Source organism: Protopterus annectens, chromosome 3.part1 (genome assembly GCF_019279795.1).
Source record: "Protopterus annectens isolate FY-2018-M chromosome 3.part1, PAN1.0, whole genome shotgun sequence".
In the NCBI taxonomy this organism is placed as follows: Eukaryota; Metazoa; Chordata; order Ceratodontiformes; family Protopteridae; genus Protopterus; species Protopterus annectens.
This window is the reverse complement of record NC_056732.1, coordinates 1,727,942,855-1,728,231,212: the sequence shown is the minus strand read 5'-3', so window position 1 is coordinate 1,728,231,212 and position 288,358 is coordinate 1,727,942,855. Positions and strand designations below refer to the sequence as shown.

Sequence of the window (288,358 nt, the reverse complement as noted above, 5' to 3'; positions counted from 1 at the left end):
TGGTGAGATAAAAAAGTGATGGCCTTAGACAGCCATATGTGAAATAGTTTGTTTTCATGCAAATTGTCCCTCCTTATTACCCTCACAAGCAATGAACATCTGAGCAGGAGTTCCGAAAGCCTGTTGTTTCACAATGGTACCTGAGTTGTCTGTAGCTATCCACAGTAAGAAGTATCCTTTCTCCTTTGCTTTTAGGATTCTAGAAAGAAAATCAGTACATGGATGATTAGCTTAAACTCGTATACCACTTTACTAATAAAAGAAGGCTTAGTTCTCAGAGACCCTGTCACTGTGAAAAAAAGAGGGTTGACCCATTCTAGATGCTTGTATCTCTGATAGCCTTCTTGCAGGGGTCAGAGCAATCAGCAACATGACTTCCATGTTATGAACCTAAGACAGCTAGCTTCTGCAACACAAAGTTATGATCCCAAGGAGGAACAACCAGTTTTCTGGACTCTTTCTTAATTGACACCCCTTTCAAAAGCATATTGCCATGAGAATACAGTGAACAAGAGAGATCCATAGACAGACTTGCTGAATTGACTGGCAAATTAACCTTGATGGAGAAGTAAGACCAGCTGTAGGATACCAACTCACTCAAATACTGTACAAGTAGAGATTGTTTTGCTAGCATGAAGTAGAAAACATTTTCATTTGCCTATGTGTGGTTTCTGTTTAGCAGGCTCTGTTGCTTTTATTATTACCTGATGCACATCCTTAGAAAACAGGTGCCTAAAAGGTATTGGGATCCTATCATTCAGTCAGATTCCTATAGTTGGTTGTGCTTTGGGATGTATCAATCAGCCCTGTACTTGTATGACTAAATCCATTCTGTGTGGAAGCTTGTGGTAATTCCCCCTGCCCAATTCCAAAAGAAGGGGGACCCACTGTTGCCTGCCCCAGAAGAGCATCACCACAAGGAGCTGTGGGGAATTCTTCCTCAATGTTTACAAGGACATTTCATACCATAGGTTCATAGATGTATACCAAGGTAATAGTCATTGTAGCCATGCAACCCAAATATATCTCATACATTTTATTTGTATACGGGGGGTGATTTACTGTCTGCCTCTGTCCTTCACAGACATAGATGCCAGCCCATGGTTGACCTTCTGATTAGGCATCCATTGGTCCAAGAGTCACTTAAATGGGGATAGGGAGAAACTCTGCTTCAAATGTATGGGGAGCATGTTCCAGAGAATGGCAATTCTCTGTTAAACATATCTGTCTCTCCAATGTGTCCTACTTATCAGTGGAAAGGGTGAAAAAGCATACAGGAACATTCCTGTACCAAGAAAAATAAAGGCATTTGGCTTGCAGGCCTTCTTGCATGGAGTTGCAAAACAGAATTTTCCAGTTAATTGCTTAGAGGAGTCAAAAGGTCAACCTGAAAAAAGTCCCACAGATAGAGCTAATCTTGGAAGAACCCCTGATCTGTTTTCCATTCATTAAGGTCTGCATTTGTTCTGCTAGCTTGTCTACCACACAGCCTGCTCTGATACAAAGCAGGATGCCTCTAGAGTAAGATTGTGCTGTAAAGATATATCCCATACTAACTTTGCTGGTCTACAAATGGGCTAACATCAGCTCACCACCTTATTTATGTAACCCATCAATGTGGTTTTGTCAGTAACTAACTGAACAGTGCCTGGGGGCAACAGAGGAATCAGAGTGGAGAGCATTCACAAAGCTAGAGTCTTCTTTTCTGCCTTTTTTCTGTCTTTTCTGTGCCAGAGACCTAACACTTTAACTGTCCTAGACACAGATGAGGTCTGAGGTGTCTGCTATGAAGCACAAGGAGAAATTTGGGTGACCTGAACTCAGGGATATTTGATGACTCCACCAAGTGATTTCTCTTTTCACAAATCCCAGAAAAGAAATTTGAAAAGACAATGGATGCTGATGCTGGGACCCAGTCTTCGGATAACATTCTATCATTGTCATGTCAAGTTTTGCAAGAAGTTTTATGAGAGTTATGGATGCCATGAGAACCAGAATCCTGAGGTATGTCCCAAGTCTGATTGAAAAAAACAATTTTGTCCTTTGGAAGAAAACCCCTTTGAGCAGAATGGGTCATGCAGGCACCCAAGAAATGCAGTCCTGTGTGATGGACTAAAAAAGGAATTTTTAAATGTTCTCTACAGGGTCTCAGCCTGTCTAGGATATCTTGTCCCAGATAAGAAATTCATGACATTTTAAAGACTCGACAAAGTGAAGCAAATCATCTGCATTTGGAGTAATGATACTCTGCAGGTGTAAAACTCTGAAAGGAGATATACATTTTCTGAACACTGTTAGAGCAATGCATAACCCCAATGGTAAAGCAGAGACTTAATATGAACCAGATGCACAGCCGTTGCCTGTCACTTGGGGTCACCATGAATATCTATTCACACACCCTTCACCTTCTGTTGCTGAACAGTTAATTGAAGTTACACTGAGGAGCCGTGATGTCTGCATAATGAATTCATCTCCTCACCATGATACCTGTTAGCTCAGCTTGTCCCTTCCTATACTGAAAGCCAGAGTCATTGTTATTCATCAGACTTCACAAGTTAGGCATTTGTAGATGCTAACATACCTGAGAGGTGTGTTATCAGTATAACTGATCTGTCTTTAACTTTAGAGAAACTTTTATAATCTTTGCATTTATACAGTGCTGCTGCCATTGTTTGGTTGTACGATTGCAGGCTTGGCTGTATTTGATGTTTCTGCTCAGCTGTTTCAAGTCGAGACTGTGCCTTTTGCAACCCTTTCTTCTGATGCAGGTACATATGGGTTTATGTTTGTGTATAATACTAAGTGTAGTCATCACATTTCCTTTGTTCCTGTGCTCACTGGCCTTCGCATTATATATAAAATGGTGTGAGTGATTTAGGTTGGTGTGTGTGTGTGTGTGTGTGTGTGTGTGTGTATACAAAGTTACATACAAATTTTGTAAGCGTGGCTATTGTAAGTTTAAACTAATTGCTGCTTGTACAGTTAGACTGAGATGCAAGTCATAAAAAACATTTCAATAGCAGTGTAAAACCAAAAAGAACACTCAGTGAGGATGACAACAGATTCTTTTCCATATTTTTATTTTTTTATTAATGGTATATACAGCCACAAAATGATACACTGACGAGTGAAAAGCCAACATGTACACATGCTTTACTTATTAGCAAGTATTGTTTCTTAAAAAAAGTTCATATGAAGCAATAGAAATAATACATCGTAGGCACTAGTGTATTCATTCAGACAGACAGACACTTTTTATGTGCAACTTACTTAGGTTTAGACTCATTGGTCCTTGACTTCAGGAAGAAAGGAGTGATCAGTTATAAAAATAAATAAATAAAAAATCACTTTTATGCTACTAGATTTAGTACAGGGGAGTGCTGCACATTTCCAGATTGAGACAATTGCTTTGCACTTCTCTAGCTATGCCCAATATTGCTGTCCAATTAATGGCTCACTACATAAAAAATGTTAGCCGTCATTTAATGGCTTGTGTTGCCATGGTATGCATGAGAAAAAATTCTCATGACAAAATCCTCATATGTCACTTACTGGGATTAGTGAGTAAGAGATAAATACAGTTTGTCAGTCCAAATAATGTTTGCAGAAAGTCAGTAAGAAATGCTCTATTTAAACTTTTTGTGACCAACGGATGTGTCATCATTGTGGAATGGTGGAGGACAGCAAGCGTTTGCCCTGAAACAGATGCCAGTCACCTCAAACCTATAGATATGGAAAATGACAAAATTTGAGCAAGATAAAGTGTGGGTAACATGGTTTGTAACCAGGGAACTGCACCACTTCCATCTGCATCACCTCATTCTCCAGAAAGGCCATTGTGGGGTCTTTACCACTAAAAAAAATATTAACTGGTATTGGTGACTGGCAATTTGGGATGTTCTATAACTTACTCAGAATTACAGAGAAAAGCAGATCCACTTATGGGTGTACCAATTGCCCCTAATTTATTATTTATTTAGATTTGTTTACCGGGAAATTCCGACTGGACGCAGGTCCTTTTTCAGCGGATGCCCAGAGAGATAAGCTCCACATCATGTACATGATAAATACAGATACAAAGTTGCAGCAATAGTAAACAACATTACAGGTTGTTGGCTTTAATACAATAACAAGATATTGATTATTAACACTATATACAGTAAATGTTGCAAGTTAAGATAGTTTCTTGTTTATAATATTAAAGTTGTCAGACAAGATATGTAAAGACAACTAGCTATTTCTGACTGTGGTTAGTAGTGGCGGTAGTATACTTGGGTTAACAGTCTACATGGGGAGGGGTAAGGGTGGGAGTTTTAGCCTGGATTAGAACAAGGACAAAGCCAGTGCAAATTTAAGTGGAATTTGAGCGCAGTCTAGAAAAGGCTGCTGGAAGGTAGAGTAGTTATAGAGGGTGGAAGATTGTTCCAAAGTTTAGATATGATACAAGAAAATATGGCTTCTCTTGCTGAGTTTTTGGGTTTGATAACAGAGAGTTGATTTTTGTTGCTTGATTTTAGCGGCCTAGTGATGTGATAGGGTTGGAGAAAGGTTTGAAGGGAAGGGATGTTAAAGGGATGGTTAATAAGTTTATGAGTGAGGGTGAGTTGATTAAAGTGAAGGAGTTGTGGGAGTTCTAGCCAGTTTAGTTCATTAAGGGAGATACAATGATGGCTGCGGTAGGAGGTTCCAGTGGCAAATTTAACAATTTTGCTGTAACAAGCATCCAGCTTGTGTAGGTCTGTCTGTTTAAGGTTGGTAAGTATGGTGGATCCATAGAGTAGGGTGGAGTTTAGCTGGGAATTGGCTATGCAGATTTTAGCCGCCTTGGTTAGGAATTGGTGGCTTTGATATAATGCACCAAGTTTCATGTGGACTTTTTTTATTGTGAGAGATATATGGGTGTCAAATCTAAGTTTGTTGTCTACTTCCTCACCGACTAATTTTGTGTGTTCTGATGGAGAGATAATGGTATTGTCTTTGGAAAGAATGTTGAAGTGGGGGGTGTTTTGGCTTTTGGAACAGGAAAAGTTTTGTCTTACTTGGGTTGAGTAGGAGCTGAGCATTGGATATTCAGCTTTCTATAGAAGAGAATGATTCCTGTCTGATTTGTTGTAGTTCTGGTAGAGTGGGGGCAGAGCAGATGAGAGTAGTGTCATCTGCGTACTGTATAAGAGATGCTTGTGTGGTGGCAGTATGTAGGTTGTTAGTGAAAAGTGAGAATAGCAGAGGGCCAAGGATAGACCCTTGGGGAACTCCGAGAGTAAATGGGAGGCGAGGTGATATGTTATCGTCCCAGATTACTGATTGCTGGCGTCCATGTAGATAGCTGTGGAACCAGTTGCAGGCTGATTGTGAGAAGGAGAGGTTGGGGAGAGTAGAGAGTAGTAGCTCATGAGATACCACGTCAAAGGCCTTTGGGAGATCTAGAAATACAGCAGTAGAGAAGAGGCCATTGTTTTTATGATGAAGTATAGTGTTGCTGAAGGAGAGCAGAGCAGAGGTAGTGCTGGGATATGGCCTGAAACCATGTTGGGTTTTGGAGAGGAGATTATTAGCTTGGAGGTAGTTGGAGACCTGGGTGTTGATACATTTTTCAAGTATCTTGGATCGAGGGGAGAGGATAGCATTGGGGCATAATTGGAGAGGTCAGTGGAGGGGTGCCTTTGTGGAGGGGAATGATGTGGGATATTTTCCATATTGAGGGAACATAGCCTTCTGTTATGGATTGGTTGATTAGAATTGAAATTGGGTAGGCTAATGTATCAGCTGCAATTTTCAAGTATTCAGAGGGGAGGTTGTCAGCTGCGAGTTTTGTGGGCTTAAGTTTTGACAATAGTCTTTTTATGCTGGAGGTAGGTACTGAGTTGAAGAAGAAAAGAGGAGTGGGGGTTTAGGGTTAGGAGTTGGGGCGATGTTGTAGGGAAGTGTTGTTTGTTTAGAGATGTTATAGTTTCAGTGAAGTGTTTGTGAAGGATTCAGCAATACTGCTGGAGGAGGGAGGAATGGACGGCTGGGGGAGTATCAACCTTCCCTGGGTGGAGGATAGTGTCAATAGTAGACCAGAATTGCTTAGGGTTGTGGTTGGTAGAGTTTAGAGTGGATTTATAGTAGAGGGATTTGTCTAATTGTATATGCTTTTTGGCTTTATTGAGCAGTTTAAGGAATGATTGCCTATCTGAGTTATTTTTTATTAGTCACCAGTGCTCCCAGGCCTTATCTCTGGATTTCATTAGGGTTCTGGTTGTCATTTGTAACCATGGGGCATGCCTGGATCTGACTTTGACATTTCTTACAGGAGCATGGGTGTTTAGGATGGAGAGGAAGGTACTGTTGAAGAGGTAAACAGCCTCATCTAGGTTGAGGTATTTTAGTGGTGACCAGTTAAGTTTTTGCAGGGAGGAGATGAAGGAGTTGGGGTTGAAGTTGGACTTGTTCCGTATTTGCCTGTGGATAATGGACCTCAGACTGCTTGTGTGATGCTGAATTAGGATAGTGGGGTAGTGGTCACTAAGACTGTCAGGTAAGCAGCCTGCTAGGTAAGAGTGAGGGGCTTTGTTGACTAGGATCCAGTCAAGTAAGGCATGACTGTTAGTGTTTTTGCTGATTCGGGTAGGGGATTGAATGAGTTGAGTGAACCCATGGAGATTAAGGTGAATGGTTGGGAGACTATTATTACAGGATAGCCAGTTGATGTTAAAGTCACTGAGAATGATGATTTCCTGGGGAAGAGGTAGAGTAGCCCAGCTCAGGAGATTTTCTAGGGGTATAATATTTTGCCCTGGTGGGAAATAGCATCCTATGATATTGATTGTTTTGTTTGGATTTAGTTTGAGGTTGGCATAAAGGATTTTTTCATTGTTGTGGTGAAGGGCAGATGAGTTCAGGAGTTGAATATTAAGGTGGTATTTAAATATCAATGCTACACCACCTCCTTTTTTGGACAATCTGTCTATGCGAAGGATGTTGCATTTAGGTGGAAGTATTTCCTCACTTTTGATGTGAAGTTTAAGCCAGGTTTCAGTTAGGAAGAGAATATCTGGGGAATATATGCTTATGCTGGCGTGTAGTTCTTGGATTTTATTGCATATGCTTTTGATGTTTAGGAACATTATAAGTAGGTCTGTTGTTTTCTTGTTGGCTAGGAGTTGAATTGTGGGGGGGTTGCTTGGACTAGGGTTTGTGGTTGAGTTGGATTTGGAAGGACCAGGGCTGGATGGATGTCTCCAGCGAGGGCTAGTTTATAGAGGGTGTTTAGCATATGTTTTATATACATAGTAAATTGCTTATGGTATCTTAGGGATATTTTATTTTTGAGTGTGTTAGGTGTTTGGTAATGGAGTGTGTGTATTGGGAGGATGGTTTTGGTTGCAGGGGTTGTGTAGTTATAGTGTAAATGTTTTAGGGAGGGTGTTGAGAGTACAGTGGAAGTTGTTGGGGCATGTGACTGTGGAGCCTTGGTAGGATGTAATGTGAGCTAGAACTATGCAGGTTAGGACTGTTATTATATTAGGTAGTAGCATGATTGTGTTGGATGTAGGAGGAATGGGTGAGTAGTGGTTTAGCTTAATTGCTGGAAATTAGGGGTGGGGTTAAGGCTAAGAATAAATGTAGAGGTACTGGGGCAGGTGAGAATAGGGGGAAGGGAGGGGAGTGTAGTGAACAGAGTGGGCTAGAACACCCCCAGGCTAAAGATTGCAGGGTAAGTGTCTAAATAGCCAAACTGTTAGGAGTTATTAGAATCTAGTAGGGAAAAACAACCTATAGACCTGATTTCACTGTGTCCTTTCTAGGTAGATACCTAGTGTGAAGCAAACAAAAAGTGGCAGTTTAAGTACCTTTTTGCCTCTATTTTACAAGTGGGCAATTCCAGTGTATCTACTGGGTTACCTTTTTTTGCCTAGAGCTTTACTGATAACTAAAAAGAAAAAGTTAACTGGGGAATGTATTTACAGCAGATGGGGGTGGGGTGCAGCTTCTGTCCCTAGCTGTGGGTAGAGCCAGTTATTTCTGCTTTAGACCAGGTACTTTCTACAGTAGCAGGCTAAGAGGGAAATGTAGCTAGATACTACAGTAACTTATTTTCTTTTTAAAGTCCTTGTGGCTGGTTTCTTCACTGCAGATGCTGTCAATGGCCAAGGATTCAGCAAGTGGGGGATTGAGAGAGATCCCGTTCGCAGGGACAGTGGTCACTAAATGAAAAGATGGAGACAGAAACAATTATTATGTTAAGGTCTCTGAAAGGGGAATGAGAGAGAAGTGCTGTAAAAAGTAACTGAAATAATAAATTATCACCCAGGCAGGAAGGGTATTGGGTTTGAGTAGCAGTACGTTACACTATTTCCTGAGGTACAAAGTGTTTAATAAAAAGGCTCAGGCAACTGTTATGCATTCACATATGAAGTCCTTGACATAAAAAAAACACCTTACATAATGTGAGACAGAACACTGTACTTGAGTCATTGGGTCCTTGTACTTAGGCAGCACTAATTCTAATCATGATTCAGTGGACTTTGAACCACCGCAGTTCTGCCCAAGGCAGCTTTCTTGGGATCTTGTCAACTGCATTCCCAAAGTGTAGGAATGAGGATTAGGACTCTTTCCTTATCTCTTACTTCTTAGCAACTGTCTCACTGCAAAAATTGGGTCATTTATGCTGCATCCTGACCTGAATACGAACTGCTCATCACCCTTATTACGTTGTGCTGCCCTGCATATCTATTTGAGTCACACTCTCCATAACTGTCATGTAAGGTGACAGCAGTATGATGCCCCTGTATGGATCACAGTTGTGGATGTCACATTTGATTTTCTTAACTGGCACAAGTATGATTCCTCGACACTCACCTGGGGTATGCCTTTCTCTCCACACTGCTACAAATAGCTGCAGGAGTCAGTTCTACCCTACCTGCACCAGCATCTATAAAATATCCACTGTGACCTCTACTGAGCCTGCTGCTTTCCCTGACTTTATTTCCCTTATTGAAATTCTTACTTCTTCCAGGGTGGTAACCTGTTTGTCTGTACCGTAGCCTGTTTCTGGGGAAGTACAGCATCTGTGGGGTTAATGTGATTGTTAAGCTGCTCCCTCCATCTCCCTTTGATGTCCTGTGGAATGGTGAGCTTGTTGCTTTTGTCAGCCCTTATGAAGTGTCTGTCAGTTTTCGTTATCTGGATGTATTGGCCTTGCAATGTGATGTAGTGTCTTTGTGACAACTACAGTCTCTTTGCACTCTTTCTACACTCTGTACTTCTTTCGTGGAGATCCTGGACTGCTGCATCACACCATACATTTTACTTATGCACCTTATACATGGACAGGCCACAACTCTGGTCAGTAATCCTAACACATGCTGTTTTAAGGTACTGCCTTTCTTTCTGTAGACCTACTTCCACCTCTTAGGGAGGTGGAGGCATGACTGAATACTTGAACTTGTCATAATTTATCTCCAGTCAACTTCCCAGTCTTCACCCTGGTCTCTGACCTTAGCATCCTGTTTGCCCACTGCTTGCGGCTGATTGTGGAAACCACTAGTTTATGCTGTGGGCCACCTGTTTCGCTGAGGAAGACTATGCAATCTGTGTTCACTACCCAGTACCCTTTCCTCACCAGGGAAATTTCACCTGAGTTGGACACAGACCACTTGTTTACATGAATTTGTGACTGTCCCTTACTGAAGCATGTGCTGGCTACTATCAAGCCATTTGCAAGACAGAAGTCTAGAACGGCCACTCTGTTATTCCTGTTGCCCAACCCATGTGGAACCAGGCAGTCCTGATTTCCTTTTCTGTCTGTCATGATATGTGCTTTCAAGTCGCCCATTATGTAAACCGATTCATGATGTCCTGCTTTATCTAGTAGGTCCTGCAAACTGATGTCTGGCTGCACTCTTTGGCTCACTATCTCACCTCAGCAGTGGGGCATAGGATGAGATTATGAGTACTGCACTAGCATTACACTGGAGTGTGATTGACATGAGTCTGTCACTTAGTCAAACAGTATCCCTCACTGCCTTCTGAACCCTTTCTCGTACCACAATTCACAGAGCATTTCTAGCCTGTTCTCCTACAAAGAAGTAGACTGTGGATCCCAAGACAAATGCCTTGGCTGCACTGCACATCTATCTTGTCCCTTGGAAACAGTGGATGTCCACCCTCCATTGCATCATGTTAATCATTACCAAACTGCATCCTGTTAGTGAACCTACAATGTGTAGCAATTAACAGGTCATTGTTCACAGTTTCATTGGTTATGCATTCAGCTGTAGCTCAACACAGCTGCCAAAGATAACCCAGAATGGGTAACTACAGACCGGCTGCCCATTAGCTTATTGACATATGGCTGCTGAGTTTTATGGGAGGCACCCAGCCAATAGGGGGCACATATACACTTTATGGAGTGCATTCAAACCTTGCCCTATTCTTTGGTTTTGGTAGTCGACGAAAGCTAACAGGATTAAGCAGTAAAATTGATATTTAACACCTATCGTTGCACCAAAAAAGGAAGTATGGTGATATCTTAAAATGAAGAAATATCTTGCAAATATATACTGAGGGTAGAAGACACTCTAAATGTGCAGTGAGAACTATGCACATGATCAAGGGTAATGTCTTTTCCTCCCAACTGTTCTTGCCCAGCTGTCATCAGTGATTAGAAACACTGATGCCAGGTTGTTACACATGATTTGATGGACCTACAGTGATACTGCAGAAGAAAGAAGTTTCCAGTGGTGCTTCATATGATTTTAGTAATGCATTACAGGTGATCAGTATGCACAAATACACAGCAGTGGCGTCACTTCATCAAACATGTTCTGAATAAGGGGTGCATGTCTATGCATTCATTGTTGAGAAGAAGAATTTCTCAAAGTGTGCATACCTGACATTTGACATTGTGCCATAAACTGTACCTGGAAGGCACAGTGATACTGCAATGTGGTCTGATGCAGGGACAAGGGGAGTTCTGATGACTGCACTTTAGTATATTGCTCACTTGTATAAAAGTGCCACAGTATGGTGTGAACAATAGTCAGTGTCACCCATAATGCCTGCCAGCCATTTGTTGACATGCCTTACTTTAAGTGATTTTCATAAACAGTCTAGTATTCCTGTAAGGAAACCAGTAAGTCAGATGGTATAGTGGAATAGTAATTTCAAAAATATGGCTCTCCATTTTGATTGTAGCTACCTCCTGGTGAGCTGTCTATGCTTAAATGTAACTGGTGACAGTAGAACTAGGTAATTATTGATGTGTATATATTCTTTGGTTTAAAACCTGTTTCCTAAATTACTCTTCTCATACCTCATCTGATGCTGTTGAGATTCCTGTGAATATGCTAATGGCTGTGACTTAGGCTTCCCATGCATATGCATCACATCTTCCTCATGTTCTCTTGATTAACAGTCCATTGAAGTTAATCACCGAGGAGCTGTGATGTCTGCATAATGAATTCATCTCCTGATCATGATACCTGTTAGCTCAACTTCTCCCTTCCTGTACTGAAAGCCAGACTCATAGTTATTCATCAGGCCTCACAAGTTATGCACTTGTAGATGGCAAGATAACTGAAAGGTGTGTTATCTACATAATTGCTGTGGATACTACCTTTACAGAATGTCTTATTATCTTTGTTTGTATGCCTTATTGTTCCCATGGGCTGTCTGTTCATTTGATGGCTTGCAAATACTTTGATGTTTTACCTCAGCTATTTAAAACCTAAAGTTTGCACTTTGCACCCTTTTTTAATGAAGCCAAAGCCATACCCAGCCCTGTTATACATATTATTTGGTGTTTGTGTATAATCCTACAAACTGTTGACAGCTGTTGATGTTCCTGGGATAAAGGGCCTCTCATGCTTTATCCCTGCTGTAAGAACTAAATTCATATGATAATTGAATTGCAACAGTCACGATTACAGAAAAAAATGACTGTTGTGTAAACTATACTGTTGGAGGTGGTCTGGTTTATATAGCTTCTTGGAGAAAAGTGTTTATTTCTGTATATTGATGAATAGAAAAGCATGTTGTGGTAACCTGCAAAAGAAAACAATTTTGAGAGAGAGCAAGAACAATGTGCACACTAACAGTGAGAGTAGGCACTGCATAGCATGAAGTAAAGGATATACTAAGTTGCTTCAAAAAAAAAAAAAAATCATACCAGCAATGAATATGTGCACACAACAGCAGTAGTAACTAAAATAGGACACATCACTGGCATGCCTAATGGATAAAAATGCAATGAGTACTGCAATTATGTGTAAGGCAAATATGAATAGGTTCATAGGTAGGTATTAGGCTATCGGCCCTCGGGCCTATACAAGCCCAGCCAAAAAGGTACCTTGGCTTTTGCCACCCAAGAAAATTATTTTCCTGTGCCACTGTCGAGCAGAGCCACAGAGGTGATCCCCAGGGTGAATTTCCTATTTCCCATCCAATCATCAAGATTTTTCTTGAAGAGTGCTAATGAGGAGCTTTGTTTGATATAGATAGCTAGTCTGTTCCAGAGTATGGGAAGTCTCTGGGACAGGAATCTATACCTCCAGCATGTTCTGTTTATTGTGGTGACAAGATTTAGGTCCCTAGAGCATGTAGCTTGGAGGGATTGGGATTTCTTTAAGTGGAGCATGTTCAACAGCTCTGGGTTTGACATAGCTTTGTATGTTAGGCAGAGATCACCTCTGAGTAGGTGATATGCGACGGAGTAAAGCTGGAGGTTTTTGAGACAGTCTGCATAGGGCATCTGTTTGAGGCCAGTAATCCTCTTTGTGAGGTATTTCTGTGGCCTTCACAGTTGTTGTAGATGTCTTGTGAGGTACATACCAAAAGGGGTGTTGCACTCTATAATGGGTCTAATGAGTGATGAGTAGAGGGGAACAATGACCTCTTTTTTTCTAGATGAGAAACTATTTGTGATGAGGTGTGCCACATAGAAGGATTTCCTGACTACTGTGGCGATGTGATTATGAAAGGAGAGACTACTGTCCACCTGTGTCCCAAGGTCTCTTATCACACTTTCAGTGTTAAGCATACTACCACCTATGTTGTAGTTCATGGGTACAGGAATTTTACCAAAGGAGATGACAGTGCACTTTTTGGCATTGAGCTTGAGGCCATGGCTTTGACACCAGGCATCTGTCTCAGTGAGGCCCTTTTGTAGGATGTCCACATCATTAGGAGTTTCGATTATGGCTCCTAGTTTGCAGTCATCTGCGAATTTCATTAGCCTGTCCTTCAGAGAAGTAGATACCAAACAGGGGAGGACCCAGGACAGAACCCTGTGGTACTCCACATGTCACTGGTCTGAAGTCCGATTTGGAGTCTGCTACTTTCACAGTGTGGGTTCTGTCAGTGAGCCAGTTGGCAACCCATCTTGTGACATAGGGATTTATACCTAGTTTAGTGAGTTTATGTATAATTCCAGAGTGGGAGATGGTGTCAAAAGCCTTGGCAAGATCTACATAGGCTGTGTGAACCACCTTACACTTGTCTACAGCTTTGGTGACTGCTTCAAAGAAGTCTATCAGGTTTAGGAGACATGATCTGCCTTTTACAAACCCAAACTGGGTGGGGTCCAGAGTTTGGAGATTACCAATGTCTTTGTTTATAAGTTCCATGATGATACATTCCATGGCCTTGCAGACCAGGCTTGTCAGGCTAATGGGGAGGTAGTTCCCAGGGTCTGTGGTGGCTCCCCCCTTGTGGAGTGAGATAACCGTTGCTGTGCACCATTCAGCAGGCACAAAGCCTGAGGTGAGACTATGATTGAACATGGTACTTAGGTGGGGTGCCAGTTCGTTCTGTAGTTCATGTAGAACACAGCCTGGGATGTTGTCTGGTCCCATGGATGCTGTGTTCTTGGGTTTGGAGAGTGTGGTTTTTACCTGTGCAGCCGTGATTACAGGAACTTTGCATTCTTCCGGTATAGAGATGGGCTCTTTAGGGGGTGAGAGGGGGTAAAGTTAGCACTGAACCTATCTGCCAGGATGTTGGCAATATCAGTTGGGTCTGCATATTTAGTGCCATTGTGCTGTAACTCAGAGCAGATCTGAGTGCTGCCATTGAGATTCTTGACATAGCTATAAAATGCTTTGTGGTTGTCTTTAGAATCAGTGGCGATTTTGTTTTTGTAACTAGCTTTGGAGGATTTTATTAGGGTTCACAGCTTCTTACTGAGGCTGACCAGGGAGCCCCTCCACTCATGAGATTTTACTCTCATTTGCAACAGTTTCTGTAAGATTATGCTCAAGAAGATATTAAGGTTGAATGTAACTTTGCTACAAATATGGAACATAAATACGGAATAAGATAAAGCTTGCTTAAATGCAGAAACAGAGTTTAGTAATATGTGATTAGCATCCATACTAAATGACTGTGGCTTAAAAAAATAAGGAACTTGCTTATGAGTATATTACACACACATCAAGAAAGCTGACTTCTTACAGACATGACAAGAATGTAATTTGCTTTCTTTAAAGAACTGACAACAGGACATGTTTTTCTAAGAAAGTTGAAAAATATGCTTTTCTAATCCATAAGGCATTTCCTTGAAGACAGTTTACTTATCAGCATTTGCACAAGAACAGATGTGTCAGCATTTGCGTCATCAAAGCAGTATCTTTCCAAAACCAAGAGGGTGTGTGTTTAACTAAAATATATATATAAAGTTTGTATTAAATCTAGATATGTTAGGGGTATGGTAGAGATACATTTGTCCTGAGGTAAATGTTATATCTCTCACATCATCTGTACTATATGAGAAATAAAGTAGAGCATTTTCTGAAGCTGTAACAGAAGTACGTGTGGTTTATTATAAAAAGTTATTCATTACTGCTCTTAAAGACAGGTGCTGCAAAGTATATTCTCTCCTCAGTGTATATTCTGCAAGTTTCTGTATGCAACAGACTGTGAATGCAACTATAACCAGACTTTGATTTCAGCAGAATCCAGCCAGCAAGACTGAGTGTCTTAAGAAGACTTCAAATCCATCACAGTAAGCATCAGAGTAACAGCACAGTGCTGTAGCACAATAAAATTAAATTTTTCAATGGCAAGCCTACCTGCATTTGAACCTAAATTCTGCATTCAAACACAGAGGGGAGGGTAAGCCCTGCAGAGGGTTACTTCAGTCAAATTGCAGTAACTAACAGTTGTACGTATGTGTAATTTCTAAACAGAAGTATTCCAGTTTATGCAGCTTGCAGCAGTAAAGTTTTTTCAGATGTCTAAATCCAGTGAGACTAGTTCAGGAAATCCGCAGTGCCATAAATTCTCCAAGAAAAGGTGGACATCTACTTACACAACAGTCTGCTGCCTGTTGTGCTTCACCAGCTTCTCAAGTGACTTTGAAAATTTTTCAACCATCAGCAATAACAGCCTGATCACCTGTTTTCTTGCTAACTGGTAAAACCTTTGTTTTACATCACATTTTTAGTATGGATACTATTTGACAGTTTGGATATTAGACAGTTTGCATATTATTAGACAGTTTGGATATTAGACAGTTTGAATATTAGACAGTTTGGATGTTATTAGACAGTATGGATATTGTCAGACATAATTCAAGCAAATGTAAACCAAGCTTTAGTAAATTGCAATGTTGGTATACACAGCACATTAGTACATGTAAAACATTAGGGCAGGTTGATAGTAAGGCATTATACAAATGTATTACAATATTTGACTGGTATCTCAAAGAAAACCATGTGGGGTATGACAAATGTTTATTGTGTGATTCAGATGTTAAACAGTTATGTTCTGTCACCACATGTGAGTCAAATCAGTTACTGACAAGAACTCTAGTACATTTTGTTACAAAAGAATGTAATAAACTTCTACGAGACAGACACAATGAGTTCACTAAGTTTAGACAAGTTATACAAACATTTTTCCAAAAGTGCATAGGAGTTTCAGATTCAGCAGAACAGGTTCATGAGACATATCAGGCAGACCATGAGGAGACTCTTGAACAACAGCAGTTACAAGATGAAGAAAATAAATTAGCTAAACTTGACAGAGACTGACTTCCTACATACATTGGGAAAGAGCAGGAAACTACAGCTGATCTGCACAAAAGAGATATATTTTATAATATGTTTGTGTTTTGAAAATGGTTAAGCATACATGGTAGGATGGTAAAATACAAATCATTCTCAAATGTTTAAAACTTCCATTCAATTAAAGCAATGTATTTATCAATACTACAGTAAAGTAGAGTGTATGACTGCCATTCTCATAGCATAATCAAAAGGTAAACAAAACAGTTCTAGTATATAAAAATTAAATAAAAATAGTTAATAAGAGTAAAGATTTACAGTGACAACACTGACATGCTTGTATAAAGATTTAAAGTGACAAGACTGACATGCATGTATTTTCTTTTTATACAATGCACAAGAATAACAGGCAGACAACAGCAAATATAAATAATATAAATATAAATATGTCTTAATTAAGCTAATATCTATTTATTTTTTACATTTTTTATAATTGTATAGTAACACCACACCAAACAGTTAAAGTTCTAAATTTTAAAAAGAAATAAAACCGCAGATGGAATTAGTCAAACAGTCTTTGTAAAATGAATGACAAAGAGCAGGTTAATAAATAAAAAATACTGCACAAATCAAGGATTAAAAAATATAACAAGCTAATTTATAAAATAATTTTGGTTGTATAGTTATAGAAATCGCAAAATATATTTAAGTGTTTTATAACTGCATTTGCTGGGCTGAATAAAGGAAAACTGTGCTAAAGGTTCCACTCGATGACTCAGACCTTCCTGGAGCTGGATGAATGATTTGCAGAAATGTTGAAAAGATAGATAAGAAACAAAGGCACCAGACAAGTGGCTTAATTTTTCTAAAAAAACTTATTGTTATTAAAAACATAATTGTTAAAATATTTCACGCATACAACTGTATTAATTATAATAAAACATCCAATTCTGCATGCTATGTCACTAGTAAAATAAAAGAGCCTTGGTTACATTAAGTGTGTGTGAATGGACATGATATACAGTTCAAATCAATTATACAGGAAGGTTAAATATACTAGTAGAAGTAGACCCAACAAAGGCAACAGAAAACAGCCAAAAATGATCAACTCAGACAAAGGTCTATAGTTTAAAAACCTAATAAAGCAAATGTATAACCAAAGTGTTGGGCTGATAAAGTAAACAATAGTGCAATACTACAGGAGGAGGGGTGCTTTATCAGTTTTACACTGACTGTGTGAGCAGTATTGCAAAAGGGTATAAAATAAAGCTACAGGACGAAATATCTATTAGTGCATTTAAAATGGCCAGTAAACAAATTAAACCTGACAGGATAAGATATTTTACAAATTTACTAATAGCTATCATTCTAGTTATTATTGTACTGTTTAGTATTAAATTGTATTTACAAACCATATTAAACTGTAAGCTATACAAGAAGAAGCAAAAGATGTATAAAATTGAACAGAATGGTCACTAATTTTAATATGTTTTTGTGCAAGACAATATTTAGTATGCAAAAGCATAGTTGCCTCTAGTGGCAATTCCACAAATACTTATAGTATTTTAATTTTCCAAGATTTTGCTTGATGTTAATGTTACTAAATGTGTAATATTGGACTAAACATACTTTACAGTCCTAGTATGTACAAATACAAAAGAATTCAGTACAGATGAAATTAATGTCTAGTAACAAATATGTGTGAAAAACCATGTTTAAAAAAAAATTGGGTCCAGGATAGCTGCTAGATTGAAATGCATGAATAGCAAACAGTCTTGTGTAAATACATACTGTACAGGATACATTATGTAAGTTCAAAATAATTTGTCAGAAGTTGTAATATTATCATGATTTTGGTTGGAATCTTTACTAGTTTTAAGTTAAAGGAAAATTATATTTAAAAATATTGTATTGTATGAATACGGATCTGAGTCTTGCCATTGAGATTCTTGACGTAGCTATACAATGCTTTATGGTTGTCTTTAGAATCAGTGGTGGTGCTGAATATGAATCTAGGTGTTGCCATTGAGATTCTTGACATAGCTATGCAGCCTTGGTTTGTCTTTAGAATCCAGTGGCGATTTGTTTTCGTAACTTGCTTTGGAGGATTTTATCGGGATACGCAGCTTCTTACTATGAGGCTGACCAGGGGCTCCTCCACTCATGGTTTCTCTTTTTGCAACAGTTTCCTCCTTCTGTTGTACGGTTTATTTTATGGCAGGGGACCACCAGATTGGCTTCCTTTTTTGGAGATAGTGTCTTGGTTCATAGGGTTCATAGGCGGTACTGGAGCCATTGGCCCTAAGGCTATGCAAGCCTAACCATAAAATTCTAAATTTTTCCCAGTATTTACTTCTCTGGGCCCCTGTCTAGCAGGGTGACTGACATGATCCCCGGGGTGAATTTCCTATCTCATCCAATCATCAAGGTTCCTTTTGAAGTGGGCCAGTAGGGTGCTCTGCTTGACATGTATGGGCAGTCTGTTTCCCAGAGTATGGGGAGTCTCTGGGCCCTATCCCAGCAGTATTTCTATCTCTTTTGGGGACATTCATTGGAGACAGTCCAGTACCCCTCATCTTCTGTAGCACTAAATTAAGTGACTAAAAGGATTTAATGCTTCTGCAGCATCATAGTGATGAGGAAAAGCATGAACCTTCAGAGGATAAAATGATTGGCGGGGGCATATAGTTTCAAAGACAAAGACAGTTTGCTTTATTTTACTAATTCAGACAGCACATGATTTTTATGACAAAGCCATCTACAATTTTAGGCCATAAAAGTCTTTTCTCTCTGGAGATTTTTTTCACAAAACAGATTCTGCAATCTTTTCTACAGACGTTGTAGCAAGTTACTTCCATTGTATTTGAAGTGAACTGTGAGATCTATAAAAATTGTCTTTAAGTTGTCATGTTATTCATGAATCTGAGACAATTCTTAAAGGAATGTCTTTGCACAAGTGACAACAGCATGCTATTTTGCTATGTTTGCATTTGCTACATGCCTTACAAAGTGAAGGAAGCTAATAGTAAGTTGATACTCAGCAGTCCTCTTTAAATCTTAAATAGGCAGACATTATATATAGAGCATGAATGTATAGCACAAATACAGTAGTTTTATAATCTGCCAATGATGAATATGTCAGAGCACAACAAAAAGTTGGTCTCATCCATGTATCTGTCTTGTGCTTATCATATTATGTGGACCATTCTTTTCTGTTTTTCTCAAGATCTTTCAAAAAAAAAAAGAATCTCAATTATATCAGTAAACCACAATGCCATAATACCATAACAAAAAATAAAAATGAAACTTACACACACACACACACACACACACACACACACACACACACACACACACACACACACACACACACACACACACGCAGCCTTCACCTACCAGCCCAAACTCCAATGACACACACAGCCTTCATCACCTACCAGCCCAAACTCCAGCGACACACAGCCTTCACCTACCAACCCCAACTCCAGTGACACACACACACACACACACACACACACACACACACACTGCCTTCACCTACCAGCCCAAACTCCAGCAACACACACAGCCTTCTATTCTGCACCCGTCCTTCACTCTGTACTCTCTTCTTCTTCTTTCTTCTTCCTTCTTCTTTCTTCTGCTCTTCTTCCGCTGTCCAAATGACAATAAATCCACCAAAAAAAATGTCGATTCCGAAACAGAAATGAAAAAAAATACGATTCCTCCTAAGCCAAACTGAACTGACTGATTCTCGCTCTCTTCCCAGCACATAAAGCCCGGGAAGAGAGCGACAACCAATCAGCAGCATTTAGGCTTTAGCCCAGCAGACACGTCATGACTGACGTGCCTGCGGACGTCGCAGTCCGAGCCCCTTCCAAGTCTATGCGGTTTGGAACCGCTGCCGCATAGACTTCTGGGCATCAACCACGGGTAAGGTGCGCAATGCGCATAAAAGCATACTTCGGTCTGGACTCGAAATTTAAACTAAAAAAAAAGATTTCTTTTTTTTTTTACATTAAATTAAAAAATAAAAACAAGACCAAAACAACTGAGGGGGCTGCAGACCGGCAGTCCGATGCCACGAGCCGCCCCTGAGTAACAAATATGTGTGAAAAAAACATGTTTAAAAAAAAAATTGGGTCCAGGATAGCTGCTAGATTGAAATGCATGAATAGCAAACAGTCTGTGTAAATACATATTGTACAGGATACATTGTATTAAGTTCAAAAGTAATTTGTCAAGTTGTAATATTATCACTGATTTTAAGTTGGAATCTTACTGGTTACCCCAGTTAAAGGAAAATTATATTAAAATATTGTATTGTATGAATACGGATCTGAGTGTTGCCATTGAGATTCTTGACATAGCTATACAATGCTTTGTGGTTGTCTTTAGAATCAGTGGCGAATTGTATGAATAGCAGATCTGAGTGTTGCCATTGAGATTCTTGACATAGCTATACAATGCTTTGTGGTTGTCTTTAGAATCAGTGGCGATTTTGTTTTCGTAACTTGCTTTGGAGGATTTTATCAAGGATCGCAGCTTCTTACTGAGGCTGACCAGGGAGCTCCTCCACTCGTGGGATTTTACTCTCTTTTGCAACAGTTTCTTCCTTCTGTTGTACAGTTTGTTTATGGCAGGGGACCACCAGATTGGCTTCCTTTTTTTGGAGGATAGCGTCTTGATTCATAGGTTCATAGGCTGGTACTAGGCTATCGGCCCTAAGGCCTATGCAAGCCTAGCCATAAAAATTCCCTGGAAATTTTTTCCCACAGTATTTACTTCTCTGGGCCCCTGTCTAGCAGGGCGACTGACATGATCCCCGGGGTGAATTTCCTATCTCCCATCCAATCATCAAGGTTCCTTTTGAAGAGGGCCAATGAGGTGCTCTGCTTGACATGTATGGGCAGTCTGTTCCAGAGTATGGGGAGTCACTGGGTCAGGAACCTATCCCTGCAGCATTTTTTGTTCATTGTAATGATAAGGCTTAGATCCCTGGAGCGTGTGGCTCTGAGGGATTGGGATTTCTTTAAGTGGAGCATGTCCAACAACTCAGGGTTTGACATGCCCTTGTATGTTAAACAGAGATCGTCTCTGACTAGACGATATGCCACAGAGTATAGCTGGAGTTTTTTTTAGATGGTTAGCATATGGCATCTGCTTTAGGCCTGTAATTCTTTTAGTAAGGCATTTCTGTGGCCTTTCCAGCTGTTGCACGTCTTGTGAGGTACATACCAAATGGGGCATTATAATCTATAATGGGTCTAATGAGGGATGAGCAGAGTGGGACAATGACCTCCATTTTTCTGGATGAAAAGCCCTTAGTGATGAGGTGTGCCACATAGAATGATTTCCTGACTGTTGTGGCGATGTGGTTATCGAAAGTGAGACCACTGTCCACTTGTGTCCCTAAGTCTCTCATCACACTTTCGATGTTTAGTGTCCTGCCACCTATGTGGTAGTTCATGGGTACATGTTTTTTTCCAGAGGGGATAACTATACATTTCTTGGCATTAAGCTTGAGCCTAAGTATCTGTTTCTGTAAGGCCCTTTTGTAGAATATCCACATCATTTGGGGATTCAATAATGGCTCCCAGTTTGCAGTCATCTGCAATCTTTGTTAGCCAGAGTCCCTTAGTGTTGGCCTGTACTTCAGAGAAGTAGATGCCAAACAAGAGTGGTCCCAGGACTGAACCCTGAGGTACTCCACTTGTCACTTGTCTGGAGCTGGATTTGGAGTTGGCTACTTTTACAGTCTGGGTTCTGTCAGTAAGCCAGTTGGCAACCCATCGAGTGACGTAGAGATTTATTCCCAGCTTAGTAAGTTTATCTATGATTCCAGAGTGGGGGATGGTGTTGAAGGCCTTGACGAGGTCCAGATAGGCTGTGTGGACCGCCTTACCCTCATCCACAGCTCTGGAGACCGATTTGAAGAAGTCAATCAGATTCAGGAGACAAGATCGGTCCTTCACAAAACCAAACTGGGTGGGATATAGTGTTTGAAGGTTGCCAATGTCTTTGTTTATAAGTTCCATGATAATGCGTTCCATGCCCTTGCAGATCAGGCTTGTCAGACTGATGGGATGGTAGTTCCCGGGATCCAAGGTGGATCCTCCCTTGTGGAGCGGAATAACTGTAGCTGTGCACCACTCAGTGGGCATGAAGCCTGAGGTGAGGCTATGATTAAACATGACACTCAGGTGGGGTGCCAGTTCATTTTGTAGTTCATGTAGTACACAGCCTGGGATGTCATCAGGTCCCATGGATGCTGTATTCTTAGCTTTGGAGAGTGCTATTTCTACCTGTGTGGCTGTGATTATCAGAATTTGGTAATCTTTTGGTATTGAGATGGGCCCTTTAGGGGGTGAGAGAGGGGGTGAAGTTGGCAGTAAATCGATCTGCCAGGATATCGGCAATATCCTTGGGATCAGTATATTTAATGCCATTCTGTTGTAGCTCAGAGCAGATCTGAGCATTGCCATTTAGATTTTTGATATAACTATAGAATGCCTTGTGGTTGTCTGTGGAATCTTTGGCAATTTTATTTTCGTAACTAGCTTTTGAGGATTTTATGACGGATCTCAGCTTCTTACTGAGGCTGGTGAGGGACTTTTTTGCATCCTGGGATTTTCCTCTTTTCTGCAACAGTTTCTTCCTTCTGTTGTATAGTTTGTTTATAGCAGGGGACCACCAGATTGGCTTCCTTTTTTTGGAGAAGAGCATCTTGGTTCTATTTGGGAAGGCACGATTCATGCACGAGTGGATGTGCTTGTACAGTGCCTTAGTGTAGGATTCTGCAGTCGAACTTCCAGATCCCATCTGCATGGGTGTTGTGAAGTTTGTCACTTCTGACTTCAGTAGCATGAAGTTGGCTTTGGAGAAGTTTTTTAAGGAGGTTTCCTTACTGGGGGTGGTCAAGGGTTATTTGCATATGGTCAGACCTGACCAATGAGGGGGTGACCACTGGTGTGGAGCATCTATCTCCCATGTTAGTAATGACCAGGTCTAGGATATTGGAGCCCCTGGTGGGGCAATGGATTAGTTGATCCAGGGCGTTGGAATTTATGAATTCCAAGAACCGTTGGGAAAAGGAGTTGGTACCCGAGTAGTTTTCCCAATTAATGGCAGGGTAGTTGAAATCACCCAGTATTAGGGTATTTGGTTGTATCTTAATATTTTCCAGTATATTTAGGAAGGTGTAGTGAGAATCATGGCGTATGGTGGGGGATCTGTAGCAAGCTACAATTTGGATTGCAGTCTTACCTAGTGTTTGTTGCACCTGGAGAATTTCAGATGCATTGTGTTGGGCAACTAGCCTGGAGGTGTGAATATCCTTGGTGAATATGGACACTCCTCCACCTTTAGTGTTTCGGTCTTGGTTTTGTGGCTGAAAAGTGTGGTAAGAATTGTAGCCTGGTATTGCAGGGGTGCTCTCTGGAGCCTTGAACCAGGTCTCAGTCACTGCACAGATATCGATGTTCTCCATTTTCAGGAGTGCCTCGAGAGAGTGCATTTTGAGATTTAGACTTCTAGCATTGAGTAGCATTACCTTCAGATTTTGCATGCTTGTATCTGTTATGGTGGTGGTTTTATCCTTTGAACCTTGCCTAAAAAGGCACTATAGGGGTGGCAAGAGCTTTAGCCAGTAACCTGAATCCCAGGGGTGACAGGTGCAGACCCTCTCTGGCAAAGCATCGTGGTTTGTCGATCATGTCTTCCCAAGCAGACAAATACTGGATCCCCTTTGAATGATTCTGTTTGGGATAGCACGATCCATGCACTCATGTAAGTGCTTATAAAGTGCAATTGTGTAGGATTCAGTAGTCGTAACTGTATTGTCCATCTGCATGGGTGTCATGAAGTTCACCACTTCTGTCTTAAGAAGCATGAAGTTGGCTTTGGAGAATTTAAATGACTTGTAACAGTAAAGGAATTGTTCTGCAGAAGTCTGGGAGTGTTCTGGGTGAAAGCACTTAACATGTTTACTGGTTGTCAATAAATTTACCTGCTGTGACTGGGACTGGAGCCCTCACTTTTATTTTATTTCCAGAGATGTAACATGGTACTGTAGGACCTGTGAGCAGTGCGAAAAGATAGACAAGGCAGGAGACAAGGTGAAAGCTCCTTTGATGCCTTTGCCTTTGATAGAGAAGCCATTACAGAGGATAGCTATGGATATTGTGGGGCCTCTGAGTACCCTAAGTTCCAGAGGGAAGAATTATATCCTAGTGGAAGTAGAGTATGCTACCAGATACCCTGAGGCAGAAAAGGTAGCAAATGCTTTGTTAGAGATTTTCAGCAGGGTAGGTTTCCCAAAAGAAATACTGACTGACAGAGGTGTCAATTTCATGTAAGACCTGCTGGCAGACCAGTTTAAGATGGAGTGGGACAAATATTTGCCCCATCTGTTTGCTTACACAGAGATGCCCCAGGAATCTACAGTTTTCACCCTTTGAGTTGCTATATGGGCATAGGGTGAGGGGACCTGCAGATTTGATTCATGGCAAGTGGGAGGGTGAGTGTGAATCTCTCGAGTCTGTTGTGGCATATGTGCTAAACATCAGGACAAGGTTCAGGGAACTCATGGGCATGGCCCAAAAGAACCTGGCAGAAGCCCAACAGCAGAAAAAGGTCTGGTATGACAAGAATGCTCGAGCTACAGAGTATGCTGTGGGGCAGCAGGTTTTGGTTCTTATTCTTGTCAGACACAACAAGTTGCAGGCAGCTTGGGAGTGATCCTTCAAGGTGGTAAGGAAGGTCAGTGATGTTAACTACATGGTAGAACTGCTAGGCAAAAGGCAGGGGCATATAAGTTGTATCATGTTAATATGATGAAACCTTACCATGATAGGGAGGCCCTTGTGCATTTATGTGTATTTACAGTGGATGGCAGGAGGAATCTGAGGGGGACCTGGTGACTGATCTCCTCAGCGAGGCTCAGACTGTGAATGGGGTAGCAATGTCCTAGCAGCTATCCCCCTACCCAGGTTCAAGAAATATGAGCAGTGTTACAGGAGTTTGGGAGCATGTGAAGTGTTACAGGAGTTTGGGAGCATGTGCAATATCACCCAATCTTACTTTTGTATATAGTGTACTTTTCTTTTCATGTGTTAATTATCTAGTAGTCAGTGTTGTCCAATGTAATAAATAATGTACAAGCATGTGCGACAGCTACTTAGATATTTAGTTTTGTACTATTGTTATTGTTTATTCTTTAATACCTATCACATCTGTCTTTTTGTGTTTATTTTTCTCCTGTAAAAGACCTGACACTCGAAATTTCATGTAGGTAGCACTTGTGTTTCTTAAATGACAATAATGTTTCTTTGAAATGTTTGAAATCTTCTGAAATCATGTTCACTGGGAAAGCATGGTGTACCACCTGGTGCAGCACCACGTGGATACAAGACCCCAAAGGCCTATTAAACAGGCCCCTTATAGGGTGCCTGAGAGAGTCAAACAGACACTGAGGGTGGAGATGCAGGAAGTGTTGGAATTGGGGGTAATCCAGGAGTCCAGTAGTTCCTGGGCCTCCCCAGTGGTGCTGCTACCAAAGAAAGATGGCAGCACCAGGTTCTGTGTGGACTACTGGAAACTAAATAGTCACACAGAGTCAGATGCTTACCCCTTGCCTAGGGCAGATGAAGCCCTAGAGCAGCTGGGTGGGGCAAAGTATCTTACCACTACTGATCTTAACAGGGGTTACCATCAGGTGCCCTTGACTCCCAATGCTAGAGAGATGTTAGGCTTTGTAATTCCTTTCAGCTTGTATGAGTTCACAAAGGTGCCCTTTGGGATGAAAAACACCCCAGTGACTTTCCAGAGGCTGGTAGATTGTATCCTAGCAGGAGTAGGAACTTTTGCCCTTGCTTATCTGGATGATACAGCCATTCCTGTCAACAGCACCTTCAGCATGTCAGAGAGTTGCTGAGTGGACTACAAATGGCAGAGTTGACCATTAAGCCCAGTAAAAGTTAGGTGGGTATTTCAGAGGTATCCTGCATGGAACAGAGAGTGGGGAGTGGTAAGATCAGACCAGAACCTGCCAAAGTGGAAGCCATTCAGGCATGGTCTGCTGCTGCTGTTACCAAAAAGCAGGTGAGGGACAGCAGGGTACTACAGAAAGTCTGTCTCCAATTATAGTAACATCCCCTCAAAGACCTGACAAGGAAAAACAGTCCAGATAAGGTAGTGTGGACCCCAACATGTGAGCAGGCATTCCAGAATCTTAAAGGAGCTTTGGGTGGACCCCCTGTCCAGATTACAGCAAAGAATTTCTTGTGCAGGTGGATGTTTCAAACCATGGAGGGGGGTCTGTACTCAGCCACATCTTCTCAGAGGGAGACAAGCACCTAGTGGTATATCTCACCATAGGCTCCAACCCAGGGAGGAATACTATGCAGCTGAACAAACGGAATGTCTATCCATAGTGTGGGCACTGCAGACATTTCATCCTTATGTGTATGGAAGGAAATTCACAGTAGTTACAGACCACAATCCCTTAACATGGCTACATCGAGCAAGCCAGCAAAATGCCAAGTTAATAAGGTAGAGCCTAGGGTTGCAGGCTTATGATATGACAGTGCAGCACTGCAGTGGGATTAGCAATGCCAACATAGATGGGCTCTCAAGACAGGGAATGGGGTAAGGTATTTCCAGATAGGCTCATCCCTTTCAAGCAACATTTCTCAAGGGTCACTTGAAAAACTAGCTTGAGTCTTCAAGGGGGGAAGAAGTGTCATTAAAGGAGATACTGCCAGCACAGCTATCTAGAATTTTGTAAATATGTCATTTGCGAATATTAACATGATTTATATAATAAGCTTGTGTTACAACTGTATCAGAACTGTATGTCGTGTATATCAAACTGGGTTTGTACAAAAGTGGTGAAATTATATTTTATAAAGTGTTTATGCTTAAAATGTAACCACAGCATGCCCTAGTGGAATAGAACAGAAATGTACATGCACTATTGCAGCTGTTTACATGTATATAATTTAACAGTGGAAACTGGAATACAGGAAATTAACTTCAGAAAAATAGCTGAAATTACATTACTTTATGACAGCAAGGAAACAGAGTATCTATGCTGAGATGTTTTCTGTTTTGTCTTTAAATCTGGAGGAATGTAAATTATTTTATAGTTTCCACCATCTGCTAAAAGATCTGAGGCCTACGTATTTTCATAGGTAGATGCTAAATGCTACCAGCTGCCATCAAAGGTTGTTTTGAGCCTGGGAACTATGAGTCAGTTTATAAGCAATGATGTCGTTCTGCAAGTTAACCGAGCAGTAATTTTAGAGATATTAATTTGGGAAGTCTCTCAGATAGAGACAGCACTCTGTATTCTGTCTTGGACCTGACAAGATCCACTCACCAAACATCTGCCTTGCCCTGAATAAGTAAGTCTAGGGAACAGTATGATTCTCTTAAATATACAGTAGTCAGGAATATAGCAACACTTAGTTTAGATATTTTTATTTGTTTATTTAAGACTGTCCTGCAAGGTTGTTTTAAATATTTCCTGTGGTTCTGAACTCTGATGGCACTGTATGTATGTATATATATATATATATATATATATATATATATATATATATATATATATAGTATTGTTTTGTTCTTTTATTTATTTATTATTAAATATATTTACATCTTTCATTGTGGCTGATCTGTTGAAATATATTTATGTTCTGAGACTTCTTGCATATTTATTTGGTGACACTGTGGGCCACTCCTAATAGCCTTGCTCTTGGTCATACTACCATTTGTATTAATAGTAACATTACACAGTAAGATTGGACACCCTTTGTTAAGGGCTTCAAAGTAGCTGAAAAGGAGCTGGCTGGTGGCAGTGATAACTACCGTATAGTCTGGCAAAGGTGACATAGCTAGTACACCTGTGCCAGCCTTTCCCAGGTGTGTGTGTGCATAAATCTAACCTCAAAGACTGTGTGTGTCAGCTACTTTGGCAGGGACACAAAACACTAGTTGGACAGAAAGGGTACTGAAGGTCTTGACTTGACCACTCAGCTGAGATCTCAACTCTATACCAACTGAGATCTATAGTCTATACTCTGCACTAGGAAAGAGGGAGAAACCAACCCCAAACTGACTGTGGTCTCTGTGTTCTCTTAAGATAAATTGCATTTGATGCATAGAGTTGCATCTGGAAATACTGTGTGTATAACTTGTCATCCTTCCAATGTTCATCCCTCAATGTTGCCAGTGGTGGGACATCAGATTTGTTAATGGCAGTAGTGGTGTTGAGGCTGCTTGAATGCTGTTCCAGTGGTGGGGCATCCCAGAATGAATACTATGGTATGTGTCTATTTAAAAGAGGTCACTGGCCTAACAGGACTAAATCATTAAGCAAAGTATAAGCTGCTAAATAAAACCTGGTGTCCTGTTAGACCTTGCTTCTTGTCGCATGAAGCAAAGTAATTGGGTGTCTTTTTTTTTTTTTAATTTCTCAAAATGCTTTGGATTTCTAATAGATTGACAGGAATGGACCGCCATTCCTGATTCAGGGTAAGATTAAAGTGCATGAAATTAGCATTGCCTCAGTTTTTGATGTTTGCCAAGTATTCTCTTCTCAACACCAGCAGTGTACCCAGAATTGCCTCCTTTTTCACTTCATGTGGACTTGCATGCATTGTAATACACTTGAAAATTCTTTTTAATTAGCCCTGTTGTTCCTTCTACTATTGCAACTATCTGGGTGTCTTTATCCCCTATTCTATTGTCTGGATATATATCCTGATATCTTTTCAGGATACAGGAAAGTATAATCCCTAAGTGTAGCTATTTCTCTTATTACTATATCTGTTTTTATTGCTGATACTTCCTATATTGCTGGTATTGGGTGATTTCCTGTCATTATTTCTTTTTATAGGTTCATAGGTTAGTACTAGGCTAACTGCCCTTGTGAGCCATTTTAAGCCTAGCCAGTTATCCCCTGTGAGATTCAAGCCCTGTACCTTGTGTTTGTAAGGCAAACACCTTAACCATTAGGCCAAGTAACTCTTTGTTTCACATTTCCAGTGTTTCTCAATTTCTTGTATGTTGTAGTTTTTGCACAATCCCCAATAAAATAGTTTTATCTTGTACCTTTCAGTATACACACCCTCCACCATGCATATATCACAATCATCAAAATATGCAACTGTTTCTAATTCTGCATTAAAGAACCTTCATTGTCTGTATCTCCCCCTTTTTTTCTATGTACTTTGTAAACAACATACACATAAGCCTGCTATCTTGAGCTGCTATTATTAACCTGTCACCTCTCCTTAAGTATTCATGCCTCAGATTTTGATCAACATGCGTTTATTACAGGAGTTTTTTTTTAAATTTGCCAGTATAATTGAGGGGTTTCCCCTTTTCTTTTAGTCCACTTTTTTATTTTCTGATACCATCTGATTTTTGTTCACTTTTGGTTTTATTTACATTCCTGATTTCTGAAATGCTTCTGCTAATCCGAGAAAATGCGTCATTTTACATTTGTCTTCTTTATGGTTTAGAACTTTCACTATGTTCTGATCTGATAACATACATATGCAGTCCCATGATTGCAAACCTTGAGGAGGCTAATTCCTCCTTCTGACAGAGGGGTATATAATTTTGACGTGCACTTATATATTTATTTGAATGTAGTTCAAAACTTTTTTTCTCTGTAAAATCTTTGTCAAGTGATTCATTTACATATATATATATATATATATATATATATATATGTAACAGGGATTTTGTTCACTGTTGGCTTGCTCTTGCTCCATCATGTGACACTTCCTTGCAAAACTCTTGACATATGAACTATATTTCTTCAAATGTTTAGGGCAGGAAAGGACCCCACTGCTAAGTCAGGAGATAATTAAAGTTCATGATATTAATATTTCTTTAATCTTTCTTGTTTGAAAACAGTGTTCCCTTTTAGTAGCAGTAATGTTCCAAGAGTTGCAGTCACATGGTGTTACTTTTATTGTCAAGACATTTTAACATGGTTGAAAATTATTTTCATTTGTCTTGCTTGTCTAAGTATCACTGCAACCAAATGAGGCCATATGAGTATCTTTATTCCGCACTGTTCTAGTTTTTGCTTGTACATCCTGGAATTTCATATTTCTCACTACACATGACAATACAAGCACTAAGAGAAGCAATTTCAGTAATTAATGCTACTTTTGTCCTATTTTCTTTGAGTACAATATCAGATTTTCTTGCTCCTGCTGTCTTGACCATCATGAGATGATGCCATGTGAGCAATATTTCTTCATTTTCAGTAATTCTTTGTGGTTCTATTTACCAGTTCTTCTCAGTTACCTGTAGATTGCAGCTTTTCTTCAATTCTAACATGAATGATTTCAATATGTTATTATCTCTTTCAGTATCAATCCTCAGTTCTAAGTACATAACTAGCAAACAGATGGGCAACTCTTTATTTTGTACTACAGAACCCCTATGTGTCTGTATTTCCTGCATTTCAATACCTTTTGTAAACCAGCATGCAAGTAATTCAACTTGGGCTGCAAATACTAATCTTTCACGTTTTGGTTTTAATTCAATTCTCATTAGCTATTCATACATCAAATCATGATGAAGCTATGGTTGTTTAAACAGTTCTCTATACCACCAGCCATTTCTATAGATTTTGTAAACTGTTGTGTATGTGATTGAATATCTTAATCTGCTGATACTATTATTTCATCTTTTAGTTTAAATTCACCTCACCTGAGATATTTGTGCATCAACTCTTAACATGTTTGTTTCATTAGATGTCCTTCTATTTAATGTTACAGTATTCTTTACATATGGGGTTGTATTCTCCCATATGTCCATATAATCTTGACGTACAGACATCTGGCCTGTATACAAAAGCTTAAAGCCACTGCCTGTACGTGGGATGTCACAATCTTCAGAACATTTTCACCACCATTCGGAAAGATTGATTTGTACGTTCAGTCTGCCATTGGATATTGTTGGTTCGCCAGCTTCAGATAATACCCCATAGGGTATTTAATTTGTTACTTATAGCCTGTTGTTAATGTCATCCAGGAAAGGCAAGTGTAGGTGTGGAAGGCAAATTTTACATAAGGATAGACACAAGCTTTGCTTGTTCTTTTTAGGGCCTACTCACAACCATCACTCTTGTTCTCTGTCAGGTCTTTGTACCTAAGACATTGCTTAATCAGTTGCTGGCTTTAAATCTCAATTTAGAAAACCAAAGACTCAAATGCCTGGCTAGGGATGTGATGGAGGGTTCCGCATGTTTCTCAGAGCCATCTGTGAAGAGGAAGGTCAGCAAAGCCAGGCCCAAATCCTCTTCGACTGCACCTTCACCACGTGATGTATCCTTGAGGTTGATGAAAACTCTGCAGTGCGTGCGGAGGTAGGGCCCACTTCTTTGACAAGTACTGCAATGGAAGCCATCAGGAGTGGGGATCCAAGCATGTCAGAGGCTATGCAGATGTCCAGTTCAAACAACTTGGGATAACCATGGCTATTTATTTTGGAGGACTCTGGAACCATTCCTGCCCCTCTGCCTAAGGAAGTGTCGGGCATACGACCTTTGTCCACTCATCCTCCTAAACAAGAGAATCATGTTAAGAAGAAGACGACTAGGCATTCCACCATTCCTTCCACGCCGCTGTTGAACTGGGATGTCTTTTTGCAGGGTCTCATTAAGGCTATGATGGCCTTGAGACCTTCAGCTTGAGCTTCTCCTATTTCAGGGCCTGCTTTTTCCTTATCTCCATTGTTGCCATGTTGGTATCAGGAGTCTTCTTCTGTGCAGGCAGTCACATATCCAGCTCAGAATTGAATTTAGCGGGGTCATCTTCAGATGAAGACACTTTAACATACTCTACCCAGATTCCTTCCTGTCTGGAATATGCTTCTCCAGAGATATTATTATCTTCTGCAGTTGGAGCCCCCTGCTCCTTCAACAGTCCCTCTAGTTCTCCCAGCTTTCTTAGATGCCTTTTCATTTGCTTCTAAAACCCCAGGTTCACAAGCTCCTGCTCCTAGACCTAATCATTTCTATAAGGTCCCTGAGGATTGTAAGTTTTTCTTTAAATGCCCCTCAACTGATTCAACTGTGGTCTCTTTTACTTCTGATAAATCCTCTCATGTTTCTCCTTCTACAAAGTTGTTTCCTTCTGACAAAGAATGTAAGATTTTAGAAAGACTAGGGATGAAGGTCTAAATCTCTTCCACTTTGGCTATCAGAGTTATCAATTACCAGACCCATATGTCTAGGTACGCTGTAGCCTTGCTTTCTCAGGCTTCCCAAGTTATCGCCCAATTACCTGAATCAGAAGCTAAATCACTGGCTCTTTCTCTCTCTTGTCTGCTTCCTCCTGGGTAGCTAGACATTCAATCAAATGTAGTTATGATGCAGTTGAACCTTCTTCCAGGGCTGCAGCTTCTGCCTCAGTTCTCAGGAGAAATTATTAGCTATGTCTCCAGGCTCTCCCTGATTATATTAAAGCCAAATTACTTGATTGTTTGGCAAAGCGGCTGCAGAACTCTAAGTCTCTAAATGAAAAAGGTAAGGAGCTGCAGAATTTGAAGCATTTACTTGTCTTCCCCAGTCCCTAAATTCCATAGGAATTTCCCCTGCCAAGACTCCCTTTGTCAGGAAACATGCCTCATCTTCTACTCCTTCTGCTACTAGGCCATGAAAGTCCTCCAGGAGATCCCCTCATTCTAATGTGGTTGCTTCTGTTCCTTCTCCTCAGCAGCCCTTTCAGTTCAGGCAAAGCACCCTGTTAACACTCAGTTTCCTCTTTCCCTTTCAGCTTGAAAGGCAGCCACCCAGGATTCCTGAGTAATTTCAGTTGTCCAAAAGTGATACTTTATGACTAGGAACACTCATCCCCCCTTTCAGGGGATACTTCAGCCTCCCTCCAGTCAACTGCATCCGTTTCCTCTGTTACTTGGTCAACTTTCCAACTAAGGCACTATTCAGCCTGTTCCTCCAGACCAACAAGTAAGGGGGCTTTACTCCAGGATGTTTCTTCTCACAAGAAAAGATGGTCCTTGGAGGCATATTCTAGCTCTTTCACTACTAAACACATTCCTGGTGGTGCCTTCCTTCAGGATGCTATCCCTGCAATCTCTTCTTCCCTTGGTTCTTCTGCAAGATTAATCTTTTCAGGGTCATGTTTCCAACGTCTCTCAGCCGCCTTTATTTTGTAATGTTTACAAAGTTTCTAGTGTAACAACCTTGCCACACTGTTAGGCCTTCCATTATAGAAACTTTCAGCCAGGAGTGCATTTCTCCCTATAAAAAGATATGTAACTGTTTCTAGTTCTATACTGCAAAACCTACATTTATCTGTATCTCCCATCTTTTGTATGGATTATGTGAAACATCTGGTATATAATCCAGTATCCTTGGCTACCAATATTAACCTTTCAATTCTTGGTTTGAATTCACTTCATAAGCCATTTGCATGAAGACTCTTGGTCAACATGTGGCTGTTCCAGCACATCTCTATACTTCTGAAAATTATGAACTTTCCATTTGGCTTTTCCTTTTTCCAGATCCAGTTCATTGTATTTTTTTCATTTGTGGCTTTGTACTTTCTATTGCCACCTGATTTTTAACCTTGTTTGGTTGGATTTATATGCCTGCTTCTTTTCCTAAAGACTTCTGCTACCCAAAGCAAGGAAGTCATCTTGGACTTATTTTGTTAATGTTTTAGAAATTTCAATGTATTTGGATCTGACGATGTCAGTAAATACATATGCAGTCACTGACCTATATGTGTAGCCGGTTTCAAAAAGGTCAATGTGTCATTCAGACTGAGCAAACACTGGTTCTTGTATATTTTTTTGATGTGCGTTTAGCATTTTGTGAAATCAGTTTGGCTTCAAATTTTGATGCCTGCCATTGTGGATCATTTGACTTAACACACTGCTTTTGGATCTAAAGCTCTTTTCACATACAGTACAGTTATAAGGATTCAGTTCACTCTGGGAAATATGATGTTGCATCATAGCACTTTTCTGTCTAAAGCTCTTTTCACATATGGTAAATTTAAAGAGCTTCTGCCTAGTGTGTATATACTATGTGCTACCATTGAACTATTCTGTGCAATACCTTTGCTACATGTACCACACTTATAAGGCTTCTGCCTTTTTAATTTCTCCAACTCTTTTGGGTTTCTAATACCATGATGGGAATGGAACACATTCCTAAGTCAAAGTACAATTAAAGTTCATGAAATTAGTATTGTTCCACTGTTTGATGTCAGACAAAAGTGCTCTTCACAGCACCTGCAATGTACCCAGTAATGACTCCTTATTCAATTCATACAGAGTTACATATATTAATAGCATATATAAATATGATTGTGGACTCTTTTTTATAAGACCCATTGCTCCTACTACTGCTGGAACTATCTGGGTATCTTTCTTACACACTGTTCTCGTTTTTGCTTGCAAACCCTGATATTTTATGACTTTGTGTCTCTCTGTACACAGGACACTGTAGTCACTGGGTGTGGCAATTTCAATGATCAATGCTACTTTTTTCCATCTTTTTTTGGACTACCATATCTGGTTTTCTAGCATCTATTTTTAAACTGTTGGTAATGAAAGATCCCATTTGATGTAGACTTCATAATTTTTTATGATGCTTTGCGGCTCGTTTCCAATGTTTCTAGCCACTTCAATACCATAATGTTTGCACAATGCCCAAAGCAGCAATCTCGCCACATTATTACTGCCTTTCAGTAGGCTCCCTATTATGTGAGCAAACGATTAGTGTGTTGAACACACTTTAATCGAATGTGTGTGGGCAGAATTCTGAAAGCAGGGAACAGTGATTTTTTTTCCCAGGGGAAAAAAATCACTGGGCCATTTTCAACACTTTGCCATTTCCTCCACTGCAGTGCAATCTTGGAGTTGGTATGTTTAAATAGGGGGTGTGGGTGATACAGCCCCCCATATGGGGGTGTGTGGGGTTTTACGGATCAGTGATTTTCCCTGGGAAAAAAAATCACTGATCCGTGTGTTCGGCATTTTAGCTTTTCAATGTGTTTGGGTCGATTATACAGTGTTCGCAATTTCAAGCATTCGCTGGCATAATGTAGATCCTTTCAGCATACAGTCCTTCTGCCATTAGTATGTAGCAACCAGCAACAAGGTATGCAACTGTTTCCATTTCCATTTTGCCTGTTTCCCCCCACATGTTCAATGTACTTTGTAAACCAACGTGTATGTAGCCCACTATCTTGTGCCACCAATATTAACCTTTCATCTCTTGCTTTGAATTCACCTCTACTTAACCATTCCTGCATTCATTCCTGATCAACATGAGGTTCTTCCAGAAGTTTTCTATACTTGCAACTATATTTATGCATTTTCCATATTTATTGCCTTCTCATCTAGTCCTTCACCTTATATTCTTTCTTTTTTTTTTTTTTTTTGGCACATTCAGTCATTGCCTGGTTTTTATCTCCTTCTCCTTTGATTTCCATTCCTGATCGACACTGATATGCTTCTGCTAAATTAAGCATGGAAGTTATCTTAGATTTATTCTCCTCATGTTTTAAAACTTTCACTACAGTTGGGGCTTGTGATGTCAGCAGATATGTGTGCAGTCCCTAGATTGCAGACCTATACATGTAATCAATTTCAAGGAGGCCCATTCCTGAATGGAGAATATATAATCTTTGTATGCACTGATTTTTGTAAATCATTTGGTGAGAATGAAGCATCCTTCTTATTTTCTTGTGTAATCTATGCAACCCATTTTGAGGCCAGTCAATCACACCAAAACTGAAATTTAGGACATGAATAGCAAATTTATAGCTTGAATTTTGTTCCTAGATGTCAATACTGTTTTTAGTATTAATCTAAGTCTTCTAAAATATTCCTTACTACATTTTAGTTGCATTTGTTCATGTTTTGCTGTTGATCCATCATCAATTCCCAAATATTTATGCACTCCCCCTCGCTCAAGTTCATTTATATCATTCTGATGTTTTCTTGGTGCTGCAATTTTCCAGCTTTTAAGGTTGCTTTTGTACATTTATCAAGACCAAATGACATTCTTATATCGTATGAAAAAATTTTGACAACTTGCAGTTGTGCTTTCAATTCCTCATCTGATGAGCTATACAGTTTTAAATCATCAACAAAAAGAAGATGAGAAGTCTTTATGCGTTGTTATTTTCTAGGAGCCAAATTATAGCCATGACCTAAGCTGTTAAGTAGACATCTTAATGGATTAAGGGCAAGACAGAACAGCTGCAGTCACCCTGGAATATCCCACTTTGAAATTTTATCCGAGGAAATGTAATTTGTCTTTTTTCATGGCTTAATTGTGAAGTGGTCTGCCACTGTTTCATGGTCAATGTAATGTAGTCAATCAGTGTAGGGTTTACATTTTTAAGCACTCTTATCCATGAATTTGGGATGATATCAAATAATTTTTTGTAGTCAATCCATACCATACTTAGATTCTTCTCCTTTTTACAGTTTTCCACTTTTACTTTATTAAACAACAAATGATCCTTTGTTCCATATAACTTTCTTTTATTGTCATTTTTTTCTATTGCCATAAGTGAGTTTTCTTCTAAATGACTATAAACTCTGTCGGTATCAATTCCAGTGTACACTTTATACGTTGTCAGAAGGCAAGCTATTGGTCTATAATTTTTACACTTGCGTAGGAGAATTGTTTTTCCTGTTGTAAGCCAGGTTGGTGTCTGTTCAGGCTGTGCATATAAATAGTTCTTTACTCATGGCTAAATCTTCATGCACTTTTAACCAGATGCATCTGGGCCTGGGGTTTTCCAATTAGAGGCTTTTTTATCTTTGTTTCAATCTCACTGGCCAATCCAATTTCATATCCTGTACATTTAAACTTCTTATTCTTTCTTTTACTTCTTCTATCCATTTAGTACCTATGTTATTTAGCACATGATCTTAACTCATGATCGGATGTAATGAGTTAATAAAAAGCATCTCTTTTTTTTCTTTTTTGTGGTCTTTCAATTCCTTTTACCTTGTTTCTCAATAAAATTTTCTTGGGTCATCCATAAACTGCTTATTTTGTACTTTTCCTTGAGATGTATATATATATATATATATATATATATATATATATATATATACACATATACATACATACACATATACATATCTTTTAAGTTTTTTCTGCCTGTGCTGAGATATTTAGTTTATTTGCGATAGTGCATGATGGATCCTGATCTCTTCTAACACTGTGTATTACTTTTATCACATCTATCATTCTAAGTATTTTTGTTGATCTGTTCCCTCTTCTATACTCTTCTAACAGTGACACTTCTTGTCTTAATTGCTTTATAGTTTTCTCTAATAGAGACGTCCATAATGGTATTCAATTTCCCCCTTTCTTTCCTTCACTACCCTATTTTCCTGTGGTAGAACTTTATCCATTACTAATTTAGCTGCACAGTACTATATCCTGCTTACTTCACTTAACATGGACCTTTATGGATAGTCCTGTTAGATACATATTTAGAGATTTATAAATGCATGTACTCCTGTTTGATAGTTATATGCATATACACTTCTGTTACTATAACATATGTAAGAATAATATAGTCAGATGCATACATTTCTGTTTGCTAGCATGCATATATAAATGGTTAAATTGTTCTTAGCTAAAATTCCAATAAATAAATGGCAATTCATCTGTAAATGTAACATGAGGTTCTAGTACAGCTTGCGAAAAATGCTGACAAGGATAAGCTCAATGTTCAGTGTCTGGTAGGTACACGCTTCAAGGGAAACAGATAAGGACCCAGGTGCAAGAATCAACAGACTGCCTAGACTGTTACATAATTCACCTTGAAACAGAACACAAAGGAGCTTATTAACAGACTGCATGACATCACGTGCGGGCAGTATCAAAAGACCTGAACATTCTCAAACAGAAAAGACTCCCTAAAAGTTTAATAAACAGGCTGTATGACATCAGAAAATACCAAAGTAATGACTTTGAGAGTTCCCAAAAGACTGCTTTCATTAGACTGTATATATGTGAGATCTGATTTCCTGTAAGATCTGCTTAGATCTGTTTACTGGAGAACATCTTTCATGTTGTATGAGAAGCAAACTTGAAGACATTAAAGTTGTAAACTGTACAGTACTGGACATGCTGTCTGTTATTTAGGTACGTTATTAGTGCTTTGCACGAAAAATAATATACTGCTGAAAAGGTTATGTGCACTAACCAGACTTTGTTTTTACAAGGCACTAACACAGAAGCTGCAGTTGGTAGTATAGGTAAGTAAAACAAGATTGTGATTCATCATCATTCATTTTAAGTAACTTTTCAGTGATGAGCCTTGCCTGTATCTGAACACAGGGGGAGTGGTGCCTGGGCCTTGTACAAGGTCACTTCAGTAAAAGTGCAGTAACTAACATTTATGTACGTGTTTGAGTCCATAATAGGAGCACTTCAATTTCCACAATTTACAACAGTACAGTTCCTCCGATGTCTGAATCCATAGTAGGACTGCAATGTAGGAAGTAAGCAGTGCCATAAATTCTCCAGGTTGATGACACTTCAGATTTGAATCTGCAATTGCTAGATTCATTTCACCAGCTTTTCAAGTAACTGCAGAAGTTTTCCAACCATCTACTATAATCAAAATAGGCCAGCTGCAGTTATCTGTGGACTTTGGTAAGAAAATGTTCATAGTTACATAACAGCATGAATGCCGTAAATCAGGCTAGTACAAAAAGTCATAAACACTGTATTACTATTAATGTATCAATTGTAGACAGACTACAGAAGTTGTATAAACAGTACATTAGCAAATTTAAAACTTTAATAGGGCAAGTTGACAGTTCTGTAAATAGATTGTGAAGTTATGTAAATGGATTACATTTGACTGGTATCTTAAACAGAAACATGACTGGTATGACAGTAATTGTTTATTGTGCAAGTCATATGAAACTGCTTTCTGTATGCAATGTCATAAAAGTACAGCTTAGACCATTGTTAATGGTAAAAAACAGATAAGGGTCATACACATTATCATACATTATGTCCTGCCACTATATGTAAAATGTTAATTTCAGAGTTACATCAGCAGTCAAATCAGTTAGTAACAACATCTTCTGTACATCTTGTGAGACAAGAGTGGCATAAAACCACTGCACAGTACAACACAGACAAAAACATAGATGAGGTTCATGGTGAACTGACAGAAAAAGTTTAATAAAGTTCTAAGAGACAGAGTGAGTTCAGAAAGTTTAGACAAGATAGGCAGACACTTTTCAGAAGTGCATAAGAGCTTTAGAGTCAGCAGAACAGAATATTGAGAAATATCAGACAGCCCGTGCAGAATCACAAGACAAAAAGAATCTGGTTAGTAGAGTTAAAGCAACAGCAGTTAGCTACACTAATAAAAAATAATTTATGACATTCTACCTATGTTTAGAAAATGGTTAACCTACACAGTAGAGCATTACTCAGATGTTTCTAAATTCTTATTCCCAAATGTTTTAAAACTTTCATTCAATTAAAGTAAGACTCTTATCAGTTAAAGAGTAATGTAAAACATATGACACTGTTTTCATAGCATACATGAAGGGGCAGCCTCACAGCTAAGCTGTTAAATAATTTCAAAATCACTATTTCATATAACAGAACAGTTCTAAAGCATAGAAATCAAATGTGAGTAGTTAAAAGCAGTAAAGACAAAGTCACAAGACTGACATGCATGCATTTTCTTTTCATCTAAAGTGCATCTGCTTAAAATGCACAAAAGCAAATGCAAATATATCTGTTTTAAGCATGTGTTAGTTAAGCCAATATCTATTTTGTTTCTTACAATATTCAGTAATCGTATAATAGCATCAAAAATAAAGACTCCAGCAAAAACAATATTGAAAAGCAATGTTACTTATATAAGGTTGTACTGAGTACATACTACTACAAACAAAACCCAAGTTTAAAATTTATACATACTCATGCAAATTACAAATACTTATTATAGTTCTGTTTTACAACTGCATTCTAATGTCACGTTGCAAATCTATTTCAAATGACTAAAGGTAAGGAAAGTGCTAAAGGGGTTAAGAGATGTACTATGGTTTACAGAGTCTGAAATGTACAGAAAGGGAAAAAAGTAGGACATTTTGTTTTATGTGAGCTCAGATCTTTCCAGGCTAGGATGGGTAGTTATAAAGAATGTTAAAGAGATAAAATATTACTGGTACTGAAATTTATAAAGTCAAGAGATAAGCCTGGTTGCCAGGCCAGGCTGTCTTACAGTTTTCTAAAACATTATTGTTACTAAAACATAATTGTTAAGTATTCATGTGCAGCACTAAGCAAAAAGCATGAGAGTCTGCAGAGATCCTGTTTGATAATTGTTGTAATAAGACAACACAATTGTGCATACACATCACTAATAATCTGTTTGCAGGTAAATGCTAGCATTAAAAAACCTCAGTTACTCCAAGTACAGCCAGTAAATGGGCTACAGTATGTAGTTAAAATAAATTATGCAGGTCTCTTGACAACAAAAGGGGAGGGTACAAATACCTACTAATAGTAGTAGATGTCTTTTCAGTTTTCACGGCATAAAGCAAATAAACAATACTAAACAGCTGCATACTACAGGGGAAAGGACACTTTACAAGAAAAAAAAATACATTGGTCTGTGTTAATGATTCAGTAATTATTAAAAGACAACCATGCCTTTTTATTGTCATTACATGATTAGGGTACCATCAACATGCACGGTAGTGAGACAAAAATACCAGAAATACATTTTAATGTTTCAGTAATATTTAATTAGCAGGCTTGAGTTTAATACTAAGTTTGTAAAACTAGACCGAGTATATATTGCAGCCCATGTATGTACAACTACAAAAACATTACGTACAAGCAAGTGTATGTTGTACAGTAAATGTCCTAATATATAAACAGTGTATAAACAATGTTTCTGTGTAAATAAACAATTTTGCATTCAAGTTTTAAAATGTTCACAGAAATTGCTCCCCAATTCATTTGTATGTATAGTAACAAGTCAAAGCTTGACATTTATGACATATGTGTCATTTCAAAAAACAAGACTGCAGTGCCTTTGCAATAAAATTCACAAGCATTGTCAATGTAAAGTCACTGTACAGATTCATATTCAGCAATTGCAAATTACAGCTCATGATTGGTAAAATATTTTTACAAAATGGTCTTCAAAAGAAATACTTCATCCGGTTCTAATAGTAATGGCTGTTATCATTGTGTTGACAATATAAAACTGAGTTTTAACGTGTTGCATCAAAAGAAAACTAAAGGTTTTGTTTCCTAATGTGTTTCATGTAAATCATAATACCAAAGAGTAAATATTAACGTAGACAGTTTTGTATTTTTAAAACAAAACAGAGGGAACTGTTAGATATACATTTAGAGATTTATAAATGCATGTACTTCTGTTTGCTAGCTAGTTGCATTTACACTTCTGTTGCTATAACATATGTAGGAATAATATAGTCAGATGCATACATTTCTGTTTGCTAGCATACATATATTAAAGGGTTAAACTGTTCTCCTCTAAAATTCAAATAAATAAATAGCATTCATCTGTAAATAAACATGAGGGCTTGAGAAAAATGCTGATAAGGATAAGCTGAATGCTTGGTGTCTGTACAAGCTTCAATGGAAATGGATAAGGACCCAAGGTGGAAGAATCAACAGACTTCCTAGACTGTTACATAACTCATGTTGAAACAGAACACAAAGGAGCTTAATAACAGACTGCATGACATCAAGTGCAGGGAGTATCAAAAGACTGAACAGTCTCAAACAGAAAAGACTCCCTAAAAGTTTAATAAACGGACTGCATTACATCAGAAAATACCAAAGTAATGACTTTGAGAGTTCCCAAAAGACTGCTTTCATAAGAATGTATATAGATCTGATCTGATTTCTTGTGAGATCTGCTTATATCCGAGTACTGGAGAACATCTTTCATGTTGTATGAGAAGCAAACTTGAAAACATAAAAGCTGTAAACTGTACAGTATTGTAAATGTCATCTGTTATGTAAACAAGTTATATTATTAGTACCTTGCATGATATACTGCTAAAAAGTTTAATTAGACTTTTATTTTACAAGGTATGCAGCACTTGGCTCAGACAAACTGCACATCTGTAATTAACTTTTCAATAGCAAGCATTCATTTTAAATAACTTAATTCCTAATTACTGTGTTCATTTGTTTTATCAAACTTCTGACTTTCTGGGTTTCATTGACCTTCTGCAGTCTATTTCTTTCATTCATCTTAATAAGTTTATCTATTTCTATTAAATGAAGCAACTCTTCACTTAGCTAATTTTCTTCTAAATTGAAGGCATATTTTCTGTTTTCCATTTCTTGCAGGCATTCTACTAAAAGTTCTATAGCATCTTCCTGTTGCATATTCTCTTCAATTTCACCCTATGCCATCTGCTGCTCTGTCATATGGGAACTCACTGACCTATCACTCCTCAACATTGACTGCATTAAAGTTTCCACAATTTCCTGATCCTTCCTTGCTGTCCAGCTTCAAGTGAAGGTTTATACTGGTTTCCAGTGGAAGACTCCAAAATATCTTCATATGGCACCTAATCAATTGCTTCCTGTTCCCCTGGTTTCCCCTTAATTTGGATTCCCAATGCTCTAGCCTGTCGTGGTGCTTTCTAATAAGAGTTTGCACACTAAATCCTTCACTTTGCAGGTACTCCATAACTCAGTTTCTATTTCTTTACTTCTCCATTACTGATCTCCGTTTCTACTTTTCCTCTGTCTTGTTATTTTTTATATTGCAATGTTTTCCATGTCTGGATTCCTTTGGTGCTGATGTTTTTGCACTGATTAGTTTTGCTTTCTCCTTTGCATAAATATTACACCATATTGAATTTCTTTTTATTTTTTTTTTATTTCCCATGTCCATATTTCTTCTTCATATGCCTCCTGATCTTCCTGCTTCTCCTTACTTTGGGGACCTGTTCCACCAAGCTATCATGTAACCTGTGTTAGACCTTCTACAACAAATCCTTCACATTGCAAGAACTCCATAACTGACCACTGTGGATATACTGATGTGATAGTATGGTACTCTTGTATACAAAATCCTTGCCAGAGGACGCACATTTATAAGGTGTTTTTTTTTTCTCAAATCTTTTGGGTTTCCACTACCAGGATGGGAATAGACCCCATTCCTATGGCAAAGTATGATTAAAGTTCATGAACTTAGTATTGTTTTAGTCATTGATGTTATCCAGAAGTGCTATTTGCAGCACCCGCAATGTGCCCAGCAATGACTCCTTCTGCAATTTGTATGGAGTTATATGTATCTGTAACATATCTAAGTATGATTGTAAATTCTTTTTTCATAAGACTCATTGCTCCTACTACTACTGGAACTGTCTGGGTATCTTTCTTCCACATTGCCCTCATTTCTGCTGGCAAATCCTGGCATTTTATGAATTTGTGTCTATGCATAAGACACTGTAGTCACTAGTTGTAATGATTTCAATAATCAATGCTAGTTTTGTCTTCTTTTCATGGACTACTATATCCGGATTTCTTGAAACTATCTTATGAACTGTTGATAATGGATTATCCCACGTGATACAAATTTCATCATTTTCTATGATGCTTTGTGGCTCATGTTTCCAATGCTTTTCAGCTAATTCAGTATTATAATGTTTGCACAATCCCCAATGCAACAGTCTTGCCACATTATTATCACAACCAGCAACAAGATGTGCAACCATTTCCAATGCTGGTTTACAAATCCCACCTTTCTTTGTTTCTCCCACATGTTCAACGGACTTTGTAAACCAATGTATACGCAGTCCACTATCATGGCAGACAATATCAACCTTTTGTCTTTTGGTTTAAATTTACCTCTCTTCAACCATTCTTGCATTTGATCCTGATCAGCATGAGGTTGTTCCAAGTATTTTCTATACATGCAATTATATTTTTGTTTTTTCACATTTCTTGCCTTGGCATCTGATCCTCCATCTTAAATTCTTATGTTTTTTTTTTGACACATGCAGTTGCTGCCTGATTTTTATCTACTTATGGTTTGATTTCCATTCCTGCTTGATGCCAATATGCTTCTGCTAAACTAAGCAGGGGAGTCATCTTAGATTTATTCTCCTCATATTTCAAAACTTTCACTACATTTTGGTCTTGTGAGGTCAGCAGATGTGTGCAGTTCCATGACTGCAAATCTATACATGTAATCAATTTCAAGGAGCCCCATACTGCCTTCGGAATGGGAATATATAATTTTGGTACGCACTGATTTTTGTAAATCATTTGGTGAGCATCAAGCATCTTTCTTGCTTTCCTGTCTAACCTATCCAACATGTTTTGGGGCCAGTCACTCACTCCAAAACTGTAAGCTAGGACAGGAAGATCAGATTGGTTTATAGCTTGAATTTTGTTCCTAGATGTCAACACTATTTTCAGGATTAATTTAAGTCTTCTAAAGTACTCCTTGCTAAGTTTTATTTGCATTTGTTCATGTTTTATTGTTGATACTTCATCAATTCCCAAGTATTTATACACTCCCTCTTGCTCAAGTTCTTTTATATCACATTCTTGTCCCAAACTGATGTTTTCCTGGTGCTGTAGCTTTCTGCTTTAAAGGTTGCTTTTGCACATTTGTCAAGGCCAAATGACATTCTAATATTATCTGAAAAAGTTTGACAACCTGCAGCTGTGCTTTCAGTTCCTCATCTGATGGGGTATACAGTTTTAAATCATCGAAAAGAGAAGATGAGAAGTTATTAGACTTTGTTGCTTTCTATGAGCCAAATTCTAGCCATGGCCTAAGCTGTTAAGTAAACAGCTTAATGGATTAATGGCAACGCTGAATAGCAACGGTGACAGAGTCACCCTAGAATATCCCCCTTAGAAATTGTATCCCTGGGATAATAATCTATCCTTTATCATGGCTTAATTGCAAAGTGGTCTGCTATTGCTTCATGGTCACTGTAATGTAATCACTCAGTGTAGGATGTATCTTATACATTTTTAAGCACTCTTTTATCCATGAATGTGGGATACTATTAAATGCTTTTGTTTTGTCAATCCATGCCATACTTAAATTCTTCCCCTTTTTACAGTTCTCCACTATAACTTTATTTAACAATAAATGATCCTTTGTTCCATACAAATTTCTTTTATTGCCCTTTTGTTCTACTGCCATAAATAAGTTTTCTTCTAAATGACTATAAACTCTGTCAGCGTCAATTCCCATGTATAGTTTATACGCCATTGGAAGGCAAGTTATTGGTCTATAATTTTTAGGGTAGCTTACAGGTTCACTCTTAAGTAAGAGCATTCTTTTGCCTGTTGTTAACCAGTATGGTGTCTGTTTGGGGTGCACATATAAACAGTTCTTACTCACGGCTAAATTCTCCTGCAAAGATGTTAATACCTTTAACCAAAAGTTAGGTACTGCATCCAGGCCTGGGGTTTTCCAGTTAGAAGCTTTTCTTAACTTGGTTTCAATCTCTCTGGCTGTTACTTCATCCCATTTCAAATCCTGTACCTTTAAACTCCTTATTCTTTCTTTTACTTCTTTTATCCATTTAGCATCTGCATCCAGGCCTGGGGGTTTCCAGTTAGAAGCTTTTCTTAACTTGGTTTCAATCTCTCTGGCTGTTACTTCATCCCATTTCAAATCCTGTGCCTTTAAACTCCTTATTCTTTCTTTTACTTCTTTTATCCATTTAGCATCTTTGTTATATTCCACAGGATCTTCATAGATACTGCTCCAAAATGTATCTACTTCCTCTTTTTTTGGCGGTCTTTCAATTCCTTTTACCTTGTTTCCCAGTTCTCTATAAAACTTTTTTGGGTTATCAATAAATTGCTTATTTTGTACTTTTTCCCTTATATTTATCTGTATATCTTCTAAGTTTTTCCACCCATGCTGAAATTTTTAGTTTGTTATTCGCGATAGTACATGATAGATCCTGACCTGTTCTAATACTGTGGATTGTTTTAATTGCATCCATCTTTCTTAGTATTTTTGTTGATCTATTCCCTCTTCTATAATCTTCTAACAATGACACTTCTTGTCTTAATTGCTTTCTCTGTTCGATACTTTCATGATGGTGTTCGATTTCTCCCCTTCCTTTCCCTCATTGCCCTGTGTTCTTGTGGTGGAACTTTATCAAGAATGATGCCACAATATGAAGACAAGATGATCAATTTCAACAATTGGCTTAAGTATTGGTGTCACTCAAAGGGGATCCAATTCCTGTCAGCCTGGGATGATATGCTCGACAAGCCATGATGCTTCGCTAGGGACAGCTTGCACCTGTCACCCCTGGGCTTTCGAATATTGGCAAAGGCTCTTGCTACCCCCATAGTGTGTTTTTTAGGCAAGGCTCAAAAGACAAACCCACCTCCATAGGTATCACAAGGGATAAGAAACTACGAGTAATGCTACTCAATGCCAGAAGTCTAAACCTCAAGATGCATGCACCCGAAACTCTACTTAGCATGGAGAACATCGATATCTGTGCAGTAACAGAAACCTGGTTCAGGGCTCCCGAGAGCACCCCAGCACTACCAGGTTATACCTCATACCATGCTTTTCGGCCCCAAAACTTGGACCGAACCACAAAAGGAGGGGGAGTATCAATATTCATCAAAGATACCCACACCTCCAGGTTGGTGGCACAGCTCAAAGCATCAGAGACTATCCATGTGCAACTAACAGTGGGTAAACTGCCTTCCAGTTTACAGCCTGCTACAGACCACCCTCCCAAACCCAGGAACTCCAATTGGCCTTCCTGAGAACACTGGAAAATATGAAGGTCTCTTCAAACACCATTATATTGGGCGACTTCAACTACCCAAACATAGACTGGGAGCATTACTCTAGCTCCAACACCCTAGCCCAAAGGTTCCTAGAATTCATACACTCAAATGCTATGGAACAACTTGTTACCACTCCTGCAAGAGGGGAAAACATACTGTACCTGATCATCACCAACATGGGTACTCTATGCTCCAGACCAGAAGTGTATCCCTCACTGGTAATATCAGACCATAAACTAATCTCACTGGATATTCACATCCCAACCCCACCTCCTGCCCAGAAAACCACAGTGAAAAACTTCTCTAAAGCAAATTTCACACTCCTCAAAACTGAGGTGGAATCCTTCAAAGCCCCCGGGCCTGTGGAAAATACGGCCCAGACCGCAGAATCCTTTATAAATGCATTCTATGAACACCTTCAGGAATGCATGGGTCATGCAATCCCAAATAAAACCAAGACCCAATCCTACAAAGGCAGACGTCCTGTCTGGTGGACCCCAGCCATAAACTAACTATACAATAGAATGAGGAAGCTACTACATGATAGAGCAAAATCCCAAAAAGGGAAGGCATCTCTGATCAGTATTAGCAAAAAACTACGGGCACTCATAAAATCGTCTAAGGCCAGCTTCAAGAGAAAAACTGTACAGGACACTAAGGATAATCACAGGGCTTTCTTTAGTTATGTTAGGAACCTGGGTGGGAATTCCCAGATATGCTCAGAATTAGTCCAAAATGACAAAAAATACACCAAACCCACAGACATTGCCAACATCCTAGCTGACAGGTTCAGTGCAAACTTCTCCTCCCCACCAAAAGGGCAAATATCTATCCCAGCAGAGTGCTGCCCCCCTGACATCTCAGATGCTCAGGTAAGAGCCGCCCTCTCCAAAGCAAAAAACACAGCATCAATGGGACCAGACGGTGTCCCGGGCTGCGTCCTACATGAACTCCAAGAAGAGCTAAACCCAAACATAAAACTACTGTTCAATCTCAGCCTTACTACAGGATATGTACCCAAAGAGTGGCGTACAGCAACAGTGGTCCCTCTCCACAAAGGTGGTGCCTCAACAGACCCTGGAAACTATCACCCAATAAGCCTGACTTGCTTGGTCTGCAAAGCTATGGAAAGAATCATGGGACCTCATAAATAAAGATATTGGGGACCTACAGACACTGGCTCCTACCCAGTTCGGCTTTGTTAAGGGCAGATCCTGCCTCTTAAACCTGGTTGACTTCTTTCCACACAGCCTACCTGGACCTCGCAAAAGCCTTCGATACAATACCCCACTCGGGCATTATAGATAGGCTCACCAGCTTAAATATAAACGTCTATGTCACTAGATGGGTTGCAAACTGGCTCAAGGACAGAACCCACATGGTTAGAATTGCTGGAGCCATGTCAGACTCCAAACCAGTTAAAGATGGCGTCCCACAAGGCTCAGTCCTGGGACCTCTCATTTGGTATATATTTCTCGGAGGTACAGGCCAACACAGAAGGACTGTGGCTGACCAAGTTCGCAGATGACTGCAAACTGAGCGCCATAATAGACTCTTCAGCCGACACAAGCATCCTCCAATAGGGCCTCATAGAAACAGACAAATGGTGCCAGATCCATGGCCTCAAGCTAAACGCCAAAAAGTGTATAGTCATTCCCTTTGGCAAAAACAAAGTGCCCACAAATTACCACATAGGTGGTAATCCATTAAGTACAGAAGAAGTAATTAGGGACCTGGGGACCCAAGTTGATAGCAATCTCTCATTTGACAATCACGTGGCCAAAGTGGTTAGAAAATCATTTTATATAGCCCACCTAATCATGAAGGGATTCACATCTAGATCAGGGGAGGTCATCGTGCCTCTTTACTCATCACTCATCAGGCCCATAATTGAGTACAATGCCCCTTTTGGGATGTACCTTAACAGACACCTGCAGCAACTGGAAAGACCCCAAAAGTACCTCACCAAGAGGATCAAAGGGCTCAAACAGATACCATATGCTGCCCAGTTAAAGAAACTCCAGCTCTACTCAGTGGCATACCGCCTGCTCAGAGGCGATTTGTGCCTGACGTATAAAGCCATGTCCAACCTGGAATTAAGGGACATGCTGCACCTCAAAAAATCCAAATCCCATCGAGCTACGTGCTGGAGAGACTTGAACCTCAGCACTGAAATAAATAGGACATGCTGGAGGGACATATTCATAACCCAGAGGCTCCCTTCACTCTGGAATAAAATCCCAGTCCAGGTTAGGCAGAGTCCCTCATTGACTCTCTTCAAGAGGAATCTTGATGAGTGGATGGGAGATCATAGGTTTACCCCTGGTATCACTTCTGTGTCACTGTTAGACAGAGGCACAGTATACTAACCTCGAAAAAGGGCATAGCAAAATTAATTTAAAATGGGTGGCGAAAGCCAAACACACTCTGGCTAGGCTTATAAATGCCCTAGGGCAGATACCCTAGTATGATCCTATGAACCTATGAATCAGTTATTAATTTGGCAGCACAGTAATATATTCTGTTTAATTCTATTAGATCACATGGATCTCTATGGACAGTCCTAATTACTGCATTAATTTGTTTTATCAAACTTCTTACTTGTTGGGTTTCATTGACCTCCTGCAGTCTATTTCTCTCATTGATCTTAATAAATCTGTCCATATCAATTAAATCAAGCAACTCTTCTCTTAGCTCATTTTCTTTTAAACTAAGGGCACGTCCCTTGTTTTCCCGTTTACTGTGGGCATTCTTATAGAAAGATCTATAACACCTTCCTGTAGCACCTTCTGTTGAATTTCATCCTATGCCATCGGTTTCTCTGTCATACAGGAATTCACTGGCCTATCACTCCTCAACATTAACTTCAGAGTTTCCACAGTTTCCTGTTCCTTTCCTTGCTGTCTAGCTTCAAGTGAATGTTTATACTGGTTTCCTGTGGAAGGCTCCAAAATATCCTGATATGGCACCTGACCAATTGCTTCCTGTTCTACTTGTCCCCCCTTAATTTGGATATCCATTACTTTATCCTGTTGTGGTGCTTTCTGTATTGGATTTTCTACACTGAATCCTTCTCTTTGCAGGTGCTCCATAACTTCAATTTCTATTTCTATGACTTCTCCATTACTAATCTATTTTCTACTTTTCCTCTTAATCTTCTTATTTTTTTGTATTGTAAAATTTTCCATATCTGGATTCCTCTGCCAGTATTTCTCTTCAAATATCTTTGGTGCTGTTCTTTTTGTTTCGTTTAATTTTGCCTTTTCCTTTGCATAAATATTACACCATATTAAATCTCTTTTCCTTTCCCATGTCCATATTTCTTCTTCAGGTGTCTCCTGATCTTCATGCTTTTCCTTATTCTGGGGACTCACTCCATCACAGTACGATGTTGCCTGTGTTAGACCTTCTACATTAAATCCTTCACTTCGCAGACACTCCTTAACTTCAGCTTCTATTTCTTTAAATTCTGCTTTACTCATCCTCTTTTCCACATTACTTCTTTGTGCTAATATTTTTTGTTTTGTGAAATTTTCCATATCTGGATGCCTTTGCCTGTATTTCTCTTTGAATATCTTTGGGGCTGCCTTGTCTATACTAATTAACTTGGCTTTCTCCTTTGCATAAACATTGCACCATATCAAATCTCTCTTTCTTTCCCATGTCCATATTTCTTTTTTATATTTTTCAAATATCTCTCGGTTTTGTTGTGTATACTTTCGCATCTCCTCAGATGCTGCTTTTTCCAAACAGATCAAAATTTCTTTATTTACATACTGTTTTTAAAAAATCTGTTGTATTAATGAACACAACTTTTTATTTGAAGCTTCTGAAAGTTTTTTCTGCGGAAGTATTTTTCTTTCCTCTAATTTCTCTTAATCATTTTGTATATCTTGTGTCTGGAAATTCTGGGCTTTTTGCATAATGGTAACAATACATAATTTATTTTTTATCCTTAATAGTCCACTCTATCGTCTTTATGGCTCCCTTTGGCCAGTCAATTTTTGTGATTTTTGTGGACTGCTCTTTCCTTCTACAACAGGAGGGCCATCCTCCCCTAGGCCTGGCCTGACCCCATTGTAGGAATGTTTCCGTATTTTGAGGATTCTACACTGTCATTTTTTCCAGTCCTGGAACCAGTCCGCCTACCAGGATTGGGCACTTTTTTATCCTGGGTCATGTGCACCCAGCTATCTTTTTTTGTTTTTGACTTACTTCTGTCCATGCTATATAAACACAGTCTATATATCAGTGTCACCTTGGTGATAGTTTGTGAAAAACAGGATCGACCTCGCAAAGGTACTCATCAAGACTTGAGGATGAATTCAATTTCAGCACTACTTCTCTCCTCTCGTCTGCTGACTTTTTCATCTCTCCATTAGGACCCCAGTCAGTCCAGTGTGTGTATACTGATGTTGTACCATGGTACCCTTCCGTATAAACCCCTTTCCACATGTAGCACACACATAAGGTTTCACACGAGTGTGTGTATACTGATGTTGTACTACGATACTCTTCTGTGTAAACCCCTTTCCACATATAGCACACTTATAAGGTTTTAGACCAGTGTGTGTATACTGATGTTCTACCATGGTACCCTTCCGTATAAACCCCTTTCCACATGTAGCACACTTATAAGGTTTCACACGAGTGTGTGTATACTGATGTTGTTCCATGGTACTCTTCTGTGTAAACCCCTTTCCACATGTAGCACACTTATAAGGTTTCAGACCAGTGTGCGTATACTGATGTTGTTCCATGGTACCCTTCTGTGTAAACCCCTTTCCACATGTGGCACATTTATAAGGTTTCAAACCATTGTGGATATGCTCATGTCTTACCATGTGACTCTTCTGTGTAAACCCCTTTCCACATGTAGCACACTTATAACATTTCTGCCCAGTGTGTATATATTGATGTCTTACCATGTAATCCCTCTGTGTAAACCCCTTTCCACATGTAGCACACTTATAAGGTTTCAGACCAGTGTGTGTATACTGATGCTTTACCATGGCACTCTTGTGTAGAAACCCCTTTCCACACGTAGCACACTTATAAGGTTTCACATCAGTGTGTGTATACTGATGTTCTACCATGGTATCCTTCCGTTTAAACCCCTTTCCACATGTAGCACACTTATAAGGTTTCACATCAGTGTGTGTATACTGATGTTGTACCACGGTAACCTTCTGTTTAAACCCCTTTCCACATGTAGCACACTTATAAGGTTTCAGACTAGTGTGTGTATACTGATGCTTTACCATGGCACTCTTGTGTAGAAACCCCTTTCCACATGTAGCACACTTATAAGGTTTCACACCAGTGTGTGCGTACTGATGTTTTACCATGGTAGCCTTCCGTTTAAACCCCTTTCCACATGTAGCACACTTATAAGGTTTCACACCAGTGTGCATATACTGATGTTTTTCTACTCTTGACTTCTGTGTAAAACGTTTTTCATGGCTGGCACATTTTAGGAGTTTCTGTCTGGTGTGAGTAATGTTACTTGTTGCTAATTTTACTTTACCTGTGAAACCCCTGTCATGTATGGCATATTTATATTGTTTCTTTCTATTGTATACTTGCTTATGTATTGCTGACATATTCATTCTTCCTTTGCCAATGTGAATTAACTGATCAGTCAGGCCGCTAAAGTGAAGCATTAAATTATCACTGTGATTAAGCCTGCATGGCTCTTTTCCTTCTTGAGGTTCCAGATGCATCTCCAGTTCAGTTTTCTTGCCAAATTCATCTTTGCTTTCCATACATTTATGATGTTTGCTTTCACTTGGCACCAGGCTGCGTCTTGTAATCACTAAGTTCTCCAGCAAAGCTTTATCACGCTCAGAATTAAGCAATGTGTCCTGTGATGACTGCAGACTCCAGACCTCATTACAATCTGTGCTCCTGCTGACTTAAAATAAAATTGAATCAGAATTTAATGATCCACAAACACTGAAAGTACAAAATGTATATTAATGTATCCTTACACAAACCTTTTCTAAATTTCCAAATGCAGAAAACAGTGAACCTCTGAGTAAAATTACTGTAACAATCACCAAAACCTTGTCTCCTCTCACTATACCTTATTGTTCCTTTTAATTACATAACATTGACAACTGCTCTGCTGTTTGTTTTCTTTTTTTATAAGATCTTTAAGCTATAATCATGACTCAAAAAACTTTACAGCATTGTGTTAAACAATTTTACATGAGCAGCAGCTAAGCAGAGTGTGTGTGCAATTCAGAAATATAAACTTTGTGAGGAACATTATTAAGATGAGCATATCAATGTATGCTAATAAGGCAAAGCAATATAGGAGAGCAATTCAGTCCTGCACCCACTGCATATTTGAACCTAGTTGAATGTTTGTGTTCATGTTTAAGGACTTGCTAAAAATGTTTGTGATACCTTACTCTTGCAGTACAAAGATCAATGCAGTTTCCTAAAACATGTAAAAATATTTTCCAACTTATTTAACACTACGGTGAACAATACAATAACACTTCAAAGCAGTTATACATGTCAGGTTTGGCTGTGGCAGGTACTGAACTTCCTGCTGTATGAAATGTTTCCATAGGGTGATGGTTCTCTCTGCTTACCCTAATGTTGCATTGTGCAGATTCACTTGTCTGGGCTCAAGGAATATGTTACTTAGATCTGAACTCATTACTATTTCTGAATAACTCAGATTTCACAGTAAGAAATCCTGCTAAACACTGCACTCATTTGTAATTAATACCATCCACATACCTGCACTCATTTGTAATTAGTACCATGCACATGCCTGCACTCATTTGTAATCAGTACCATGCACATACCTGCACTCATTTGTAATTAGTACCATGCACATGCCTGCACTCATTTGTAATTAGTACCATGCACATGCCTGCACTCATTTGTAATCAGTACCATGCACATACCTGCACTCATTTGTAATCAGTACCATGCACTTACCTGCACTCATTTGTAATTAATACCATGCACATACCTGCACTCATTTGTAATTAATACCATGCACATACCTGCACTCATTTGTAATTAGTACCATGCACATACCTGCACTCATTTGTAATTAGTACCATGCACATACCTGCACTCATTTGTAATTAGTACCATGCACATACCTGCACTCATTTGTAATTAGTACCATGCACATACCTGCACTCATTTGTAATCAGTACCATGCACATACCTGCACTCATTTGTAATTAATACCATGCACATACCTGCACTCATTTGTAATTAATACCATGCACATACCTGCACTCATTTGTAATTAATACCATGCACATACCTGCACTCATTTGTAATTAATACCATGCACATATCTGCACTCATTTGTTATTAATACCATGCACATACCTGCACTCATTTGTAATTAATACCATGCACATACCTGCACTCATTTGTAATTAATACCATGCACATACCTGGGTCCCTGCAAGTAGTACTGTGAATGAGCTGTCAATGCCATGCATTCAGGTGGGACAAGGCAGGTCTATAATTACACATTTAGCTATTTGTAGATGGAGTAGCTTTAGTGCCTGATTTGTTACGCATACATAGGGGTATAGGGCTGCTATGTTTCGCACCTTAAAGTGGCATTTCAACCATAATAATTTGTGAGCCATAATAATCCCCAGTTTTGTCATCTACAGCATCACGCAGTGAAGTGCCCTCTATACCAGTTGTTACACAACAGATGGCAAAAGGGAGACTTAATTTCACCACTAATTCTCTGCCATTTTGTCCATGACATTTGTCAACGTGGGACATTATGGTTACAGAAGGATGCTTCTTTTAGAGTACTGAGGTGGTGTGAGACACAGACAAAAAATATTTCTAAATCTCAGCTATCAGGATTATAGCCAGAGACTCCTGCAAGACTGCTGTAAAGGGTTTCAGTATAAGATGGAAACTGTAACAGTTTAGCCCAGGCTGTCACATATGCAACTGGCATCCCTCATGTGGAGAAACAGTATCATCACCATTATGATGACATGATGTGCCAAAATCCTGACCTCCTTGTCTGCTGCAGCTTAACTTCATCTTCCTATGTACTGTAAGTAGAACTAATGTTAGTTGCACTATTAAACTAGCACTGAAAGCCATCCTCAAACATTACACAGTGCTCTTTTAAGTACTTATTTTAATATCTACTGCTCCTGGAGATGTAGAAAAGAACAGGCAGCTGCACAGGAGAAGACAAGAGTACCTAAGAAAGTGCTGGGGTAACTATACTTGTTCCAGATGGTCTTGCCTTGAATATTAACAGTGGCAGGGATTTATTCCAAAATATGTATCATTCATACTCCAATGCCACTTCTATTATAACTGACATATCTCAAAGGTACCAGTGTGACTAATATTGTTAGCATGCCTACTCATGCATCCTGTCATAGATTTGGACAAGTGGGTCAGGATGTTAAAGTTGTGCTTCCACACTGAGAAAATGCCTATGCAGCTGTGTTACCATGAAATGTTTCAGGTTTATTTTTCTATCTCATTATAATAATTACAACATTAGATGGTTAAAATATGTATGATCAACATGACTGATTGCGGGAAAACTTTATCTGTTTTTACTTCTTGGACTACAGACATCTGTTAGTTACGTCAGTCCTCTAGCTACCAAAATTCAAGTGAAAATGGCTACTGGTTCAGGTTCAGCTCTCAGTTTAACAAGGCTTTTAGTGAATGTAACTAAGAAAAACTAACTTCACCCCCCATCCCCCCATCACTAAACCAGGACATCCCGCCACCTGCCCCCTCCCCTCATCACCAGGGAGCAGGTTATTAATGCCCTCTCAAAGGAAAAAAAAATACAGACTCCATGGGACCTGACAAAATCCCTGGCTGAGTCCTACATGAACTCAGTCAAGAGCTTTCAGCACTGCTAGGCATCTTATTCAACCAAAGCCTGTACACCAGCTTCATCCCAGCAGAATGGAGCAAAGCCACTGTCATCCCTCTACACAAAGGTGGAGCATTCCCCGACCCAGACAATTATAGGCCCATCAGCCTAACTAGCCTGATCTACAAGGGCATGGAACACATTACTATGGACCTTGTTAACAAGGACATTGGCAACCTCCAAATACTTGATCCCACACAGTTTGGTTTTGTCAAAGGGAGATCATGCCTGTTAGACTTGGTCGCCTTCTTCAAAACAGTCACCAAAGCTATGGATGAGGGGAAGACCGTGCACACCACCTATCTTGACATACTATTCCCCACTCGGGCATAATAGATAAACCTTCCCAGCTAGGCATCAACCCATATGTTACCAGATGGGTAGATAAATGACTCACTGATAGAACCCACTCAGTCAAAATAGGGGAAGCTACCTCTAGTAGTAGACTTGTAACAAGCAGCGGACCCCAGGATTGGTCTTGAGGCCTCTGCTGTTTCAGGTATACTTTTTCTGAGGTGAAAGGCAAAACCAGTGGTCTGTGGTTGACTAAGTTTGCAGAGGACTGCAATCTGCGCACTCAAATTCCCCTAGTGATGTGAACATCCTCCAAGAGGGTGTTACCTAAACAAATGACTGGTGCCAGAAGCATGGCCTCAAACTGAATGCTAAGAAATGCATCATTATCCCCTTTGGGGAAAATGGTGTCCCCACTAATTACAACATTAATAACAATGTACTAAGCATGCAATCAGTCGTGAGGGACTTAGACACCCAGGTTGACAGAAACCTGACTTTTGACACTCCACATTGCCTCCATTGTACAGAAGGCTTTTCACATTGCTCACATCATAAGTAAGGGTATTTCATTCATAGGTTCATAGGTTCATACTAGGCTATCTGCCCAAGGGCATTTATAAGCCTAGCCCATAGTTATTTGGCTTTCGCCACCCCTTTAGTTTGAATAAAACTATGCCTATTATTTTGCTGTGCCTCTGTCAAGCAGTGACACTGAAGTAATCCCTGGGGTATATCTGCGATCTCCCATCCATTGGTCAAGATTTCTCTTGAACAAGGCCAGCGAGGTGCTCTGCCTCACATGTACCGGGATTTTGTTGTTCCACAGCATAGGGAGTCTCTGGGTGATGAATCTGTCCCTCCAGCACGTTCTATTAATAACCGTGTCAAGGTTTAAGTCTCCCGCCCTTGTGGTTCTGAGGGATCTAGATTTTTTGAGGTGAAGCATATTCATCAAATCTGGGTTTGACATGGCCTTATATGTCAGGCACAGGTCACCTCTGAGCAAGCGGTATGAGACTGAATAGAGCTGGAGTTCTTTCAGTCGGGCAGCATAAGACATATTTTTGAGACCCTTTATCCTTTTGGTGAGGAACTTTTGGGGCCTTTCCAGCTGCTGCAGGTGTCGGGTCAGATACATTCCGAATGGGGCATTGTACTCAATCATAGGTCTAATGAGTGATGAGTACAGGGGCGATGACCTCCTTGATCTAGATGTGAATCCCTTCATGATCAGGTGGGCAATGTAGAAGGTTTTCCTAACTACTTTAGCAACATGAGTGTCAAACGACAGGCTACTGTCAACCTGGGTCCCCAGATCCCTGATGACTTCTTCTGTGCTCAGTGGATTGCCACCTATATGGTAGCTAGGGGTAACCTTGTTTTTCCCGAAGGGTATGACTATGCATTTCTTGGCATTTAACTTTAGGCCATGGCTCTGGCACCAGTTATCCGTTTCTGTGAGGCCCTTCTGAAGGATATCTGTGTCAGATGTGTTTTCGACTATGGCGCCTAGTTTGCAGTCATCTGCAAACTTTGTCAGCCATAACCCTCCTGCGTTTGCTTGTACTTCAGAAAAGTAGATGCCGAACAAGAGTGGACCCAGGACTGAGCCCTGTGGGACACCACTTGTGACAGGCTTTGAGTCTGACATGGCTCCAGCAACTCTGACCCTGTGTGTTCTGTCACTTAGCCAGTTTGCAACTCATCTTGTGATGTATGGGTTTACATTCAAGCTGATGAGTTTTTCGATGATACCTGAGTGGGGTATTGTGTCGAAGGCCTTTGCCAGGTCAAGGTAGGCTGTATGGACTGCCTTTCCCTCATCAATGGCCTTGGTGACTGTCTCGAAAAAGTCAACCAAGTTTAAAAGGCATGATCTGCCTTTGACAAAGCCAAACTGGGTTGGATCCAAAGTCTGCAAGTTCCCTATGTCTTTATTTATGAGTTCCATTATGATCCTCTCCATGGCTTTGCAGATAAGGCTTGTCAAGCTAATGGGACGGTAATTTCCAGGGTCGGTGGAGGCACCGCCCTTGTGAAGTGGAACCACAGTCGCGTCGCCACTCCTTGGGTACGATCCTGAGGTGAGGCTAAGATTAAACAGCTGTCCTAACTGCGGGTTTAATTCCTCATTGAGTTAAGTGGAGCACATAGCCGGGACACCATCTGGTCCCATGGATGCTGTGTTTTTGCCTTGGAGAGAGCAGTTCTCACCTGGGCGTTGGAGATGTTTGGGGGCTACAATCCTCTGGTATAGATATCTCTCCTTTTGGGGAGGGGGAGTAGTTTGCACTGAACCTGTCAGCCAGTATGTTGGCAATGTGTGTAGGTTCAGTAATCTTCACATCATTTTGAACTAATTCTGAGCATATCTGGGAGTTTCCTCCTAGGTTTCTAACATAGCTAAAAAAGGCCTTATGATTGTCTTTTGAGTCCTTGGCGATTTGTCTCTCAAAATTTGCCTTGGATGATTTTATGAGAGCTCTTAGTTTTTTACTTATAATGATCAAAGGTGTCTTACCTTTCAAGGTCATAAAATCCCTGTACTCCTCCCTTATCAGACCTCCCTTATCAGACCTATTATCAAGTACAATGCACCTTTCGGCATGTACCTTGCCAAGCACATGCAGCAGTTGGAGAGACCACAGAGGTTCCTGACCAGGAAAATCCAGGGTTACAAGCACCTATCCTATACAGATAGTCTAAAAGCCCTGTCCCTCAACTCAGTCTCATACAGACTGCTCAGAGGTGACCTGTGTCTGGAACACAAGGCCGTCTAAGACTCTGCCTTGATGGAGTTGCTGCATATCCATAAGTCAAAATCCATTTGCACAACCCATGTGCAAGGCCTCAACCTGGTCTGTGACATTAACAGAACTTATTGGCAGGATAGATTTGTGTCCCAATGACTCCTCCATCTGTGGAATAGACTCCCTTTCCACGTGAACCAGAGTACCTCATGAGCCCTCTTTAACAAGAACCTGGACAACTGGATGGGAAACAGAAAATATACCCCTGGGATCCCACTTGTGTCCCTGCTGGACAGGGAAAACAGGTGCTAACTTTGTGGGAATATGGGTGCAATTCTTGGCTAGGCTTATAAGGACCTTCAGGCCAAGAGCCTAGTATTGTCTTATGACCCTATTTATTTTTGGTCCATACAGTGAAAGGAATCTAGCCAGTAATGCAAGTATGCTCATGCCTCAGGTTATGAGCAAGCACCATGAGGAAAAATAATTAGCAGCTTATTATAAAATGGACATGCCCAATGAAAGAAACTACTGCATATTAGCTGCACAAATATTTATTTATTTGTTTTCCAGGGTAGAGCACTGATCTCTGTGGACCTTTGACAAACTCAGTATGGGAACAGTCTTAAGTGCCTTGCTTAGAACCACACAGTAATGTAATGAAGGCTGTGGGAATCAAACCTTATACCATAGAACCACAGCAAACAGGTCATTAACAGCCTTAGAACCACACAGTAATGTAATGAAGGCTGAGGGAATCAAACCTTGTACCACAGAACCACAGCAAACAGGTCATTAACAGCCTTAGAACCACACAGTAATGTAATGAAGGCTGTGGGAATCAAACCTTGTACCACTGCACCACAGCTAACAGGTCATTAACAGCCTTAGAACCACACAGTAATGTAATGAAGGCTGAGGGAATCAAACCTTGTACCACAGAACCACAGCAAACAGGTCATTAACAGCCTTAGAACCACACAGTAATGTAATGAAGGCTGAGGGAATCAAACCTTGTACCACTGGACCACAGCAAACAGGTCATTAACAGCCTTAGAACCACACAGTAATGTAATGAAGGCTGAGGGAATCAAACCTTGTACCACAGAACCACAGCAAACAGGTCATTAACAGCCTTAGAACCACACAGTAATGTAATGAAGGCTGAAGGAATCAAACCTTGTACCACTGCACCACAGGAAACAGGTCATTAACAGCCTTAGAACCACACAGTAATGTAATGAAGGTTGTAAAACAGTGGGTCAGGATGTTAAAGTTGTGCTTCCACACTGAGAAAATGCCTATGCAGCTGTGTTACCATGAAATGTTTCAGGTTTATTTTTCTATTTCATTATAATAATTACAACATTAGATGGTTAAAATATGTATGATCAACATGACTGATTGCGGGAAAACTTTATCTGTTTTTACTTCTTGGACTACAGACATCTGTTAGTTACGTCAGTCCTCTAGCTACCAAAATTCAAGTGAAAATGGCTACTGGTTCAGGTTCAGCTCTCAGTTACATTCACTAAAAGCCTTGTTAAACTAAGAAAAACTAACTTCACCCCCCATCCCCCCATCACTAAACCAGGACATCCCGCCACCTGCCCCCTCCCCTCATCACCAGGGAGCAGGTCATTAATGCCCTCTCAAAGGAAAAAAAAATACAGACTCCATGGGACCTGACAAAATCCCTGGCTGAGTCCTACATGAACTCAGTCAAGAGCTTTCAGCACTGCTAGGCATCTTATTCAACCAAAGCCTGTACACCAGCTTCATCCCAGCAGAATGGAGCACAGCCACTGTCATCCCTCTACACAAAGGTGGAGCATTCCCCGACCCAGACAATTGTAGGCCCATCAGCCTAACTAGCCTGATCTACAAGGGCATGGAACACATTACCATGGACCTTGTTAACAAGGACATTGGCAACCTCCAAATACTTGATCCCACACAGTTTGGTTTTGTCAAAGGGAGATCATGCCTGTTAGACTTGGTCGCCTTCTTCAAAACAGTCACCAAAGCTATGGATGAGGGGAAGACCGTGCATACCACCTATCTTGACCTACTATTCCCCACTCAGGCATAATAGATAAACCTTCCCAGCTAGGCATCAACCCATATGTTACCAGATGGGTAGCTAAATGACTCACTGATAGAACCCACTCAGTCAAAATAGGGGAAGTTACCTCTAGTAGTAGACTTGTAACAAGCAGCGGACCCCAGGATTGGTCTTGAGGCCTCTGCTGTTTCAGATATACTTTTTCTGAGGTGAAAGGCAAAACCAGTGGTCTGTGGTTGACTAAGTTTGCAGAGGACTGCAATCTGCGCACTCATAAATTCCCTTAGTGATGTGAACATCCTCCAAGAGGGTGTTACTTAAACAAATGACTGGTGCCAGAAGCATGGCCTCAAACTGAATGCTAAGAAATGCATCATTATCCCCTTTGGGGAAAATGGTGTCCCCACTAATTACAACATTAATAACAATGTACTAAGCATGCAATCAGTCGTGAGGGACTTGGACACCCAGGTTGACAGAAACCTGACTTTTGACTCTCCACATTGCCTCCATTGTACAGAAGGCTTTCCACATTGCTCACATCATAAGTAAGGGTATTTCATTCAGAAACAAGGAGGTCATAAAATCCCTGTACTCCTCCCTTATCAGACCTATTATCAAGTACAATGCACCTTTCGGCATGTACCTTGCCAAGCACATGCAGCAGTTGGAGAGACCACAGAGGTTCCTGACCAGGAAAATCCAGGGTTACAAGCACCTATCCTATACAGATAGTCTAAAAGCCCTGTCCCTCCACTCAGTCTCATACAGACTGCTCAGAGGTGACCTGTGTCTGGAACACAAGGCCGTCTAAGACTCAGCCTTGATGGAGTTGCTGCATATCCATAAGTCAAAATCCATTCGCACAACCCACGTGCAAGGCCTCAACCTGGTCTGTGACATTAACAGAACTTATTGGCAGGATAGATTTGTGTCCCAATGACTCCTCCATCTGTGGAATAGACTCCCTCTCCACGTGAACCAGAGTACCTCATGAGCCCTCTTTAACAAGAACCTGGACAACTGGATGGGAAACAGAAAATATACCCCTGGGATCCCACTTGTGTCCCCGCTGGACAGGGAAAACAGGTGCTAACTTTGTGGGAATATGGGCGTAATTCTTGGCTAGGCTTATAAGGACCTTCAGGCCAATAGCCTAGTATTGTCTTACGAACCTATTTATTTTTGGTCCATACAGTGAAAGGAATCTAGCCAGTGATGCATGTATGTTCATGCCTTAGGTTATGAGCAAGCACCGTGAGGAAAAATAATTAGCAGCTTATTATAAAATGGGACATGCCCAGTGAACTCACTATGTAATAGCTGCACAAACATTTACTTATTTTATTTATTTGTTTTCCAGGGTAGAGCACTGATCTCTGTGGACCTTTTACAAACTCAGTGTAGGAACAGTCTTAAGTGCCTTGCTTAGAACCACACAGTAATGTAATGAAGGCTGTGGGAATCAAACCTTGTACCACTGCACCACAGCAAACAGGTCATTAACAGCCTTAGAACCACACAGTAATGTAATGAAGGCTGAGGGAATCAAACCTTGTACCACTGCACCACAGCAAACAGGTCATTACCAGCCTTAGAACCACACAGTAATGTAATGAAGGCTGAGGGAATCAAACCTTGTACCACAGAACCACAGCAAACAGGTCATTAACAGCTCCTTAATCCTCTAAGCCAACTACCAGATATCAAAAGATCTGAATGGCTATAGCGCCAAAAATACAGTCTTGTACACCAACATGTTAGTTAGTTAATTAATTAAATCAGTGTTTTAACCTACTACGTGACCTAGCCCTATTTAAAACCTTTTCAGCCATGACTCAGATCTCATGGACAAATTTGTTCAGCCAGTCAATGCAGACAAGCTGAAAACATGCAAATTCCATATTGACACAGATCAAAACTCAGAAATGAACCCCAGACCCCAGAACTGTAAGGCAAAGTTGTGTCTGAATCATTCACACAAAAATGACCAGTGGTGGCTTATTAAGGCTATTACAACAAACAAGCCATTTAGAACCATTTGGAATTGCAAAGACTGTAGCACAGAACTGTTGTTAAGGATTGTAAATGCACAAATTACTACTTAACATCTCTTGCTACTTTCTTCCCAAAACTGCAATAACGTGCCAAAGACTGTGCATCTTTCAAGTTACTTGAATCACTGATAAGACAAAATAAGTTTGGGTATAACATGTGATCTGATAAAAAGCAAGATGTTAGAGAAACATTCCTGACCTTATCAAAAGCTATGGCCATTTGAGTGCCTCAAGAATGTAACTGAGAGCTGAACCTGAGTGATTGTCCAGTGGTGGTCATTTGAAAAGAACAGGACTGTTTTTTCTTTGTTTGGTAGTTTTATTTATTTAACATTTGTTTATCGGGAAAGTCTGACTTGGAACACAGCCAATTTACAGTGGAGGTATGGGGAAAAATGCACCAGATGCATGTCTTTGTATTGTGGGAGGAAACCGACATGAACGCAGGGAGGACATGCAGACTCCACACAGAAGGCACTCCGGCCAAGAATCGGATCACAAAACATCTTGCTGTGAGGTAACAATGCTATCGCTGCACCACTGAACCATCCACATATAGAAGATAGAGATAAAGTGGAGATCAGAAAAAAGAACCTGCAATAAGCAAGCAATAATTTATTTATTTATTTTACATTTGTTGACTGGGCTAGTCCAGCTGGATATATGTCCATTTTCAGCAGAGGCCCGGGGAGAAAAGCTCCTCGAAAACACAGTACAATTTATATTAAATGACAGTTTTTACAGATGCAGATTTGTTTGTGTCTTTCGGCTTTTCCCAGTTAGGGGTCGCCACAGCGGAACTCCAGTCCGCTAATGATTGGTAGTTGATTTTTACGTGCCGAGTTACCAGCCCTGACGCACAACCTTCAATGAAGGTATGCCCATTCACGCATGTTTCCATGCAGAAGACGGTCTAGCTGAGAATCGAACCAGACAGCATCTTACTGTGAGGTGACAACGCTACCTCAGCACCACATTCTTTACATTTCATTACATTTCTACTTCCAGAATCATAGTACATATCGTATATGGATAGTTATAAGAAGATATTAATCATGACATTCAATTAAAATATAAAAGCACATTTTCTTTATGGTTAACAGAAAAACAACTAGTATACCCCAACAACACCCTGGTGATCATGTCAGTTGCCCTGCTAGACAGGGGTCCAGAGAAGTAAATATTGTGCGAAGAAATATCCAGGGAATTGTTATGGCTAGGTTTACATAGGCCCTGGGCCGAGAGCCTAGTACCAACCTATGAACCTATATACAGGCATAGTGATAGGTATCCTGAGATAAATGGGGTAATTAGTCAGGGTTCGCACAAGGACATAACCAATGCAATTTAAGGTATAGTTTCAGTTTGGCTTTAAATAGTGCTATTGAGGAAAGGGAGGTCAGATCACTGGGGAGTAAGTTCCAGGTTTAGCCCATTGTATAGGTTCATAGGTTCATAGATTAGTACTAAGCTACTGCCTCCTTTGAGCCATTTTTTAAGCTAACCAATTATCCCTTGTGAGACTCAAACCTGCACCTGTGTTTGTAGGCAAAAACACCTTTAAATTAAGCCACCCTCCCAACCTTGGAGAACAAAGCGTCACCAGCCATATTGTTGGTTTTACCCATTTGTACAAGTATTTTATTAGATGAGCCTAGGGTCTTAAGGTTATTGTAGAGGGTGATAAGGTTGGTAAGAACTGGCGTATTAGTAGGATGATATAGGATCTTGTGGGCAACTGTTAATTGGTTAACTAGAAGTAAATCTGGCAACTCTAGCCATCCTAGTTGTTCAAGATTAAGACAATGATGGGTTCTGAAAGTGGATCCTGTTGCATATCTGGCAATATTACTGTAGGAGATAGCAAGCTTGTTCAGGTTGTTTTTAGACAGGTTAGTATATATATATATATATATATATATATATATATATATATATATATATATATATATAGAGGAGGCATAGAGGACAGTAGAGATTAAGTGGGTACGGCCAATAGTAGCCTTAGCTAATGGGGTCAGAAAGGGTTTGATTCTATAACGGTAGCCTAGTTTTTTGTTGACTGTTTTTATAGTACTGTTAATGTGAGTATCAAAGTTAAGGTTGTTATCACTTAGTACCCCTAGCAGTTTTGCAGTTGAATCAGGAGATATGATAGTACCGTTGTTTTATGTAACAGTAAAGTTAAGTGGGGAGGCCCTATTGGTGGGAGTGGATAGCTGGAGTTTTGTTTTTTTGGTGTTCAAGATGAGGCAACGGTGTAGAAGCCATTTCTCGACTGTATTAAACACATTTTGGGTGAGGGACTGATGGCGAAGTGGCTGAGCATATTAGCGTGGAATCATCTGCGTATTGTATACAGGTAGCTTGAGGTATTACAGAGTGTAGGTCACTGATAAAAACAGAAAATAGGAGAGGTCCTAATATAGAGCCTTGGGGGATACTGAGGGGAATGGGGAGGTGGGTAGTTAAGTTGTTCTCTCACAGTACAGCCTGCTGTCTATTGTTTAAGTAGGATTGGAACCATTGTATAGCCAGCGCATCTAGTGACAGGTTTTTGAGTATGTTTATGAGAAATTGGTGGTTAACCATACTGAAGGCTTTAAAGAGATCAATAAAGAGGGCTGAGGATAGAGTATTATTATTACAATTTTTGTTATTACAGTCAGAGAAGGATAAGAGGGCAGAGGTAGTGCTATGAAATGGCCTAAAGCCATGTTGGCAGTTAGCTAATAAGTTGTCTATGAATGCATTTCTCCATGATTTTTGCCAGAGGAGATAATATAGCAATAGGTCTATAGTTTGATAATTCATTGGAGTTATCAACTTTATGCAGGGGGATAATATGTGAGATTTTCCAGATAGATGGGATAGTTCCCTCAGTGAAAGTTCTGTTAATCAGGATGGAGATGGGATAGGCTATGGCTTTTGCAGCTTTTTGCAAATATTATGCAGGTAGTAGGTCAGCTGAGGGAGTGGTTGTTTTAAGTTTCTGAATAAGGGTACAGACAATGGATGTAGGTACAGGTTGAAGCCGAAATGGGGGAGGTAAGCTAGAAGTAGAGGTAGTCAGAGATGAGATGTCAGGAGTTAGTTGATTAGCAAGAGATTGAATGGTCTCAGTGAAGAAAGTGTTAAAGGTATTGGCAATTTGCTTGGGACTATCATGGTCAGAGCGTAATGGGGTGGGTGTGACAGAATGACCTGGGTGTAAAAGTGTATTAATCCCTGCCCAGAACTTTTGTGGTTTGTTTTGATGGGTTTGTTGGAGTTGAATGTAAAAGTTTCTTTTATCTGACAGAATGGCTTTTTTTGTATTATTTCTTAGCAGTCTAAATTTTAAATGATCTTCAGGGCTTTTAGCAGTACGCCACTTGGCCCAGACTTTATTTCTAAGGAGCATTTTTTGTTTGGGTGCTTTGGAGGGCCATGGGGCAGGTTTAGTCCTAGTTCTAATGGTTCGTATTGGCGCATGGTAGTCTAAAATACCTAAGAATTTAGTATTAAAGTATTTTGCTGCTTCCTCCAGAGGTAGGTGTTTGACGGCTGACCAATCACATGCCTTAAGTTCATTTTCGAAGATGTCTGGGTTAAAATTTTTGTTGGTCCTTATTGTCCTATAGGTGACTGGGCTTGAATGTCACACATACCTGATTATGAAGGTGAGTGAATGGTCGCTTATATCTTCAGGGAGGGTCCCTACTTTGTAAATTTGGTGATGGCTATTTATGAGAATCCAGTCTAAGGTGCTTTCATTGTTATTGAGTTTGTTGGTCTTTGTGGGGGAGGTAATGGTTTGAGTAAAACCATATAGATTAATATGAGTAGTAGGCTGTTCAGTAATACAGCTCTTCCAGTTGATATTAAAGTCACAGAGTACTATCGTTTCTTGGGGATAGTTGGTGGAAAGCCAACTAAGGATATCTTCTAGGGTATTAGAGTTATTCCCTGGGGGAAGATAAACACCAATAATATAAATGGATTTACATTTATTGAGTTGAATCTTGGAGATAAGGATTTCAGCATTACTAGTTAGAGAGGGTTTAGAGTCTACAGAGGTCACCTGCAACCCAGATTTGTATAGGATAGCTACTCCACCACCCTTCTTAGCTTTATGGTCTTGTCTCAAGATATTGTATCCTGGCGGAATAACTTCAATGTCTTGTGTTGCTGGCTTGAGCCATGTTTCAGTGAGACATAGGATGTCAAATGAATGTACATCCATGAGAGCATGTAGGTGGGCAACCTTATTATTTATGCTCCCGATGTTAAGATGGACTATCAAGAGTGAGTTGGGGGGGGTCTGCTGAGGAATTGAGTATTAGAGGTGGTTGGGGTATGGGGTTCTGTGGTCTTGATAGAATTTGGGCCGGGATTAGGATGTATATCACCATCTATTAAGGAGTGGAATTGAATTCTACGTGTAAGTTTTAGAAGTTTACATATCAGGTTCTAGAATTTCCTAGCTCTTGGGCTATAGTATCTGATTGGAGTCAGTCTATGATATTTTTCTGGCAGGCAGGTAGTTGTGCAGGGTGTGTTTGAATGGCTTTGAGAGACTGATAATGTTGGTGTGGAGGTTTGCTTTGTGGGCTAATGAAATCCTAGGCAGTTAAGATGTTCATAGAATGTAAGAAGCTAAGGTATAGATAAAATAGGTATACGTGAAAATAGAAGTAGGATCTTCAGGTGTGGGAGGTTGTTATGAATGGCATTGTGGCAGAGTTATATGTAGGGTATGATATAGGGGAAAGTTAGGTGGCTTACACTGTTAAAGACTTGAAAAGTAGGTACTGGCACTTTAAGGACTTGGGACCTGTGATTGGTTGTAAGGATGGGGGTGTGGTTAGGGTGTATAAATGTAGGAGCACTGGGGGCAGGTGGTAATTGGGGGCAGGGTAGGGGAGCGGAGTGAGCATGCAGAGCAAACAGAGCGGGATGAGCAGGTGAAGGAAGAGGACCCCAAGAACAAATCACTGGAGAGATGACTGCTGAGGTAAGGTAAGGTGATGGTAGGTGAAGAGGTAAATGAGTTACAGTGAAAATAGAAGGACTGAGTAGGACTAGGATAACAACAAGTAACAGAAAAATTAATAGCCTGATAAATATGTTTCAAGACAGTAGAATAGACGTTCAAGGCAAGTAATACTAGGAGAAGGGTGCCATCTAGTGGGCAAAGGATATATTGCAACAGTATCTTCACGTGGGAGCTGACAGGTCTTGGAATAATGGAGGGAAAACAGGAGTTAGCTACAGAGGCTACAAGAGGGGAATATATGGAGGTTGAGGAGAAGAGAAAATTATGGCTGCTGGCCTACAGGTGTGTGTTATTGTGTAATTAATGCCCATGCAGCAGTGTCAGGAATCTACACCCCTGGAAGGGCATTATTTACACAATAATAAACACCCTGGAGGGCATTATTGCACTTAGAGAATGGGCTGTCTGTAAATATTGTTGTCTTTTATTTATTTTTATTGGTATTTTTTTATATATTTTTCATGCAAAAAAGTTCCTCCTCCTAATATTTCAAACTTACCGCAGTACATATTAATGGTGTTGGAGGAATCATTTTACATCCAAAATATAGCACTTTAAAAAAATTCAAGGTAATTACTTTATTTTATGGTCCCTTACTCCTATACCTTTTGGTTTCTTGCCAGTCATTTGCGACTGAAGTTACTAAATAATGACATACATTTCAGTTTCAGACTTTTTATTTCCTTCAGAAAAATTAATACTAACACAAATCCTTTCATTTAAGAAAATCTGTAATTTTATAAGAGCAATGATTAAAATCTGTTCTGATTTTTGAGCCTGTGTTCCCCCTTTATTTTAGGTTTTATCTAGATTTCTTAAGCTGAAAGGTTCAAAGGTATGTAGACCTCTTTACTGGTGCTGCTGCTGCCGCCAGTGGTCGCTCTGACTCATTCACACTCACTCTCACATACACACACACAAACACACACACACACACACACACACACACACACACACACACACACACACACACACACACACACACACACACACACGTATGTAGACACAAACACGCACACAAACACAGGCACACAGTCTTTTCTGCTTTTATACTCACATTCACTCACACATGCAGACAGAATAATAAACACACACGCACTTTTTTCTGTTTCATTTTTTTCCCACTGGCTACACAGCAAAAGACACAAACACACACTTTTTTATTTTAATTTTTTATTTTTTTATTTTACACTTGCTAAACAACAAAAGAGATACTTAGCTACTGTAAAATAATGGTGGTCATTAGTTTTTTTTTTCAGTCCAAGCTCCACGGCAGCTTGATATGCTGCCATGAGGAGACAGACTTGTTTTTTTCAGAGGGCATTATTTGTATATTAACATCCTGCTTAAGAACACTCATTCTCCAATCAGGTGCCGATGTACTGGTCACCCATTCTCTAACACTTTATAATGCAGGCTATAAAAGTTTGATGGTACTATAACAGAACAGGTTTGAAAGACTAAGAAAGAATGTTATAGCAGAAGGTGTATGTAGTGTCAAATGAAAAATATATCAAGAAAATGCCAGTCATTATGAAATAAGTAATTTCTGAAACGTCTGCATAAACTGAAGCACTGCTGATGTTTCCCTGCTGGGTAAGGAAAGTCAAACTATATTTTCTTGTCTGTGAGTGATAAAGCTGCATTCTGTTTTACCTGCTACATGTAGTTTTCTGTTTTAAGAAATCTGCTTGACCTGGTGTTTTTGTTCTATGTGAGACATAGATACTTAAATTAGCTAGACTGCACATTGGATAAATTGTTTGAATGTTGCTTAAATACACAGTGAATTTCTGGCCTTTGTCTTTTGCTGAAAATATTTCATACCTGCATAAACTAAAGCACTGCTGGTTATTTCTTGCTAGTTTCCTCACCCACACTCCCCTTTGTTGATCTGCTTTTTAAATCTGGTGATTTTAAGCTGCCCACTCCTATTGTAAACTGAGTTTAATAAGCACCTTCCTTTCTCACTGCTACTGATTTATTTACCTTTCCTTGTGCTTATATTGACAAAGTAAATGTTGTCTCTCATTGTCAGTTCTACTGATTTACTTGCTCTGAATGTATTATCTAGCTAGCTGTTGGATAAAGTAGTGTATTTTATACACCCTAGCAAGCACTTATTTTTAGAGCAGCTGCGGTGGTGCAGTGGTGCAGTGGTTAGCATTGCCACCTCACAGCAAGAGGTTCTCCGGTTCGATCCTCAGCTGGGGTGCCTTCTGTGCGGAGTCTGCATGTCCTCCCTGTGGTTGCGTGGGTTTCCTCCAGGTGCTCTGGTTTCTTCCCACATCCCAAAGACATACTGTAGGTGGACTGGATACTCTAAATTGGCCCTAGGCGTGAGTGCATGTGTGTGTGCCTTCTGTGGAAGGTTGGGTGCCGGGCTGGCAACTTGACACCGTAAAACTCCACTGCCAATCATGAGCGGACAGGTGATCCGCTGTGGTGACCCCTAAAAGTGGAAAGAAGAATAAGCAAGCACTTATTTTTGCATCAAGCAATTAGTGGATCTTCCATCTAGTGCACTGTGAAATACCCTTGCCTGTTCAGGTTGGGGAAACACTTGAGACTTCTGCATGTAGTGTTACTGGCTGAAGGGCTTACTAATCAACTTATTTTGTTTTAGTGCCTTTATAAATTCTATACAACTGAGTACCTCTTAACTCATTTACACAAAGCAATGACTTTTATTGATAATCACACTTTTATAATCTGTTTAAAGTACACTGCTGTATTCGTATCTTTAAGTTGTGTGTAGTAGCATTTTGTTTATTTTAAGTTTGTTTGTAGTAGCATTACATTCCAGACACTCCTTTACTGTCCTTTTACATTAGGACTGGGATTATTCATCTAGTGACGGTAGGTGTTAACCTGGACTTTCTGAGCTGGGATGCAAACAAAAGGGCTCTAAGTATCTTTTTGCACTTCTCTCATATCCCATGACTGTATTTTAGCAGTTTAAAAAAAACTGTATTGTCTGCTGCTGCTTTAAATGGTTAACTGCACCAACTGCACTGTATTACATTGTATCCGTTAGTTGTTGGGTTGTTTTGTACATATGTTTTGTGGTCTTGTTACAATTGGGCTCCAAACCAGCTATTCTACATTATGAAGGTGTCAGCACAGTGCAGTCCTGTCAAACTAAGCCATTCCCTTCCCTGATAAAATATACAGTAAGAGCCTGCTATCATGGACAGGAAGTTTCCCATCATCTCTCTGGCAATCCTGACAGACATAACATCTTGAGACAATGTAGTAATTGTCTCATGTATACTGAAAACTACTTACCCTTGATACAAACAGATGCTTTATGTGACAGATGTAGTTACACTATCCAACTGGAGATACAACTCTCATAGAAGGATAAATTGAATGTCAAACACATTGTCAGTGCACACACACTTCCCACACTAAAAAAGGACAGGACACATATACCCACATAAGCGGATGTACTCAGTGGGAACTTACCAAAAGATCAAAGGCCTATAAAACGGAAACCACTTACACATATAACACTGCAAAAAACAACAACACTTAACACACAGACACACCAGTATCTCAGCTAATATGCCCATAATGTGCAACACCAAAAAACATATGTAGTGATCATAGGTGACTCCATTGTGAGATACATGGATATTTCCCTCACCAGGTTGGATAAGGAGTGGGTTACAGTTAGCTGGCTGTCAGTTGCCAGGATCTATCAAGTCACTAAACCCACAGATCTATGACTCCATCATAGTCTACGTGGGGGTTATTGACTTGAGACGTACCTCACTGGACTATATGAGGAGAGACAGGACTGAGCTCTCAAATTATGTGGAATGGGTGGGTATAAGCCTAACTTTAAGCAGCATTCAACCTTGTCCAAGGATGATGCTACAGTACAAACAATGACTGACTAACAATTAGCTTAGCTTCTGGTGTCAGTCCAAGGGGATCTACTTTGTCAGCCTAGGAAGACATGGTCGTGGTCTGCCCCAGTCTGTTCTAGGCTTTCAGATACTGGTAAAGGCATTAGCCACCCCTATTGTGCTTTTTTAGGTAGTATCAAAATAACCAACCTCCCAACATAACAAAATCCTCTGTAGATAAACTCAAGGTACTGCTGCTTAATGCTAGGAGTCTAAACAGGAAACTGCACTCCCTGGAAGTACTCCTCACTTTGAAAGATGCTGACATCTGTGCAGTCACCAAGACATGGTTCAAATGAATGGAAAGTGCCCCAGCCGTGCACGGCTACAATGCCTTCCATACACTCAGACCACAAACTGAACATACAAGAAACAAAGGATGAGGTTTATCCATCTTCATTAAGGATAGGTATACTGCCAGACTGCAGGAAAAGTATGACTCTTTTGAGCTACTCCATGTCTAATTAAGTACAGGCAAAGCCCCCTACCAATTACAGCTAGCTATAGGTCCCCAGCATCTAAAATTCTTTTAATATTCTGGCTATTCTGAAAAGACAAACTGTGGTTAGTACCTACTATATCATGATCAAAAATTACACCTTAAATTTTCCAATTACTCTCAGACAGCCATGAAACAGGAAAAACATACTGCATACCTGGTCTAACTGGAGTTACTTTCCCTACAACCCAACACCTTACTCATGGGTGATCTTAATTATCCTACAATTGACTGGGAAATATACATGACCACAAACATGCTTGCTCAGATGTTCTTGGACTTTGTCAATGCAAATGCTCTGGAACAGTTAGTCCGCACACTCACAGGAGGCTCAAATGTCCTTGGACATAGTACTCACGAACATGGGAGAGTACTGCCTTCCTCTGTGTGAGGTCTTCCTTGGTAAGATCAAATCATAAATCAGTCTTGTTCAATGTAATTATAAGACCAGAGACCCCTGTCAAACTCAAAAAGGCTTAAAAATTTTTCTAATTCAAAATTACCTCCTACTAAGTGACGGTACTATAATTTCAAAGCTACCTCAAATGCAGATAACATGGACTCATATGCAGAGGTGTACACCAATGCCTTGTATAATCACTTAAGCAGTTTATAGAATCAGCTTCTTCGAGAAAGTCATCGAGGCCCTGGATGAGGGAAAGACAGTGCATGCTACCTATCTTGACCTAGTCAAGGAATTTCACACAATCTACCACTCAGGAACTCTCCCAATTGGGAATCAATCCCTGTATTACCAAATGGTTATCTAACTAGCTCACTGACAATACACATACTGTCAAAGGGAGTGACTTCACCACCAGCAATAGACCATTCACCAGTGGCATACCACAGGGTTCTGTACTGGGACCCTTACTGCCTGGAATTTACTTCTCAGGAAGTCCAGGCAAACTGGATGGTCTGTGGCTGACTACATTCACTAATGCTTGCAAAGTGGTAGTGATCACGGAGAGTCCCCCCACCAATGTTTATATATTGTAGACATGGTTAACTCACACAAATGATTTGTGCCCAAAGCCATGGATTAAAGCTAAATGCAAAAAATGCATTATTATTCCCTTTGAGAAAGCTGACATCCCTACTAATTACATTACAGACAGCAGCACCATAAGGGTAGACACAGTGGTATGCGATCTGGGTACTCAGGTTGACGGCAATCAGAAATTTGACCAGCATGTATCTATAGTGGTAAGGACATCCTTCTATGTGGCACATCTTATAAGTAAAGGCATTACATCTAGATCAAAGAATGTTATAATTCTATTATACCTGGCCCTCAACAGACCAGTAATCGAGTGCACTGCTCCCTTTTCCATGTACCTCACCAGACACCTGCAACAATTGGACAGACCACAGAGGTTTTTCACCAAGAAATTGCAAAATACAAAAAAAGTCTTAAGAAGAAAGACTGAAAGCCCTGTCACTGCATTTTGTCTCCTGTATGTTGCTAAGGGGTGACCTATACTTGCACTACAGGGCAGTCTCTGACCCAGCCCTGATGGAAATGTTACAGATTACTAAATCAAACTGCACAAGAGTCACTTGCTCCATGGATCTTAATCTAGCTTCTGACATAAACAGGTCCTGCTGGAGAGATAGATACATTTCCCAGAGACTACCACTTCTCTGGAAAAAGCATCCAATACAAGTGAAACAGACAAATAAAAAGCACCAAAAAACCACAAACAGTAAAAAGCAGGCACAAACAGAGCTGGAGAATAAACTGCAGATATCCAAAAGTAAAAGCCACAGTAGATTATCCACAAGAAGTATTTATTGAAAGAATGGATACACAAAGCTTTCATCCGTGCACAGTCAGGAACTTACAGCCTAAAGGATACGGTATCTGGCTTTAGATTGAAAGATTTTAGGCTTGATTCCTGCTGTGGTCATCCTAAAGCAAAGCAGCAGTTTTGAGGGTTGGAGGTTTTTTATTAACTGTCCAACAAATGCTGTCAATGGTGGACTATATGGCACACCTCTTGCTTTATAAGAGTTGAAAATATCACCCAATTGATGAAAAAAAATTGTCCAGTTCATTTACAACAATGATTTCACAGTATGCAAAGTACTGACATGGGGTAAGTTGTGTTCCTTACATAACATTTTGAAACTCTTTATGGACTTTCCTGGGGAAGGTGCTGTTTGCACCAAGCTCCAAACCCCCTTTCACTTCCAAATCCTCTTTGTTCCTTACCAACAGGAGTAAACAATCTCTGGATGATGCTGTATCATGTCTGTTGGTCCTATACCCCAAGACATAACCACCATTAGTAATTCTTCCTCATATAACTGCAACAATCATGCTGGAGGCAAGCATTAAAACTTCCCTTTCATCATATACTCTCTCTCAACATTCTCCTTATATAACTCCTAGCTGATCTTGAGCAAATGATGGAGCTGAAATACTAGGGATTAACTAGCACTATGTAGAATAACTACCCCACCCAGAAACACCTAGGGAGTCAGTCAACTGAGTTAGAAATTCATCTTTCAGATTCCCATAGTGCAAGTGGGAAATTGTGTCCACATATAAAATGTATGGAAGTATCATTGTCTGAACAGCACTGTCTTTACCAGTGATCGATCGTTGAACTTATTCATTGTGGAAACTAATCCATACACACATTGGATACCACTGCAATTACATAACTGTCAATTGTAACATGAAGGGAAGGTCTGCACAAGGCAATTACTTATGCCTTGTTCTCCCACTTGTACATAATTACAGACTTACAGAGATTGCATCAGAGTTCTGCAAACTCCCCAAAAGTTCTAAAAACACCGGTAACATTCACTCAGGACTGAAAATACGTTGAGCAGTACACAATCTGTAAATAAAAATGAATAATGGGAGCCATCCCTCTTAGAGGGAGCCTCCAGCACTCCTCTCATCTGGGAGGTTAATTCTTCCATAGCCAGGAGGAAGAGACCCCTTCTGATGGTACCTCTCTCTCTGACAGACCCCCATTTTCTAACACTTTAAAGGGCAGAGTAGCATATAACAACATCATCATTTGACAAAAGCCACACCACAATTAGAGAGGACAGTGTTCTTAACCCTATTTCTTTTTCAAAACAAGTTTATTGTTTTAACATATAAGAGAAATATCATAACAATTTTATACAAATAATTAAAAATAGGTATTATTATAATATTCAACAAAACAACTAAAGTATTTACAAAGACATCCATTACAATCAGATCAATTAATTAAACTAAAATACCGTGTTAATCTTAACCCTATTTCTGATACATCAGTATACACAACACAGTATTTAGTTAAGGCAACGGCAACTTAGGCTCTGAACATAGGACAGCTTTTAGATGATTAGAGGCCTCATTTGGTGAGACAGTCTGCTTTATGTGCTTTATATGGATAAGTGCTCTACCTTTGTAAGGTTTGTAAAAGGTCCAACATATATAGCAAATTTGGGTACATATTTTGTATAGAAAGATACAGGTTATAAGAATGCGTTCTCTTGCCAGTTGGTACCTGGTATAGACCATTGTTTACAGCTTCTGTTGTGTCTGTTAGGGGTTTAATTTCTCTTCTTCCAATTATATACCCTGGGTGTCTGGCTTCTGTCACAAAAACCTTAATTATGGCAGCAGTAACTGTAGGTCCTGCCTGACTTAAATAATTAAGTGTTGTGTGCATTTGGGACAAATATCAGTCTTTTTTTATTTGAATAATCTACAATGGTCATACAGGTATGCAGTTGTCTACCTTGTTTGATGCATCAGAATGTCATCCTTGAACCTTTAAACAGTGTCAGGAGCTACCTGAATAACACATGGTAAGACAATATAATGAAACAGACCTCTAGGGATAAAGAATGTCTTCTTCTTTGACTTCAGGGATGAAGGGATCCTGACAGTATCCATGCATTAAATCTAGGATGGTCAAAAACCTTGACTTGCCCAGTCTGTCTATGAAATCATCCACTATGACTGTTGGATAAGAATCAGCTTTGGATGTGGCACTCGTATATCAGAAATCACTTCAAGATGTCATGCAGATATTCAGCATAGGGGCTAACACAGTCTGTCCCATTCAAAGTGGAGCTCCTCAATAGCTCCTACTTCTGGCTTTGTTTTCAGTTCTTTAAAGTGCATCGTTGGAATTGGGGTATCCTATACAATTTCAGGGTTTCCTTCTCGCATGGCCGTTTCAATGCTCGTACTTCTAGCTTTGTTTTCAGCTCTTTAAAGTGCATCTTTGGAATTGGGGTATCCTATACAATCCTATACAATTTCAGGGTTTAGTTCTCCCATGACAGTTTCAATGTGGCACTGCATTACATTTTTTCCTACCAAGTATCTCGGGAAAGAAAACTATTTCCAAAGTTGTTTTCTTCTTTCATCCAGGCCTTAGACAATGTTCTACCTAGTTAAGCAGCAGGGATAAACAGCAATAGTATGGCATCAGGGAATTCTATGCCAGGTCACAGACCGACTATAGAAGCTTCAACTTCCCACCACAGTTAATTTATGAGATACATCTGCTTTGATTTTTCTTTCTTTCTAGTTTGTCTTGGTTTTGTATTTAGTTTCATTTTTTTATGATCTCAAAGGATTCTTGCTATTTTTTTTTAGGAATTTATTTTTAGCAAACAGAGCAAAAGCTAACACTGTCTCTCTTGTTTAATACTTCACTTCTGGCATGTTTATTGTATACCCTCTTGCATTGCTTGTACCTGTTGCATATTTTACTCGAATAATGGCATAACAATTTTAATCTCCTTTGCAAGTTTACTCACCTTCCTAAGTTGCTTTTCTACGTCCATCGGGTCTTGATCATGTATACCAGAAAGTATCTCAGACAGGGTAGAACATATCAAAGCTTGGAAAATTTTTCTTAAGTTAAAAAGAGATAGGGAAGTACCTGATTCCAGTTATTACTTTCTTGTTCTATGAGTTTCTTAAAGGTTTAATTAAACTGCTACACTACCTCATCAGTTTGAAGGTAGTACACTGAAGTTTTTAAGTTCCTTTACTTTAAAACTACTGGCAAACCTGAAGCATTACCCTAGACATAAATGGAGCTCCGTGATCTATGAGGATTTCTTTCAGAATAACTATCCTAGAGAAAAGTAACACTAATTCACCATTGCATAAGTTATTACTGGGTAGGTGATCTGGGTTGATCATGTGAAACCTAACCATGCAGGATCACTTGTTTTCCATATTGGTTTGAGGGGTCATCCTAAGTAGAAGCGTAGCTGGCTCCAACAGTGCCCTAGGCTGGTACATCAAATTAGCACCCATCCTCTCAGGTCTTCAATTGAAGAGCAAAAAAAATAAATAAATTGTAAAATTGTAGCCATTGGCTTATGACAGTTAGATCCATGCCACCCAGCACTTTCACTGAAGTGCAGAAAAAAATACTGCTACTGTTCTGTCTACTGGTGACACACCAAGCAGGTGGCCAGAGGCACAACACACCTTTCTTCGTTAAACATTCAGGTGGTCCCATTTCTGTACTCTGTCTCCGATCCTCTTTCCACACATTTCCCACAAGTAAAAAAAAAAAAAGGTCTTCTTGTAAACTTTAGCAAGCTACTTTCTACAAATGTAGCAAACAGTTGCTACAGTTTATACCCTGCCTGGACAGACTGAAATGGTGCTCATACTTTAGTTTAAAAAAAAAAAACTTCTGATAAAGGAGGAGGAGAAGAGAGGGATGATAACCTATGAAGATATCACTCTAGAAGATAATATCTTAGTAATCAGTTGGGCTACATAGATACAGGAGGAGAAGAGAGGGATGATAACCTTTTAATATATCACTCTAGAGGATAATATCTTGGTAATCAGTTGGGCTACGTAGATAAAGGAGGAGGAGAAGAGAGGGATGATGACCTATGAAGATATCACTCTAGAGGATAATATCTTGGTAATCAGTTGGGCTACGTAGATACAGGAGGAAGAGAAGAGAGGGATGATAACCTATGAAGATATCACTCTAGAGGATAATATCTTTGTAATCAGTTGGGCTACGTAGATACAGGAGGAGGTGAAGAGAGGGATGATAACCTATGACGATATCACTCTAGTGATAATATCTTGGTAATCAGTTGGGTACGTAGATAAAGGAGGAGGAGAAGAGAGGGATGATAACCTATGAAGATATCACTCTAGAGGATAATATAGTGGTAATCAGGTGGACTACGTAGATACAGGAGGAGGAGAAGAGAGGGATGATGACCTGTGAAGATATCACTCTAGAGGATAATATCTTGGTAATCAAGTGGGCTACGTAGATACAGGAGGAGGAGAAGAGAGAGATGATGACCTATGAAGATATCACTCTAGAGGATAATATCTTGGTAATCAGTTGGGCTACATAGATACAGGAGGAGGAGAAGAGAGGGATGATAACCTATGAAGATATCACTCTAGAGGATAATATCTTGGTAATCAGTTGGGCTACATAGATAAAATAGGAGGAGAAGAGAGGGATGATAACCTATGAAGATATCACTCTAGAGGATATCTTGGTAATCAGTTGAGCTACGTAGATAAAGGAGGAGGAGAAGAGAGGGATGATAACCTATGAAGATATCACTCTAGGGATAATATCTTGGTAATCAGTTGGGCTACATAGAAGGATTTTCTAACGACCACAGAGAATGTAGATTGAAGGAAAGTCAACTGTAAATGGAAGTGCCCAAGTCTTCAGAAGAGGATCAATTCTGAGGGGTGTGCATGCTGTGTAGAAGATACCGAGGTATCAGTTTCACAAATGTCTCAACACTGCACTTATTTCCATTTAGCACAAGTGTGTGAATTTGCACCAAGTGCTTGTGCATATCAGTCCCTATTTAAGGATGTGGGAGTCCTCAGGTGTGTTAATGATAGCTTTAAGTTTACAGTCATCAGCAAATGCTTTTTGCACAACTTTGCCGTTGTCCAAAACTTATGTGATATTTTTTCAGACAAGTTTACTAGGTTAAGTGAACTTGATCGACATTTACAAACCTCAAATGCATTTGCATTAAGGGATTTTAAGCTGACAATGTCACTGTTTATAAGGCCAAAAAAGTGATATTCCACTGTCTTGCTAACTAGCTTGTATTGGCTTATAGTTGTTGGGATCAGTGATGGAGTGAAATTTATGAAAAACAATGACCACAACAGTTCTCTGTGCCCCTAACATGAAGCCACTTGACCAGATTTAGGAGTAATTTTAACACAGTATTTCATAATGGCTAGGAAACACTCTGGCATAATGCCTGACCCCACAGAGCTAGAATTATTTTATGTCTGAGTTAAAATTTGTTCATAGGTGATCACAGGGTTTTTTTTGGGAGGAAGGCTGTTTGAATGACTGGTGGAGAAGTATGTAGAAAATTTATCTGCTAATAAATTACCATTTCCTTAACTTGTCACTATTTGGTACAGATGCAAGTACTTAGACAGATTTGAAGCCACACTCTCACAAACCAACCCATCCTGTGAGCATCACTCACCTACACCACACTCTGCACATACCCATACTACATTATCACACAATGAGGCACTAGAAAAATCATTGCCCAAGTTGCAACGTAGAAGGCCCAGTGTAAAATAAGTACTGTAATACTGATTAGTGACAAAACAACTGAAGCTTCCCAGGAAACCGCACATCTTAGACCAATTACACCAAAGCAATCTTCAGACAAATGTAGAAATGTATTACTGAGAGGTGATTGCACAGTTAGGCAGATAAACTCTGCACTCATAAGGCAAAACTAAATGTGTGACAGTGTACTGCCTCTCAGAAATCAAGACTGTTGAAATTAAAGGGGTCTTTAGGACCCTTAAACCAAACAAATATGAGTACAACATGATCATGGCCCATATTGAAGTAAACTACTATGGTACAGAACCCTGACGGACATGGACAGAGATGAAGAATAATTAAATAATTACACACACACACATATATATATATATATATATATATATATATATATATATATATATATATATATATATATATATATATATATATATATATAAAGAGGTTATGTGCTCACCATAACGTTCCATCTGACTAGTTAGATTTCATTTGTTAGCAACCTGTGGGTTTTGGATCCAATACGGATCTGAGCCAGCAGCTTCCCAAGCTAAGATCCGAGCTCCAAGCTCCTCTCCCTTACCCATACTACACTGCAACCTCCTTCCAATCCTCAGATAGAGTTTGCCACCCACAGCATGACACATATCAACCCAAGAGACATAACATGACCAGAATACATAAAGTAGGCTCACCAGACCCAGGGCACTGAGCCCAAAAACAGATATAAACCACCAAGGTCAGGGGGAAGGAGGGAGGGAAGGTTGCTGACAAATGAAGTCTAACTACTCAGATTTAACTTTATGGTGAATACATAACTTCTTTATCTGAAGTAGTTAACTTCATTTGATCATCAACCTGTGGGAAAGAGTCCCTAGCTGCCAAAGACCTTGGGAGGCCCTTATGGAAGAATATTCCGGAGCAGAGCAGAACCAAAAGAAGACCTTCCTCTAGATTGCATGTCCAGCTTATAATAAGTAATAAAAGTGTGAGAGGAAACCCAAGTAGCTGCTGAATAAATGTCATCCAGGGATCTCTGGACCAAAATGCAGCAGAAGTAGCCATAGAATGAGTAGAGTGAGCATGAACCCTGTCTGGTTCTGGTAACAATGTTCCTTGTATGCCTGTAAAATACAAAGTGAGATCCATCTAGCAAGAGTCACCTTTGAAACTGGTTTCCCCAAAAAGAATTTAGCAAAGGAAACAAAAAGCTGATCAGACTTATGGAAGGGTTTAGACCTATGCAAGTAAAAGCATAACTGTCTGTGCACGTCCAGCAAATGTTTATATTCCCCTTTATTCTGAAAGTTAGGGAAGAATACTGGGAGATTAATACCGATTAATGTTTGACTCCAAAGCGACTTTAAAAAGGAAAGAAGGGTTAGTCTTGAGAGACACCCTATCCTTATGAAAGACTAAGTACGGGGGTTTTGTACATAGGGCTAGAAGCTCCGACACTCTTCTGGCCGAAGTGATAGCCACCAGGAAAGCAGTCTTCCATGACAAGAATTTCAAATCAACTGATGCTGCGGGTTCGAATGGAGGTGCCACTAAAGCTTGAAGAACCAAAGTCAAATCCCACGGAGGAGAAGGATGCTTAACAGGAGGTCTCAGTAAAAAAGTACCTTTGATAAAGTTCTTACAAATTCTGGCAGCAGTTAGAAAACCTGAATTTTCTCCTACATGGAAATGGGATATAGCCGTCAGCTGGACTTTCACTGTGGAAGAGCTGGCCCCCTGCTGGAAAATTTGAGACAAAAAAAATCTAATACCGCTGGAATAGGAGCAGTAAAGGGATCCAAATTTCTCTGAGAAGCCCAAATGGAAAAACGCTTCCATTTACTAAGGTACACCTTCCTGGTAGAGGACTTGTGTGCCACCACCAGAATGGACTTAATGGAGGAAGAGAGACCGGGAGCCCTGGCAATTAATGGTACTGGAGCAACCAAGCAGTAAGCTTGAGGCTGTCCAGATTTGGGGGAGGAATTCCCGAGGGATGACAAATGAGATCCGGAATGGGATCTAATATCCAGGGCAGAGCTACTAGATGAGATCGTAGGCAAGGAAACCAAATCTGATGAGGCCAGAACGGGGCTATGAGGATAATCTTGCTCCCCAGCTGCCAAGCTTTCTGTAAGAATTTTGTCATGAGAGGAATCAGGGGGTACACATAAAGAAGACCAGGTGGCCAAGCATGGACAAGAGCATCTCTGGGGGTCCCCCCCCACAGGGGAATCCAACCGAAAAATTTGCTGCACTTCACATTGGACGGTAATGTGAAGAGATCGCAGCAAGGCTGAGCCCACTTGAGGAAAATCTGTTCCGCTACATAAGGGTTTACAGACCACTCGTAAGGCAAAAGGATAGTCCTGCTCAGTTTGTCCGCCAAAATGTTGGACCGACCTGGGATGTGCGTTGCTATCAGAAAATGGTTGGTGGAGATCGCCCATTCCCACACTCTCATGGCCTCTCAACAAAGTGGGTAGGTGCTGGCTCCCCCCTGTTTGTTGATATACCAGACCATTGACATATTGTTTGAGTGAATCACAATGGTTCCCAGAGAAAGTGAAGCATGAAGGGCCTGCAACACTAAAAGGACTGCTCTCATCTCCAGAACACTGATATGCAGAATGGTCTCGTTTGAAGTCCACGTGCCTTGGACAGTCCTGCCCGAGCAATGCCCTGCCCCCCGCCCTAGATGGGAAGCGTCCGTGGTCACCGTGGCTTGGGGCAGAGGCGTAACAAAGGGGCGTCCTTCTCACAGATCCTAGGATTAAAGCCACCACATGAGAGAAGCTTTGCAGACCTTGCTTACAGGAATCGGAAAGTCTAGGGGCTGGTATAACAGAGACCACTGAATTTGCAATGTCCACTGTAACACTCTCATATGCAAATGTGCACAAGGAACCAGATTTATAAATGCTGCCATGAACCCTAAGGCTCTCAGGACTAACTCTGCTGGGGGTGAAGAAGTCTGAAGAAGTGCCAAGACATGAAGGGTCAGGTTCCTAAGTCTGTCTGGGGTCAAAAATATCCTGGCCTGAAGAGAATCTATTCTTGCCCCTATGAAGTCCAGAATCTGAAAAGGCTGAAGAGACGACTTTGTAAGGTTTATTGTAATACCCAGTACGTTTGATAACTGAAGGAAGGAATTTCTGGCTTGCATAAGTTGATGCCTGGTGGGGGCGGTGAGGAGCCAATTGTCCAGGTACGGGAAGACCTGAATGCCCTGAAGCCTCAGGTGGGCTGTTGCAACTGCCATGACCTTGGTAAACACCCTGGGAGGCTATGGTGAGACCGAAGGGTAGGACCCTGAACTGGTAGTGACCGACTTCTAGCCAAAAATGGAGAAACCTCCTGGATCGCCTGTCCATCAGGATATGGTAGCATGCATCCTTGAGGTCTACTGAGCACATCCAGTCTTCCTCCTGCAAAAACGGCAGGATGGATTGTAATATGACCACCCAGAACCTCTCCTTGGCAATGGACAGGTTTATCATGGAGAGGTCGAGAATCTGCCTCAAGTCCCTCGTCTTTTTTGGTACCAAAAAGAACCTGGAATAGATGCCTAATCTGGACTGGTCTGGGGGAACCATCTGGATTGCACTTTTGCCTAGCAGCTTTTCTATTTCCAAAGCTGCCGCCTCTCTGAATGGGTGGGACATCCAGGAGGCGCCTTGTTGTTACGGGACTGTTTATGAAGGGAATGGAATAACCTCTGGATATTATTCGAAGCACCCAGCGGTCTGATGTTATGGACTCTCATTGAGTTAGATGCTTCGAAACACGCTCTGCAACTGCCTCTAGAGTGGAGCAGTCGGGCAACCCCTCAGGGCTGCTGCGCAGGTTGATCCAAAAAAGGTTCCTGTGACCCGAAGTTCTTTGGTCCCCCTCTGCCTCTGGGCCAGCGTCCACCTTGACCCCTCTGCCTCTAGGGGAAAAGGAGTCCGGAGCATTCCAGAAATGCTGAGACTTCCGGAACCACAATGTCTTCTGCCCTCACTGGTTCCTGGAAAAGGATCTTTGAGGGTTAGAGAAGCAGATCCCAACAGCTGACAGCGTCTTCCCGTCCTTGTCACTCTGGACTAGCATGTCTCGGATGGTCTTCCCGAACAGGGTTGAACCATCAAAAGAGGCATTCCTGAAGGACACTTTGAAAGGTTCAGAAAAATCACAAAACTGGAGCCAGGTATGACGCCTCATGGCAATACCAGCCACGGCCGCCCTAGCAGCTCCCTTGGTGTCTTGAGAGAGTAAAACGCATGGACGTATTAGTAACTGACTTAACAGTGGCCATATGAGCCAAGAATGAACATTTATCCTCGGCTGAAATGGACTCCGGGGGAGACTCTGCATACTCTTTCACAAGGTCACGCTGAAGTCTAATTACGTGGGCCATCTAGTTCTGCGCCCTTATGGCAAAGGTAGCTGAAGCATAGGTCTGCTTTCCAAGATGATCCACTGCCCTATACTCCTTGTCCAGAGGATGGACCAAGACAATTTTCTGGGCCAGTTCCTTTTTGGTGGCCGCTACCACCACCATGGCATTAAACTGGGGAACCCTTACTCCATGCAGGCTTGTCAGTAGGATGGTTCAATGCTTGATCTGACTGTTTTGGTATTGGCTCTGCAGTGTCTGGTTCCTTCCAAGCTCTGGTGGTAATGAGGTCCACCAGAGGATCAGCCGGGGGGGACACCCAAGAAGTAGATGGGCCTGGTCAAATGCCTCCAGAAATACCGACTCGTCCGAGGAAGGCTTTTGGGTGGACCAGCCTCCCCTCTGGCAGAGAATTTCCATTACATCTCCGAAGGAGACGTCTCCGGGGGGCAATCTGGGGGAGCCTTCCCATTCCTCCAAGTCGGTATCCTCAGTGAGGGACTCGGGGGAGTCCATGTGCCTCCTCTTGCACTGGCATTTGCGAGGGACCTCCTTGGGGGGACTCTCCGGGGAGTACTCACAAACAGTTTTGTATTCCTCAAGGGGAACCATCTGGGGCATATCAGACACAGGCTGTCCGTGGGAGGACTAGATGACAGAAGACATACTCAACTGTGAGGAAGCAGGGGTGGAATCCAAGGAAAGAGTGAGGGGTCTCGATCCTCCTGAGAGTACCCTCTCCACAACACCGAAGGCAGAAGGGGAACTGGCTTCCCTGAAACTGGTGGAACAAGTAGCAGTGCCCCTCAGATCCGATGAGGGGATTGGAGCAGAGCCCAAACAGCCAGACCCAGAGGGATGGTATGCCCCAACCACAACAGAGCCGATGACACACTCATCGCCTCAGATCCGATGCCCAGATCTCGGCTCTGAGAGCTCAGATCTGACAGACTTGAGGGCATGGCCGGTGTCGAGGTTGGAGGAACCATCAGCACTGACCCCCTGACTTTGGGGCTCCTCAGATCCAGGGACTCCGAAACCCGGGGATGGATCGGAAGAAGGAGCTATCAGGGCGAACATTGGAGCCCAACTCCCCAAATTGGCAGGAGAGGAAGCCAGCAACACTTCCATCTGCAACTGAGTCTGCAAGAACCTTCTCATCACCAGTCCATGTCAGCTTCAGAGAGGCTTCTCGTGGATCTGGAGGACACCACTGACACCGGCCGGGAGGGCCGATGCAAGGACGACCTCGAAGCAGGCCGAGTCTCCTCCTCCGGCTCCAGGGAGAATCTTGGAGAACGGAGCAGAGGGGAAGACGGCCTAGGAACTTTTTCAGGCATGGAGACCACTTTAGCAGGTGGGGCCGATGGATCCGAGTCCGCTGGTCTCTTGTGACCCCTCTCCTCATCTCTCTCTCTCGCTCTTTCCCTGTCTTTCTCTTTGTGCTTCTCCTTCCTGGCCTCTCTATCGCCCTGTTTTGAAGTGGGAGTAGGAGTCCTAGACAGGGGAGGAGGACCAGAAGCTTGTACAGCCACAGCCGAGAGTTGAAAGCTGCACAGATCTTGCAGCCCGAAGTAAGGTGGGGAACCCCTAAAACACACCACGCACAGTGTGAGACCATCGGCCGGTGACAGCTTATGGCCACACCCACACTCTGTGCATTTAGAAAAGGTCCTAAGAGAATCTGACATAGCCGCCTACAACTAGTCAAGGCTAACTAGCCAAACGCACATGCACACACACACACACACACACACACACACACACACACACACACACACACACACACACACACACAGCGCACAGCTAATGTAAGACACACAGCACACAGCTAATGTAAGTTAAAAAAAATCCCACTCTACCTGCCTGGAGCTCAGAGATTACGTCTTGGCAAAGCCACGGCAAATGAGCTCTGAGGATTGGAAGGAGGTTGGAGTGTAGTATGGGTAAGGGGGAGGAGCTTGGAGCTCGGATCTTTAGCTTGGGAAGCTGCCGGCTCGGATCCACATCGGATCCGAAACCCACAGGTTGATGATCAAATGAAGTTATCTACTTCAGCTATATGGGTTACCTTTAGAATGTCGACAGCCCACTATATCGAATTCCACTTCTCCGACATGGCAGAACATTGACAAATGAAGAGCTGACGTTTCCCACACGGTAAGTTACCGTTTTGCCATCCGCCCAAACTTTGCCCCGTACCCCCGCGGTAGTGCGTTCTTGGAGTTGGAATATTAAGTTGAGGGTGTGGGGGGGCAAAGTCCCCCATGTAGGGGGGTGTGGGGGTGTAGCCCCTCACATTTATGTAGTCAGTTTAATGGCATTTTTTGAATTATGGATGGCCAAAAAGTAACTTACCATGTGGGAAACTACGGCTCTTCATTTGTTGATGTTCTGCCATGTCAGAGAAGTGGAACTCGATGTAGTGGGCTGTCGACATTTTAAAGGTAACCCATATTATATATATATATATATATATATATATATATATATATATATATATATATATATATATATATATATATATATATATATATATATATATATCAAAAGAGAGAGATACATAGATATATATCTATAAAGATATTTGCATATATCTATATAGATATATATTATGTATCTATAGATAAAGATGTATATCTATATCTATATCGGTCTGTGTTAAAAACACACTTTCTCGACAACCAGAAGATCAACTCCATTTAAGTGAAAGTGCACTAAATCAAAAGTGGACTTTTGCAAAAGCCAGTTCTCCGAAGCACATTATATGGGGATAAGGAAATATATATTTTTCCCACTGTAGTGCAATCTTGGAGTTAGTATATTTAAGTAGGGGGGGTGGGGGCACAGCCGCTTCTGCAAAATACTGTTTAAAATAGTTTTTTTTTGTTTTTTTTTCTAGTTCAGAGAACCGGCTTTAGCGAAAGTGCACTTTCGATGTAGTGCACTTTCGCTTTAATGTGTCTCGATGGTTCTTATTTGGGGTCTATATCAGAACACTGAAGTATTAAAATTTTGAATGTTCTGATATCGAACACTATTCAGAGAACACTAAGAATAGCGAAGCTGCAGAACAGCGAATTCTTTCCTCAGGAAAGAATTTGGTTGGCCGTTTCTGTGGCTTCGCTATTCTTAGCATTGTGGTGGAAAGTTATGGGTTGGGTTCAGGTAAGTGTGCAATTGTTTGTAGGTTAGGATTAGGGGCGGGTTAAGTGAGTTAGGTGTGTGTGCGATAGTGACAGACTTTAGGGTTAGGGGTGGTTTAAGTGAGTTAGGGTTAGGGCACAGGTTAGGTGAATGTGCGATAGTGACGGACCTTAGTGTTAGGGTTTGGATTAAGGTAAGTGGGTAGATAGTCGTGTATGTTTAGTTTAGTGTAGCGTTAGATGTAGGAATTTAAGTGTATGTGTGTGGTTGCTGTTTGTTTGATGTGCTTGTGTTGTGTGCATGTGTTTCAGAGCAGCAAATTTTTTCCATGGGAAAAAATTCGCTGTTCTGAATGTTCGATATTTTCATGTTTAGATGTTTTGCGGCTGATGAAATAGCGTTCGCTATTTAAATCTTTCGATAATGTGATATAAACGTCTTATTTGAGATAGCAAAATTTTGATCAAAACATAGACCCATATATATATATATATATATATATATATATATATATATATATATATATATATATATATATGGATTCACTTTATAACCTTGAAATGCTGAAATATCGAATTTCAGTATCTCGAGACTATAAAACTGAATCCACAAAACACCGACAAACAAAAACCGCGAAACCACATAACCGAAAATACCACACACACTACACTAAACATACAACACAACACCCACACACACTACACTAAACATACAACACAACACCCACATCACAACATAAACAAAAAAACACACATACACAACTCACACACACAACCCAACACCCCCCCTACTTATATATACTAACTCCGAGATCGCACAAACACAACACAAAAGCTCACTCACACACGCACATTCTCCAATCCCTCACACACACTCTAACTCCCACTCAAAACCCTTACAAAAACACTCACTTACCTGACATAACACCTACATCCACACGGCACACAACCAAAACACAAATCCGGACATTACGTAGCGCAACTTCATAACCGCGAATTCGACATATGTGAAATTCGCAATTATGAACGTTCGCTATTTCAAACATTTGACTTTATAGCGTCGAGATACTGAAATTCGACATTTCAGTATTTCGATGTTATAAAGTGAACCTATATATATATATATATATATATATATATATATATATATATATATATATATATATATATAAATAAAGAGAGAGAGAGAGAGAGAGAGAAAGACATGAAAGAGCTCTTCATGCATGTCAAAAATGCAAGACAGACCCTCGTACTCAGTGGAATCCTTCCATCACCAAAAATGATGCCAAGGTATAATGAAAACATGACTGGCTTTAAACAAGTGAATAAAGACAGTATGTGTCAGCATGGCATGAGATCCCTGATAACCATACCTGCTTTGCCAAGGACATTTTGCACCTTTCCTTCCAAAGCTTCAGCATACAGGCAAAAGATTTTGCAGCCCCCATTGTGCCATTTTTAGACAAGGTAAAGCTGATGGTCCTCCCAGCCAAACGTCCAAAACAAATCAATCACTGGAGCATAACAGGATTTACTTAATGTTAAAAGTGGAAATAACAAACTACTGGACCTTGTGGCCCCCCTTGATTTAAAGCACAGCCATGTCTGTTTTACAGAAACCTAGTTTAAATGCTCAGAACATTCCATAACCTGGGTTTTATGAGTACCACTCCTTCAGATCTCCTGGAAACTATGATCATATAACCATATTTGTTACAGACCAAATTACAATGAGACACATACCTATAGCTCCTCAACTGGAGCTTATAGAGAATCAAATCACACTAAAGATCAGCTATCACTTCACAGCATCTACAGAACTCCTTTCATGTCTCAGAAAATATCATACAACATTTATAAATATTAATTAATTGCTGATTGCATTCATTTACTGGGAAAGTTTGACAGGGTACAAAGACTATTGGAAAAGTGATAGAAGTTTGTAACTGAAAAGATCAGGGGCCTAAAAGATCTGAAATACAAAGAAAGAATGTCGGATTTATACTACACTTTATTACATACGGAATCCACAGGGGATACCCATGACTTGCTTACAGGGTTATAAGGTATTGGTTATCCAAGAAATCATAAATTCACCCCCTGGTGTGACTGGCTTGGCCTTTTTTGAAAGCAGACGTAAGGACTAAATATAACTACTGGCAAGGTGGAAATGGTCTCACAGCTCACTTGCCTTGCAACAAAGATCCTATGATCTCATTTAGTAAGAGACATCTGTAAGGGGGCGTTGTACTTGATAAATGGCCTGACGAATGCTGAGTACAAGGAAGTGATGACCTCTTTTGACCATGATGATATTCTTTTAGTAATTACTTGTGATAAATAAATATTTCTTGACAACTATTTTCATGCAATAGTGGAAAGAGAGGGAATTATCAACCCAACTTCCTAGGTCTCCGACTACACTTTTTCTTTGAAGTGGAGCACTATCTATACAGACTGATGAGGAGAGGGGTTATCTACCCAACATTATGATACTACACCTTCTAGTTCTGTTTACTAAAAATGGGCTCAAAACAGTTTACTATGAAGAGTTCAGTACCTCTCTACGTCCGGCAGTACTGTTCACCTTTAGCTTTCAGCACCATACAATACTGTATAGTGTTCATTTACTGACCCCCAACCCTTCAGGGTGTCTCAGATGTTCTTTTTTAACAAGCTGTCATTCTCCTGCTGCTCACCCCTCCCCCACCTTTCAGCACTGATTCAACAGTATGATTATCAAATTCCTTCCCACCCTGATTTAAAAGGCTTCAGAAGAAAGTTTATAAAACTGCAAGCAGGATCCTTATGTGACAGTTGGACTTATTCACAAATGGTCTTGTTTTTTGGGACCACTGTAATGAATCAAGTTGGGATGCTTTCAGGTTCTTGGAAGACTGATGTGCCCATCTCTAATAGACACACATCATATTATTCCTTATTCACACTATTAGTTTAGATGCAACTATGGGAGGGAAAAACTCAAAACATTATCCTGTACTTACTGCTGATACTGGTATCAGGAAGCTGCATTTCCTGCACTGCTATGCCTCCTTCACTGGCAGCAGATAGGACAGTGTCATCATTCTTAATGTACACCCAAAGATGCTCCACTGGGATTTGATACCCTGCAAATAAGATCAACAGAAATTGCACAGTTAGAAAACATGCCTTCTGGAAGCCTGCATTATGTTTACAGTTACTTTTTTATAGAGAGTTGATGGACAAAGTTAAACATTGCATCATTTCATGAAGAACCATGTAAAAAGACTGGTTCCATCTGTAGCTACTTTTCATATTCTTACATGTTATTATCTGTGCTTACCTTACTGATATGAACATAACCACAATATTCCATTTAAGCAAATATTTCTACATTTTATGTAATTTCTTCACCAACTTCCTTCCCATTACTGACATTCAGAGATATTTGGTGCTGACAGCATACATTATTTATGCATCTTATCTCATGATATGGGAAAATGAAATAAATATAATAGCTAGTTCATCGTCAACTCTCACAGTAAATTGTAATTTGAGACCAAAGTCTCCATCAAACATTATAATTTAGGCCATGGATTTAATTACTTGTTTCAGAAAAAGAAATTCACCATATTGAGAAGTAAAGGCTCTGTTCCAACTTCTTATGATAAACATTCTTGCAATGGCTAGACCAGTTCGTATTATGTAGTATTAGTCTGTTTTCAAGTTGAGACACTCAGGAACACTAAATAAAATCAAATTATTGGTAGCAGAAAATTTCTCACTACAAAGCTTAAAAGAAAAAAATTGCAGGAATTCTTCCAGTAATACACAGTCATAGGTAATGTATTTCCAATCAGCTTTGGTTTAAATTTTATATCTCCAACATACTAATTATCGGTACTCATCTCTGCAATCTTATCATGAGTACAAAAAGCCCCTATGTAGACATGTCTAGGTAAAAACCCACCATATAAGACCTTTAGAAGTCCACGAGGTACGTTATTTCCTCCCTCTCTCCTTTTTTTCATGTTTTACTGTTAAACTACTTCCCTGGCTCAGCAGTTACCCACTTGAGCAGACCGTTTTCTGCTTGAAAAATGGTGAAAATACACAGTCCTGATAAACAGAAATAGACAGGTACACAAACTGTAACACAAACTAGAATCAAATGCATTTGGATGAAACGGAAACAAGAATCTGAATGTTAACACAAACCCATTAATGAGTATTACCAGAAAATTCCACTTAACAATTGAAACCAGTGTAGAAGCATATAGGGAAGAACCTGTAGTGCCAGACATGGGGCCTTATTAGAATATTCCAGTCATTAGAGTAAAAAAGGGTGCCCATGTGGGCAGAGGGATAAACAGAGATGGCAATGAAGACGGGGATGAAAACAGAGATGGAGACTGAGGTAGCAACAGAGATAGAGAGACACACACACACACACACACACACACACACACACACACACACACACACACACACACACACACAAACACACAAACACACAAACACACACAGACTTCAAGTGGCAATCTCAGTAAAGAATAAAGCAAACCTGAACACAGACCTGGGTTTCCCCTCTGTAATCTTAACAGAAGGCTACTGTGAAACAGACCATTGCTGAAGTAAACATAAAGGAAGTGCCAGAACTTAAAGGAGAAGAAAGACACTGACATGAACTGCCTTTTGAAAAAGTGGGAACAGAAGAGGGAAATGACAGAAAATATCTCTTTTTATTTGTGGGTGAAGCGGCTGTACCCATTATGTGAGGACAGTATGCTGATGAAAGTGTTCCTAACTCTGAAGATTTGCAGATAAATAATAAACAATTAATATTTTAAGAACCACAGTGCAAGGATAATACATGAAGCTGAACTGGAGCAAATATAAACAGAAGAGAAGGAGCCCAGATGAGCTGGATAGCCTCATCTCATAGCCATATTCTGAGTTGAAGAATGAATTCCTAAACAATGTAAATAAAGATGAAGTACTACACTGACTTTAGAACACTTGTGAAGAAATGAGTACACACATACATTTTGGAAGGACATTTAATAATGAACAAAAAATCTAGAAGTTTAGCTATTACACTGGTCTAATGAAACACACCAAGGTCTATGCTGCTTGTTTGGAAAGTCAAAATACGGCACCTCATCCCAGGTTTAAACATCCACTGAATCCTAAACCCACTACTGAAGTTCCATTTGAAGCAGTTGGTATGAATCTTGTAGGTCCATCATTAGTAATGTCTAGTAATCACTACAAACACAGTAGCAACTGCTGACTATATCACTAACATTCCTGAACCATTATACTTTGAAAAAGACGATGCTAAATCAAAGCCAAGAATTATTGTACTTTTCTCTAGGGTAGGATTACTAAAGAAATATAGACTAGAAAATATTGTGTCTTCCCAGTACAATGCATCAGCATTACCAGTGTTTTAAATTAAAACAGTTAAGAACTTCAGTGTAAAACTCTTAAACAAATCGTCCGGTGGAGCAATTTAATAAGACTCTGAAATCTATGCTAAAGGAGGCCACATAACAATATGGGAATTCTTATGGTTGAAAGAGAGGTGCCCCGAGGTTCGATAGGATTTAATACACTTTTGTTAATACATGGCAGACAATCCTGTAGTTTGTTGGGCACAGCAAAAGAGACTTGAGGGAAACAGCAGAAAATCCCAATCAAAGTGTGATAACAAATCTTACAAACTTGCAAGATAGACTACAAATGTGCCAGCAATTTGGGAACACATGTAAAGGGCACAACAAATGAAGGAATACAATAAACATTCTAGAGAGTTAAAAAGAAAGGACAAAGTAATAGTATTAGCTCCTGTTGCTGAAAATAAGTTTATAGTGAAGTGATAAGGGCCCTTTGAGGCGATGAACTGAATGAATTGAGCTACAAAATAAGAGAAACTAGTAAAAGACAATCAGAGCAGGTATAAAACATAAATGTGTTAAATCCAAGGAAAGAAGATGAATCTTCTGTACTTAGGCTGGTAGGTGACATAGAAAACAATAGGAGAGTATCAGAGATACTGATCCATACTATGCAAATAGATATAACATTCTGTAAGGCCCAGAAGTAAGAGCCAAAAAAATTTTTACTGAGAAATTAATGTCATTTCTGAGCTACAAAACGTAAAACTCCCATGCAGAAAAGGTGCACTGTAGCAACAGATTAAACTTTTGAACACCTTAGGTATCTTATGTGTTGATTCAGTCCTACTCGGCTCGGACTTTAATAAACCCTTTATTATGTGTACTGATGCATTTGAAGAAGGCTATCTCAGGAAAAGGGACAGCAGCTGTGCTACCTCAGGAATAGGGATAGTAGCTGTGCTACCTCAGGAACATGGTTAGCAGCTGTACTATCTCAGGAACAGGGTTAGCAGCTGTGCTATCTCAGGAACAGGGATAGCAGCTGTGCTACCTCAGGAACAGGGATAGCAGCTGTGCTACCTCAGGAACATGGATAGCAGCTGTGCTACCGCAGGAACATGGATAGCAGCTGTGCTACTCAGGAACAGGGTTAGCAGCTGTGCTACCTCAGGAAAGTACAGTTGTGTACACTTACCATAAATGTAGATGTTCGAGTGTATTCTCTGTTGCAGTCATTACAATTGGGTAATCCTGCTGGCAGGTTGCCCTCAGTCAGCCTGAATTCCAAAGTCCTGGGTCGGCCGCTGTCACCCCCTCCCTGACATCAGGTCGTCAGGGGTATAAAAGATGCGGCTGATGCCATTTTCTTTAGTTTTTCTTGCCCTAGATGTCAGATGCCCCCTAAAAGGGTAGTCCAAATTATATATATATATATATATATATATATATATATATATATATATATATATATATATATAAATACATGCACCAATATAAACTTTACCTTCATCTACAAGCAAATACACCACATAGGTTGTATAAATCAGAGAAGGAAAGATAGGTTCCATCAGAAGATAGGGGGATGGTGGGTGGGTAACCTGGACTGCAACAGTGAATACACTCTAACATCTACATTTATGGTAAGTGTACACAACTGTACTATGTTCTTCGTGTTTCACTGTTGCAGTCATTACATTTGGGTAGAGTCCTAAAGCTATGGATGGGAGGCTGGAGCTAAACAGCATTAGGAGCGGCTATGATGCCCTGCAGAAAGTACAGCTGTGTACCTACCATAAATGTAGATGTTGGAGTGTATTCACTGTTGCAGTCATTACACTTGGGTTATCCTGCTGGCAGGCTACCTGCAGTCAGCCTGAATTCCAAAGTCCTGGTCCGGCATCGGTTGCTGTCGCCTCTTCCCTGACGTCAGTGCGCCAGGAGTATAAAAGATGCAGCCGACGCCATTTTCTTCAGTTTTTCTTGCCCCAGATGTCAGGTGCCCCCAAAAGGGTAGGCTAAAAAACATTGCTTATAAAAGCATGCACTAAAATAAACAATACCTTCATCTACAAGCAAATACACCACACAGGTTGTATAGGATAGAGAAGTACAGATAAGTCCCAGCAAAGAAAGGGCGATGGTGGGTGGGTAACCTGGACTGCAAAAGTGAATACACTCGAACATCTACATTTATGGTAGGTACACAATTGGACTATGTTCATCGTGTTTCACTGTTGCAGTCATTACACTTGGGTTGAATCCCAAAGCTGAGGTTGGGTGGCTGAGTCTAAATAGAATTAGGAGTGGCTATAAGGCCCTGCAGAACTGCAGTGGCAAAGCCTGCTCTGGATTTAGAGTAAAGAGATAAGTGGTAGTGCTTAGTAAAAGTGTGCACTGAAGTCCAAGTTGCAGCCTCCAAAATATCCTTGGTTGGTACTCCTCTGAGGAAGGCTGCTGAGGTGGCTGCTGCCCTGGTAGAATGTGGTCTAATGCCCTTAGGCACTGACTTGCCATTTTGTGAATAGCAGAAACGAATGCAGTGTCCTATCCATTTTGAAATAGTCTGCTTTGAGATAGCCTTTTCTTGTGATCCTGCAGCATATGCCACTAAAAGTTGCTCAGTCTTTCTGAAAGCTTTAGTTTTGTCCAAGTAGAAGCGTAGCTGTCTGTGCATGTCCAAAGAATGCAGAAGTCTCTCCCCTTTATTCTGTGGGTTTGGGAAAAAAGTAGGCAAATGAATGGTTTGGTTAAGAGCCACACTGGACACTACCTTAGGCATAAATGTTGGGTTTGTCCTTAGAGAAACCCTGTCCAGATGGAAGATAATAAAAGGTTCCACAGCCATTAATGCCTGTAACTCTGAGACTCTTCTTGCTGAAGTTATTGCTAGGAGCAGAGCTGTTTTCCATCATAAGAATTTTATCTCAGCTGTATTGGCTGGCTCGAAAGGAGACTGTGTGAGTTTTTCCAAGACAAAATTGAGGTCCCATGCAGGTATTGGTGCTCTCCTTGGAGGTCTTATATTTTTGGCCCCCCTGAGGAACGGCCTAAGCAATGGATGTGAAAAAATAGGTGGGTCTGTATTGTAATGAGCTGAAATGGCAGAGACATGGATCTTAATTGATGAGAAGGACAGGCCTTTGTCCAGCATCTCCGTTAGATATTGTAAAATCTGAGGTATATTTGGAACAAGCGTGTCAATTCCTTGTGCCTCGTTCCAGGCACGGAATCTCTACCATTTTTCTGCATAAGATTTTCTGGTGCTGGGCCTCCTGGCCTCCAAAATAACATCCATAACCGCTTTAGAGAGAGGTGTATTCTGAATGGTTACACTATCCATCATGCAGCTAGATTTAGGGTTCTGAGTTGGCTGTGCAGGATCTGATTGTTTTGTTGGGTCAGTAAATGAGAAAGAATTTGAGGCAATGTCCAGGCTGGCCATGGGACAACCTCCTTAGGATTGGGTACCAGTGTTGGCGTGGCCAATCTGGGGCAATTAGTATCATTTGTGGCTTCTCTTGTCTGACCTTTAGGAGTACCTTGGGGAGGAGAGGCAGTGGAGGAAAGGCATATACTGTAAGGTTGTTCCAGCCGAATGACAAGGCATCCACTTTCCATGCTTGTTTGTGATAAATCCTTGTGCAGAATCTCTGAAGTTGGCAGTTGTGAGGGGAGGCAAAGAGATCTATGTCTGGGCATCCCCATTTCCTTGTTATCGTGCTGAAGATTTGTGGATCTAGTTTCCACTCATGAGGATCCATGAGGTTTCTGCTTAGTTCGTCTGCCAGAGCATTTGTTTTTCCTGGCAGGAATTGTGCTTGCAGGTGTACTTGGTAGGTCAATGCTGTGTTCCACAAAATCATGGCTTGTCTGCAGAGGGGGTAAGAATGTGTGCCCCCCTGCTTGTTTATGTACTACATAACTGTGGTGTTGTCCGTCTTTATCAGCAGCTGTCCTGGATGAAGAAGGTCCTTGAAGGCTGTCAGGGCATTTTGTACAACTAGCATCTCTTTTTGATTGATGTGAAGATGCCTTTGACTTGGGGGCCATGTGCCCTGAATACATTTTCCTGCCATGTGGGCCCCCCAGGCATAATCTGACGCATCTGTTGTTAGTTTTTGCCTGGCTGTGGGTAAAGTGAATAGCTTGTCCCTTGTTGTGGTGACAGGCCTGTGCCCACCATCGAAACTCCAGTTGCAGGCAGGGAATGAGTGAAATTAATGATTCCAGGCTGTGGCAATGTTGAGTCCAAACACTTTTTAGATACCATTGTAGTTTCCTCATATGCAGTCTTGCATATGGAATTAGCAGAATGCAGGAGGCCATGTAGCCCAGAGCCTGCAGAATTTTTCTTGCAGCTAACTGGGTCTTTGTTGCCATGCTTTTGAAGTAAGAAGTCAATTGCCTTTGTTTGTCTGGCATGAGATAAGCCATCTGGGCAGTTGTATTTAAGCTTGCAGCCAGGAATATTATCTCTTGAGAGGGTACTAGATGTTCTTCATATCACATTGCTGCAGTCCTTACATATGGGTAGTCCGCTGTCCTCGGTCGGCCCGAATACAAAAGTATTAGGCTGACGTCGGTCAAGGCGCTTAAAACTGACATCAGGACGTCAGGGTACAAAAGCGCATGACCGACGTCATTTCCTCAGTCTTTTTTGCCGCATGGTCCGATGCAGAAGCAGCGTTGCAAGTGCCGTTCGGCGTTCTGAAATTTTTCGAATTCGGAGTTTCAGACCGAATCCAAGTTGGCTAAGTACCCGTTGGGAATATTTTGTTTTTCTTGCCTCAGTGTTTTACCGGATGTCAGAAAAAGTGAATAACTGTATTTCTTGTGGGAAACAGATACCGCATAGGGATTATCATTCTTTGTGTATTCCTTGTTTGGGGCCTGAGCACGATGTTGTTGGGTGTCGCTTTTGTGCTAGGTTCAATAAACGCACTATTAAGCGAAGGTTGGATTGTGCTAGGCTGGTCTTTGGGAACCGGTGCAATTATAATATGCCGTCGGATTCTCCGGCGCCCGCTTCTGAAAAGCCCAAAGACAAAGCAGTTAAACCCAGGCAAGATGAGTCGTCCGTTCCGGACGCCGGTTCTTTAGAGGCTTCTGTGGAACCGGTGGTTCCGACGGAGACTTCTCTGGAGTCTCAGGGGGAGACTTTGATTTTGCAGGAGGTGGTCTCTCAGGAGGCAGGTCAGGCTGAAGGGGCTTCTCAAGTTACTGTAATCCCCTCCCTTCCTAGGGTGGTTAGGCCTTCTCCTTCTGTTTCCAAGGCTTCTCCCAGAGGCAGGCCAGTTTAGCTTCTGTTGGTGTCACTCCTAGTTCAGCAGGGTCTGTGCCTAAGAAGCACATGCTTAAAATGGCAGAAGATTTGATTACTCTGATTAGAGGTTCTTTGCCCCTCCTGATAAGAGGCCTAGGGTGGAGCCAGAGTTGGGAAGTTTTGAGCAGGCTTGGATGTTTCAGAGTCTTCAGCTGAAGACTTGCAGGAGTACTCTCCTTATTCTGATTCTGATGCAGATGATTCCACTCCTTCTACTTCTCCTCCAGAGGATTTTTCTTTTTCAGAGACACTTCATTCTATGAAGGAACATTTTAAGTGGGAAGGTCAGGACTTCTCTGATTCTAGGAAAAGGCTTAGGGAGTTTTTGCTGTTACCCCAGCATAGGCCCTTGGCTATACCCCCTGTTCTGGATGTTGTGGAAGATGTGTTTGCAGAGGCTTCACTTAATCCTGATTCTCTGCCTCCTGCTCCTGTTAAACCGGATAGGTATTACAGGGTGCCTGAGGCTCATAAATATCTTTATAAGAGTCCTAGGGTGGACCCAGAAACTATTAGTCAGGGACCTAAGGGTGTCAAGGCCTCTGTTGTAAAAATCCGGTTCCTCTAGATAAAGAAGCCAGAGCTTTGGATAGATGGGGAAAGAAGGTCTATACATCTTCTACCTTAGCTATGAGGGCTTTGAATTGCCAGTTTCATATGTTGAAATATCAAAACTTTCTTCTTTTTCAATTGAAGTCTAAGGTGGATGCTCTGGCGGAAGGCATTGAGTGTAAAGAATTACAAGATTTGGTGCATGTCTCTGAACAGGTGGGTAAGCATTCATTACAGTGTGGTTTTGATGCTGTGCAGGCCTCGTCTAGGGTGGCTGCCACTGGCTCAGTTCTTCGCAGGCACGCCTGGCTGAAGGATCAGAATTTATCTGACCATGTTAAGACAAGGATTTTGGATGCTCCTTTGCAGTCTGATGTGTTGTTTGGTTCACCTGTGGAGTCAGTCTTGAAGAAAATGGAAGACAAGGCTAAGTCTATGCAGGCTGTTAAAGATTTTTGCAAGTTCAGCCTCCAAGTTTAGTAGGAAGTGGCCTGCTAAGGGGTGGACGTATCCTTCTTATGATTCTCAGTCTAGGGGTAGATCTAGGCGTGGTAGGGGCAGAGCTCAGAGTTCTTTCAGGCCTAAAACAGGGAGTTCACCTGCACAATCTTGGTGAGGGCAGGGGCCAGTCCTTTCGTAAACAGGCCCAATGACCTACTTTTCAGCTGCCAGATCCTTCTTGCCTGGCAGCACCTTTGGGAGGAAGGTTAGCACTCTTCAAGGAAAATTGGATGTTGATTACCCAAGACAAATGGGTATTGGATATCATACACCAGGGTTACAAGTTTTATTTCCATACCTTGCCTCCTTTCAAAGGCATGCCGGACGTTCCTCCTCAGCAAAGACTAGAGGCTCGCAAACAAATTTCTCTACTACTTCAAATAGGGGCCATACAACCGGTCCCTCTGTCAGAAGTGGGCCTAGGATTTTATTCTCGCCTGTTTCTAGTACCAAAGAAAGGAAACACGTGGAGACCAATTTTGGATTTATCTATCCTCAACACATATCTGGACATTCCCAAGTTCAAAATGTTGGCGTTACAACAGCTTTTACCTCTGCTGGGCAAAGATCACTGGATGGTGACTCTGGATCTCAAGGAGGCTTACCTTCATGTTCCTATCAGGCCCAGTTGCAGGAAGTATCTGCGTTTTCGGGCTGGGACTTCACATTATCAGTTCTCTGCATTGCCCTTTGGCTTATCTACTGCGCCCAGAGTGTTCACGAAGGTTCTGGCTCCAGTGGTAGCTTTCTTCAGGCTAAGAGGAATACAGATCTATCCTTATTTGGACGATTGCCTGATTCTGGCCCAAGAAAAGGATGAACTTCTTCATCATTTACAGTATGTGATGGCAGTGTTAAGATGCCTGGGGTATTCTGTGAACGAAATAAAGTCCAGTCTAGTACCCTCTCAGGGCATGTGCTTTCTGGGTGTGAGACTGAATACAGCCTCCCAGATGGCCTTTTTGACCCCGGACAAACAAAAGAATCTTTCTCTTTACTTCCACCAGTTGTCTCGTCAGTCCAGGCTGACTGCAAGGACAGTCCTTCAAGCCTTGGGGTTCATGGCATCTTGTATTCTGGTACTTCCCAATGCCAAACTGCATATGAGGAAGCTACAATGGTATCTCAAGAATGTATGGACACAGCACTGCCAAGATTTGGGCACTGTCATTCAGATAATACCTTGCATTCAAAAGGAATTTTTGTGGTGGGCTCAGGAATGTCACCTAAACAAGGGACTCTCTGTGACCCGGCCAGAGGCAGTCAGATTTTAACAACAGATGCCTCAGACAAAGCTTGGGGAGCTCATCTAAATGGAAAATGGGTACAAGACACGTGGCCTGCCAGACTTCAACATCTACATATCAACTTGAAGGAGATGTTAGCAGTCCAATTTGCATTGATAGCTTTCAAGGATTTACTTCTTCCAGGGCAGGTGTTGATTCAAACAGACAACACAACTGTCATGTGGTACATCAACAAGCAAGGGGGAACGCATTCTTATCCTCTATGCAGACAAGCAATGATTTTGTGGGAGACTGCTCTCAGTTTACAGCTAAATCTTCAGGCAAGGTTTCTGCCAGGAGCACAGAACTCCTTAGCAGATGTGTTGAGCAGACAAATTATGGATCCCCACGAGTGGAAATTGGATCCTCATGTATTTCAGAGATTGACAGTGTTATGGGGAACTCCAGACATAGATCTGTTCGCTTCTCCACTAAATTACCAGCTGCCAAAGTTTTGCACAAAAGGTTTCATCCCACAGCTTGGAAAGTGGATGCTCTCTCATTCAATTGGAGCAATCTTCACGTGTATGCCTTTCCACCTCTGCCTCTCCTCCCAAAGGTACTGCTGAAGGTCAGACAGGACAAGCCAAGCATGATTTTAATAGCTCCAGATTGGCCTCGACAGCACTGGTACCCATTACTGAGAAGTCTGGTACAGGAGCCTCCATGGCCTTTGCCTTCGATTCCTCACCTGCTGTCTCAGGAGAACAGTCATTTACTCAATGTCAAACTTCATTCTCTACATCTGACAGCCTGGCATATTCTGTTTTAAACCCTGGAGGGTCTCAGCTTCCACAACAAGTTTTGAATGTTATTTTGGAGGCCAGAAGGCCTAGTACAAGGAAAGTTTATGCAGATAAATGGAGGAGATTTTTATTTTGGAGTACAGCAAAGGACTTTGATGTTTCTAAACCTAATTTAAGTGTTGCGCTTCAATACCTTACGGAGTTATTGGACAAAGGTTTGTCCTTCTCCTCTATAAAGGTTCATGCTGCAGCAATTTCTGCTCACTATGACTGTGACCCACCATTATTTTCTCAGCCTTTGTTTAAGCAATTCCTTAGAGGGGCAAAGAATATAAGACCCCCACGTAGAGCTCCTACTCCTGCTTGAGATCTCAATTTTGTGTTGGAGAAACTCACTCTACAACCTTTTGAGCCTGCAGCATCGGCAGAGTTGAAATATTTATCATGGAAGACTGCTTTTTTGTTGGCCATTACCTCTGCGAGAAGGATTTCTGAATTACAGGCCCTTATGGCAGTTGAGCCTTTCTTAATTTTCCACAAGGATAGGGTGTCTTTATTACTAACCCTTCTTTTATGCCTAAAGTGGTTTCTAGTGTGGCTTTAAACCAAGCTATTCATTTGCCTACTTTTTATGCAAACCCCAAAATAAAGGGGAAAGGATTTTGCACACTTTGGATATACACAGACAGTTGCGATATTATTTGAGCAGAACTAAAGGGTTCAGGCAGTCTCAGCAGTTGTTTGTTTCTTTTGCTTTGGGTTCTCAGGGCAAACCTGTTTCAAAACAAACTATTTCTAAGTGGATTAGTTTTGTATTGCTTTCTGTTATTCCCATCATGGTAAGGAGATTCCAGCTGGGATTAGGCCTCATTCCACTAGGGCTACTGCCACTTCTACAGCTTTTTAAGGGGTGGCTACTAAAGATATTTTGGAAGCAGCTACTTGGAGTTCAGTGCATACTTTCTCTAAGCATTACCACCTTCCACTTTACTCTAAATCTAGGGCTGGATTTGCCACTGCAATTTTACAGGGCATGTTGGCAGCTCCTAATGCTTTATAGTTTTGCCATCCTCCCTTACCTCTGCTTTGGGATTCTACCCATATGTAAGGACTGCAGCAATGTGAGATGAAGAACATAGTACAGTTTTGTACCTACCATAAATGTAGATGTTCAAGATCCACATTGCTGCAGTCAATTACCCTCCTCCTTCCCTCTGTTGTTGAAGGTGGTGGTGTGGTTTGTGTTGTACATATTGTAAATATGGTTAGTGCACGGGTGGTTGGTTAGGTTTTGCTGGTTTTTGGCTTTGGCCTTTCTTGTTAGGGCCTTCTGACATCTGGGGCAAGAAAAGACTGAGGAAATGGCGTCGGTCATGCGCTTTTGTACCCTGACGTCCTGATGTCAGTTTTAAGTGCCTTGACCGACGTCAGCCTAATACTTTGGTATTCGGGCCGACCGAGGACAGTGGACTACCCATATGTAAGGACTGCAGCAATGTGGATCTTCGAACATCTACATTTATGGTAGGTACAAAACTGTACTTTTTGATTTCTTTTCTTTTACTGTGTACCCTAGGCAAATTAGTAATCTTTTTACAAACGCCAGATGCTTTAGTAGAATGTCTTTGGTCTCTGCTTGAATAAGGCAGTCGTCCAAGTAGGGATATATTTGAATTCCTCTTTGTCTGCAAAATGCAATTACTGGTACCAGGCATTTTGTGAAGACCCTGGGTGCAGTAGATAAGCCAAAGGGTAGTGCAGAGAATTGGTAGTGCATTGAGCCAGCTATGAATCTGAGGTATCTTCTGCAAGATTGTCTGATTGGGACATGCAGGTATGCCTGTTTGAGGTCCAAAGTTACAAGCCAAGCCTTCTTGCCCAGCATGGGCAGAAGCTGTTGCAGAGTCAACATTTTGAATTTCGGAACGTCCAGAAAACTATTTAGAATAGACAGGTCCAAAATTGGTCTCCATGCTTTGTCCTTTCTTGGTACTAAGAAAGGTCTTGAGTAAAATCCTTGTCCCTGCTCTTGTTGTGGCACTGGCTGAATGGCCCTCATGTCCATAAGAGATGTTACTTGTTTTTGTGCCTCTGCCCATTGACTGTGTGGCAGGTCTGGCATACCTTTTGCCTTTGGAAGGGTGTGAAAGTGGAACCTGTAGCCCTGAGAGACTATATTCAGGACCCATTTGTCCTGGGTGATCGTGTGCCAATTTTGTGACAAAAGTGCTAGCTTTCCCCCTAATGGTGCTGCCAAGAGAAAAATGCTTGGCATGGGCAGAGGGAAGTCATTGGGACTGTTTCCTATATGGCTGTGATTTGTCTTCTCCACATTTGGAGGTAGAAGCACCCCATTGTTTGGGCCTGTATGAGCCCTGGGGCTGTTGTCTGCCTTTAGGGCGTCTGTATCTGCCTCTTTGTGGCCTGTCTGACATAGGAAAGGACCAATTCTTAGAAGGCCAGTTCCTGCTAAATCTGGGTGGCTGTACCTGTAAGAAATCCGTCTGCATAGATTTAGCTTTATCCTCTATTTTCTTCAACACCTCTTCTGCCTTAACACCAAACAAGGTATCATGCTGCAATGAAGCATCTAATAATTTTGCTTTAACATGATCAGGCAGAGTCTGTTCCTTTAACCAAACATGCCTTCTAATAACAGAACCTGTTACAGCGGCCCTGCAAGAGGCCTCCAGTGAAACATAACCACATTGCAAAGTATGTTTTCCCACTTGTTCAGCTTCATGCAATAAATCCTGCAATTCCTTGTTCTCAGAACATTCAGAATTTGTCAACATTTTCTGTTTTAACAGAGACATTAAGTATTGCTGATATTTAAGCATATGAAACTGACAATTTAGTTTCTGGGTCAGCAGCAGGGTTTTTATATAGAAATTTATGAGAATCTGGAACCCTGCAGTATGTGTCTGGCTTAACAGGTGCAGGAGTTAAAGAGTCGGGAGACAGGCCAGACTCTGAAAATACATCATCTACAATGTCTAGAACAGGTGGAATAGCAAGAGGCCTGTGCTGAGGTAGTAGAAGAAAGTCTCTAAGCCTTTTCTTAGAATCTGAATAATCTTAGCTCTCCCAGTGGAAATGCTCCCTCATGGTATGCAGGGTTTCCCCAAATGAGTAATCCTCAGGAGGAGAAGCTGAAGGAATAGATTCTTCAGAAAGTAGAGTTTTGTACCTACCATAAATGTAGATGTCCGATAGGTATGCATCTGCAGTCATAACATATGGGTTGTCCTGCCTCAGGCAGCCCTTCGGTCGGCCGGATTCCAAAGTCTGGGTCTGGCCTCGGCTGATGTCGCACTTTCCCTGGCGTCAGAGCTTCTGGGGTATAAAGGCATCAGCCGACGCCATTTTCCTCAGTGTTTCTTGCCCCAGATGCCAGGTGCCCTCTAGGAAGGCTAAATTTGGATAATGTTGTAAAGTTCCAAACAGTAGCAAATTATATACATATATAGATATATATATATATATATATATATATATATATATATACATACAAACAAACAAATACACCATAACAGATTCCCCCAGTTAGCTGAAAGAGGGGTAAGCACCCTAGGAAAACCACAGAGGGGAAGGAGGGTGGGTAATCCTGACTGCAGATGCATACCTATCGGACATCTACATTTATGGTAGGTACAAAACTGTACTATGTCCTTCAAGGATGCATCTGCAGTCATAACATATGGGTAGAATACCATAGCCAAACTGGGGGAGGAGGTACTAAGTTCATCTGCCAGAGTATTTTTCCTTCATGGCAGGAATTGTGCCTGCAGATGTACTTGGTAAAATAATGCTGTGTACCACAAAGTCATGGCTAGTCTGCAAAGGGGATAAGAATGTGTGACCCCCTGCTTGTTTATATACCACATGACCGTGGTGTTGTCTGTCTTTATCAGTAGTTGTCCCGGATGAAGTAGGTCCTTGAAGGCTGTCAGGACATTTTGAACAGCTAGCATCTCCTTTTTGATTGATATGTAGATGCATTTGGGTTGAGGACCATGTGCCCTGAATGCATCTTCCTGCCATGTGGGCCCCCCAGGCATAATCTGATGCATCCGTTGTTAGTGTCTCCCTGGCTGGGGGTAGTGAGAATGGCTGTCCCTTGTTTTGGTGACAAGCCTTTGCCCACCATCGAAACTCCTGTTGTAGGCAGGGAATAAGAGCAATCATTGTCTCCAGCCTGTGACAATGTTGAGTCCAAACACTTTTTAGGTACCATTGAAGTTTCCTCATATGCAGTCTTGCATAAGGAATTAGTAGGATGCAGGATGCCATGATGCTCAAAGCCTGCAGAATTTTTCTTGCAGGTAACTGGGCCTTTGTTGCCAACATTTTGAAATAGGTAGTCAGTTGCCTTTGTTTGTCTGGCGTGAGCTAAGCCATCTGGGCAGTTGTATTTAAGCTTGCACCCAGGAATATTATCTATTGAGAGGGTACTAGTTTTGATTTCTTTTCGTTGGCTGTGTACCCTAGGCATGTTAGAAGTCTTTTCACAAACGCCAGATGCTGTAGAAGAATGTCCTTGTTCTCTGCTTGAATTAGACAGTCATCCAAGTAAGGATATATTTGTATTCCTCTTTGTTTGCAAAATGCAATTACTGGTGCCAGGCACTTTGTAAAAACCTTGGGCGCAGTAGATAAGCCAAAGGGCAGTGCAGAGAACTGGTAATGCATTGAGCCAGCCTTGAATCTGAGGTATCTTCTGCATAATTGTCTGATTGGGACATGCAGGTATGCCTCTTTTAGGTCTAGAGTCACCAGCCAAGCGTTCTTGCCCAGCATGGGCAGAAGCTGCTGCAAAGTCATCATCTTGAATTTTGGAATATCCAGGAATGTGTTCAGAATAGAGAGGTCCAGTATTGGTCTCCAGGTCTTATCCTTTCTGGGTACCAAGAACAGTCTTGAGTAAAATCCTTGTCCCTGCTCTTGCTCTGGTACTTGTTGAATGGTCCCCATGTCCATGAGGGATGAGACTTGTTTTTGTGCCTCTGCCCATTGATTTCTTGGCAGATCTGGCCAGCCGTCTGCCTTTGGCAGGGTATGGAAATGGAACTTGTACCCTTGTGACACGATATTTAGAACCCACTTGTCCTGGGTTATAATGTGCCAGTTTTGAGAAAAAAGTGCTAATTTTCCCCCTAAGGGTGCTGCCAGGAGATAAGTGCTTGGTGCAGGCAGGGGGAAGTCATTGGGACTGTTTCCTGTATGGTTGTGATTTATCTTCTCCAGCTTTGGAGGTAGAAGCACCCCCATTGCTTTGGCCTGTAGGGACCTTGCACCTGGGATCTGACCCTTTGAGGTCTTTCTAACACAGGAAAGGACCAATTCTTTGTAGGCCAGTGTCTACTAAACCTAGATGGCTGTACTTGTAAAAGATTTTTGACAGTTTGCATAGATTTAGCTTTGTCTTTCATTTTCTTTAACACCTCCTCTGCCTTAACACCAAACAAAGTATCATGCTGTAAAGGTGCATCTAATAATTTAACTTTGACATGATCAGACAGATTTTGTTCCTTTAACCAAGCATGCCTCCTAATTACAAAACCCGTAATTGCGGCCCTGCAGAAGGCCTCTAAAGAATCAAAACCACATTGCAAAGTATGCTTTCAACTTGTTCAGCTGCATGCAATAAATCCTTCATTTCCTTGTTTTCTGCACATTCAGAATTTAATAACATTTTCTGTTTAAGCAATGCCATGACACGTTGCTGATATTTGAGCATATGAAACTGACAGTTTAAGGCCATTATAGCCAAGGTTGCAGATGTGTAAACCTTTTTTCCCCATCTATCCAGTTCCCTAGAACCTCTGTCAGAGGGGGTAGGGTTTTTTTGCAGCGGAAGCCTCAACTCCTTTGGGACCCTGTGAAATAGTTTCTAGGTCTGCAACAGGGTTTTTAAAAAGGAATTTATGAGAGTCAGGGACCCTGTAATATCTGTCAGGCTTAACAGGAGCTGGAGGTAAGGAGTCAGGGGTAAGGCTAGACTCCGAAAACACATCATCTACAATATCTAACACAGGTGGGATGGCTAGTGGCCTGTGTTGAGGAAGTAAAAGGAAATCCCTGAGCCTCTTTTTAGATTCTGAAAAATCTTGGCTCTCCCAGTGGAAATGCTCCCTCATGGTATGCAAGGTTTCCCCAAAAGAATAGTCCTCTGGAGGAGAAGCTGAAGGTATAGATTCTTCAGCATCAGAATCCTCATAAGGGGGGGGAGAGAATATTCCTGATCAGAAGAGGAATCAGAAGAAATAGAAACCTGATCTGAAGATTCATAGTCGGTCTCTTGCCTACGCCTCTTATCAGGAGGGGGATGAGAACCCCTGATCAAGGTAATTAAGTCTTTGGCCATTTTGAGCATCTGTTTTTTGGGCATAGAGGCCTGTCCACGTGGCTCTTGAGTTTGTTTCTTTGCTTTAGAAGGTGCTTTAGTCTTTGCATTTGAAGCTAAGGTTGGCTTAATGTAAAGATGTTTAGGTCTGAATACACCCTCAGAAGCCAGTGTCTGCTCAGCGGCTCCAGACCCATCTGAAGGAATAGTATCAGAGGCTCCAATACCTTGAGTTTCCAACAGCATGACCGACTCCACGTGGGAGTCGGTAGCAGGCTGCGACTCTAACGTAGTGGGCATCAGGGGCTGAGAAAACGCCTCACTGAGAACCAGCGATTGGCTTAGGAGAAGCTTCATCGGTTTTGGGCCTCGGTTTTCTATCTCTCTCCTTTTCTTTGTGTTTTTTTGTGAACTCCGGTAGTCGGATGGCTATCCGACGACATTTCTGGATAATTAAACCGGCATCCAAAATAATTTAAAGCAAAATCATACTGACGCTTAATAGTGCGTTGGTTAAATCTAGCACAAAACTGACAACCAGCAACGTTGTGATCAGGGCCTAGTCAAGGAATACAGTAAGAATGAAAGTCCTTATGAGGTATTTGCTTTCCAGAAGAAATACAATTATTAACTTTTTCTGACATCGGTCTGGAGCAAGAAAAAAGTTTCCCCAATGGGGTACTTAGCTTTATTGAAGACTTCGGATCTGAAACTCGAACACGAAAATCTCAGTAGTCGGCTGACCGGCACTTGCGAACTGCTTCTGTTTCGGGCACCGCACGGCAAGAAAGACTAAAGAAAATGGTGTCAGCCGCATCTTTTATACCCCTGACGACCTGACATCAGGGAGGGGGTGACAGCGGCTGATGCGGGACCCAGGACTTTGGAATTCAGGCCGACTGAGGGCAACCTGCCAGCAGGATTACCCAAATGTAATGACTGCAACAGTGAAACATGACTGCAACAGTGAAACATGAAGAACATCAGGGTTAGCAGCTGTGCTACCTCAGGAACAGGGGTAGAAGCTGTGCTACCTCAGGAACAGGGGTAGCAGCTGCGCTACCTCAGGAACAGGGGTAGCAGCTGCGCTACCTCAGGAACAGGGGTAGCAGCTGTGCTACCTCAGGAAAGTACAGTTTTGTACCTACCATAAATGTAGATGTCCGATAGGTATGCATCTGCAGTCATAACATATGGGTTGTCCTGCCTCAGGCAGCCCTTCGGTCGGTCAGATTCCAAAGTCTGGGTCTGGCCTCGGCTGATGTCGCACTTTCCCCGACGTCAGAGCGTCTGGGGTATAAAAGCATCAGCCGACGCCATTTTCCTCAGTTTTTCTTGCCCCAGATGCCAGGTGCCCTCTAGGAAGGCTAAATTTGGATAAATGCTGAAAAGTTCCAAGCATTTGCAAATTATATACATAAATAAACAAACAAATACACCATAATAGATTCCCCCAGCTAGCTAAAAGAGGGGTAAGCACCCTAGGAATACCACAGAGGTGAAGGAGGGAGGGTAATCCTGACTGCAGATGCATACCTATCGGACATCTACATTTATGGTAGGTACAAAACTGTACTATGTCCTTCAAGGATGCATCTGCAGTCATAACATATGGGTAGAATACCATAGTCAATCTGGGGGAGGAGGTACTAAGAAAAGCATGGTGTAGTTAAGATCCCCTGCAGGACTGCAGTTGCAAACCCTGCTCTGGATCTAGAGTATAAGGGAAGATTGTAATGCTTGGCAAATGTATGCACGGAGCTCCAAGTAGCAGCTTCTAAAATGTCCTTGGTAGCCACCCCCCGTAGGAAGGCTGTAGTGGTGGCCGTGGCCCTTGTGGAGTGAGGCCTGATATTTTCAGGAACTGTCTTTCCATGAAATGAGTAGCAAAAGCGAATGCAATTTCCTATCCATTTTGAAATTGTCTGTTTGGAAATTGCTCTTCCTTGCACCCCAGTTGCATATGCTACAAAAAGTTGGTCAGTTTTTCTGCTAGTTTTTGTTCTGTCCAAGTAGTAGCGTAGTTGTCTGTGTATATCCAGGGTGTGCAAAAGTTTTCCCCCTTTATTCTGTGGATTTGGGAAGAACGTAGGCAAGTGAATAGCTTGGTTCAAGGATACCCTAGATACCACCTTTGGCATAAAAGTAGGATTGGTTCTGAGTGACACTCTGTCCTGGTGGAAAATAAGAAAAGGCTGCACTGCCATTAATGCTTGTAACTCAGATACTCTTCGTGCTGAAGTGATTGCCAGAAGGAATGCAGTTTTCCAAGATAGAAACTGTAGATCCGCTGATGCTGCTGGTTCAAAAGGAGGTAGTGTCAGTTTTTCCAGCACAAAGTTGAGATCCCAGGCAGGTAGAGGGGGTCTTATTGGAGGTTTAACATTTTTGATCCCTCTCAGGAATTGTCTGAGGAGAGGGTGTGAGAAGATAGGTGGATCCACATTGTATTCTGCTGAAATTGCTGAAGCATGAATCTTAATGGAAGAATAGGACAGGCCATTGTGGAACAATTCTGCTAAATATTCTAGGATATGTGCTAGGTTTGCCACTGTGACATCTGTGCCCTTTGATGTGCTCCAAATGTGAAATCTCTTCCATTTAGCTGAGTATGTCTTCCTTGTGGAAGGCCTGCGAGCCTCTAGGATAATGTCCTTCACCCTCTGAGATAAAACAGTTTGATTGGGTTTTAAGGAATTTTCCAGGCAGTTAGCTGCAATGTTCTTACGTTTGGATGCAGGGTTTTGAAATTGTTCTGCGTTAGAAGAAGAGGCCATAGGGGGAGAGGCCATGATTTTGCCTGAGACATGCTTCTCAATAGTGGATACCAGTGTTGTCTTGGCCAATCCGGAGCTATTAGTATCACTTTTGGCTGTTCCTCCCTGATCTTCAGTAGAACCTTGTACATCAATGGGAGAGGTGGGAAGGCATATACTGTTAGGGCTTTCCAGCTGAAAGAGAGAGAGTCCATCCTCCAAGCTTGTGGGTGGTATGTCCTTGAGCAGAATGTCTTCAGTTGATGGTTGAGTGGGGAGGCGAACAGATCTATCTCCGGCATTCCCCATGTCTTTGTTATGAGTTTGAAGATGTCTGGGTGCAGCATCCATTAGTGAGCATCCATGGTAGTTCTGCTTAAGCTGTCCGCCAGTGCATTTTCTTTCCCTGGCTCGAATTGGGCCTGTAGTTGGATATTGAGATTCAGGCATAGATCCCACAGATTCATAGCCATCCGGCATAGAGGGTAAGAATGTGTGCCTCCCTGTTTGTTTATGTATCACATGACCGTGGTGTTGTCTGTCCTTATTAACAGACGACCTTGTTGGAGGAAGGGTTTGAATGCCTCGATTGCATGCCTCACTGCCAGCATTTCCTTTTGGTTTATGTGCATGCTTAGCTGCCCTTGGGGCCATAGGCCTTGGATCCATTTGTCCTCCATGTGTGCCCCCCATCCTCGGTCTGAGGCGTCCGTGGTGATGGTCTGTCTTGTTTTTGGTTTGTTGAAAGGCAACCCTCTGTTGGACTGGCAGGCCTGAGCCCACCACAGGAATTCCTTTTGAAGGCATGGAATGATTGGTATCATGGTTTCTAAACTGTGACTGTGTTGAGACCATACACTCCTTAGGTACCATTGCAATTTCCTCATATGCAGTCTGGCATGTGGGATTAGAATTATGCAGGATGCCATGTAACCCAGGGCCTGCAGGATTTTCCTTGCAGTAAACTGAGTTTGTCTTGTCAGAATCATGAAGTAATCTGGAAGTTGTTTTTGCTTTTCTTCTGTGAGAAAGGCCATTTGGGTGTTTGTGTCCAGATCTGCACCCAAAAAGGTTATCCTTTGGGATGGTACTAGTCTTGACTTTTGGATGTTGACTGTGCATCCCAAGGTCTGCAACAGGTGTATGGCATAGGTCAAGTCCTTTAACAATTTTTTCTTGTTGTCTGCTTGTATTAGGCAGTCGTCCAGGTATGGATAAATTTGAATTCCCTGTAGTCTGCAATGTGCAATTACTGATGCCAGGCATTTAGTGAATACTCTGGGCGCAGTAGATAAGCCAAAGGGCAATGCTAAGAATTGATAATGCTCTGATCCTGCAAGAAATCTGAGGTGTCTTCTGCAACTTGGTCTGATAGGGACGTGCAGGTATGCCTCCTTGAGATCTAGAGTCACCAGCCAGGACTCCTTGCCCAACATGGGAAGAAGTTGCTGTAGGGTCAGCATTTTGAATTTTGGCACAATGAGATAGGTGTTCAGTCTTGGACAGGTCGAGAATAGGCCTCCATTGATTTTCTTTTCTTGGTACAAGGAATAGCCTGGAGTAAAATCCTTGGCCTTGTTCTGAACATGGTACCTTTTCTATAGCTTTCATCTGAAGTAGATTGCTGATTTGTCTTAAAGCCTCTGCCTTCTGATTTGGTGGAAGGTTTGGCATTCCGCTTCTTTTTGGCAAAGTGTGGAAGTAAAACCTGTATCCTTTGTCTATTATTTGCAATGTCCATGCATCCTTTGTAATATAATGCCAGTTTTTTGAAAATAAAGCCAGCTTTCCGCCCAAGGGTGCTTCCAGTTGGTCCCTGGTAGACGGAATCAGAGTCAAGTCATTGAGTCTGTCCTGTAGTAGTGGTTGTCGTTGTAGCTGTTGCACTACTCCTCTGGTTGGCAGGCTGCCACTGACGGCCTCTATAGGAGCCCTTCGATTGACCTCTGCCTCTAGGGCGCCTGTTCCTGCCTCTCTGGGCTCTGTCCGAGTCTGGAAAGGACCAATTCTTTGTAGGCCAGTTTCTGCTGAATCTCGGTGGTTGAACTTGCAGGAAATCTTTAACTGTTTGCACAGATTTTGCTTTTTCTTCAACCTTCTTTAGAATCTCCTGTGCAGGGGAGCCAAATAAATTTTGTTTCTCTATTGGAGCATCGAGGAGTTTAGCTTTGACATGGTCTGGCAGAGATTGTTCCTTCAGCCAGGCATGCCTACGAATAACTGCCCCAGTCATAGCTGATCTAAATGAAGCCTCCAGTGCATCATAGCCACATTTTAAGAAATGATTACTAACCTGTTGTGAGTTATGTACCAAATCCTGAAGGAATTTACAGTCTAGGGGTTCAGGAGAAGAAAGTTTCTTATTCAGTTAATCTAACAAATACTCTTGGTACTGTATCATATGGAATTGACAATTTAATGCCCTCACAGAAAGAGTTGCAGATGTATACACCTTCTTTCCCCATCTCTCTAAAGCTCTAGACTCTCTTTCAGAAGGTAGGGGATTTTTGGCAGTAGTGGCTGCAACCCCCTTAGGGCCCTGAGAAATAGTTTCTGGGTCTGCAGAACGGGCTTTATACAGATGGAAATGAGAATCCGGGACCCTGTAATATCTGTCAGGTTTGGCAGGGGCCGGAGGAAGAGTATCAGGGGCCGTACTGACATCATTGTAGACATCATCAATTACATTCAGAACAGGAGGTATAGCTAAGGGCCTATGCTGAGGCAAATGCAAGAAGGTCCTTAATCTTTTTCTAAAATCAGAGAAATCCTGACCTTGCCATTGAAAGTGCTCTCTCATGGAGTGTAAAGTCTCCCCAAAGGAAAACTCTTCAGGAGGGGAGGCTGAAGGGATAGATTCCTCTGCATCTGAATCCTTATAAGGCGAGTAAGCCCCTTCCTGGTGGTCTGACAACTCAGATCCATCCGTGGAATCATCTGAGGAATGTGGTTCAGAGGGGTCAGTCCTGGGCCTTTTGTCTGGAGGAGGTTGAGAGGCCCTGTCTGGGTGAGGTTGTGAACCCCTAATTAAGGAAATAAGGTCCTCAGCAAGGCTGAGGATCTGTGAACTAGAGGAAGGCCTCTGGGGTGTAGATTTGGCAGGCAAAGCTTTTGAAAGTTTGGCAGCTTTAGCCCTAGGAAAAGGCCTTAATGGACATAGAAGCTGGGGGCCTAGCTGCCCCACGTGCAGGTGTAGAAATGTCCAACGGTATGGTGTCGGACAATTCCTGAACACTAGCTTCGGTAGGTAGTTCTGAAGCAGACTCAGCCGGGGCCTCTCGGGTCTCGGTGGTCGGAAGTATGGTTTCGGAAGAAGGAATCGTCGAGGACACGGTTTCGGCCGAAACCGAGACACTCGCGTTAGGCCTAGCCGTGGTTTCAGCCGAAACCGCGGGCCGCGAGTGTCGGTCCTTTTCCTTGTGTTTGTTGACCATATGCGAAGTCGGAGTCTCCGATGGCATTTTATAAGCAAAAGCGGCTCCAAAAAATTCCTCTGCAAACTCCGACCGACATCTAAGAGTTCGTCGGTTGAAGGAGGCACAGGCTAAACATGCCGATACGTCGTGGTCTGGGCCTAAGCAAGGAAGGCAGTAAGAATGGAAATCCTTATGAGGTATTTGTTTCCCACAAGTTAAACAATTATTTACTTTGTCTGACATCGGCTGAGGCAAGAAAGAGTCCCCAACGGGGTACTTAGTTTTTTTCGAAGTCTTCGGTAGCTGAAATCTCTGGATCTGACCGACCGGCACTTGCGAACAGCTTCTGCTTCGGCACCGCTGCAAGAAAGACTGAGGAAAATGGCGTCGGCTGATGCTTTTATACCCCAGACGCTCTGACATCGGGGAAAGTGCGACATCAGCCGAGGCCAGACCCAGACTTTGGAATCCGGCCGACCGAAGGGCTGCCTGAGGCAGGACAACCCATATGTTATGACTGCAGATGCATTCTTGAAGGAAATCAGGGGTAGCAGCTGTGCTACCTCAGGAACAGGGATAGCAGCTGTGCTACCTCAGGAACAGGGATAGCAGCTGTGCTACCTCAGGAACAAGGATAGCAGCTGTGCTACCTCAGAAACAAGGATAGCAGCTGTGCTATCTCAGGAGCAGGGTTAGCAGCTGTGCTATCTCAGGAGCAGGGTTAGCAGCTGTGCTATCTCAGGAGCAGGGTTAGCAGCTGTGCTACCTCAGGAACAGGGGTAGCAACTGTGCTACCTCAGGAACAGGGTTAGCAGCTGTGCTACCTCAGGAACAGGGTTAGCAGCTGTGCTACCTCAGGAACAGGGGTAGCAACTGTGCTACCTCAGGAATAGGGATAGCAGCTGTGCTATCTCAGGAATAGGGTTAGCAGCTGTGCTACCTCAGGAATAGGAATAGCAGCTGTACTGTTTCAGGAAGTAGGTGGTGAGAAACATCCTGGTCTGCTACTTAAGCAGAAAGTTGATCTTTATAATGTTATTTACTTGACTGCAGCTTCACTTTAGTTACTGATCATAAATCCCTACATGATTGGACAACTATCACAATTTTAACACAAAATAATGCAGATGGATTTTGTCAGAGCAGCCCTTTCATTTCTGCAGTCAGATATATAGGTCTAGCAACAGCCACACAAATGTACATGGGTTATCCTGGTTCTAGCATCCACTCTATGCTGTTTAGAGCCATGAGTATTAATAGTAAAATGAAATTTGTCCAGGATTCATAAAACATTGCTTAAGAAGGTACACAATTGCAAAGTACCAAAATGTGGATCAATGTGTCTCAATACTGATCAACTGTGTTGGAAAAGTGACACTGCATGACATGACCATACCACAGTGTAGCTCAATACCGACTGTGTAACAGTCACACTGCATGACATGACCATACCACAGTGTAGCTCAATACTGACTGTGTAACAGTCACACTGCATGACATGACCATACCACAGTGTAGCTCAATACTGACTGTGTAACAGTCACATTGCATGACATGACCATACCACAGTGTAGCTCAATACTGACTGTGTAACAGTCACAATGCATGATATGACCATACCACAGTGTAGCTCAATACCGACTGTGTGACAGTCACACTGCATGACATGACCATACCACAGTGTAGCTCAATACTGACTGTGTAACAGTCACGCTGCATGACATGACCATACCACAGTGTAGCTCAATACTGACTGTGTAACAGTCACGCTGCATGACAGGGACATACCACAATGGGGGTCAATACTGACTGTGTTGCAATAGTGACACTGCATGACAGGGACATACCACAATGTGGCTCAATGCTGTGTAAGTGACAATGCATGACAGGGACGTACCATAATGTGGCTTAATACTGACTGTGTAACAGTGACACTATCATTGGGATGTACCACATTGAGGCTCAATACTGATTAACTATGCTGTCACAGTGACAGTGCATAACAAGGACTGAATAAACAATTAATTCACAAAAACAGAACAAATCATGCACTGACCATCACAGTAGCATTGTTGGTCACTACATTGTATAGACAGAGTACTGTGCATGAAGCATGCTCATATTACTGGGTACTTTCACACACAATGACATACGATTGAGGCCAGATAAGGGCTACACAGCAAAGGCTCCACTATGTTTTTGACATGAATGGAAGGAAATGGTGTACAGGAGAAGCAGAAATGGCAATAAATAGCAAGCAGAGGAACACACAGAAAGGGTAAGGACAATTGGTATGTATGGTGGAGAAAGGGTATACTTTTTTGTGGGACATGTACTTTTTTATATTTTCCAGGAAGGTATAGGGAAAATGTAGCATGGGGAATATGTAAATAGGAAAAAAAGGTTTAAGGCTGGCAGCAGTAGCAGACAAACTAATAGAAAAGACAAGACTGACAGGACACATGCTGACAAAGAGAAAAGACCACAAGAAGAAACAGATAAAATGAACTGGTGATGGGGAGGAGTGGACTACAAACTGAGGGAGAAAATGAAACAAAAATAGAGGTCACCATGATAGGGATATGGACAGGGTGATGACCGAATATCACACTGCACTGTGATCCACTTAACATATGAAGTCCATCACCCCCAAGACCACTCTCACAGCTGGGCTCAGCCAATGCTGGCCCACTGTTTAGGGCCAAGCAGTTGTGTGACTCTGCCCATTGCATGAGAATGTGCTTCAAGCTGGACATCTGTGACAGATACCAAGCCTTCCACCTCCTACCAGTTGGCATAGTAGAACCCCCCCCCTCCCAAGTGACATTCAACAATCAGAAGCCTGCACCTCACACCAGGGACAGTGGGTTATCACACTTTCTTCCAGATTGCCCCTGCTGGATGACCTATACTGCCATGCACAGCAAGATCTGGAGTCCACTGGGGACCAAACAAGTGAAGCAGAGCAGGCGCACAGTGTGGTGGACACTGCTGCATCACATCCATTGCTGCAGCTAATACTGCCTAAAATATGAATGTAAATGGAGATAAAATAAACAAGGACAAATAAAAAGAAGATGACAATAAAAAGAAAAAAACAAAAGCAAAAATAATTACCTGTAATGTGTGATCTGCTCAACACTGAGGATACCATGCCATGTACCCCAATTCCAGAAGAATACACATAGGGCACCTAAACCCAGTGGTTATACTGTACCCTAACATAGGACACCAAAGCATGTCACCCAACACCTGTTATTTGCAAGCCCAAAGTATGGCAGGTATAATTGCCACAGGCAGGGGTGGATGAAATGACAAAGTGTATGAGTTCAGGCATGACAGACGCAAGAGATGGATAGGACATTGCAGTGTCACAGATGTCATTGTTACTGGAGCTTTTCTCCCCGAGCCTCCACTGAAAACGAGCTTTTTTAGGCCCAGTGGACTTCTCCGGTCAAACTGAAATAAACAAACAAACAAAATGATGTAAACGAAACTGGTCCAAATCAGACAATGACACCCCAGATGGTTGTGGCATACCCACTGACAGCCCAATCTACATCAACATAGCACTGATGGGAAACCATGGTGCTTGGAGGAACACTAACAGAGCCATAGCTGGCTTACCTAGTACCCATTGCCAGTCCCTAATGTACTGCCCCCACCCCCTTGCTCTTCAGGGAAGAACAAAATAAATAAATGAAAGATATAAAAAAGGACTTGTGTATTGTAGAAAGACAACTGGTGCATCAACCTCTACAGCAGCTTATCCATGTACCCCCAGCTCTTCAAATGAAGGGCAGCAAATCCATGCCCCCACCTTCAGCATTACTTGAAGAGCAAAAAGAAACAAAAAAGGACTTCAGGGCACCAACCAGTGATCAACAAATAAAACAAACCCTCTGAAAAAACAGCAAAGAGAGAGACAATTCCACCAATACCACTTTATTCACCAGTAACAAATGGATTGAGTGCTTTCATAAGCTTATAACACAACTTCATCGAAAGGACTTCAGCTTGCTGCTGAAAGACAGTTGTTGCAGTGGCTTCCTGCATCAGTGATTCAATGCCTGTTCAGCTTTTCTAGTGAACAAAAAAAAAAAAACTTTGGCTTAACATAGAAAGACAATTGGTGGACAGGCTTCTACAGCAGGCAACCCTTGTCCCCTCAGCTTTTCAACTGAAGAGCAAGCAAAAGAAAAAAATAAAAACACTGAACTGCCTTTTTGTACTGGCATATTGGTACATAGAAAGGCAATGTCTTCTGCAGGAAAGGAAAGTTGTGTAAAATCTTACAATAACCGTAGATGTCCTTCTCTTCCATGTTCCAGTATTCTACATGCGGGTTTACCCTTCTTCCTTCCACTTCGTCCGGCCAGGATTCCAAAGATTTTCAGTCCCTCTAGGTGCGTCGGATGTGTGACATGGCTGCAGGAATGTGGGCCATAAAAATGACGTCTGCACACACCAGCCCTCAGAACAGAGAAAGCCCCGGTCAGAGCCAGTCCTGGTAGGGCAAAGGGCCTCCAGTGTCACCCAGGACAGCAAGTGCAACCTGACAAGAGGGGAAAGGGGAAGGAAGGACTACTGCAACACGGAAGAGAAGGACATCTATGGTTATGGTAAGATTTTACACAACTTTCCTATGTCCTTCTATTCCAATGTTGCAGTATTTTACATGGGGGTAAGTACCAAAGCTCACCGAGAGTTGAGTGGTGATCTGAAAAACATTTCCAGGAATCCATTAAGGATAGCCCTGGCAAAACCCTCCCTGGCCCTAAAGATGTGATCCAGCTTGTAATGCTTGGTGAAAGTGTGCACTGAGGACTAAGTAGCTACCTCAAGGATCGAGTTGGTGTCTAGTCCCTTAAAGAAGGCTCCAGAAGAGGCAATAGATCTGGTGGAGTGGGCTTTAATATTGCCCTGTAAGGTTTTCCCATGGTACGAGTAACAGAAGGAAATGGCCCTGGAAATCCAGGCTGAAATGGTCTGTTTGGTCACTGCCTACACCAGGGCTCTGGGGTGGAAGGAGACCACCAGTTGGTCAGATTTCCTAATTGTCTTGGTTTTATGTAGATAAAACCTAAGCTGTCTGTGTACATCTAGGGAGTGAAGTACTCTCTCACTATCCCCCTGCAGATTGGGGAAAAAGGTGGGCAGGTGTATGGCCTGGATCAGAGATAGGTCATTCACTACCTTGGGCGTAAAGGATGGGTTAGTTCTACGAGTAATCCTGTCGAGATGAAGACCAGAAAAGGTGATGTAGCCATTAGAGCTTGCAGCTCTGAGACCCTCCTGGCTGAGGTCAGAGCCACCAATAAAACAGTTTTCTATGTGCAAAATTTAGGGAGTCTGTATTTGCTGGCTCAAAGGGGGCTAGTGTGAGTTTTTCTAGTACATAGTTGAGATCCCACGGAGGAGGGGACGGTTTTCTGGGAGGTCTCAGATGAAGAATCCCTTTGAGGAAGAGTTTTACAGGAAGTCTGCATGCTAGGGGTGGATCCAGAGGGAGGCAGGCAGAAATTGCAAACAATTGTGCTTTTAAAGAGGAGTAGGCCAGTCCTGTCTGCAATAGTTCACACAGGTAAGACAGGATAAGAGGGATGTTGCTTTTCAGCTGATCCAACTGTCTTTTGTGACACCAAATAGAAAACCTTTTCCACTTTGAGAGATAAGATTTTCTTGTGTTTCCTGGCCTCTTGCAGGACACTGAGCATGTCCTCGTTGAACAGGTGTCTAAAGGGGATCAGAACCCTATCAAACACAGGGTGAGGTGTAGGGACTGCCCCTGTGGGTGTATCTATGATTCCTTGTGCTGTGTGAGCAGGTCCACTGAGGGGGGTAACTTGTGGTGATTGCCCTTGGACAAATGAAGGAGAAGGGGGAACTAGTGCTGTCTTGGCCAGTAGGGAGTCACCAGCATGATTTTTGGTGAGTCTTGCTGAATTTTCAACAGCACCTTTTGAATCAAGGGGAAGGGGGGGGGAGGCGTACAGAAATTTTCCCTTCCAGGACATTGAGAAGGCATCTGTTGCCACTGTCTTGGGATTGGGTGTCCTGGTGCAGAAACCAGGAAGTTGCCTGTTTATGGAGGAGTGTACCCCATCTGTGGACCAGATCCAGGAAAACATCTCTGTGAAGCATCCATTCGTGGTCGAGTGAGATGGTCCTGCTTAGGTAATCTGCCTGGTAGTTGTGCAGGGAGGGTATGTAGGCTGCCTGTAGGGTAATTCCCTGTGAGGTGGCCAGTTCCCACACCTGCAGAGCTAGTCTCCATAGGAGGTAAGATTTGGTCCCTCCCTGTTTGTTGAGATACCACAGGACTATGGTGTTTGCAATGAATATCTTGAGAGGGCCTTGCTTTAGGTAGGGCTGGAAGGCTTGGAGAGCAAGGAGGATTGCCCTCATCTCTCTGACATTTATGTGCTGTAGTTTTTGTGTGTCTGGCCACAAACCCTGCACTTGTCTTTGTCCTAGTGTTGCTCCCCATCCCAGATCTGAAGCATCTGTATGCTATGGTCTGGGTGGGTGTGGGTGTTTGGAGAGGGAGGCCTGGGTTCTTCGCCACCTGAGCCATCTACCAATGAATTTCCTGTTTCAAGCAGGGAAAAAGGGGGACCCTGAATTCCAGGGGGTGGGAGTGCTGAGTCCATACTAACCGAAGATACCACTGCAGTTTCCTCATGTGCAGTATTGCTAAGGGCAGCATGGGTATGGTGGCTGCCACGTAACCCAGAAGTCTCAGAACTGCCTTGCTGTCAGTTCTGATGATTGAGAAAAGGTAGTCTGTCAAGGACACCACCTTGTCTGGTGGCAGGAAGGCCTTCATCAGGTCTGTCCAGATTCTGCAACCAAGGAAAACAATGTCCTGTGAGAGCTCCAGGTGAGATTTTGTGAAATTTATTTGAAATCCTAGAGACTCCAAGAGGGACAGAAGAGCCGGAGTGTGAATAAGGAGGGCCTTCTGGTTGTCTGCCTGAATTAGCAGGTCCTCTAGGTAAGGGAAAATTTGGATATCTTTTGTCCTGCAGTAAGCAATGACTGGAGCCAGACATTTTGTGAATACCCTGGGTGCAGTGGATAGCCCAAATGGCAAGGCACAGAATTGAAAATGGGATGAGCCTGCCAAACACCTCAGGTATTTCCTGAAAGTGGGCTTTATTGGTATGTGATGACAGGCGTCCTTTATGTCCAGGGTTGCCATGAAACCTTGAGGTAGGAGGAGGGGGAAAGAGGGTGGGGAGAGTGAGCATCCTGATTGTAGGAACTTTTAGGAAAGGGTTAAGGTGCAAGAGATCTAGTATAGGCCTCCATGGCCCATCCTTTCTGGGGACCAGAAAGATTCTGGAGTAGAATCCTCTTCCTTTTGTTTCTGTAGGCACTGGTTCTACAGTGCCTTGCATCAGCAAAGTTTGCAGTACCGGTCATAGGAGGGGTAGCTGACTGGTGGGTGGCTGTGGAGTGCCTAACCTTGCTGGGTGGGGGGGTGATCCAGGTTATAAAGTAACCGTTCTGGATGATGGACAGAACCCATTTGTCTGAGGTAATGTGGGACCATACAGGGAGACAGTGAGAGACTGGCAGACAGGGGTAGGGATGTGGGAGGGGTGGGAAAGGAGGTTGGCCGGTAGTCAGACACTACTCTGCCCTATCTAGAAAGGAAGGCCTCTGGCTAGAAGATAGGTAAGCTCTAGCCAGAGGGGACTGCTTTCTAGGGGGTTTCCTGGACCTGGAGGGAGCCATAGACCAAGAAGGTTTTCTGATGAATGGAGTCTTGGCAGGGTAGTTCCTATGGAACTTGGGGATGGGAGAGACTAGAAGGTGTTTGAGGTCCTGCAATTCTTTGCCTTTTTGTTGCAGAAACTTGAAGAGGTCAGCCGCTTTTCCGCCAAACATGGCAGAGTGATCTAAAGGGGTATCAATAAGCTTAGCCCTGAAGTAGTCAGGGAGGGGCTGAAGGCGTAACCAAGAGTATCTCCTTAAAGTAGAAGCTGATGCAGCTGACCTAGCGGAGGCTTCAGCTGCATCATAACTGCATCTTATGGAGTGTCTATTCTCCTGAGAGATGAGTACTAGCAGGGAGGACAGAGAAGTCTGGAATGTCAGCTAATTCCTTAATGGCTTTGTCCAGCAGGGCTAAGGAGTAATTGGTCATGTGAGTCTGGTAGTTAGTGGCCCTGAATGACAGGGTGGCAGAAGTGTATATTTTCTTCCCCAGTCATTCCACTGTCTTGCAGTCCTTGTCAGCTGGAAGAATGGTCATAGTTGGGAGCAGTTTGGAAGCCCTATCACTAGAAATGGAGATAGTGGCTGGGTCAGCCGGAGGTCACTTAAGTAGAAATTCCTCTGTTTCAGGGAACTTGGGCTGGAGGTTGGGAGTCAGGGTTGATGGATGCAGAGGAAGAGGCATCCAGGAAGGCCGGCAGAATAGGAGGGATAACAGAAGGACTTGGGGAGTCCATTTCTATGAGGTCATAAAACCTCTTCTGCACTTCAGTCATGTCTGAGGATTCCCACTTAAAGTGGTCTTTCATTTTGCTGATAGTTTCCCCAAAAGTTAAATCCTCCACTGTGGAGTTAGGCTCAATGGAGCCTTCCTCTGGTGATCCATATCTACGTGGGGGAGGAGACCTGTGAAGAGTAGGAGAGGGAATCTTCTGAGGAGTCAGAGTTCCTCTTCCACTTCTTCTACCCTCCTTTTAGTAAGGGAAGCTTGAGGTCTAGGGTTTAGGAGGGAGGAGCAATACTAGGGCTTCCTGTAATAGTAGGATAATAGACTTTGGCTGGAGGCCTGCCAACTGGGCATGCTTTCAGTTGGATGAGAGAGATGTTTTGTCTTTTCTTTAGAGGCCTAGCTGGCATCCGATTAGGAGAAGGCATCAAATCAGATGAAGGGATGGTGTTGGCGTAATCCAACGGGCCCACAGAGTGTGTTGGTTGCCCCCTGGAGTCTAAGGCAGAAGCTGGTAAAAGGTCAACGGATGCGCCGTCTGCTCGGGATTGTGCAGCCTCCTCATAAGTACTCACTTTATCCTGACTGGCGGAAGCTAAGTCCTCAGCCAGGCCGATGTCAGCCACAGGCTGAGGTACAGGCAGTAGAAGTGCAGCAGAAGAACTAGGCCACAAGGTCTTGGTCCTCCTCTTAGGTGGTTCTGACAGGGTGTCAGACGCTGCTTCCATCCTCAACACAATTTGTTTTAACTGCTGGTTCTCAAGGTAAAGGTTCAGAGCTTGCAAATGGTGATGGAAGGTCTTGGGTATGAATGCCTGACAAGTAGGGCAGTTCTCGTGGTCGTGTTCCTTACCCAAACAAAAAAGGCACTGGTCATGGGTGATTTTGTGGGGAATCTGCCAGCCACACTTACACTTGCCCTATCCAGATGACATGAACAGACCATATATATATATATATATATATATATATATATATATATATATATATATATATATATATATATATATATATATATATATATATATATATATAAAGGATTGAAAGGAGGAGATCCAGAAGATTTATCTGAATGAATTTTCTCTCGGTAGCAGGAGAACCTGGTGTACGACTGGTGGCTGAAAAGTTCTGAGGGCTGGTGCATGCAAATGTCACTTTATGGCCCACATTTCTGCAGCCACTTCAGATGTCCGACACACCTAGAGGGACTGAAAACCTTTGGAATCCTGGCATTACGAAGTGGAAGGAAGAAGGCTAAACCCACATGTAGAATACTGCAACATTAGAATAGAATGACATCTCTTAGTCACACCCTCTAACATTTTACACCAGGGGCAATTGCTCCTTTGCCCCACCCTTGCTATGCTACTGGACAGTAGAACACCTCAAGTTGCAGTTACATTCAAGGTATGTGATAATCCATAACAAATCTGTAAATAATGATGAAACTAACTAACAGCAGGTTACCAAGAAATATGCAGCTTTAACACAAACACTGTATAAAGCTTTTACTGGGTAATTTCTGCTGAACATAATTCTTTGAACCTGGAGAAGTTACTTAACAAATTGCTCTCTCCCTATTCATCCAGTTTCCTGAAAACTCCTTTAGTAGGGGGTCCTTTTGCAGAGGTGCATTTAAGAGCTCAGTGTTCACAATGTTGTCCTCAATCCTTCATCTCTAAAGTAAGGAACCCTATATCTGCACTTGTGCATGATGCATCACCTGCGCCACAGCCACACTCCTGGGAGTACTAGAGAACCTGAGAAGAGAGGTCACAAAGCTCAAACATCTCCTGCTTCAGATTCTTATCCTACATCCCCCTCTGCCTTGGTCCTCTTCTTCTTCAACAGGAACTTGTGGTAGAAGAGCCTATGGATCAGTCAGTTCAAGGCTGTGAATGACAGGGTAACAGAAGTATACAAGTTATTCCCCAAGTCTTTCAAGAATTCTACTGTACACATCACTGAAAGTAGGGCTCCTGTATGGAGTTAAAGCTGCTGCCTTGCTAGAATCCAGAGACACCACAGCTGGATCAGCCAAAGGATTTTTATATAGAAATTCATGGAACTTCTTGAACCTAAAAACGCAGTCATGTTTCCCCTGCAGCTGGAAGGAAAAAGTTTGGATCCATGATTGCATTTGTAAAACATCCTCTGGGACATATAGCACTCAAGAGACATTTCCTGATGAATGTTGGGCCTATGTAAACTCTGTGTCCAAGCTGGACGTCAAAATACTACTTTATCTTTGAATGAAAAACTTCAAGGGTATCTCCAAAGGAGACGTCTTCTGGTGGAGAAGCAGAGAAAAGGTTATCCTCAGTGTCTTAGTCATAAGCTTCAATAGAATGTATATGGCCCACATAAAACAGTTCATCTGCCTCTGAGGCATGGGAGTCGGAATCTTCAGGCAGAGGTTCCGCCCTTCCTTTTTAGGAGCCACAGACACATTTGATACTTCTAAATCTGTCCTTTTTGTGTTTTACAAAGACATAAAAGCCTCAGCTAGCTCAAAATGCAAATCAGTGGATACCTGGGAAGTGGAGGGGGCTGAGACACTGCACAACCTAGGTCAAAGCAAGCTGGCATGCATCAGTTTGGTCTTTGGTATCTTGCACCTCATGGTTTCAGGTACAGATGCTTAGATGCCTCAGGCCACAGAGAGGAGAACTAAGACCTCACTGTGGACTTTAGAAACCTCTGTTTGTCAACTAAAATCATGGTGATTCCAGCTTACACATCAGCAATGAAGATTAAGGACTCTGAAACCAAAGGGTCTTCATTCTCAGCAGGCATGGCCGAGATGTTAGCTGGCTAAGACATACAAGATACCAAAGGTGTGGTATCCTGTATAGCAGTTGCACTAGAGGCTTGGCAGAGACCACCTTTGAGGTACATGCCTGCAAAAGTACCAGGAGTCACAGAACCTAGGCATCTCCTGGTGCCTCTCCCCATGTCTCTTACTGAAGTGCTTCTTTTTTGGAAGAAGGTTCCTGGAGGCCTTGGCTGATGACATGCCTGCAAGTACCCAGACAAACTTTTTTTCTGCATACCCCTGGAGAGACTGATACCCATTTTTGGAGGCAGAATATAGTCAGGAACTCATGTTATGTTGTGGACTGAGGCAAAATAAACACCAGCTATGGAAGTCTTTGGAGGAAATCTGCTTCACATAAACACACACACACATACACACACACAGACACACACACACACAAAATACAATTGTTCAATTTTACAAAAACTAATGAATCAGAACATGTCAGAATCAGAAATTACCTGGAAGCAGACTTGGCTGAAAAGATTCATACATAACCAACATCCTTGGGTCTTGGGGGACAGACTCAGCTGAACCCCTAGGGGAAGGAAAAGCACTGGAAGTCATACCAGCAAGTCAGGCTACCAGCAGGCAGGACATCCCAGAGAGAAATGCAACAGTGAATCAGCTCCATATATGATATCAGATGCCTGGATGGTCATGCTTGTTTCCTCTGATGTATCAGGCTATTTTTCTCAATCTCACTAAGTGCCGATAATCAGAAAAGAAAAAAAATCTCCATGAACTCATTAACTTCATATAAATGGGAACATTACAGGTGCTGTAAAAAGAACTTTTGGCTAATATCAAAGATTGAAACAATACTAATTTCATGAACTTTAATTATACCCTGCATTAGGGATGACATCCATTGCTATCACAGTTAAAGTAAGTAAGAATGCCTGCCCAAGTATACGTAATCATGAGTAACTCATACTTAGTCTAGAACTCTTTCATCGGCTCCTTAATTTCTTTGTCCCATTTGTAGATAAGGTCAGAGTGGTACATCTTTAGGTTGCTGTAACTATGGTGGTAGTGCTCACCATAGCAGGTAATGCCCATGGCATCACCCACTACCCTGGCAAGGCAGTGCCAGGCATCTACCTTGTGCTGGAGGTACTTAGAGCAATTCCTCAGCAGGTGCTCAAGGTGGTACCAATACAGCAGGTAGAAAAACATTATTTCTCTTCTGCACCACATGGGAGTCTTTCAAAACAGCCCCTTCAGAAGCTGTGGTCATTTCACAGGTTGTTATAAACATTATTTCTCTTCTGCACCACATGGGAGTCCTTCAAAACAGCCCCTTCAGAAGCTGTGGCCATTTCACAGGTTGTTATAAACATTATTTCTCTTCTGCACCACATGGGAGTCCTTCAAAACAGCCCCTTCAGAAGCTGTGGCCATTTCACAGGTTGTTATAAACATTATTCCTCTCCTGCACCACATGGGAGTCCTTCAAAACAGCCCCTTCAGAATCTGTGGCCATTTCACAGGTTGTTATAAACATTATTCCTCTCCTGCACCACATGGGAGTCCTTCAAAACAGCCCCTTCAGAAGCTGTGGCCATTTCACAGGTTGTTATAAACATTATTCCTCTCCTGCACCACATGGGAGTCTTTCAAAACAGCCCCTTCAGAAGCTGTGGCCATTTCACAGGTTGTTATCAGGAGGAATATGGTATCAGATTCATGCTGATGCACACTGTATGTGATGCACACTGTAGGGACCACGTGATGCACAATGAGCACAGGTCCTGCTGGAGACCTGATTAACTATCAGCTTACACCCATTCAGCTCTCTCCTACCACCTGTGCTCTTCCCTTTCCTACTTCCTTTTTCTCTGCCCACATTTCTCCTCCACTTTCTCTAATTTCCAGAGTTAATAGTTTGTGGCCTGTACAATCCACCTCCGACCCTTCTCTCTTACTTTGTCCTTTTCTTTTTCCCTTTTGTCAGTAAGCCATCACCATACTAAATTTAACTTATGCTGTTAATTGCTGTATTCACTCAAACGTAAACCTATGTTCTTGTACATAGGTAGGTACTAGGCTATCTGCCCATGGGCATTTATAAGCCTAGCCAGACTGTGTCAGCTCTAGCCGCGATTAATTAACTGAAGCAGAGCCAATGAAGTGATCCCAGGGGTGTATTTTCTGTTACCTATCCACTCGTCAAGGTTTCTCTTGAGTGTTAGTGAGGGGCTCTGCCTAATGTAGTTTGGAATTTTGTTCCAAAGCATGGGGAGTCTCTGTGACAGGAATCTATCCTTCCAGCATGTTCTATTTATTGTTGTGGTGAGGTTTAGCTCACTAGACCGAGTGGCTCGCAGTGACTTGGATTTCTTTAGGTGGAGCATGTCCATCAATTCTGAGTTGGACATGGCTTTGTAAGTCAGGCAGAGATCACCTTTGAGTAAGTGATATGCCACTGAGTACAGCTGGAGGTTTTCTAGTCGGGCTGCATAGGGCATATGTTTGAGGCCAGTAATCCTCTTGGTGGGGTACTTTTGTGGTCTTTCCAGCTGTTGGAAGTGTCTTGTGAGGTACATCCCAAATGGGGCATTGTACTCTATGATGGGTCTGATGAGTGACGAGTACAGGGGCACTATAACATCTTTATTTCTAGATGCGAACCCTTTAGTAATTAGATGGGCTACATAGAAGGATTTCCTAACTACTTTGGCAATATGATTGTCAAAGGAGAGATTACTATCTACCTTGGTCCCCAGATCTCTTATTACCTCTTCTGTATTAAGGGGGCTGCCACCTATGTGGTAATTCACTGGTGTTTTGTTTTTCCCAAATGGAATGACTATGCATTTTTTGGCATTTAGCTTGAGACCATGACTTTGACACCAGGTGTCCATCTCAGTAAGGCCCTTTTGGAGGATGTCCGTGTCAGCTGGAGAGTCATTTATGGCTCCCAGTTTGCAGTCATCGGCAAACTTGGTTAGCCATAGTCCTCCTGTGTTTGCCTGTACTTCTGAGAAATACATGCCGAACAGTAGGGGTCTCAGGACAGAGCCTAGTGGGACACCACTTGTGACTGGTTTAGAGTCGGACCTGGAGCCCGTTATTCTTACTGTGTGAGTTCTGTCTGTAAGCCAGTTGGCAACCCATCTCATGACATAGAAGTTTATGTTAAGGCTGGTGAGTTTTTCTATAATTCCCGAGTGGGGAATGGTGTCAAAAACCTTGGCGAGGTCAAGGTAGGCTGTGTGAACTACCTTCCCCTCATCTATGGCCTTGGTGACTGTCTCGAAGTAGTCAACCAGGTTTACTAGGCATGATTTGCCCTAAACAAAGCCGAACTGGGTCGGGTCAAGTGTTTGGAGGTTCCCAATGTCTTTGTTAATGAGTTCCACTATGATGCACTCCACAGCCTTGCAGACCAGGCTAGTCAGGCTTATGGGGCGATAGTTTCCAGGGACAGTTGTGGCCCCTCCTTTGTAGAGTGAAATAACCGTTGCTGTGCGTCATTCTATGGGTATGTAGCCTGTGGAGAGGCTGAGATTGAACAGTGTGTTTAGGTGGGGGGGTTAGTTCGTTCTGTAGTTCGTGCAAGATGCAGCCTGGGACACCATCTGTCCCCACTGATGCTGTGCTTTTGGCTTTTGAAAGGGCTGTTTTCACCTGTGTGTCTGTGATTTCCGGGACACTACACTTTTCCGGTATTGTTGTGGGCCCTTTTGGGGTGAGGGGTGGGTGAAGTTTGCACTGAATCTATCTGCCAGGATGTTGGCAATATCAGTGGGTTCAGTATATTTTGTGCTATTTTGCACTAGCTCAGAGCATATCTGAGAGTTGCCACTTACATTCCTGACATAGCTAAAGAAGGATTTGTGCTTATCTTTCGAATCATTGGCTATTTTTCTTTCAAAGTTAGCCTTGGAGGATTTTATGAGGGACCTTAGTTTATTACTGATACTGATCTGGGATATCTTTCCTTCTTGGGATTTGCTTTTTTTCTGAACTAGTTTCCTCCTTCTATTGTATAGCCTGTTTATGGCAGGGGTCCACCAAACTGGTTTCCTTCTCTTAGGGGAGTGAGTCTTGGTTTTGCTAGGGATAGCACGATCCATGCATCCTTGTAGATGCTCATAGAGTGCATTTGTTAAGGTTCCTGCATCTTGGACACTATTATACTTTTGCGTGGGGGCTGTGAAACTTACCACCTCAGTCTTAAGTAAGGTGACGTTTTCTACAGAAAAGTTTTTCACTGTGGTTTCTTTGGTTGGAAGTGGTGGTGTGGTGTGGACATCCAGAGTGATTAGTTTATGGTCTGATCTAACCAGTGGCGGGTTGACCTCCAGTGTGAACATCTGTCACCCATGTTGGTGATGACCAGGTCCGATATGTTTTCACCTCTGGTAGGGGAGTTTACCAACTGATCCAGGGCATTTGAGTTGATAAATTCCAGGAAGCGCTGGACCTGGGAGTTTGTACTTGAGTAATTTTCCCAGTTAACGGTAGGGTAATTGAAATTGCCCAATATCAGGGTGTTCGGTAGGACCTTCATGTTTTCCAGTGTCTCCAGAAAGGCGGAGTGGTGGTCCTGGATGATGGAGAGTGATCTGTAGCAGGCCACAATTTCCATTGCAGATTTGCCTGATGTTAGTTGCACATGGATGATCTCGGAGGTATCATGCTGCGCCACTAACCTGGAGGTGTAAGTAACCTTGATGAATATGGATACACTCCCTCCTTTTGTGTTTCGGTCCATGTTCTGTGGCCGAAATGTGTGGTATGAGTTGTAGCCCGGTAGTGCTGGGATGCTCTGTGGAGCCTTGAGCCAGGTTTCAGTTACTGCACAGATATCGACTTTCTCCATACTGAGGAGTGCTTTGAGCATGTGCATTTTGAGATTTAAACTCCTGATGTTGAGTAGCATAACCCTCATTTTTTTACTTGTGCTGTTTATGTAGGTGGGTTTGACTTTTGAGCCTTACCTAAAAAAGGCACTATGGGGGCAGCAAGAGCCTTGGCCAGTATTCAAAAGCCTAGGGATGACAGGTGCAAGCCATCTCTTGCAAAGCAACGAGGCTTGTCGAGCATGTCGTCCCAGGCTGACAGACACTGGATCCCCTTTGAATGACACCAGAAGCTTAGCCAATTGTTGAAATTGATCATTTTTTCTTTATACTGCGGTATCATTCTTGGTGAGGGCAGGATGCTACTCAGGGTCAGGTTAATACCCACCTGGGCTACATGATCGGAGAGCTCTTCCAGGTCTCTTTTCATGTAGTCCAGGGAGGTACATCTCAGGTCATTCACACCAGCATGAACAATGACAAAGTCATATTTGTACTTGTTCTAGAGTGACCCGAGTGCTTGTGTTATGTGGCGGATTCTGGCTCCCGAAAGGCAGCTAACAGTAACCTTCTCCTTGTCCAGCCTAGTGAGTGGGACGTCAGTGTGCATGACTATAGAGTCACCTATTACTACTGTGTTAGGTATGTTATTTCGCCTTAAGGGCTGTGATTGTGTGGCACACTGATTTTGTGTTTAATGTGTTGTCTGGTTTGTGACGGGAGGTGCAGGTTTTTTGGTTGTCTGCTTTGGAGGTCTGTGATGCTTTTGCAGGTTTTTATTTAGAGCCTCCGAGTATGATTTCATGTATTTATGTGTATTTTGCCAGTGCTGGTTAAGTATGTCTATGTGAGGCTGGAGGTGTGGTGCAAGTGTTAACCTTCTCCTCATGACTGCCTGTTCCAGTCTTGGGTGGAGAGAGCTTAGCCTCCAATTTAGCTATATAACAGCATCTCTCGCATATGTTAATATTTTGTGGTAGGAGGAGAGGGTTGTCTGTGTACATGAGGCAGTTGTAACATTGCCTCAGGATACCCAGGTTTATTAGCTGGACTGGAGAGTATACCTGAAATTGCCCTTTGGTCATGCCTGAATAGTGCTGTGAGCTGCTTAGTCGCTTGGTTGGTGAGGGGTGAATAATGAGCCTTGCCCTGCTGGGCAATCAAGTGTCGGGGTATATTATTGTTTGCTATTAGGTCTGAGCAAGTGCTGGACTGTAGGATGCTTTTTAAGTGCTTAGGTTGAGAGTTAAGACTAGTTTCAAGGGAAAAAAATGAAGAGGAGACTTGGTGGAGCCGGGATAAATTTAGCCCTAGCTAACCGGCACTGCCCAGACGTGCAAATGCGGTTTTTACAGCAGGGAAATGAAAGAGATAGAAATTAGCCCAAAATGGCCTATAAACTACTAACTTCTGGGCTGGAACCACTCCTCCAGGGACAGATGGCTGCTCAAAGCTCCCTCTCTCACAGGTGAACAGAGAAACCTCCCTCTATCCAAGTAAGGTATGGGCAACTCAGAAAATTGTAACACAGCCCTGAATTCAGGACTAGCCTGAAAACTGGACTATACTAGCTTAGAAATGTGGGAAACAAGGAAAAAAAATTTTGAAAAGATAAGACAGAAACAGTAAAAAAATACACTTAAAACAGCTTTAAATGACTATAAACAGTAAAAAATACACTTGGCTTTAGATGACTTCAAGCAATCAGAAAAGGCTTTTAAACAAATTACCCAATTAACCAGTAAAAAAATCTCAAAACAGAGCCCTGTTCTTGTAGTCTTCAATCAGACAAGTTCTAACTGCACACTCCTGCCACTGGGGTGCAGGGGAACCTTCTCCAAAAAAGAAGGCCTGGATTAGTGCTCAAGTTATACAAACAAAGCTAGATTCAGCAGGTCTGGATCTAGGCAATGCTACAGCAAACAAGGAGCACCAATTTCAGTAAGAAACAGTTCAAATATGCAGGCACTATAAGCCTTTAACCAGAAATGCCAGCCTTAAATGCTATACTGTCTATTGTACCTCTACAATTTCATCTAAATTGGTACTGTTAAAATGTCATTTTAGTTGCATTTTTGCTAAATTTCTGTAACACTCATATTGTCTTATGTAGTGTTAAGGTATTGTATCTGGGGAGCTTTTCTTCCTGGGCCTCCACTGAAAACGGGCCTGCTTTGGCCCAATCACACTTTCCTGGTAAACAAATGGAAATAAATAAAAACATACGTACATGCATACATACATACATAAATAAATAAATAAATGGTGGACAGCATGGCAGCACAACAGAGCCTGACGTCATTCTACAACAACAAACTTGTCTGTAGGGGGAGATCAGGCACATTAAGCATACAAGCTGTCAGGCTTGTACATAATACACTGGTATCCAGTAGTTCACCACCACACCACCAGTCATGGCATGATGGTGGCAGAGCACACCTAAGGGTCAATAGACAGATGTCAAGAAGTCTGCTGTACTGTGGAAGTCATAGACGTTGCTACACATGCTCAGACCACTTTACAGTCTAATATGTGTACAGAGGCAGGTGCGAGTCTCACTGGGAAGTCTACGACTGGTACTCACTGCCCTAAATGAGTAATTCAGAGACACTTACCCTAAAGTGCCTCATTAGCAAAACTGCAATGATACAAGCTGAAACAGTACTGGAAACACAAGCACAAACTTTGAAACACAAAAGTCTTCTCAACTGGCCAGATATCCACTTTCCTGTAGAACACAACAATACTAAAAACTGAATAAGATTAAGTGCTTTTCATTTAGTACCTTGGCTAAACTTCTTCAGATACACATCACCTAACATTACCTGCTTATAAAACACTCATTAAATTTAATTAGACATGTAATTGAAAGCAATTAACTTTAAAAATCACTATAGATGTCATTTTACAAAAAATAAAATACCTAGTTTAAACCTCATCTAAACGTGCATCATTTCTACTGTCTATAGGTAAATAATGTATGCTAAAAGTATAAAACTATATACAAGAATTAAAAAAAAAATATATATATATATATATATATATATATATATATATATATATATATATAAACACATGTGTATATATGCTTTTTTACAAATACAAGTATATAACAAAAAAAATATATATACATTATATATATACCCCCCCCACCCCAAACAAAAAAGACCACAGTGAAGAACTAGACTGGTGTGGTATCCTTCAAGGCCCCTGAGCCAGTGGAAACCACAACCACAAATGCCTTCTATGAACACCTCCAGGACTGCATGGATCAGGCAATCCCAAATAAAACCAAGACTCTTTCCACCAGTCTGGTGGACCCCAGCCATTAACAAACTTTACAATAAGAGGAGAAAGCTATTACATGATAGAACAAAATCCATAAAAGGAAGTCACCCTGATCATTATTAGTAAAAATACGAGCACTCATAAAATCAACTAAGGCCAATTTTGAGAGAAAATTGCCATGGATTCAAAGGACAATCATAAGGCCTTTTTCAGCTATGTTAGGAACCTGGGTGGAAACTCCCAGATATGCTCAGAATTAGTCCACAATGATACACAAATCACTGAACCCACAGACATTGCCAACATACTGGCAGACAGGTTCAGTGCTATCCCAGCAGAGTGTAGCCTCCCAGACATCTCAAATGCGCAGGTGGTGCTGCTCTCTCTAAAACACAGCATCAATGGGACCAATGAGGAATTAAACCCGCACATAAGGCAGCTGTTTAATCTCAGCCTTACCACAGGATACATGCCCAAGGAGTGGCGTGACGCAACTGTGGTCCCACTAACAAGTCTAGTCTGCAAAGCTATGGAGGGGGTCATAATAGAGCTCATAAACAAAGATATAGGGGACTTGCAGACATTGGATCCGACCCAGTTTGGCTTCGCCAAGGGCAGATCATGCCTTTTGAACTTGGTTGACTTCTTAACAGTCACCAAGGCCATTGATGAGGAAAGGCAGTCCATACAGCCTACCTTGACCCACAATACCCCACTGGGTATTGTGTAAAAACTTTACCAGCTTAAATGTAAACCCATATGTCACAAGATGGGTTGCAAACTGGCTTAAGGACAGAACCCACAGGGTTAGAGTTGCTGGCGCTATGTCAGACTCAAGCGGTCACAAAGTGGTGTCCCACATTGTTCAGCATCTACTTCTCAAGTACAGGCCAACATAAGTTTGCAGGCGACTGCAAACTGGGCGCCATAGTGGAAAGTGCATCGGACATGGATATCCTTCAGAAGGCACTCACACAAACAGATAGCTGGTGCCAGAGCCATGGCCTGAAGTTAAACGCCAAAAATGTATAGTCATAAAAACAAGGTAACCCCAAGCTACCCATAGGTGGCAATCCACTAAGCACAGAAGAGGTTATCAGGGACCTGGGGACCCAGGTTGACCGTGGCTAAAGTGGTTAGAAAGACCTTCTACATTGCCCACCTGATCATGAAGGGATTCACATCCAGATATAGTGAGGTCATTGTTCTGTACTCTTCACTTATCAGACCAATGATCAAGTTCCTCACCAAATCTGTCATATTATGCCAGATTGAAGAAACTCCAGCTCTATTCAGTTGCATACTGTCTGCTCAGAGGTTATCACTCAGAGACTCCCTATGCTGTTGGCTCTGTTCAAGAGAAATCTTGACCTGTGGATGGGAGATCATAGGTTTATCCCAGGAATCATATCTGTGTCACTGCTGGACAGAGGCACAACAAACTACAAACCTATGAACCTATGAACCTATATATATATATATACACACACACACAAGTGTCACTCTACAAACAATAAGTAACATCTTAGCACCAGGCTATGTATTACGTGGGTCTATATTAGAACATCGAAGTTTTGAAACTTCGAATGTTCTAATATCGACCCCTATTCAGCGAACACTGAAAATAGCGAAGCTGCAGAACACAGAATTTCTTCCTAGGGAAAGAATTCGGTTGGCCGTTTCTGTGGCTTCGCTATTTTCAGCACTGTGGTGGAAAAGTTATGGGTCAGGTTCAGGTAAGTGTGTGATTGTGTGGATGTGAGGGTTAGAGTGTGGGTTAAGTGAGTTAGGGTTAAGGCGCGGGTCAGGTGAGTGTGCGATAGTGATAGACTTTAGGGTTAGGATGGGGTAGGCGAGTTAGGGTTAGGGCGGCGGAGGTGTGAGTGAGTGCGGCGATAGACGGACCTTAGGGTTAGGGTAAGTGGATAGATAGTATTGTATGTACAGTTTAGTGTAGGGTTAGATGCAGGATTTTAAGTGTATGTGTGCAGATTGCTGTTTTTTTGGTGTGCTTGTGTTGTGTGTATGTGTTTCAAAACAGCAAATTTCTTTACTGGGAAAAAATTTGCTGTTTTGCATGTTCGATATTTTAAGTGTTCGCTGAATAGGGGTCGATATTAGAACATTCGAAGTTTTAAAACTTCGGTGTTCTAATATAGACCCTATTACATAACTCGATTAACTAAAACATTTACTAAGTGTTTACAAAGTGTAGACCAGGACCATAAACCGCTACATTTATAGTGGTCATCTCCCCAGGCTTTTCGATTTTAGGACACACGCTAATGAACAAACTTCATTCAAACCTGGTAAACATCCAGCGTTCACTAGCAACTGCCACATTAGCTCAAGTTTCTCCAACAGAAGCGAAGTAGGACCACCTTGACTGTCCATGGGAATATAATCAATAGCCCTAAATTTAAATTTGTGTGATGGATATTCAGTACAATGACGGGCTAAGGCACTTTCCCCTTTGTTCTTACTAATATTGTATGCATGTTCATACACACGTTCTCTCAGCTTGCGGTCTTGTCTTGCCTATATAAAAGGCTGGGCAGGTTTGGCATTGGGCTAAATATATCACAGATTTTGAATTACAATTTAGCCTATATTTGGTGTTAAATTTAAGGGCTCCAATTTTGAACATTTGCCCCGTGTCCATGAACTTACACTGATTACAGGATTTGCATTTGCACATTCCTGTACTTCTGCTGGTACTAATCTTCTCACCTTCAATTAATTTTTTTTTAATTCCTTCCTTTTCTGTAAATAATCACAGGTGAGGTTCCTAGTTTCTGTAACACCATTTTGTCTGTTTGCAATAAAGCCCAGTTTTTCCGCAGTATTTGCCTTACCTCAATCGCATCTGTTGTGTAAATTGTTGTAAAACTTAAAGAAAATTGAGGTTTAGTATTGTTCACTTCTGTGCATCCTGTCACATTAAGGGGAGTTACCATAGACATTGGGGATGCCGTTACACTGTCATAGACAGGTCCAACATCGTGATGAAGAATGGGGGTAAACACCCCTAGTTCACATTTTAATTGAACTTCAGTAATTACTTCCATTAAAAACGTTTCCGGGTATCCCCTATGGACAAACATACTTTGTAATATTGTGCACTCTTCAATAAATCTACTGTCCTCACTCGTCACCCTAGCAGCTCACACCAATTGACCCTTGAGGACAGATTTCTTTTGGTGCCAAGGGTGCGAGCTCGAGAAGTGCAAAAAGGTGTTGCAATAATGTATACACAGGATGTGCACCATGTCCAGGTAGTTCACTTTCTCCTCGTTGAATGAACTTGTGAATTTCAAAAACCTGGTGGTGGTTTTGAAATAGTTCACCATATCACAGGCATTCTGGCTGTCCCCTTTTAATATTATACAAATATCATCCAGGAACCGTGTGTAGAAGAAAATGTACTTATTAATAGCTTTGTTGGCCAAGACAAATTGGTGTTCCCATTGTGCCATTACTAAGCTGGAAAAACTGCCGCCACATGGTGACCCAATGGCAACACCAGTTTGTTGTAGGTAATGTCGCTTGTTGAACAAAATGAAGTTATTTTCTAAGATTATTTCCAAATGTACCTCTACTAGTCTAATCTCTTCCGCAGACGCTTGCTTATTCAATGACCCATTCAATCCCTGTTCTAAGGGGTATGGATGTATACAAATCACATACATCCACTGTCAAAAGGTTGTGCTCATCCTTATATCCGTGTGTATGAACATGTATACAATATTAGTAACAGACGACAAAAACTATACTCCACGGGGTAAATGCCTCCTTGATAAAATTCAGCAAGAAAATCAAATCAAAACTCAGGATTACAACGAGGCAACCAGGCCTTTGTCTGAATCAAACAGCATATATTCTTCAAACAGAAGGATTGATCCAGGTAACAAGTCCAGTCTGTGTAAAATTCACAACTCTCAGTTCATTTATTTGAGTAACATAAAAAAGTACAGTTGTGTACCTACCATAAATGTAGATGTCCGAGTGTATTCACTGTTGCAGTCATTACAATTGGGTTATCCTGCTGGCAGGCTACCCGTAGTCGGCCCGAGTTCCAAAGTCTAGGTCTGGCGTCGGTTGCTGTCACCTCTTCCCTGATGTCAGTGCGCCAGGGGTATAAAGGATGCAGCCAACGCCATTTTCTTCCGTTTTTCTTGTCCCAGATGTCAGGTGCCCCTAAAAAGGTAGGCTAAATTATGCCAATAAGCATGCATACACAAAAAACAACTTTTCCTTCATCTACAAGCAAATACACCACATAGGTTGTATAGAATAGAGAAGTACAGAAAAGTCCCAGCAAGGAAAAGGGGGATGGTGGGAGGATAACCTGGGCTGCAACAGTGAATACACTCGAACATCTACATTTATGGTAGGTACACAACTGTACTATGTTCATCATGTTTCACTGTTGCAGTCATTACAATTGGGTTGAATCCCAAAGCTAAGGTTGGGAGGCTGGCTAAACAGGATTAGGAGAGGCTATCAGGCCCTGCAGAACTGCAGTGGCAAAGCCTGCCCTGGATTCAGAGTAGAGAGGTAAGTGATAGTGCTTTGTAAAAGTATGCACTGAACTCCGCAAGTTGCAGCCTCTGAGATGTCTTTGGTTGGTACTCCTCTGAGAAAGGCTGCTGAAGTGGCTGCTGCTCTGGTTGAATGTGTCCTAATGCCCTTAGGCACTGATTTGCCATACTGTGAATAGCAGAAACGAATGCAGTGGCCTATCCACTTTGAAATAGTCTGTTTTTGAGATAGGTTTTCCTTGTGATCCTGCAGCATATGCCACTAGAAGTTGTTCAGTCTTTCTGAAAGCTTTGATTCTGTCCAAGTAGAAGCGCAGCTGCCTGTGAATGTCCAAAGAATGCAGAATTCTCTCACCCTTATTCTGTGGGTTTGGGTAAAAGGTAGGCAAATGAATTGTTTGGTTAAGGGCCACACTGGACACTACCTTTGGCATAAATGTAGGGTTTGTCCTTAGAGAAACCCTGTCAGGATGGAAAATGATAAAAGGTTCCACAGCCATGAGTGCCTGTAACTCTGAGACTCATCTAGCGGAGGTTATTGCTAGGAGCAGAGCTGTTTTCCAGGACAAGAATTTTATATCAGCTGCAGAGGCTGGCTCAAACAGCAGTGTGAGCTTTTCCAAGACATAGTTGAGGTCCCAAGCAGGTACTGGTGCTCTCCTTGGAGGTCTTATGTTTTTGGCCCCTCTGAGGTATTGCCTTAGCAATGGATGAGAAAAAATAGGTGGTTCTGTATTGTAATGACCTGAAATGGCAGAGGCATGAATTTTAATTGATGAAAAGGAAAGGCCTTTATCCAGCATCTCAGTTAAATATTGCAAAATCTGAGGAATATTTGGAACAGTCGTGTCAATACCTAGTGCCTGGTTCCAAGCACAGAATCTCTTCCATTTTTCTGCATAAGATTTTCTGGTGCTAGGCCTCCTGGCCTCCAAAATAACATCCATCACTGCTTTAGAGAGAGGTGTGTCTTGAATGGCTACATTATCTGCCATGCTGCCAGGTTTAAGGTCCTGAGTTGGCTGTAGAGTATCTGACTGTCTTGTTGGGTCAATAAGTGAGGAATTTGAGGTAATGTCCAAGCTGGGCATTGAGACATGCTCTTTAGGATTGGGTACCAGTGCTGGCGGGGCCAGTCTAGGGCAATCAGTATCATTTTTGGCTTCTCTTGTCTGACCTTGAGGAGTACCTTGGGGAGGAGAGGCAGAGGAGGAAAAGCATACACTGTTAGGTCTTTCCAGCTGAAAGATAGAGCATCCACTTTCCATGCTTACTTGTGATAAGTCCTTGTGCAGAATCTCTGTAGTTGGCAGTTGTGAGGGGAGGCAAATAGGTCTATGTCCGGGCATCCCCAGTTCCTTGTTATCATGCTGAAGACTTGCAGATCCAATTTCCACTCGTGGGGATCCATAAGGTTTCTGCTTAGTTCGTCTGCCAGAGTATTTATCCTTCCTGGCAGGAATTGTGCTTGCAGATGTACTTGGTAAGTCAGTGCTGTGTCCCACAGGTTCATGGCTAGTCTGCAGAGGGGGTAGGAATGTGTGGCCCCCTGCTTGTTTATGTACCACATGACTGTAGTATTGTCCATCTTTATTGGTAGTTGTTCTGGATGAAGTTGATCCTTGAAGGCCGTCAGGGCATTCTGAACAGCTAGCATCTCTTTTTGATTGATATATAGATGCATTTGACTTGCAGGCCATGTGCCCTGAATACATCTTCCTGCCATATGGGTCCCCCAGGCATAATCTGATGCATCTGTTGTCAATGTCTGCCTGGCTATGGGTAAGGTGAATGGCTGTCCCGTGTTGAGGTGACAGGCTTTTGCCTATCATCGAAACTCCTGTTGCAGGCATGGAATGAGGGTAATTATTGTTTCCAGGCTGTGGCAATGTTGAGTCCAAACACTTTTCAGATACCACTGAAGTTTCCTCATATGCAGTCTTGCATATGGAATTAGCAGTATGCAGGATGCCATGAAGCCCAAAGCCTGCAGAATTTTTCTTGCAGATAACTGGGTCTTTGTTGCCAACATTTTGAAGTAAGTAGTCAGCTGCCTGTGTTTGTCTGGCGTGAGTTAAGCCATCTGGGCAATTGTATTTAAGCTTGCACCCAGGAATATTATCACTTGAGAGGGTACAAGCTTCGATTTCCTTTCATTTACTATGTACCCTAGACCTGTTAGTAATCTTTTTACAAATGCCAGATGCTGTAGTAGGATGTCCTTGTTCTCTGCTTGAATAAGGCAGTCGTCCAAGTAAGGATATATTTGTATTCCTCTTTGTCTGCAAAATGCAATTACTGGTGCCAGGCATTTTGTGAAGACCCTGGGTGCAGTAGATAAGGCAAAGGGCAGTGCAGAGAATTGGTAGTGCATTGAGCCAGCTATAAATCTGAAGTATCTTCTGCATGATTGTCTGATTGGGACATGCAGGTATGCCTCTTTTAGGTCTAAAGTCACAAGCCAAGCCTTCTTGCCCAGCATGGGCAGAAGCTGCTGCAGAGTTAACATTTTGAATTTTGGAATATCCAGGAATGTGTTTAGGATAGACAGGTCCAGTATTGGTCTCCAGGCTTTGTCCTTTCTAGGTACCAAGAATAGCCTTGAGTAAAATCCTTGTCCCTGCTCTTGCTGTGGTACTTGCTGAATGCCTCTCATGTCCATGAGAGATGAAACTTGTTTTTGTGCCTCTGCCCATTGATTGCATGGCAGGTCTGGCATACCGTTTGGCCTTGGCAGGGTGTGAAAGTGGAACCTGTAGCCTTGAGATACGATATTTAAGACCCATTTGTCCTGGGTGATCATGTGCCAATTTTGATAAAAAATGTTAGTTTTCTCCCCAAAGGAGCTGCCAGAAGATAAGTGCTTGGTGCTGGCAGGGGAAAGTCATTGAGACTGTTTCTTGTATGGCTGTGATTTTTCCTCTCCACTTTTGGAGGTAGAAGCATCCCATTGTTTAGGCCTGTATGAGCCTTGGGGCTGTGATCTGCCTCTGGGGCATCTGCATCTGCCTCTTTGTGGCCTGTCTGACACTGGAAAGGACCATTTCTTTGTAGGCCAGTTCCTGCTAAATCTTGGAGGCTGTACCTGTAAGAAATCCTTTACTGTTTGCATAGATTTGGCTTTGTCCTCCATTTTCTTCAACACCTCTTCTGCTTTAACACCAAACAAGGTATCATGCTGTAATGGAGCATCTAATAGCTTTTCTTTAGCATGATCGGGCAGATTCTGTTCTTTTAACCAAGCATGCCTCCTAATGACAGAACCTGTAACTGTGGCCCTGCAGGAGGCCTCTAGAGAATCAAAACCACATTGCAAAGTATGCATTCCCACGTGTTCAGCTGCATGCAATAAATCCTGCATTTCTTTGTTTTCTGCACATTCTGAATTTGTCAACATTTTCTGTTTCAGCTGTGACATAAGATATTGCTGATATTTAAGCATATGAAACTGACAATTTAAAGCTCTTACAACCAAGGTAGCAGAAGTATAAATCTTTTCCCCCCATTTGTCCAGGCCCTTGAATCCCTATCAGAGGGGATAGGGTTTTTTGCAGTGGAAGCCTTGACCCCCTTGGGACCCTGAGAAATATAGTTTCTGGGTCAGCAGCAGGGTTTTTGTAAAGAAATTAATGAGAATCAGGAACCCTGTAGTATCTGTCTGGCTTAACAGGAGCTGGTGGTAAAGAGTCAGGAGACAGACCGGACTCTGAGAATACATCATCTACATTGTCAGGAGGAATAGCCAGGGGCCTGTGCTGGGGTAATAAAAGGAAGTCCCTGAGCCTTTTCTTGGATTCTGAGAAATCCTGGCTCTCCCAATGGAAATGCTCCCTCATAGTATGCAGGGTCTCACCAAAAGAATAATCCTCAGGAGGGGAGGCTGAAGGGATAGTTTCTTCAGCATCAGAATCCTCATAGGGAGGAAGGGAATATTCCTGTTCAGAAGAGGAATCAGAAGAAATGGAAACCTGATCTGAAGACTCATATTCTATATCTTGCCTACGGCCTCTTATCAGGAGGGGGATGGGAACCCCTGATCAAAGTAATTCGGTCTTCGGCCATTTTAAGCATCTGTTTTTTTAGTCATGAAGACCTGTCCAGGAGAATGCTGTACTTGTTTCTTTGTCTTTAGAGCTGTTTTAGTCTTTGTCTTTGAAGCCGAAGATGGCTTTACGTATAACTGTGTAGGCCTGAAAACACCCTCAGAAGCAGATGCCTGCTCAGCGGCTCTGGACCCATCTGAGGGAATAGTTTCCGAGTGTCCAATACCTTGAGTTTCCAGATGCCTAGTCGGCTTGACGTGGGAACTGGAAGCGGCCTGTGGCTCTGAGGTAGCGGGCGTCAGGGGCTGCGACAGCACCTCACTGAGAATCAGCGAACCGGCGACAGGCCTAACGGAAGCCTTGTCGTCGGTTTTGGACCTCGGATGCCTTTTTCTTTGCGCTTTTTATAAACTCCGGTATTCGGCTGATCTGACGGCATTATATAATTGAATCTTCTGCCAAAATAATGAAATGCAAAATCATACCGACGCTTAATAGTGCGTCGGTTGAATCTAGCACAAAACCGACAACTAGCAACGTCGTGGTCAGGGCATAGGCAAGGAATACAGTAAGAATGAAAATCCTCATGAGGTATTTGCTTCCCTACAAGAAATACAATTATTAACTTTTTCTGACATCGGTCTGGAGCAAGACAAAAGTTTCCCCAATGGGGTACTTAGCTTTAATGAAGACTTTGGATCTGAAATTCGAATTAGAAAATCTCAGGAGTCGGCTGACCGGCACTTGCGAACTGCTTTTGCTTCGGGCACCACGCAGCAAGAAAGACTGAAGAAAATGGCGTTGGCTGCATCTTTTATACCCCTGGCACACTGACGTCAGGGAAGAGGCGACAGCAACCAACGCCGGACCTAGACTTTGGAACTCGGGCCGACTGCGGTTAGCCTGCCAGCAGGATAACCCAATTTTAATGACTGCAACAGTGAAACAAGATGAACATCGGTAAGTGCTTTCGCTAGATAGCTTCTTCAGGAATTCCCTTTTTCCAAATAATTATGTAAGAAGGACTTCCCCCAATGTCTTTATTAATTCTGTATTTTCATTAAAAAGAACCCAGTTTTAATATAAATATCCAAAATTGTGTTATCTAAAGTGAAAGTGGTAATAAAGGATCTCTCTTTTTTTCCGGGTCTTATCAACACAATAAAAAGCAAGTGACTGTTACTTATAATTGGTCATTATTTACCATGTGATTTGAGGTACAAGGGGTTTTAAATGAAATTAATGATTTTTTTTTGTTCTGATGAAACTCTGTTGGGAGGGACAAAAGCGCTTAATTAATAAAATATTTGTTTATTCAGTTCCTATCGGAGTGCTGGACTGTCTTTGCATTGCAGTGTTTTTGTACTTTGTGATGCTACTATACTGTGCCCTGCCCTCACTGCTGTGTATTATAAGGGTAGGTAACATCTGACACACAGCATAACCAGTTAATGTGCTGTGTGTGATGTTACTATACTATACTATGCTCTGTCCTCACTGCTATGCTACATGGGTAGGTAAGGCCTGACACTCAGCCTGACACTCAGCATGACCAGTTAACACACCCTATGTGATGTTACTATACTATACTAAGCACTGTCCTCACTGCTGTGTTACATGAGCAGGTAACGTCTGACGCACAGATGACCAGTTAATATGCTGTGTGAGATGTTACTATACTATACTAAGCAATGTCCTCACTGCTGTGTTACATGGGTAGGTTACACCTCATGCACAGCATGTCCGATTAATGCACACTACAGCATAACATGTGGATATACTACTGCATTTCTTACATCTAATCTTGTCCATAGTTTTCGACCACATGCTGCTTTTTCTGTTTGTTTTTTTACCAGTGCCCCAGTATATGGCATCTGCACTCGTGGCCTTACCCAGCAGATGGCTCCACCAGCAGCTCCACAAAATGCCCCTCTTCTGCCAAAGACACTGGTCTAGTCCTCCACTGGCAAGACCCTGCTCTAGCTGTTTGTATACTACCATGTTGTGCAGAATTTCACTGAGAGTAAATATCCTGCTGCCCATCTCCAGAGCATACTGCAGTGCAGCCCCAGAGGAATATAAACAGTTGAAATGGGCCTTCAATAAACCAAATAAATGCTGAAAAATTATTCTAAGTCAGCAACAGTGCAAGACCGTACTGCATCTCAGTCATGCTCTGTGGGTTCCATATCAGTGTCAGAGCAGTGGCTCCAGGGCAAATTCGGCATAGCCAGAAGATGCCCTAGTGAGAAGTCACCCTGCACAAATCAATGTTATAAGTGACATTTACCAGATGTGGGAATCATGGGAAATGCCTACACAATAAACAGACACACTGTTTCTAATACCCTGAGTGTTGCGCACCACCTGGCAGTGACTGAGTAGAACCCCTTTAGGTTGACATACCAGTGACCATGTGGAGAAGGCAGGGCCTTGATGGGAATGTAGGTGCAATCAATGGCCTCTAATATCTTAGGGAAATTGTTAATTTTACAGAACACCCACATAGTGCTGTTTGTCTCCTCTGGCATCAGTAGGTATCACATATGCTTTACCACATGTTGCAGCATAGCATAACACCACAGAACTGGCACAGTATTTATGATGTGGGTGCCTGTAATATGCCCACTCTGTCCCCTGATGGCTGCTGGAAGGTTTGGGTAGCAATAATAGTCAATGCTACAGCCCCATTGATGACATCTGCTGAGAGTGAGAACCACCCTCAGCATATACTGTTTGGCTAACACAGAAGTTACTACCTTAGCCCAGCTGTGACATAAGATATTGTCTCTGTTCACAAAGAAATGGACAGTGTACAAACTCACTGGCAGCCATAGGTCATCACACAACTTTTATGTATTTCTGAATCACTCTGCCATGTTGTTTACTCTCATCTGTATGCACAACTGGGTTCATGACCACGACGTTGCCCATTTCTACATCATTCTATGGTCATTTCGATAAGATTCTGTCCATACAATTTCACTGGATTGTATGATGGCTCTTACGGTCTCTGAATCGGCCCAAGCTTGCATGTCACTTCTCACACTGCATTTTCATCTAATGCATTATGATATTTGTTTCTGAATATTTGCCTTATTTAATGGCTAGGTTTGTCAGCCCTGTTTTCTGTGCAGTTATGAAAAATAAACCATAAGGAAAAAAAACAAATATTTAAATAAGAAAAACTAGATTTGATAAATGTAACATTTTAATTTACAGAATGGAAAATAACAAATTCTACAATTTAATTTTTTTCTTCACAATAACAGCACTATTTGTACAGATAAGTGTACCCAACAAACATGGATGGCATGTCTGAGTTCCCTTACCTACAGAAATCATGTTCTCGTAGTTCTGTACCATCACATTCCTGTGTAGCTCTTTCTGCTGTTTACTTAACATCTCCCACTCCTCTTCTGAAAACTCAACAGCAACATCTTCAAAGCTTTGTGGAACCTGAAAGCATAAAATATTTACTTGTTCTGCATTTGACTGTATGGAGAAGAGAGTTTAAAATGTTTCAAAAATAATACAGCTACATTCCAAACTGCCAAAGGAGCATTAATTGCTAATCTGAGAGAATTGATAAATCACATTTCTTTTATTTAAAATGAAGGCTTTCTAAAAACTCATTTATTTTAGGAGTGGATAACAGCCATAATGACAGCTTCTGTTAATTTACTCCCAGTAAAAACAGCACTTACTTCAGAGTAGCTAGACCTGCGGTGGTGGTGCTGTGGTAGCATTGTCGCCTCACAGTAAGACGTCCTGTTCGATTCTCAGCTAGAGCGTCTTCTGTGTGGAGACATGCGTGAATGGGAGTACCTTCGTTGAAGGTTGTGCATCAGGGCTGGTAACTCTGCATGTAAAAATCTACTGTCAATCATTAGCGGACCGGAGTTCCGCTGTGGCGACCCCTAACCGGGAAAAGCCGAAAGACGCAACAACAACAACAACTTCAGAGCAGCTAGAATAACAAACAGTGCAAGACATGAATTCATTAATATGTAAATGAAAATCAAATGATATGGTTTTCTAACCTAGGGCATGTGACCTGCTGCATTCAGGCTGACTCTGCAGGCCAGAAACATGAAGACAAGCAGATCACACATCAACATTTTCATGGGTTCCTATCAGTTCATCAAAACTTTTGCAGTTCGAACACCATATGTTCGAACTATGAAGTTTGAAAATGGATTATTGCGAAGCCGCGGAACACCGAATTCTTTCCCAGGGATAGAATTTGGTGGGCCATTTCTGTGGCTTCACTATTCCCTCCACTGTGGTGAGAAGGTTACGGACCGGGTTAAGGTAAGTGTGCGAATGGACCGGGTTAAGGTGAGTGTGTGATAGTTACGGACCTTAGGGTTAGGGTTTGGGTTAAGGTAAGTGGATTGATAGTAGTGTATGTACGGTTTAGTGTAGGATTAGAAGTAGGGTTTTGTGAGGTGTATATATGTGGATTATTTGCTTGTATTGTGTGTGTGTGTTTTCTTCGAACAGCAGTTTCTTTCCCCGGAAATAAAATCGCTGTTCGAGGCCTTCGATGGTTTTGCACTTCGAGGTTAGAAGTTCGAACATATGGTGTTCAAACTTCTGCCGTTTCGTCGAAGTGATAGAGACCCCATTTTCATTGCAGCTATTAAATTATATGAAATCAATTCTGACAACCATTTTTGTGTGTGTGTGTGGGGGGGTCTTTTTCTCTTATTCCGATTCTTTTTAAAACACCTTTATTAAATCATTATTTAAGATGTCAGGTAATTCTGGCAAAGATGGAAAGTGCCCTAATACAGCTTCCATGCCTATTGTAAAATTGCTCTAATACAATGCCCTGTAGGAAGTCACCCCGTGACTTGTGACTCAACCTTGTGACTGGTTGATCCAGCTGTGGGTTGAGAGAGCTTAGCCACCAGTTTGGCTGTGTAGCTGCATCTCTCACATATGTTGGTGTTGGTTGGGAGGAGGAGGGGGTGTCTGTGTACATGAGGCAATTGTAACATTGCCTCAGGATGCCCAGATTCACCAGCTGGACCGGACAGCACACTTGAAGCTGTCCCTTGAACATGCCTGAATAGATGGTTGGGACTGTATTGCTGATTGGATGAGTAAAGAGCCTTATACTTCCTGAGTATAGCTGAAGTGCAAGCTGTAAGCTAGTGCTAGTTTTAGTAAGTGCTGATCTTAAATTGCCTGTTCGGTATATATTTCTCCGAAGTACAGGCAAAGGCAGAGGGACTGTGGCTAACCAAGTTCGCAGATGACTGTAAATTGGGTGCAATAACTGACTCTCCAGCTGACACAGACATCCTGCAAAAGGGTCTCACAGAGACAAACACCTGGTGTCAAAGTCATGGCCTCAAGCTAAATGCCAAAAAATGCATAGTAATCCCATTTGGGAAAAACAAAGTACCTACAAACTACCACATAGATGGGAATCCACTAAGTACAGAAGAAGTAATTAGGGACCTGGGTACCCAAGTAGATAGCATGCTCTCCTTTGATAACCACATAGCCAAAACGGTCAGGAAATCCTTCTATGTAGCACACCTTATCAAAAAGGGTTTCTCATCCAGATCCAAGGAGGTGATTGTGCTCCTTTACTCCTCACTCATTAGGCCCGTAATAGAGTACAATGCCCCATTTGGGATGTACCTCACTAGACACCTGCAACAACTAGAAAGACCACAGAAGTACCTCACTAAGAGGATTAAGGGCCTTAAACAATTACCCTATGAAGCATGACTAAAAAAGTTCCAGCTCTTCTCAGTCACTTACCGTCTGCTCAGAGGTGACCTATGCCTGACCTATAGGGCCATGTCAAACCCTGAACTAATGGACATGCTTCACCTCAAAAAAACGAGATCCCTCAGAACCACTCGTTCTAGCAACTTGAACCTATGTACAACAATAAACAGGACATGCTGGAGGGATAGATTCCTGTCCCAGCAACTCCCCTCACTCTGGAATAGAATCCCAATCCATACAAGACAGAACTCCACTATGACCCTCTTCAAGAGAAATCTTGATGAGTGGATGGGTAATCGTAAGTTCTACCCTGGGATCACTTCAGGAGCCCTGTTGACAGAGGCCCAGGTTACTAATCTAATGGGGAGGCGAAAGCCATCACTCTGTGGCTAGGCTTATAAATGCCCATGGGCAGATAGGTTCATAGGTAAGTACTAGGCTATGTACATACAAATGGTACATGTGGCATGTGCTAGATGTAGGACTCATGTGAAATGCCTACACAATGAACAGAAACAAGTTTCTAATACCCTGAGTTTTGTACACCACCTGGCAGTTGATAGAGTAGAAACCCTCCTGTGTAATTTACCAGTGCCCATGTGGGCCAGGTGAGCCTTGATGGGAATGTGGATGCAGTCAATGGCCCCTAGTTCCTCTGAGAAATAGGCTACTTCACAGAACACCCACATAGCACTTTTAGTCTCTTACCATAAGTGGGCATTACACATCCTTTACCAGATGCTGCAACATAGCACCAAAGAAATGATGTAGTATTTCCGTTGTGCATGCCTGTGATATGCCATTTTTCCCCTGATGGCTACTGGATGGTCCTGTAGCAATGGCAGTCAATGTTATATATACCTTAAGAGTCCCAAATATTTATATTCCTACCTGTCGACCGTCCAGATTTCTGCAGAATATATGTCCAGATTTTTGCCTCATATTTTTGGTCTATTCCTCATAAAAGTTGTGGTTTTCTGACAAATCAATGGGATGATCTGAGGACTGAAGTCACTATATAATGACATACATTTGAAATAAAGACTTCAAATCCTATGGAAAATGTATGTTAAGACAAACCCTGTTACTCTAGAAATGTTCTAAGTGTTCACGAGCAAAACTTAAAATCCGCCCCGATTTTGGGGCCTTCGTCCCTGTGATGATGTGAGGTAGTGCCAGCTGTGCCAAGGAGAGTAGAGTAGTGCAGGTATCACTGATTTGTAAAGTTGGTTTTGTTAAAAATGCATCAACAGAGAGTCCTGCTGGACAGAAAAGGAATATACATTTATATCACGCTGTATTGTTGTAACTGCTGAAATGTATATAGTTTAACACAGAATTCTGGAAGAGAAGACGTTAATCTCAGTCCAGCTAACTTTGAAAAATTAATGAAATTAGCAGGACGGCACAGTGGTGCAGCGGTAGCCTTGTTTCAACACAGCAAGAGGTTCACTGGTTTGATTCTTCGCAGGGGTGCCTTCTGTGCTCTTCCCTGTGTTTGCGTGGGTTTTCTCTGGGTGCTCCGGTTTCCTCCCATGTTACAAAAACATGCATCTGGAGCATTTCTCCATGGGCTTCTGCTGAAAACTGGCTTAGTTTCAAGTCAGACTTTCCCATCAAACAAATGTTAAAAAATAAAAAAAATAAAAAAAATTACTTGGTATAAGCCAAAAAGATTGTATCTTACAGTTCTGATTAACAAAACAGTGTAAGAAACTTCTCTGTGTGGAAGATTTTCAGTCCATATATCTCTAGTTAATCACTGCATATTAATCAGAGCAGACAAAAGTAGTAGAAATAGCGAACTTAAACTCATCTTAAGTAAAAATAAATAAATAAATAAAAATAAAAAATATATAACTGTACAGAACTACTAAGTATTTGAAAGTAATCCATGCAAGGCAGGCACAGTCTGTTTTCAGTCGAAAATCCTTTATTAAGTACACAGACAAGCGATCCAAGTAGAAAAAAAAAAAAAAAAAAAAAAAAAAATTGATATATATATGTATATCTAAAAGACATGCATCTGGAGCATTTCTCCCCGGGCCTCCGCTGAAAACAGGCTCTGTGGAACCTAGTCAGACTTTCCCGGTCAACAAATGTTAAATAAATAAATAAAATATATATATACACTTTTTATCAGGCAAGGGAGTGGTTTATTGTGTTGTAAAGCAAAAGTGTTATTGGTACACATGTTAAATTTACATCCCTTCCCCCATCAGTATGACATTCGAGCTGGTCTTGCCCTACTTAGTAGCGGTCATAATAATATAACCATTATGTACTTTAAATAAAATATAATAGCATAATTTTATTTAAAGTACATAAGGGTTATATTAGTATGACAGCTACTAAGTAGGGCAGGACCAGCCTCGAATGTCACACTGATGAGGGAAGGGATGCGAATTTAACATGCATACCAATAACACTTTGTTTTATAGCACAATAAACCACTCCCTTGCCTGATAAAATATATATATATTTTTTTTACTTTGATCACTTGTCTGTGTACTTAATAAAGGATTTTCGACTGGAAACAGACTGCCTAACTTGCTTGGCTTACTTACAAATACTTAGTAATTCTGTACAATTACATATTTTTTTTTTTTTTTACTTAAGACGAGTTTAAGTTTGCTTCTTCTACTACTTTTGTCTGATCTGATTAATATACAGTGATTAACTAGAGATATATGGACTGAAAATCCTCCACATAGAGAAGTTTCTTACACTTTTGTTGTTGAACCCACTACACGTGTTTAGTGGGTTGTTCTGAGACTTCAGAAAAACCACAGAGATTACTTTTTTTTTTTTACAGACAAAGACAAAATGTCTGGGAATGCCAGGCCTAGGAACCCTACTGTACTGTCCTTAGGGGTGAACTAATTGCTACCTTGGAAGGTTTGTAATTGTTTTATAGTTTCCAGGTGCTGCAACAGACCTTAGCAAAGCTCTGTGTGTATTATGACACATATGTACTAGATTCTGGTTCATTTTACAGTGAAGGGGATAGTGTGGGAACCAGAGTCCGGTGATCAGATGTGATATCATCCTGCAGCCAGCACTGAAATTCTATTTTAATACTAGTGAGAGATCTCGCTCAGAAACTGAGCAGTGCGTTTGTGAAACCTGATGAAGCACCACTCACCCACATCAACTTGCCTTACTCTAGTAAGTGAACTAAGGAACCATAATTCTTTTGATTAGTCAGGAAAATATAGTGGGATTAGTAACATATTGTTTTTCTGTAGCTGTATGATTCTTTCCAATGGTGTTATTTTAATATTTCCTGTGACTGAAACTCTGGTGTCTACTGTACATAGACACTTAGAATCTTCATGTTCTTTTATTGTTATTAAATGTATTTAAACTTTTCAGTGTGGCTGGTCCTTTTAGAAAATATTTAAGCTTTGAGACTATTTGCATATATTTACTGGCACTTTGGCTCAATGCTCCTGAAATTCTGTCTGTTTGGCTAACACTGTCATTTGTATAAATAGTAACTGGGTACTCTGGTGAGTAGCCGGCAGGGGTTCTGGTGGCAATGAAACAACCTTACAATTTGGGCAGAAGGGAGCACAGCAGGTGAATCTGTGCCAGCCTTTCCAAGTTTTGTGTGTGTGTGTGTGTGTGTGTGTGTGTGTGTGTGTGTGTGTGTGTGTGTGTGTGTGTATGTGTGAGAGTGAAACAAATTTCAAAGAGTGTGTATGTCAGCTACGTTGGGCAGGGATAGAGCACTGGTCTCAAAGAAAGGGTACTGGAGGACTTGGCTTGGAACCTCAGCTAAAGACTCAAATCTATAGCTGTGGCCAGTGTAGAGTCTTATTTGGGGCCTGGTGAGAGGGGGGGACCCATCCCCAGGACAGAAGTGTGTTCCCTGTTTGCTCTTTAGGGAAATTGTGATTGATGCAGAGAGGTCTGCATCTAAAAATTCTGTGTTTATTTATTTTGCTCCAAGTAAAAGTCCCTCATTGGTGACTGTGGTGAGGATCGAGGCTCCTTGATTACTGGCCCAGAGCAGGGATGTCACAGTCTCCCTGTTGTGTCAGGCTTTGTCCTGATTTCTTGCAATAAAAGGCTGAGAGGCATGAAATGCAGACATCTCATTTTGGGGAAATTATTCAGGTTCTTCATATCATCAGGACAAGGGCATACCCCACCTCAAAAACTCACAAGTGAAGGGTGGTATGACTAGCCTAAGAATGAGATGGCAGCTTGAAAAAGAGAGCTCCCAACCAGTCCAGTGGAATAACAAGTATTTAGCTAGAATTAAAATATTTTGTTAGAGTCCCAATGAAATCAGGTGGAGGAAAATACAACTTAGAGCAACTGGGTCTGCTCGAAAAATTTGTTCTATCCAATGATCATTTGTTCATTCTTTTTTAAAAGACTGACCTGCTTGATTTTAGTAGTTGAGGTTTAACCATGACAGAAGCATGGAAAACAGGAAAAAGTTAAAGAACTTGAACAAAAGATGCCTATTTTAGAAATAACAGTTAAAATGTTATAACAGATTCTGGAAGTAGTTTGGGAAACAGTGGAAAGATGTGAATGAATAAAACAGCATATAGAAAAAACAGATGATTTGGAGAATAGATTGAGCTGAATTAATGTTCACATTAAGGGGCTAAGGCAATCTGTAATAGACAGCAAGTTGTAAATGGTTGTGGAAAAAATCTTGAAGGTGATAATGCATGTACCTTCTTTTTTATATCCTGAATTTGAAAGACCAGATCATGTTGGAAGGAGGCAAAACACATCATGTGATTCTATCACTTGAGCATAGCAGGTATTAATGACTATCCACTCCACTAGAACACAGGCATGGATTATAGTGAACAGTAGAAAGCATAGAGGAGTACAGTAGGGGACATTAATTTAACATAACAGATTAATGACCCCAACTATTTACTTTGCACCAGCAAATGCTTAGATTTAAATGAGAGTTTCATAACTATGGTCACTGATTCACCTTAGTATTTCCAACAAATTGTCAAAGCAGATGGAGAAAAGTTTTTTTTCAATAAATCTAATGAAGTAGAGACATTTTTTTAAGAAAACTGAGACAACAGGTTATGCAAAAAGTTGGAGAGGACTTATCCAAACGGGAGACAAAATGGAAATGCTTCAGTAGGAAGAGATGCATGAAAACCCCTCAGAAAGGTCTTGTAGCAAAACAGACACATACAGGAGAAATAACCGAAAACCGATAATGGAGGAGCAAGGATGAAATAATGGAGACTGGAACAAGGAATAAAAGAGGCAGAGGAAAAAAGGATATTAAAGATCCTGAAGATATAAAGGGAGGCAGAATGTTACTGTAGACCCATCTGCAAAAGGAGGATTTATATCAATGAGAAAGACATGCAGGCTCCAGCAAAGAGGAACAGTTCAGGACAGCAACTACAAATAGACAAAATATTTAAGTTATGGGATAAATAAGGTCACAGAATATGCAGGAATAAGAATATGGAGGATAGAGATACTACTCCAGAGAAAGCCAGTAAGTTAAGAGTAAAAAACATTGCCGGAAATTTTCATCTGAAACCATTGGATGACTACTGCTGGTCAGAAAAAGGATTGGAGAGATTGGATCAAAGCATACAGAATGTATGAACATTTAATGGACAGTTAGGTTTTGTTCTACTGATGGGATGAAGTGGTGAATTCTATGTGATCCACCTAATATCCAGTACATATTTTTCTCTATTTTGGGAGCTCTGGTGGGTAACCACCTTATGTTTATTCTGTTTTCATTATATGTGTACTTCTTCTTTTATAGCAAAAAAATGATTTAAAGATTAATGCAAAAGGTTCATTATTTTAATGAAACGTCTGTATGGGGGTAACAGTCTGGTAAGTATATTTGGAGTGCTGTTTTGACAATATACAATGATAGGGACTGAACTGTTGTACACATTATGGTCAGGAACAGCTTCTTTCTCTTTTCTTAAGTATATTGATGAATATACTTATTGGTATAGCCACCAGCTAGCCACCAGGTTCATCAGTCTGAACATTCGTGTGATTACACCCAAGTGACATTCTAGCCAAGAAGATGATCTTGGAAGATACTTGTGGTTGACCGGGCTTGGTTCAACAAAGAAATGAGCTAATGGATTTTCAATTAAAGTATACAGTAATGTCTTGTAGAGGGTAGTAACCTTCCTATAAGTAGGGAAAATAATACTGCAAAAGATTCCAAGAGGAAAAACTAAATTGAAAATTAAAGAAGCTTTTATGTTTAGAAATAAAACAATATCCCAACATTTTTGCGAATCATAACCCTAAATGACAGAAGAAAAGAGTGATTATGATTTTAGTAACCACTTGCATATCTGTACAGAGCAGATATGAAGTAGTGATCTGAGTAGATGGCTTTTCTGGAAAGGGGAGATTAGGGAAGAGGTGTCTCAGTGTTCATAAAGGACAAGTACATTGCTGGACTGGTCCAACATATGACTCACTTGAGCTGCTCCATGCCCAACTAACCATAGGTGCAAGCCCCTGTCATATCCTTGCTAGCCATTGATTCCCTAGCATGAGTCAGGAAAACCACAGCTCCTACCTAAACCTACTGGAATCTCTTAACATTCAGCCTAACACCATACTTAAGGAATGACTTCAACTACCTCTCCATAAACTGAGACTTATACGACCCATAATTCACTTGCTCAGAGGTTTTTGGACTTCATCAATGCAAACACTCTGGAGCAAGTAGCTAGTTCCCCAGCTACAGATACAAATATCCTAGACCTAGTACTCATGAACATGGGGGTATGCTGCTCCCTCCCAAATATCAACTCCTCCCTGGTAAGATCCGACAACAAAATGATCTCATTTAGTGCTAAAACTAACCTATAGCCCCCATCATACTCCAAACCTGTTAAGAACTTTGCCAATTACCTCAAACTAAGAAATAGCTTATTAAACTTCCATGCCCCTTTGAATCTGGATGACAGTAAGGCTTATTCTGAGCTGTACACCAAGATACTGTACAACCGCATTCATAGCTGCATAGAGGAGGCAGTATTTGTGAAAGTCATGTGGCTACTGGCAACAATAAACCACCCTGGTGAACCCCTAGCATGAATATGCTATTCAACCAAAGTAAATATCCTCTCCAAATTCAGGAAGGAACAGACAAAACAGTGCAAAAAGACACTCACCAGTCTAAACAAACAAATTAGACAACTGGTTAAATCTGCCAAAGCAAACTATGAGGTAAAGATAGCATCCCAGTTGAAAGTTAATCAAAATAATGTTTTAAATGATGTACGTAATCTCAGGGGAAATGTTCAGCAATGTACCAAGTTAATCATGAACAACAATACTTAGACCCAGCCTGAAACTACAGCAAACCTGCTGGCTGACAAGTTCAGTTCAAGCCGCCCATTATCTCCTACCACGCCCAATGAAATACCCACAACCATCCCTCTACCAGTCATTACAAGAGAACAGGTCCTTATTGTACTCACTAAAACAAAAAAACACAGCCTCCGTGGGTCCTGACAATATTCCATGCTTCTGAAATAGCTTAAAACAGACTCTATAAAGGCCACTAGAAACCCTTTTTAACCACAGCCTCCAGACGGACTTTATCCCAGAGGAATGAAGGACTACATTGGTCATCCCTCTGCACAAGGGGGGTTCCTATTAACTGACCCAGGGAACTACAGCCTCTTTAACTTGATAGGTCTTATCTGCAAGGCCATGAGGAGAACTATCATGGACCTGATCAATAAAGACACAGGAACTCTCCAAACAGTGGACCAGACCCAATTTGGCTTTGTCACAGAGAGGTCTTGCCTGCTCAGTCTGGTGGACTTCTTCAAGAAAGTTACTGGGGCCATGGATGAGGGTAAAACGGTACACAGCACTTATCCAAATCTGGTTGAAGCTTTCAAAACAATCCCCCTCTTAAGGATCATAGATAAACCTATTAAATTAGACATAACCCCCTACAGTATCAGATGGATAGCCAACTGGCACATTGACAGGACATATGTTGTCTGGATACATGAATCTACTCCTAACAAGAAGGCTGTCAGTAGCGGTGTCCCACAGGGCTCAGTGCTGGGACCCATCCCGTTTGGTATGTACTTCTCTGAAGTGAAGGCCAATGTTGAGGACCTCTGTCTCACCAAGTTCGCCGTGACTATAAGCTGGTAGCAGTCACCGAATCCCCAAACAATGCTGACATCCTGCAAACAGGCCTAAAAATGAGAAACAACTGGTGACAAAACAAAGATCTGAGGCTAACTGATAAAAAATGTGTAATCATACCCTTCAGTAAATCAGTTACCCTTCAAATTATAATATAATAATGACCCCTAAAAGTAGACCCAGTGTTGAGGAACCTAGGAACACAGACAGTGACCTAAACTTTGACAACCAGGTAGCTACAGTAGTGGGGAAATCTTTCTGTGTCATTCAATTTGTAAGTAAATGCATTGCATCAAGATCAAAGAAAGTCATAGCGCCATGTACTAGGCCCTCATCAGGCCCATAATTGAGTACAATGCTGTCATCTGCATATACCTAAGCAGGCACTTACAACTGGGGCAGCCCCAGAGGTTTCTCACTAAAAAAACGCAAAGACTAAGACACATGTCTTATGCAGACAGACTAATGGCCCTATCCTTTTACTTTATATTATTGTTTTGGAGGCAACTTATGTCTGACCTACAAGGCATTCTCTGATCCGTCCCGGATGTAAATGCTACACAGTTGCAATAAAAATTATACAAGTGTTATTTGTTCTGTGGACCTGAACCTTATTTTTGAGAGTAGGAGAACTTGCTGGAGAGACAGATTTCTATCCCAAAGGCTACCTCGTCTATGAAATACACTTCCCTTCTTTGTAAAACAAAGCCTGACTCTCATTCCCATCAAAATGAATTTGTAAAATTGGATGGGTGACCGTAAATTCATTCACAAGGTACTCCCCATGTCACTTACGGACAGGGACATTCTGTAAAATGACTCAGGGATCCAAAACCTAAAGACCCAGTAAACTGATAATTCCTCTGATATGGCATGGTGCAGTAAGATAACATTGTCAGATACAGCGGTGGTGGTGCTGCGGTAGCATTGTCGCCTCACAGTAAGTTGTTGTCCTGTTCGATTCTCAGCTAGAGAGTTTTCTGTGTGGAGGCATGAGTGAGTGGGCGTACCTTCATTGAAGGTTGTGCGTCAGGGCTGGTAACTCGGCACGTAAAAATCCACTGCCAATCATTAGCGGACCGGAGTTCCGCTGTGGCGACTCCTAACCGGAAAAGCTGAAAGACACAACAACAACCCTGGGTATTAGACATGGTGCAGTAAGATATAACATTGTCATACTCTGGGTTATCAGACATGGTGCAGTAAGATATAATATTGTCATACCCTGGATATTAGACATGGTGTAGTAAGATATAATAGTGTCATAACCTGTATATTAGAAATGGTGCAGTAAGATAATATTGTCATACCCTGGGTATTAGACATGCTGCAGTAAGATATAACATCATCATACCCTGGGTATTAGACGTGGTGCAGTAAGACATAACATCGGCATACCCTAGGAATTAGACATGGTACAGTAAGACATAACATTGTCATACCCCGGGTATTAGACATGGTGCAGTAAGATATAACATTGTCATACCCTGGGTATTAGACATGGTGTAGTAAAATAATATTGTCATACCCTGGGTATTAGACATGGTGCAGTAAGATAATATTGTCATACCCTGGGTATTATACATGGTGCAGTAAGATATAACATTGTCATACCCTAGGTATTAGACATGGTGCAGTAAGATACAACATTGTTATACCCTGGTTATTAGACATGGTGCAGTAAGATAATATTGTCATATCCTGGGTATTAGACATGGTGCAGCAAAATATAGCATTGTCATACTCTGGGTATTAGACGTGGTGCAGTAAGATAATATTGTCATATCCTGGGTATTAGACATGGTGCAGTAAGATATAATATTGTCATACCCTGGGTATTAGCCATGGTGCAGTAAGATATAACATGGTCATACCCTGGGTATTAGACGTGGTGCAGTAAGATAATACTGTCATATCCTGGGTATTATTGGTTAGGATTGTAAAGGCTGCTGTGCTATTAGCCTAGTAATCACCTATGATCCTATGGAAAGATAAGGGTGATAGAAAATATTTATGCTCCAAATGTTTTTATTTATTTATTATTTTTATTTATTTTACATTTATTATTTATTTATTTACATTTGTTGACCGGGAATAAAATAAAATTCAATTTTACATTTATTTACCGAGGTAGAATCTGACTGAGCAAGATTGCCCATTTTCAGCAGAGACCCAGGGACAAAAGCTCCAGTTACAAAATGTTACAATAATAAACTGCAGAAATACATCAGAAACGCTAATATTAAGATACAAAATTTCATATGAGAATTTAAATGAGAATAAAGTAAAAATAAAGTACATATTTACATCATACCTAATAGAACTTAAAGTAATACTCAATGTAAGACTAACTACTATTCTTACATTAATAGCTTCAACAGAGACAAATCAATAGTGATATGGAAAACATAGTTGAGAGCAGAAATGGTGAAAAACAGTAGTGAGCAGGCCTAGCTTAACAACGCATGTACATTCAGAGAATTAGAAGTTAATGAATTCAATAAATTGCATAACTGAGCTTTGAGGTACAATAGCAGGGAAAAAGCCAAGTCAGTTGTGAAGAAAAATTGTAATGCAAGAGAAATAGCAATGTGGCTGAAGAGAGAGGAGTTACCCGGATTGACTACAGGGGCAAAGCCAGTTGCTTTTTAGATATTTCTTTAATTCTGTTTTAAAGGAAGAGTAGCAGGGGGTGCTTTGTATGTTAGGTGGGAGAGTACTCCAGGACTTAGCTATATTGTTAAGAGTAGAGGGAGTCACCATGGTAGTTACGTGATTGAGTTATTGTGAGAAGTGGCCTGTTGGAGGATCTTAGGGGCCTGCAGTGTACCTGTGGATGGGGAAGGGTTGAGATTGCGGAACAGGTATGTGGGCCATGAATAACTTGTGGGTGATGGTGAGCTGGTTTAAGGTTAGAAGGCCTGAAAGTTCTAGCCAGTTTAGTTGTCGGAGAGCGAAGCAGTGATGGCCTTTATGGGACTGATTTGTGGCGAACTTGGCAATTTTGTGGTAGGAGGATGCAAGATTGGGGAGGTCTGCCTTGCATAAGTTGATGAATATGTGTGAACAGTAGAGGAGTGTGGACAGAAGTTGTGATTTTATAATAATGCATATTATATTCTCTATAGTGCTATATTTATTTATTTTTATTAATTTACTACATACAGAGGATTATTTTGTATTAAATGCAGATGTGGTTGCAATGCTTGGGAATTTTAATTTAGTCCTGGACTAAACTTTAGATAAACATTTGGGAAAAAAGGACATAACAAAGCAGCAAAAGTAGTAAAAGCCTGGTTGTGTGCGGAACACTACATGGCCAGGATACTGACATGTTTTCTAGGGACATTTCTAGACAATCAGCAGGACTGATTTGGTCCTGATGTCAGAGTGGTTGGTACCTATGATTTATAATTGAGAGCTCTTAGGAGGTCACCCTTTCTGATCATGCCCCACGGCTGGGTATATATTATAAACACTAGAGGGACAGTAGGAAGGGGTCAAATGAGGGGATGGATGCATTATAAATGGAATACACAGCAGGGAAGGCAGCAAGTAGCTAACTGGGTAAATGATGTCACTAGGAGGAATCCAATTAATACAAAACCCCCGCTAGGAAATGGTGGGAAGCATGTAAGGCAGCTCCTATGGGAGAACTAATGGGAGAGGGGAGAGGGAAGGAATAAGAACAAACTGTTTAAAGGATAAAGGACATCAGTTACAATGAGTACAATGAGAGTTGAGTAGAAATACTGATTAAAAACAGGGACTTAGGAAAGGAGAGGAATTTTTAAATTTAGAATTTTTTTTTTTGCTATATATTTTCCAGGCTGAAGCACAGTTAATGAAGAAGGGAGATTACTGATGGCTGAAGAAGGGAAGGCAACCCGTTGGTTAATAGGTGGCAGTACACTAAACACAGAAAGTGTGATGAGAGACTTAAGGACACATATGGACAGTGGTCTCACTTTCGATAACCACATCGCCACAACAGTGAGGAAATCCTTCTATTCAGCACACTTCATCACTAACAGCTTTTCATCCAGGAAAAAGGAGGTCATTGTCCCACTGTACTCATCCCTCATTAGACCCATTATAGAGTACAATGCCCGGTTTAGTATGTACCTTACGAGACATCTGCAACAGCTGGAAAGGCCACAGAAATACCTCACTAAACGAATCACAGGCCTAAAGCAGATGCCCTATGCTGACAGTCTAAAAAAAACTCCAGCTATACCCTGTGGCATATCGTCTACTCAGAGGTGATGTCTTCTTAACATACAAGGACATGTCAAACCCTGAGCTGTTGGACATGCTCCACTTAAAGAAATCCCAATCCCTCAGATCCACACATTCCAGGGATCTAAACCTTGTCATCACAATGAACAAAACATGCTGGAGGGATAGGTTCCAGACCCAGAGACTCCCCATACTCTGGAATAGACTGCCCATTCATGTGAAGCAGAGCGCCTCCTTGGCCCTCTTCAAAAGGAACCTTGACGACTGGATGGGAGCTAGGAAATTCACCTTGGGGATCACGTCAGTCACCCTGCTAGACAGGGGTCCAGGGAAGTAAATATTGTGGGAAGAAATATCTTGGGAATTCTTATGGTTAGGCTTGTATAGGCCCTAGGACCAATAGCCTAGTACCAAGCTATGAACCTATATTGGGCAAATAACTACTGGGGCTTTATAAATGCTAGCCATGCATCCCACATATTTCCTGCAAGTTTTTGTGCCTTAAAGGCTATTTTGGAGAGTATATGTAAGCTAGGGTATGATTTACAGGCTGCCTCTGTGCATTACAAATATAGGTGCTAGACCAGGGGTGAATTCCTAATTTCCCATCCACTGCTCTAGGTTGTTTGAATAGGGTTAGGGAAGAACTCTGCTTCACATGGAGAGGAAGCCTGTTCCAGAGAAGGGGAATGTTCCTCCAACACGTCTTATTTACATTGCAAGCAAGGTTCCGGTCCTTAGATCAAGTACTTCTGATACTATTGGTTCGAGGATATGCAAATACTCATCGTCTGTAGGAAACAGAGTACAGAGATACTGCTTTGAGGAGATATGCATATGCCATGTTTTTAACACCTTGTACTCTTTTTGTGGGGAATCTCTGTGGATGTTCTAGCTACTGTATGTGTCTGAGCATGTCAATGTCAGGGTTTAACAAGGGAGAAACACAGAGGAATGATGACCTTTTTGGACCTAAATGTCATGCCCTTGCTTATAAGTTGAGGAATAACTTCATAACTACCTTGGACTCATACTGGTCGAAAACCAGGTCACTATCTACATATGTCCCCAAGTTCCTGACCACTGTGCTTACTCTTAGGGGTGTGTTATCAATAAGGTAGTTTCCTGGGATGACTGACTTCCCAAAGGACAATATTATGCATTTCTCAGCACTGAGTTTTAAGCCATTGCTTTGGCACCAGTCATTTGTCTGTGAATATTCTTTACCTATAGCCAACACCTGTAGGATGTTAGTATCCTGGGGATTCTATAACTGCTCCTAGTCTGCTATAGTCAGAACCTGTAGGATGTTACTATCCTGAGGATTCTATGACTGTTCCTAGTTTGCTGCAGTCAGAACCTGTAGGATGTTAGTATCCTGGGGATTCTATGACTCTCGTAGTTTGCTACAGTCAGAACCTGTCGGATGTTAGTATCCTGGAGATTCTATGACTCTCATAGTTTGCTACAGTCAGAACCTGTAGGATGTTAGTATCCTGGGGATTCTATTACTCCTAGTCTGCTATAGTCGGAACCTGTACGATATTAGTATCCTGGGGATTCTATGACTGTTCCTAGTTTGCTACAGTCAGAACCTGTAGGATGTTAGTATCCTGGGGATTCTATGACTGTTCCTAGTTTGCTACAGTCAGAACCTGTAGGATGTTAGTAACCTGGGGAATTCGATGACTGCCCCTAGTTTGACATAGTCAGAACCTGTAGGATGTTAGTATCCTGGGGATTCTATGACTGCTCCGAGTTTGCTACAGTCAGAACCTGTAGGATGTTAGTATCCTGGGGATTCTATGACTGCTCCTAGTTTGCTATAGTCAGAACCTGTAGGATGTTAGTATCCTGGGGATTCTATGACTGCTACAGTCAAAACCTGTAGGATGTTAGTATCCTGGGGATTCTATGACTGTTCCTAGTTTGCTACAGTCAGAACCTGTAGGATGTTAGTATCCTCGGGATTCTATGACTGCTCCTAGTTTCCTATAGTCAGAACCTGTAGGATGTTAGTATCCTGGGGATTCTATGACTCTCCTTTTTGCAATAGTCAGAACCTGTAGGATGTTAGTATCCTGGGGATTCTATGCCTGTTCCTAGTTTGCTGCAGTCAGAACCTGTAGGATGTTAGTATCCTGGGGATTCTATAACTGTTCCTAGTTTGCTATAGTCAGAACCTGTAGGATGTTAGTACCCTGAGGATTCTATGACTCTCCTAGTCTGCTATAGTCAGAACCTGTAGGATGTTAGTATCCTGAGGATTCTATGACTCTCCTAGCTTGCAATCATCTGTAAACTTGATCATCTGGAGGCTTTTAACACTGGCTTTAACTTCTGAGACGTAAATTCCAAAAAGGAATGGACCCAATATACAGCCCTGAGAGACTCTGCTAGTGACTGGCATCTTTGTGAATAAAGTCTCCTCTATCCCAACATTCTGGGTCCTGTCTGAGAACCAGCTGGCTACCCAGAATGTGACACAAGTATTAACACCTAATTCCATAAGTTTGCTTACACTGCTTTTCGTGCAGTGGCAGTTAGAGGTACACTGTATAATCACCAAAAGTTATATTTTCCCTATAAAAACTACTTCTGAATTTTCCACAGCCCTGCACTACTTACCGTACAATTAGACTGCACACTGAGCAGCACTGCCACATTTAGTTTGGACTATTTAGGTCTAATTTACATTGTTACTGCACCCAGGACAATTGCTGCTCTAAAAACATCTGGTTTGGATGCTGGACAGCATCGCTGGATTGGTTTGCCATAGATTACACCAAGTGAGCATCCATCCCTCTTCTGGTTACAAACATACTCCACTCCTATCCCTTGCAAAGTATGCATTAGGACCTGCACTTTTCTACTATCTCTGCATCTAGCTTGGTGGACAGGGTCTATATTATATCATAGACTGCTTAACTTGTCGAATGCCTAAACGTCAACAGCTAAGGGTAGAAAACTGACAATGTGGAATGGCCAGTTAAGCGAAATCTTCCATCGGGAAAGAATTCGCTTGACCATGCTAAAATAACACAAACTTCCAAGCTGTAACAAAGTGGGGGGCTTTGCCCCCAACACCCCCGTAACTAAATATACCAACTCCAAGATCACTCTACATTGGGGAAAGGGCAAACTCCTGATAATGGCCAAGTGAATTCTTTCCCAGTGAAAGAATTTGCTTAACTGGCCATTGGACATTGTCAGTTTTCAACCCTTAGCTGTCGACGTTTAGGCATTCCACATACTAAGTGGTCGATGAAATAATATATACCCTGGTGGACATGGGCATCATGAGGCAATGTAGCAACTGTCTTTTGTACACTGGCAACCACTTAATTCTGAAACAGACAAACACAGTATGTAACAGATGTACTTACACAATGACAGAGGATGTTACACTCTCACATACAGACACAAAAAACAACAGAATGTCAGCAGTGCACACACACGCCACTCACAGCACCTACAAAAGATCAGACACATAGACCGAGATATGTGGAGATGCTCAGATATAACTTACCCAAATCTCAAAGGCACAGTCCTCTGAAACTCCACATGCACACAAACAAGCCAATTAATTAATGTACTTATTTAATTAAGCCGCGGTGGTGCAGCGGTAGCATTGTCGCCTCACAGCAAGAGGTTCTCCCATTCGATTCTCAGCTGAAGCGCCTTCGGTGTGGAGTCTGCATGTCCTCCCCGCAGTCGAGTAGTGTTCGAAAGACACATGTGAATGGGCGTGCCTTTGTTGAAGGTTGGGCGTCGAGCTGGCACCTCGGCACTGTAAAAATCTACTGCCAATCATTAGCAGATCTGAGTTCCATTGTGGCGACCTCTAACTGGGAAAAGCCAAAAGAAAAACAAAACTTATTTATTTTTACATTTGTTTACTGGGAAGGTACGATTGGACCAGTGGCCCATTTTCACTGGAGGCCTGGGGAGAAAAGCTCCACAATAATAAAAACATTACAAGAAATTTAACAAGAAATATTACAAGAAATAATAACAAAGCAAATATTTGTTGGCAGAGATAGTGAGGCATTAGACAGAGGGGGTAAGAGTAAAATATATACATTAAGCATACTCGTAGTGAGTTGAGGGTAAATAAAAGTAGCATAAGAAAAAGTAAAATATATAAAGAAAGAATAATATGAATGTGCTGAGGGAAGATAGAGGTGACAGTACCCACTAAGAATAGTTAGGTAAGTTGAGTTAGGTTTAGTTTGCTTGCTAGGTAATTGAGTTGGGTTGCTCAGCCTGGGTCAGAACATGTACAAATCCATGAACTAGTTAAGTGGGTTTTGAGAAGCTTTGGGTGCCAGTGGTTGGGAGGGTGGCTTAATGGTTAAGGTGTTTGCCTTACAAGCACAAGGTCAGGGTTTGAGTCTCATAAGGGATAATTGGCTAAGCTTAAAATGGCTCGCAAGGGCAGTTAGCTTAGTACTGATCTATGAACCTATAAAGGTTAATTTGTTGGTTGTTGTACTAATGTTAAGGGGAAAATTGTTCAAGGTTTCAAGGGAGTATCCAGCACTGTTTTTGCTTCTGGTTATCTTGATTAGATGTTTGTTACTGGATCTTAGCATAGATTTGTTTGTGTAATGGTTTACAAGGTCTTGTAGGGCTGGTGTTTTTCAGGTTGGTAAATTATTTGCTGGGCCTTTGTAAGTTGGTTAAGAGTGGGCAAATTTGGTAGTTCAAACCAAGAGATTTGTTTAAAGCCCTGGCAGTGATGTGATCTATAGGCAAGACTGGTTGCGAATTTTGCTATTTTGTTTTAACAGCTATTTATTTTAGTTGAGTCTGATTTGTTAAGGTTAGTGAAAAGTGGGGAAGCATAGAGATGTGTAAAGATTAGGTGGGTTCTAGCAATAATACTCTTAGCATTACACCTGTATAGAGTTCTAAGTTTTTATGTACTTTCTTTATAGTTTTGGAAATGTGTTGATCGAATTTCATGTTTTGATCAATGATAACACCTAGAAGTTTGGCTTGGGTGACTGGAGTAATGTAGGTATTGTTACTTGAAGTAATTGTGAATGTGGTGGTTGGAGCAGTGGCTTTAGTGGGGTTATTACCATCACAACACACAAAACCACAATTCATTGCGTGTCATCTAGCAAGCCCATAAGATCAAACATCCCAAAACCTAACATTTTGGACATAGGAGACTCCATTGTGAGACACACTGAAGTCCTTCTTACCAAGATGGATAAAGAGAAGGTCCCAGTTAGTTTCCTGTCAGGGGCCAGGATCCACCATATCATGCAAGCACTCAGTTCACTAAACCCAAACACCAATATGACTCAAGTCATAGTCCACGTGGGTGTAAATGACCTGATACATGCTTCCCTGAATTGTACGAAAAGAGACAGAATCTTCTGAGACTGAATATAGGGCATAAGAAAAGTACAGTTTTGTACCTACCATAAATGTAGATGTCCGATAGATATGCAACTGCAGTCATAACATATGGGTTGTCCTGCCTCAGGCAGCCCTCGGTCGGCCGGATTCCAAAGTCTGGGTCCGACGTCGGCTTATGTCGCATTTCTCTCCGACGTCAGAGCGGCTGGAGTACATAAGCATCAGCCGACGCCATCTTCTTCAGTGTTTCTTGCCCCAGATGCCAGGTGCCCTCCAAGGAAGGCTGTAATCAAACTGGAAGAAAAAACAGATTTCCAAACAAATAAATAAGCAATAAACAGATACACCATAACAGATATCCCCAGCTAAGGGTAAAAGGGATAGGAGTGGACCCAAGGCATAGAGGGGAAGGAGGGAGGAAAACGACTGCAGTTGCATATCTATCGGACATCTACATTTATGGTAGGTACAAAACTGTACTATGTCCTTCAAGAATGCAACTGCAGTCATAACATATGGGTTGAATACCATAGCTTAGCTGGGGAGGTGGAATGCTCTAAGAAAAGGATGGTGTAGCTATCAATCCCTGCAGGACTGCAGAAGCAAAGCCTGCTCTGGATCTGGAATATAGAGGAAGGTTGTAGTGTTTGGAAAATGTATGCACGGAGCTCCATGTAGCAGCTTCTAGAATGTCTTTTGTAGGCACCCCTCTTAAGAATGCTGTAGAGGTGGCTGTAGCTCTGGTGGAGTGTGGTCTGACATTGGCTGGCACACTCTTTCCATGGAAGGAATAACAGAATCTGATGCAATGTCCAATCCATTTAGAAATTGTCTGTTTTGAAATTGCTTTTCCTTGCACTCCAGTGGCGTAAGCTACAAAAAGCTGATCAGACTTCCTACTGGTCTTGGTTCTGTCCAGGTAGTAGCGAAGCTGTCTGTGAATGTCCAAGGTATGCAACAGTCTTTCCCCTTTGTTCTCAGGGTTGGGAAAGAAGGTAGGCAGGTGAATTGCTTGATTTAAAGAGACCCTAGATACCACTTTTGGGAGAAAGGTAGGGTTGGTTCGTAAAGAGACCCTGTCTTTGTGAAAAGTTATGAACGGTGGTATTGCCATTAGGGCCTGTAACTCCGAAACCCTTCTTGCTGAGGTAATGGCCAACAGGAATGCTGTCTTCCAGGAGAGAAATTGTAAATCCACAGAAGCTGCTGGCTCAAAGGGAGGTAAAGTCAATTTTTCTAGGACAAAGTTGAGGTCCCAAGCTGGTACTGGTGCCTTTCTTGGGGGCTTTATATTCTTGATTTCTCTAAGAAATTGCCTTAACAAAGGATGTGAAAACACAGGTGGATCAGTGTTGTATCTAGCCGAGATAGCTGAAGCATGTATTTTTATAGAGGAGTACGAGAGCCCATTATGTAGCATATCTGCCAAATATTCCAGGATGAGTGGGATGCTCAAAAGTGATGCATCATGGCCCTTGGTGGTATTCCAAATGCTGAATCTCTTCCATTTGGCTGAGTAAACCTTTCTGGTGGATGGTCGGCGGGCTTCTGTCAGTATCCGCTGAACTTCTTTTGAAAGAGGTAGGTTGAGGTTATTCATGGGATCTCCCAGGCTGTTAGCTGTAGCGTCTGTATGTTGGGATGAACTGTCCTGAAGTTGTGTTGAGTCAAAAGTTGGGGCCATTGAGGGAGGGCCCATGTTTTGTTGTGACATATGCTCCGTAGTAGTGGGTACCAGTGCTGTCTTGGCCAGTCTGGAGCTATTAGGATCCCCTTGGGCTGCTCTGCTTTGATCTTTAGTAACACTGTGGTCATCAGTGGCAGAGGTGGAAATGCATAGATTTTTAGGGAGCTCCAGTTGAATGAGAGAGCATCTATTTTCCATGCTTTTGGATGATATGTCCTTGAACAAAACTTCTGTATTTGATGATTGAGGGGGGAGGCAAATAGGTCTATGTCCGGCCTGCCCGATGTCGAAGTGAGTCGTATAAAGATTTCTGGATGTAACCTCCATTCGTGGGGGTCTAGGAAATTCCTGCTTAGACTGTCCGCCAGAACATTGTCTTTGCCTGGAACAAACTGGGATTGCAACTAGGCTCAGTGATTTTTCCTAAAGATTCATTGTCAGTCTGCAAAGGGGGTAAGAATGAGTGCCCCCCTGCTTGTTTATGTACCACATCACAGTGGTGTTGTCTGTCCGTATTAGTAGGTGTCCTGGTTGTAGTTGTTGTCCGAAGGCCTCGATGGCATGCATTACTGCCAGCATTTCGTTTTGGTTGATGTGCAGATGTGTTTCCTTTGGAGAACATTGTCCTTGAATACATCTGCCCTCCATGTGCGCCCCCCATCCAAGGTCTGAGGCGTCTGTGGTCATGGTCTGTGTTATCTGAGGTTTTTTGAATGACATACCTGTGTTTGACTGGCTTACTGAGGCCCACCATAGAAATTCCTTTTGAAGACATGGAATGAGTGGTATGGTTGCTTCTAGGTTGTTGCTGTGTTGAGACCATAAGCTTTTTAGGTACCATTGAAGCTTTCTCATGTGTAGTCTTGCTAGTGGTACCAGGAGAATGCAGGATGCCATGTAACCCAGGGCCTGTAGGAATCTCCTTGCAGTCATCTCGGTGAGCTTTGTTAAAGTTTTGAAGTAAAGAGTTAGCTTCTTTTGCTTGTCTTCTGTCAGGTAAGCCATTTGAGAGGCTGTGTCTAGTTTGGCTCCTAAGAAGGTAATTTGCTGGGATGGCTGAAGTCTTGACTTTTGAAAGTTGACTGTGTATCCCAGAGCCTGTAGCAAATGTATGACATAATTCAAGTTTTTTGTCAAAGTTAGTTTGTCGTCCGCTTGTATGAGGCAATCGTCCAGGTACGGGTAGATTTGAATCCCCTGGAGCCTGCAATGAGCAATTACTGAAGCCAGGCACTTCATGAATACTCTGGGCGCAGTAGATAAGCCAAATGGCAATGCTGAGAATTGATAATGCTCTGGCCCTGCAAGAAATCTGAGGTATCTTCTGCAGCTGTGTCTGATAGGGACATGCAGGTATGCCTCCTTGAGGTCCAGAGTAATCAGCCAAGACCCCTTGCCCAGCATGGGAAGGAGTTGCTGTAGAGTCAGCATTTTGAACTTTGGTACTATGAGAAAAGTGTTTAAAGCGGACAAATCCAGTATTGGTCTCCATTGAGTTTCTTTTCTTGGAACAAGGAACAGTCTTGAGTAAAATCCCTGACCTTCCTCTTGTTGTGGAACTTTTTCTATTGCTTTGATCTGAGCCAGCAGAGAAATTTGCTTGATAGCCTCTGCCCTCTGGTTTTGTGGCAGGTTTGGCATACCCAGTTTTCTTGGCAAGGTATGAAAATGGAACCTGTAACCGTGGTCTATAATGTCCAAAATCCATTTGTCCTTTGTTAGTTTGTGCCAATTTCTTGTAAACAGAGATAATTTTCCGCCCAAAGGAGCTTCTGCTTGCTCCTTGGTCAGCGGACCTAGAGGAAAGTCATTGAGAATGTCCCTGTGGGGCGGGAGAAACCCCTGTGTCACTTCTTTGGTTTCCTGGTTGCCATTGTCGTCCCCTGTAGGATCCTCTGTATTGACCTCTTCCTCGGGCACGCCTGCTTTTGCCCCTTTGAAATCTTTCAGGATTAGGAAAGGACCAGTTTTTAGAAGGCCAGTTCCTGCTGAATCTAGGTGGCTGAACCTGGAGGAAATCTTTGACTGTCTGAACTGACTTGGCTTTTTCCTCAATGGACTTTAACACATCTTTAGCATTAGCACCAAAAAGCTTGTTCTTTTCCAAGGGTGCATCAAGAAGTTTTGCCTTAACATGATCTGGTAAAGGTTGATCTTTTAACCATGCATGTCTACGAATGACCGCCCCTGTCATAGCTGCCCTACATGAAGCTTCCAATGCGTCATATCCACACTGTAGAAAGTGATTGCTAACTTGCTGAGAATTGTGTACAGCCTCCTGCAAAGACTTCCTATCTAAAGGTTCAGGGGAGGCCAATCTTTTCTGTAAATCATCTAACAGGAAATCCTGATATTGAAACATGTGAAAGAGACAATAGAGAGCTCTCATAGATAAAGTAGTGGAGGTGTAGACCTTCTTCCCCATCTCTCTAAGGACCTTGCTTCCCTGTCGGAGGGCAAAGGGTTTTTGGAGGTGGTAGCTGAAACCCCTTTAGGCCCCTGGGAAATTGTCTCTAAATAAACAGCATGGGCCCTAAAGAAATGAGAATGGGTTTCTGGGACCCTATAGTATCTGTCAGGCTTGACAGGAGCAGGAGGAAGAGTATCAGGGGTAACACTGGAGTCAGAGTATAAATCATCCAAAACATCAAGCACAGGAGGTATAGCTAAGGGTCTGTGTTGGGGCTTTTTAAGGAAGATTTGAAGGCGCTTTCTGGAATCTGAATATTCTTGGCCTTGCCACTTAAAATGCTCCCTCATGGAATGCAGAACTTCCCCAAAAGACATATCCTCAGGAGGAGAAGCCGAGGGGATAGAGTCCTCTGCATCTGAATCCTCATAGGTCTGGAAGGGCTCTTCCTGGCTTTCGGAGTGAACAGAGTCCTCAGAATCTTCATCAGTGGGGAGAGGATCAGGGGGCTCAACCCTAGGCCTCTTATCAGGAGGAGTCTGGGATCCTCTCTCAGGGTGGGCCTGGGAACCTCTGATCAGGGAAATTAAATCTGCGGCCATAGCCATGATTTGAGCTTCAGGAGTAGGCTGAGGTAAGGTCTTAGCAGAAAGATGCTTAGTCTTGCTGGCTGCTTTGGCCCGTGTGTAGGCCTTGATAGACATGGACATGGGAGGCCTAGCCGCTCCACATGCAGGAGTGACCTTATCCACAGCAATGGTCTCGGGCATTTCCTCGGTTTCAGTATCTGGAGGAAAGTCAATAACTGGCGTCGGAGTGGCCTCTGGTATCGGAGGTATCGGTAATGCGGTGTCTTCGGTTTGGAGCGGTGGAATAACCGCCTCAGAGGGAACCGGAGCACTCGCGGTTAATTTTGGCGTGGTGTCAGTGGAAGACGCGGGCCGAGGATGTCAGTCCCGGTCTTTTCGTTTCTTAGGAGTCTGCGTTGTCGGATGTTCTGACGGCATCGTATAATCAAATTTATCGCCGAAAAAGTCTTCAGCGAACTCCGCCTGGCACCTGAGAGTGCGCTTGTTAAAGCGAGCACAGGCGGCACAGGCCGAGACGTCGTGGTCTGGGCCAAGGCAAGGGAGGCAGTAAGAGTGAAAATCCTTATGAGGTATTTGTTTACCACAAGACAAACAATTATTTACTTTTTCAGTAATTTATGACATCGGCTGAGGCAAGAAAAGGTCCCCAACGGGGTATTTAGCTTTTTTGATGACTTCGGATCGAAGAATACAGGAGCTGACCGACCGGCACTTGCGAACTGCTTCTGCTTCGGGCACCGCGTGGCAAGAAAGACTGAAGAAGATGGCGTCGGCTGAGGCTTATGTACTCCAGCCGCTCTGACGTCGGAGAGAAATGCGACATCAGCCGACGTCGGACCCAGACTTTGGAATCCGGCCGACCGAGGGCTGCCTGAGGCAGGACAACCCATATGTTATGACTGCAGTTGCATTCTTGAAGGACATCATGGCCTATGCAGACTGCCTCAAGGCCCTATCCCTGCATTCTGTCTCCTACATCTGTTGAGGGGAGGTCTATGCCTGGCATACAAGGCATTGTCAGACCACATTCTGGTGGAACCTCTGATATCCACAAAACAAACAGCAAAATAATTACCCATTCCAAACACTAAAACCTTGCCTGTGATATAATTAGGACCTGGTGGACAGACAGATATGTGTCCCAGAGAATACCCCTTCTCTGGAATAGACTCCCCATCTGTGTGATGCAGAGTTCCTCCCTAACCTAATTAATGTGCAACTTGGACAAATGGATGGGGAAAATTGAAAATTAAATTTATCTCAGGTTTGGCACCTATGACTTTAATGGACACAGGCAGCCTGTTAATGGTTCCTCTCCCAGACCCCTGGCTAGAAATGTTTCTCATCTCAAGCTCCTGCTTACACTTATCTGGAGTACCAGAACTTGTCAGATTTGGGATGCATGGCTTGTTATGTAAAGGTCCTTGTGGTCATTAGCCTAGTGCACCTCTGAACCTATGAGCTCTCAGAGTGTGTGTCACAGGCAAGTATGAACTCAGCACTGATCATCATTTTCTAGTCTCCAAGGATAATACCACAACACCAACAGAAAGTGGCTTAGCTACTGGTGTCATTCTAAAGGGGTACAATACTTGTTACCCTGGGAGAACACGGTTGACAGACCATGCTGTTTTGTTATGGATGGTCTTCAACTGTCACCACTAGGATTTCAGTTATTAGCAGAAACATTTTCCACCTCTATAGTGCCTTTTTAAGCATTGCCAGACAGGCAAACCTTCCAGCATAGCAAAATCTACTCTGGACTAGCTAAAGGTGTTACTGCACAATGGTAGGAATCTCAAAAAGGAACTGTATGCCTGGAAGCTCTCCTCACCGTGGTGAATGCTGACATCTGTGCAGTTACTAAAACATGGTTCAAAGCCACAGAAAGCACTCTGGCAGTACATGGCCCTAATGACTTTCATATGTTCTAATCACCCACTGAACATTAAGGAACAAAAGCAGGAGGTGTATCTATCTACATACAGGATAAGCTTCAGACGTTCCAATCACCCACTGAGCATGAAGGAACAAAAGGAGGAGGTGTATCTATCTACATACAGGATAAGCAAGCTTCAGACGTTCCAATCACCACTGAACATGAAGGAACAAAAGGAGGAGGTGTATCTACCTACATACAGGATAAGCTTCAGATGTTCCAATCACCCACTGAACATGAAGGTACAAAAGGAGGAGGTGTATCTACCTACATACAGGATAAGCTTCAGACGTTCCAATCACCCACTGAACATGAAGGAACAAAAGGAGGAGGTGTATCTACATACAGGATAAGCTTCAAACGTTCCAATCACCCACTGAACATGAAGTAACAAAAGGAGAAGGTGTATCTACCTACATACAGGATAAGCTTCAGACGTTCCAATCACCCACTGAACATGAAGGAACAAAAGGAGGAGGTGTATCTACCTACATACAGGATAAGCTTCAGACATTCCAATCCCCCACTGAACATGAAGGTACAAAAGGAGGAGGTGTATCTACCTACATACAGGATAAGCTTCAGATGTTCCAATCACCCACTGAACATGAAGGAACAAAAGGAGGAGGTGTATCTACCTACATACAGGATAAGCTTCAGACGTTCCAATCACCCACTGAACATGAAGTAACAAAAGGAGAAGGTGTATCTACCTACATACAGGATAAGCTTCAGACGTTCCAATCACCCACTGAACATGAAGGAACAAAAGGAGGAGGTGTATCTACCTACATACAGGATAAGCTTCAGACATTCCAATCCCCCACTGAACATGAAGGTACAAAAGGAGGAGGTGTATCTACCTACATACAGGATAAGCTTCAGATGTTCCAATCACCACTGAACATGAAGGAACAAAAGGAGGAGGTGTATCTACCTACATACAGGATAAGCTTCAGACGTTCCAATCACCCACTGAACATGAAGTAACAAAAGGAGAAGGTGTATCTACCTACATACAGGATAAGCTTCAGACGTTCCAATCACCCACTGAACATGAAGGAACAAAAGGAGGAGGTGTATCTACCTACATACAGGATAAGCTTCAGACATTCCAATCCCCCACTGAACATGAAGGTACAAAAGGAGGAGGTGTATCTACCTACATACAGGATAAGCTTCAGACATTCCAATCACCCACTGAACATAAAGGCACAAAAGGAGGAGGTGTATCTACCTACATACAGGATAAGCTTCAGATGTTCCAATCACCCACTGAACATGAAGGTACAAAAGGAGGAGGTGTATCTATCTACATACAGGATAAGCTTCAGACGTTCCAATCACCCACTGAACATGAAGGAACAAAAGGAGGAGGTGTATCTACCTACATACAGGATAAGCTTCAGACGTTCCAATCACCACTGAACATGAAGGAACAAAAGGAGGAGGTGTATCTACCTACATACAGGATAAGCTTCAGATGTTCCAATCACCCACTGAACATGAAGGTACAAAAGGAGGAGGTGTATCTACCTACATACAGGATAAGCTTCAGACGTTCCAATCACCCACTGAACATGAAGGAACAAAAGGAGGAGGTGTATCTACCTACATACAGGATAAGCTTCAGACGTTCCAATCACCCACTGAACATGAAGTAACAAAAGGAGAAGGTGTATCTACCTACATACAGGATAAGCTTCAGACGTTCCAATCACCCACTGAACATGAAGGAACAAAAGGAGGAGGTGTATCTACCTACATACAGGATAAGCTTCAGACATTCCAATCCCCCACTGAACATGAAGGTACAAAAGGAGGATGTGTATCTACCTACATACAGGATAAGCTTCAGACATTCCAATCACCCACTGAACATGAAGGTACAAAAGGAGGAGGTGTATCTACATACAGGATAAGCTTCAGACGTTCCAATCACCCACTGAACATGAAGGAACAAAAGGAGGAGGTGTATCTATCTACATACAGGATAAGCTTCAGACATTCCAATCACCCACGAAACATGAAGGTACAAAAGGAGGAGGTGTATCTACATACAGGATAAGCTTCAGAAGTTCCAATCACCACTGAACATGAAGGTACAAAAGGAGGAGGTGTATCTACCTACATACAGGATAAGCTTCAGACATTCCAATCACCACTGAACATGAAGGAACAAAAGGAGGAGGTGTATCTATCTACATACAGGATAAGCTTCAGACGTTCCAATCCCCACTGAACATGAAGTAACAAAAGGAGAAGGTGTATCTACCTACATACAGGATAAGCTTCAGACGTTCCAATCACCCACTGAACATGAAGGTACAAAAGGAGGAGGTGTATCTATCTACATACAGGATAAGCTTCAGACATTCCAATCACCCACTGAACATGAAGGTACAAAAGGAGGAGGTGTATCTATCTATATACAGGATAAGCTTCAGACATTCCAATCACCCACTGAACATGAAGGAACAAAAGGAGGAGGTGTATCTACCTACATACAGGATAAGCTTCAGACATTCCAATCACCCACTGAACATAAAGGCACAAAAGGAGGAGGTGTATCTACCTACATACAGGATAAGCTTCAGATGTTCCAATCACCCACTGAACATGAAGGTACAAAAGGAGGAGGTGTATCTATCTATATACAGGATAAGCTTCAGACATTCCAATCCCCACTGAACATGAAGGTACAAAAGGAGAAGGTGTATCTACCTACATACAGGATAAGCTTCAGACGTTCCAATCACCCACTGAACATGAAGGAACAAAAGGAGGAGGTGTATCTACCTACATACAGGATAAGCTTCAGACATTCCAATCACCCACTGAACATGAAGGTACAAAAGGAGGAGGTGTATCTACCTACATACAGGATAAGCTTCAGACGTTCCAATCACCACTGAACATGAAGGTACAAAAGGAGGAGGTGTATCTACCTACATACAGGATAAGCTTCAGACGTTCCAATCACCCACTGAACATGAAGGGACAAAAGGAGGATGTGTATCTACCTACATACAGGATAAGCTTCAGACGTTCCAATCACCCCTGAACATGAAGGTACAAAAGGAGGAGGTGTATCTATCCACATACAGGATAAGCTTCAGATGTTCCAATCACCCACTGAACATGAAGGTACAAAAGGAGGAGGTGTATCTATCTACATACAGGATAAGCTTCAGACGTTCCAATCACCCACTGAACATGAAGGAACAAAAGGAGGAGGTGTATCTACCTACATACAGGATAAGCTTCAGACGTTCCAATCACCACTGAACATGAAGGAACAAAAGGAGGAGGTGTATCTACCTACATACAGGATAAGCTTCAGATGTTCCAATCACCCACTGAACATGAAGGTACAAAAGGAGGAGGTGTATCTACCTACATACAGGATAAGCTTCAGACGTTCCAATCACCCACTGAACATGAAGGAACAAAAGGAGGAGGTGTATCTACCTACATACAGGATAAGCTTCAGACGTTCCAATCACCCACTGAACATGAAGTAACAAAAGGAGAAGGTGTATCTACCTACATACAGGATAAGCTTCAGACGTTCCAATCACCCACTGAACATGAAGGAACAAAAGGAGGAGGTGTATCTACCTACATACAGGATAAGCTTCAGACATTCCAATCCCCCACTGAACATGAAGGTACAAAAGGAGGATGTGTATCTACCTACATACAGGATAAGCTTCAGACATTCCAATCACCCACTGAACATGAAGGTACAAAAGGAGGAGGTGTATCTACATACAGGATAAGCTTCAGACGTTCCAATCACCCACTGAACATGAAGGAACAAAAGGAGGAGGTGTATCTATCTACATACAGGATAAGCTTCAGACATTCCAATCACCCACGAAACATGAAGGTACAAAAGGAGGAGGTGTATCTACATACAGGATAAGCTTCAGAAGTTCCAATCACCACTGAACATGAAGGTACAAAAGGAGGAGGTGTATCTACCTACATACAGGATAAGCTTCAGACATTCCAATCACCACTGAACATGAAGGAACAAAAGGAGGAGGTGTATCTATCTACATACAGGATAAGCTTCAGACGTTCCAATCCCCCACTGAACATGAAGTAACAAAAGGAGAAGGTGTATCTACCTACATACAGGATAAGCTTCAGACGTTCCAATCACCCACTGAACATGAAGGTACAAAAGGAGGAGGTGTATCTATCTACATACAGGATAAGCTTCAGACATTCCAATCACCCACTGAACATGAAGGTACAAAAGGAGGAGGTGTATCTATCTATATACAGGATAAGCTTCAGACATTCCAATCACCCACTGAACATGAAGGAACAAAAGGAGGAGGTGTATCTACCTACATACAGGATAAGCTTCAGACATTCCAATCACCCACTGAACATAAAGGCACAAAAGGAGGAGGTGTATCTACCTACATACAGGATAAGCTTCAGATGTTCCAATCACCCACTGAACATGAAGGTACAAAAGGAGGAGGTGTATCTATCTATATACAGGATAAGCTTCAGACATTCCAATCCCCCACTGAACATGAAGGTACAAAAGGAGAAGGTGTATCTACCTACATACAGGATAAGCTTCAGACGTTCCAATCACCCACTGAACATGAAGGAACAAAAGGAGGAGGTGTATCTACCTACATACAGGATAAGCTTCAGACATTCCAATCACCCACTGAACATGAAGGTACAAAAGGAGGAGGTGTATCTACCTACATACAGGATAAGCTTCAGACGTTCCAATCACCACTGAACATGAAGGTACAAAAGGAGGAGGTGTATCTACCTACATACAGGATAAGCTTCAGACGTTCCAATCACCCACTGAACATGAAGGGACAAAAGGAGGATGTGTATCTACCTACATACAGGATAAGCTTCAGACGTTCCAATCACCCCTGAACATGAAGGTACAAAAGGAGGAGGTGTATCTATCCACATACAGGATAAGGTTCAGACGTTCCAATCACCCACTGAACATGAAGGTACAAAAGGAGGAGGTGTATCTACCTACATACAGGATAAGCTTCAGACGTTCCAATCACCCACTGAACATGAAGGTACAAAAGGAGGAGGTGTATCTACCTACATACAGGATAAGCTTCAGACGTTCCAATCACCCACTGAACATGAAGGTACAAAAGGAGGAGGTGTATCTACCTACATACAGGATAAGCTTCAGACGTTCCAATCACCCATGGAACATGAAGGTACAAAAGGAGGAGGTGTATCTACCTACATACAGGATAAGCTTCAGACGTTCCAATCACCCACTGAACATGAAGGAACAAAAGGAGGAGGTGTATCTACCTACATACAGGATAAGCTTCAGATGTTCCAATCACACACTGAACATGAAGGTACAAAAGGAGGAGGTGTATCTACCTACATACAGGATAAGCTTCAGATGTTCCAATCACCCACTGAACATGAAGGTACAAAAGGAGGAGGTGTATCTACCTACATACAGGATAAGCTTCAGACGTTCCAATCACCCACTGAACATGAAGGTACAAAAGGAGGAGGTGTATCTACCTACATACAGGATAAGCTTCAGATGTTCCAATCACCCACTGAACATGAAGTAACAAAAGGAGAAGGTGTATCTACCTACATACAGGATAAGCTTCAGACGTTCCAATCACCCACTGAACATGAAGGAACAAAAGGAGGATGTGTATCTATCTACATACAGGATAAGCTTCAGACGTTCCAATCACCACTGAACATGAAGGTACAAAAGGAGGAGGTGTATCTACCTACATACAGGATAAGCTTCAGACGTTCCAATCACCCACTGAACATGAAGGTACAAAAGGAGGAGGTGTATCTATCTACATACAGGATAAGTTTCAGACGTTCCAATCACCACTGAACATGAAGGAACAAAAGGAGGAGGTGTATCTACCTACATACAGTATAAGCTTCAGATGTTCCAATCACCCACTGAACATGAAGGAACAAAAGGAGGAGGTGTATCTACCTACATACAGGATAAGCTTCAGACATTCCAATCACCCCTGAACATGAAGGAACAAAAGGAGGAGGTGTATCTACATACAGGATAAGCTTCAGACGTTCCAATCACCCCTGAACATGATGGAACAAAAGGAGGAGGTGTATCTACCTACATACAGGATAAGCTTCAGACATTCCAATCACCACTGAACATGAAGGTACAAAAGGAGGAGGTGTATCTATCTACATACAGGATAAGCTTCAGACGTTCCAATCACCCCTGAACATGAAGGAACAAAAGGAGGAGGTGTATCTACATACAGGATAAGCTTCAGATGTTTCAATCACCCACTGAACATGAAGGTACAAAAGGAGGAGGTGTATCTACCTACATACAGGATAAGCTTCAGACGTTCCAATCACAACTGAACATGAAGGTACAAAAGGAGGAGGTGTATCTATCTACATACAGGATAAGCTTCAGACGTTCCAATCACCCACTGAACATGAAGGAACAAAAAGAGGAGGTGTATCTATCTACATACAGGATAAGCTTCAGATGTTCCAATCACCCACTGAACATGAAAGAACAAAAGGAGGAGATGTATGTATCTACACAAAGGATAAACAGAGTTCAAGAGTGATCAAAAAATATGACATGCCTGAGCTACTCCACGTCCAGCAAGCCATGGAAAAAATCCAATATGATATTCTTGCTAGCTACAGTTGACATAAGGGCTAAGGTTTTTACCTCCCATACACTAAATACAAGGTTCACTCCTGATCTCAAACCAATGCCTGTTTGGAGTTTGCATGTTCACGTAGTACAAGGTTCACTCCTGATCTCAGACCAATGCCTTTTTGGAGTTTGCATGTTCTCCCTGTGACTCTCTGGGGATCCTCCCACCTCTGAATAGCACACCGAGTGTTCCCACCTCACCAATGAATGCAGCTGTGGGCAGCAGCACAGACTCTACATGGTGCCCTATAGGAAGAAGAGTTATATAGACCAACCATTTTGGGCATCTACAGTGGCGTGCAGTATCCTCAAGATAGGAGAACATGAATCACAGAATGCCTGCCATGGCAGGGTTAGCCACTCAATGGTGTAAAATATGCCTCTAGGTTTCAGGATGACTTTTTTCACCAAACGGGCGTGGGTATTTGCCAGTGGTAAGTGGGTTCAGGACAAGGCCTACTCTGACCTACACCAGGTACCCATGCTAGTACTGGGACAGGTGTACATGCCCCTATAGGCCAGTCTGTGCCTGCCATAAACTCCAGCAGCCTGGGTCAATAAGCTACTGGCCAGCCAGCGTCCAGTTCCCCAGCCTGGCTTACCTGGGTTAGCTCTGTTGAGTGAAAGCTAAATGTAAAACCAATCAACCTGCCAAACACGAAATGAGAATTGCTACACTCAGTGTAGGTTCTCTGACAGAATGCAGCTTGGAAGTGGATGGCATGATGGTACAGAGGATGCTGGACATCCTATGCATCCAAGAGACAAGATGAGAGAGCAGTGAAGCAAAGCCACTTGGGTTGGGATCCAAAGTCTACTACTCAGGAGGAATACAGGCTAGAAATGGTGTGGGAATTGTGGTGAGAAAGAGTCTTTAAAAGGCAGTGAGGTATGTCATCAGAATTAGTGACAGGCTCATGGCAATCAGACTCCAGTCTAATGATCGGGCAATATTCATAATCTCAGCCCATGCCTCACACCAGGATTGTGACAATGAAGAAAAACGTACTTTCAGACAGAAGTTGCCAGACCTACTAAATAAAGCAGGACAAGTGAATTGGTGTTGATAATGGGTGCTTTGAATGTACATATTGGGACGGAGAGAACAGGATATGAGGACTTCCCAGGTCCACATGGGTGGGGCAAAAGGTAGAAAGAAGGAGAGGCCATGACAAGATGAGAGAGCAGTGAAGCAAAGCCACTTGGGTTGGGATCCAAAGTCTACTACTCAGGAGGAGTAAAGGCTAGAAATGTTGAGGGAATTGTGGTGAGAAAGAGTCTTTAAAAGGCAGTGAGGTATGTCATCAGAATTAGTGACAGGCTCATGGCAATCAGACTCCAGTCTAATGATAGGGCAATATTCATAATCTCAGCCCATGCCTCACACCAGGATTGCGACAATGAAGAAAAACGTACTTTCACACAGAAGTTGCCAGAACTACTAAATAAAAGCAGGACAAGTGAATTGGTGTTGATAATGGGTGCTTTGAATGTACATATTGGGGCGGAGAGAACAGGATATGAGGACTTCCCAGGTCCACATGGGTGGGGCAAGAGGTAGAAAGAAGGAGAGGCCATTCAAGACTTTTCTAGGACAAATGGCTTGAGAATAAAAAACAGATGGTTCAGAAAAAGAGACAGTTACAAGGTCACCAACATGCAACTCAGGTAGACTTCAACCTAGTAAGTAAAGGGGTAGACTCGATGATTAATAAGTCATCCAAAGAAACAGTTAACCCACAACATAAAACAATGGTTTCCACAATCATCTTCAAGCAGTGGTCAGATAAGGCTCTAAGATCAACAGAGACCAGACTGAAGATCTGGAAGTTGACTGGAGAGAAAGCACAAGTCTTCAAGAAATTACTCAGGGCTCTAGCACCCCTAGAAGAGGAGGAAATAGGTGGAGTTGAAGGATGGCGGTGCTTTAAAATAGCATCTGTGAAAACTACATAGCAGATATGTGGTTGAACCAGGTATGGAAATAAGGTACATAAGGAAAGCTGATGGTGGACTGAAGTCCAGGAAGTCATCAAAAGAAGGGAGTGCAGAAAAAAGTGGGAGATAGAAATTGGTTGGCTAACAAAGATTCTAAGAAAGAAGTTGCAACAACAAAGAACAGGACATCAGAGGCACTCCACCAGCTTCTGGAAAGTGACTCAGTAGGTGGCAAAGAAACCATATCAGGTTGCAAGGCAAAGAAAGATAAAGAAGGCAGTCGGACACCCTTCATAAGGAATGCTAGCAACAACCTGCTCATCAGTCTACAGGACATCAAAGGCAGATGGAAGGAGCACTTCCAGCAGCTTCTGAATGAAGAAAACTCCACAGAAGCTGTATTGCCCCCAGACATACCCTAAGATGAAAGAAGAAGAGAAGCCCACCCTTGAAAAGTAAGAACAGCACTAAGGAAAATGAAGGCAGTGAAAGCAACAGGCTCAGATGAGGTCACAGCAAATATGATAAAGATGCTGGGTGAGATAGAGGAAAAATGGTTCCTGACGGTACTCATAGCAGTGTTCAGAGAAAGGTGTCTCCCAGATTACCAGAGAATAAGCATACTCATGCCAGTGCACAAGAACAAAGGGGACATCCACTACTGTGGGCAGTACAAGAGATATGAAACTCCTGTCACATCGCATGAAGTTCTGGAAAGGGTGACTGATAAATGGATACGCAGAGTAGTAAAAAGCAATATGGGAGATGAGCAGTTCAGATTCAGATCAGGGTGTTGAGGAAACAGCCCAACTGGGCATTCCTAGACTGTGAGAAAGCATAAGGCAAAGTCTCATGAAGGCTGATTTGGGCAGTACTGTGGTGGTTTGAAGTCTCAGAAATATCAGTAGAATTAGTGCAGGCCATGTACAAGGACCCGATTACTGAAGTATGAACAGTGTTTGGTCTTACAAAAGGGCTCCCAGTGGGAGTAGGTGTGCACCAGGGTTCATCTTTGAGCCCACTGCTGTTCATGTTGGTGAAGGGCTATATTAGCAAACAGGTCAGATGGGACAGATCAACAAAACTGCTGTAAGCAGATGATGTAGGATTAAAGGCAGACTCTGTGCAAGAACTTCAGAAAAATGTAGGGGAGTGGAAAGCAAAACTAAAGGCACAAGGGATGAAACTAAGTACAGATTAGGCAGTGGTAATGGCAAAAAAACTTGGAAAAAATCAGAAAAAGCTAAGAACTGAGAAATGAGATGAAAGGGAAGATAATGGAATGTGTTAACAGCTTCAAATATCTGGGAGGTGGTTGAGGAGAAGAAAAGTTTGAATGAACAGGTTAAAGCTAGAATAAGAGGGGCTGCAGCTAACTGGCATAGAGTGGCAGGTGTATTGAATGGCAGAACAACATCAAATAAGCTGAAAAGTAAGGTGTACAAGACACTGCTGTGCCCAGTACTACTGTATGGTACAGAAACCTGGGCAGTAAAAGTAGCCCATATGAAGAAGCTAGAGGTGATGGAAATGAAGTGCCTGAGAAGGGTGGTAGGGTGCACACTGTGGGACAGATGAAGAAATGAGAACATAAAAGTAGAAGCCAAAGTAACTCCAATTGCAGAAGTGATTATGGTACTTTGGACACATGCAGAAAAGAAGACGACAATCTGGTGAAGAAGATTTGGGGGACAGAAAGTTAAAAGGTAAGAGGAAAAGAGAATGCACAGGAAAGAGGTGGATGGATTGTGTGAGAGAAGATCTGCAATAACTGTTGAAGGAGGCAAGTGTGGCACTGAATTGAGACAGATGGCAACAGATACCCCGTGTGGAAAATGGGGGGAAAGGGGGATGATGATGATGATTCTTGCTAGCTACAGGTCCCCCATCATGAACCAGGAAGCCCATACATCACACCTTAAGTTACTTGAATCACTCACCATCCAGCCCCCAGCTCAATATCATTCTCATGGATGATTTTAACTACCTTTCCATGAGCTGGGAGGTATGCATGAACACCAACATGTGGGCCCAAAGATTTCTTGACTTTGTAAACTCAAATGCACTGGAGCAGCTAGTCTGAACTCCCACTAGGGCAACAAATATCTTATATATGGTACTCACAAAAATGGGAGGGCACTGCAGCCACCCCCCCCCCTGTGTGATGTCCTCACTGGTTAGATCAGATCACTAAGTGTTCCCCCCTTTGAAATAAAGTAAAACTAGACCCTGCCCACCTAACCCAAAAACTTCAAGAGCTTTTCTAAGGCAAACTACCTCCTATTAAGTGACTACATAGTTAGTTTTCAAACTCCCCCAAACCCAGAAAACAAAGAAGCCTATGTGGAGGTGTACACAAAAGCTTTGTGTTACCATATATGCAACTGCATAGAAAAAGCAGTACCAGACCAACAGAAGCACAGGTCAGTCTACAAAAACAAGCCACCATGGTATTAATAGGTGGCTTGTTGGCTGTTGGTGAAGCACCCACCAAGAAGAGAAAACGCTGAGAGAAGAAGGGAGCCACTTTTGAGATTTTAAGTATTTTTTTCTCTGTTTATTTGCTAAGTTTTTCTGCATAGCTGCCTAGCTTGAGCATTTTCTGGCTTGTTAAACTTGATTTCTGTATTAGTAGCTGTATTTAGAGCACAACCAAAAGCTGTTTGCTGAATTTCCTGTTTGCACTTAATTTTAAATCGTTTTTTTCTCAAAACTTGCATATTTTCTGTCCTTGACCTAGCACTCTTGTGTGGGGTCATTTACTGCACTGTTATAACTTGATATTACTTGTGAACCTCTGCTATCTCTGAAAAAACAAAAACAAAAAAAAATCTTGCTTTTTTCCCACTTTTCTGAGAGTTAAAAAAGTTCAGTTACAGGCTTGCTGTTCCTGAACGGTTTGAAAGTTTCTGTGAGGCCATTTTTGCTTGGGCTAAAGGAAGGTCTCTCTGTTGATCAGTGGCAGTGAATAACATTGAGCAGCTTCCCTGCCCCCCATAGAGGTGGTTACTGACTTGAAACTGTAGTTTTATTGGCCACTAGGGGTCATTTCCAAAACTCCTTCATCTTCCTCTCTTAAAACCTAGTTGCCTCGTTTTTTTGGCGTCTTTTCAGGCTTGTTGGCTATTGGTGAAGCACCCACCAAGAGGAGAAAATGCTGAGAGAAGAAGGGAGCCACTTTTGAGATTTTAAGTATTTTTTCTCTGTTTATTTGCTACGTTTTTCTGCATAGCTGCCTAGCTTGAGCATTTTCTGGCTTGTTAAACTTGATTTCTGTATTAGTAGCTGTATTTAGAGCACAACCAAAAGCTGTTTGCTGAATTTCCTGTTTGCACTTAATTTTAAATCGTTTTTTTCTCAAAACTTGCATATTTTCTGTCCTTGACCTAGCACTCTTGTGTGGGGTCATTTACTGCACTGTTATAACTTGATATTACTTGTGAACCTCTGCTATCTCTGAAAAACAAAACAAAAAAAAATCTTGCTTTTTTCCCACTTTTCTGAGAGTTAAAAAAGTTCAGTTACAGGCTTGCTGTTCCTGAACTGTTTGAAAGTTTCTGTGAGGCCACTTTTGCTTGGGCTAAAGGAAAGTCTCTCTGTTGATCAGTGGCAGTGAATAACATTGAGCAGCTTCCCTGCCCCCCGCAGAGGTGGTTACTGACTTGAAACTGTAGTTTTATTGTCCATTTTGGGTCTATTCCTGCTTCTTTCCAGCCCCTGCTATCAAGCACGCTTCAACGTGCTTTAGCGCGGAGTTGCCACTAGAGCAGCATCGGGCAGCGCTGGTTTAACAAGGTTAAACTCTTTCTGGCTCCATAAAGTGTGTTCTTCAATTTTTCCCTTAGAACTGCTCTGTTAAGAACCTAAACAGTTTACACCTTCACTAAAAAGTGCAGCACTTGTTCCAAATAGCTTTTTCTTCTCAAAAAGCTCAGCACTTGTCTTAAAAGCATATCCCGTGTCTTATGAGCATTCTCTTTGCAGGTCAAGCACTCCTATATTATACAAATCCCTCACTAGCAAAACCCCCCAGGAGTGCCCACTTCCCTGCTAAGCCCTCTACTTTTCTGTCTCATACCAACTCATAATTCTTTCTAGCATGTCGAAGGGTCAGATGCTGGCGTCCTCTCCTGCCCAGTTGGTGAATCTGGGAATTCTGAGGCAATATTACAATTGCCTCATGTACACGGACAACCCTCTCCTCCTCCCACATAACACTAACACTTGCGAGAGATGCAGCTATTTAGTCAAACTGGAGGCTGAGCTCTCTCAACTCAGGACTGGCAAGACCAGGCAGGAGGAGAAGGCAACTACACACACCACAATACCAGTCTCGCATAACTCAACCACACCACTGAATCAAACACATAAACACACTAAGATATACTCGGAGGCTCTGAGTAAAAATTTACCTAAACAGCAGAGGCCTCCAAAGCAGACACCCAAGCAACTGCAAACTCAAGACACCACACAAACACATAAACAACAAAATCAGTGTGCAAAGCAGTCACTGCCCTTAAGGCCAAATACAACACCAAATATACTTGTCATAGGTGACTCCATAGTCAGACACACTGACGTCCCACTCACCAGGCTGAACAAGGAGAAGGTCACGGTAAGCTGCCTATCGGGCGCTAGAATCCGCCACATAACACAAGCACTCAGGTCACTCCACGGCAGGTACAAGTATGACACAGTCATTGTCCATGCTGGTGTGAACGACCTGAGACGTACCTCCCTGGACTACATGAAAAGAGACATAGAGGAGCTCTCTGATTATGTAGCCCAGGCAGGTATGACCCTGACCCTGAGCAGTATCCTTCCTTCACCAACAATGATGCCACAATATAGTGACAAGATGATCAGCTTTAACAATTGGCTTAATTTCTGGTGTCATTAAAAGGGGATCCAGTGCCTGTCTGCCTGGGATGACATGCTCGACAAGCCTCGCTGCTTCGCAAGGGACGGCTTGCACCTGTCACCCCTGGGATTCCGGATATTGGCTAAGGCTCTTGCCACCCCCATAGTGCCTTTTTTAGGCAAGGCTCGAATTCTAAACCTACCACCCTAGAAAACAAAAACGGGAAGAAACTAAGGGTAATGCTGCTCAATGCCAGAAGTCTAAATCTCAAAATGCACGCACTCGAGGCCCTTCTCAGTATGGAGAACATCGATGTCTGTGCTATGACTGAAACCTGGTTCAAGGCTCCTGAGAGCACCCCGGCACTATCAGGTTTTATCTCATATCATGTGTTCCGGCCCCAAAACCCGGGCCACACCACAAAAGGAGGGGGTGTATCCATATTCATCAAGGATGCCCACACCTCCAGGTTGGTGGCTACGCACGAAGCATTGGAAATCATCCAGGTGCACTTAACCATAGGCAAAACTGCTCTACAATTTGTAGCATGCTACAGGCCACCCTCTCAAACTCAGGAAACCCACACAGCCTTCCTGAAGACACTGGAGGGTATAAATGTATCACCAAACACCATCATATTGGGTGACTTCAACTACTCGAATATAGACTGGGAACATTACTCAAGCCCCAACTTTCTGGCCTAAAGGTTCCTGGACTTCATAAATTCAAATGCCATGGAACAACTAGTCACCGCCCCCACAAGAGGAGAAAATATACTAGATCTCATCATCACGAACATGGGGACAAAATGCTCCACACCGGAAGTATATCCCTCATTGGTGAGATCAGATCATAAACTAATCTCACTAGAAATCCACATCCCGCCCCCACCCCAAACAAAAAAGACCACAGTGAAGAACTTCTCCAAAGCAAACTTCACACTACTCAAGACAGGTGTGGTATCCTTCAAGGCCCCCGAGCCAATGGAAACCACAACCCAAGCTGCGGAAGCCCTTACAAATGCCTTCTATGAACACCTTCAGGACTGCATGGATCAGGCAATCCCAAATAAAACCAAGACTCTTTCCACCAAAGGCAAACGTCCAGTCTGGCGAACCCCAGCCATAAACAAACTTTACAATAAGAGGAGAAAGCTATTACATGATAGAGCAAAACCCAAAAAGGGAAGGCATCTTTGATCAGCACTAGCAAGAAACTACGATCCCTCATAAAATCATCCAAGGCCAACTTTGAGAGAAAAATTGCCATAGATTCAAAAGACAATCATAAGGCCTTCTTCAGCTATGTCAGAAACCTGGGTGGAAACTCCCAGATATGCTCAGAATTAGTCCAAAATTATACAAAAATCACTGAACCCACAGACATTGCCAACATACTGGCAGACAGGTTCAGCGCAAACTTCACCCCCTCTCCCCCCAAAAGGAGAGATAACTATCCCAACTGAGTGTAGCCTCCCAGACATCTCAAATGTGCAGGTGAAAGCTGCTCTCTCTAAAGCTAAAAACACAGCATCAATGGGACCGGATGGGGTCCCCGGCTGTGTGCTACACGAACTCAATGAAGAACTAAACCCGCATATAAGGCAGCTGTTTAATCTTAGCCTCACCACAGGATATGTGCCCAAGGAGTGGCGTACGACAACTGTGGTCCCACTCCACAAAGGCGGTGCCTCTACGGACCCTGGTAATTACCGCCCCATAAGCTTAACAAGCCTGGTCTGCAAAGCTATGGAGAGGATCATAATGGAACTCATAAACAAGGGCATAGGGGACTTGCAGACCTTGGACCCAACCCAGTTTGGCTTTGTCAAGGGCAGATCTTGCCTTTTGAACTTGGTCGACTTCTTCGAAACAGTCACCAAGGCCATTGATGAGGGAAAGGCAGTCCATACAGCCTACCTTGACCTTGCAAAGCTTTCAACACAATACCCCACTCGGGTATTATAGAGAAACTTACCAGCTTAAATGTAAACCCATATGTCACAAGATGGGTTGCAAACTGGCTAAAGGACAGAACCCACAGGGTTAGAGTTGCTGGAGCCATGTCAGACTCCAAGCCGGTTACAAGTGGTGTCCCACAGGGCTCAGTCCTTGGCCCCCTATTGTTCGGCATCTACTTCTCAGAAGTACAGGCAAACATAGGAGGACTATGGCTGACAAAGTTTGTGGATGACTGCAAACTGGGTGCCATAGTGGATAGTACATCGGACACAGACATCCTTCAGAGGGGTCTCACGGAAACTGACAGCTGGTGCCAGAGCCATGGCCTGAAGTTAAACGCAAAAAAGTGTATAGTCATACCCTTCGGGAAAAACAAGGTAACCCCAAGCTACCATATAGGTGGCAACCCACAAGCACAGAAGAGGTTATCAGGGACCTGGGGACCCAGGTTGACAGTGGCCTCTCGTTTGACACTCACGTTGCTAAAGTAGTTCGAAAGACCTTCTACATTACCCACCTGATCATGAAGGGATTCACATCCAGATCAAGTGGGGTCATTGTTTCCCTGTACTCTTCACTTATCAGACCAATGATCGAGTACAATGCCCCATTCGGGATGCATCTCACCCGACACCTGCAGCAATTGGAGAGACCCCAAAAGTTCCTCACCAAAAGGATAAAGGGACTCCAAAACCTGTCATATGCTGCCAGACTGAAGAAACTCCAACTCTATTCAGTTGCATACCGTCTGCTCAGTGGTGACCTGTGCCTGACATACAAGGCCATGACCAACCCGGAATTAATGGACATGCTCCACCTCAAAAAATCCAAATCCACCAAAACCACTAGAGCAAGAGACTTAAACCTTAGCATGGATATAAATAGGACGTGCTGGAGGGATAGATTTATCACCCAGAGACTCCCCATGCTGTGGAATAAAATCCCGGTCCATGTGAGGCAGAGCACCTCGCTGGCCCTGTTCAAGAGAAATCTTGACCGGTGGATGGGAGATCGTAGGTTTACCCCGGGAATCATCTCTGTGTCACTGCTGGACAGAGGCACAACAAACAAATGGGCACAGTATTTCTAACATAAGGGGCGGAGTAAGCCACATAACTTTGGGCTAGGCTTATAAATGCCTTAGGGCAGATAGCCTAGTATAAACCTATGAACCTATGAACAAAAAAGGAAAGAAAATTTTGCCAAAGTAAGAGAGAATGTGCACAACCGCAAAAAACATCCCTCATTAGTCTAAAGAAGCAAATCAGGGAACTAGTCAACGTTTTGATAGCAGATTTTGAGGAAGAAATACCCACGCTAAGGATAACCATAAGGCGTTTTCAGTTATCTTCATGATCTTGATAGCAACACCCAATAATGTGTGGAATTAGTTGTAGATGGCATCACCTGTACTCATCAAGAAATAGCAAATATTCTTGCTAATAAATTCAGCGCAAATTTTACCTTCTCATCACCCATGCCCCCCACCCCACCCCAAAAACAAAATACCCTCCACTATTCCTCCACCAATTATCACTAAAGAACAGGTCTTCACTGCACTCTCTCAACCTAAAACACACTTTGTAGGGTCCCAACAATATACCAGGATGCGTCTTGAACACCTTTATCAGGACCAATTAGGCTCATTATGATCTCTGTTTAACCACAATGTCTAGACCAGCTTTCTCCTGATACAGTGGAGGACATCCCACTGCATAAAAAGGGGACCATTAACTTACTCAGGAAATAACAGACCCATAAGTTTGACAAGTCTTAAAAGCAAGGTCATCAAAAGAATAATCATGGACCTGATAAATAATGATTTAGGAAACCTCCAAACACTGGACCCAGCCCAATTCAGCTTTGTTAAGGGCAGGTCATACCTACTAAATCTCATTGACTTCTTTGAGAAAGTTACTTGGGCCATGGACGAGGGTAAAACTGAGCATACTGTCGACCTTGACCTTACCTAGGTATATGACACAATTCCTTATTCGGGTATTATAAATAAACTCACAAAACTGAGCATTAAATCCCCTACATCACCAGATGGATATCCAGTTGACTCACGGACAGGACATATGTTGTTAAAGAGGGTGAATCCAGATCCAGCAAGAAACCAGTTACTAGTGGTGTACCACAGGGCTCAGTGCTGGGACCACGCCTGTTCAGAATATACTTCTCTGAAGTCAACGCTAATGTGGAAGGCCTCTGGATGACAACATTTACTGATGACTGCAACCTGGGGGTAATCTTTGAATCCTCCAACAATGTATATATCCTTCTGGAGGGTCTAAATCAGACAAATGATTAGTGCCAGAGCCATGGCCTAAAACTAAATGTGAAAAAATGCATAATCATACCATTTGGGAAGTCAAATACCCTTTCAAATTACAAAATTAATAGCACATCCCTAAGAGCAGACACAGAGGTGAGAGATCTAGGTACACAAATAGATAGTACCCTTAAATTTGACTGCTATGTGTCCACACTAGTGAGGAAGCCCTGTGTCGTACAGCTTATAAGTAAAGGTATAGCATCCAGATCCAAGAAGTTATGGTCCCACTGTACTCAGTCCTCATTACACTAATAATAGAGTACAATGTGCCATTTAGCATGTACCTGCCTAGGCGCTTACAACAGCCTGAGTGACCTCAGAAGTTCCTCACAAAGAAAATACAGGGTGTAAACGACATGTGTGTGGATAGACTAAAAGCTCCATCCCTTTACCCTGTCTCCTACCAACTATTACTGAGTGACTGATTCCTAACCTACAAGGTACTCATGAATCCAGCCCTAATGGAGCTGTTGCACATCCACGAGACAAACAGAACAAGGGTCACCTGATCTAGGTATCAAAACCTCATCTGCAGCTGAAACAAAACTTGCTGGAGAGACAGATATGTGCCTCAGAGATTACCCCTTTTTTGGAACAGGCTTCATATTCACATTAAGCTGAGCCCTTCCCTGGCCCACTTCAAATGCAGTTTTGGTCAATGGATAGGTAATCACAAATTCACTCATAAGGTAGCAACTATGTCCCTTATGGATGGGGCAATCTGCAAAATACTCAAGGAATAGACACAAACCTATGCCATCCTCTGGCCCCTAGGGTAAAATTGGGTAATATTGGCTAGACTTGTAAGGGCTCTTAAGCGGTTACACCCTAATAATTTCATATGAACCTCTAACAGCTACATGTTTTGTTGGGGTCGCAGCACTGATTTTTATTTTGAACAGCACAGCTTTATGGTCTGACCTTACAAAAGAGGACACTACACTGGGGAGACAGTGCAACTTTCAACTATATTTGTGCATACAAAGTCCAGTACATTTGCACTAGTGGGTGTATTGACTATCTGGTCCAGGGTGTTTGTGTTTACAATGTCCAGGAATACCTGGGCCTGTACATTGGGGTCATGTGTGATTCCCAGTTTATTGTGGGGTGGCTAAACTTGCCCATGAATATGGTATTGGGTTGAATGGTGAGTGAGTGTCTCCAGTAAGTATAAGTATGAGACATGTTGTGTGTGTCATAAAGGGTGATCAATGGCTTGCAAGGATATGATATGGGACTTTACCTGTGATAACCTGGCCTTGGATCAATGGCTTGCAAGGATATGATATGGGACTTTACCTGTGATAACCTGGCCTTGGAGAAGCTCAGCTGCGCATCCTGTCTGACCAACCTTGAGGTACATTTGTTTCTGATGTAGGTCGAGATACTGCCACCTTTAGTCACTGCCTGTGCAGTAGCTGACTGAAATGTTTGAAGCCATTGTATCTCTGCACTACCAGGGTGCTCTCCATGGCTCTAAAACCATGCCTCAGTAATTGCACAGATGTCAGCATTTTCCAATTTGAGGACAGCTTGAATGGTGTACAGTTTCTTGTTTAGCCCTTGGTGTTGAGAAGTAACGCCTTTAGATTCCCTGGGGTTAATTTGTTGGTTTGGTATTGCCTAGAGAAGGCACTATGGGGAGGATTATATTTCAGACAATATTTGAAAGCCTGGCAAGCACAAGTGTGGACCACCACTGCCACAGAAATGTTGTCTTTTGACCATATCTTCCCATGCTGACAAATATTTTTTCCCCTTGAATGACACCAGAAGGTGAGCTAATTATTTATAAGGAGAAGCATACTAGCTATGAAATGGACTGGGATTTTCAAGTCACAGAAAAGAGGCTCTTTCACACAGGATGAAAGGTAAGGTTAGGAGAGGGATCAGGGTGACAGGGATACTTATTAAATAATCAAATGGACAAATTGTTGAATGTTGCATGGTCAAACCCATATCATCGACAATTCAGTCGGTTGGACCATTCTGACTGAGATCGCATTACAGTAGGAATCAGAAAAATCGCCCTTCTGCTCACTGTAGTGCAGTCTCAGAGTTGGTATATATAATTAGCAGGAGGGTGGGGGTGCAGGGGGCTTCTCCCTGCACAAGCAGTTTTTGTGGTATATGCAGGTGTTGTCTTCCTTTTGAGTTTGTTCCAATGGACTGAATTGTCGATCATATGGGTTCGACCGTACGACATTCAGCAATTTGTCTTTTTGATCAATAGGAATCAGTGACAGAATTATTAAAGGCCATACAACTGAAGCATTAACAGTACTTACTAATAAGACATGGGACAAGATACCAGAAGTTTCATACTTTAGACCAATTACTTTGATTAATGTTGACGTGAAAATATTTGCAAAGATATCAATGCGAAGAACAGAACAAGTCTTATGGAAAGAAAGTGCATTATTTCAGAGTGGATTTGTAGCATGAGAATCTATAGCAACTAAATGGAATTTAGAGTCATGTATCAAAGAATATGATATCCGATCAGGATGCAGGGATAGTATTTTTTTTATTCAAAAGCTTTTGATATGTTACAGTGGAAATTTTTTTTCCAAGTAGTAACAATAGAAATGGTGGAAAAGATGAATCAATTAAATAAAACTACTATATCAGAATTCATGTTTTAGGGTGTTTCTTAATGGTGGACTTTAACAAGTGGGACAGAGAAGCAGAGGGACAAGAAGGTGCTGTCCATTACTTTCCATATTGTTTATTTTGATTATGGAAGAACTGGTGTATCAAGTGAGAAATTTTTGTTACAAAATGAAGCAAACAGTGGGTATAAAGAAAAGTTGTGTAAAATCTTACCATAACCATAGATGTCCTTCTCTTCCACGTTAGAGTATTCTACATGTAGGTTTACTCCTCTTGCTTCGCTTACATCTGGCTAGTATGCAAAAGTTTTCAGTCCCTCTGTGGTGTGTCGGACATCTGACGTGGCTGTTGGAATGTGGGCCTTAAAAGTGATGCTTGCACGCTCCAGCCCTCAGAACTGAAAGCCCCAGTCGGAGCCAGTCCTAGGAAGGGTAATGCCAGTCCTGAGCCATCTAGAAAGGGAAATGCAATGTAACAGGAGGGGAAGGAGGGTCAGGACTACTGCAACATGGAAGAGAAGGACATCTATGGTTATGGTAAGATTTTACACAACTTTTCTATGTCTTTCTAATCCAATGTTGCAGTATTCTACATGTGGGTGAGTGCCAAAGCTCACTGAGAGTGGGGAGGAGGCCTAGAGGCTGTTTCCAGGAATCAGTAAAGGATAGACCTGGCAAACCCCACCCTGTCTCTAGAAATATTGTCTAGCTTCTAATGCTTGGTAAAGGTATGTACTGATGACCAAGTGGCTGCTTCCAGAATAGAAGAGGTGTCCAGGCCTTTGAAGAAGGCTCCTGAGGAGGCCATAGCCCTGGTGGAATGTGCTAATCTGCAAAGGAGGTATGACTTGGTCCCTCCCTGTTTGTTGAGGTACCACATAACTCTGGTGTTGTCTGTGAAAATCTTCAGGGGGCCCTGTTGGAAATTGGGTAGGAGGCTCAAAGACCCAGAGGAATTGCCCTCATCTCTCAAAGACTGATGTGTTCTCATCTGTGTGGCTGTGGCCACAGGCCCTGCACTTTGTGATGGCCTTAAGTTGCTCCCAAGCCCAAATCTGAGGCATCTATATACATGACCTGTGTGGGCATGGGTGGTTGGAGAGAAAGACCTGGGTTATGGGCCACTTGTGCCAGCCACCACTGGATTTCTAGTTTGAGGCAGGGGAGGTGGAACTTGTACTCCAGAGGGTGGGATTGTTCTGTCTAGACTGACCGGATGTATCATTGCAGTTTTCTCATATGCAGTCTTGCAAGTGGTAGCACAGGGACAGTGGCTGCCATGTAGCCCAGGAGCCTGAGGTACTGCCTTGCTGTCAATTCTGTGTCTTGGAGGATGTGAAGCAAATGTTCTGTCAGGGTTTCCACCTTTTTGGGGGAAAGAAATGCTTTCATTAGGTCTGTGTGAATGTTACACCCAAGGAAGACAATGTCCTGAGTGGGCTCCAGGTGTGATTTTGGTGAATTTATCTGGAATCTCACAGATTGCAAGAGGGACATGACAAAATGAATGTGTAGGAGGAGGGTCTCTTTGCTGCCTGCTTGAATCAGCAGGTTGTCCATGTAAGGGAACATGTGTATTCCCCTTTGTCCTGCAGTAAGCAGTCACTGGAGCCAGACATTTTGTGAAGACTGTGGGTGCAAGAGAGAGCCCAAATGGCAAGGTAGAGAATTGAAAGTGGGAATGGCCCACCAAGAACCTCAGGTGTTTCCTGTAAGTGGGTCTTATGGGGATGTGAAGGTAAGCATCCTTTATATCTAGGGTAGCCGTGAACTCTTGTGGGAGGAGGAGGGAGGAGAGAGTAGGAAGAATCAACATCCTGAAGGTTGGGACCTGTAGGAATACATTGAGATGGGATAGGTCTAAAATAAGCCTCCAAGGTCCGTCTTTTCTGGGGACCAGAAAACTTCTGGAGTAGAAACCTCTCCCTTTTCCTACTGTAGGCACCGATTCAATGGTGCCCTAAGCCAGCAGAACTTGCAACACAGGTTGCAGAAGGTGCAGTTGTTGTGATGCCTTTTCTTTTTGGTGGGTTGAGCCAGGACATTCTGAAGGATTGTCAGGACCCACCTGTCTGATGTGACGTGAGACAACACCGGGAGGCAGTGAGAGAGAAGGGCTGACAGAGGTAGAGAGGAAGGGGGGTTGGGGGCAAGGTTGGCAGGTAGTCAGATGCTACCTGCTCTATCTTGAAAGGGCAGGCTCTGGCTAGAGGGGGGAGAAGCTCTAGCTGGAGGGGGTTGTTTCTTTGTAGGCTTTCTATGCGTAGTGGAAGCAGCAGGACGGGAATGCTTCCTTATGAACTGAGTTCTTGCTGGGTAGTTTTTTTGAAAATGTGGTATTGTAGACACCAGCCAGTGTTTTTAGATCCTGTACTTCTTTCCCTTTCTGCTGAAATGACTTAAAGAGGTCAGCCACTTTAACACCAAACAATGCTGTATTGTCCAGGGAGCATCAATACGTTTTGACTTTAAGTCCTCAGGAAGTGGTTGCAAGTGTAACCATGTATATCACCTTAATGCAGAAGCTGATGCTGCAGACCTAGCTGAGGCTTCAGCAGCATCATAACTGCACTTGACTGATTGCCTGGTAACCTGGGAGGTAAGGACCAGAAGGGAGGGCATTGAGGCTTTGCCAGCACAGTCTGGAATATTTGCCAATTCCTTGGTGCATTTATCCAGGAGGGATAAAGCGTACTTAGCCATCTGAGTTTGGTAATTTGTGGCTCTGAAAAACAAGGTGATGGAGATGTAAATTTACTTACCTAGACATTCCATAGTTTTGTTGTCTTTGTCAGCAGATAGTATTGGTAGTCATGGGTAAGAGTTTAGAAGCCTTGTCTGTAGAGATAGAGATAGCGGCTGGATCTGCAGGAGGGTACTTAAGGAGGTGCTTGGCAGTCTCAGGGACTTTATAAAGTCTAGCCGGCCTGCGAGGGGCAGGAAGTTGGGAGTCTGGATTTAAGGATGCTGTGGAGAAGACATCCAAGAAGGCAGGCAAGGTAGGAGGAATGGCAAATGGGCTTGGGGAATCCATCTGAATGAGGTCATAATATCTTTTTTGGACCTCATTCATCTCAGAGGAATCCCACTTAAATAGTCTTTCATCTTAGAGATGGTTTCTGAAAAGCTAAGATCCTCTACTGGGGAGTCAGGATCAAGAGATTCCTCCTCTGAGGATCCATACCCCAAGGGAGAAGAGATTTGGGATGAATAAGATAGTCATTCATCAGAGGAAGAATCAGATAGCTCTTCCTCTTCCCTGGTAGTAGGGTCTGTGGGTTGAGGTCTAGGGCTCAACAGAGGAGAAGGGAAGCTAGCATTCCCTGCAGTAGAAAGCTGTAGGGCCATAAAGGCATTGAATAAACTTTAACTGAAAGCTTGTTAGTCAGGCATGCTTTCAGAAGGGGCAGAGAGGTGCTTACTCTTTTCTTTCCTCTTAAGGGGCCTAGCTAGTATCTGAAGGGGAGAAGGCCTAGATTTGGTAAAATGTAAAGGACCGGAGGCTTCTGATGGGCCTGAGGAAATTGCTGGTCCCCCCCGGCATCGGAGACAGACGTCAGTTCAACCTCTAAGGATGTGTCATCCACTCGGGATTGTGCAGCTTCCTTGGAGGTACCAGCTATATCCTGTTAGTCAGTACCCGATTCTTCAACCAGGCTGTCAGCCACAGGCTGAGGGTTGGGAGGAAGACGTGCAGCGGCAGTGGTAGGCTGTATGGTCTTGGCCTCCCTTTTCAGTGGTTCCAAAGGTATATTGGATGAAGCCTCCATGCCTAATGTAATCAGTTTTAACTTCTGATTTTCTAGGTCTAAATTTAGCACATGCAAGCAACTATGCAGGGTTTTGGGCACAAACACCTGATAAACAGAGCAGGCTGTGTGGTTGTACGACCGTCTCAAGCAGAAAAGGCACTGGTTGGGTACGTTCTTATGAGGAATCTGCTGGCCACACTTACACTTGCCTTTTCTGGATGACATGAACAGGCAATAAAGAAAATAACAGGGCTGAAAGGATCCCCAATGGGGTACTTATCAGATTTTTCAAATGCAACGACGAGTCCCGGAACACCTGACATATGACTGGTGGCTGAGAAGTTCGAGGGGTGCGTGCGGACGTCACTTTTAAGGCCCACATTCCAGCAGTCACATCAGACTTCTGACGCACCACACAGGGACTGAAAACTTTTGCAGACTGGCAGGACATACATGAAGCAAGAGGAGTAAACCCACATGTAGAAAACTGCAACACTGGAGTAGAAATACATAAAATGATAATTTATGTCTGCAGGATTTAAAAATACACGACCATCAAAAATGATAAAAAAGGAGTGGGAGACTAAGCTTTTGGTTACAGGTTTACATCACAACTATAGAATGGAGCAATTGAAATGCTGGACCATGTAGATTTTGTACATTTTTATGAGGAAAGAGAGGTAAAGGAATGGGAATGGAAGAATTATAGTGATTGTTCTTTTTCCTCTACACTTTTGTAATTTATTTTCTTAAGTGTATCTATCATGAATACGGTATTGATAATGATTTTGATGAATATATTCATAAACATAAAAAAGAACTCACAAATACAGAGGTGCAGGCAGGGCACAAACTCTTCCACTTCTGCCTTGACAACAGCCCTAGGGCTATGTGTGACTGTCATCCTTATGCAAATCAAGACTGAGTGCACTCCTGACCAATAGGAGTTCAGGCTGATACTTGGTATGTACATGGGACAAGCACAGAAAAATATGGAATATCATTCCACACCTAATAAAATGTGGAGACTGTTAAAACCAGGAACCTAGCATCAAATCATCTTCAGATAACTTTTGGTCAATTAATACTGGCCTTCCCACAAGGCAAACAAACCTTATCTTTCACTAAAACCTACAACACCGCCTCATAACAGTTATATGCTATTAAATCTTAAATTCAAATTTCCAGCTTATTTTTACTTACTGATTCCATGTACATACACAATAAATCTTTACGCCTGCATCTCAAAAGATGTACTACAGAGATATGCCTTTCTGGTTATCATCTGCTATCCTATACTTTAAATTTAAAATGCAGACTAAAATAAAAACCCTCAAACCCACTACTCTAGCCATCAAATATCTATTCCAAAATGTTACACAGTGTGATAACATACATAAGAACCCTGGTGCTAAGTTCGCTACATGATCAACAGACACAAAGAATTCCGATCACCAAGTATGAAACTGACACTCAAAGCAACAGCAATCTAAATGGCTGTACATTTCATTTCCACAGGCATCCCTTACCCATAATCCCTCATTTCTTTGTGTTGCTATACAAGGTTTCTTTAACAGTTTTTCTAGCCGTGTTTACCTTTCGGCTGTATGACTTACTGTCACAAGTTTGTACAATAACTCCCTCAATCATATACCTATGCTCTCAACTATCTCACTGTCCCAGTTAATACAATAATTCTCAAGCCATACTCTTCTTTAAGTTGTGTGTGTGTCTGTCTGTCTCTGTGTGTGTGTGTGTCTGTGTGTGTGTGTGTGTGTGTGTGTGTGTGTGTGTGTGTGTGTGTGTGTGTGTGTGTGTGTAAGAATGTGAGACAGGCTCATAATTCTACATTTGCCTCTCATATATACACCTCAAACTAAATGTGTCACTGCCTCAGATTTCAGCAATAATCAACTACCTATATTTATATACAATAATAAGGCTATTCCACTGCCACCACTATCTATACTACTTTTCAAGCTCTGTCAGTGCATCAGGTTTTTGAGGTAATCCTCTAACTATGCCCCCCTTTAGTCTGTATTGGGTAACGGGGTGCACACCTTTACATGATAATGAGCTACAGTAACGTCACATCATGTACTACACAGAAGTCCCAGAGAATTCAGTTAGTACTACAGGCCTCACGGAACTGTTTCCATATCTACTTAATATGGGTTATATACAAGTCCCCAGACATGACATGGTCTGAGGGAGTGGGACTGTCACATCATGTACTACACAGAAGTCCCAGAGAATTCAGTTACCAGGGCAGGCCTCACAGAACTGTGTCCACATCTACTTAATATGGGTTATATACAAGTCCCCAGACATGACATGGTCTGAGGGAGTGGGACTGTCACATCATGTACTACACAGAAGTCCCAGAGAATTCAGTTAGCAGTGCAGGCCTCACAGAACGGTGTCCATATCTACTTAATATGGGTTATATACAAGTCCCCAGACATGACATGGTCTGAGGGAGTGGGACTGTCACATCATGTACTACACAAAAGTCCCAGAGAATTCAGTTAGCAGTGCAGGCCTCACAGAACTGTATCCACATCTACTTAATATGGGTTGTATACAAGTCCCCAGACATGACATGGTCTGAGGGAGTGGGTAAAAATATCAGCTGGAAGTAAAGAAATGCACCTGCAAAACTGAATAAATATACTTCCCAACAACCAACGTTGTATTTGGACCTACAGAAATACTAATTCCTAGTGGAAATAGTTCAGCTACAATCCACTGGAAAACCTGTGCATCAGGAAGGGAACTGGTCTGAAAACTAGAACATCTTGGCCTTGAATTTTGAGGCAACCCTCACTGCAAATGGATTAGCTGAACACTCTGTGCAAATTGGGAGGTACACTCTTCTGTATGCCCTTTCTGGGAAATGAGCATTAACATATATAATTCTAACTTCTCTTATTGAAGAGGAGCCAAAATAAAACAAAACAGCAGTACTGACAGAAAATTTCAGTCGTAGCATCAGCCTAAAAGAACTTGCTATTTATTGGATGTATGTTATTACAAGAGAACAAGGCCCTACAGAATCTGTTAATGTATGTGCTACTGACTAGAGAAACAAAGCTAAAGAATGTGAACCAGATGAGCCACCTAATTCCCTGATAAGAGGAAGGATAGCTGGTGGTATAAGGAATGATGAAACAAGGGGCGGGCATTATTTATTTATATTTGTTAATCAGGGTAGAACACTGATCCAACATGAATCAGTCAGGGAGCACTGTCTAGTATTAAGGGACACAGATCTACAAACACTGGACTATTACAGAGCATTCCAGAACACGACTTTATCGGATGATTTTAAAGAAATAAAATCCGATGTACAACAGAGATTTTCTGAAAGGGTGCCCGTCTTCAAAAGCTGCAGAAATGCTATAAACTCACCCTTTTTAGGTTTAAACTAGACAATTAGGAATTACAGCATTAAGATGACCGTATTTACTTCTGTTACCACTCCGTTCTCTCCGGCTGTCAGGTAGCTGTTGTTGGATTGCTGGTAGATTAGACAACAACATACAACCTTTCCAAATATATCACATGCTTTGTTAAAAAATAAAAACTGTATCCATTTTTGAAAAACTTATTTATATTTTTCTTTTATTGATGCTGTTCTTTCTTCAGCTAAAGGGTTGTTTTTTTTTTTCACGTGCAATACCCAGCAGGTTTTGTATGCTCTTGGCTATAATTGACTACATCAGAAGTGGTACATTAGACTCATTCCATGGCTCATAGGGACGGAGCCCTAACTATGACTGGGGTGACCAGGATTCAGTTAGCGGGCTAGCATTGGAGAAGCAAGCAGGGAAGAGGAAGAAGTGAAAGGACATGTCTCACTTCCCTTTCTTGGGGGTTGTACAAACTAAAGAGCACAGTGACTCACTGTGATTTCCCTTATGGACACCGAGTAAACTAACCCTCATGCTTTATAGAAGTAAGGATGAGTTCTTTAGAGGGAAAGTCTTTTTGGAAATGAGCGGGCATTCCCAGATGTCAGCATATATTCATCTCTTCTTTGCCAACTCCATGCAACTAACAGGCCTACAAAAACACAAACAAAACAAAAAATTATCATACCAATACCATGTCATGCAGGGATAAAGTCCTGACTAATGTCCAGCAGCCTGGGTTCGATTAGCTGCTCAGCTGTCTGAGGTGCTGTCATGGAAGGAGGGCATGCATATCCTGGAGAAGGGTGAACAGTCAGGCACATCTTGCAGTCGATCCCATTAGAAGACTGGCAACATATATGTGAGGATACTGTCTGTGTCAGTGGTGAGGTGGGATGATATGTCAGCACATCTCATTTGCACATCCACCCTTGAACGTCTATAGTGGTGGAGAAGGGAAGGGAAGTTATGGCACTTCCTAGCAGCCATATGACATTTCCTCAGGAGCAGCAATCTCCTAACTGGTCCACAGCATGGATATGAGCAAGTCTGGAAAAGATGTTCCCTGCTGTTGATACTTGCCCAGAGAAGACTGAATAGGAGGGAGTTGGTACTCACCAGGTGGTTGGGGCAAAATGAACAAAAAAGTGGTGTATTTGATATGTAAATCACAACTTAACACACACACAAAAAAAAAAAATATATATATATATATATATATATATATATATATATATATATATATATATATATATATATATATATATATAGTGGCAGTTTTGTCACCATGTCCAGTTTTACACATTACAGTTAATTGCCAGAAGTGACATCTGTTTAGAGGGGCAGTACACAGATGTACACAAAGCACGTTTGGGATTATCGTAGCAACGTGATGGCTATTGTGGCTTGGTGGGATGGTGACAGGGTTTTGTGTCATAGAGCTACAAGCTGACATACACTACTGTGATCATTTTCTTCTCATTTTACCAACCTAACATCAGAGGGGAGGGTACACAGAAGGGGAGTATTTTTACAGGGTTATGAGACAAGTTATGCATAAAACATGGGATAGCTATATGCCCTGGCAAACATAATGGCAGTGTCTGTGTCTTATGAGCCGTGAGTAGAAAATAATTTTTCAAGTCACAATGCCTTTCCTTTTTTTCACAGCCACACATCAAAAATGTTCACAGAAACTATCTTGAAAAGTGTGTATGGAAACAAAGGGCAGCTATGACTCATGCAAAGTAATCACATAAATGGCTACTTCAGTGGCATGTATACATGTAGAAATGCAACAGGTTGAGCTGAATTACTGTGGTCATTATTTCTTTCACTTTCATTACAATCAGATATCAAATGCGGACACATATGGTGAATGTTTTTCTTTTTTAAAGCAAGCATAAGAAGGCATGAAGCAAATGAATGGATCACTGTTGAATAAAAATGATATGGCTTGTTGAGACCGGAGTATGTGTCTGGCAGCTTCAAGATGCAATATATATTTTTGGTCATTGTGTTTTTCATTTTCCTCTTAATAAGACATCAGAAGTATACAGAATGTGGCTACAACTTGGGAGGACAGACAGTATAAAAAAGAAGGACTAGTTGCAGGATCCCTTCTGAATCATTACTGATATGGTGTGCTTGGAGGCAGCATCTGTCAAAGAAAAATGTGACCATTATATCTGCGTGTCATAGACACAAGTGGGTTAACCTCCCATAAGGGGTACATTCCAGTGGGACAATATGTCTGCATTTTGTACAAAGTATTAAAATTCCCTAATGTTATCTTTTAAACAAACTGTATATGGGAGCAGACATATGTCCTCTTATATAAAACTAACAAATCCAGTTTGGAAGTTAAAACGGAATGGAAGAAAACAATATAATGGATTGATAAAGGATATAATGATCGATTGACATAGGATATAATGAATTCATTACAAGGAAAAATAACCATAGGTTCATATGAGGTTACTAGGCTAATGGCCCTAGGATCTTGACAAACCTAAGCATGTTTTACCAGTGCTCCCTAACTGACCATGGTTAGATAGTCATTATTTGTAGAATGAGTATATGAACAGCACCAACTGCCTCTGTCCATTAAGGACATAGGTGCCATCCATGGGGGGAATTTACAGTCTCCCATCCAGCTGTCTAGGCTGAGGTTAAATAGAGTCATTGAGGGGCTCTGCTTCATGTGAAATGCAAGTTTATTCCAGAAGACTGTCGATCTCTGAGAGATAAACCTGTCTCTCCAGTATGCTCTGTTAATGTCACAGGCTAGGTTGAGATCCTTGGAGTGAGCAACTCTTGTCCTATTTGATTTGCAAATGTGCAGCATTTCCATTAGGGCAAGGTCAGATACTGCTCTGTAGGACAGCAAAAAGTACCTCTCAGCAGCCTGTAGGATGCAGAGTACAGTGACACAGTCTTAACTCTTTCCATGTAGTTCACATTTTGGAGGCCCTGAATTTTATTGGTGAGAAACCTCTGTGGTCTCTCCAGCTGCTGTAGGTGTATGGTGAGGTACATGCAAGAGGGACTGTTGTACTCTATTAGTGGTCTGATGAGGGCTGAGTACAGAGGGATTAGAACATCCTTCGTTTTGGATGCAGTGCCCCTACTTATGAGACGAGCAATGTAGAAGGCTTTCCTTATCACTGTGGATACATGGTGATCAAAGTACGGATTGCTATCAACCTGTGTTTCCTAATCTCACACCACAGAGTTTGACCTTGGGGGAGGGGGGTGCTGTCAATACTGTAATTTGCAGGGACTTCCTCTTTGCCAAATGGGATAATAATAATGCACTTTTTTGCATTTAGTTTAAGTCAGTGGCTTTAGCACTAACCATTTGTCTGTAATAGCCAGTTTTGTAATATGTTAACATAGTTTGCGGACTCAATGAATGCTCCCAGTTTGCAATCATCAGTGAACATGGTAAGCCACAGGCCATCTACTTTCACCTGGACTTCTGAGAAACAGATTCCAAAGTAGAGGGCCCAGCACAGATCCTTGTGGTATGCCATGGGTAAATGGTCTACTGGTAGAGGTGGAATCCTCAGCTTTGACAGTATGCATTCTGTCGGTGAGCCAGTTGGCTACCCATCTAATGATGTATGGGTTAATCCCCAACTAGGAGAGTTTCTCAATGACACCTGAATGGGGGATTGTGTCAAAAGCCTTGGCTAAGTCAAGACAGGCAGTATGTACTGTTTTGCCTTCATTCCAAGGCTTTGGTGACATTCTCAAAAAGTCCACCAGATTTGATAAGCATGATGTACCCTTAAAGCCAAACTGGTTGGGTCAAGAGTTGGAAGGTCCTCTATGTCCTTGTTGATAAGGTCCATGATTATTCTTTCCAAGGCTTTGCAGAGAAGGCTGGTTTGGCTTAGGGATCTACAGTTCCCAGGGATGGTTGATGAACCCACTTTGTGCAAATGGATTACGGTCGCTGTTCTCCACTCTGCTGGAACAAAGCCAGTGCTCAGGCTGAGGTTAAAGAGAGTGCCAAGTGGTTCTAGCAGGTCTTGTTTTAGACTGTTTAGTAAGCAACTTGAGATGCTATCTGGTCGCAGAGGCAGTGTTTTTGGCGTTGGAGAACGTGGATATGACCTGCTCTTTGGAGATGTTAGGTAGAGGACTGGTGTCAGGTATGCTTTGGGGTGTGGCTGATGGGGATAGGGGGTGAAGTTTGTAACAAATCTGTCAGCTAGCAGGTTGGTGATTTCCTTGGGTATAGTATGAGAGATATCAATCGCTATACATTCGGCAGAGTTGGGCATTCCCTTTTAGATTTTGGATGTAGCTAAAAAATGTCTTATGATTATCCTTAACTAGGGATGCTAATTTAACTTTGTAACTAGCTTTAGAGGACATTACGATGTATCTTATTTGCTTGTGCAAGCTGTGGAGGGTATTCTTTTGCTATGTGCCCTGTTGTTCTTGGACATCAGTTCTTCCTTTTGTTTTATGACCCATTAATAACTGCGTTCGAACAGGGTTGCCTGTGATTTTTTTTTATTGTTTTTCAGGAGAACCTGGTTTTGATCCAGTCAATGTATAGTTAAGGAATATGTAAAGTTAGTCCATGTATATTTAAGGAAAAGATTGACAAAATAAAAGCAGTGACTTAATTACAGAGGCAACTATATCTCAGGAAGGGAAGGAATGAAGAGGTGTTGTCCTTTCTGGGGAAATGTTAAAATAGAGGCAAAACAAATTGTGTCAAAGGACAGATGTAGAATAAGAGAGTGTAGAAAATAAGATATGTAATTTCGTTCATTACTTCCAAATTATATTAAACTAGAAGAGGTGAAATATAATGGTGACTGGGAAGTAAAAAAAATAGGAGAAGCAGAAAATGCAAAATTAACAGAAGAAATCACTGTGAAAGAAATTGAATTAGTTTTAAGACAAATGAGTGAAAAAACATTTATTTGGATTACAGTTTTTATAAGGACTTTGGTGAACATCAGGAAGTGAAAAATATTAAATGAGTGGAAGAAAATTGGTTTCAGAAATGAAGTGTGAGAAGGTCAAGTAAATTGGAGACCAATTACTCTTGCAAATACAGCTTACAAGATTTTTGATGAAAATGTTACAACTTAAATTTAAGGATTTTTTTATAAAGAGGTGTCGGTAAAGCATGTTTATGGAATGAAAAGGGAAGCGATAAAGGAAATCATGGTTATAAAGGGAAGTGTGACTACAACAGTAAAACAAGAGAAACTTAAGTATAATAGGATGCAACATAAATAAAACAGTTTATAACGTGTGGCAAGAACTGTGGAAATGGTGAAAGTAAATGCTGTTGATAAAGAAATTATTAATTTTATTAAACATAGTTTTATATTGATATTACTGTGAGAATAATTATAGATCCCTGGCTGAGTAAAAAAAAAAGGGTGGGGGTACATCAAGGTTGTCCTTTAAGTAGTCTTTTATTTTCTTAAATAATAAATGTCATAAAAAGCAAAATAGGAGGGAAATTTAGAGAAGACTATATGTATAACAGCAGAGTGAAGATATTGATAGTGATGACATATACAAATGATGTGATGCTCATCAAATTGATCGTCAAAGTAATGAAAGAAAAAGGGCACTGGTTAAAGTGTGTAAGGTTACAACTAAGGAAAGACTCTTTAGGGAGGTTACAAAGAACAGTGGTATATAATTAATGAAAATGAATTGAAGATGTTAAGGATGAGTTTTGAAAAGAATGGTGTTATGCAGAAACAATGAAAAATGTTGATAGAAAAAAGCTATGGCAACTTTTAGAGAGTCACTTAAGAAAAAAAAGGGTATCTGAGGACAATACCTTTTCCAATTCACTTAAAAAATGGTAGGATTTTTTTATAATACGGTGGTCAAGGATGAATCTCACTAAATGAGGGAGATTATATAACAAAACAGAGAAGGTGAGTCAGATTTAATTAACCCTATAATTTATTTGGCATCACTACATTTATGTTGAATTTTACAGGACAGAAATTAATGACAAGAAGACAGTTATTACAAGATAAAATGAAAATTGACAAATTATAGAAATAAAAAGGAAGAAGCCAAGAGGAAAAATACAACAGCAAATATGGGAAAAATAAAGGAAGAGAAAATGTTGATAAAGATAGGAGAAAATAGAGATCGGAAAAGGGCATGAGAAAATCATGGAAAGGTTTTTCTGTAAAATAAGACGGGTTTATTAGGAGGAGGAAAGAATGAGTTACTGCATGAGAGGAGGGGAAAGATTTCCTGTGGTGATTAGTACTACAGAAATTATTAGTTAAAAGCATAATGCTCTTTAAAGCAAAGAATGCAAGACTGTATGAAATACAAAGTAGAAGAAAGAAGTGACTTTTATTTCTCTGTGTCACTGCTGGACAGAGGCACAACAAACTAATGGGCACAGTATTTTTTCATATAAGGGTAAGTAAGTAAGCCACAAAAATTTGGGCTAGGCTTATAAATGCCTTAGGGCAGATAGCCTAGTATAAACCTATGAACCTATGAACAGAGGCAACTATTCTACTACACAGGCAACTATTCTAAAAAGAATGGGAAAAAAACTTAAGGACATGAAGTATATTAATAAGCAAAAGGTTATTTATGGATATTATCATAACCATAGAAATCAGGGAAAAGAGACAATAACATACATCATTTGTGAAGCAAGCACAAAGGAAGTTCTGCTCAATAAGAAAGGGTTGCAGATAATATTACAATTAGAATTAAGTACTGGTTATGACAAAGTGTTGGGGGTTAAATTTAAGAAGCATAAAAATATATTTGTCTTTTTTGCTTCTGTGTATTCTTTTTCATATTTTTTCTTAACTTGATTTATTTAAATGACACTGATTTTTTTTAACATGTAATGTTTTAGAGTGTAGGTTGTGTTATACTTATTTGTGTAATTTTAATAATGTACCCACCTCTTTTTGATAAGTATTGTGGGATGTTCTACATCATCATGAGCTTCCACCAATTTAGGCAGATGGCACCTCGGTTTAATATGCACAAGGTACAAGATTTGATCCTGACCCCAATGCCCATTTGGTGTTTCCATGTTCTCCTTGTGTCTCTATAGGGTTCTTCCCACCTCCGAAAAATATGCTGAGTGTTTCATCTCAAACTTACCAATGAATGGAGCTGTGGGCAGCAGCACAGATGCTACATGTTGCCCTACAGGGGGAAGAGCTGTACAGACCAACCACTTTGGGCATATACTGTGGTGCACAGTATCCTCAAGATAGGAAAACATGGATCACAGACTGAGTGCTCTGGCAGGGCTAGCCACTCAATGGTGTAAAATATGGCTTTAGGTGATTCAGTCATGTTGACTAATGTTGCCAAAATGGCCATGGGTATTTGTGGATGAAAAGTGGCTTAAGAACTCGGCCTACTCTCATCTACACCAGGGACCTATGATAACAGTGGGAGGGGTGTATGTGCCCCTACTGGCCAGTGTGTGCCCTCCATAAAGCCCAGCAACCCTGGGTCAATGAGGTATTGGCCAGCCAGTATCCAGTTGCCCAGCCCGAGTTACATGGAATAATCAAAAGCTACATGTAAAACCAATCAACCTGCCAAACATGAACAAAGCAGTTACACTCAATGTAGGTTCACTGACAGAACACAACTTTGAAGTGAATGACATGATGGTACAGAGGAAGTTGGACATTCTATGAATCCAAGACACAAGATGGAAGGGCAGTGCATCAAAGACACTTTGCTTGGGATCCAGAGTCTACTACTCAGGAGACAAACAGTCCAGAAATTGTGTTGAGAGGGAGGTTTCAGAAGGCAGAGAGGGATATCATCAGAATTAGTGACAGTCGCATGGCAATCAGACTCCAGCCTAATGACAAGGCAGTATTAATTATCTCAGCCTACGCCCCACAACAGGGTTGTGATAGTGAGGAAATAGTGAGAAAAAGAGTGCATTTATACAGCAGTTGAAGGACCTATTACATAAAGTAGGACAACTTGAATTGGTGCTGATAATGGGTGACTTAAATGCTCACATCAGGACACACAGAACAGGTTATATGGACTGCCTAGGTCCACATGGTTGGGGCAACAGGAATACAGAAGAAAGGCCATTCTAGCCTTCTCTCTAGCAAATGGTTTGATAGTAGCCATTACATACTTTAGAAAGAGAGATGGTCACAAGATTACTTACGAGAGTGGGCAACATGCAACCTGGGTAGACATCCTCCTAGTAAGGAAAGTGCACTAGCTTAGAACCAGTGATTGCAAATTCATCCACAGTGAAACAGTCAGCCCACAGCATAAATCACTGGTTGCCACAATCAGCTGCAAGCAATGGTCAGAAAAAACTAAGGTCAACAAAGACCAGGCTGAAGACCTGGAAGTTGACTGGAGACAAAGCACAACAGTTCAAGGAATTCTATATTAGAAGAAGAAAACTAAATTAAAATTGAAAACTTCATTCACCCTGGTAGAACAAAATGAGCTGATCTGGTGTTCAGTGCTTTTGTTCTTGATTGGTGGTAAGAACTTCTTCAGAATAAATAAAACAACTGTGTGTAACTAAACAGAGTCAAATAGCAATACAGAAGGATACACCACCCAATGAAAATAAGGAAAAGGATGAAGTTAAAAGTAAATGTAGTCAAGCAAGCTATTGTGAAATGGCAATAAACAAGCAATAAAACAGGTTAGCCTCCAGTGTTCTTACATTGTACAAATACAGTAAACAGTAACTAAGCATAAGGAGGCAACCCACGGGCCATTTAAAGGAACATTATGGGCAAATGATTAAAAAAAAAAACATTTTTATCTAGTCACGAATTTCTGCACCTCTCAAAGCTGCTTGCCAAAAAATGAGTATTCATTCCTAATCTTATTATTTGTTCCTTGTCTACACTGATAGGGACAGACATCCTGATGAGGGTTTTTTCCCCTTTGGAAAGCTAAATCTGTCCCAAAATGCAGTATGACAGCCCTGACTGAGAAAAAGTAGCCCTAGTATTTGTTGTCAGATTAGACTTCCCACTCATATAAAATGGAAAACCTGAAAAAAAACTGCCCAGTTTAAGAGTCTGCAGATCACGTGTCTTTGACTGGTCTGCACTGAGTTTCACAAGTGCTGTTCCTACTAATGTATTACACATTCTATGAAAAAAAGCTTGCAAAATTTTCTACAAATTACCAAGATAAAAAAGATTGTTTACAAGGAGCAGTTTTGTTAGTTGCAGTTCCTGACAGAGTTACTCCTCCCATCTGCCTCCTTCAATGAGGCCAGCATCTCACATTTCCAGTTTGGCTAGGTTCGGCTACTCAGTCAACTTTGAATGACAATAGACATCAAACAAATCACAGGCTGGTGTGCCACTAAAACTCTTCCTTCATACGTTTCTTTATTTCTGTCTTTTGGCTAGCACTTTCTCAGGCATTAGGAGTAAAAAAGAAAACACAAATATCATTTCACAGTTTAGCCCAATACATCAAGTTCTTAAAATATGCACAGCAATGTATTTACTTTGGATTGCTTTCTGGCTATTCACATGGTTATTTTTGCATAGTAATCCTGTCATAGCATAACCTGAACCATAAGATCATAGGAAGTTACTAGGCTATTGGCCCTGAGGCCTTTACAAGCCTAGCCAAGAATTTAGCCCTTGTTCCAACAAGTCAGCACCCTATGCCACTGTCCAGCAAGGACATAGTTGGAATCCCAGGGGTGTATTTTCTGTTCCCCATCCAGTTCCAGGTTGTGCTTAAAAAGGTTTAATGAGGTACACTACTTTACATGGACAGGCAGTCTATTCCACAAAAGGGGGGAGTCTCTGGGACACAAATCTGTCCCACCAGGAAGTCCTATTGATGTCACAGACCAGGTTGAGGTCTCGTATGTGGGTTACTCAAGTGGAGCTTGACTTACAGACATGCAGCAGTTCCATCAGGGCAGGGTCTGAGATTGCTTTGTATGCCAACAAAGATCACCTCTGAGGAGTCTGTAGGAGACTGAGTAGAGGGACATGGCTTTTAGCCTTTCTGTGTAGGGTAGATGTTTGAGGCCCTGGATTCTCTGGGTGAGGAATCTGTGGTCTCTCCAGCTGCTGCACGTGCTTTGCGAGGTACATGTTGAAAGGGGTATTGTATTCAATACTTGGCCTTATATGGGAAGAATAAAGGGATGTTCTGACCACCTTGTCCCTGGATGCGATACCCTTATTAATGAGGTGGGCCATGTAGAAAGCTTTCCGTACAATGGAGGTAATATAATATGGTGGTCAAAAGTCAGTTTGCTATTAACCTGGGTTCCCAAGTCCCTCACGACTGACTGCATGCTTAGTGCCTTATTATCAATGTGATAATCTGTGGGGATGTCATTCCCCCCAAAAGGGATGATGATGCATTTTTAGGCATTCAGTTTGAGGCCATGTCTCTGGCATCAGTCATTTGTTTGGTTGAGACCATCTTGGAGGATGTCCACATCACTAGGGGAATTGATGACAGCACCCAGCTTGCAGTCATCTGTAAACATGGTCAGCCATAGCCCACTAGACTTGGCCTGCATGTTTGAGAAGTACATCCCAAACAGCAGAAGCCCCAAGACCGATCCCTGGGGTACACTGCTTGTTACGGGTCTACTACTAGAGGTGGCTTCCCCTATTTTGCCTAGGTGGGTTTTATCAGTAAGCCAGTTTGCTACCCATCTGGTAACATATGGATCGATGCCTAGTTGAGAGAGTTTATCTATTATGCCACATTATTTTTGTATTAATATGATAGAAATGTACTGTTGGAGCTTTTCTCCTCAGGTCTCCACTGAAAATGGGCCACAAGCCCAGTTGGACTAACCCGGTTAACAAACGTCAATAAATAAATAAATAAATAAAATGCCTGAGTGTGGAATAGTATCGAAGGCCTTGGCCAGGTCAAGCTAGGCGGTGTGTACCATCTTCCCTTTGTCTATGGCCTTGGTGACCGTCTCAAAGTCATTGACCAAATTTAACAGGCATGACCTCCCTTTGACAAAACCAAACTGTGTTGGATCAAGTATCTGGAGGTTGCCAATGTCCTTGTTAATGAGGTCCATGATAATCTGCTCCATGGCCTTGCAGATCAGGCTAGTTAGGATGATGGGTCTATAACTTCCTGATCGGTGGACGCTCCACCTTTGTGCAAAGGGATGACAGTAGCTGTCCTCCACTTGGCTGGGATGAAGCCAGTACTCAGGCTTTAGTTGAATAGGGTGCCTAATGGTGCTGCAAGTTCCTGCCTGAGTTCATGTACGATAAAGCCTGGGATGTTATCGGGTCCCATGGAGGCTGTAATTTTTGCCTTTAAGAGGGCAGTGATGACTTGCCCTCTAGAGATAAGGGGGGGGCAGGTACTGGGGATGTCCTGTTTTACTGATGGGGGACAGAGAAGTTTTCACTGAACCTGTCTGCCAGCAGGTTGGTTATATCTACAGGGTTTGTGTATGTGATGTCCTTGACCACCAATTCTGAGCAGATCTGGGTGCTTCCCTTGAGATTGCAGACATGTGAAGAAAGCCTTATGATTGTCTTTAGTAGACGTGGCCAGTTTGGACTTGAAGTTTGCTTTGGAGGATTTCACTAGTGCTCTTATTTGCTTGTTCAGACTAAGGAGAGATTGCTTCCAATTAGACACCTGATCCTTCTTGGTCCTGGACAACAATTTTTTTCCTTTTATTATAGAGTTTCTTTATTGAAGATGTCCACCAGGCAGGTTTACTCTTCCTTGAGGAGGAGGATTTCGTCCTGTCTGGTATTCCTGATTCCATGCAGCTATATAAATGTGCATATAGTACTTTGGTGTACGTTTGGACATATGTGCCAGTTTCTGTGGAGGGGGGGCTGTGAAGTTGTTTATACCTTCCCTCAGGAGGTTGTAATCAGCTTTGGAGAAGTTTTTTTGTTTGACCCTAGCTGGGGGGGTGGGGGGACGGAGAGATGGTGACTTTGAAAGTGACTGCTTTGTGGTCAAATCTTACCAGGGATAATGACACTGTAGGGATTCTGCAGTGGTTACTCATGTTGGTTAATACCAAATCCAAGACATTTTCACCTCTTGTGGGGGTGTCAACCAACTGGTCCAAGGCATTTGCATTGACGAAATCAAGGAATCTCTGGGCATTTGTGTTTTGGCATTAGTATTTCTTCCAATCTATGGTTGGATAGTTAAAGTCACCCAGGATGAGGGTAAAGGGTTGAATCTTGATAGATTCGAAGAGGTCCAGACAGGTGGAGTGGGCATCTTGAGTCAGAGTTGGAGGCCTGTAGCTAGGTATGACTTCAGTAGGGGACTTATCAATTGTTAATTGTACCTGGAGTATTGCCTATGCATCAGTTTGGCCTGCCTAGAGTTGTCTATATCTTTTGTATATAATGCAACTCCACATCTTTTTGTGCTGCTGCCCACGGCTTACATAATGCCAAGCTGAACAATAAAAAAGTTTTGTTTCTTCTTAACAACAACCTCCCAAGCCTCTTATGAGACCCACTACTTTCTGTTATGATTGCTTTATGAAGCTTGTCTTAGTTGTACACTTGCAAGCATATCTATCATCCTCTCAGCAACAGACTCACATAGAAATCTTCCAAATCAGAAACTTCACTAAATTAATAGTACTGCTATTTTGAAATCTCACAAAATAAGAATAAAGGAAATGGTATCTTTTTTATAAACAGAGTTGTTAAGTGCAATAAATGTCATTATTTGTTCATGAAAATCCAGCATCGTATTTGAAAATCATTATGGATTATACTGTCGGAGCAAATGTGTAAGCCAAAAGTAGGGACACTTGTGTGGACTCAAACAATATATATACATATATATATATATATATATATATATATATATATATATATATATTCAGTCTGTTGTGACCACCTTGGATGAAGTTGAAAATAAGCACTAGTTAAAAAAAATTAAATCCATAAAATAAATCTGTTGGGTAGACAGAAAACAGATTATTGCTCAGTGTACTGGCCAGGACTCATTTTTCAAAAATGCACTATTATCAAGACATGAGAAAGATGCCTTGGAGTAAGCATGTACATATCAAAAGGCAGAGAGGAAGTACAGAGGGAAAGCAACCTGTGGAGATGACAAATCACTACAGTTACTAGGCCATTGGCCCCGAGGTTCTTATAAGCCTAGCCAATAGTTTAGCCCATGTTTAGACAAGTCAGCACCTGATGCCCCTGTCTAGTAGGGACATGGGTGGAATCCCAGGGGTATATTTTCTGTTTCCCATCCAGTTATCCAGGTTGCGCTTACAAAGGGGTAAAGAGGTACTCTGCTTGATATGGACAAGCAGTCTATTCCACAGATGGAGGAGTCTCTGGGACACAAATCTGTCCCACCAACAAGTCCTACTGATGTCACAGACCAGGTTGAGGCCGTGCGTGCAGGTTACTCGAGTGGAGCTCGATTTGCGGATATGCAGCAGTCCCATCAAGACGAGGTCTGAGACAGCCTTGTATGCCAGACAGAAATCACTTCTGAGAAGTCTGTATGAAACTGAGTAGAGGAATATGGCTTTTAGCCTATATGTGCATGGTAAAGGTTTGAGGCCCTGGATTCTCCTGGTGAGGAACCTCTGTGCTCTCTAAAGCTGCTGCATGTGCTTTGAAAGGTGCACACTGAACAGGATGTTGTACTAAATAATGGGCCTTATATGGGAAGAATACAGGGACATTACAACCTCCTTGTCCCTGGATGAGCTATCCTTACTTATGAAGTGGGCCATGTAGAAAGCTTTCCTTACAATGGAACCAACATGATGGTCAAAAGTCAAAAGGTCAGGTTGCTATAAACCTGGGTGCCCAAATCCCTCACAACTGATTGCATTTGTGAGGAGGTCACTCTCCCCCAAAGGTGATGATGATGCATTTTTTGGTATTCAGCATGAAGTTTCTGGCATCAGTCATTTGTTTGGGTGAGACCCTCTTGGAGGATGTCCAGATCACTAGGGGAATTAATGACAGTGCACAGCTTGCAGTCATCTGCAGACTTGGTCAGCCATAGTCCACTGGTTTAGGCCTACACCTTAGAAAAATATCTCCCAAATAACAGAGGCCCCAAGACTAAACCATGGGATACGCTGCTCATTACAGGTCTACTGCTTGATGTGGCTTCCCCTATTTCTCCTTCTTGCCTGTAATCTAATAATGCCATATTATTTTCAAATGATTACCTATAACCTTAATTCCCTTACTGCATTCCTCTTGATTTATTATCGTTGTTTTTCCTTTTACACCCTTATTATTACATTTTTGTATATAGCTATGTTTAATTCCATTGAGTACATCCTTTTTTTTTTCTTATCCATTGTATTCATGACATTGTTTTGCTCTGTACTATTGTAAACTTGTCTCTACTTGTATATCTGTTTGGGGCTTTTCCCCTCGGGTCTCCTCAGAAAAAGGGTAAATTCTTACCCAGCTGGACCAACCCGGTTAACAAATGCAAAATAAATAAAAATAAATAAATTTTGACTATGTGAGTTCTATCAGTGAGCCCATTAGCTACCTATCTAGTAACATGCAGATTGATGCCTAGTTGAAAGAGTTTATCTATTATGCCTGAGTGGGGAACAGTGCTGAGGGCTCTGGCCAGGTCAAGGTAGGCGATGTGCACAGTCTTCCCCTCGTCCGTCCATGTCTTTGGTGACTGTCCAAAGAAGTCAACCAAATTTAACAGACATGACCTCCCCTTGATGAAACCAAACTGTGTGGGATCAAGTGTTTGGAGGTTGCCAATGTCCTTGTTAATGAGGTCCGTGATAACTTGTTCCATGGCCTTGCAGATCAGGCTGGTCAGGCTGATGGAGCTATTCAAATAAAAGATAAAAATGCAGGAAAAATGCAGCCATAGGCAAAATTCTAAAATAAGTTGTACAGCCAAAAAAGAAAAATTCACATCTAATACATAGTATATAACAATATAAATATAGGTAGATTCATCCAAAAATCGCATCCGATTTCAGTCAATATATTACATAAAATTATATGCACATATGTTAAGATGCTCAAGGCTGGATCATGTGGTTAAAAGTAACCAAGGATGTGTTAAAAAGGTTGTATTTTATTATGGAGAAACAATTGCGAGTAAAACATATTATTTAGACAGCATAACTATAAATCTGCATTAGCGTACAAAAGAATAAATAATGGGAGTAAGAGATGGAAGGATGTTTAGTAGTTCAGTATCTGTTTATGGGCTTAATTAGGTAGAATTTAGAAGAAATTGTAAGTAGTGACAGTATTCAGCTGGGACTTAGACAAGAGTAGAGCCTTGATTTGCATAGGTGGAACTTGAGCTGTGTTTTAAATCTGGGAGTGGGGTTAGCAGTGCTTAGTATAGCTTGGGGGGTCAAGTCCATGTCCCGGAGATACAACTGGAGTACAGATAGTCTCCATGGAAGTTTTTCATCTTAGTTACTTGTAGCAGGAGCTTATCAGAAGATAAACGTTATCTTGTATTGGACTGTGATAAAGAGTTGTCTTGTATTGGACTGTTTCAAGTAAGTTTTGTAGGGCTGAACATTTTCCCGGTTAATATACTATGTTGTGGGCTATTATAAGTTGGGTAAATGTAAGAAGATTTGGTAATTCCAGTCAGTTAAGCTGTTCTAATGCAATATAATAGTGTGCTCTATGTGGGCAGCTGTTAGCAAATTGGGCAACTTTATTATAGCAAACTTCTAGTTTAGTTAGTTCAGTTTTCTTCAGGTTATTGAAGATGACAGTGGCATATAGGAGGGGGAGATGGTAAATAAGTCCTGGCAATAGACTGCCTGGTGAAATCAGTAAGATATGGTTTGGCACAGAGTCTAATTTTATGTGGACTTTTTTAATGACAGTTTCAAGATGTTTATCATATTTCAAACTATCAATTTTGACACCAAGTAGTTTGGTGTGTGATACTGGTTCATACTTGGTGTTATTTGATGAGATTTGAAAAGGTATGAGTTGGGCCTGAGGGCTTACTGTTTGAAGAGATCATTAGTTTTGACTTTTTGGGGTTCAGGATTAATTGTGGGCTATGAAGCCAGGAGTCTACAGCAGTGAAGGAGAGTTTTTTTTTTTCATGATGTTCGGAGAGGAAGGGAGCTGCACATATGACTGTGGTGTCATCTGCATACTGTATGATTTTTGCCAGGTTAGTAGCAGAATGGAGCTTGACTGATGAGCTAGGTCTGTAAAACTAATACATCCTCGGATCCTGTTCCAATGGATCAGTTTTAAATTTACAAAAGAAATATCATCAGAACTACCAGATCTAAAGACAAGCTTTGCTTGGAACATAAACTAGATACGTTGGAGGGACAGGTATGTACCACGGGGAATACCCCCTTCTCTGAAACAGGCTTCCCATCCATGTGAATCAGAGTTTTTCCTTGATTCTAGTAAAGTATAATGTGGACTTGAGGATGGAAAGACAGTTGTAGGCATAGATTATTACATCTGTTTCAAAGACACTGTTATTAACACGTGTTTCTACCATCTTTACCTCTGCGGGAAAAGTCTTTAGTCCTTGGTTCTGCTAATGGTGAAGATATTAGTGCTGTGGGGAAGCCAGACTTCTAGGATGACTGGGTCTGTAATGGCACAGCTACCAAGCTGGATATGCCCCCACAGTGTACAAGACTAGGAATGAAATGATAGATCGTATCCCATGTTAGTGAGGACCAGATGCAGCAGGTGTCAACAGCTAAATGCCTGATAGGGAACAATAAATTAATTTTGCCATGGCTGTTAGAGGCACTCCACTGGCTGGCCCAGACATCAGGCCTGCTGTAGAACACTGGCCCATACCATTAACCAACTAGGTGAGTTTTTGGCCTCTGGGCTGGCCTGGCAGCAAATCATGCTGGTGTGCTCCCTCCCTTATGCATCATTTCTTATTTCTTGTTTCTTGTCCAACTCTCCCCATCACCATTTGAATCCCTCCGTGTACCTGTGATCATCCACTGTCTTCCCCACATTTAGTGTGTATGCCGCCCCTGTCTGCCTATCCATGTTTCTGTTCTGTGTTTGTCTGCCTGCCCCTGCTACCTGGCCTTGTCCTCCTCCCCTATCCTATCCCCAACCATCCCTCAGTAGCTTCTCAACTTGCTCTTTTTTTTTTTTTTTTTTTAAAAATCACACTTGCAGAAAAGGCTCTTTCCACACCAGATAAGATGTATCCTTCCTGTTCCTCATCTACCATACCTTATGGCTACCCTTCTGCGTTCACCTGTGCTTGATCTTCTCTCCTGACTTACTTTTCTATCACCTGCACACTGACAGTCGTCTTTCCCTGCTGACCACTGTGCTGTTATTCTGATGCCACATGAGAACTAGCTGTAGCTAGACATCATTGTGTTGCATATGTGAGCACACACTGACTAGGCCACTCTAGCTTGCCTTGCCTGTGACATTTATCACATCAGCCAGCTGTACTACTAAACTTAAAATAGGATCTGAATATGTTCTGAGACTTGGCATTATATGTGGAACTGGTAAAGTAGTTCAAAGCTAATGAACATAGGAAATTGAGGACTTCTTCCAAGAAGGGAGTAGGTCCACATGTCTGCAAAAGAAAAGGTCACAGTGGACATCAAGGCATACAGGACCATTTTTCTCAGAATAGAAAATTCAGTAAGACATTAGCTGAGACAAAACTAATTATCTTAATGGCTGTACCCAGACAAAGAGTGTGATAAAACTTGTACCTGGGGCAAGGGCATAGCTAGGCATACTCAGTGTACTCAAATTAGTACATGTTTTTCTCAGCATCTCTCACAAAATGTGTGTGTTTCCAAGAGCACAGAATGTTTAGAACTGGTTAAACTTACTGCCCGCTGGTTACAGTTGTACAAAACAAGCTAATGGGCTAGGAATATATTTTTTTAAATTACATTTGCATGGTTAAACTGGCAAAAGTTGAAAGCACAGTGCACTTTTTCAAATTGTATAGAGGCAATAGTTGAAGCATTGTGCACTTTTTATATTTTATTTATTTTACATTTGTTTACTGGGAGAGTCCAACTGGGCATGAAACTCTTTTTCAGCGGAGGCCCAGGGAGAAAAGCTCCATTGTTAGTAGAAAGAAAATCGTATAACACAATAAAGAAAAAAAAATAGTAACAGACATTTATAACAGTAAAAAGACTAGAACAGAAAAAATTGGTCAAGTGAGAGGCAAGACCAATAATCTTGCATAACAATGCTTCTAGAAGACAGTTCTTACAGTAGTAGCAGGTAGTGACATTGTATACAATGAGAGTGCAATTATGACACTTAGTCTTATATACAGGTGTTTCATTTCAAACACACCTATTAATTCAGTATACAGGTAGCATAGCAAACTGAAGACTTAAAATCTGATGGACATTAACAATGAGAAAGAGAAAAACAACATAAGGTAGTCATATGACTTAAATTCAGTGCTCATTACATATGCAATTAAAATTTTAAAATCAGCTGGTTCCATGGTTTGGGCTACCCATGCCCAGTACCCGTGCAAGTCCAGGAATTGATGAGGTGGGCTTTAATGTGATGCTTGAAGTTTTTTAAGCGAGTTATAGTTCAAATTTCAAGTGGTAAGGCATTCCACAGTTTAGCAATGTAGTAGGAGTACAGAGTGTCCTCTAAGCTATTTTTACTCCTGGTTACTTCAATTAGAGCTTTATTAGTGGATCTTAGTGGACGGGTACTTATATGGGGATTGAGGAGGCCTTGTAGAGCTGGTATTTTATCGGGTTTATAGTACATTTGGTGGGCGGCTGCGAGTTGTGTGAGGACGAGTTGGTGGGGTGGTTTTAACCAAGATAGTTGTCTTAGGGCCTTACGATGATGGGTTCTAGAGGACAACTAGTGGCAAATTTTGCTATTTTGTTATAGCAGGCATCTAGCTAGGATTTGGAGAGGTTGGTAAAGACGGGTGAGGCATATAGTAAAGTTGACAGAAGATGAGTTCTGGCTGTGGTTATTCTGGAGTTTGTGGTTAGGTCGTTTTTGCATCTGTATAAGGTACATATTTTTCTTGTGTACTTTTTTTTTACAGTCTGGGCAATGTGTAAGTCGAACTTCAGATTTTGATCAATAACAACACAGAGAAGTCGGATGGATGGTAATGGTTTGATCAAAGTCTTATTACTGGATGTGATGTTGAAGTAAGTGGATTGGGTTTTGAATTTAGTGGAGTGGAACAGCATATGTTTAGTTTTATTTGGGTTCAAGATTAATTGTGCATCTGCCAACCATGATTCACTAGCAATGAAGGATGTTTGGGTTAAGTTCTGTAGTTCAGGTAGAGTTACAAAGATAGGGTGGGTTGTGGGGGCAGTAGCATTAGGCACAAGTTTAAGATGCACATTTCTAGCTAAACCTCTATGTCCTGGAGCACTGTGTAGAAATTTTTGTTACAAGCATTGTTAGAGCATCATCAGTGATGTATCAGCAAGTATTTATCTACAACCTTGGTGCATCAGCAAATCTATTAGAAATCTCTTAAACATGCTATATTTTCACCAAAGGGTTTGTATGTTATATAAATATCACCTCTGCTAAAATGTAGCATCACAATCCCATACGTATTACGGTTTGCCACCTTTGTCTAGCATCTGCAACACTGTAACAATCCCATCCCATACCTATTATGGTTTGCCAACTTGGTCTAGCATCAGTAACACTGTAACACCATCCCATGCCTATTAAGAGCACAATATTTTTCCAGCCTTGTTTGTTTGGTTATTATAGTGCAAACAAACTGCTATATGTGTTTGGTTCATAGATTCATGGGTGTTTACTAGGCTAACGACCACAAGGGCCTTTCTAAGCCAACCCATGCATTCCAAATCTCTGACAAGTTCTGATACCCTTGATAAGTGTAAGCACAGGCCTGGGAAATGAACCATTTACAGGTTGCCTGTGTCCATTAGAGACATAGGTGCCAAACCAGGGATGAATTTCCGGTTTCCCATCCAACTGTCAAATCTGAACTTGAATTGGGTTAGGGAGGAACTCTGTTTCACATGGATGGGGAGCCTGTTACATAGACGGGGTAGTCTCTGGGATACATACCTATCTCTCCTGCAGGTCCTATTTATATCACAGGCAAGGTTTAAGTGTTTAGAATGGGTAATTCTGGTGATGCTTGTTTTGTGGATATGCAGGAGGTCCATCAGAGTGGGGTCTGACAATGGTCTGTATGTCAGGCAACAATCACCTCTCAAAAGCCTGTAGGAGACCGAATACAGGAATAGGGCCTTGAGGCAGTCTGCATAGGATATTTTTTTACTTATGCTCTGTATTCTTTTAGTGAGGAACCTCTGTGGACATTCCAGTTGTTGGATATGCCTGGTTAGGTACATAGCAAAGGGGGCATTGTACTCAATGACAGGTCTGATGAATGCCAAATACAGTGGAACAATGACTTCCTTGGACTTAGATGCCATACCTTTGTTTATAATTTGTGCAACATAAAATGATTTCCTCACCACTGTAGACATGTGATGGTCAAAGGCTAGATTACCATCTGTGTGTGTTCCTAATTCCCTGACTACTGGGTCAACCACTGTTACAATGCATGTGACTGTACATAAAACAGTCACTGGAAAGGAGTGTATAGCCAATAAGTTTGTTTAAGTGCAACTGCCCCAGACTTTTTAAATGTTGCCCGAACTGTGCAATCCATGATCCACTCTGGTAACACAGTAACACTTTTTAGTTGCCCGACTTCCATATGAGGTAGAAATATTTCATAATTAGTCTAGCCCAATGTTTTGTTATGTTTTCCAAACTTATTCCACTCAACAGGTGTAGCAGTACCTTATACATCTAATCATCCCCTTTATCCCAACCTACTTCTAATTGAATAATACAGGCTTTCCCCCATATGTGCGTCCTTTTATAAACTTTACTTTTCAAACTCTCTTTTGTAAACACTTTAGTGATCTAACAGCCTTAGAAAATCTAGGTCACCAGTCCTGTCTCACCACTACATTCATGTCTGTTACTATGTTATACAACTGTATCGTAGAACTTGTATTGTATGGTGTTACATCCCTCTTTTACATTTGATGTGTCATATTTGGTCGCTACTGGATTGTCAATCACTGAAATGAGCATCTGACACAGTAGCGAATCATAAGAGCTCAAACAACTTAACACTGAAACAGGAGAAAAAATAATCAAAAACAAAACACCTGCACCCCCCCATACCCCTTGCTACTAATGCATACCAACTCTGAGATTGCACCACAGTGGAGAAAGGAGCAATACTTCAGATCCCACTGTGACGTAATCTCGTACAAAAATATTCCTGTCCCATTCAATAACCTGTCTCTGCTTTTTATACCTAACCTATCATTCAACAAAACAAAGGGAACCCAATACAGCATGATACTGTATCTCACCACACACCTTTTATGCTGTATCTGTTGCACACATACACCATTGTGGTACAGCACAATAATCCTTTGTGAAACTATAATAAGGCTGCTCCATATATGCAATACTAACACATCTTTGCCTTGTGTCTATTACAGTGCGATTACATCACCTCACTTTGTTACAGTATAACATCAAAGCATACCTGATTTTTACAATTTACACATTTCAAGTATGTTACAGTGTAATATTGACATTGCCTCTGTTGCATTATGACACTATTATCCATTGTTTATTATAATATAATAAAAGCACCCTATTTCGCCTAATGTCAAACTGCCATCCCATGTTTTTTATAATGCAGTGAAGTAACTCCACGTCTGTGAAAGTGATAGAAACACATTCTGTGCCTGCTACGTCATAAAAAGATAATCCTGTATCTGCCTTACTGTGCCATTATTATTCCACCCAGTAACAAAGGAGTTAAACATCGATCACCTGAACCCGTGTAAAAGCAAAACATACAAATCTTTTTAAAACACACTGTCTAAAACCATCTTTAAAATGGATTAGTCTCTGTTCTTAATGCTTCTTTTCATGGAACAAATGTTCTCATACGCTACACAAAATGATTTGCAACAATAATGTAAGTGACGAACAAATATCGTTAAAAGTCGTACTGTCATTCAGTTTGTACAGCATCATTTTCAAACACATGCCAACAAACCTTAAAGTATAGCAGATGTTATCAGAAGAAATGATTAACCCTTCTTCACAAACTTCTGTCATGCAAAACGACGTGAATACAAACGCATACATAGTACGGACTGTACCTCTGAATAACAGTTTCAGAGATCCACACTTGCAAAAAGCTAGGGGAGGCCTGTACAAGTAGTGATCTAGGCTAACATCGTACTTCAGTAACTGAAATTTGGTTTTGGAAGGCTGTGGCACAAAGGCAATAGTTCACCAACTACTTAAGAAAAACACATTTATTGGGTTTTTCCTGCAAGAACAAGCAAATTCTCTGGGGGAGCTCTTTTTAATTTCCTAATTATTAATACCTGTCAGAAAGAATCAAACAATCAAAACCTCTACTATTTCGCTGTATATACAGACAAGAGGCATAATAAGAACGAACAAGACCCACTCAGTCTATCTCTTTCTCTCTCGCTATATATATATATATATATATATATATATATATATATATATATATATATACACATGCACAATATGTATTATATATATATATATATATATATATATATATATACATACATACATACATATATAGCCAAACTGGAGGCTAAGCTCTCTCAACTCAGTACTGGCAAAACAGTCAGGAGGAGAAGGAAACCACACTCACTACAATTCCAGTCTCACATAGACCTACCACGACAGCAAACCAAACACATGATCACACAAAAACATACTCGGAGGCTCTAAATAAAGATGTGCCTAAGCAGCAGAGAGCTCCAAAGCAGACACCCAAGCAACCGCTACCCCAAAACAAAACACGTGCAACACATAGCTCACAAAGCCAGTGTGCCGAACAGTCACAGCCCTTAAGGCTAAACAACACACCTGATACACTTGTAATAGGTGACTCTATCGTCAGGCACACTGACGTCCCGCTCACCAGGCTGAACAAGGAGAAGGTCACAGTGAGCAGCCTGTCGGGCGCTAGGATCCGCCACATAACACAAGCACTCAGGTCACTCCAAGGCAGGTACAAATATGACTCAGTCATTGTCCATGCTGGTGTGAATGACCTGAGATGTACCTCCCTGGACTACATGAAAAGAGACACAGAGGAACTCTCTGAGCATGTAGCCCAGGCCGGTATGACCCTGACCTTGAGTAGCATCTTACCCTCACCAAGAATGATGCCACAATATGAAGACAAGATGATCAATTTCAACCATTGGCTTAAGTATTGGTGTCATTTAAAGGGGATCCAATGCCTGTCAGCCTGGGATGATATGCACGACAAGCCACGATGCTTTGCTAAGGACGGCTTGCACCTGTCACCCCTGGGCTTTCGAATACTGGCAAAGGCTCTTGCTACCTCCATAGTGCCGCTTTTAGGCAAGGCTCAAACGACAAACCCACCTCCATAGGTATCACAAGGGATAAGAAACTAAGAGTAATGCTACTCAATGCCACACTCGAAACTCTCCTTAGCATGGTGAACATCGATAACATAACTGTGCAGTAACAGAAACCTGGTTCAGGGCTCCCGAGAGCACCCCAGCACTACCAGGTTATACCTCATACCATGCTTTTCGGCCCCAAAACTTGGACTGAACTACAAAAGGAGGGGGAGTATCAATATTCATCAAAGATACCCACACCTCCAGGTTGGTGGCACAGCACGAAGCATCAGAGACTATCCATGTGCAACTAACAGTGGGTAAAACTGCCTTCCAGTTTATAGCCTGCTACAGACCACCCTCCCAAACCCAGGAACCCCACTTGGCCTTCCTGAGAACACTGGAAAATATGAAGGTCTCTCCAAACACCATTATATTGGGCGACTTCAACTACCCAAACATAGACTGGGAGCATTACTCTAGCTCCAACACCCTAGCCCAAAGGTTCCTACAATTCATAAACTCAAATGCTATGGAACAACTTGTTACCACTCCCACAAGAGGGGAAAACATACTGGACCTGATCATCACCAACATGGGGACTCTATGCTCCAGACCAGAAGTGTATCCCTCACTGGTAAGATCAGACCATAAACTAATCCAACTGGATATTCACATCCTGACCCCACCCCCTGCCCAGAAAACCACAGTGAAAAACTTTTCTAAAGCAAATTTCACACTCCTCAAAACCGAGGTGGAATCCTTCAAAGCCCCCGGGCCTGTGGAAAATACGGATCAGACCGCAGAATCCTTTATAAATGCATTCTATGAACACCTTCAGGAATGCATGGATCATGCAATCCCAAATAAAACCAAGACCCAATCCTCCAAAGGCAGGCGTCCTGTCTGGTGGACCCCAGCCATAAACAAACTATACAATAGAAGGAGGAAGCTACTACATGATAGAGCAAAATCCCAAAAAGGGAAGGCATCTCTGATCAGTATTAGCAAAAAACTACGGGCACTCATAAAATCGTCTAAGGCCAGCTTCGAGAGAAAAATTGCACAGAACACTAAGGATAATCACAAGGCTTTCTTTAGTTATGTTAGGAACCTGGGTGGGAATTCCCAGATATGCTCAGAATTAGTCCAAAATGACAAAAAATACACAGAACCCACAGACATTGCCAACATCCTAGCTGACAGGTTCAGCGCAAACTTCTCCCCCGCCCATCCCCACCAAAAGAGCAAATATCTATCCCAGCAGAGTGCTGCACCCCTGACATCTCAGATGCTCAGGTAAGAGCCGCCCTCTCCAAAGCAAAAAACACAGCATCAATGGGACCAGATGGTGTCCCGGGCTGCATCCTACATGAACTCCAAGAAGAGCTAAACCCAAACATAATACTACTGTTCAATCTCAGCCTTACTACAGGATATGTACCCAAAGAGTGGCGTACAGCAACAGTGGTCCCTCTCCACAAAGGTGGTGCCTCAACGGACCCTGGAAACTATCACCACATAAGCCTGACTAGCTTGGTCTGCAAAACTATGTAGTACCACTACATAGGGTGGCAAAAGCCACATCTCTAGGGCTATTCTTGCAAATGCCCCAGGGCAGATAGCCTAGTACTAAACTATGAAACTATGAAAGGATCAACATGGACCTCATAAATAAAGATATTGGGGACCTACAGACACTGGATCCTACCCAGTTCGGCTTTGTTAAGGGCAGATCCTGCCTCTTAAACCTGGTCGACTTCTTTGAAACCGTCACCAAGGCCATTGACGAAGGGAAGGTGGTCCACACAGCCTACCTGGACCTTGCAAAAGCCTTTGATACAATACCCCACTTGGGCATTATAGATAAGCTCACCAGCTTAAATATAAACCCCTATGTCACTAGATGGGTTGCAAACTGGCTCAAGGACAGAACCCACATGGTTAGAATTGCTGGAGCCATGTCAGACTCCAAACCAGTTACAAGTGGCGTCCCACAAGGTTCAGTCCTGGGACCTCTCTTGTTCAGTATATATTTCTCGGAGGTACAGGCCAACACGGAAGGACTGTGGCTGACCAAGTTCGCAGATGACTGCAAACTGGGTGCCATAATCGACTCTCCAGCCGACACAATCATCCTCCAAAAGGGCCTCATAGACACAGACAACTGGTGCCAGAGCCATGGCCTCAAGCTAAACGCCAAAAAGTGTATAGTCATCCCCTATGGCAAAAACAAAGTGCCCACAAATTACCACATAGGTGGTAATCCATTAAGTACAGAAGAAGTAATTAGGGATCTGGGGACCCAAGTTGATAGCAATCTCTCATTTGACAACCACGTGGCTAAAGTGGTTAGAAAAACATTTTATATAGCCCACCTAATCATGAAGGGATTCACATCTAGATCAGGGGAGGTCATTGTGCCTATTTACTCATCCCTCATCAGGCCCATAATCGAGTACAATGCCCCTTTTGGGATGTACCTTACCAAACACCTGCAGCAACTAGAAAGACCCTAAAACTACCTCACCAAGAGGATCAAAGGGCTCAAACAGATGCCATATGCTGCCCGGTTAAAGAAACTCAGCTCTACTCAGTAGCATACCGCCTGCTCAGAGGCGATCTGTGCCTGACGTATAAAGCCATGTCCAACCCGGAATTAAGGGACATGCTGAACCTCAAAAAATCCAAATCCCATCGAGCTACGCGCTCGAGAGACTTGAACCTCAGCACTGAAATAAATAGGACATGCTGGAGGGACAGATTCATAACCCTGAGGCTCCCTTCACTCTGGAATAAAATCCCAGTCCAGGTTAGGCAGAGTCCCTCATTGACTCTCTTCAAGAGGAATCTTGATGAGTGGATGGGAGATCGTAGGTTTACCCCGGGTATCACTTCTGTGTCACTGTTAGACAGAGGCACAGTATACCAACCTCGAAAAAGGGCATAGCAAAATTAATTTAAAATGGGTGGCGAAAGCCAAACATACTCTGGCTAGACTTATAAATGCCCTAGGGCAGATAGGTTCATAGGTTCATACTAGGCTATGTGTATATGTATATATATATATATATATATATATATATATATAATGTGTGTGTGTGTATGAGCCTTTACAAGCCTAGCCCAAAGGATTCCCTGGCAACATGCCACCTGACATTATTTCCCGGTGCTTCTGTCCAGCAGGGCCACTGAAATGATCCCAGGGTGAATTTTCTATATATATCTACATATATTTATACATCTATATATCTATATATGTATATCTACATACCTATACCTGTATAGAGTACCCTACTCCTAACTCCCATATAGCTATATCAAGCAGTCTTAAAACATCAACTCTTTTAGCTTTGACAATCAGCTCTGACACTTCTACCTATCCTACGCCCATTCTGTAAAGATATTTGTTAGACTTTCAATTACCCTCCTTTTACTTCTCATATCCTCCCATACTACTACACTCCTTAATAGCACATCTGCAATTATCTGTCTGCATAAGTCTTTCCATTCTCTGTTCTGCCAAGCTATATACATCCTTAACTTTTAACTTGCCTTCAAATGCCCTGAAAACAACTGTGCATTACCAGGGCTGGCCTTAGCTGAAATGGCACCCTAGGCGAAGTAGTGCTCTGGCGGCCCTCAAGTCCCACCCACACCACACTCACGAGCCACACCCACAGGGTCAATCCCCAAGAAAGCCACTCAGTCATTTCCTTAAATGATTTAAATGCATAGGGAAAAAAACGATACCTTGCAATGTAGTTAAACTGCAACTACCTTTGCACATGTCTTTTCTACTTTAGATACCAGAGCCAGATCATGGTCAAATAGGGTCCTAAGAAGGGTAATAGACAGCCACCCCAGTACAGCCCCTCCAGCAGCCCCCTCCTCAGCCACTCCAATGTTCCATTATTTGGTTATTTCTCACCATTTACCATGCATACTGTTCTCTTATTTGCTTGTACAGTGATTACAGATATTGAAATAAAATAGCACAAACACAGCCATTTGCTAAATAAACAATACAGTCTCACAATAAAAACAGACTTCGCATGAGCAGTAAACTTCTCTGCCCTTGAAACTCACATTCATTGAAACGGCAAAACTCACATTCATTGAAACAGCACGAAAACCCACTTTCACAGAAATGTATCTGGCCAGTGGAGAATTCAGTTTACCTTTCGGCTGTTTTCAAAACAGACTCCTTGCACACATTTTTAGGGCCATGCATACAATAATCACTTTCCTGATTGTATTGAATTATATTCCTTGTATAACACAGCACCACTTGGTAGAATATGTTTTAAATTTGTAGTTTTAAACATTCATTTAATAAGTAATGAAACAAAATGTATGAACCAATAAATACCCATTTCAAAAAATGTCAGCAATAAAAGGCCAGTCAAGACTTCTGTCATTGCAATCCACCAATATTACTACACACACACACACACACACACACACACACACACACACACACACACACACACACACACACACACACACAAACACAACCCTCCCCTACATAAAGCTGAAGACAGTCCAAAATTCTTCTCTATCTACATGGAAATCTGCACAGAGAAGGGAACGTAGATCAGAAACTAACCATAGACCTTGGAGATGTGTAGCAGAAACCTTAACAACCATGTCATGATGTTATGTTACTATAGTGAGAACCAAAGTCTAATTTACAATAATGTGAAGGGGAATGCAAGTAATACAAATCCATAACAGTGAGACAGACAAAATACACACAATTCTGCACAATAATAAAAGAATCACAAGTAAATGCAAAAGGGATTAAAAAAGTCAACATTACTCCAGAAGAATGTTAAACACACCAGAGCTCTCCTGGGTAATTAATGATACTCCACACCTACTAGTGACATACCTACTACATTAAAACCACACCTTCAACACTTGCAAAGCTATATGCCAGCAATGCACTTGAACTATGTACCTCCATAGGTTCATAGGTAGGTACTAGGCTATCGGCCCTAGGGCCCATAAAAGCCTAGCCAAAAAATATACCCTGGCTTTCGCCACCCAAGAAAATTATTTTCCTGTGCCCCCGTCGAGCAGAGCCACAGAAGTGATCCCCGGGGTGAATTTCCCATTTCCCATCCAATCATCAAGATTTTTCTTGAAGAGTGCTAATGAGGAGCTCTGTTTGACATAGATAGGTAGTCTGTTCCAGAGTATGGGAAGTCTCTGGGACAGGAATCTATCCCTCCAGCATGTTCTGTTAATTGTGGTGACAAGGTTTAGGTCCCTAGAGCGTGTAGCTTGGAGGGATTGGGATTTCTTTAAGTGGAGCATGTCCAACAGCTCTGGGTTTGACATAGCTTTGTATGTTAGGCAGAGATCGCCCCTGAGTAGGTGATATGCGATGGAGTAAAGCTGTAGTTTTTTGAGACGGTCTGCATAGGGCATCTGTTTGAGGCCAGTAATCCTCTTTGTGAGGTATTTCTGTGGTCTTTCCAGTTGTTGTAGATGTCTTGTGAGGTACATACCACAAGGGGCGTTGTACTCTATGAGAAGAGGGGAACAATGACCTCTTTTTTTCTGGATGAGAATCCTTTTGTGATGAGATGAGCCACGTAGAAGGATTTCCTGACCACTGTGGAGATGTGATTATCAAAGTAGAGACTACTGTCCACCTGTGCCCCAAGGTCTCATCACATTTTCGGCATTAAGTAGACTACCAGCTATGTGGTAGTTCATGGGTGCAGAGTTTTTACTAAAGGGGATGACAATACACTTTTTGGCATTGAGCTTCAGGCCATGGCTTTGACACCAGGTATCTGTCTCAGTGAGGCCCTTTTGTAGTTTTTCCACATCGTTAGGAGTTTCGATTATGTTTCCTAGTTTGCAGTCATCTGCAAACTTTGTTAGCCAAAGACCTTCTGTGTTGGCCTGTACTTCAGAGAAGTAGATACCAAACAGGAGAGGACCCAGGACTGAACCCTGTGGTACTCCCACTTGTCACTGGCCTGATGTCGGATTTGGAATCCGCTACTTTCACAGTGAGGGTTCTGTCCGTGAACCAGTTGGCGACCCATCTTGTGACATAGGGATTTATACCTAGTTTAATGAGCTTATCTATAATTCCAGATTGGGGGATGGTGTCGAAAGCCTTGGCCAGATCTAGATAAGCTGTGTCAACCATTTTACCCTCATCTATGGCTTTGCCGACTGCTTCAAAGAAGTCAGTCAGGTTTAGGAGACATGATCTGCCTTTTACAAATCCAAACTGGGTAGGGTCCAGAGTTTGGAGATTACCAATGTCTTCAGAGTTCCACGATGATACGTTCCATCGCCTTACAGACCAGGCTCGTCAGGCTAATAGGGCGGTAGTTCCCGGGGTCCGTCGTGGCTCCCCCTTTGTGGAGAGGGACAACCGTCGCGGTGCGCCATTCAGTGGGTACAAAGCCTGAGGTGAGGCTATGACTGAACATGGTACTTAGGTAGGGTGCCAGTTCATTCTGTAGTTCGTGTAAAACGCAGCCTGGGATATTGTCAGGTCCCATGGATGCTGTGTTCTTGGCTTTGGAGAGTGTGTTTTTTACCTGTGCAGCCGTGATTATAGGGGTGAGAGGGGGGTAAAGTTAGCACTGAACCTATCTGCTAGAATGTTGGCAATAACAGTTGGTTCTGTATATTTAGTGCCATTGTGCTGTAACTCAGAGCAGATCTGAGTGCTCCCATTTAGATTCTTGACATAGCTATAAAATGCTTTGTGGTTGTCTTTAGAGTCAGTGGCAATTTTGTTTTCGTAACTAGCTTTGGAGGATTTTATGAGGGATCTCAGCTTCTTACTGAGGTTGACCAGGGAGTTCCTCCAGTCATGGGATTTTACTCTTTTTTGCAACAGTTTCTTTCTTCTGTTGTAGAGCTTGTTTATGGCAGAGGACCACCAGATTGGCTTCCTTTTTTTGGAGGATAACATCTTGGTTCAATTAGGGATAGCATGATCCATGCACTTGTGTAAGTGCTTATAAAGTGCATTTGTGCAGGATTTGGCCGTCATACATCTACTGTCCGTCTGCATGGGTGTCATGAAGTTTGCCACTTCTGTCTTAAGAAGTGTGAAGTTGGCTTTGGAGAAGTTTTTTTATGATGGTTTCCCTAATTGGGGGTGGGGGTGGGATGTGAATGTCTAGGCTAATTAGCTTGTGGTCGGATCTGACCAATGAGGAATTGACCTCTGGTGTGGAACACCGGTTTCCCATGTTGGTAACGACCAGGTCTAGTATATTGCTGCCCCTGGTGGGGGTGTGAATAAGTTGATCCAAGACGTTGGAATTTATGAATTCTAGAAAACGTTGAGCAAAAAAGAGTTGGTACATGAGTACTTTTCCCAGTTAATGGTGGGGTAGTTGAAATCGCCCATTATTAGGGTGTTGGGTTGTACCCTAATACTTTCCAGTGTATCAAAAAATGATGAGTGTGAATCCTGGGGCATGGTGGGGGGTCTGTAGCAAGCTACAATTTGGATTGCGGTCTTGCCCAGAGTTAGTTGCACTTGGATAATCTCGGATGCATTATGCTGTGCAACTAGCCTGGAGGTGTGGATATCCTTAATGAATATGGACACGGCTCCGCCTTTAGTGCTTCATTCTGGGTTAGGTGGCCGAAAGGTGTGGTATGAATTGTAGCCTGGTAATGCAGGGGTGCTCTCTGGAGCTTTGAACCAGGTCTCTGTCACTGCACAGATGTCAATGTTCTCCATTTTAAGGAGTGCCTCGAGTGAGTGCATTTTGAGGTTTAGACTTCTAGCATTGAGTAGCATTACCCTCAGATTTTGCTTGCTTGTACCTGTTACTTGTGAATTTGTCATTTGAACCTTGCCTAAAAAAGGCACTATAGGCGTGGCAAGAGCCTTAGCCAGTATCCGGAATCCTAAGGGCAACAGGTGCAGGCCATCTCTGGCAAAGCATCGTGGTCTGTCGATCATGTCGTCCCAGGAAGACAAATACTGGATCCCCTTAGAATGACACCAGAAGCTTAGCCAATTGTTGAAGTCAATCATTTTGTCCTTGTACTGTGGTATCATTCTGGGTGATGGCAGGAAGGTACTCAGGGTTAGGGTCATACCTGCCTGGGATACAAGATCGGAGAGCTCCTCCATGTCTCTTTTCATGTAGTCCAGGGAGGTACGTCTCAAGTCATTCACACCAACATGAACAATGACAGTGTCATATTTGTACTTATTGTGGAGTGACTTGAGTGCATACATTATGTGGCGGATCCTGGCACCTGACAGGCAGCTGACAGTAACTTTCTCCTTGTTTAATCTAGTGAGTGGAACATCAGTGTGCCTGACTATAGAGTCACCTATGACTAGAGTGTTGGGTACGTTGTTATGCTTTATGGGCTGTGGTTGAGTGGCACACTGAGTGTGTGGGCTATATGTCATTTGTGTTGTGTTGGGGGGTGGAGTTTGCTTGCGTTTATGCTTTGGATGTCCCTGATGCTTGGGCAGGTTTTTATTGAGAGCCTACGCAAATGTAGGTGCATGTTTTGTGTTTCTATGTGTGTGTTTTGATGGTGTAGGTTTTGAGGGACTAGGTGATGAGTGTGGTGCGGTGCAAGTGTTTACCTTCTCCTCTTGACTGTCTAGTCCAGTCTTGGGTGAAGAGAGCTTTGCTTCCAGTTTGGCTATATAAGTGCATCTCTCACAGGTTGTAGTGTTGGGTGGTAGGAGGAGAGGGTTATCTGTGTACATGAGGCAATTGCTGCATTGAACCAAGATGCCCCGATTCATCAGGTAGACAGGAGAAATCACTGGGAGCTGACCCTTAGACATGCCTGGATAAGTGCTCATTTGTTAAGTACAAAAAACTGCTTTCCACTAGACAAGTGAGGAAAGTTGAGTGCTGTAGTAATTTGCAGCTTATGTAGTGCTTACAATGAGTTCTGAACAAGTGCTGTGTTCCAAGAAACAGATTTGAGTGCTGAAACTAGAAAACTGGCTAGTTATAAGAAACAAAACTAAGCTAGGAGGCTTCCCTCCAACCCAGAAGGGCTTGGGGGCTCAGAAGCCTAGAAACAGTCTAGACCACTTAACAGGAAAGGCAGGAAACGAGCTTACATTTTTTTTTGTTCTCTTTCCCAGATGCTCTCTTTGTACACAGTAGGAGTGCCTGAAATCAGAATATGATCTCACTGCACTCAGTTGAGTGAGCAAATGAGATGGGCCCAGAAGGAGTATCCAAACACAAATTTAGAAGAGGGGCGGGCAGTTTCAAAGCCACTAAGATTAACACCAAAACAGAAACGAGGAGGGTGGGTGGCAAAACTAACTGAAGAACAGAGTCAAAACTTCCAGTTCAGTTAATATTCATGCAACACAATAAAATCAATTTAAATACTATATTATTTGAAAAAAAGTACAGATAAAGGTATTTAAATTTTCTTATACGCCCAGTTGAATACAGCTAGATCTTAGCTGGCCAAAGCTGAGGTTTTTAAGGAGAAAATATTTCAAACTGTACCACCTAAATAGGCAATGACAGGAAATCAAAGAATGTGGCTACCCCCACACCTGCAATTACTAACAGATAATAAAATTCAAGCAAGCACTAACTGAAGAACACAGTCAAAACTTCCAGTTCAGTTAATATTCATGCAACACAATAAAATCAATTTAAATACTGTATTTGAAAAAAAAGTGCAAATAAACGTACTTAAATTCTCTTATACGTCCAGTTGAATACAGCTAGATCTTAGCCGGCCAAAGCTGAGCTTTTTAAGCAGAAAATATTTCAAACTGTACCAGTTAAATAGGCCATGACAGGAAATCAAAGAATGTGGCTACCCCCACACCTGCAATTACTAACAGATAATAAAATTCAAGCAAGCACTAACTGAAGAACAGAGTCAAAACTTCCAGTTCAGTTAATATTCATGCAACACAATAAAATCAATTTAAATACTGTATTATTTGAAAAAAAGTGCAGATAACGGTACTTAAATTCTTTTATACATCCAGTTGAATACAGCTAGATCTTAGCCAGCCAAAGCTGAGGTTTAAAAAAAAAAATTTCTTTATAAAAATAAATTCTAAACATCCACCAAACACAAATATTAAAGCCAAACATATTTATTGTTTACCTTTAGTCCTACTAGGCTAGTGGCCTATTTTCAGTGGACACCAAAAGTGGCATTACTACTAGCGGAAATTTGGCAGAGCAAAACTTCCCTTACTATTTTCAATAGGTGCCGTGTCTTCTAGCACCAGTGATGAGCCTGCTACCTGCTGCTCCACTGACATATAAAAAAATGTCTAGTGCAATTCCTCCTCAAGAATCCAAAATGGAAGAAGAGACTTTTTCGGATACATGCCCTACAAATCAACTCCCTCCACATTCTCAACATTTAGCTCAGTGTTGCCAAGCAGGTAATTCCACTGACCAAAAGTCATTTTATACAAACAAAACATGGGGAGGGGATCCCCAAATAGCAATACTATACAGAAAACACAAGCAAAATGATGAATTTACAATAAAAACATAAAACAAAACACTGCTTGGACATCCAAAATTCTTGAAAAGAATGCAGGCAACAACAACCCTCTGGGTATGACAGTGGTGGGAAAAGCAGAGCTCAGTAGACCATGTTCATCGCTGTAATTATAGTTAAGACATTGGTTCAAATCAAGTTCCAGCTGCCATACATGACAATAAACCTCTCACTTCATTTTGCTACAAATTTTAAAACACAAGACTGGATATCAGAATAAACCGGTTAGCATCACTAGCACACACTAAGCTCACACACACACATCCCGAAATGCATTTACTGTTACCATAAAAACAACAGTAAATACATTATTGAGGGTGTAGCGAAAACCCACACAGACAAAAGGAGAATATGTAAATCCACACTGGCGTGACAAGAAATTTGGACTGTATTTTAAACACTGCACCTCAAATACAAGGTTTTAGCCACGGAGACAACAGCCTGCTACCCGGTGACACGGTCTGGATCAACTTATCCACACCCCCACCAGGGGCAACAATATCCTAGACCTAGTCATTACCAGCATGAGTAACTGGTGTTCCACACCTGAAGTCTACTCCTCATTGGTCAGATCCGACCATAAGCTAATTACCCTAGATATCCACATCCCACCCCCACCCCCTATTAAGGAAACTGCATTAAAAATATTTCTCCAAAGCCAACTTCATACTTCTTAAGACAGAAGTGGCAAACTTCATGACACCCATGCAGATGGACAATACAGTTATGACTGCTGAATCCTACACAAATGCACTCTATAAGCACTTAAACGAGTGCATGGATCGTGCTATCCCAAACTGAACCAAGACACTATCCTCCAAAAACAGGAAGCCAATCTGGTGGTCCCCTGCCATAAACAAACTCTACAACAGAAGGAAGAGACTGTTGCAAAAGAGAGTAAAATCCCATGAGTGGAGGAGCTCCCTGGTCAGCCTCAGTAAGAAGCTGAGATAACTTATAAGATACTCCAAAGCTAGCAGTGAAAACAAAATCACCAACGATTCTAGGGACAATCACAAAGCATTCTACAGCTATGTCAAGAATCTCAATGGTAACACCCAGATCTGCTCTGAGTTACAGCACAACGGCACGAAAATTACAGAACCAACTGATATTGCCAACATCCTGGCAGATAGGTTCAGTGCTAACTTTACCCCCCTCTGAGCCCCTAAAGGGCCCATATCTATACAGGAGGGAATCATAACTACACAGGTAAAAGCTGCACTCTCTAAAGCCAAAAACACAGCATCCATGGGACCGCACAGCATCCCAGGCTGCATTTTACACAAACTTCAGAACAAACTGGCTCCCCACCTAAGCACCATGTTCAATCACAGCCTCACGTCAGGCTCTGTGCCCACTGAATGTCACACAGCAACAGTTATCCCACTCCACAAAGGGGGAGCCACCACTGATCCTGGGAACTATCGCCCTATTAGCCTGACAAGCCTGGTCTGAAAGGCCATGGAACGTATCATCATGGAACTCATAAACAAAGACATTGGTAACCTCCAAACTCTCGACCCCACCCAGTTCGGGTTTTTGAAAGGCAGACCATGCCTTATAAACCTGATCGACTTCTTTGAGGCAGTAACCAAAGCAGCAGACAAGGGTAAAGTGGTTCACACAGCCTATCTCAACTTCGCCAAGGCTTTTGACACCCATTCTGGAATTATAGCTAAACTTACTAAACTAGGTACAAATGGGTTGCCAAATGGCTCACTGACAGAACCCATACTGTAAAAGTTGGAGACTCCAAATCTGACTTCAAGCCAGTGACAAGTGGAGTACCACAGGGTTCAGTTCTGGGACCTCTCCTGTTTGGTATCTACGTCTCTGAAGTACAAGTTAACACAGAAGGCCTTTGGCTAATGAAGTTCGGAGAAGACTGCAAACTAGGAGCCATAGTTGAGTCCCCAAATGATGTGAACATCCTACAGAAGGGCTTCACTGAGACAGATGTCTGGTGTCATGGCCTCAAGCTCAATGCCAAAAAGTGCACTGTCATCTCCTTTGGTAAGAACTCTGTACCCATGAATTACCACATAGGCGGCAGTCTACTTAACGCCAAATGTGTGAAAAGAGACCTTGGGACCCAGGTGGACAGTAGTCTCTCCTTTGATAATCACATCGCCACAGTAGTCAGGAAATCCTTCTTCGTGGCACACCTCATCACAAAAGGGTTCTCATCCAGGAAAAAAGAGGTCATTGTTCCCCTCTACTCAACACTCAGACCCATTATAGAGTTCAACGCCTCTTTTGGAATGTACCTCACAAGACATCTGCAGCAGCTGGAAAGGCCACAGAAGTACCTCACAAAGAGGATTACTGGCCTCAAACAGATGCCCTACACTGACAGTCTCAAAAAACTCCAGCGTTACTCCATAGCATTTCACCTACTCCGGGGTGATCTCTGCCTAACATATAAAGATATGTCAAACCCAGAGCTGTTGGACATGCTACACGTAAAGAAATCCCAATCCCTCTAAGCTACATGCTCCAGGGACCTAAACCTTATCACCACAATAACCAGGACATGCTGGAGAAATAGATTCCTGTCCCAGAGACTTCCCATACTCTGGATCAAGCTACCCATCTATGTCAAGCAAAGTTCCTCATTAGCACTCTTCAAGAAAAATCTTGACGAGTGGCTGGGAAATAGGAAATACATCCCAGGGATCATTTCTGTGGCTCTGCTCGATAGGGGCACTGAAAAATGACTTTCTTGGGTGGCGTAAGCCAAGGAACCTTGTTGGCTAGGCTTACTTAGGCCCTTGGGCCGATAGCCTAGTACCTACCTATGAACCTATAAGGAAGACAACAGCAGCAGCATTACCTCTTTACAAGGGAATGACGCCCACTAATTGCCCACCAAACAGCTATGTTTAAGAAAAGCTAAATTACCGACCATTCTGACAAGAAAAGTTCTAATAGCACCCAAGTAAAAACACACCTTTCTGGACCGGTTACCTTGAATTGCAGGGTTCAAGTTAGTGCGGCCCATTTTAGTCTTGTACTCCATTCCATTTTACTCTTTAGAGATAGCGGTTTGCTTGTATCCATTCACTAGATCTTCCACTTCAACTGCTAAAGTTCATAGGTTCATAGGTTCATACTAGGCTATCTGCCCGAAGGCATTTACAAGCCTAGCCCATAGTTTTGTGGCTTACGCCACCCCTTTGGTTTGGGGAACTAAGCCCATTATTTTGCTGTGCCTCTGTCGAGCAGTGACACTGAGGTAATCCCTGGGGTATACTTGCGATCTCCCATCCATTGGTCAAGATTTCTCTTGAACAAAGCCAGCGAGGTGCTTTGCCTCACATATACCGGGATTTTGTTCCACAGCATAGGGAGTCTCTGGGTAATGAATCTATCCCTCCAGCACGTTCTATTAATGGTTGTGTCAAGGTTTAGGTCTCGTGGCTCTGACGGATCTAGATTTTTGAGGTGAAGCATGTTCATCAAGTCAGGGTTTGACAATGCCTTGTATGTCAGGCACAGGTCACCCCTGAGCAAGCTGTAAGCTGAATAGAGTTGGAGTTCTTTCAGTCGGGCCGCATAGGAAAGATTTTGAGACCCATAATCCTCTTGGTGAGGAACTCCAGCTGCTGCAAATGTCGGGTCAGATACATTCCAAATGGGGCATTGTACTCAATCATTGGTCTGATGAGTGATGAATATAGGAGACTATGACCTCCCTTGATCTAGATGTGAATCCCTTCATGATAAGGTGGGCAATGTAGAAGGTCTTCCTAACTATTTTAGCAACATGTGTGTGAATGACAGACTGCTGTCAACCTGGGTGCCCAGGTCCCTGATAACCTCTTCTGTGCTCAGTGGATTGCCACCTATATGGTAGCTAGGGTAACCTTGTTTTTCCCGCGGGTAGATGACTATCCATTTTGGCATTTAACTTTAGGCCCTGGCTCTGGCACCAGTTATCCGTATCTCCGTGAGACCCTTCTGAAGGATATCTGTGTCAGATGTATTTTCGACTATTACCCAGTTGCGTTTGCAATGCAAACTTTGTCAGCCATAACCCCCTGTGTTTGCTTGTACTTCGAAAAGTAGATGCCAAACAAGAGTGGCCCAGGACTGATCTCTGTGTGGGACACCACTTGAGACAGGCTTTGAGTCAGACATGGCACCGCAACTCTGACCCTGTGGGTTCTGTCACTCAGCCAGTTTGCAACCCATCTTGTGATGTATGGGTTAACATTTAGGCTGATGAGTTTTCAACAATACCTGAGTGGGGTATTGTGTCGAGGGCCTCGCCAGATCGAGGTAGGCTGTATGGACTGCCTTTCCCTCATCAATGGTCTTGGTGACTGTTTCGAAAAAGTCAACCAAGTTTAAAAGGCATGACCTGCCTTTGACAAAGCCAAACTGGGTTGGATCCAAAGTCTGCAAATTCCCTATGTCTTTATTTATGAGATCCATTATGATCCTCTCCATGGCTTTGCAGATAAGGCTTGTCAAGCTAATGGGCCGGTAATTTCCAGGGTCGGTGGAGGCACCGCCTTTGTGAAGTGGGACCACAGTCGCTGTGCGCCACTCCCTGGGTACGTATCCAGAGGTGAGACTATGATTAAACAGCTGTCCTAACTGTGGGTTTAATTCCTCGTTGAGTGCATGTAACACACAGCCGGGGACACCATCAGGTCCCATGGATGCTGTGTTTTTTGCCTTTGAGAGAGCAGTTCTCACTTGGGCATTAGAGATATTTGGGGGGCTGCAATCTGTTGGTATGGATATCTCTCCTTTTGGGGGGGAGGGGGGGGAGAAGTTTGCACTGAACTTGTCCGCCAGTATGTTGGCAATGTCTGTAGGATCAGTAATCTTCTCATCATTTTGAACTAATTCTGAGCATATCTGGGAGTTTCCTCCCAGGTTTCTAACATAGCTAAAGAAGGCCTTATGATTGTCTTTAGAGTCTTTAGCTATTTTTCTCTCAAAATTTGCTTTGGATGATTTTATGAGAGCTCTTAGTTTTTTACTTATAGTGATCAAAGGTGTCTTACCTTTCAAGGATTTTGCTCTAGCATGTAGTAGCTTCCTCCTTTTGTTGTAGAGTTTGTTTATGGCTGGGGTTCACCAGACTGGTCGTTTGCCTTTGGTACAAAGAGTCTTTGTTTTGCTTGGGATTGCCTTATCCATGCAGTCCTGCAGGTGCTGGTAGAAGGCCTTTGTAAAGTTCAGCTGCTAGAGAGTACTGTTTCGGCTCGGGGCCCCTTAAAAAGAGACCACACTGGTCTTTAGAAGTGTAAAGTCGGCTTTTCGAAGTTCTTTACTGTGGTCTTTATTGTTTCAGGAGGGTGGGATGAGGACCTCCAGCGATTAGTTTGTGATCTGATCTCACCAGTGAGGGGTATACTTCTGGTGTTGAACATTTTGCTCCTATGTTCGTGATGATGAGATCAAGTATGTTTTCTCCTCTTGTAGGGGTGGTGACTAGTTGTTCCATGGCATTTGAGTTTATGAATTCCAGGAACTTTTGGGCTAGGGTGTTTGGGCTTGAGTAGTGTTCCCAGTCTATATTTGGGTAATTGAAGTCACCTAGTATGATGGTATTTGGGGATACATTTATTCCCTCCAGTGTTTTCAGGAAGGCCAAGTGAGATTCCTGAGTTTGTGAGGGTGGCCTGTAACATGCTAACATTTGTAGAGCAGTCTTGCCTATGGTTAACTGCACCTGGATGGTCTCAGATGCATCGTGCGTTGCCACCAATCTTGAGGTGTAAGTATCCTTGATGAATATGGATAGCCCCCCTCCTTTCTTGGTATTGTCCAGATTTTGGGGCCGGAACGCATGATATGAGGTAAAACCTGATAGTGCTGGGGTGCTCTCAGGAGCCTTGAACCAGGTTTCTGTCACAGCACAGACATCGATGTTCTCCATACTGAGAAGGGCCTCGAAAAGGCATTTTGAGATTGAGACTTCTGGCATTGAGCAGCATTACCCTTAGTTTTTTCCTTTTGTGTTCTAGGTGGAAGGTTTAGAATTTGAGCCTTGCCTAAAAAGGCACTATGGGGTGGCAAGAGCCTTTGCCAATATCCGGAATCCCAGGGTGACAGGTGCAAGCCGCCCTCATGGGCAGCGTGGCTTGTCCAGCATGTCATCCCAGGCAGACAGACACTGGATCCCCTTTGAATGACACCAGAGTTTAAGCCAATTGTTAAAACTGATCATCTTATCTCTGTATTGTGGCATCATTCTTGGTGAAGGTAGGATACTGCTCAAGGTCAGGGTCATACCTGCCTGGGCTACATAATCAGAGAGCTCCTCAATGTCTCTTTTCATGTAGTCCAAGGAGGTCTCAGGTCGTTTACACCAGCGTGGACAATGACTGAGTCATACTTGTACCTTCTGTTGAGAGACCTGAGTGCTTGCGTTATGTGGCGGATTCTAGCGCCCGACAGGCAGCTTACTGTGACCTTCTCCTTACTCAGTCTGGTGAGTGGGACGTCAGTGTGTCTGACTATGGAGTCACCAATGACTAGTGTGTCTGGCATTGTGTTTGGCCTTAAGGGCTGTGATTGTTTGACACTCTGACTGTGAGGTCTATGTGTTGCAGGTGTTGTGTTTTGAGGTGGTAGTTGTTTGGGTGTATGCTTTGGTGGTCTCTGTTGTTTTGGTAGGTTTTTGATCAGAGCCTCCGAGTATGTCTTTGTGTGTTTATGTGTATGATTTGTGGTTGTGATGGTACTATGTGAGACTGGATCTATAGTGTGTGTGGTAACCTTCTCCTCCTGTCTGGTCATGCCAGTCCTGTGTTGAGAGAGCTCAGCCTCCAGCTTGGCCGTATAATTGCATCTCTCGCATGTATTTGTGTTTTGTGGGAGGAGGAGAGGGTTGTCTGTGTACATGAGGCAGTTGTAACATTGCCTCAATATTCCCAGGTTCACCAGCTGAGCAGGAGAGGACACTAGCAACTGATCCCTCGACATGCTAGAAGGAAATAGACAAAAAAACTTTAAAAGAGTTTTCAGGGGATGTGGGTGAGCAAGAAAGGGGGCTTGCCTTTTTGGGGTGCTATCTATAACAAGAGTGCTGTATCAAGGTGATAAGTACTGTAGGAGCAAGTGCTAGGTTTTATAGATAGAGTATAGTCTACTTGGAGTCAAGTAGAGATGATCTTTTTAGTTTAGGATACGCAGGTTAGATCAGTAGTAAAGTTCGAGGAAGGTAGTTTTAAGGGAAAATTTGAAGAGTAGAATTTAGATGGCCCAAATGGTTTAAACTTTGCTAACCGTCGCTGCCCTAGTGTGCAACTGTGGCAACTCAAGTTCAGCGTGTTTTATACCAGGGGGCTGGAAAAAAGCTAGAAACTGGCCCAAAACGACCAATAAACTACTAGTTTCTGGCTGAAACCTCACAATACTGGAACAAAAGGCAGCTCAATGCTTCCCACTCCCACTGGTAAGCAAGGTAACTTCCCTTCCCCAAATAAGGCAAGGAAACAGTACACAGGAACTACAAACAAAGCCCAGGAATCAGCAACTCTGAAACTGGACTAGTCTAACTCAGTTAAAGTAGGAAAAAAGAGATATATTTTTTTTCTTTTTTCTTTTTTAAGGACAGGCAGAAAACAGTTACAGCAACACTTATAAATGCTATGAACCAGCTAATACAGCTTAACACAGAAGAAATGCTACAATACAGTTACACAGTAACAAACAACGATTCCAAGTGCAGATTTCAGTTAAATGCAGTAAAAAACAGTTGCAAAGTAACAGAAAAGCAGGCGAAATACAGTCGCTAATTAATCAGATGTGTAAAGCGACAAAAAATACTTATTATCAAGAAAAGTCACTTTTTCAGCTCTCTGTAGCCTGGATTACTCTGCTGGCCCACGTGGAGTCTGTGCTGAGTAGGTACAAGCTAAAAAACGCGTTCAGCGTGTTTTATACCAGGGGGCTGGAAAAAAGCTAGAAACTGGCCCAAAACGACCAATAAACTACTAGTTTCTGGCTGAAACCTCACAATACTGGAACAAAAGGCAGCTCAATGCTTCCCACTCCCACTGGTAAGCAAGGTAACTTCCCTTCCCCCAAATAAGGCAAGGAAACAGTACACAGGAACTACAAACAAAGCCCAGGAATCAGCAACTCTGAAACTGGACTAGTCTAACTCAGTTAAAGTAGGAAAAAAGAGATATATTTTTTTTTTTTTTTTTTTTTTTTAAGGACAGGCAGAAAACAGTTACAGCAACACTTATAAATGCTATGAACCAGCTAATACAGCTTAACACAGAAGAAATGCTACAATACAGTTACACAGTAACAAACAACGATTCCAAGTGCAGATTTCAGTTAAATGCAGTAAAAAACAGTTGCAAAGTAACAGAAAAGCAGGCGAAATACAGTCGCTAATTAATCAGATGTGTAAAGCGACAAAAAAATACTTATTATCAAGAAAAGTCACTTTTTCAGCTCTCTGTAGCCTGGATTACTCTGCTGGCCCACGTGGAGTCTGTGCTGAGTAGGTACAAGCTAAAAAACGCGCGTTCAGCGTGTTTTATACCAGGGGGCTGGAAAAAAGCTAGAAACTGGCCCAAAACGACCAATAAACTACTAGTTTCTGGCTGAAACCTCACAATACTGGAACAAAAGGCAGCTCAATGCTTCCCACTCCCACTGGTAAGCAAGGTAACTTCCCTTCCCCCAAATAAGGCAAGGAAACAGTACACAGGAACTACAAACAAAGCCCAGGAATCAGCAACTCTGAAACTGGACTAGTCTAACTCAGTTAAAGTAGGAAAAAAGAGATATATTTTTTTTTTTTTTTTTTTTTTTTTTTAAGGACAGGCAGAAAACAGTTACAGCAACACTTATAAATGCTATGAACCAGCTAATACAGCTTAACACAGAAGAAATGCTACAATACAGTTACACAGTAACAAACAACGATTCCAAGTGCAGATTTCAGTTAAATGCAGTAAAAAACAGTTGCAAAGTAACAGAAAAGCAGGCGAAATACAGTCGCTAATTAATCAGATGTGTAAAGCGACAAAAAAATACTTATTATCAAGAAAAGTCACTTTTTCAGCTCTCTGTAGCCTGGATTACTCTGCTGGCCCACGTGGAGTCTGTGCTGAGTAGGTACAAGCTAAAAAACGCGCGTTCAGCGTGTTTTATACCAGGGGGCTGGAAAAAAGCTAGAAACTGGCCCAAAACGACCAATAAACTACTAGTTTCTGGCTGAAACCTCACAATACTGGAACAAATTCAGCTCAATGCTTCCCACTCCCACTGGTAAGCAAGGTAACTTCCCTTCCCCCAAATAAGGCAAGGAAACAGTACACAGGAACTACAAACAAAGCCCAGGAATCAGCAACTCTGAAACTGGACTAGTCTAACTCAGTTAAAGTAGGAAAAAAGAGATATATTTTTTTTCTTTTTTTTTTTTTTTAAGGACAGGCAGAAAACAGTTACAGCAACACTTATAAATGCTATGAACCAGCTAATACAGCTTAACACAGAAGAAATGCTACAATACAGTTACACAGTAACAAACAACGATTCCAAGTGCAGATTTCAGTTAAATGCAGTAAAAAACAGTTGCAAAGTAACAGAAAAGCAGGCGAAATACAGTCGCTAATTAATCAGATGTGTAAAGCGACAAAAAATACTTATTATCAAGAAAAGTCACTTTTTCAGCTCTCTGTAGCCTGGATTACTCTGCTGGCCCACGTGGAGTCTGTGCTGAGTAGGTACAAGCTAAAAAACGCGCGTTCAGCGTGTTTTATACCAGGGGGCTGGAAAAAAGCTAGAAACTGGCCCAAAACGACCAATAAACTACTAGTTTCTGGCTGAAACCTCACAATACTGGAACAAAAGGCAGCTCAATGCTTCCCACTCCCACTGGTAAGCAAGGTAACTTCCCTTCCCCAAATAAGGCAAGGAAACAGTACACAGGAACTACAAACAAAGCCCAGGAATCAGCAACTCTGAAACTGGACTAGTCTAACTCAGTTAAAGTAGGAAAAAAGAGATATATTTTTTTTCTTTTTTCTTTTTTAAGGACAGGCAGAAAACAGTTACAGCAACACTTATAAATGCTATGAACCAGCTAATACAGCTTAACACAGAAGAAATGCTACAATACAGTTACACAGTAACAAACAACGATTCCAAGTGCAGATTTCAGTTAAATGCAGTAAAAAACAGTTGCAAAGTAACAGAAAAGCAGGCGAAATACAGTCGCTAATTAATCAGATGTGTAAAGCGACAAAAAATACTTATTATCAAGAAAAGTCACTTTTTCAGCTCTCTGTAGCCTGGATTACTCTGCTGGCCCACGTGGAGTCTGTGCTGAGTAGGTACAAGCTAAAAAACGCACGTTCAGCGTGTTTTATACCAGGGGGCTGGAAAAAAGCTAGAAACTGGCCCAAAACGACCAATAAACTACTAGTTTCTGGCTGAAACCTCACAATACTGGAACAAAAGGCAGCTCAATGCTTCCCACTCCCACTGGTAAGCAAGGTAACTTCCCTTCCCCCAAATAAGGCAAGGAAACAGTACACAGGAACTACAAACAAAGCCCAGGAATCAGCAACTCTGAAACTGGACTAGTCTAACTCAGTTAAAGTAGGAAAAAAGAGATATATTTTTTTTTCTTTTTTTAAGGACAGGCAGAAAACAGTTACAGCAACACTTATAAATGCTATGAACCAGCTAATACAGCTTAACACAGAAGAAATGCTACAATACAGTTACACAGTAACAAACAACGATTCCAAGTGCAGATTTCAGTTAAATGCAGTAAAAAACAGTTGCAAAGTAACAGAAAAGCAGGCGAAATACAGTCGCTAATTAATCAGATGTGTAAAGCGACAAAAAATACTTATTATCAAGAAAAGTCACTTTTTCAGCTCTCTGTAGCCTGGATTACTCTGCTGGCCCACGTGGAGTCTGTGCTGAGTAGGTACAAGCTAAAAAACGTGCGTTCAGCGTGTTTTATACCAGGGGGCTGGAAAAAAGCTAGAAACTGGCCCAAAACGACCAATAAACTACTAGTTTCTGGCTGAAACCTCACAATACTGGAACAAAAGGCAGCTCAATGCTTCCCACTCCCACTGGTAAGCAAGGTAACTTCCCTTCCCCCAAATAAGGCAAGGAAACAGTACACAGGAACTACAAACAAAGCCCAGGAATCAGCAACTCTGAAACTGGACTAGTCTAACTCAGTTAAAGTAGGAAAAAAGAGATATATTTTTTTTCTTTTTTTTTTTTTTTAAGGACAGGCAGAAAACAGTTACAGCAACACTTATAAATGCTATGAACCAGCTAATACAGCTTAACACAGAAGAAATGCTACAATACAGTTACACAGTAACAAACAACGATTCCAAGTGCAGATTTCAGTTAAATGCAGTAAAAAACAGTTGCAAAGTAACAGAAAAGCAGGCGAAATACAGTCGCTAATTAATCAGATGTGTAAAGCGACAAAAAAATACTTATTATCAAGAAAAGTCACTTTTTCAGCTCTCTGTAGCCTGGATTACTCTGCTGGCCCACGTGGAGTCTGTGCTGAGTAGGTACAAGCTAAAAAACGCGTTCAGCGTGTTTTATACCAGGGGGCTGGAAAAAAGCTAGAAACTGGCCCAAAACGACCAATAAACTACTAGTTTCTGGCTGAAACCTCACAATACTGGAACAAAAGGCAGCTCAATGCTTCCCACTCCCACTGGTAAGCAAGGTAACTTCCCTTCCCCCAAATAAGGCAAGGAAACAGTACACAGGAACTACAAACAAAGCCCAGGAATCAGCAACTCTGAAACTGGACTAGTCTAACTCAGTTAAAGTAGGAAAAAAGAGATATATTTTTTTTTTTTTTTTTTAAGGACAGGCAGAAAACAGTTACAGCAACACTTATAAATGCTATGAACCAGCTAATACAGCTTAACACAGAAGAAATGCTACAATACAGTTACACAGTAACAAACAACGATTCCAAGTGCAGATTTCAGTTAAATGCAGTAAAAACAGTTGCAAAGTAACAGAAAAGCAGGCGAAATACAGTCGCTAATTAATCAGATGTGTAAAGCAACAAAAAAAATACTTATTATCAAGAAAAGTCGCTTTTTCAGCTCTCTGTAGCCTGGATTACTCTGCTGGCCCACGTGGAGTCTGTGCTGAGTAGGTACATTGCTAGTTTAATTTCCGTGTGCAACCACAGAACGTTTTTAAATAAATGTCAGCGTACATGCGTATGACGCATGTATACGTCTCCTTAAAGGTAGTGGAGTGAAGATTTTTTTTTTGTAGTTGCTGAAGCTTCCTGGCCACCTTGCAAGTATAAAAGTGGGAGGGCGCTCTCCCCTCCCCCTATGATTCTGGCACCCTATGGTTTATTTATTAATTTTACTTGATTTACTTTTCTTATTATGCATTTGCATAATAAGAAAAGTAAATAAAATAAAATAAATAAATGAACACAAACTGCGCCCTTTACTAGGCCTGCCTGTACGTTGCCCTAGGTGGTTGCATAGTTCGCCTATGCCTAAGGCCGGCTATGTGCATTACCTCGGATATCCTTTGCTGGACATTGGTTCTGTATGGCTTTAGCAAATGATCTACTATCACCTCCACAAAGAAATCAACAGATTGTGGGTGCTAGCTAGCAACTCAGCTTCTTAACAGGATGTCAAGACATGCAAAAGAATGAAAACATTTCCTCAGCAGTCACAAAGTATTTTTTAAAGCAATACAAATAATCAAAGCCTTCAATTACCCCCCGCTGCAGCAAATCAAACAAACTATGGAGCCATTTTAGGCCCCATAGCCACTCCCTTAACTTGTTGATAAATTACATTGTTAAAAATGGAAAAGTTACCATGGAGTACAGCATAAATAAGGTTACAAATAGTCTCTACCTTCCTGTCAGAAAAAGCAGATCATTGACTAAGGAATGTTTTCAAGTATTCAAGTCCTTTGTTATTTGGAATATATATATAAAGGGACTCTTGTGTCCAATGTAAGATGCAGTCAGTCCACTACACTTGGTTGATGAAGGAAAAGGTCATTCAGGAAAGCCCAGGAGTCTCTTAAATAAAATGTGGTTTGGACCACCAGATTTAGAAGAGAGTCTATGAATTCAGGCATTTTCTCAGTTTTAGTTCTTTTGTTAGATACAATGTGCCTAAATAGAGGATTTGATGCAGCTTTGTGCAGCCTTAGAATTTTCCATGGCACGGAAATGGAAGAGACATGGAGAGAAACTCTTCAAAAGTAATAAGGTTGTCTCGCTCTAATTCTTTTAACAGTCTGCCTATGTTAGCAAAATAAAGTGTTACAGTTTTAAGATCAGTAACCTTATACTATTCATTGCTAACAAGGTCTGCTTCAATTTTGATATAGTGAGCTTGTTCCATTAGGATTATGCCTGTGCCTTTGTCTGCCCTCATAATGCAGAGACTCATAATTTTCAAGATCTCGAAGTGCTTCCTTTTCTTGGTGTGTAAATTTGAACCATCTGAAGCTGCTTTCAAGACTAAGCAGGTGCAGTATGTCACGTTCACACACTAAGTAAAATTTGAATGTGTTGTGAAGGGTGGGGTTGTACGTGCTCTTTTGTTTAAGGCTATCTGTCACATCATTTAAAAGAATTTTAAGGTTTAACTTTCTAAGATAGAGTCTTAGGTTGGGCAGGTTAGTCCTTTGTGCTGGAATGAACGCGAACCCTTGCAAATGCTCATTGGGGATCACTCTATTTGTCAGATTAAAAACAGATGATGTGTGGATCAATTCAACCTGATCTGAAGGCATCTTCTTGGTCTCCCTCTCATTCATCCTCTGTTGGTTTGATATTCACCTGTTCTCTGTCTGTCAAAGCACGAGTCAAGTTTGTATGTCCTCTGTATATATACACACACACACACACATACAAATTACACACTTCATATAAGTCACCCCCTTTATCCTTGTTAAACCTCCTCTCCTACTTCTTTGTAATTTCTCTTAGAAGTCAGTATAACTTATGATATGAAGACTGCATTTCAACTTGCTTTAGCATGTAAGTGGGGCTGCCACCTGCCCCTTGACCCCCTGCTTCACTGCAACTCCTACTAGAAGGCTTGTTACAATAACAGCATTTTTCAGAATGTCAACAGTAGCAAAAAATACGTTGGTAATTTTATACCTTTTACTTTCTGGGGGCAGTCAGTTAGTTGTAATAGCAGCTTGACTATACAGTTTCCTGTGTTTTTTTTTTAATAATTTGATATTTCTTTTACGTTTAGAGGGGTTAACAAGGGTGACAGTCCCCTTCCTCCAAGAATCCTAAAACTGGCAGCATCATGTCAGTTTGTGTTACATTATTTTGCTAGATCCTTTTCTGCAACTCTGTGGGCGTACGGCAGAAAACCTAATCCAGAATGCGGTGCCAGCATGTTACAAAACACACGCATGCAGAGACATACATACAAAAAACAAATGTACATACAAAACACAGATGCACACACACACACTTTGTGGAATCATCAGTTCAGATGCACACAGTTTGTGGAATCATCATCAGTTCAGATGCACACAAAACACAGATGCGCACACACTTTGTGGAATCATCAGTTCAGATGCACACAAAACACAGATGCACACACTCACTTTGTGGAATCATCAGTTCAGATGCACACAAAACACAGATGCACACACTCACTTTGTGGAATCATCAGTATAGTTGCACACAAAACACAGATGCACACACACACTTTGTGGAATCATCAGTTCAGATGCACACACACACACTTTGTGGAATCATCAGATCAGATCCACACAAAACACAGATGCACACACACACTTTGAGGAATCATCAGTTCAGATGCGCACAGACACACACGCACACACACACAGTTTGCGGGATCATCAGTTCAGCTACAGCATGTTTGGGAAGAGGGAGGAACCACAGCACCAGGTAAACACCAACAAGGGCACAAATCGAGAAAAGAACTGGACAACCACAATCTATGAGGAGACACTCGAACCTGTGTATCACTGAACTTCCCTACCTTGATTTTATTTTTCTTTTCTCAATTTTGTTTTGCATATTTTGACAGCATACGTTTGTAAATAAAGGACTATATAACTGCTAATATTTAATACTGAAGATTATCAAACAAGACTTCAAATATGAGCACCACAGTTGAATTTTAGCTTCATTTCTGTGTTACTTTGCAGTGCTTGTTTAAATCAGAGATAATTACTCATAAACTCAGTTCCCTACAGCCCCTACTGTACTTCACATCTCTTATCTACAGGGTCATGATACCAGTTCTATCCCCACAAACATAAACTACAGAGTGAAGAAACACAAGAACATTGCTGCCCTTTATGCTTCAGGGTTAGAAACACAAAGAATGTTCATGTAATATAAACCATTTCCAGTACTTGCGCATTATCGCAACCACTCTTTCTTGCCAGCATGTTATTTGTGTTAATGAGTCCTTTCTTGCTAATAGCAGAATAATCATCAAAAGAAATGACTGCTCTTTCAATCTCTCCAACTGTAATACCCAAGAAAACCTTTGATCCTTAGTCTGACTTTCCTATACAAGGTTTTGTACCATCTTCATCTCTTCTCTCCCTAGGCTCTTACTGTAAAAGTTAAAGTTGCTGCACGAACCTGAATGTGAGAAGTATCTTTTTTTCATGAAAACCACTGAAGTTTATTTCTTACACTTTAATCCATTAATTGAGAGAATAAAGTTCCGTTATTTTTTTAAATTCATAACAATTTTACAGCATATTCACACTTTCAGCATTACATTCCCCTGCAAAATAACAATGACTCCAATCTCAGTAAAATAAATATTGTGGTAGCGAGAATATATCTGACAATCCTGCTTAGCAGTGTCAAATCCAGTGCAAAAAGACTACTTTCTCAAAAATACAAATATAATGCTGGTGAGAATGCATGGTTGCGATAACACAAATAATATGCTGGCGAGAAAGTGAGGTTGCAATATAATACACAAGTACCCCATTTCCTTCTGTGGCTCAATGAAGATGACAGTTAACAACAACTTTATGGTGCCTTGTTTTTACCCCACCTCTGCCCTACAAGACAACATGCACTGTTTGTAAACTCAAGTCCGGCTGCCTTTCAGAGAATAACAAAATGAAGGTAATCAGTACAGAGAAAGTCGATTTTCTTATCAGTTAGAAAATTCTTACCTCCAACTTCATGATTCCTTGCTTCAACCTCCAGACACACAAGCCACAGAATTTGGAACTTAAACAGCTGCTTTTTGTAAGTGCTGCAAGCAGACAAAGAATAAACAATCACAAAAAAATCAGGGTATGGTTGTTTTTGTGTACAGAAACCAAGCTTTGTCAAACAAACTTTTTGTAAGCTAAAACTCACTTCGTGCCTGCCTCTGAATTGGGTCCCTTCACTGTGCAGGTAACCTGATTAATATTCATGATATAAAGCTGTGAAGGTGGTAAGGGAAGGGTTTCTTTACATATTTAAAAACATAGACAAGCACATCCAGCTTTATCTGTTCTCCCACAGGCAATGTTACTCTACAAATTTGTGATGCATGTGGCAGAACAAACCAGCTTCCATTTTCCTACTGTTTGCATTTGAGTGCAATCTGCTTTTTACAAATGTGTTGCATACACACACTCTCAACAAAGATAGGAAGACAGATGCATGTTAATAGCTACTTATCATGTACTCTTCCAAGTAAAGTAAAATTAGTATATTACATGACAAAAGAAATCTTCAGTATTTTTCCTAGAATGGGGTATAATTACAGTCGCTGTTTATAGTAAAACATGAGATATAGTTATGTGATAAGCTCCCTGGGGATACTATAACAAGTGATGTGCAGTTGTTTCTTTAACAACTGCTGATAATACAAACATATTTTGACGAGAGATAAGAATTGCTTGCCTGATGCTATTTTGCACATTTCTGCAACCTTCTCTATTAGCTGAATTTTGTGTACAACCAATAGCTTATGTATGTTTTCTTCTGTTTAGGAAAATAAATGGCTTGTCCATTATTTTCCTAAAGTGAAAGTTTTTTTATGCTACCACCTCATTGTGCATATTCCTTTCTGCAAAAAAAATACTTGCTTATATTTCTCTTGAGCCTTTCAAGCTATTTGTTCGGATTGTGTCCTGCTGTTCTGTATCAGTTTACTAAAACAATGTACTCTGCAGATTCCCTTTTGTTGTATCTTTCGGCTTTTCCCGGTTAGGGGTCGCCACAGCGGAACTCCGGTCCGCTAATGATTGGCAGTAGATTTTTACGTACCGACTTGCCAGGCCTGACGCACAACCTTCAATGAAGGTATGCCCATTCACACATGTCTCCACACAGAAGACGCTTTAGCTGAGAATCGAACAACGTCTTACAAGTTACTTAAATGGTCCTATTATTTCTATTCTGTCCTCAGCCTTCAACCTAACACAGTGTACAAGTTAAACCCTTCTAGTCATTGTTATATTTAATATCAAATGTAACAGATTTTACTGCTGTCTTGCTGTTATGGTTTGCCAATGTTTCCCTGTACTCACTGCATTTTATCCCAGGTCATCTCTGAAAATGGGTGTTGCTCAGTATGGCTAGCTTGGTCAACAAAATGTAAATAATACAAAATAAACAGTATGCCTATATGCTGCTACTGGTATAGATCATAGTGTTTCTGTTAATTCCTCTGGTCTACATCCATCCTGCAGAAGCTCTACTAGGAACAATGGAACAATATTAGGCAGGTCACAGGGACCCGTAGGAAACCTAGCCATATACACCTTTTACTTAAAAGTTCTTGCCACAGTTTTTGAGTATTAAAAATAAACACCTTCCAAACAACTAAGGGCCTAACAAGACTTTCCTTTGGTAAATTTGTGTCTAACCATCCACTTATCAAGAATAGCCTTAAAGGTAGCCAAGATGGTACTTTTTTGACCTGTACAGTAACTTATTACATAGGTTGGGTATATGTTGCATTAGGAACCTATTCATCCAGTTAGTCTTATTTACTTGTTTGTGTTTAAGTCCTTAGTGCGGGTGCTCTTATGGCCACTAGTTCCGTACAAGAAATAGGAGACTGTAAAATAGAACTGGATCTTTCATGGCTCAAAAAGTAAGACAAAGGTCAATGGTCGGCTACTGAATATAAGTTCAAAGTTGTGCTAATCTTTTGGGATGGTTCAAAGGATTTAAGGTCTTTGATTTTTTGGTTAGAGATGGTTGACATTTCTATTTGAAGATGGTTTGTTTATATATCCAAAATTGCTAAGTTTGCAACCAGTGCCCTTCATCGAACTCATCACTGCCAGCCATTACAACAGCTAAACTGGCTAAAACTACCCCACCATTTAACCTCCACCCAACCCATTACCACCTACAAACTTATTCACAAACAGGACAAAACCCCAGTCCTCCAGCAAATGCTCCAGCCCTACACCAATAATCTTCTCCTCCACTCCTCAAATAAATATCTTCTATACATTTCCAAATCTAAAAACAAGGCTGGAGACTCTCATTACTCAAATTATATTTCCAAATTTCAGTCACAATAATTTCCAAAAATCATGAAACACAGTGTTCCAAAGTAACAAGCCTTTATTCGTCACAGACAAGCGATCCTCAGTAACAAAATCAGAAATACTTTACAATGATAAACATATCCGCTTGTGGAAAATATATGTATTGTTTAATTTTAATCCAGCCTATTCAAGGCAAACAATATAAATAGAGACGTAAAAGTGAATTTAAGAACAGCAAGTACTAGCCCACACACTACAACTGATTAGATCAAACGAAATCCTAGGAAAACGCTACCTATTTGTGTTCCACATTCCAAAATCGGGTATTAAGGAAAGCATAACTGTAGTAAGAATCTTTGTGTTCAACATCTTTGTATCATGTATAGTAAGGGTTAAAATGTGAAATTGCATTGCGTGCAAAGAAGCAAGTTAAAATAAGCTGTTTTTCTTGTAAAGAATTTGCTGACCAAAGAGGAATGCACAGATGTTACCTTGGTCCAGGCACAAGCTTATCTTGTGACTGACCTCTGACCACCTAAGGCTCCAGTATGTGAATTTATAGCTTTGACTGAAATTCCTTGTCTAGTAACCAGCTACTGTGTACGTGCAGAGAAGGGTATAAAAACCCATGTGAAGTGTACAGAAATTAGACTGCTGACATACCATGTACTTTGTAGCATGTCTCCATGCATGTAAAATAAACCTTTTTGCTTATTTTTATCTGCGTGATTCTTCCAGTATATGTTGAGTATTAAAATCTTTTGACATTTCTGGCGCCCAAGAACATGGGGCCACCTCTTCAATCGCATAAGAGGGACTGAAAAACCTGTACAGGAGGGGAGAAGGCTCCCTTGAACGGAAAGACCTCCAACGAAGAAGTCGTAAGTAGAGGCCAGTCCCTCTTAGATTGAAGATCCGCAGTAAGGTAAGCTTTTACATTTGTAAAAGTATTTTTTTTTTTTTTTTAAGGGACTAGTCATAAAGGAATCCCTTTCGTTTAAATTTTACAAAAGACTGGTAGAGATCTCAGGAAAAGGAAACAGTTTTTCTTTTAAATAAGAAAAATGGGAATAGGAAGCAGTTGTTGCGCTAGTAAGGGCTGCTTAAATAAAAGGACTGAAGATGAGGAATATATGTTTAAATTACATCCAAAAAAAAAAAAACTTAAAATACATAAAAAAATGGAAGACAAATTATGGGTGTAGTGGTAACTTAAATAGATCAGAATGTCAAAATTTGGTGAGAGATCTGGGACGGAGGCAAAGTTAAAAATCAAGTAAAGGTGGGATTCCCTCAAGCACAGAAATGGTTAAAAAAAGCTAATAAGAGACATAGGGAACAATTTTCGAATAAGGAAAGTGGTGGCTCGAGTGCAAAAGGTGCATTTTTTGTCCATAAAGAAGATGACGAGACATCTGTTGTCTGTCGTAAACCGACAGCCCCACCCTTGTATCTAGAAGTCCTTAAAGAAATGGTCGATCCACCCCAGTATCAGGAAAAAGAAGCAGAAAATCAAGAAAAGGTGTCCTCCGTAGCTTTACAGGAGGCAGAGAAGCAGGAAAAATACCCTCAGTAGTTTTACAAAAACAAGCAGAGGAGACTCTGGAACTACGTAACCGTAGTATAGACAAATCAGAGTAAAAACAAAAAGAAGCTAAAGTACATACCCTGTCCACAGACTCATATCCCCTTACATGCAGAAAAATATCTTGAGGAAAAGAAAAGAAAACAGGCTCAAACCTTTACGGTGAGCGCGGATGGGACACATGTTAATGTAAGCTCCGTCCAACAGAGGTAGAGGAAGGGGACGGGGTAGAGGCAGAGGGAGAGGGAATGTAGGACATTTTGAAGATTACGAAGGCAAACAAAAGAGGGGGGAATGTTTTAAATGCAGTAAGAAGGGGCATTTCGCAAGAGATTGCTGGAATCCCGGGAAATCCGCTGCTGCTCCAGATCATAGTTCAGCATGACTATATGATGGCAGCACGGACGAACCGGACCCAGGTGCTGAGGTCGAATGGCAAGAGTCGGTAATACAGAATGAGGATGATTTTGAGGATGTGAATAAAGAAGGTAAAAGAGAATGTGCAGGATGGGAACATGAGATAACTGATTTTTCAGAAAAAGGTGAATATCAGGTTGTTAGCCTGACAGCTCTAGCTACGACTATGCAGTTAGAAGTGCAGCCGGTAATCATATTACCGGTTGAAGGGAGGGACATAGAATTTCTATGTGACTCAGGGGCTTCTAGGACCTTATTGAAACACACTGCAGTGCCGTCCAATGTGACAATTGATGACTATGTATTAATTTATAAGGAACCTTTGTCTAAACCTTTATGGTTTACGGACCCTGAAACTAATCAAACCATTAGATTTCGGGTGATTGTCTCCCGGATTTGCCCTGTTAACTTAGTAGGAAGAGATTTGATGCATGTTTTTGAAAGTACAGTCAGTACCAAAATCCTTATGGTCCCTAGGACAGTACGACATTGGGCTAATGAAAACAGCAGGACAGGGTAAAATAACTCCAAAATCCGATTTTAGACCTCATGAGCATCAGTATCCATTAAGTAAAAAGGCAGAAGAAGGCATTTTACCGGTGATCACGGCTCTACTGAGAGCTGGGGTCTTAATTCCATGTACAGATTCACCGTGTAGCACACCCTTGTTCCCAGTAAGGAAACCGGACGGGACATGGAGAATGGTACAGGATCTGCAGGCTGTAAATGCTGCTGTAGTGCCAAGGGCTCCTGTGGTCCCAGATCCATCTGTTTTGTTAAATGATATCCTTCCCATGGATAAGTATTTTTCTGTTATTGACATCAGTAACGCATTCTTTTCTATTCCCCTACAGGAAAATAGTAGGTTTTGCGCTTATGAGCAAGCGGTACACATACACACGACTGCCGCAGGAATATTGTGAAAGCCCTACAATCTTTTCGCAAGAAATGTCGACAAACCTGGCACAGTTTCAACCAGAGCATGGCTGTCAGCTACTATTGTACGTGGACGACATCTTACTGGCTGCACCCACGAAGGCTGTCTGTGAGTCCGAAACTATTCGGTTATTGCATTTTTGGCGAAAGAGGGACAAAGGTAAATAAATCTAAATTACAATTTTGTAGAACTGAAGTACGGTATCTAGGCTATACCATTTCAATTGCTGGTAGACAACTAGATAACTGTAGAAAAGAAGCCATTTTACAGGCACCAATGCCCAGCACAAAGAAAGAAATTATGTCATTTTTAGGAATAACAAATTTTTGTAGTAATTGGATTCTCAACTATGCAGAGGAAGTAAGTCCACTTTCGGAACTTATTTTCGCACTTCCCATGGCAGCACATGATGCGCTGCAATGGACGGATAAGGCAATACAGGCATTTACTAGGGTAAAACAATTGATAGCAGGATCTGCAACACTTAGCTTCCCTGACTATACAAAACCCTTTGTTCAGACAGTAGATTGTAAGCAGGGCTTTATGACATCGGTTCTGTTGCAAACCTATGGGAATAAGTTGAGACCATTAGCTTTTTATTCTAGTAAATTGGACACAGTGGCACGATCACTGCCACACTGTGTACAGGCAGTAGTCGCAGCCGCACAGGCTGTGCAAGCATCTGCAACCCTAGTTTTGTTTCATGACCTTGCCTTACAAGTACCGCACTCTGTCGCGGTAATACTACTACAGGATAAAGTTACCTTTCTCTCTCCTAGCAGACACTTATCCTGCATGACAACGTTACTATCGCAACCACACATGACCATTGAGCAATGCACCACTCTTAATCCAGCCACGCTGTTACCTACAGCTGACGATGGTGCCCCTCACGCGTGTTTGGATTTGATACACTCTAATGTCTTACCAAGACCAGACCTTAAGGACCAACCTTTGACAAATTCAGATTGGACCCTGTTTGTAGATGGGTCAGCATGTAAAAATGAGGCAGGCATTACACAAGTGGGTTATGCAGTCACAATTGAGACTACGGTACTAGAGGCAAGACCCCTCCCCAGGAACCTGTCCATTGATTGCTTTGTCCAGAGCATGCACCATCTCCAAGGATAAGGCAGTTACTATCTACACAGATAGTCAATATGCTTTTTCCACGGTCCATATCTTTGCACAGCAATGGAAAATAGGGAAATGGTTACGGCCACAGGAAAGGAAATAACCCACAAAGATTTAATCCTTAGCCTCCTACAAGCTGTCCAACTGCCACGGGGACTGGCCATCTGTAAGTGCGCAGCGCACACGAATGCCAAGGATCCAGTACTACTTGGAAATGCACTGGCTAACAAAGCTTCAAAAAGTGTAGCCTTAACCTCTACTTTTGCACTCGAGACCACACAAAAGAAACTTCACCCTACAGATAAATTTGAGCTACAAACTTTACAGGTAATGCAGGAACTTAGTACAGTTCAGGAAAAACAGCGATGGATTAAATATGGGGCTATTCAAAAGCAGGGAGTTTTTGTAGGTCCAAATGATAAGTATGTCTTGCCAACGAACCGTTTTAGGTATGCCTCATTAGTGACGCATGGCCCATCTCATCTGGGCCCTGCTGCTATGGTTCAAATGATCCAGCAAATTTTCTGGACCAAGGGCTTTATAGCATACGCTAAACAATTTTGTTTATCGTGCCTGCTTTGTGTACGATACCATGGTGGTGGGGTGCGGTTCACCCCAGCAGCTTTTCCGCTGCCTCCGTATCCATTTCACACAATCTGCATGGATTTTATTGAACTAAGTCCTGTTCAACAGAAGCGATTTGTGTTAGTCATTATTGACGCTTTTACAAAATGGGTTGAAGCTTTTCCGGTAGCACACCCAGATGCACCGTCAGTAGCAAAGGCCCTTACAAATGACATTATCCCTCATTTTGGGCTACCTACACGCATTTATTCTGACAATGGCACACATTTCATAAACCAAGTTATTCAAAAGCTGGCTGCTGTTTTTCAGATAGAGTTAAAACATCATTGTGCCTACCACCCACAGTCAGCAGGGTTGGTTGAACGCCATAATGGCATTCTCAAAGGCAAGTTACGTAAACTCATGGCCGAGACACATCAGTCTTGGATAAACTGCTTACCTCTGGCACTCCTGTCCATGCGTACCACTCCCACCTCAAAAGGGGTCACACCATTTGAACTATTATACGGGAGACCTTATCACATCCCGCAGTGGCAAAATCTTTTGCCTGCGGAAGATGAGGGGGGTGAAGAGATAGCAGATTACATGAGGAAATTGCTGACCAGAACTAACACTTCTCTAACGAATGATTGCTTTTCAGATCAGAAGAACAACAGGATCCTGGAAGTGAAACCCGGGAACTGGGTTTGGATTAAAATTGTCAAGAGGAAGACGTGGGTCTCCCCCAAGTGGGAAGGTCCATACCAGGTATTGATTGCAACACCCACAGCAGTCCGAATAAAACAACGAACATTGTGGATCCATTTAACACATTGTAAACTGGTAAAATAGTTTGAACTGGACAAAACTTGAGTTCCCCTGAGGAACACTGATTAGTAGTAGTTTTGTATGAATATCTGACTATCGTAGTAATGCAGAGAAATACTGGAAGGGAGCAGCCCCTCCCACAAAAGCATTCCAAAATAATTTTGTTGTTAATAAGTGTGATGGTTACTTTTCTGTTTTGGTCGTTTTTATTTTCAAACAAGACTAGCCAAGTAAAGAGAGATGATGCATATGCTCTATCTTTTAATGTTTCAAATTGTTGGATATGCATGGCTATCCCTACTGTACATGGTGGTCTAATGTTAGGTACAGTCCCTTTGGAGGCAAATGATACATGGACTAATTTACTATTTAAAACTTCAAACGTAGCCTTAAAGGACAAAATAGCATTACCCCTCATGGGTCGCCAGAATGGAACTGTATGTTTTCAAAGATTTGGCAAGATTAAGGTTGGATGGAGTCAGTGTAATGTAACAATAATTCATAACTGTACAATAGATGGGCACTGTGCAACGAGTTTCAAGCCTATAAGAGTGCTTGTTAATAGTACAGGGCTTGTTAATGACACAAGTTTCTTTGAAAAAATGTTATATGTGTATGATCTTTTGTTTAAAGGGCTACAAGACAAAGAAAATCATTCTGTTCCAGTCAATATTACACTTAAAGTAAATGATTGTTATTTTATCTGTGGTAGAAAAGCATACAAATGGTTACCGAGGAATTGGTCAGGCAGTTGCTTTTTGGGTTATTTAGCACCAGCTATAAGACATACATTTTCTCTTCCCCAAGGTAAAATACGAAATGTACATGCTGTTAATAAACCTGTTAATCCCGTAGGTAACGTTGATGCATCCTGGATCTATCAGCATGATTTGGCCCATAGTAGCAGCAAGGGGCTATCACACATGGACTTGGGCGATGATGTTATTTCCTGGGCTGGTATTCTTCCAGCGTATGGGACAGTAAAATCCATTTGGGAGTTCAGAAAACTGTCAAAACTGTTAGAAACTCTGAGCAATGCAACTTTTTCTGCGCTAGAATTGGTGACGGATGAGTTAACTGCAATGAGGACTGTAGTATTGCAGAATCGTATGGCGCTCAACTTCACCCTAACGGCGAAAGGAGGTACTTGCGAGTGTTGTCCGTTCATTCCAGACAACGAATATGACATTAACAGCCATCTGGAGATCCTACAACAAGTTTCTGAACTTACAAAACCAGGACTTAATCCATTAACTGACTTTTTCCAAAATTGGTTTGGAAATTGGGGAACAGTACTTATGAATGTCTTAATTGCTATATGTGTTGGTGCCATTATATTCCTACTGTTGGGATGTTGTTGCATTCCTTGCATCCGAATAATAATATCAAGTGTATTGTCTGCCAATGCGACTAAAGCTGCTTATTCTGAATATACAGAACACGAGTCATGCGAAAAACTGTATGAATAACATGTATTACTTATGATACAAAGTGTTGTAAGAGGGGAAATGTAGTAAGAATCTTTGTGTTCAACATCTTTGTATCATGTATAGTAAGGGTTAAAATGTGAAATTGCATTGCGTGCAAAGAAGCAAGTTAAAATAAGCTGTTTTTCTTGTAAAGAATTTGCTGACCAAAGAGGAATGCACAGATGTTACCTTGGTCCAGGCACAAGCTTATCTTGTGACTGACCTCTGACCATCTAAGGCTCCAGTATGTGAATTTATAGCCTTGACTGAAATTCCTTGTCTAGTAACCAGCTACTGTGTACGTGCAGAGAAGGGTATAAAAACCCATGTGAAGTGTACAGAAATTAGACTGCTGACATACCATGTACTTTGTAGCATGTCTCCATGCATGTAAAATAAACCTTTTTGCTTATTTTTATCTGCGCGATTCTTCCAGTATATGTTAAGAGTATTAAAATCTTTTGACAATAACATACCGGACGATCCTCTCCTCTTACCTCCCAGTACTAAGACTTGCAAGAGATGCATTTATATATCCAAATTGGAAGCCATGCACTCTCCAGCTGAGACTGGAATAGCTGGTCAAGAGGAGAAGGTCAACACTTGCACCACACCACATGGAACACATAGCCCTCCAGAACACACACCAGCACTGCCTTCACATAAAAACACAAACCACACACCCACCTTCATAGAGGCTCTCAATAAAAATCTACTCAAAGAGCAGAGGCCTCCAAGGCAGAAACGCATTCGACCACCACAACACAACACTAATCATGAGACACAACTCTCCTAAACAGTGTGCCACTCAACCAAAGCCCCTAAGGCAAAACAGCATGCCCAGCACACTAGTCATAGGTGACTCGATAGTGAGGCACACTGATGTCCCACTCACTAGGTTGAATAAGGAGAAAGTAAGAGTCAGCTGCCTGTCAGGTGCCAAGATCCGCCACATAATGCACACACTCAGGTCCCTCAGCATGTACAAATATGACCCTGTCATTGTACATGTGGGTGTGAATGACCGAAGACATACCTCCCTGGACTACATGAAAAGAGACATAGAGGAGCTCTTGGATTATGTAGCCCAGGTGGGTATGGCCCTAGTCCTGAGCAGCATCCTACCATCACACAGAATGATACCACAGTACAATGAGAAAATGATTGATTTCAGCAATTGGCTAAGTATCTGGTGCCATTCCAAGGGGATCCAGTATCTGTCTGCCTGGGATGACATGAGTGACAGACCACGATGCTTTACCAGAGATGGCCTGCATCTGTCACCCTTGGGTTCTGGATGCTGGCCAAGGCTCTTGCCACCCTCATAGTGCCTTTTTTTAGGTTGTGTTCCAAAGACCAAATTACCACCATAACAGCTACAAACAAATGCAATCTGAGGGTCATGCTGCTCAATGCTAGAAGTCTAAATCGTAAAATGGACTCGCTAGAAGCACTCCTTAAAATGGAGAACATTGACATTTGTGCTGTAACAGAGACCTGGTTCAAAGCAGCAGAAAGCACCCTGCACTACCAGGCTATAACTCATTCCACACCTTTCGGCCCCAGAACTTGGACCAAAGTTCCAAAGGTGGAGATGTTTCCATATTCATGAAGGATGCGCACAACTCCAGACTGGTAGCCCAACATAAAGCAACAGAGATACTTCAGGTGCAGCTAACACTGGGTAAGACAGCGATTCAAGTCGTAGCCTGTTATAGGTCCCCAACCATGTTCCAAGATTCACACTCCATGTTCCTAAGCACCCAGGAGAATATTAGGGTCCAACCTAACTCTCTCATACTGGGCAACTTCAACTACCCCTCCATTAACTGGGTAAACTACTCATGTACCAATACACTTGTCCAACGTTTCTTGGAATTCATCAATTCCAATGCCCTGGACCAGCTCATTCTTACCCCCACTAGAGGGAGCAACATCCTTGACCTGGTTGTTAATAACATGGGCGACCATTGCTCTACACCAACAGTCAACTCCTCCCTGGTTACATCCGACCACAAACTAATCACCTTGGAAATCCACCCCCCCCCCACAAAGGTAACCACCACAAAAAACTTCTCCAAAGCTAACGTTGGGCTCCTAAAACAGAAATGGCTAACCTCACAGCACGCATGTAAATGGAGAGTAGCTGCATGACCGGCGAATCATACACCAATGCACTGTACGAACATGTACACAAATGCATGGATCTCGACATACCCAATAAAACCAAGACTCTCTCTTCCAAAAAAAGGAAGCCAATCTGGTGGTCCCCTGCCATAAACAAACTCTACAACAGAAGGAAGAAACTGATGTGGAATAAGGTGAAGTCCAAAGACTGGAAAAACTCCCTTATCAGCCTCAACAAAAAGTTGAGATTCCTCATCAAATTTATGAAAACAGAATTGCAGCAGATAGTAAAGACAACTACAAAGCCTTCTATGGTTATGTAAAGAATCTCCATGGCAACACCCAGATTTGCTCTGAGCTACTGCACAATGGTACCTCCTATACCGAGCCAACAGATATTGCCAATATACTGGTCGAAAGATTCAGTGCCAACTTTACCCCTCTCTTCCCCAAAGGACCACTAACAATACCAGTAGATCTGCCAGGCACCCAGTATGCTGCACAAGTTAAAACAGCACTGTCCAAGGCCAAGAATACAGCTTCTATGGGACCTGACAATATCCCTGGCTGTGTTCTACATGATCTACAGAGTGAATGGCACCTCACCTGTGTGCCCTGTTCAATCACAGCATCACCTCAGGCTTTGTCCCTACCGAATGGTGCATTGCCACAGTCATCCCTTTCCACAAAGGAGGAGCGACTACAGACCCTGGAAAGTATCGCCCCATTAGCCTGATGAGTCTGATATGCAAAGCTATGGAACGTATCATCATGGACCTAATAAACAAGGATATAGGGAATCTCCAAACTTTGGATCCCACACAGTTTGGTTTTGTGAAGGATAGATCATGCCTGCTCAACCTGGCGACTTCTTTGAGTCAGTCACCAGAGCTGTGGATGAGGACAAGGTTGGTCATACAGCCTACCTTGATCTGGCCAAGGCCTTTGATACCATTCCCCACTCAGGAATCATAGATAAACTCACTAAGCTAGGAATCAATCCCTATATCACTAGGTGGGTTGCAAGCGGGCTCACAGAGAAAAGCCACAGTGTGAAAGTAGCCGATTCCTAGTCAGACTACCAACCAGTCATGTGCGGAGTCCCACAGGGTTCGGTCCTGGGTCCTCTCCTGTTTGGTATCTACTTCTCTGAACAAACGGACTCTGGCTGACGATGTTTGCTGACGAATGCAAGCTGGGCGCTATTATTAACTCCCCAAGTGATGTTGACATCCTACAGAAAGGACTCACTGAGACCAATGACTGGTGTCAGAACCATTGCCTTAACCTCAATGTCAAAAAATTTGTCATCATCCCCTTTGGGAAAAACTCGGGTTCCATGAATTACCACATCAATGGTAGTCCACTGAACACAGAAGGTGTTATAAAAGAGATCTGGGAACACAGGTTGACAGCAACCACTCATTTGACCACCACATTGCCATTGTGGTCAGAAAGTCCTTCTATGTTGCACATCTCATTACTAAGGGTTTTGCATCCAGGAAGAAAAAGAGGTCACTGTCTCCCCCTACTCTTCCCTCATTAGACCAATCATGGAGTACAATGCCCCATTTGGCATGTACCTCACCAGACACCTGCAACAACTGGAGAGGCCAGAAAAGTACCTCCTAGGCCTTAAACAGTTGTCCTATATGGACAGACTCAAAAAACTTCAACTATTCTCTGTCTCATATCGCCTACTTAGAGGCAATCTCTGCTTGACTTACAAAGCCATGTCTGACCCAGCTCTGTTAGAAATACTGCAGCTAAAGAAATTCCAATCCCTCTGCACTACATGCTCCAGACACCACAACTTCATTACCACAATCAACGGAACATGCTGGAGAGACAGGTTCATAACCCAAAGACTGCCCATGCTATGGAATAGACTTCCCATACATGTCAAACAGAGCATCTCACTGGCCCTCTTCAAGAGAAATCTTGATGAGTGAATGGGAAATTGAAAATTCATCCTTGGGATCACTACAGTGGCTCTACTCAACAGAGGCACAGGGAACTAATATCAGGTGGCATAATGCCAGGGTAATCCTACGGGCTAGGCTTGTAAAGGCTCCAGGACCATTAGCCTTGCACACACCTATGAACCTATACATATAAAAAGACTGACTTTTAACTAAAATCACTTTCGGCTAACTAACGCAATAAAACCTTCATCAGGTCTGAGACAAGAACTAAAATCATATACATAGGTAGGCAAGTGCTAATTAGATAGATACAAGAAAAAACACACACATAGCCATCTAACCATAAACATTATCTAATTACAACACTATAGACATAAATATATATATGGGTAATAATATCTAATAAGCATCTATCCATATGTACTAGTGTTCATAAAAACTAAGTTATTTACAAAAAATGTCAGTGCTTTGCAGTCGAGAGAAAAAAAACTGTCATGACAGTTTTCATGTTTACAGCCCCCCAAAAATGCTTACACAATGAAAACCAGCTGAAAAAATACACAAAAATACAGAAAACAGTGGATAAAGCAAACTAAAAATGTATAAAAGTGTGTTAGTGTGTGCATGAACATGCACCAGCTAGATGGAAGATAGAAACGTACCAAAACTTTATGGTAACAGCGACATGAAAAAAATGTGTGTTTTGAATCTACAGTTTAAATCTCTGGTGTGATGCAAGAGTGTACTAAATCTAATCAAAGCAGAATGGATTTGATAACCTCATCCTTAAATAACCACATCCTTAAATAACCACATCGCCACAGTAGTCACGAAATCCTTCTACGTGGCACACCTCATCACAAAAGGGTTCTCCTCTAGAAAAAAGGAGATCATTGTTCCTGTCTACTCATCCGTCATCAGACCCATTATAGAGTACAATGCCCCGTTCGGCTTGTATCTCACAAAACACCTACAACAACTGGAAAGGCTACAGAAATACCTCACTAAGAGGATTATCTGCCTCAAACAGATGTCATACGCAGACCGTCTCAAAAAACTCCAGCTCTACTCCGTCGCATATCACCTACTCAGAGGCAATCTCTGCCTAACATACAAAGCTATGTCAAACCCAGAGCTGTTGGACATGCTACACTTAAAAGAAATCCCAATCTCTATGTACTACACACTCCAGGGACCTAAACCTTGTCACCACAAAAAACAGAACATGCTGGAGGGATAGATTCCTGTCCCAGAGACTTCCCATACTCTGGAACAAACTATCAATTCATGTCAAGCAAAGCTCCTCATTGGCCCTCTTTAAAACAAATCTTGACGACTGGATGGGAAATAGAAAATTTACCCCGGGGATCACTTCTGCAGCTCTGCTCGACAGGGGCACAGGAAAATAATTTTCTTGGGTGGCGAAAGCCAGGTAAGCTTTTCGGCTAAGCTTATATAGGCCCCAGGGCTGATACCCTGGTACCTACCTATGAACCTATAAGTAACTAAACATATATACACACACATTATATATATATATATATATATATATATATATATATATATATATATATATATATATATATATATATATATATATATATATATATATATATATATATATATATATATATATATATATATACACACACACACACACACACACACACACACACACACACACACACACATATACATATACACACACACATTATATATATATATATATATATATATTATACATACATACATAGGTCCCCTACAGAAGACCGACAACTCACAATACCGACACCCACATCGCCGACACCAAAAGCCCGACACACAAAATACTGACAACAGCGCTACTGCAGAAAAAACGCCCCCTTGCACCCCCTGTAACTTTAATATACCAACTCCGAGATCGCACTACAGTGCAGGAATGGAAATATTTCCATTCCGTACAATGGACACCGCGGTGGTGGTGCTGTGGTAGCTGTGGTCACCTCACAGTAAGACACTGTCTGGTTCGATTCTCAGCTAGAGCGTCTTCTGCATGGAGACATGCGTGAATGGGCGTACCTTCGTTGAAGGTTGTGCATCAGGCCTGGCAAGCCGGTACATAAAAATCAACTGCCAATCATTAGTGGACCGGGGTTCCGGTGTGGTGGCCTCTAACCGGGAAAAGCCGAAAGACACAAACAGACTATGGAGACTTACCATTTTCGGTATTTCGTGTGTCAGGCTTTTGGTGTCAGTGTTGTGAGCTGTCGGTCTTCTGTAGGGGACATATTAGATATATATATATATATTTATATATATATATATATATATATATATATATTTATATTTATTACACATTCTACCCATTTTTTTTTTTTTATTTTTAGTATGTTTGGTAACTTTAGTGCATAAAAATATGTCCTCATAAATTCCCTAAAAACAAAAAAAACCTTTACAGATTGTGTGTCAGCTTATGTAAATTCAACACACTCTTAATAGAGCAATAGTGGTCAAGTCCTAGTTTTCTGAATGCATTTAATTTCAGCTGCCAGCATTACTCTTTTTTTTCTCCAAAACACCACTGACGTTCCCTTCAAGTTCATCCATCTCCACAGTCCAGAGTGATGAATTTAAAACCAGAATGTCTGGGGTGTTCTAATAAGTGTTTGGTTTGGATTCCTCATTCATTTATTATTTTATGTGTCAGAAAATTACTGAAATCCTCTCCTTTCAGTTTATTCAGTTTCTTACCCACAAATTTCATGCAGCCATTACACACCTGGCGCACATACACAACTTTTTCTTTTCAGTATTATAGTTACCACCTGCTTCACAACCTTTTAAGATAGAGGCACTCCAATGCACTCCACTGATTCGACCAACAGAAATTTAGTTGGGAGGATATCATTATGTCTGATATCATCCTGGTCCTTCTTTTTCTTTTTTTTCATAGCATGTATGTGCTCTTTTTACATACACAAAAAAAAAGTAGAGTGTTAAAAAAAAAAAAGGGCTGATTGTCAGTGAGGAGCCTAGCCTAGGCCTATAATAATAGCTTTAACTGTATTACCACAGATTTGGCTGTGATGCCCCAACACTGGCCCAGTAATCGAAGAGCCTCAATCCTCACCACTGGCAACAGTGAGGGGATGTACACTCTGGGAGGATGATGTGACAACACATAGTAAAGTAAAGTACAGTAAGAACACACACTGAGACAGGGACCACAGTCAGTCTGGTTCTCCCTTTCTCCCCTTTCTCACTGGACAGACACAGCTCTGAGATATGAGATGAGATCTCAAGACAAGACCCAGAACCGAGACCTAGCAGGTGCTTGGGGTCCCAAAGTGTCCCTGTGTCCCCATCATCCACTTTTTATTTACATTTAGGTTTATTTATTTTACACTTATACACACACACACACAGAACACACACACTATGGAAAGGCCTGCCTCTTATTACTAACTATATCCTTGCCTGCTGTCCTCCTTATGCTCCACCTACCCCTATCCCATCCGTTCCTCCTACAATATGTTACTATTAAAAGGTGTAATGATCTACTCTTGACAAATACAATTAAAATTAATGTCCGTAGTAGTAGAAAACAGACAACAAGTATTGGGCCAGCACAGCGCAACAGATATGCAAGTATAGTATTCTCTAAGTATGTCTGTCTAGACCAAGAAAGAGACCATAATATTAATAATATGTTAAATATAAAAAAAATCAATACTCACTAAAAAATCACAGTTGCATCGTTCAAATAAATAAAAACAGTTTCTAAAAAACATTCCAGGACAGTTTCAAATAAATAAAGAAAACATCTAGCTATACTTCACTACTACTACATGGTTAATGCTTTTACTGACTTATTTAAGAATCGAGTCAGTAAATATTGTGTGTCTTTGATTCAGTAAATATTGTGTCTCTGTCTCTCTGCAGTTAGTCCCCCCCTTCCCAGTTTCCTGTTGTGGTGTTAATCTTGGTGGCTTTGGAATTGCCCACCCCTGCTGTAAATCTGTTTTTGCACACTCCTCCTGGACCCATCTCATTTGCTCACTCAACTGAGTACAGTGAGATCATACTTTGATTTCAAATACTCCTACCAGTCCCATCGCCTCTGTGGTGTACAGAGAGAGCACTTGGGAAGGACATTCCCCTATAGTATCTTAATCTGCTCTGTTTCCTCCCTCTCCACAAAAAAAAAAAAAAAAAAAAAATGCACTTCATCTGCTTTACTGTATTTGTGTTTCTTCCTACTTTATTACCTTATTTTGCTTTTGCCTCTTCTTAAAAGTACTCAATTGAATTTATTCTGCTGCCTTTATTACTGCTTGTTAATAGCCTGATTAAATTGTAACTGTTATTCTCAGCCTTTGGTTGAAGCCCTTGGGCTTCAGGACAGTTATTTTACATTAAGAAGGTTTGTGGTCTGCACTGTTGTGGCAGGACAGGTAGCGTACATCCTTCTAAGTTGGGAACTGCTGACTGAAGGCTCAGTGTCCGTTATTATACAAGTATATTAGTTCTGGGTTAAGCACTTGGGCTTCAGGCCAGTTATTTTACATTAAGAGGTTTGTGGTCTGCAGTCTTGTGGGAGGAGAGGCTAGATTCTGCCCTTCTGAGCTGGGAATTTCTGGTTAAAGGTTTATTGCGCATGCTTACTTGAACTGTTTCTTTCTGAAATCGGTACGCCTTGTTTGCTGCAGCATAGACTAGATTCAGGCCTGCTGGATCTAGCTTTGTTTGTATAACTTGTGCACCGATCCAGGCCATCTTTTTTGGAGAAGGTTTCTCTGTACCCTAGTGGCAAGACTGTGCAATTAGAACTTGTCTGACTGAAAACTGCTGGAACAGGGCTCAGTTTTGAGCTTTTTAACTGGTTAATTGGGTAAAGTGTTGTTTTGATTGTATCTGCTCTATTTTTCTGAACTAGTATAGTCCAGTTTTCAGGTCCCTGCTGAATCCAGGGCTGTGTTAAAAGTTTCTGTGTTGCCCATACCTGACTTGGATAGAAGGAAGTTTCTCTTTTCACCTGTGAGAGAGGGGAGCTTTGAGCAGCCTATTCTCTTTTCACCTGTGAGAGAGGGGAGCTTTGAGCAGCCTATCTGTCCCTGGAGAAGTGGTTTCAGCCCAGAACTTAGTAGGTTTTGGCCATTTTGGGCTAATTTCTATCTCTTTCACTTCCCTGCTATAAAAACCGCATTTGTGTGGTTTTGCACACCGGGCAGCGCTGTTTAGTTAGAGTTAAACTATTCTCGGCTCCACAAAAAGTCTACTCTTCAATTTTTCCCTTGGAACTAGACAAACCTTCAACTTTAGCACTCAAACCATTCATTTCACAGTCAAGCACTTGCTTAAAACTCATAGCAAGCACTAATTAACCCTGGCACTAGACCCCCCCCATACTGTCCAAAAGGACAAGGCTCTCTATTCGTCCCCACCAGCCAATCAGAAAAACAGCTTACTCTACCTATTCAGGAATGTCCAAAGGGCAGTTTCCAGTGTACTCTCCAGTCCAACTGGTGAATCTGGGCATTTTGAGGCAATGTTACAACTGCCTCATGTACACAGACAACCCACTCCTCCTACCACCAAACACTAATATAAGTGAGAGATGCAATTATACAGCCAAATTGGAGGCAAAGCTCTCTCAACCCAAGACTGGAACTGACAGTCAAGAGGAGAAGGGTAATACTTGCAACACACCACCAGTCTCACACAGACCTAATAAACCAACACCAGCAAATAACACACATGAATACATGAAGACATACCTGGAGGCTCTAAATAAAAATCTGCAAAAGCAACAGTGACATCCAAGCAACCTCCACACCCCATCACCAACCATGAAACACATACTTCACATAATCAGTGTGCCATGCAATCACAGCCCTTAACGCAAAATAACATACCCAACACACTAGTAATAGGTGACTCTATAGTCAGGCACACTGATGTCCCACTAACTAGGCTGGACAAGGAGAAGGTTACAGTTAGCTGACTGTCGGGTACCAGGATCTGCCACATAACACAAGCACTCAGGTCACTCCAGAACAAGTACAAATACAACTCTGTCATTGTCCATGTTGGTGTGAATGACCTGAGACATACCTCCCTGGACTACATGAAAAGAGACATGGAAGAGCTCTCTGATCATGTAGTCCAGGCCGGTATGACTCTGACCCTGAGTAGCACCCTGCCCTCACCAAGAATCATGCCACAGTATTAAAAAAATGATCAATTTCAACAATTGGCTAAGTTTCTGGTGTCATTCAAAGGGGATCCAGTATCTGTCCACCTGGGATGACATGCTCAACAAGCCACGTTGCTTCGCAAGAGATGGCTTGCACCTGTCATCCTTAGGCTTTCGAATACTGGCCAAGGCTCTTGCCATCCCCATAGTACCTTTTTTAGGCAAGGCTCAAAAGACAAACTCACCACCATAAATAGCACAAGTAACCAAAAACTGAGGGTAATGCTACTCAATGCCAGAAGTCTAAACCTCAAAATGCACGCACTCAAGGCACTCCTCAGTATGGACAACATCGACATCTGTGCAGTAACAGAAAGCTGGTTTAAGGCTCCTGAGAGCACCTCAGCACTACTAGGCTATAACTCATACCATACCTTTCGGCCACAGAACCAGGAATTTATGATCCCTCCCAATTTGCAGTCTGCAAACTTGGTGAGCCAGAGGCCTTTCAAATTAACCTTGATATCTGAAAAGTAGGTGCAAAACATGAGTGTGCCCAGCATGGAGCCTTGTAGTACTCTGTTGGTGACCTATATCTTGACAGAGGTGGTGTCACCATTCCTGACATCTTGTATCCTATACGTGAGCCTGCAATCCGGTATGTATGAATTCATGCTTATTTCAGGGAGTTTTTCCATAACAGTGCAAGGTTATTTATTTATTTTATTTTTATTTTACATTTGTTGACTGGGATACTTCGACTGGATAGGTGTCCATTTTCAGCGGAGGCCCAGGGAGAAAAGCTCCATATACCAAAAAAAGAGACCGTACATACATCACTGACTGATAAACTCAGGCAGACATGTTTAGAAAAATACAAAGAATACAAGCAGATAACAATATAAACAATGTGCAGACTTGCATCTGATTGGCAGAGACGTATCAGAAAATGTGAACATAGAATACAATCAGATCTCATAATTCACAATGCTTAGACATTCAAATGCTAGGAGGCATGGATACTTGGCTAAACAGCAGTTGGGCAGCAAGACATGTATTAGTGAAGTTGTTCGTCAGGTTTAGAACAAGAGAACAGCCAATGAAATGTGAAGTATTTTTTGTGCTCTCTTTTAAATGGGGGTAGTGAGGTTTCCTTGGTAACGGTAGTAGGGAGTAGATTCTAGATTTTACTGTGAGCTGGCAAATATAGCATTGCCTGCAGAGTTGTTGGATTTTTGGGTCAGTATCATTAGTTTATCAGCTGAGTGTAATGGCCTGGGGGCACTATGAGGGGTGAGAATATTTTTGAGGGCAGGGGTGTTATCAGGTTGATGGCGTATTTTATGCACTACTATAAGCTGGTTGAACTGTAGAATGGTAGGCTACTCTAGCCATCCCAGTGCTTTGAGGTTCTGGCAGTGGTGCGTCCTATAAGCCATGCTAGTAGCAAATCTGGCTATATGATTGTAACATCCTGATAAATTGTTGAGATCAGTTTTGGATAGGTTGGTGAGTACAGGGGAGGCATACATAAGGGTAGAGAGGAGGTGTGATCTTGCAATAGCTACCCTAGCTAGGGGGGGTGAGGAAAGATTTGGCTCTGTACAGGGAGCCAAGTTTTATGATGACTGACTTAATAGTGTGATTTACATGTTTATCAAACTTAAGGTTGTTGTCTATTATTACGCCTAGAAGCTTTGTATGGTCATCAGGGGAGATAATGGTATCATTGCTAGATTTGATGTTGAAGGAAGGAGGAGAAATTCTACGGTTAGGGGAGAAAAGTAGTAGATTGGTTTTGTTAGGATTTAGAAGCAGGCGGCTATTAGCTAGCCATGTTTCTACCATGTTGAAAGTGGTCTGGGTGAGGTTTAGAAGTTGTGTAGGAGAAGAGGCAGAGCATATTAACGTTGAGTCTTCTGCATAATGGATGCAGGTGGCTCCTGGGATGGTGGTGTGCAGATCATTGATAAAGATCGAGAAAAAAAGGGGAGCTAGTATGGACCCTTGTGGCACACCTAGGGTTAGAGGAAGTTAGAATGACGGCTTGCTCTGCCATAAGACAGCCTGCTGTTTACCGTTTAGCTAGGAGTGAAACCATTGTATTGCGTGTTGGTCTAAACCGATGGTTTGTAGGTACTGAGCATTAGCTGATGGTTGACCATATCGAAAGCTTTTGAGAGATCAGAAAAGAAGAGATAGTGTGTTTGTGTTTGTTACAATGAAGCTTGATACAGAAAGACAGAAAGAAGAAGAGTGTACTGTGTGGTATAGCCTAAAGCCCCCTAAAAGTCCTAAGAGTCCATTTTTTTCCATTTTGAATAAGAAGTGCATGATGTTGTTTGTTCCATGATTTTCCATGATTTGTGAAACTGCCATAAGACAGCCTGCTGTCTACCGTTTAGGTAGGAGTGAAACCATTGTATTGCGTGTTGGTCCAAACCGATGGTTTGTAGGGTACTGAGCATTAGCTGATGGTTGACCATATCGAAAGCTTTTGAGAGATCAAGGAAGAGTGCTGAAGATAGTTTGTTGTTGTTACAATGAAGCTTGACGACATTACAGAAAGACAGAAGAGCCGTGGTGGTACTGTGGAATGGCCTAAAGCCATGCTAAGAGTCGGTGAGCTTTCCATTTTGAATAAGAAAGTGCATGATGTGTTTGTGTATGCATCTTTCCATGATTTTAGCTAGTGGTGAAAGAATGGCTATAGGTCTAAAGTTAGATAATTCTGTGGAACTTCCTCCTTTATGGAGTGGTATAACATGTGATATTTTCCATATTGCTGGGATGGATCCTTCTGAGATGGATCTGTTGATCAGAATAGAAATGGTAAGTGCTATGGCATCAACTGCTTTTTGAAGATATTCATCTGGGAGGTGGTCAGTAGCTAGTGTAGTAGGTTTTAGCTTTTTGAGTAAGGTCTGGATCAGGTTGGCAGGTACAGTTTGAAAGGTAAAGGTGGGTTGGGTGCTGGGTGGATCAGGGCTAGATGTGCCAGACCTGGTGTTTGTGTCCGATGAAGTGAGATGGGTAGCTAGAGACTGGATAGTTTCAGTAAAGGAGTTGAAGCGGTTTGCAATTTCAACAGGGGATTTATCAAGGGCAGCCAATGGGGTAGGAATGGCAGAATGGCCTGGGTGGAGAAGATTGTTAATATCAGCCCAGAACTTTTGAGGTTTTTAGCTGATATTTTTGTTGTAGGAGGGTGTAGTGATTTTTTTTGTCTAGAATGATGACAGATTTTTTTTTTCCTTACGGTATCTTACTTGGTCCATAGGGGCTTTGATAACTTGGTAACATGCCACCTGGCCCAGGCGTTGTTTCTTAGTTTAATTTTGTTTGTTGTTTCTTTAGATAGCCACCGTGCAACGGTGGCTTTTACATGGATGATATGGGTAGGAGCATAGTGGTTAAGGATAGCCAGACATCTGGTAATGAAGTACTCAACTGCTTCTTGTACTGGGAGTCGTTGCAAGACATTCCAATTACATGCTTTGAGTTCATTTTGGAAGTTGTCAAGGTTAAAGTATCTGACGTTTCTAATAGTTTTGTAGGTGGGCTGGTTGGGTATGCCGGCTTTCAGCCTAATAATAGAGGTAAGGCAGTGATCACTTAGATCATCGGGTAATGTACCCGACATGTACTTTTGGGGTGGCTGCTAATAAGTATCCAATCAAGGATACTATCTTTGACTCTTCTTCTTCTTTCGTCTTTTTTACGGTTAGGGGTCGCCACAGCAGATCACCTGTCTGCCCATGATTGGCAGTGGTGTTTTACGGTGTCGAGTTGCCAGCCCGGCGCCCAACCTTCCACAGAAGGCACACGCACGCATTCATGCCTAGGGCCAATTTTGTGCCCAATCCAGATACTATCTTTGACTCTATTTTTTCTAAATCTGGTGGGGGTGGCAATGATCTGAGTAAACCCATGGAAATTTAAATGGGTGGAGGGAGTTTCAGAGGAACAGGTGTTCCAATCAGTGTTAAATTCCCCCAAGACAATGGTTTCCTGGGGATAGTTAGAAGCTAGCCAATGTAAGATATTTGCTAGCCAATGTAAGATATTTTCTAGAGTATTATCATTCTTGCCGGGTGGAATATAAAATGCAGACAATGTATCAGCATTTATTTTTGCTTATTATTAGTTTGGTGATGAGAATTTCTGCATTCCCAAACTGGGGTGGCTGTTGGGGATCAACTGTTAATTATGCAAAATCCAGTACCACTTCCTTGCAAGCTATAGGTCCCTCTCTATGACCCAGGAAACCCATACCATGTACTTAAACTTATTAGAAACACTAACCATCCAACCCAATTAATTACCTCACTATTGACTAGGAATCCTATACAACACCAAATGTACAGGCACAGAGATTCCTGGATTTCGTAAACACAAATTCCCTGGACCAGTCAGTACACCAACCAGGAGTGCAATCATACTGCATCTGGTCCTCAACAATAAGGGAGAGTGCTGCACACCCCCTACTGTAACGTCTTCCCTATACAGGTCAAACCACAAAATGGTCTCCTTTGAAGTAAAAATAAATCCTGAACCTCCAGCTAAACTTGGAATATTCAGGAGCTACTATAAGGCTAACCTCCTGCTATTAAGTGATAACCTGCCAAAATGTTAAGCCCCCATAAGCCCTGAGAACACCGCTGTCTATGAAGAACTCTTCACAGAAACCCTGTACAAACATGTTAATAGCTGAATAGAGGCAGCTGTACCACCAGGAAGAAGTACAGAACTAACCCAAAAAACAAGACACCCAATTGGAATCACAAAATCGGTAGGCTGTATAACAGAAGGAAGGAAATCATGACAAAAATTAGGAGGTGTAGCGCCCAGCAGGATAAAACACAAACAACTCAGAGGACAAGTAAAGTCTGCCAAAGCCAAATCTGAGGCAAGTTTGGCCTCCCAGGCCAAGGACAAACCCAAAGCATTCTTTAGCTATGTCCGCAACCTCAAAGGCAATATACAACTGTGTGCAGAGCTCATTGAAAATGGAGCCACCTATACTGAGCCAGAAGATATAGCAAACCTACTGGCTGATAAATTCAGCTCCAACTTTACCCCCCCAACCTTCCCTCAGGAAATACCATCAAATTTAACTCCCCCTACTGTCACTAGGGAACAGGTCCTTAATGCTCATTCTAAAGAAAAAGAACACTGCATCAGTGGGCCCAAACAATATCTCAGGATGCCTTCTAAGTAACATGAAACATGACTTATCGGGGAGTCTGGAATTACTATTTAACCGTAGCCTCTGAACAAGCTTCATGCCTCATGAATGGAGAACAGCAACAGTCATCCCTCTGTATAAAGGTGGGCCATCTACAGACACTGGAAACTACAGACTCACAAGTCTCACTAGTTTTATATGTAAAGCCATGGAACGAATTATCATGGAAATGATAAATACAGATATAGTAAACCTCCAGACATTAGACCCAACCCAGTTTGGTTTTCTCAAGGGCAGAACATGCCTACTCAACCTGGTGGGCTTCTTTGAGAAGGTAACCAAAGCAATGGATGAGGGAAAATGGTTCACACTGCCTACCTTGACCTGGCCAAAGCATTTGACACAATATCCCACTTGGGCATTGTTGCAAACTCAAGCAGTTAGGTACAAACTTGTATGTCACTCGGCGGATAGCCAACTGGCACACAGATAGGACCAACAAAGTTAGAATTGGGGAGTCCACCTCTACAAAGAGGCCAGTCACAAGTGGATTCCCTAAGAGGTCAGTCCTTAGACTGCTCCTTTTGGGGATTTACTTCTCTGAAGTCAAAGCCAATGTCAGTATGAGCTGTCATTGAATCCCACACTGACACAAATGTTCTCCAGGAGAGGCTGACACAGACAAACAACTGGTGTCAGAGCCATGAACCAAAACTAAATGCCAATAAATGCATAATAGTATAATTTGGGAAGTCATCCACTCCTGCTAACCATCATATTGACAATACACCCCTTCGAAGTGACACAGCAGTCAGGGCCTTAGGGACACACACAGATAGTAATCTAGCATTTGAACATGATATGTCTACAGTAGTGAAGAAATTATTCTATGTTGCTCAACTTATAAACGAAGGTATGGCATCTAGGTCCAAAAAAGTCATTGTTCCACTGTATACAGCATTCATCACACCTATCATTGAGTACAATGCCCCCCTTTGGAAAGTACCTAACCAGGCATACCCAACAAGTGGAATGTCCACAGAGGTCCTCACTAAAAGAATACAGGACATAAGTAAAATGTCCTGTGCAGACTGCCTCAAGGCCCTGTCCCTGTATTCAGTCTCCTACAGGCTTCTGAGAGGAGATCTATGCCTGACATACAGGACATTGTTAGACCACACACTGATGGACCTCCTGCATATCCACAAATGCAAACAGCATCAGAATTACCATTTCTAAACAATTAAACCCTGCCTGTGATATAAATAGGACCTTCTGGAGAGATAGGTATGTATCCCAGAGACTACTCCGTCTCTGGAACAGGCTCCTCATCTATGTGAAGCAGAGTTCCTCCCTAACCCAATTCAAATGCAGCTTGGACAATTGGACGGGGAACAGGAAATTCACCCCTGGTTTGGCACCTATGTCTCTAATGGACACAGGCAACCTGTAAAAGGTTATCACCCAGGGCCCTGCTTGCAAATGTTTCATCTCCCAGTCCCCTGTTTACACTTAACAAGGGTATCTGAACTTGTCAGAGATTTGGCATGCATGTCTAGGCTTAAAAAGGCCCTTGTGGTTATTAGCCTAATAAATATGAACCCATGAGCGGGGTATTGTACTGAATGCCTTAGCTAGATCTGATTGGGCAGAATGCACCATTTCCCTTCATCCACTACCTTGGTTACCTTGTCAAAGAAGTCTGCTATGTTAAGTAGGATGACCTTCATCTGGCAAAAACCAAACTGGGATGGGTGCAGTGTCTGTAGGTTGATGATGTCTTTGATCATTTCAGTGATAACTCATTCCATGCCTTTGCATACTAGACCCATCACACTAATGGATCTGTAGTTTCTGGGTTGTTTGAAGGCACACCCTTCTGAAGTTGGACAACTGTTGCCATCCTCCATTTGCTTTGTTCCTAGCCTGTTTTGAGGCTGTAGTTGAAAAGTGACTAAAGTGGTCCTTATAGGTCATGTTTCAGGCTACTTGGGAAAGAAACTGGGATATTGGCACTGTGTTTTTGTCCTTAGGGAGCACTGTTATGACCTGCTAACTGCTGAAAGTTGGAGGACTTATGCTGGTATGGAATTCACAGTGGGTGGCAGGGAGGACTGGGGGCTGAAGTTTGGGCTGATTTGATAGGTCACTCTGTTCAGTGAAGGTGGTACCATTTACTACTAGTTCTGCACAATGTTGCATGTAATAATTGAGGTTTCAGTCATAGCTGTAGAAGGTCTTGTGGTTGACGTTAGCCTGAGAGGCTATCTAATCTCATAACTGGCCTTGTTGCATTTAATGTGCCCTCTTAGTTTCCTGTTTAGTTTAATTAGTAAGCTCTTGTCATTATGAGAGTTGCTCTTACTGATTTTGGCCATGACTTTTTCCCTTTTTTATACACCCTGTTAAGATTGCAGTCCAACAGTGTGGTTTGTTGGGGTTTGTTTTGGACTTTTGGTAAGTACAGCAGTCTCTATGCAGCCATTTGCCTGTACAGTGTTTCCGTGAACAGTTTTGATTAGACTGTTGTGAACTCTAGGTTAGGTGTGGCACTGAATTTTAACAAACTGCCAAATATAATAAGAAGATGTAGCTTGCTTTAGAATAGTTCTAACTAACAAGTTTTGCTGGGTTTTTCAAATTGATTTTTATTTTGAAGGAGACACTGAGATCCAACCTCACCAATGAATGTGAGGCATGGGGGGGTGCTGCATGCTAGGTCCAGTATGCTAGAACCTCTGGCTAAAGTTGGCAGAAGTGGGCAATAACAGGTCAAGAGCATTTGTGTTACTAACGTCTAGGAAACATTGTGTCTGCTGGGTGGAAGCAGTGTATGTTTCCCAGTCTGCAGAGGGGTAATTAAAGTTTCTTACAAACAGAGTGTTTGGTTGGATGAAGACTGCCCCTAGTAGTTCTAGTGTGGGGTGACGTAGATGATGACCTATAGCTTGCTATAATATGGTAAGGGAATCTACCTAGGGTGATTTGCACTTACATTAGCAACAGGTTATCATTCTGTTTAACCAAGATTAAGACACCTCCACCTTTAATTCTGGTATGCATGGTTGATTGCCTAAATGTGTAAAAAAGTACTGTAGCCATACACAGCCAGCTTTAGTTCCTGTCTGTATGGCTGATGGTCTAAATGTGTGGAAAGCACTGTAGCCTTGTACAGCCAGAGTATTTTATGCAGCTTTAAACCATGTCTTGCTAATGGCACAGACGGCAATAGTCTTCATAGTGGGGAGAAGGTGTAGGTAGCAGAGTTTCTTGTTAAGAATCCTACCACTGACCAGTAAAACCTTTACTTTAGTTTCCTTTGGGTTTTACTTGCAATGTCAGTACTTCAGTCACTTTGGCATTGCCTAAAAATGCTCTATGGGGTGGATAAAGTTTTATCCAGACTTCAGAAGCCAACAGGTGCAGGCCATCTTTGACAAAGCAACATGGTCTTTTGTCCATGTCCTCCCAGGTGACCGATACTGAATGCCCCTTGACTTATACAAGAAACCAAGCCAATTATTAAAGTCAGTCATGTTTTGTTCGTTCTGTGGCATCATCCTTGGTGAAGATATAATACGGTTCGATGTAAGGCACATTGTCTGAGGCACATATTCAGAGAGATCCATAATGGCAGACTCTGAGCAAGAAGTTCGGCAAAGGAAAGGGGAATGGAAAACTAAACTAAGGTACATGGGATGAAACAGAGTATAAATAAGATAGCTGTAACGTCAGCAAATTGAGGAAATCAGAAGAAGCGGAGAAATGAGATAGAAGGAAAATACTGGAATCAGTTAACAGCTGTGGTTGAGGAGAAGGGAAGTCTGAATGACGAGGTCAAAACTAGTATCAGAGGGGCCGCAGGGAACTGGCACAGTGTCAGGTGTAGTACATGAGAAAAGAATGCCAAAAAAGCTGAAAAGTATTACCAGTACTACTGTATGGTAGAGAAACCTGGGCAGTAAAGGTAGAGCAACTAAGGAAGCTACAGGTGATGGAGATGAAGTGCCAGAGATGGGTGGTAGGATGCACACTGTGGGACAGACAAAGAAATGGGGGCATACGAGTACAAGCCAAAGTAGCTCCAGTTGTAGAAAAGATAACAGATGATGGTGGTTTGGGCACATGTGCAGAAAAGCAGAAGACAATCTGAAGATTTGGGACAGAGCAGAACAAGACAAAATGAAAAGAGGGCATCTGGCAAAGACGTGGATGGATTGTGTGAGAGAAGATCTGTGACAGTCAAGCATGAGTACTGAATAAGGCAGGAGAAAAGCAAAACAAGCGGGCAACCTTGAGTCCAGCAGACCAAACGAAAAACTCCTTAATGCAAATTTTATTTGATTCAATAAACAAGCGTTTTCGCCGCAATTAATATCGCAGCTTCATCAAAAATTGATTCATTGCACGCCCGCATGGAAGCCCTTGATAATGGTGGTCTTAATAGGAGGGGCCCGACAATGAACAACTCTATGGTACCTTCTAATCCCGGTCAGATTAGTGGAGGTATGCCTTCACTTATTCCAGCAGCCCAACCAGTTTTTCCTTCTACTTTTGGGGCCGCTGTTCAAGCCGGTAATTGCATTTTGGTGCCTAATAACATCCCGCCTACCAGCGGAGGTGCTGCCATCAATCCAGTAATGCAGAGTGCCCAGTCTAGTGGCACTGCTAACAACGTTCCTTCTGTGTCTGGAAGTGTACTTCTCCCGATTCCAAACACATCAGCGGAAGATAGAAATTCCAACGTGATGAATGGTGATGTTTTCTCCCTTACTCAGTGGATAGGTAATGGAAATACTTTTTCTTTTTTACCATCGGATGTCTTTGATACTTCCATTTCTAATATTGGCTCGACAATCTACACGCTTGGAGAATATAGGGGAGAAACTAAAAATACTAGACAATAAGTTACTTAAGCTCAAAAAGTTACAACTTGAATCTGCTTATTTTAAGCAGTGTCTTGCTGAGAACTTAATACCGAAGGGACTGCGTAACAATTTTTCACCTTCGGGTCTACTGACGGACAATCTTTTTTATGCTGACTTGAAGGCATTATTTCAGGAACAAGGAGCTCGTTTATTAGAGCTTATTGTTAAACATTACAGTGTGTATATAGACTCACTCATCACTGACATTAATACATTGGACAATGCGATTAAGACGAATATTGATTTTATGCGGAATAAATTTGATTATAACCGCATATTTACTAGTATTGACGCTCTTTTGGTCAAATTAAAAGTAAATAAAAATAAGAAACTCATAAGAGATAGGCAAGCGTACCAACAAAATAAAGCCTATCCCAACCTTGAGGTCTCTATTACTAGTGCTACCAATATAAGTGAAGATGTTCCTTCTTCTAGTACTCATGAAGGACATCAACACAATGGTGATAACCCTAATGAAAATCAAGGTGATGATGCTAATAGAGGGTTGAGACGGAGCAATAGGATTAAAGAAAATAAAAAAACTGGATATAAAAAACATCCCGCTTCAAATGGTACTAATAAGGGTGATTTTTTAGGGCCACGGAACAACAGGACCTATGTGAACAGGAACCGTTACAATTAACAATGACTATTAGTCCTGAACCTGGCCTGGAAGAGGGTTATCCAGTTATAGTGACCAATAAGAATGGAGATTTTACAATATACAATTTTTCATCTTTTGAACTTGACACAGACTTAGTCGAATTGTTGGCTTATGGCTATACTTTTGTTCCCAGCACTATAGGTAATTTAGCCAAGGTCATCATAGATTTAAAATGCTTCACGCGTAAACTAAATTTGAAGATGATGTTTAGTAATGATATGGATTATGATGTGTCTAGATTAAAATTGCCTAGTTTCTTTAATCCACCTCTTCAGGCAAACTTACACCTTTTTGAATCTATGTGTGAAGTAGACCTTAGACACCTTTTTTCTTCTACACATTATAAGGCTGACCCTTCTAAGTTTAATATTACTAAAGATCAATTAGAGAGACTAAATAACCTTTGAGGATTAATGGTGAGATTGGTAAAACCAGACAAAGGGGGCGGTCTTGTAATGTTCGATGATTTCCAATATAAAAAGAAAATGCTCCTAATACTAAAAGCACCAGCTTATTGCACCGCCTCTCTTAATGAGGTAAATGGTGCATATCGTCATATTAGGGGATACTTCCGGGATTTATTTTTGGCCGGGAAAATAGACATAGATAATTATAATTTTATTGACATCATTTCTCCAAAAACTCCAGTGATGTTCGGCATCCCGAAGATTCATAAAGACATGGCCAATCCCCCTATGAGAGCTCTAGTGGATGGAAGGTCCTCTATGACCCATCCATGCTCTAGATTTATCGACAGCATCTTGTCAAAATATTTAAAGTAAATTCCCGGTATCTGTAAAGATTCCTGGTCTTTTTTGAGTAATATTAATGATTCCATCTTTGATAATTCCTTTAATTTTTTGACGATTGACGTAGTCGATTTATATACCTCCATACCTCATAGGGAGGCAGTTGAATGGATTGGGCTTCTATTGGCTGACCTTGGGGCACCACAGCTTGAAATAGATAATGTTACGGAGTTACTTGATGTAGTTCTCACTTCCAACTTCTTTATTTTTGACAAAGATTTTTATCTACAGAAGCAGGGAATAGCTATGGGCTGCTAATCTTTTTGTAGCTTATTGGGAAAAACACTTCCGCATGAACAACATGGAGTTAATGATGTATGTCAACTATTACACCAGATACCTGGATGATATTTTCATCCTTTTTAAGGGGGGTGTTGAAGAAGCCAACAACTTTGTGGATACTCTTAACGGAACCACAGAATTTCTAAAATTTACACACAAGTTCTCAACAACAGAAATTGATTATCTTGATGTGAAATTATTTAAAGATCTTAATAGGAAGGTGTTTCTCTCAACAATCTTTAGGAAACCCACATATTGCAACTCCTTCCTGCACTACTCAAGCTTCCATCCTGTTAAACAAAAGTGGTCCATTATTAAGGGCCAACTTGTTAGAGCAGGAAGGATGTGCAGCTCTATAAGTGACTTCCGTCAAGAATGTCTACTTTTAAATGAGCTGTTTACCAATCGTGGGTACCCACGGGTACTCTTACAGGAGCTTATTAAAGAGGTTGACCAGAAAAGGGTGGATGGTTTTTATAAACCTCTTCTGGACCAGGCGAGTACTGGTTCTACTAATTCAATTAATAACTTCCCTTCTGAGTCCCCTTCAGCTATTATAGCTGAACCCAGTGTTTCCGTTAACGAGGTTCAACAAAATTTTTCCTTGAGTTTCATTACTAGTTTTAACATCAATTCCCATGCAATCTGGTCTATAATTTGCAAAAACTGGCACTTTATTGCTAGGTCCCCTTTGTTATTAGACAAACTGGGTCCCCGACCCTTTGTTATTTACAAAAGGGGTAGCAATCTCAAGGAATTGCTCCAAAAAAATGGGTCATTACAATCGTTTAACAGACAGAAAGGTATGTCCCGGTGTGGTCTTTGCAATTGGTGTAAGTTGATTAAAACAGGGAATGTTTTTCTAATTAGAAATAAAAAATACCAAATTTACCATAAGATTAATTGTGAGACTAAATCAGTCATTTATGTAGCCTTATGTAACTGTTGCCCAGCCTTTTACATAGGCAAGACCGACCGTAAGGTACGGGAACGCATTTATCAACATGCCTATGCAATAAGGAATAACAAAAATGATAATGCCTTAGCAAAACATGTTAGTTCGAATCCAGGGCATAATTTTTATTTTTATTTTATGGGCATAGATCATGTACCGTCTAGTATTAGAGGTGGCCCTTTTTCTTTGATATTAGAAAATCGTGAACTCGAATGGCAACTTAGGCTGGATGCATTCAGGTCTCCTGGCCTGAATGAAAATTGTAACATTTCAGCCATTTTAAAACTAAGGAGCTATTTGAGGTACACTATTTTCCCTGGGTAATATGTTTTATTTTATTTATACTTAATCTGTCATAGTGATTAGTTTCTAATGGATGGGTAATTTTAAGATGTTTTTCATATACATTTAATTTTTATATATATGTATACATATATTTATTTATATTAATTTCTTCCTTAAACTAAAAGTTTTTTATACTTTAGTTATGTGTGTTTAAGTTTATATAATATATACATGTAGTTCAAAATTATTTAGAATAGGATTGTTCTTTCTTATTTATTGGATTGCTGACTTTTTTGGTGTTTGATTGTATGAATAAGTAGATTGATATCAGGATATGACGAGCTATTAGTGTCACTTCCTGTTATTTTATTTAAAAACTGGCGTTTTTTAACTGTCCTGTTTGCCTCTGATGAAGCTGCGATATTAATTGCGGCGAAAATGCTTGTTTATTGAATCAAATAAAATTTGCGTTAAGGAGTTTTTCGTTTGGTCTGCTGGACTCAAGGTTGCCCGCTTGTTTTGCTTTTATTTGTCTTCAACTTTTGCGATCGTTTGTGGGAATAAGGCAGGAGAGTGGAACTGAATACAGAGATGGTGATGATTGACATGAGACCCCAACCCCATGTAGAACAGGAAAAAGGGGATAATGAAGATGATGGACTATGATAGAATCATTCTATTACTTGTGGTGCAAAGATTTGAGTACGTGGGTAACTTGGTGGATCCTGACTCCAGATAAGCAACTGAGTGTAATCTTCTCCTTGTCCAGTCAGGTGTGTGGGGCATTTGTGTCATACAATGGAGTCCACTGTAACAAGAGTCTTGGACAAATTGTTTGCTTGCCTTATGCACCTTGTTTTTGAGGGTCCATTGAGTGTAGGCTTATGTGTAGTTTTTATGTTGCCTTTGGCCGATGATAGGTACTGCTGTTGCAGGCATAGGAGGTCTCTGAGATCTAGGGATACTGCTTTTAGCGCCTCAGTATAAGATGATCTATGACACTGTGTGGTGAATGTAGTGTGTGTTCTTGACAACCTCATTTGTGAGCAAGATTTTGCCTCCAAGGAAGCTGTGGATGTACATATCTTGCATATTATGTTAGTTTCTTTAAGGACTAAAAGGTTGTAAACATCAGACAGTTGCTACCTTGTCTCAGGATGCCCATAACTACCAAGCTGACTATAGAGACATTTGGGAATTGCATACCCATGTTGCATGGATCTGTATAAGAGTGGGCTGTTATGCTTTGAGGACTAGGTTTTACACAGGTCTCCTACAGTGGTTCTAGGGTGAGGGACTAGAGTTGAATAATGCTAGGATATGGTATTAGACAGTGCTATCTGATGCACAAGCTAGCTGCTCTGAGCTCAGCTCCATTCTGTGCTTCACTACATTACAGATTACAGGTTACAGTCTTCCTAGCTTTACAGCTAAACTTTAATTTCCAGGCACTTGTGTCCATCCAGGGCACTGCCAGCCTCCACTGCATGGTGAACAGCTGAGGGCAAATGCTCCTAATTTATAGAAGCAGAAATGAAAGTGAAATGTAACTACTGAGCCCTCTGGCCAATAAAGCAACACCTTCTGTCACATGATGGATGACCCTAGCCCTCTTAATGTAAAAACACAGTAAAATATTACCCCCACCCCCGTGTAATGCAGTAACAAACAACGTATTCCCTAGCTAAATCATCCCTCTACAGGGTGATTACAAGTCAAAACAAATCAAGTACCAACCAGTAAAGGATAAAAGGTGATGTCACAAAAATGCACTTTAAATGCTCAGAAAATTGCAAAATACAAGCAGCAATCACTTAAACAGTGAAACACAAGTGCAATAATAGAGTCAGAGAACTTATCTTTGTCTTGATGGCACTGGAGTCCGTGGAAACACTTCCTGAAATGCAGGTAAGTAGTTAATGATTGCTGAGGTCTGTGGAAAGGAGCCAAAAGCTTCTGGGTTCATAGGTAAATATAAGGCAATCCACCTGCAAATTGTCAGTTGCCTAGCTAACAATCAGGTAGAGACCAAAAGGTGAGAATCAGACTGCATCTTATGTTTGTAAAGTACTCAGCAGTCCAAATCCAAAGGTAGCAAAAAGACACCAAATATATATATGTTGTGTCTTTCGGCTTTTCCCGGTTAGGGGTCACCACAGCGGAACCCTGGTCCGCTAATGACTGGCAGTAGATTTTTACGTGCCGAGTTGCCGGCCCTGATGCACAACCATCAACGAAGGTATGCCCATTCACGCATGTCTCCACACAGAAGACGCTCTAGCTGAGAATCGAACAGGACGTCTTACTGTGAGGCGACAACGCTACCGCAGCACCACCACCGCAGTATATATATTATATATAACTGGATTTATAAAGCGCTTTCGTTTCACTTTTTTGGTGTCTTTTTCTACCTCTGGATTTAGACTACTACGAAATTTGTGTTTCCCTTTGGAAGTTTGTCATTGCATTTGGATTTTAGATGTTTGCAAAGTAAACCCTGCTCCCTGATTAAGAGCAGGGCAACATGTGAGGAACCGCTTCCTATTTCTGTTGATATTCAGCAAGGTTGCATGTTACCAATTACATGTTGGAGATCTGATATGTAGGATTATTCCTATACCTTTGAAGTCACAATGGAATTGGAAAGTGTTCAGGAATCGTATATGGCTAGTGATTATTAGAAAAAATGTATATATTGTTTCTCAGTGTTTATTTTTGACATCTGTATTAATGTAAGACATGTATTGTAATTTGTTCTGTGGTTTCACTTGAAACTATTTATTTTATTTATGATATTTAGTTCAATTACAGATGAATGGCCACACAGTAGTGTTAATATTATATAGGAAATATGGTTATCTGTCTGGCTTTCTTGAGTGCAAAGAACTGTAACATGGAAAAGAAAGGGTGTTGTCAATATGGAGAAAGGTCAACATATAGTGTACGAGAATGGATTGGACATATGAGGTATAACAGTATAAGAATGGATTGGACATATGAGGTACAACATATAGTATTAATGGTCTGACAAGCCCAGCAAGAAGGAGTCCACTTCTGCAGCAAACTGACTATATGCCGGTATACTGTTGCTTTTCAGTAAACAATTATGGACTGCTCTGAACATTTGAAAATATGTAGGAATAACAGGAAGTGAGGGAGCAGCATTCTCTTTTCAAGGAGGCAGACAGAGAGGAGTTTGGATTACTGTGGACAGAAACTATCCTTTTGCACAGTTAATGACCCCAGAGTAAATTTCTTTGTATAAAAATGTTATTTGTGACCAAAGTGCACAATAATGAGTCTATATATATCCTTCCAATTTCCCACCTAGTAAATTTAGAGAACAAATAGCTATACTGTTAGTAATGCTGGAGGGACTTGTGGTGCATATGAGAGACTGGAATGCATGTAGCAACTTACAAAGCCCTCCTGTCATTCCCTCTCAACCCAAAGTTGAAAACAAAGGGAAAAAGTCTTCCAGGAAGGAATTTAAAAAACTAAACACACAAACAAACACACACACATATAATCTTCTACTCTGAAAACAAGTTCCTTGATACAACTGCAGTAAACTGCTTGCTACAGTTACTGCTAATATTTCAAAACTCTGTCCTCCATCAATTTAGTATCACCATTCATTAAAGAAACAAAAATATTAATCATGGCTTTTTATACAAATGCCAGTACTGAACTTGTTTCCATTGGTAACTATTTACTGCGCTAACAGCTTTCGCCTATGAAAGCCATTCTCTTTACCCTGTCCTAGTTATTGCTCTGGTAATTGAGATAAAATATTTAAATAGGGCCACAAGCAGCAAAAATACTTTAGGGAGCAAGGTATGTAGTTTATTTATATAAATGTGTTAATCTGGATAAAGCACTGAAGTAACTGCATCCTTAGCCAGGGTTGAATAAAAGAATGCAGTAGAAAAATAAACAACTGCTGATTGAGGGCTCAGTGTCTGTTATTCTAAAAGTGTATTAGTTCTAGTTTAAGCACTTGGGCTTCAGGCCAGTTATTTTACATTAAGAAGGTTTGTGGTCTGCACTCTTGTGGGAGGGGACGCTGGACTCTGCCCTTCTGAGCTGGGAATTTCTGGTTAAAGGCTTATAGTGCCTGCATATTCCAACTGTTTCTTACTGAAATTGGTACACCTTGTTTGCTGTAGCATAGACTAGATCCAGGCCTGCTGAATCTAGCTTTGTTTGTATGCTTGTTGTTTGTTTGCTTGTTATTTCCCTGAAACGCTAATACCACCTAAAACGCGGCTTTTCAGCGCTTCTGTGGATCCCTAGTGATATCTGCACTGCTTACTGTACTTATTTCCTTGTTTCGCTTAAAAGAAAGTTACTGTTTGTCGTTTTTGCATTTAAGTTACCTGTAACACATTGCATTTAAGTTACCTGGCACTTGCTCACTAAAGCAATTATATAAAAGTCAGCACTAAAAAATTAAAAGCACTACACCCTCACAAACTCCCCTTGAGTACCTTGTTCCCCATTGGCCCTTTTTTTTCAATTATAAAGGAATTCCCAATACTATTCTGGCATGTCCAAAGGTCAGTTGTCAATCTCCTCTCCGGTCCAGCTGGTGAATCTGGGAATCTTGAGGCAATGTTACAACTGCCGTTATGTATACAGACAACCCTCTCCTCCTCCCAACAAATTCCAACACATGTGAGAGATGCATCCATATAGCCAAACTGGAGGCCAAGCTCTCTCAACTCAGTACTGGCGTAACCAGTCAGGAGGAGAAGGAAACCACACTCACTACAATTCCAGTCTCACATAAACCCTACCACGACAGCAAACCAAACACATAAACACACAAAAACATACTCGGAGGCTCTAAATAAAAATCTTCCTAAGCAGCAGAGACCTCCAAAGCAGACACCCAAGCAACCACTACCCCAAAACAAAACACGTGCAACACATAGCTCACAAAGCCAGTGTGCCGAACAGTCACAGCCCTTAAGGCCAAACAACACACCTGATACACTTGTAATAGGTGACTCTATCGTCAGGCACACTGACGTCCCGCTCACCAGGCTGAACAAGGAGAAGGTCACAGTGAGCTGCCTGTCGGGCGCTAGGATCCGCTACATAACACAAGCACTCAGGTCACTCCAAGGTAAGTACAAATATGACTCAGTCATTGTCCATGCTGGTGTGAATGACCTGAGACGTACCTCCCTGGACTACATGAAAAGAGACAGAGGAGCTCTCTCAGCATGTGGCCCAGGCCGGTATGACCCTGACCTTGAGTAGCATCTTACCCTCACCAAGAATGATGCCACAATATGAAGACAAGATGATCAATTTCAACAATTGGCTTAAGTACTGGCAGCCAGCACTACCAGGTTATACCTCATACCATGCTTTTCGGCCCCAAAACTTGGACCGAACCACAAAAGGAGGGGGAGTATCAATATTCGTCAAAGATACCCACACCTCCAGGTTGGTGGCACAGCACGAAGCATCAGAGACTATCAATGTGCAACTAACAGTGGGTAAAACTGCCTTCCAGTTTATAGCCTGCTACAGCCACCCTCCCAAACCCAGGAACCCCACTCGGCCTTCCTGAGAACACTGGAAAATATGAAGGTCTCCCCAAACACCATTATATTGGGTGACTTCAACTACCCAAACATAGACTGGGAGCATTACTCTAGCTCCAACACCCTAGCCCAAAGGTTCCTAGAATTTATAAACTCAAATGCTATGGAACAACTTGTTACCACTCCCACAAGAGGGGAAAACATACTGGACCTGATCATCACCAACATGGGGACTCTATGCTCCAGACCAGAAGTGTATCTCTCACTGGTAAGATCAAACCATAAACTAATCTCACTGGATATTCACATCCCGACCCCACCTCCTGCCCAGAAAACCACAGTGAAAAACTTCTCTAAAGCAAATTTCACACTCCTCAAAACTGAGGTGGAATCCTTCAAAGCCCCCGGACCTGTGGAAAATACGGCCCAGACCGCAGAATCCTTTATAAATGCATTCTATGAACACCTTCAGGAATGCATGGATCATGCAATCCCAAATAAAACCAAGACCCAATCCTCCAAAGGCAGAC

The 288,358-nt window shown here is 41.7% G+C and overlaps 1 protein-coding gene across 1 annotated transcript; it reads right to left on the bottom strand.

The window, feature by feature from the left end:
- Positions 1–51,160: 51,160 nt before the first annotated feature.
- Positions 51,161–203,348, bottom strand: LOC122797848 (zinc finger protein 2 homolog). The gene is made up of 4 exons (XM_044066369.1): positions 203,283–203,348; positions 145,076–145,238; positions 90,486–90,608; positions 51,161–52,750 (listed from the first exon to the last, which is right to left on the bottom strand). The coding sequence occupies exons 1-4, from the start codon at positions 203,346–203,348 to the stop codon at positions 51,204–51,206; spliced, it is 1,899 nt and encodes a 632-aa protein (XP_043922304.1). The 3' UTR covers positions 51,161–51,203.
- Between the last annotated feature and the right edge of the window lie 85,010 nt (positions 203,349–288,358).

Excerpts from the sequence above, each read along its gene's own strand:
- LOC122797848 (XM_044066369.1), bottom strand. The coding sequence starts at position 203,348 with ATGGACCTTATCAACAAGGACATAGAGGACCTTCCAACTCTTGACCCA. Across the intron at positions 145,239-203,282 it reads CAACCAGTTTGGCTTTAAGG|TCAAATGCAGAACAAGTAAA; the intron begins GTACATCATGCT and ends TTCTCCATACAG. Across the intron at positions 90,609-145,075 it reads CGAGAACATGATTTCTGTAG|GGTATCAAATCCCAGTGGAG; the intron begins GTAAGGGAACTC and ends TCTTATTTGCAG.